The sequence below is a fragment of the Notolabrus celidotus genome, chromosome 4, assembly GCF_009762535.1.
Source record: "Notolabrus celidotus isolate fNotCel1 chromosome 4, fNotCel1.pri, whole genome shotgun sequence".
In the NCBI taxonomy this organism is placed as follows: domain Eukaryota; kingdom Metazoa; phylum Chordata; class Actinopteri; order Labriformes; family Labridae; genus Notolabrus; species Notolabrus celidotus.
In genome coordinates this window covers 8,639,750-8,928,107 of record NC_048275.1, presented here as the reverse complement: position 1 = coordinate 8,928,107, position 288,358 = coordinate 8,639,750, and the positions used below count along the sequence as shown (strand labels likewise).

The following is a 288,358-nucleotide window of genomic DNA, read 5'->3' as shown; positions in this document are numbered from 1 at the left end:
ATTTGTGCATTTTACCAATTCTAGTAAAAAATATCGACACAAATAGTATCTAAACTTGAAATAAAAACCTTGAAAATACAAAATGTAATGAGTTTTCTGCCGTTCTTTGTTGTCAGATGACTCCTAAGTAGGGATGACCACAATTAATCGATTATCGATTAATTGATTGTTAAGAAATTACTCGAAACACACATTTTTGTAATCAATTTTCCGTCACGTGGAACAAACATCATGTGGTCTCATATTACACTCATCTATCAGGGAGGTGTTTTAAGTTTAAAGCATGTTTGGATGTGATTCAGTTGTTAAAGGTTTTGCGCACAGCGGAGACGCTCAGCTGGCGGCTGCGGCTGCGCGTCAGGTCTCCACGTGCGCTTTTTAAAAGAGGATCAATACAAAACTGCTGCCAACAACGACACAGACACAAAGGTTGACAGCTTTAAACAGGATATTTCCCACCTTTGGATACGAAGGCAACAGACCGGTGGGGAATTCTGGTACGCTACGTTTGCAGATCAGCAACATCAGAGCCGTCTGAGCTTTCTCCTGATTCTGACCCGGTTGCGCTCCTGGCTGACACCTGACCGAATACACATGTTTATTTTTCTCAATAAGAACGAGTAGACAGAAAACTGGACCCTGTGAGTCTGAAGTAATTTTCTTTTAGTATTATGAGACTTCACTTTATAAGATTATGTCCGCGGAGAATATTTTAATGAGCCTGATCGTTGATATTCTGCGTGTCAAACATGTGCCCGTATTCAATCCCGTCAGTTATATGCATTTTGTTACTGTAGAAAATATAATTTAGGGGGAAAACAACCTATTTGGCATTGTTTTTGACGTAAGAATAATAATGTTTTTTCTTATCAATTAATTGATAATTGATCGTTAACATTTCCAAAAATCGATCATGGAAAATACTTAAAATGTACATCCCTACTCCTAAGTTTAAGGTTAGTGAACAGTTAATTATCAAAAGCATCAGTAGCAGCAGGTTATTTCATAACGGCACAGGAAACACAGCCATATGCTCATATAAGTAGGGTCATTTTCTGCAGACCAGCTACTTGAAGCCACATTAAACTTCTTTGAGGGAACAGTGGGGGTTGCAAGTTTTTGGCACCTATATTTTGGGGTTCACAGGCTGAAAAATTTGGGAACCCCTCAACTCAACTCAACTCAACTTTATTTATAAAGCACTTTAAAAAGACCACAGCCGGAACAAAGTGCTGTACATAAATTGACAAACAACGCAGGCATAAAAACAGTTAAAACACAGGATAATAAAACAATTAAAACAATAAAACAATAAATAAAAACAAACCATAAAACACTAAAACAGGAGCAGAGTCTCAAGCAGGGTTGAAAGCCAAGGAATAAAAATGGGTTTTAAGACGAGTTTTAAAAATGGACAGTGAGGAGGCTTGTCTAATGTGGAGGGGAAGCTCATTCCATAATTTTGGAGCAGCAACAGAAAAAGCTTTATGCCCTCTGAGCTTCCGTTTTGCCCCCGGTACCTCCAGGAGCAGCAGATCAGCTGACCTGAGGCACCCCTGCTTTAGAGTGAGAGCAGTGTCCATGATTTCCAAAGAGAATGTCACAGGACAGTGTTCCACTTCACCTCAGTCCATCTTCAATGGACCCAGAGAAGTCACCATCATTTCTGGATCATGTTTATATAGTTTCCTCTTTGCATGGTTCAGTTCTAACCTGTATTTGTGGATGCAGCAACAAGTTCATAAACAATAGTTTTTGGACGTTACTTGAGGCCATGCAGTGATTTCCACTACAGAGTCGTGTCTCTTTTTGGATCATGGCCACCTAGTACTGGTTTTTGGCCTTGTTCCTTTTGTCCAGAGATTTTTCCAGATTCTCTTCAGCTTTAAATGATAATATTTACCATTGATAAGGAACCTACATTCCCAAACCTTTGCAATTATACCCTGAGGAACATTATTCTAAAATTACTGAACTATTTGCTCACGCAGTCTCTCACAGAGTGGAAAACCCCTTCACATCTTTCCTCCTGAGAGACTCGGCCTCTCTGGAGTTCACTTTTTACACCCAGTCATGTTACTAACCTGTTACAAATTACCAATTTTAGTTGGAACATGTTCCTCCAGTGTCTTTTTTTTTAGCATTAGACAACTTTTTCTGTGTTTTTCGTCCCTATCCCAATTTTTTTGAAACATGTAGCTGACTTCAAATTTTAAATGAATATATATTTTTCATTAAATTATCTTAAAAAATCAGTTTCAACCTTTGATATGTTGTCTTTGCTCTATTTTTAATTCATTAAATGGTTTAAATGATTAGCAAAACATCAAAATCTGCTTGTAATAACATTTTAAGAAGTGTCCTAACTTTGGGAGTTGGGTTTGTACTTGAAACACAGTTTGCTTCAGCCTGCTGAGGTTACTAACCCAGGTTCTTGTATTTTAATCACTGTGCTTGGTGGCACTCAATCTTTGCACTTAACAATGTTCCTGTTCCAGGCCTTTGACCCGCATTATTTATCACAACTCTTGTGATGTCCTTCTTCTCTACAGCTGACAGCCCGCTCGTTACCAGCGGTGCAGTCTGATGAACGACTCCAACCGCTCCTTAACCACCTCAGGTAAGCATCAGGATTAATAACTTTGCAGCCACTTGGCCAGGACTCTGTTGAAAAAGAGATTTAGCAGGATTGATCTTTGGCACCGAAGAACATTGGAGGCTTGTGGCAGATCTGAGTAAACCCAATCTGTCCCCGCAGACAAGTCCAGATGTTTTGTGAACTTGTGGTGCAGGACGACGTGTGCAGAATCATCTATTCCTGTTGTTGAGGTTACTCGGTCTTGAAGTAATGAGGACAATGCAATATGTGCACTGTCCCCCTGTATATCTCACACACTCAGTTTTATTGGTTTATTTTCAAGTTATTTAGTTGAAGTCAATCATTTGATTTATTTATGATAGGCATCATTTTTGCACATAGAGGCATTTTCATAGTATAGAGCTTAGCTTGTGCCATGCATAATCTGAATAAAATGGTTTATATGTGAAGTTATCAGCTGTGATCAGTACCAGCTGTGATGTAAAGAGTGCTGGTTGTTTGGCATTAAACAGAAGTGATGCAGTAATGATGCAGTAAAGATGTGTTTGAGGGTAGGCTGAACTAAGGAAAAGCAAGACTTTTGCTTCAGGAAGGCTTCTCGTGAAAGCTGGGTGTTCTTCAATCGATATTAAATTATAATAATTCACATTTAACATAAACAAAACATGCCTTAAATGTGTTTAATGTTAGCTAGCATGTTTGTTGCCTCTACTGCTAAGCCCCCCCATTTTCTCTCAATATATGTTTTTATTATTTTATCATTATCAGAACAAAACAACAAAATTCAAGGATCATTTTGTTTACAAAGCAGATTTTCAGACAAAGATATGTACTGTCACCCCTTCCCCCAAGCACAGAAAAAGCTAAAGAATAAAAGATAAATAGAATAATAATAACAGACCTCATTATGCACCACATATCTAGAACACACTCCCTGAAATCTGCAGGTCCACTCCAACTCTCACCTCTTTTAAATCAAAGACTAAGACCATTTTATTTGACACTGCCTTCCTGTCTTAGCTTATTTTAACTTACTTTAAAGCTGGGGTTGGTAATCAGATTTAGATACACTTTTTGTCATACTGGTTAAAATGATCTTTATGTCCTGATGGCAATCATTACATGATGTGTTCCTAAAAAAGAGTGAAAAAAAACTGCTGTCTACAGCCAGAGTAAACCTGGGAAAACACTAACCAATCACCGTTTTTCGGCTCCCCAAATTTTAAACCAATCAAATCCCGTCCAGCTGTTCTGCCCTCCTCCTGCGCGTACATTTCCCCGGCGTGCACTCCTCCGAGTCCCCGTCTCCTGCCTCTACTTCCCCTGACTCTATTTACTGCCCCTCTCGCTCGCCCTCGGGCCTGTCCCCTCTGACCTGATGAGGTGCTTTGCTCAGGACTGTAGTCCGGATCAGAGTCTAAAAAGCTCTCACCAACAAGCAGAATAATTAATGTCCGGCCGCTGTAGGGATGACGACCCGATTCGTGAACACGTTGAGCTTTAATAACCGGTCACTGTCGGCCGTGATCACGCCAACCAACAAAGCAACAATCAATGTTTGAATGAATGAAAAACTTCTCCTCTCCTCTCTCCCACTCGCACACTCTACACCTCTCCTGATGCCTTCACTGACCGTCAACACTGTAGGAATTAAGAACATCTACACTGAACACGTTTAACAAACAGTAGAGCTGTTACAGTATTATATATGTGTTATAACTTTTCTCCTGATATCGTGTCACCAGTACAACTGGATAATGCTAGCATGATAGTTGTGAGTACTAACAGCAGCCATGTTTGTTTGTGTTTTTAACTTTCACTATGATAATGTTTTGGTGAGGACCGGTTTTGAATCAGTCACGATCATATGGTCAAGAATCAGCGGCGCTAGTGCATGTGAGCGGGGGGCGGGGGGGGCGTCGTTTTGGAGGAGCTCCGAGGGAGGAGGGGAGGGGTTAGACGGAGTCATGAGGAAAAGCTACATTCAAATTCATGCTGGTTTTCCGAGACTACCAACCCTAGCTTTAACCTGATTTTATTTTTAACATATTTCTAATTTTCCTTTTCTTTTCTGTTTTATTATATTTGCCATTCTAATTGTGTTCTTTTATGCTTGTCTGAATGTTTCCAATGCTTTTAATCTTTTAATGTAAAGCACATTGAGTTGCCCTCAAGTCTGAAATGCGCTATACTAATAAACCTGCCTTGCCTTACCTTTGACTCAAAAAGACATGACACATGTCAAAAAGTAAGATTAGCAAAGACTAAATAAACAAACAAACAAAAAGCAGAGAGAGAAAAAAAACCAAACACAATATTAGCACATAAGTCGTCCTCCAACTCCCATACTTGAAGAACGCACAAGAAGTGATGTTGGATTAAGACCCCTCTTTTAATAACTGGATGTTAAGTCCTCAGAATGTGTTCACTATCTAAAGAATATTAAACAAAATGTAACAGGACAGGATCCATTGAATTATGATTTATGAGGCTTAATTACTGCTTAATTAGAAAAACACAGCAGCTCAACATAGTGAAGCTTCTTTTTACTCTTACTTTGGATAGAAGAAAGAACATAAATTAAGGTTCAGCTGAGGTCATGTTACCTGATCATTGATTGGGATTAGGGAAAAGTGAGCCTGCCAATAATCTCCACGGTTTGGGGATTAAAAGCTCTGACACACGGGACTCAAGGGAGATTGGATTCTCCACTGACAGCAATTTATCAGACATGAATCAGTTTTGCAGGATGTTACAGAAGATATATTGTATTATTTTTTTATTTCCTTAATTTGTCCATTCTTTGAAGCATTATTCTCAGTGATTGTCATTTTAATTAATGTCTGTTTATTAAGGCTTAAGGATTTTGTCTCTCAGCTCCTATATATGCCTTCAGGAGTCTGATGTTTTACCTGCAAGATGATCAGTTTCTATAGGCCCCAAAAACTCATGGTACTCCATTCTGTTTTTAATCACTACCTGTTGACCATTTAGGTAACCCAGTAGTGATGGATTCTGCAGCCACTGCTGAAAGCTTTTATATTGTGTTGCAAGCTGGCTGCCTGTGGCTACATTTCCTGGAAAAATCACAGGCAGTGCAAAGTTTGTGACACTTTTCCATCAGCGCTGCCAGAGAGGTTAGGCAGAGCTAACCCGGTGTAATTGCTTTACAAATCACTTTTGTTTGAAGTGGCATAATCACTTCCTGGTGTCTGCCAGAGTTTCAAGAAAACCAAACCAATGACTGAGGTTAAAAAAAAAAAGATATGGACTGTTATTCTGATGTCCTGTCTTTACTGTCACTTCTTCGCCTGATTTCCATTGAGGGAATGTGCCTCCAAAGTTAGATTAGTTTTCTTGGCAGCCCTTTGGAAATGATATTACATCTAAGATATTCAGTCCTGTCTGTCACTGTCCTGATCTTTTTCAAATAAATCTCATTGTTCTTATTTCAGTCATGCCTATGTGGGGCAGGATTACAGCATCCAGAAGAATGTTGGAAAAATCTCCCTGGAACAAATTGATTCAGTAAGTTTCACTGACCATCTCTTCTTTACTCGTCAGAATGAAGATACCACTGTGCTCTGTGACAGGTCGCTTAGAGGTTTAGAGGCTTAGAGCTTCTGCACAATAAAAGATAGGAAGACAAGTCTGTGTGTAAAAAATAATACAGGTACAGATATACTTTGGTAGTGCATGTGTCTGTATGTTAGTAAATGATTGTTGTGTCTCTCCAGCTCTCAGGAAAGTCCTTCCCGCTCTGCATGAGACAGCTCCATCAGAGCCTCAGAGAGAACCATCATCTGCGCCACGGTGGTCGAATGCAGTACGGCCTCTTCCTCAAAGGCATCGGCCTCTCTCTGGAGCAAGCCCTGCAGTTCTGGAGGTCAGAGTTCATAAGAGGCAAAGTGGACGCAGACAAGGTAAATTTTACATCGTCACTATAACTATGTTTTTATTCAGTGGATAGGAGAGTTGATACTACAGAAGAGATCTAGAGCCAGGGGTGAGGGAAAAATATTGGAAGGTGAGGATTTTTGTTTTAACTTTGCTCTTCAAGAACAAAGACTAAATGTTTTGGATAAAGCTGAATTTCTGAGAGAAAGGCTCAGTTATATTCAGAGAAAAAAAAGTCAAAATTCACTGACAAGGAAAAGGTCAGCTTTCAATTTATATAAAAGGTTTCATTTCTGATACAAAAAGTCAAAATACACCTAGGAGAAGAAAAACAAAATGCTGTAGTTCATTGCTGTTTTGAACAGAGTCTAAAAGGCTGTTGACGGAAACACTGATTTGTCAGAAAATAAGAAATGACAGAAGGTTTTTTTTTCCCTAAAAGGTCATGTAGACCAGGGGTTCCCAAACCATTCAGCCCACAACCCCCAAAATATAGGTGCTGAAGACTTGCAGGCAGAAGACTTGCAACCCCCCACTGTTCCCTCAAAGTTATCTAATGTGGCTTCATTTAGCTGGTCTGCAGAAAATTAGCTTACCTACATGAGCATGAGGCTGTGTTTCCTGTGCTATTAAGAATTAACCCACTGCTACTCATGCTTTTGATAATTCACTGTTCACTGACCCTAACGTTAGGAGTCATCTGGCATAAAGAAAGGCAGAAAACTCATTACGTTTTCTATTTTCAAGGTTTTATTTCAAGTTCAGCTACTATTTTTTGTCTATTTTACTATTTTTTTACTCCCCAGGGGGTCCCGACCCACACTTTGGGAACCCCTGATCTAGAGGGCCCTTATTTGCCTCAAGTTTACTAGAAGGCCATCTAAAGGACAATTTTTACATGTAAACCACAAGTAAGGCATCCATAGAGGACTTTTTACAATAAGTTCATTAGAAGGGCATCTAGAGGGCACTTTTTTTTTTTTACATGTTAACAACTGGAAATACATCTACAAGAACTTTTGTAATGTTTTATCTGCTACAGTTGAATCCAAGAGGGCACTTTAGCTGGGTTATTTTTAAATTAAGTTCATTAGAAGGGCATTTAGAGGGCACTTTTTACAAGTAAACCACAAGTAAGGCATCCAGAGGGCACTTTCTCACATGTTATCTACTGGAAAGACGTCTACAAGAACTTTTGTTATGTTTTATCTGCTACAGTTGAATCCAAGAGGGCACTTTAGTGGGTTATATTTAAATTAAATTCATTAAAAGGGCATCTAGAGGGCACTTTTTACACTTAAACCACAAGTAAGGCATCCAGAGGGCACTTTTTCACATGTTATCTACTGGAAAGACGTCTACAAGAACTTTTGTAATGTCTTATCTGCTACAGTTGAATCCAAGAGGGCACTTCAGCAAGTTTAATTTAAAATTAAGGTAATTAAAAGGGCATCTAGAGGGCACTTTTTACAAGTAAACCACAAGTAAGGCATCCAGAGGGCACTTTTTCACATGTTATCTCCTGGAAAGATGTCTAGAAGAACTTTTGTTATGTTTTATCTGCTACAGTTGAATCCAAGAGGGCACTTTAGCTGGGTTATTTTTAAATTAAGTTCATGAAAAGGATATTTAGAGGGCACTTTTTACATGTAAACCTCAAGTAAGGCATCCAGAGGGCACTTTTTTTTTTACATTTTATCCACTGGAGGTTCATCCAGAGGGAACAGTTTTTTTGGGGGGGGGGTTTCAGACTTTAGTTTCTTGTTTTGTAGCAAATATTTTACAAACAATACTGAGCATATAGGACAGACAGTCATCATCATGAGTGAGTAAAAATGCTTGACATGATATACCACAGTAAGGGACAGAGAGGAGAACAACAAACAAACAAACAAACAAACAAAAAGTGGGGTGGCTAGCTGTGTTATTCAACAGCATGCATGTTCAGTTCTTAAGTGTCTGAGAATTTCTTTAAAATCCTTAAGGTCCTGTCAGTTCAAGGTTGTCCACAGGAGGCACAAATAAGGCATTTTCCACAGTAGAACATATGAAAAAATATAGACATCAGAGGGCACTGTTTTAAATGTTATTTACTGAAAAGGCGTCTACAAGAACAACTTTTGTATTACTTTATCTACTACAGTTCAATCCAAGGGGGCACTTCATCTGGGTTATTTTCAGAGGAGCAGTTGACCCCCATTTTTACTGGTATTGTGTTACATTCAAAATTCTTCTTCATTTGTAACAGCTGTACTGGGAACGATTTGTTTAGTTCATCCACTTTGATAATTGTAAAGATAAGAGTTATGTATACTTGTATTAATTAAGCAGGGTAGCTGATTTGATGGACAGGTGGGCAGATGCTGTTTACTAGGCAGCAAGGCGATGGCCTCAACATCTTTGCCTGCGTCTTATTTACCTGTAGTTAGTTGGAGTCAGCATTTCCAATATGGCGACCGCCCTCTTTTGGCTTCATAACGCCTCTTCAGGAACCAATAGGTGATGTCTTTAAAGCTATTTCCATGTTTTATACACTCAAAAGACACAAGAGACTTATTATTTTCTAACTTCTTATATCATATCATACGTTTAGCTCTATCAAATGTATATTATTCATAAATGTTTGCTTTAAATCTTTAATGTCTTTAAAGCTTTTTTTCTGAATCCTTTACAACCTGATGAAATATCCAAATATCCATCCTTATCTATCCTTGAACATTGTCTAACAGAACCATAGGACGACCGTCTGACTGCCTCTGCCTCTTCAGAGCTCTTTGTAACACTTTACAAGGTGGTTTCATTGCTGGTTCAAAGGTATATTGATCAAGTTAACTGGTATCATTACTTTCTTTCAGAGCTGCGATGAGGTTAATGAAGACCTAAGTGGTTGTGAATTCAGTTATTGTGTCTCTCATTAAAAGACAGAGAAGCAGCAAAGACACTTCTATGCTTCTTCTATGAAGAGAATGAGTGATACTAACAACAGGAGACAAAACATGATGGAAAAATCATCACTTCTGTTTTTTTTTTAACAGCATTTATTTGACGATTCTGTCATGAAGTCTATTGTTAACCATTGACATCAGCAGCTGCAGCCTTGGAGAGCTTCAGCTACGTTGTTGTGAGATGTGTGACTCAGCTTGGTGTGAGCACACGGTTTAAACTCTGGCCCTAAAAGTGTCGATGTGTGTCCCAGTCGTAGAGGTGTGGAGAAAATAACCTTCTGTTCAGTTGATAATTGCTTTGGTTGTACTGGTTTGCTTTTAAGGATGAGACTTCACTGGACACACTTAAAGTGTTGAAATGTTTCTGAATGCTTCGTCTGAGCTGGCACATCTCTGAGGTGAGACGTGAGTCACCGTGGATTCTCTGTGGTTTCGAAGGCTTTGTCTACGCGGGGCTGTGGAGACTCTCCGCTGATGTATCACATCTTTTATGAGATATACGAGAGAGCTTGTGAAGCATAAAAAGGAGGTTTCTGTTGGAGGGAATGTCTTTAGAGGAAAATAAATAAACATTTAAACCACATTGGTTAAAATGTGTGAGAAGGATTTCTTGATTTTGAGCAGAGCTGAACTTACAAGTTGCTTAGGAACCTTTTTTTAAGTTTTTAAAGTTGTGTTTTTGAGCATTTTTGCCTTTATTGACAGGACAGCTGAAGAGAGTGTGGGGGAAATCTGAAAAGGAAAGGCTCAAACTACAACGGTTTGTCTTTGAGCTTTATTCCGGCCTTCAGTGAGCTTTCCAACTGGTCAGCTGGCAGAGTGATCTAACAAGCGAGACAAGGTCTCCTCAACTGACCCACAGTGAAGATTCAACATGTTACTTATTCTCTTCAGAGTATAAGATTACCGCATCATTAAACACATTCAAAGAGCTGTGAGATAAGTAACATTTGTGACTTCTCACCCCCCTGGTCTGCTCCTCAGGCATGCAAACACATAACAATATGCAAATAACAGAAGGTCTGGTATGTGTGAGTGTGTCTAACTTCTAATCAACACAAGAATAACATTCTATCATGTCTGTTTTTTTCCCATCGCAAGAGACAGGAAATGTGGGGAGTAGAGAGTGGGGGAAGACATGCAGTATATGGTCGACCGGTCGGGAGTTGAACCAGCGCCTCGATTAGGAGCTTTTTTGATAATCAATTAAATCCTTTCAACATTTTTTTTAATTTTTTTAAGCTTTATTTTGGGGGTCTTGACACCTTTATTTATAGAGGAGAGGACAGTGGATAGTGTAGGAAACTGGAAGAGTGGGGGAATGGCATGCAGGAAAGCGGTCACAGGCTGGATTCAAACCAAGCGGCAACCTCCGGTCTAAAAATATGAGTCAATGCGGAAGTGTTAAAAGCTGCAGTTCATCGAGGATCCGCTTGAGGCTGGCTCCGGAAGTACCGGAAGTCACATACACATGAATGGGGAAAAGACGATCTTTGCAGCGTTAATAAACATGTTTACAGCCTGGTACAAAAGATGAGTGTAGTCTGAATAGCTAATTTCTCGATGTCCTCTCACTGTGAGGGGGGTGAATTTTTTTCTAATTCGGCAATTTCGAAGATATTGAGATTACCAGTCTTCCAATGAGACGCACAGCTGCCTGTGGGAACACTGCAGCTGGTGGCTAGGAGGCTCAAAGCCCGCCTCTTTACGTCACACTGGCTCGACAGAAGCAATATGGCTGCCGCAGCCGATTGGTCTCAAAACAGCTCTTCAGAAACAGATGGGTGACGTCACGGATACTACGTCCATATTTTTTACAGTCTATGATTCAAACCTGGGCTGCCGGCCATATGGGTGCTTAACTTAGTCCACGCCCCCTTTCAACTATATATATATATTTATTTATTTTTAAAGTTATGTTTTTGGGCATTTTGGGCTGGCAAGACAATTTAAGAGGAACAGCTGAGAAAAGGGTTAAAGAGAAACTACTAAAAGCAATTAAAACAATAAAACAATTAAAATGAGTAAAACAAATAAAACAATGAGTGAATAAAAGAAAACCATGAATAGATGTGATATTAAAAATAAATGTAAACAATATTACAAGTAGGCCTTTCGATAAAAGTATGTCAGGACAGCGGATAGTGTAGGAAACTTGTAGAGTGGGGGAATGACATGCAGGAAAGAGGCCACATGTAGGGCTGGGCGATAATTCGATAAGGATAATTATCGTGATATAATTTTTCTCAATATAACTATAACAAACGTTCAATAAAATTCGATATACCCCCCAACCACTAGAAAGGGAGGCGCTAATGAGCCTTAAACACTAGTTGCCACCCAACATTAGACAGAGTAAGAAGACGGCATTGAACAGCCAATCATGTCGCAGGGTGAGAGGTAGGCGGGGCTTCAAGACCTTCCAGCGGAATGTAAACACAGCTGAAACAGACCAAAGAATTTGCCTTTGAATTTAAATGAAATAATGATTTAATCTTTATCATGATGAATATCGGTATCGACTGATGTGAAAGATTTTTCATGATAACATTATTTTCAATATCTCCCAGCTCTAGCCCCAGCCTGGATTCAAACCTGGGCTGCTGGCTGTAGGATGCTTAAATAAGTCCACGCCCCCTTTCAACTATTTTTAACAAGACTTTTTTGATTCTAAAGATCATTTTCTGAGGTCACACACTGTTTCCCACCTTTTTTTAATACTTTGCTTCAGTTTTTTATGGCGTCTAAAATTGTGTTTCTTAACTTACTATGCAAAGTGAAAGCCTGAGAAGTCCTACCTCCTGACACATTCTTGTATCACAGCTTAACACATCCATTGATTCATTTCTGATCTCACATCGGTAGAGGTGAAGGTGAGTAAACACTCTGCAGCACGGGAACTGTGAGGGAGTTCTGGGCTGTGATTGTCAGTGTTTTTTCTTCCTCTTGTTTTTGGCTGGTGGTTTGTCTTGGTTAGATCACATGGCTGGCATCATGAAACTTCAGGTAGTTGAACTCTTTCCGACTGTGGACACATCTTGCATCAGCCAGAAAAAAAGTGTCCGGGCATGTCGAGGGAATATCTGAAGTCTCAGTTTTCCTTCCTGCCGGTGTCACACGTTCAGCAGCGAAGAGAAGACTTCAAAGGGCTGCTACTTGACTTTGATGCAAAGATACACTCAGAATCCTTCATGTTTTCAGCTGCTCAATCAAATCTGATACTTTGTCGGACACTTGACATTTTTCTGTGTGGAAAAGAAAAAAACCCTTCATATAAAACGTGACAGCACTTCTCTCTGTAGGTGTAACTTGTGTAGCAAAGATTTTCACAGTTTTCAGTCACACTTATTTGTCACCTGGTCCTTCTTTTTACCCGTCTTTGCTTTTTGACAAATTCAATTTCTGATGGATGAAGTGATTTCTTTGAATTTGAATTCAGCAGGTTTTTAAAAAATATATATTTTTTTTGAATCAATTTCTAAAATGTTAAAAAATAATGTGACTTACCAACTCCTTTTTATTGTTGTAAAAATGTGTAGGGGAGAACAGGGTTGGTTGTCATGGGTTGGTTGGCACACTCCTTATAACTCGCCACCAGGGGGCACTGTCTCTCAAATTGGGGTATGGACATTTCCAGCATTAGGATCAGAGCTCACCTACATAGGCTGTTTCCAAAATCGCCTACTATACTAGCAGTACGTACTGATATGTCCAAAATTCAGTATGTAGTAAGTAGTATGTGAACAAGAGCAAAATCTGCAGTATGCCAAAACTCCCCGGATGTCTACTGATTCAGGAAAATATCTCAGTATGCATCGGACCAGTCTGCCTCGCGTACTGTTTCCCACAATGCACAGCGCTCGTTCGGCTTTTTCTTCTTCCTCATTTTTTGACGGGAGGAAATCCGTTTTTGGGTGCTGTGAAAGTTATCAAATTACATATAAACCACTTCCTAACTTTTTAAATCATAAATGGATGCTAAATAAGCATTTTATTTATCGGCTTCGCCGTTGTTTACTTCAGCTTTCCGAAACCGGAAATCCAGCAAAGTCTGGCTCAGCATGCTGCATGACAGATCGGACAGAACAGTCATACTACATACTAAATTCAAACGCAGTATGTAGTAGGCAATACCTACTGCCTACTACATTAGTAAGTAGTATGTAGCAGGCTGTTTCAGAAACAGCCATAATCTTCTCTGGAGTAAGACAGCTGAACTTGAGGTGAGAGGACTTTTTGTGTTTTTCATGTCAAATTGTAAATATTCAGCTCCTCAGTATTTTTCTTCTAGGCTTTTAAACGATGGGTTTATAACAAAACAAGTGTTACCCTTACAAAGTGTGAGGGGAAAGCTGTAGTTTAGATTTGTATTAGCTAGCTAACTAGTTGTTAGATGGTTGTTAGCCTTGATGCTGGCAAAAAAATCCCAGTTGGGGTTGGTCGTCACATTCTCTTTGGGGTTGGTTGTCACATGTAACAACCAACCCCTATGTTGGCAAAAATCATGCATGGTGAAATTAGTTGGAGTGTGCAGACCCTACATTTGCCATCACTGTAACTCAGACAGTGACTGCATGTAGCCTAGTTGAGTAGGCCATTATTGTTTGGCCTATTTGTTTTGTTCTTTATGTTGTTATATAGGCTGGCCTAAAGATGTGCTTCCTGTTCATGGTCCTTGCTCATTTTATGTTAAAATGCATTAAGTTATACAGGCCTATCACTTATCAGTGCATTTAAACTTTCAAAATTAGGTCTGCCTTCTTGCCTTTTTTAAAAGATTTTTCCCATTAAAACCCCATGATGGGGTTGGTTGTCACAATGTGTCTTTGATAGTTAATTGCCTCTTTGTTACAATGAGTTGGAAAATGAGAGGGATACACATTTCAAGCCAACACCTTAAGCTTCAATTACTGTAGGAATGACTATTGAAAGATGTTTTGATGATGAGCAATCATCAAAACAGTAAAAAGTGTGACACCCAACCCCGTTCTCCCCTACCTCCTGAATGAAAGGAAAATAACTTTTAACAATGAGATCCAAATATGTCACATTTTGGGCAGTTACATCCGTCCTCTCAGTGACACCTGTTACAGCATCTCTTAAGACCCATAAAGCCGCCTCCCCCTCTCTTCCGCCTTCAGTCCCTCCTCTGCTAATATCTGTTATTGGGCCTGAGTAATGGCCTCGTGGCAGATACAGCACACTGAACTCATGTTACAGCCCACTTTAGTGCTCCATTTTCTAAAGGTGGCTTTCCTCTCATTCACCAGCTCCCTGAGAAAGTGTGATGGGCTGTGCACAAAAACCCAGCATTTGTTCCACAGCAGAGGCTGCAGAGTGGTGCTGCTGACCACATCGTAGCTCTCACAATGATGTATGTGTTAAGTCAGAGACTGCACTTTGTGGCAGGCTGAACAAAGGCTGCTCATTAGTATGCGACAGGCACCGTGAAAAAGATGGGAGGCAGCGATGCCGAAAGGAAGGCCTGGAGGAAGAGGCAATGTAATATTAGACTAGAGGGAGAGGGAAAATTGATGAAATCAACTTGATCTGTCCATTTTTCTTTCCACGGAAGTCGGCCGATTCATTTTGCTGTGTGTCTATTTGTAGCACAGTTGAGTGTTTTGTAAGGCCTTGGGGGGAGGACTGCTTTTGAACTGCTTGTTTTACAGATGTTAACTTCAGGTTAATTAATTTCCACTAACTGACACCATTTCTCACGTTATGCTTTGGTTTCCTCTGGGCCTTTATCCAACAGTGGAGCAGATTCATCAGATGACACTTCACATTAGCTGCTCTAAAGTCAGGTTATAAATGAACACTGATGTTTTATATTTGTATCAACACTTGTTGTTCTAGCCTCAGGTCTGTCTTTGCTAACAAACAAAGCCTTTTTCATTGTGGTGTACGGGTCTGCAGGTTTTCTCAGGGAGAGATAAGGGAGTTCTATCATCCCTTTTTTTTTATATGATTTGTCTTTTATTTGAGTTTTTTTTACAATAACAATTACACATATACACACACATACACACAAGAGTGACAATCAAATACATCTAAACAGTTATGGTATAGCAATATATACAGAAATATACATGGCTTTGCAGGATGATAGGAAAAAAGAAGTATCATTCCTGTGTTTGTACATTCTGGTATATCTGGATGTACATGACAAAACAGCACAAAGAAGATACAAAACAAAACAAAAAAACAAGAGCAAAACTACAACCCACAAACACAGACACAGAAGCATGACTAAAACAACACTAGAATAATTAAACACAAAACAAACAAACATGTAATTGTAGTTCAGTTTGAATTAGAGTACTACGCAGCCACAGAGTCTCAGAGTGACAGTTTTTAATGTCAGCCTTACCATCTGGAACCCGATGGCACTACAATCAGCACCTATCTATGAAGTCATGGCAGCATCCCCACTTCTGGTGACACTGCTCTGCCCTGTTTGTCAACCTGAAGAACAGTCTCTCTAGAGCCGCTAGGTTCTTCTATCATCCTTTTTAAAGGTGACATATCATGCAAAATTGACTTTTTAATGGTTCTCTACCTGAAATATGTGTCCCTGGCATGTCTACAAACCCCCCGAGAATGAAAAAAATCCATTCTGCCCCTGTTCTGATTTCTCCACCTTTCTGTAAATGTGTGTGAAACGAGCCGTTTCAGACTTCAGTGTTTTTGTTACGTAACAACAATATCCGGTCTGTCACGGAGTCAGAGCTCGGAGCTTGTTCAGCCCATAGACTGTATAAAATAATACTGAATCCCCCCCTCCGTTTTTCATTACCTGCACACATGTGTGCTGACAAGGAGCTTAGGAGGGAGGCATGCTAGTTGCAGGCTGTCTTAATAAACACAAAGGTCGTTTTTGTGATGGAATTCAGCAACAAACTGGACACTGGACACAGAAGACTCAGGAGACTCGGACGGCTTACGTTGAAATAGTTTATGTAGAACTTGATCAAGGAGAAATAACATAACAGTACACAGGCAGGAGAGTGCAGTGCAATGCCAAGTCAGTTCTGCCAGACAAAACCCTTGGCATGGTATTTATTCCCTCTGAAGACGACACTAAAGTTAGATAACCATGTTTGGACAATAGGAACACAACAAGTGGGAAGAAGACCTGTGCTCTAGTTCTGGAGACAGTAAGTCGGCCATAACACATAGATAAAGACAGGAGCAGGGGGAGAGACCTTGACTACTACCCTGACACTATCTCGCCCGTCACAGATGACATAGGAAATAAGTTACTCTAAACATGACATTTAGACTGAAAGAATACAATAGTTAAACATTCTTAGATACATATATATAAGACTATGAAAATTCCACGACAGTTTTTACTCCCCACGTCTGCAGATTTGAAGATCTAGTGGATGATTTTTATTTATCATGGATAAGTGCTAGCGCTAGTTAGCATAGCCACATAGCTACATGTTCGTAGCTGTGTACCAAGACACACGTCGACATACTGATAAATAAAACAACAAGAAACACTAAATCTGTGACCAATCGTTCAGAAAGGTCCTACTACAGGTGCCTCTCCGTCAGGATCAGATTCTGGATCAGATTCAGAGGGTTGAAGTAACGTGATCTCTGAGCAGCCGTGTATATTCAGCCAACATGTAAACATTAGATCAACGTGCTGGACAGCCGAGGCACATCCACTTCCTGAGGGGGCGTGGTCAGAGGGAAAGTGTTCTGAGGAGGACTGAAGAAGAAGGCTTTTCAGGCATGCCAAAATCTGATTTCAAAGTGTTTTTTTGAGCATAAACTTTAAAGACATGTTTTGGGGACCTTTTAAGGTCCATGAAGTACAAGACATCAGCCATAAACCAGATAGGAAAGTTGTTTTTGAATTTAGTGTGACTGAAAAAGAAATGTACAAATCTGTGTGTGCTCCAGCCTCCTTTACAGGTTGTTTTCAGGATAGTGCAATTCTTTTGACAACTTTAGTTAATGATCCCAAAATCCTATAAGATAATGAATATTTGCTCAAACAGTATCCAACATGAATTGTTTTTAAAAAGGTGATTCTAAGGAATAATATTACCAGTGTTAAATACTTGGTTCTGATTGGTCAACACCTCATAACAACACTTATTAGTTCTGAAAAGTAAGAGCAGCAGCAGAGACATTAGAGTCTGGTATATATTCATATCGTCCATTATTTCACCTCTTCCTGTTGTTATTGTGACAAAAACATTACTGTCCAATAGCATTAATACACACTGAGGATTTTTATGATATCTCAGTTTATTTTAAGAGCATAAAAACTCAAGATTCATGGCTAATGGCTGACCGGTCACTAGCAGAGAAGTGAAGACGAGAGGAGGAAAACTAGGTTGGCAGCTGATTAGCTTAACTGCAGCCAGGACAGACACAAATGTTAGCCACCCTCAACAATAACAAGCATAGGATTACAAAACCCTGTTTCAATTTTGACCTATAAAGGCCACTTATGTGCAAACATAAGTACATGAAGACAAACATATCAAGGCTCTGCCAGTGAGCAGTTTGTGACTGAGGGGATAGAAGGATAGGTGCTGCAGGACCATTTCAGAATCTCCAGCAGTGCCTTCATTTCTGCCTATTATAAGCTTTGAAGCCAAAGGACCACCTCCCCTGGTGCTGACACATTGCACTAGTGCAGCCAAGGCATGCGCAGGTGTGACCTTTCTTCCCAAGGATGACGCCGGTAGTCTCGAGCCCTGATGGACACACGGCCAAAGTTATCAATAACAGATGTTTGTTATTGATGCATATGCTGGCTGAATGGTGTTTATGAACTGCAGTTAAAACTGAAGCTGCTGAAGGTAATCAGAGATAAACTACTGACATAGTTTCTGCAGAAGAGTGTTCTGAAACTTTCCAACTCCAAACTAGTTGATCACAATTTCATAATCTCATCAAAATGAATACATTATCATTTACAGGTATTCATTTTCAGTGACATCAGAGATGACTACAGTCTTTAATCCTAGTAAGTATGACAGTAAGCCAGTAGAATGACGCAGCTAGACTGTAGCAGCTAAAGGAAATCAGCCGTCATTCATTTCAGATTTTACACCTCCTAGTTCCTCTCCTTTTTGTCATTATAAAACATCTCACCTTATAAAGGAAGATATTAACATTTTATGATGATGATGATGATGATGATGATAAGCTCTCTTACTGTGTTTGACTCACGTTGCATCTTCAGGGTTTGCAGCCTGCCCCCCCTCCCTGAAGTGATTCTGCAGATCATACTCGTCTCCATCGACTTCAACTTTAAAATTCAGTTTGAGCGTTCGCTGGAAAGTGACCTTTTGAAAAACGGCCCATTTTTTCCCCCTTCCTGCAACATCAGACTTCTGAACTTGGTTGCTCTTGCAGTCATTTTATAGTCCTCAACCTTTTATTGTTTTTAGCTTCTTAAAAAGGCCTGCAGTGCAGATTAAACAGGGAAGTATTTTAAATGGTGTTATATTCAGGAGAAATCAGAGCTACAGGCAAATCAGTCACTGTGGACCGAGCCTAAGAAGCTGTGCCAAGTTTACACACAAGCACGCACACACACGTACATAATCCCTTTGATTGTGTCCTATTTCTCTTTTTCCATTGCCGCAGGTTTTTGTGAATGTGTCCTCGAGTGTGGGGGGATGTGACAGCGATGCAGCCCCATGAGCGGCGATGTGCTCTAAAAGATCTGTAGCTCTGCTCCTTTAATGCATTTATGTGCTTGTGTTTGGAATCTCTGCTCTGATATTGCTGTGATTCCCTCAGTTTGGAGGTCAGCTGTATTTTGGGGGATATCCAGGATTATCTGAAATGAAGGTTGAAGTTTAAAACACTGTTTGAAACTAAGAGAAACACTGAAAATGTGATTTAAGGGAGATCAGTGTGAGGAAAGAAAATGGGATATTACAAGCTGCTGTATCAACATGTACAGATGAGCAGGGTAATCTCTTTGCTGCTTCCAAGGACAAGTGTCGTGCTTTTAGGAAGTGGGAAGACAAAATCATTCAATGCACTGAATGTGAAACTACATTTGAGTCTCACTTTTGAATGTGAAGCTACAGAGCTGTTTCACTTTTTCCCTTTAAGTTCTTGAATCTGTAACTTTGCCAAAGAAAACCTCAGACTCATCTGAAAGGAGTGAAAATGTAATATCATTTCCTAGTCTTTTGTATCACTTTTTCTTAGACCACATAGGATTTTTTTACATCCCAATTATTTCACATAATACATATTAAACACACTCTAGCGCCAGTGGAGTTCCAAGATTAGTTTTAACAGAGAAGGGGGGTCTTAAATCAGGAAATTGCCTCTTGAATCCTTAGAAGCTCTACATAATTAATATTTGATTTACTGTACTTAAAGAAGATTTGATGGCTTTTTAAATTGCCACTGCAGCTTGTCACATTAGTGAGTTCAGGGGGTTTTATTGCAACATTAATGTGTTATGATGGGTGCAGTCGTGGTGATTGTGTTCTGCCACAGCCGAAGAACACTGTGTATTTTACTGTTTGATTCTTAGAGGCAGGGTCCTTGTAACTCATCTTTTATGGTTGCACATAAGCAAAAAGGGGTTCACTGTGAAGATTGTGGAGAATGACCTCCATTAAAACCATGAAGGATTTTTGGGGGTTTAAACCAGAGACGGGGCAGGAGAGGGTGTGAGGGTTTAAGGATGTCTGTCACTCCTATGTTTATTGATATGGTCTTCTTTTGGCCTCAGCCTTGATGTTTTGCCTTTTGGAGCTCAGATTATTCAGATATTTTCTGATTGTTGAAAAAGTATCTTGCTTAATTTGATAGGAATCAAACCTTCCAGCCGTGTGGTCGTAGAAAATCTTAACAAGAGCTGAGAGGGTCAGAGAGTGGATCAAGAGCAAGAGATCAGAAAGCTGACACATTAAGTTTTATTTGGAAACCTTTGGCTGCAAACATCAATCACTATCAAGATTAATATTTCAGGCTATAAAATGTCAGACAAATGTTCAGTAACCTTTAACCAAAGGTGATGTCCTTAACTTTCCTGCTTTGTGTGCTCAGCACGTCACAGCCTGATGTTACCAAGTGAATGAACAATTAAACAAGAAAAAAAGAAACCATATTGATCCTTCACTGGAGGAAAAGATCTTGCTCTACTGAAAAAATGTCCTTATATTTAGAACATTTTATTACTTACTCTTGTATGCCAAAGCACTTAACTGTAGCTAGTAGTTGGAGCTTTGTGCTTTTACTGCTTTTGATACATTGACTGTACATAAAAAAGGATAGGGCCAGTCCACCTTCCACCCATGGTACAAAAGTGATGCCAAAATACCCCCTGCAATGAGTATTGACCTCCTGCCCTCTTTGTTAAAGGTGACATATCACGCTTTTTTCATCAATATATATTGGTCTAAGAGGTCCCCAAAACATGTCTTTAAAGTTTATGCTCAAAAAAACACTTTGAAATCAGATTTTGGCATGCCTGAAGAACCCTCTTCTTCAGCAGTCCTCAGAACACTCTGTTTTCTCTCTGACCACGCCCCCTCAGGAAGTGGATGTGCCTCGGCTCTCCAGCACGTTGATCTAATGTTTACATGTTGGCTGAATATACACGGCTGTTAGCAGACCACGCTACTTCAACCCTCTGAATCTGAGCCTGACGGAGAGGCGCCTGTAGCAGGACCTTTCTGAAGGATTGGTCACAGATTTTGTGTTTCTTGTTGTTTTATTCATCAGTATGTCGACATGTGTCTTGGTACAAAGCTACAAACATGTAGCTATGTGGCTATGCTAACTAGCGCTAGCACTTATCCATGATAAATAAAAATCATCCACTAGATCTTCAAATCTGCAGAAGTGGGGAGTGAAACCGATCTCTGCCAGAAAGGCAGCAGGACCTTTCTGAAGGACATGTCACAGATTTAGTGTTTCTTGTTGTTTTATTTGTCAGTATGTCGACGTGTGTCTTGATACACAGCTACAGCTATGACATGTAGCTATGTGGCTATGCTAACTAGCGCTAGCACTTGTCCATGATAAATAAAAATCATCCACTAGATCTTCAAATCTGCAGACGTGGGGAGTAAAACCGACCTCTGCCAGAAAGGCAGCAGGACCTGTCTTAACGATTGGTCACAGATTTAGTGTTTCTTGTTGTTTTATTTGTCAGTATGTCGACGTGTGTCTTGGTACACAGCTACATCTTAAGCTACGACATGTAGCTATGTTCACTAGCGCTAGCACTTTTCCATGACAAATGAAAATCCACCAGATCTTCAAATCTGCAGACGTGGGGAGTAAAACCGACCTTTGTGTTTATGAAGGCAGCCTACAACTAGCATGCCTCCCTCCTAAGCTCCTTGTTACCACACATTTGAGCAGGTAATGAAACATGGAGGGGGGATTCAGTATTATTTTATACAGTCTATGGGCTGAACAAGCTCCGAGCTCTGACTCCGTGACAGACCGGATATTGTTGTTACGCAACAAAAACACGGAAGTCTGAAACAGCTCGTTTCAGCACACATTTACAGAAAGGTGGAGAAATCAGAACAGGGGCAGAATGGATTTTTTTCATTCTCGGGGGGTTTGTAGACAGGGACACATATTTCAGGTAGAGAACCATTAAAAAGTCGATTTTGCATGATATGTCACCTTTAACTGAAACATCTTATTACTGATGAAATTATAAAGATCCTTCCAGTGAGTTGGGTGTCAAGTGACTTATTAAAACTACACCTCTGTAAAATGAGCGCATTTGACATAAATCAGCGTGATCAGCAATACAGGGGTGTGAAGGTACAGAAAACATGTTGTTTTGGTTTCTGTTTTCAGTACAGCTAGAGAAACAAACTCAACACACACAATGTATTTTCCTTTATTAGGAACTTTAAGAACTTTTGCACGTTGTCTTAAGTGAAGCATTGACAGTTCAGGCTTGTAGGCCTGCTCAGATTTATTTTTGTAAGATTTAAAATTAAACTTAATTAAAAAAATGAATGTAAGAAAAAATTAGAATGAAAAAACAGAAATATGCTGGGTCCAAAATTAGCCCTGCTAAGCGACACATAACAGGAAAATATAAATATTGACTTGTTATGTGGCAAATTTGTACTGAAACAATCCCCTTATTAAAAGCAACAATGCTGAGTAAAAAAATAAATAAATGCATACTGGGTTAAGCTCAAGCCTTTCACTTTCCTGCTTCTCTGCTGTCTGCATGTCGGAGCTTCACAGGGTCAAGCTGACACACACGAACATGCACACACACAGGAACGCCAGCTACCATGCACCACTGTTTACTACACTGACATTAGCTACTCCGCTGAAACTGGGTTTTGGGATCAAGACTTTATGACAGGGACACTTACTAAAGGCCCATTTCAGTTCTGGTTCTATGACCCACTAAGAGGCTTCATATATTTTTTTGTCTTTCTGAGAGCTGACCCGAGCGAGCGCAATCTCTACTCTTTTGTTTTCATGTCCCATCGGATTCAGATTCAGATTCAGAGAACTTTATTGATCCCAGAAGGGCAATTTTGTTTGCAGACCACCAACTAGCTGTTAACATGGAGGAGGCATGGTTTATGACTTATGCTACAGCCAGTCAGTAGAGGGAACTCTAATCTTGTGGCCTCGCTTTTTGGGAGCTTCCATGTCATCCACTTTTTTTATACAATGAATGGTTTGAGGCTTTTCAGAGTTTCTCTCATCTTCTTTTGAAAACGAATATATTCTCCTCCAACCTTGGAGGATTTTTAGCAGTGAATTAGATGAAATCTGCAAAGAAGCTCTGAGGGGCAGTGTGTCTTTTAGAACTGCTGGCAACTGAGAGACATCTGAATGTGATTAGTGACCTCTTCTTTTCATTGGTTAATTGAAAATAGTAACTGTAGCTGGCAATTATGTAGTGGAGGGAAATGTTTAGTCATTTTCTCTGAATGTTGTGCTGCAGAAGTATGAAGGGTTAGTAAACTATCATATAAGTAAGGGTAAAGGTGCCTGATCAAATTCACTTTTTCTCCCTGTCTGCACAGAAAGAGTCAACGCTCTATACAAGCTCATATTACAGCCGACTTTACAAGCCTCTCTCCATTCAAACAGCTTGAAATATTGAAGTGCCACAATTTTAAGAATGAACATTGGTGCAGAGTTATGAATACGCTTACACCATATTCAGAGGTCCTTTATTTATTTATGAAAAAACTTGGTCTTCATTCTGTGATAAAGTGCTCCTCAGGACAAGGGGCAGCAGTAATGAGGGGGAAGATGTCCAGGTTACACTATCCATAATTCAGCTCTGTTGAGTGTGGCGACACGTCTACAGCAGGTTCTCTCTAATAGCTCTATATTTCATAGAGGAAAACACCCTGTCAAAACTGACATGATGTATGACAACGTCTCTTTTCACCCCAACCTTGTCCCTCTTATACTCTCATCCTCACTAATGCCTTCTCCTCCTCTCACCCTCTCACCCTCTCTCTCTCTCTCTCTCTCTCTCTCTCTCTCTGTAGTTTGACAAACAATATGCCTACAGCGTCCGCCACATGTTTGGCAAAGAAGGCAAGCGTACAGACTACACCCCCTACAGTTGCATGAAGGTGATTTTATCAAACGCTCCAAGCCAAGGCGACCATCATGGTAAGTTAACAGCTGACTGGAGAAAACATTACCCATGTGATGACTCACTGTTTGTTATTGTCAGGCTTCAGAGAGCCGGCAGAGGGACAGTGTGGATATTGTGATTCTTAAAATATCTACACATAGTTCCAAATATTTAAATTATGAATCTTTATATTGATTTCTTTAACCTCATTTCTATTTGGTTTTCACAGGATGTCCATTCCGTCACAGTGACCCCGAACTGTTGAAGCAGAAGCTTCAGGTCTACAAGGTGTCTCCCAGTGGAGTCGCTCAGGTGGGTGGTGGCCTGCTTTTTAAGTGCCTGTAGAAATCCCAAACAGGTTCACACCTTAACCTGTAAATGCAATCTACTTAATACTTGAGTCTGAAGCATCAGAGAGTAAGAACTTGATACTGTAGAGGAGTTATGAACACCAGTCTGTGACTGACCTCTGGAGAAGTATGAGCATTCAAATATGAAAGAGTTCATGAGCTGACTTTAAGATAAGATAAGATAAGATAGTCCTTTATTCGTCCCACAAAGGAGAAATTTAAAGTGTTGCAGCAGCAAGTAGATAGTGCAAAACAGTATAAAGTAAACAAGAGCATATAAAATAGCAATTATTAAAAAGTTATTAGCAATTAAAATTAAATAAGTCAAAATAAGCATTAACCTTGTCAGACTGATTACAAACCAACAAGAACAGCAGCCATGAGGCTGATCTGTGATGCTGCACTTAAAGCTCCAGTGAGAAACTTTCAGTTTGTGTTGACTTTGGCGCCCCCTGTGGACGAAATGGTCTTTGTTGATTTTGTCCTGTACATAAAAAACATCTCCTCCTGCTCTCTTTTAGGAGTCACATGAATCGTTCATCAAGATTATTTTATTTTGAATAAATGAAAAGGGCTGTATCAGCAGCTTGCAGTTAAACACGTGGTCTGACACCTACCTGCTACCAGTGGTTCCAGACATTCAAAATAACCACATATAAATAGTCAGCTCTAATGTTTCTGGGCTTGTCTGCTTTTTTAGGTCATAGTCAATATTAGGGATGTCAACAATTAATTGGGTATCGATTAATTGACTGTTAAGAACTTACTCAAACACATTTTTTCATTTTGATTTCCTATCTCATGGAACAAACATCATGTGGTCTCATGTTTGGTTCAGCTATCAGGGAGGCGTTTTAAGTTTAAAGCATGTTTCGATGTGAATCAGCTGACTGAAGGTGAGATGCTCAGCTGGGGGCTGCGGCTGAGTGACAGGCCTCCACGAGCGCTATTTTTCCTCCACCGCCAGACTGATTATGACCCGGTTTAACTCCTGGCTGACACCTGACCATGTTCGCATGCTTAGTTTTCTCATTAAAAACGAGTAGACAGAAAACTTGACACTGTGAGTCTGAAATATGTTTCTGTTCAGTCCCCTTGTTTCGGTAAATCCACATGTTGAAGTCTGAGCCTTCACTTTTATGACCGTATGTCCGCAGAGATTATGAGCCTGCTCCACACGTTGATATTCAGCGTGTTTAGCATTTTGAACACCTCAATACGATCCATAGCTATTTAATACTGTCAATTATATACATGGTGTCGTGAAGGACAATTTGATTCAGGGGAAAAAAACGCATTTGGCATTGGGTTTGACATTGAAAACATTTACGTTTTGTTTTTTTTATTAATTGATAATTGTCGTTAACATTTCCAAAGATCAATCACGGAAAATACTTGAAATTTACATCCCTAGTCAATATCAATTTCAGTCTTTTTCCTAATAATTAAAAACTCCCCACTGGAGCTTTAAATGTCTTATCAGCTGATGTTAATGTCAAGAGGTTAAAGTGCTTCTTCTTAACATCTGTGTGGTTCATTATAGAAGACTGTGTGTTTGCACAAATTCAAAAGATTGCTCTTTGTTGTTTTACGTAGTCATCCATTATATCTCCCCGCAACAGTAGCACACTTCAGAACAATCTAACAAAATATGGTTCAAATAAACTCAAGGTACTTGTGATCTAATGAAGGATAAGCGCTCAGTGAAGAAACTTATTATCCCTTTACTCCCTCGGTTTAATATTAACACTCAGTTAATAAGTTACATAATTGATTGCATGGCCTTGTGTGTCCCCCACGACCCAAGCATGAAGATAGATGAGGACAGATGGGCAGCGTGAACCGGTTCATCACCGGGGTTAGTGTCACTTCCTTTCACTGGTGTTTAGTCAACGTAGGCCCACGACCCCTTGAGAAGGCTTAACAGTTAGCTCTGGCGTCCCAAAACTGACCCCCCTCCAGGCTAGCTCTCATCTCCCATCATATCCACACAACACAACAGACACAAGAAACAAGGAAAATAAAGTCTTTAGAGAGATGTTAGAAAGAAGATGGGGAAGGTAGAGCGAGGGCGAGAGCTCACCCCCTCTGGGTCAGGCTGGATGCTCTACCTCCCCTTGCTCCCTCACTTTAAAGATTGTTTTGATCTCCTTTAAACCTACCTGAGTCATGCTCACAAATGGCACAGAAGCACTCATATCACATCAGTGAGCTGTCGGCTTCTTTTGCATAAAGAATGAAAAAAACTGAGATAAAGCTCACAGCACAGCAACTTTTCCTCCCTTTCATTGTCATTCTTCTGTGAGCATTTTAGCAAATGTCCCTGGTATTTAATCACACGAAATAAAAAAGACTGCAATATCTGGCAGAAAGTAAAACCGCTCATCACTGCAGCCTCCAGTTTTCAGCGTGCTTATGGCAGTGACATGCTGGAGGCAGCCTTCAGGGATATGAGGAATAATGAAGGAGCCAAATGCAGGCACACTGAGTTCCTTATAGTGACTGCTGAAGACCCTGGATTTATATATGTCAGGGGGTCAGACACCCTCAGCTTGCCGCCATGCAGACACTACAAGAATGTAAGAACACTGATGTGACCCAACTAAATCCAGAGCTTTCAAATATCTGCTCACATCCTCACTTTTAAACCACACAGAGAAGGGAAAAGAAAAACCCTGAACTGAGATTTACCACAAGACTTCAAGGTGTAATCATTGCCAGCGGTTGTTCTACAAAGCGTTGACTCAGGGCATAAATATTCAAATAAGTCCAAATAAGCCTGTGATCTGTTTTCATTACTTTTGCAAAGATCTTGTGAAGGATGAAGTCAGAGCCTGTCATCATGATTAATGAGGAATGTTTGTGAAGGTAGAAGACGGCAAGCCGATTAAAACAAGCTGCAGCAACACCAAATGTTGTCAATATCTTCTGTGAATGTAATCTGTCAGTATCTGATGTGTATCCACGTGTGCTGCAAGAAAAAACACTCAAATCCAAGCTAGCTGGTGCCCTGAAACTTATCTCTTTCTCCCACTCTTGTCACCTTTTCTGCAGATCCTGGAGCTGGTAAAAGGAATGCACTATCAGCTGGCCTGCCAGAAGTACTTTGAGCTGACACACAATGTAAGCTCAGGTTTAATTTGAAGCGGGGGGTAACTGGGGCTACTTGTGTCAGACCTGTGTGAGAGGGCATCAGCACCTTGTTCCTTTTTGTCTCCTGTGGATGCTGATTATATTAAAGCTGTTTTCGTTTGGGTGCTTGAGTCATCATCCCTTCCAGTCACACTCATGCTCCTGTTTGTAGAGCCAGGCAGTGACTGAAACAAGTAATGGTCTTTAGCTCTGTTTGCTTTCAACATTAAAGGCACGGCATCCCGCTGAGTTTGGCACACAGTTTATATATTGGATCGCTTCATCTAAATTCAAGGACTTATTTCACAGTATTAAAGCAACGTGACTCACAAAACACTCGAACCAGCAGAGGGTTACTACTTTGACTGTTTAAAAAGCACCCAAGTGCTCTTACCCCCCAGTTCAACAGCGAACTGAACAGGTCATCATTCAATTAACAGCTTTTAACGTGTGTTTTTTTGAGGTGATTGAAGCTGTAGAGTAAGCACAGAAATCCTGACTTAATGGCCCTGATGGGCTTCTTTTACTGTGATAAGAGCACTAGATGGCACTTAAAGGCTATTAATTCAACTTCACGTCTGTACACTGAGTGTAAAGCTTGAACAAGGTACTTAGCTAAGCTTAGCTTATAGGATCTTAGCACAACACAGCTTAGTGTAAAGACAGGGACACAGGCTCGCATTATCAAAGTCAAAACTTTCTCCACCCAACGAGCTCATCTGAAGGTCCCAGATTAATTCATTGTTTCACACAAACAAGTATAACTAGGGATGTGCGTGTCAAGATGACTACACGATAAAACATGGTCACCTTCACTAATCAGCACAGAATCACTTGTCAATCAAACAAATTATTGATACCTTTTTTTTATTGTAAGCATGAATGCCAGTCATGCATCGCGTCTTAACTGTCGCGCAGCCACCTGCCACTAGAGGGGACTGTAGCTACAGTTAATGCCTGCTGCCATGATGCTTTATTGCCCTACTACCCAGATGTAAACAAGCACAGGTGACAGATTGTATCTCATAGAAAAGCGCAGTTTGGAAGCACTTTGATCGAGTAAGCTGAGATAAATATAAGCCATCATGTTAAACTGGTATATGACCAGTGATGGGTAACCAGCAAAGGCACCACATGCTGGTGGTGCTAGCTCTGCTAAAGTTAGCTACACTCTGCAACCTTTTTTTTTTTCTGAAAATATATTTATTGCTTTTATAAACATAGACAATAAAAAAATCACCCCAAAAAAAGCAAAAACAAAAATAAAAGCTCACCCCCACCCCCCTCCCAAAAGTAAAAATAAAAAAGTGAAAAACAACAACAGAAAAGAGCACGTCTGTTGCAATAGCAGACTTGATCACATTAAAACCTTATCTTAAGCAGTTCTTATTAGGAAAAAAAAAACAAAAACGTGAAAAAACAAAGACATATTCGCAGCAGGACTGTGCAGTTATGACACAGAATATTAATCTTTGCCACGAAGAAAGTTTAGCAAAGGGTCCCAAATCTTATTGAACACACTTCCCCTTTCTTCTTTGTGGAATCTCAGTCTCTCAATATTCAGAGTGTTCGCCATTTCTCCCAGCCACAGATCAAAGGTGGGCACAAAGTCCTGCAACCTTTTTTTTCTGCAGACTCTGGGATCCCAGGTTTAGCCGTATTAATTCATTCATACTCAACCCTGACATTTTTCTGGGTGTTATCTAACCTTTAGACTAGTGTTACGGACTTCCCCGAGTAGAGGTATGAATGCAAACTTAAAACCCTAACATGAACAGTGATATCAAACAAGAACAAAGGGGGTGACTGGTTCTCAGTAAGGGAAACTGAAAAAGGATCAGCTCACCTGCGCGCTGGTCCGCGGGGATATACTGGTTGGTGTGGGGTGTGTGGTGCGAGCCCAAACCTCTTCAAGGAGTTCATTAGTTTTTTTTGGTTGGTTGGGCAAGTTTAATAGCGTTGTTGGTTCTTCAAGGGTTTTCGGTTCGTCTCTCTGGTTGAGTCTCCTGTTGATCTGTTGGCGTCCTCTTTGCTTCCCAGCTACGGCCCATCACCTCAATCAGGTGACGTCATACAAACAAGACCAAGCCCCTTTCATGGGTGGCACCTCAGGCACAGGATGCGTTTAACATTGTCGAACAAAACCTGTTATAATGAAACCCAATTCCAATTTCCCAAATGAGAACCAGTCAACACAAAATAAAGAAAAGAAAAGAAGAGGAGGTTTAAGGTACCCCTTTGTCCTAACACTAGTTAGCTGGATTTCAAATTTACATTAAAACGGCAAGGACATTATTTACTTCAGAGCGGCCCTAGTTTTAATTTTTTTTTTTTAAACAGAGCTAATTGCTCCTAATTGCCTGTGTTTAACATAAAAACATAAATTTGCAATCAGTTTTTCATCTTGCCAAGTTAAAATGCAGATAATCATCTTTCACAAAATGTTGTACTGTCCCTTTAACCTACGGAAGAGGATTAGGGCCACTGAAAAAAAAAAAAAAAAAAATGGTAAAAAAAATTTTTTAAATTATTATTCTGAGAAAAAAGTCAGAATTCTGACTTTTTTCTCAGAATAATAAAAAAAAAAATTTTTTGACCCTTTTTTTTTTTTTTTTTCAGTGGCCCTAATCCTCTTCCTTACTTTAACTCCTTTACTTTGCTGAATTAATATATAATTGCAATGCGGAATCTAAGCACGTAAAAGCAAATGCAAAAGAAAGGATATTTGTTTTCATGGTAACAGAAGACAGGGATAGGTAAAACTCTATTTCCCTTTCATATGAAATGTTTTGAAAGTATCAGTCACCACTCTTATTGTTTGAGAACTATGAGAAGGGTCACAGAGGGAACATTGTCTGTTAAGATGATTCATGGCTTTTACTCATCCTGAGCGATTTGGACATTTTATGTCCTGAAATGACATTTCATTTTTCCTCTGAGCTCTGATGAAGTCGTTAGAAGACTCTGACCACGGCCATAAGAGCCTGCCCTCCTCATTATTGTAAATGAAGTTATTTGTTAATGAATCGGTAAAACCCTGCTAATGAAGCTTTGCCAAAGTGAAAGCTGACAAAGCATTTCTTGTTTCTCTTTTTTTGAGCAGATTGAGGACAGCAATTTCTCTCTCAACCACCCCAACCAATACTTCATCGAGAGCCAGAAAGCTTTGAACGGAGGCAGAGAAATAAAGCGAGAAACGGAGACACCACAAAGGTCGCAGGACAAATCTGCCGCCAAAGGATCCGGTGCAGCCCAAGAGGTAACAGAAAAAGCCTCCCAGGGTTTGGCTGAGATGACAGAGGACCTGGACGCTTTCTTTCAAGATGCCTGATTCATTTTCTGCTTTTATACCTGGAGATAGTGTTTGTCTTTTTCATGAGGGTTTAGGGTGCAAACTCTGACTAATGTTGAGTCTTTAAAGTCACTGTATCTGACATGATGTGTAATAAACTTTCATATTTGTAATATTAACTTTTTTGTGTGTTTTTATTCAACAAAGATGACTTTGACATAAAGCACAAGGACACTAAAATATAACCTTTTTTATTTTTTTTTCTGATTTCTGTCAATAGTAGAGGTTGTGGTGGAACAGTGGTAAAACTGCTTAACAGCAAGGTTCCTGATTTGAATCCCTGGCTGATCAGGGACCAATCTATGTGGAGTTTGTAAATGCTCTCCAGGTACTCCAGCTTCCTCCCACTGTCCCACAAAAACATGCTCATTGAGTGAAATAGTGACTCTAAATTGCCTGAAGTTGAGAGCGTGTGTGTGTGTGTGGTTATTTTGAGCTACATGTCAGCCATGTGATCTGTCCAGGTGTACCCTGCCTTTCAGCAGTGATGGCTGGGATTGACTCCGGCCCTCTACTACCCTGAACGGGACAAACAGTAAAGATGATGGAAGTACAAAATAGTGAGCAGGTAAAAGTTGTGACTAGTTTTTTTGGCACCGGTGGCCTAGCGGTATAAGCATGCTCCATGTACAGAGGTGGTTCGATTCCCGACCTCGACCATTTGCTGCATATCTTCCCCCACTCTCCACTCCCCACATTTCCTGTCTCTCTTCAGCTGACCTACCAATAAAGTTGGAAATGCCTCAAATTATACCTTTAAAAAAGAAAAAAAAAAAAAAAGTTGACTAGTTTCAACCCAAAATCAAAAAATCTAATTTTTAAGTTGAGTAATTTTCTGAAAAGAATTTAAGATCAATTACTTGAAAAGTATAAATGCTGTCATGTTGAGTCCACAAGGAATGAAATGACCCACTGTTTGAAAGTATACAAGTGGTATTTACTTGATTTAAATTGAAGTGTTATCTGTTTATCACTATGGTACAGGTCTGAAGTATTTACATTGATACATTTTACAATACAAATAGTTCCAAGGGCAACTAAGAGTGCAAATGGTAGTAAGCATGTGCTTTAGTGATGGGAAGTTCGGCTCTTTTCAGAGAGCTGGCACTTTTAACTCAGCTCCCAAAGAAGAGCCGGCTCTTTCGACTCCCGAACGGCTCTTAATTTAGGATCTTTTGTAGCCGTATATTTTACCTTAACTTTGAAAAAAATCTTTTTATGAGAAGCCTTATAATTGCCCAATTTTGTGGATTTATTCTTTTACAAAATCATTCTCACCCTGATCCTAGGGTTAGGGTTATGATTAGGATTACAGTTATGATTAGGATTAGGGTTAGGTTAGGATAAGGGACCAGGTTTAGGATTAGGGTTAGGGTTAGGGTTGTGATTAGGGTTAGGATTAGGGTTGGGGTTAGGATTAGGGTTAGGATTAGGGTTAGGTTTATGATTAGGGTCAGGGTTAGGGTTGTGATTAGGGTTAGGATTAGGGTTAGGATTAAGATTAGGGTTAGGGTTGTGATTAGGGTTAGGGTTAGGGTTGTGATTAGGGTTAGGATTAGGGTTAGGGTTAGGATTAGGGTTAGGTTTATGATTAGGGTCAGGGTTAGGGTTGTGATTAGGGTTAGGATTAGGGTTAGGGTTAGGATTAAGATTAGGGTTAGGGTTGTGATTAGGGTTAGGATTAGGGTTGGGGTTGTGATTAGGGTTAGGATTAGGGTTAGGATTAGGGTTAGGGTTATGATTAGGGTTAGGGTTAAGATTAGGGTTAGGGTTGTGATTAGGGTTAGGGTTAGGATTAGGGTTAGGATTAGGGTTAGGATTAGGGTTAGGGTTGTGATTAGGGTTAGGGTTCGGGTTAGGGTTGTGATTAGGGTTAGGGTTAGGGTTTGGGTTAGGGTTGTGATTAGGGTTAGGGTTCGGGTTAGGGTTGTGATTAGGGTTAGGGTTCAGGTTAGGGGTGTGATTAGGGTTAGGGTTAGGGTTGTGATTAGGCTTAGGGTTCGGGTTAGGATTAGGGTTGTGATTAGGGTTAGGGTTAGGATTAGGGTTAGGGTTAGGATTAGGGTTAGGATTAGGGTTAGGGTTGTGATTAGGGTTAGGGTTCGGGTTAGGGTTGTGATTAGGGTTAGGGTTCGGGTTAGGGTTAGGGTTGTGATTAGGGTTAGGGTTCAGGTTAGGGTTGTGATTAGGGTTAGGGTTAGGGTTAGGGTTGTGATTAGGGTTAGGGTTCGGGTTAGGGTTAGGGTTGTGATTAGGGTTAGGGTTCGGGTTAGGGTTAGGGTTGTGATTAGGGTTAGGGTTAGGGTTGTGATTAGGGTTAGGGTTCGGGTTAGGGTTGTGATTAGGGTTAGGGTTAGGGTTGTGATTAGGGTTAGGGTTAGGGTTGTGATTAGGGTTAGGGTTCGGGTTAGGGTTAGGGTTGTGATTAGGGTTAGGGTTAGGGTTGTGATTAGGGTTAGGGTTCGGGTTAGGGTTGTGATTAGGGTTAGAGTTCAGGTTAGGGTTGTGATTAGGGTTAGGGTTAGGGTTGTGATTAGGGTTAGGGTTCGGGTTAGGGTTAGGGTTAGGGTTCGGGTTAGGGTTAGGGTTAGGGTTGTGATTAGGGTTAGGGTTAGGGTTAGGGTTGTGATTAGGGTTAGGGTTAGGGTTCTGATTAGGGTTAGGGTTAGGGTTGTGATTAGGGTTAGGGTTAGGGTTCGGGTTAGGGTTAGGGTTAGGGTTGTGATTAGGGTTAGGGTTAGGGTTAGGGTTGTGATTAGGGTTAGGGTTAGGGTTAGGGATAGAACCAGAACTAAACTTAAGCAAACAGAACCAGAACCAAACTCAAGCAAACGGAACCATAACCAAACTCAAGCAAGAACCGAACCAGAACTGTACCAGAACCGAACCGAACCAGAACTATAGCAGAACCGTACCAGACCTGAACCAGAACAGAACCAGAACAGAACCAGAACAGAACCAGAACGGAAACACCGAATCAGAACAGAACCAGAACAGAACTGTACCAGAACCGAACCAGAACCGAACCGAACCAGAACTATAGCAGAACCGTACCAGAACCGAACCAGAACTGAACCAGAACCGAACCAGAACCGTACCAGAACCGAACCAGAACTGAACCGAACCAGAACTATAGCAGAACCGTACCAGAACCGAACCAGAACCGAACCAGAACAGAATCAGAACCGAACCAGAACAGAACCAGAACCGAACCAGAACCGAAACACCGAACCAGAACAGAACCAGAACAGAACTGTACCAGAACCGAACCAGAACCGAACCGAACCAGAACTATAGCAGAACCGTACCAGAACCGAACCAGAACTGAACCAGAACCGAACCAGAACCGTTCCAGAACAGAACCAGAACAGAACTGAACCAGAACTGTACCAGAACTGTACCAGAACCGAACCAGAACCGAACCAGAACCGAACCAGAACCGACCCATAACCATACCAGAACCAAACCAGAACCGTACCAGAACCGAACCAGAACCGAACCAGAACCAAACCAGAACCAAACTCAAGCAAACAGAACCAGAACCAGAACCAAACGCCCAGTCTTCAAGAAGACTCTTTCTGAAGGAACAGATGAAGCCAGGATACACAGCCTCCCCTCCATCACCTGTATCCTATATCCTCACATGTGATTGGCCGCAGGGCCGCCATGCTGACCAATCAAAACAAAGTTCTGCTGTGACCGGAGCTGGGGCTGAGCACTGAGAGAGCTAAGCAGGGAAAGGAAAAAACTGGGAGCCGGCTCTCTCTCGGCTCTACCTACTACATTCGTAGGTAGTATGTAGCAGGCCGTTTCGAAAACAGACTCAACTAGACCTCTAAAGGCTCTCTGTAGTATCTGGCACCAAGACATTAGTAGCCTTAAGTCCTGTAGATTGTGAGGTGGGGGCCTCCATGGATCAGACTTGGTTGTGCAGCACATTCCACAGATACTGAGTTGGATTTTGGAGGCTAAGTCAACACTTGCATGTTATTCCTGTCCACCTCCTTTCACTGCTCTGTGGTCCAGTTCTGATGCTCCAGTGTCCGTCAGTGGACCGGGTCAGCATATGCACCCTGACAGGTCTGCAGTTAAACAGCCCCATATGTAACTGTAAAGCATTGTGTGATCTGACACCATTCTTGCTGACTTTTTCAGCAGTTTGAGCTCCTCTAGCTCTTCTTTTATATCAGACCACACCAGTCAGCCTTCACTCGCCACGCTCATTGAAGAGCCTTGGCCACCCATGACCTTGTCACTGGTTCACCAGTTTCCATCTTTGGACCTCTTTTGATTGAAAATGACCCCTGCAGATGGGAACACCCCTCAAGAGCTGCAGTTTTGAAGATGCCCTGACCCAGTCAAAGTGTCAGTCTCTCACATTCTTAGTCGTCTATTTTTATCCTGTTTCCAACACATTAACTTCAAGGACAAAATACTAACCTGCTGCCAAACATATCTCACCTACTGACAGGTGCAATTGTAAAGTGATAAACAATAATAGTCACTTCATCTGCAAGAGATCATAATGGTGGGCGCTAATCAGTGTAGTATGGAAGTTATCACCGTCGGCTGCAGCTGGCGCAGCTGGCACAGCTGCAGGTGTTGAGTGTTGGCTGAAGGAGTTTCTCATAAGTGTGTGCAGTTCATTAGACGATGGGTGACGAGTATCCCGAGAGGGGAGTGGAGTTTGGTCATATTTTTGCTGTAGCTACTACAGAGCTGTCAGTTAGCAATGTATCTGAGGAAGCATTGCATGCAGTGGCTCCCAGGGGGGAAAAGTTAGGATGATTCTAAGGGCCCATGACTGACAGGGGGCCCGAAAATAATAATAATAAAAAAAATCAGAACTAATATTTTATTCCCAATAAGGTCATTAAAAAAACGGTCTTGTTGTCTTCATAAAATGTATATGTATATTAATCAGCTGTGCTGCGCAGTCAGACAGAAGTTGCACAGAGGGCGCTAAAGGCAGCTAAAATGTCTGAAAAGACAAAGTCTGGGTCCCAGAAAAGGAGGGAAAGAAAGGAGAGAGAGGAGAGAGAGAAGAAAGGGCGACAGTTTGTCACCCAGGAAAGGTTGGCATAGTCTTTGAGTGGATAAAATCCACCTGTTTGCTAGTTTGATGTCCACAATAAGATGAACTACGCTTTAGCTAATTATACTAAATGGGTTTCCCGCCCCCCCTACCAGACGCAGCTGCTGATATGTCAGCAGGTGCACTGTCTCCACACAACTTCCCACAACCCAATGAACAAGAAGGTGAGCAACGTAGCATGTCAATTAGCATTAATGAAGGGGGTCTGTGGGAACCTCTTTTTTCTCTTTCTGTCTGTACTATTACAAAAGCCTATAAAAACAAAGCTATAGCTAAGCCATGAAAACATAATAAAAGAAGGGGCAAATCAGTCACCTTGTGTGCAGGGAATCCTTCATTTTTGCCAGTCGTACAGTAAATATTTGACTCCAAGAGGCAAGACAGCTGAAAAGGTAGGGTTATGTAAAGCTTTGACTGGGTCGATTGGATCCTGGAGATGTGGTTACAGCAGTTGCACACGGTTCTTGTGGCCTTTGGTGATGGGGCCCAATGTGATATTTTTTCATGGGTCCCAAAATCCCTGGCAGCTCCCCTGATTGCATGTCTATGCTAACTGATAACTGCTAACTCTGGTACAGATGGATTAACCATAGACTATATAAAATATGGACGTGGTATCCGTGACGTCACCCATCTGTTTCTGAAGCGCTATTTTGAGGCCAAATGTCTGCGGCAGCCATATTGCTGCTGTCGAGTGATTGTGAGGTAAAGAGGCAGGCTTTCAGCCTCCTAGCCAACAGCTGCAGCGTTCCCGCCTGTCAATCAAGTCAGCTGTGCCTCTCATTGGAAGACTCGTAATCTCAATATCTTCGAAATTGCCACGTTATGAAAAAATTACTCCCCTCACAGTGTGTGCCGATTGAGAAATGAGCTATCCAGACTACACTCGTCTTTTGTACCAGGCTGTAAACATGTTTATTTCTGCTGTAAAGATCGGCTTTTTTGAATTGGTGTGTATGTGGTTTCCGGTACTTCCCTTCAGCCTTAAGAGGATCCTCAATGAACTGCAGTTTTTAGCACTTCCGCATTATACTCATTTTTAGACTAGAGGTTGGATTCTAGGATTCAAGGTTTTTTATTGTCATACCAATACAAGCTGTCGCATGATATGGAATGAAATTTAGTCTCTCAGGTCCTGTATTAAGCCAAAAAAAGAACATACAATTAAGGGAAGACATTAGTAATAAATGTAAAAGTATAAATACAAATATAAATATTGTGCATAGTGCAATTGAATGTGCAGATGTACAGTGTGCAAGTTTTGAGGTAGTCCGTCTTATTGTACTGTTCATGACAGAGTCTGTATGGCTGGGAGCGGCCGAGACTACAGGTTGCCGCTTGGGTTTAACATAGGATAATCTATGAAATTATTGTTTTCCTCTGACTCACATGAGTCAAACAGAGGGCTGCTCAACACAGACTGTTGCATGTACCGTTGTTTTGCAGATGAGCCTGGGGGATGTGATCAACATGCGATAAGCCACGCCCACACAGACTTAGTAAACAGAAAAATGAGCTGCTGTGAACCTGATTTGCTGATAGTTATTTACCTTTATTTGCAACCTGATGTTTGTGTGTTCTTAATAAATCCATACATCCATCCATCCATCCATTTCCATAGATTTTATCTTTGACGGAACATTATTCAAATCGTTATTTCCGACCAAAACTAAGACTTAAAAATTCCCCCTCACCATTGTCCGCCTCTCTCTGTGTTTAATTTGGTTGTTTAACCCATGTGCTCAGAGCAGCCACCGTTTTCTCTGGTCTGAACTCACTTGTCTCACTCCCGCCCTCAGTGCACAGGGTTTGGCAGGAACGAGGGCTCTGGGGGTGATGACTAGAACATTCCCCAGCTGTCTCAAACAATGTCATTGTTTTGGCTGGCAGAGGTGAGGATGAATGGCGGCAGCAGGATGGATGGAAACAAACAATTTCCACAGTTGTATTATGCTGCCTTGGAATATTGCCTCATGCAGCACAATGTAATTTATTCCAAGCACACGTGGTCTGGAGATATTTCCTCGCTTTTGTCTTGAACTTTTATTCGTTCTGTCCTTGTTGAGGAATGTGGACTGGTTGAAACATTTGTGTCGCTTAGACAACACGCTGCTACTTCTGTTCTTACTATACATTCATATTACAAGATTACCAACTTAAGATCCAATTAGAAGCACCAAATAGGCAGCAGTGAATTACATGAATACAAATGTGTTTCCCAGGAGTCCAGAGAAAAATATGAGATGATTGAATGAAAACCTCTCCCTGTAATTTGATGAAAGTTAATTTTAAATCAAATTCTATATCCCAAAGGGTGTTGAATGATGAGAAACAGCACTTCTGCACATTTTCTCTGCAGGATTTTCTTCTCCCGGACTTTGTGACACGCTCAGACCACAGTTCATCACCGTTTCACGCTGCTAACGTCAGAGCACAAACCTACTTCTTGCTCTGGAGCCGCACATAAGCAGAATTAAATTAGGTCTTGAAATCCAGGCATGGTGCTTGACATAGAGAGGATTTATTCAGTATAATAAGGCAACTGGATAACAGTGTGCAGTCAGGCTGCTGTCAGCAAGAGACCCTTGATGTTTAATATTTGGTTGAGCATGACTACGTTTGACAAAGCTGGCACTTTCTTAGACTGTGGGCAGGCAGTTGACTATAGGACGGTGTTTATCTCCTCAGAATGGATTTACAATCATTAGTCATGAACTTGTACGCTTAAGTCTTATCGTTCTCTCTCCTCCTGTGCTCATTACACAGGCAAGAGGTGTTCTGGGCATGGTGCATTACATTAAAGGGCAAGAAATTGTAATCCAACAGCGCTGTAGCGTTTTGTTTCATGGGCCTCCTATGAAGGCCAACACGCAGGGAGAATCTGTATGCATGAGTGTTGCTGTGAAGCTGAACAAGGGGAGCTTTTGTTGCGATTTGTGAATGCTTCAGGAACAACCTCCTCAGGTTTGTTTTCATTGCATCCATAAGTGAGTAATGTTAATTCAGATAGAAGAAACGAACAAAATCAGCAATCTCAGCTCTCATGTGATGTGGAAAAAAACACCAAAATAAATCAAAATAATTTTTATCAGCCAATATTGTATCCATGGACATTCCAATTCAGATCATGATGTTTCCCTTTGTCCTCTGCCTAATATAATTTCCCTTCAGGGATCAAACATGCAACATTTGGATGTGTTAGTTAATATTCACCAGCAGCAGCAGCAGCAGCAGCAGCTCTAGTTCATTTAAGGGATTTGTGTTTTGTTTTCTTGTTATTTGTAAGGATTAGATCACATCTCATAATACATGTTCTTACATCTCGCCCTCCAGCTTCATGAAACGTGCACCACTTATTTGATTATTGCCTCATTCCTAATTCCAGATCTCACAAAATGCTCCTGGAGTCATGATGGAGAATTAGCTCTACCGGGGCAGGAGGAACAGATTAGGTTGGGTCTTTGGTGGATTCCTGTCAAATTAGCACTGTCGTCATAAACTTTATCCTCACTGCTCTGGAGTTTTTTTTTCCTTTTTTTTCCAATGTAATAAAAAGTTTGTGCAGAACTGACGCAAAGCCTGACGGAAGTTAAATCTTGAGTTAAGCTGGTGTGTGATCGCTCGAAGGCTTGGGATTGGTGCTTTGATTTTTGGGGGGAAGTTACATAAAAATTATGTCTGGTGAAGTAATTCTCAGAAACAAAAGTTAAGCTTATGAAAGCCTGGAGACTGGGAAGTTGAGCTTTTTATAATTTTTAATGGGTTTTATGAAGATCTGAGGTTGGATGATTTGATGGAAAACAGGATGTGGCACAATAGTAACACAAATTTACATGAGTAGAATTATGTAGTTAAAAGCACTCAGGTTAAAGAAGAGATCAAAGAGGCTGAAATGTACCAACAGTGTCAAAGTAGAAAGTATCCCTATGAAAGACATTTCTATCTGTTTCTGTGCTGAGGTAAGCAAATGTTTGCACTTATAGAAATCTAAGTCATCCATTTCTTCATTGATCACACACATCCTGTTGATTTGTTTCCTAGTTCAACCCCCCCAAATTCAGGTTGTGTGTTTCTGGGTGTGTAACATCTTCTCCTCAAGCATGTTGTTTATTTGAAGTGTGGGTTCCGTCTTGGTACTCCAGCTTCCTCCCACAGTTCAGAGACATACTTCAGAATCAGAATCAGAATCAGAATCAGCTTTATACTTATAATGTTATGACAATAGATTTTATAATTAATGGACGTAGTATCTGTGACATCACCCATCTGATCCTGAGAACTGTTTTGAAGCCAATCGTTGTCTTGTGTGAGGTAAAGAGGCGGGGCTTTGAGTCTCCTCGCCAACAGCTACAGTATTCCCACCTGTCAGTCAAGTCAGTCATGTCCTTATTTGGGCAAAACTCGTAATCTTAATATCTTCTGAACTGTCATGTTGTAACAAAAGTCACCCCCGTACAGTGTATGCCAATAAAGAAATTAGCTCTTCAGACCAAACCAGGCTGTAAACATGTTTATTTCTGTTGTAAAGATCGTCTTTTTTGAATGGGTGTGTATGTGGTTTTCTAGGCTTCATATTTTGAGACCAGAGGTTGCCTCTTGGTTATGACTCAAAATTTCCCCTTAATGACCATATGTGTAAATGGTTATCTCTTTATGTCAGCCCTGTGATATATGGGTGACTTCTCCAGGGTGTACCCCACCTCTTGTCCTATAAAGGCTGAGATGAGCTCCAGGCCCCCCACACCTAGCAACCCTGAATGGGATAAGTATTATAGATAATGGATGGATGTGGTTATTGTGCTTTTGGGTACATCCATCATGGGTCGTATGCGCACATGGATCATGTCAACACATCATCTCTTCTGTCATTATTCCATGTGTTTTAACATTGGTGTTTGGAAAGCAGCGTACAAAGATTCAGCATAGAAGTAAATGATTCTTCTTTAAAGCATAAAACTAAAGTTACAAGCCTGTTTAAAACTATAAATGGTAGATGTAATGGAACTTCAGAATATCTATCTGAAACTGATGCCTTTTTAGGAGGTGCAAAGTAAACAAGACCATCGACCAGAAGTTAGATCACTTCTATGTAGTTATTTTTAATGTCTCAGATTGCTGACAGAGTGGGTGTCAGAAGAAGTGATGAACAGCTCTCTGAAGGAACTTTTTTCTTGGCAAGATTTTCAGTGAGTGTTAAATATGAATTTTAACACTCAGGCACAGGATGAGAATTCTGGTTTAAAGAAAACACGACTTATACATACTTATACATGAACGGGACAAAATCAGCAAACTGTGTACTGTGTTTTTGTCCACATCTTTCTGTCACAAAACAGTAAAAAGGTTAATGTACAAACTAAATCATCTTCATGATAACTAAACAAACTCCAACACATGATTAGGAACATAAAAATGCAGGTGAAATGTAGAAAACAAGCTTAAGCTGACTTCAAATATGTCTTAATTTGTTCAAATTACACAACATAGCAGCACAGCACAATAATATTAAAAAATTAAATACTTCAATTTTGAAACCTTTGATTGTTTTAGCATTTTAAGGATTTTTTGTACATGTACAAATGACAAAATACCCACTGACATTAAACAGATATTCAAAATAAAAATTCTGACTTTGAAATAATTTGTCACATTCACACTCCCTGGTTGGTGCGTGTGTGTATAAAAACATGATGGCAGCGAGGTGACATTTCATACCTTTCTTCTCCAGATTCACTCAAATGTCATCCACGAGTGTCCACTCTCCAGCTCAAGGTCCCACTGGGATGTTCTAAACTCACAGAGCACGGGTGTTTGCTTTGTTGGCACAGAGGGCAGAATAAAAACTGTCTGACCATGGCTAACTTTGCTCCAATGTTCCACCGGCAGCATGGAGGTACTATTTGGGAAATGAACGTGTCTCTGTCTGATGTAAGCTGTATTTTCACTTTAAAGCATTTAAATCACCCCTGAGCATATGTGTGACTCACTACAGGGTGCAACATTCATTAAAGTAGCTTTCTCTGCAGATTACTGCCAAGGTGAGGATGGGAGAGGCATGACTGTAATGTCGGGAGATGCAGGAGCAATAACTCATATTACAGTAGGGTTCTTTTTTCATTAGTGAGCACTGTGTTTCAGAGATCAAGAGCCTTGATTACAACTTACATGTCATTTTGTTTTCACACTATTCCAATTATGCAACATTTTATTTGGTCACATGTGAAGTCCATTACCAGGAACGTGTAGCTGCATTAATAGAGTGAGCATGAGCAGGAGCATGAGTGTTTGTTTTTCTCCAATATTTTGTTTGTTCTGAGCTCCGCTGACCTCACAGCGCTCCCCTCATTAATTACTGACTAATTACTAATGGCTTTAACGGTGCCTAGCTGTGTGAGTTGTTTGTGTTTTAAATTAGCAAAGTACGAGTCATGCACTTCTTTCACTTTACCTGCAGAGCTGATGGCTCCATTTTATCTTCAAACACACAGAATGCAGTATTAACCTTACTAGGACCCAAGCACCTAATAGGAGGACCCTTTTTTAATGGAAGAAATAATTGTTTTTCCTTTTATACACCAAACTACAGGTTTCACAGGAGGGGAGGACTGTGCTCCAAAAACCACAAAAAGAAACCTCCTAGTGGATTCACTTTAATATTTTAAAGGTCCTGCACGTGGATTTTGCTTAACGTCTACAAACAGCCTTAGGACATTTCAATAAAGTAGCTCCTGCAGTATGTTCTACCTATATCCACATGCATTAGTATGCACATGTATTATGTTAAGACCTAGAAGAGCCTCTTGGTGCCATACTTCAAAACTAATGGTACATTTGCCATTTTGTTCATATCATAATTTTCAATTTTTTCATATACAGTAAATCACAGCTCTACATACATATAAGAGGTAGTAATCCTTAAGTGGCAATTACAACTCCATTTCCATAAACTTCATACAATAGGGTGTTCACCATAGACTGTATAGTGCATTGATGTGGTCTCAGTGATGTTACCCATTGGCTTCAGAAGAGGTGTTATGTAGCCTATAGATGGTGGTCGCCATCAGGGGAACCATCAGGAATTTTGGGACCCACTACCTTAAATGTTCTAATTATTTTGAGTGCCACTGTCAGTCATGGTCCCTTAGAATTGTCATACTATCTGATATTTAACCACATGAGATGAAGTTCAGGCTCAGGTTCAGGTTACTTTCCGTAGGTAAACTTGTTTTGCAGCCAGTGAGATGTTAGGTCAATACAAAATTACAAGACAGATGTCAGACAGAACAAACTACTTAATGTGCAAAACATACAAAAATATCTTAAAACTAATTTAACACTAAAAATGGTAAAATGAATAGACATGATAAAATGATAAAAGTGCTAAAGGTTCCATTTAAAAAGCATATCAGAGAACAGTCAACCAATAAAAACGATAGAATCACATGAATAAATAAGACAATCTGGGCTCAAGTCTTAAAATTGGAGGCTGACTCATGAAAATAAATGATACTGCTTGTTCAGCTCAGTAATAGCAGCAGGAACAAAGCTTTTCTTGTCATGATTAAGTATATGTTGTTAGTCTGTGTTGTTTAAAATAACTTCAGGAGGTTTCAAGAATTTGTAGAACGGATCCAGGAGGCTTGAGGGATTTCTAAAAGAAGAGCACCTTGCCTATAAAATGTGATAGACAGTGACAGTTGGCATCCTTGACCAATGGTCACCTAACATGGTCATTTTAAGGTCTTCAGAGATGGAGTCCAAAATAACAATGTTGTATTGGTATTGAGATGTCCATATACTTGTGTATTGTGAGGACACCTACATCCTTTATATGACAGTCTTTGGAGACCGTCGAGAGGCGACTTCATCTGGCCCAGTCGTCCTCTAAGCAGTCACGATGCTTGTTACTGATACTGATGCTATTTGTTGTAATTAATCATATTGCAATATGAGCAAGCCAGTGTCACAAAGTTCATTCTGCATCTGCACATCACGCGCTGTTAAGACACGACAATACCTTTTCTGTATGGCACACCTACAGATTTCACCCTTCATTTAGAGACAAACAAGACACAAAAAAAAAACAACGGATGCAACACACCAAAGTACCCACAGGTGCCAGATCCTGCTCCATTTGCCAATTTCATACGTGTTAATAAGTGTTGCGGGTGTTGAGAACAAAAAGACAAACAGGAGGTGAACTCCAGATGTGGCTGAGAATTACTGTATCTGTTTTGTCTTCCTGGAAGGTGTCGTTGATGCTGCCTCTGGTTCTGAGATTTAAAGCATAATCAGCAGGCGTCAGTCACTTCATAGAGGTGTCAGCAGAACATGTTTCAGCCTGTGTCCTTCATACAAGATTTTTTGCAGTGTAAGGTGAAGATACACCTGTCTGCAACACTCCATGGGTCTAAATCTGGAGATGTAGCCGTGTTCATTACCGTCTCATGATGATGTTGTTTGGTATTGATCGCAACACCAGATGGAAGCATCACTTACACTCATATCAGCATTTTGTCCAATTCACATGAAACCTGGCAGTTCTTGTTGTGTTGCTTGAGTGTGAAGTTGAAGTCTTAATTTAAAGAGAGGAAAAAAAAATAACACGTAATTTATTTTGAAGTCCTCTCTCTCCAAAGACAGAATTAGCTGGAGGATGTAACAGTCCTGTTGATCGTAAAATAGGATGCAAAGTTCCTGCAGCTGTATGTAAACTCATCATTATTCCCCCGAGCGTTGTCTCATTAACCTGACAGATGTGTGAGCCGCTGCTCTCGTGATTAACTCAGCTCAGAAACTCTTCACTTTTTAAAGCCTCACCTGCAGCAGTGCTGTCGCTTCGTGTTATGTTGGACAGAAACCTGTAAAAGGAAAGCTAGCTGCTAAAAACATCCCTGCTGCTGCTGCTGGCTTTTGTAAACAAGTTTTAATCACTGCGGCAGACATGCGAGTTTGTGAGTTAGTCACATTAAGTTTGATCAAAGCGCTCGTAAACGCTGACCGTCTTTTTGAGCTTGACTGTTTTCCTGTCAGAGCAAGGAGCTCACATTTTCATCTTAGCAATTATTTTTTACCTGACGTCTTTGAGCTGTGAAGGAGTGAAATAATGAGAACACATTGTTGTGTTTTCACACTTGACTTGTAATCAACGTACGTCTCATTTGGTTGCATATATCTTAATTCCTTTTATGTGTACAATCTGACCGCACTGATGAGAGGGAAATCCAGGTAAATGGTAAATAGTAAATGTACTTATATAGAGCTTTTCTAATCTTTCTGACCACTCAAAGCGCTTTTACAATACTCGTCACATTCACCCATTCACACCTATTCACTCACTGATGGTAGAGGCTGCAATATATAGTCGGGACCACCAGTATTAGCTAATCTCATTCATGCACATTCACACACCGCTGAACAACAGCAGAAGAAATTTGGGGTGCAGTGTCTTGCTCGGGGCTGGGATGGAACCACCAACCTTCCAATTGATAGACGACGTCTCTACACACTCTCTGTATGGTAACCAATATTTCTGCAGCCAGTTAGCTTAACACAGTGACTACAATCAGGGTGAAACAAATATCCTCATTGTTTCAAAGACAAAACTCTACAAGCCAAAACCTTCATCACATCACAGCTCATTCAACCTCCGTTTTCAGTGACCTTAAACTCAGTTTCTGAGGGACCTAATGCCATAACGCAGATAAAATTGTCTGCTTCATACCCATAATTGCTCGCCATAGTTTCCCGGACTGTTTTCTACCTCTGTTTGTATTGTGGAAATGTCCTCTTGCATATTGCAGTGATATAAACCCAGATATGCTCAAACCAGACTCCCCAATGAACCCAAACCAGACAAATTCTGAGCACGTCTGCACGCTCTCTCTAATTCACACAGAAACAGACACACACTCAAACCTAACCATTCAACCACATAATAAAGCAAACAAATGTTTACAATCCTTTGATGTTATGCACATGGGACGTTAGTTAACATCAGGTCCTGGGCGATACTCTCAGCATGAAGTTACACCGATGTGCCCATACGCAAATATAGAAAGCTTCTCTCTCTTGATTTTAAAAAGTCTCTCATCATTTCTGCTGTGTGTTGTTTCAATGGATGTATCAAGAATCCAGGCACTGACTGAACTCATACAGTGATCTGTGTGTTTTGTGTGTACAGGAGCAGACTGACGCAACTTCTTCATGCCCCTCGCCTGTGTGTTTTAGATTGTTAAGAAAGAGCCATCTATGTGTGCTAAAGTATAAAGATGCCATGTGTTGGTCAATGAAGGAAGCCACATGGCTGACCTCTGGAGAAAGACTAGCCTCAACCCTGGGTAGTTTTTAAAAAAGCAGTCAAAACGCATCTTTCCCTCAAGACCTTTCCCCATTAGCTAGTGCTGTCCCCACCTACCCCCCTCACCCCCTACCTGACCTTGTGAAGCGACCTTGGGTTTCTTGAAAGGCTCCATATAAATCCCAGTTATTATTATTATTATTATTATTAGCAGCAGCTGAGGATCTGTATCTTCTTTCTTATCTCATTGTTTGTTCCAGTTTGGTTTCTGTGGTAGTCATCATTCCTTCAGAATTGCGTCACTAGCTCAGTTTAATACATCACTCTTCCTCCATTTTTTTGACCCCAAACTTAGCATCCAAACTTCGCCTATGATATGAGAGATCTTGTGAAGAATCACGGCTGTGCTCACAATCAGTAAAATATCACAACCTTTCATGTGACATTGCTAAATTAGACACAGAACATATAACTTGTCAATCAGTGAGATTGAGAGAAGCTGAAGCAAATTTTGGCCCCTTAGTTTGGACGGTGCCAGACTAGCTGTTTCCTCCTGTTTCCAGTCTCTATGCTAAGCTAAGCTAAACAGCGGATGTAGCTGAATATTTAATAGTGGCAACAATCTTCTCATCGAGCTCTCTAGAGCACATATGTGTATTTCTGAAATGTTTCGGTGAAAATACAGAATATATCAGAGGCTCCTCTTTTCAGATTTGTTGTACTTGCGAGTTGATGTTCATTATTTATAATAATGGCTGTGTCTCTGATGTAATCCATCTATAATGAGTTTTAAAAAAAACATCACACAGACACAGACTGGTCTCTGGGTCCAGTGTTAGGGGTTGAATGGCTGCTGACTCTCCCCAGAAAAAAAAAAAAAAAGCTCTCACTGCTAGTTAAGTGGATTCTGTCACACATGTTAAAAACAAATCTGCAGCTGAGTGTGACACATCAAAGGGGAAGTGGAAAGCAAACCCTGTTGTTAATGGAGGGAGTAGTGGAAACGGGGACTGTGGGATGTTGGGGGGACATAATGGCCCTGACAATCAACCAGCTGAGTGCCCGTCCTTTTCCCTGCAGGGGGGTGTCGGTGGAGACGCAGCGCCGGAGCTTTGTGGATGCTTCCCGAGCTGACACAGAGTTAGGTCTGTGTCAGCGCTCAACACAGAGCGGTGATAAGAATTCGGAAGAGGGTATTGTGAGGAACCAGAGCTAAGAGCAATCCTGTGGATTTTGTCTCTGACGTTGATGGATTGATGAGGGTGCGCTCACAGCAGTCCACCAGATTGCTCTCTTAAGATGGACTGATATAAAAGCAGCTTTTACGCCTCTTGTTTTCGATGTTAGATGACTGTTTTGGCAGCTTAATTTATGCAGCACTCAAGTCCAAGACAAATATCCCTTAGGTGACGACGAAGGGTATCGTACCGTATCTCATCATATGGTATCATATCATACATCTTCCTCAGAGGCAGGGCAGCTTTGTCTTCATACTGTCTGTGCTTTCATGCAAATTCACCCTCATAAGAATGTAGTAGTACATACCTACAGCACATATAGTACCTGATTTGAGACCAAAAATAAGTTAACAATCTTTGAGTCGCTGCATGCATCCCTTTACCTGTTACTTCTTCATTTTCACAAACATGACATTTATCATTCTGAGGACGACACATCCTTTGAGCCCTTCAGGTTGACAAATGATTTGCTCCATTAAATCTGATTCCACTGAACAGGTATTAAAGAGAAATCACTTTAGAGATGATATGTTTGAGAGTAAGAGGTCTGCTGCACTGGGAGCTCACCCCTCTCACACAGCTGCATTGGCTAATCCCTTTCTTTTGGTTGATAGCCTCAGCAGCCCTGTAGAGAGCTCCTGACATGCATTTTCTATCTTCACAGGGTCTCCAGCAGCATTCACTGTAGAGAATAGCAGTTTTCCAAAGCCCTATAATTGTCTGTAGTTTGATGTCCTAGCTGTGGCAGGTCACACGTGTGCAGATTTGAGCCAGCGACTCAGAGCGGGCTGAAAGAGACTTTCAGAATAACATCAAAGTGACCTCTTAGTACAATGTCAAACCCACACAGGGCTTAAAAACACACGACTCATGACTTCATATTTTCTAATCACGTTTTTTTTTCTCTTTAGGAGTGCCCTAGAGCAACAGAATCCAATTTGGCCACAGCCCTTAAATACAATCTACACCAGCTGATCAAATCAGGCGACAAGAGACCTGCACAATTAACATTTCAAAACAACCCATCCTGTGATTATCTTTATATAAAACAATAATGTAGAGAAGTCAATTTGCTCTTCCTTTGTTTTAAACACAACCTTGTTATGATCATTCTAGTGTCAAGAATTGATTAAAAGAAGATTTAATTAGAATATGTTGGGGTGTGTGTGTGTGTGTGTGTGTGTGTGTGTGTGTGTGTGTGTGTGTGTGTGTGTGTGTGTGTGTGTGTGTGTGTGTGTGTGTGTGTGTGTGCAGCTCTTTCTGCATATTTGCCTTTTGCTCCATCCTGAAAATGACGTGGACTCCTTTTACTTGAAATAAAGTGCTAATTCTGCCCCTCGGGTTTCCACACAGATAAGGTGAGGTCAATGTGAGATCTTAATCAACTTCAACAGCTTATTGCAGCAAACCTTCAGGCTTTTTAGCAGAGAAACAAAGCAGCAGCGAAGTCATTATTCAGTCATTTTTGGCACAGTGGAGGTGGATTTTTGATGTTAACGACTACCAGAGCTGTGGTTTCTTTTGACACTCAAAATTGACGAGATAAGGTTTAATGGTTCTCAAACAAGTCAGGGATAGAATCAAGTTATCTTTTTACCTAATAATACAAAAGGTAAGGTCCAGCTTCCACTCAGCTGGTAAAAAGCAAACAAAAGGTGCATTTCAACCAAGAGTTCTGGGGTCTTTCAGCCCCCAGAACTACTGTACCCTGAACTAAAAGGTTCTGTTCCCCCATTGTTGTCTGAAGTCCCGGGTAGATTGTGCAAATCAGGCCAGTGATGTATGGAGGAAATAATACATAAATGCACTACACCACCAGACCAGTAGAGGGCAGTAAAACAAAGACGAATGCCATTCATCACAGATGACACCACAGAAGAAGACGGGCCGACAGTTACACAACATTTAGCCTGTTAGCATGAAGAGACTCAGCTGGCGCTGTTTTAGATGGTGCTTTATTTCATCACAGATGGATTCACTGAATCAACACGTGAGATGAGATAAGCGAGCGTAGCAAAGACGTTTCAACACGGCTTAAAAAAATCCTTTTTAACTCAAGAAGCTGTGGCATAGATTGCCGGTGTTTTGGTTTAAACAGCGACCCTGTTAACTGCCGACTTTCAGCCGGATGCATCCCTCATAAACGTCTGTAGACGATCATTAAATACCTGATGAGGATATTGAATCTTAAAACTCAATATGTGTTTCAACAACTGTGTGAACTCCACAAACACCATTATATTCAGCTGAAGGTCTCCAGTTTACAGGGTCACTTTTAAAACCGTAACACCGGGAGAGATGCATTCGTGGTGTGCTGAGAGAAGACAACTGTTACAAGCTGCTAAATCAAGTGAATCACAGCTTCTTCTTTTGAAAAGTACACACACATACAAAAAAGAATAGATAGAACAAATGAAAGAAAGAGAAATCAAGTGAATCTAAGATGTGTGTGATGTTGTTGTGGACGACGGGTGGAATAAACACACTGCGGTTAAGCTACCAATCAGACACGTTCAGCTTTGCAGGCCCTGCCTCCCAAAAGCCCCGGGGCTTTTTGAAAAGTACAACCCCCTGGCAGGGGCTTTTTAGGGGGGAGATTATCTACCCCTGAACTAAATTTAGACCCTAGTTCCACTGGTCTAAACGCACGTAGTTCAGGGGGGAGTCCTTCCGGTCGAAAAACGCCTAAACTTAACTGATTCAAATCAAATGCATGAGTATTTAGATTTTGCTCCTAGTTGCCTATCACCCAAACTAAAGATGTTGTACTCAACTTGTTTTGTTTTCTAAATCCCTCCAACAAAGTTTTCCAAAATTGAAAACTGCAGAAGAGGAAGTTATTGTCTTCAGGTTAAGATCTGTGCGATGAGACTCAGACAGAAATCATGTTCACAGATAAAGTAATGTATCAGGAAATGTATCGTGTTATCATGCACTCTAGTATTGCTCTGCAACTATGACGTCTATCAGTGTTTGAAACAGTCTGGAGTCTCTATTTGCAGAAACACACAGTGAGAGCTGTCTTGTATAAACGAACCCTCCACAGGTTGACGTGCATTCAGAGATCAGCGTGTGACTTCTTTATAACCTCCTCACGTCAAACTCTTTAACCTGCTGCACATAAACAAGATGCACTCCACAGATTTTATATATCTCCATAGAGATATTACAGCTGTGTGAAAATACGTGGTTATATGCAACATGCTCACTGCAGTACAGGAGGCAGAAACACAGATAGTTGTACTTCATAACACACATGTTTCTTGGACTTTTATTCCTTCAATATTAGACCTTTAAATGATAAATAACAGAGAGGTGTATTGGTGCTTCATTAAGAGGGCAGCTTCCAGACATCACTGTGTTTGCAGTGTTTGAAGCCTCACAGTGTCATGAGCTGCTTTAATTTTGTATTTTCTTTGTTGTAATCTGTCTTTGATTTCTGGTTTTGTTTTGTAGTTTTATCTTGCGTTTCAGGTCTTGTGTCCTACCTTTTGTGTATTAGAAATGTGTGTTTCCAGTCTATTGTGTTTCATGTTTTATTTTGTACTTCTTGCTCCCTGTGTGTCTGCTAGACTGTATAAATAATGGACGTAGTATCCTGGGGACGTCATCCATCTGTTTCTGAAGCGCTGTTTTGAAGCCAGTCGGCGGCGGGAACCATACTGGAAATTCTGAACTCAACCTAACTGCTGTCAAGCTAGTGTGAGGTAAAGAGGCGGGCTTTGAGCCTTCAAGCCAACAGCTACAGTGTCACCGCCTGTCAGTCAAGTCAGTCATGTCCTTGAATGGGCAAAACTCGTAATCTTAATCAGGTTCAGGTTCAGGTTACTTTATTTGTACCCGTAGGTAAACTTGTTTTGCAGCGAGTGAGATGTTAGGTCAATACAGAATTACAAGGTAGATGTCAGACAGAACAAACTACTTAATGTGCAAAAACATACAAACATATCCTAAAACTAATCTAACAGATTATGATAGAGGAATGAGCTCTTCAGACCAAAGCCGTTTTATGAACCAGGCTGTAAACATGTTTATTTCTGCTGTAAATATCGTCTTTTTTGAATTGGTGTGTATGTGGTTTCCGGTGTTTCTGCAGCCAGTCTCAAGTGGACACTCGATGAACTTCAGTTCATAACACTTCCACATTGGGCTTCATATTTTGAGACCAGAGGTTGCCGCTTGGTGCTGAGTAGTTCCACCTGTGCCTCAGTGTCTCACCTATATTTGACCCTGTCTGTACTTAGTCTCTGGCTGTTTTCAAAACTGCCTACTATACTAGTAGTACATACCGATTTGGCCAAAATTCAGTATGTAGTATGCAGTAGGCTAAAACTACCTGGAAGTCATACTGATTCAGGATAATTTCTCAGTATGCATAGGACCAGTCCCCTTTGTGTACTGTTATCCACAATGCACAGCGCTAACATTCAGCTTCTCTTTTTTCTGTATATGATGGGGGACACTCAGTTTATTGGTGTTGTGAAAATAATTCAATTCCATATATACCAGCTCTTAACTTTTAAAATGATAAGTGTATGCTAAAGAAGGATTTTTCCCCTAAGCTTGGCAGTTGTTTACGTCCGAAGATCCAGTGACGCCTGACCCAAACAGCCTTTGTGTTTCTTCCCTTCTGTGTCGGTTCATTATGTAATGTTCCCTGTGTTGTTATCTTCTCCTGTTCCCTGTGATACCCCTGTTTCTTTTCAGATTCTATGGATATTAATTTAAGTCTGTTTGTGTTTGACCTTTGCCCTTTTGTTCTTCTAATGATTAAGCCTTTGTGTTTCTGCAGGTCCTCCCTCCATTTTTCCCCATTATGACACATCACTGAGTTTTTTTTTTGCACAAATTGAAAGAAAGTCTCTTCATACAGCTTCCTCCGCCCATCATTAATATTGCCCCTGATTAGTAATGTGCTGCACAGTAAACGAGCAACCTCTCATTATGAACTGCAGCAGAGGTTCCACACAAACTCTCTGGAAACAATCAGTGATTATCCATCTGTCAGCTGCAGCTCTGCATGCTGCACACACACACAGCGGATAATTATATGTGCCTATAGCATGTTAGTGTTGAGTGCCCATTACCGCACCACTGTCTGTTGTTGTGAAACCACTCGCTGTCCTCTGCAGAGGTGTGACAGGTCAGGATCATTTTACTTGTTTGGCGGTGAAGAGTTTCTCACAGAAAGTGCACACTCTTGTCATACACTCTTCATTAAAGCACCCAGGGGGGGAAAAAGACTCAAACATGACCTTGACTGGCAATCAAGTGCTGAATCAATACCCTGATGTTTCCGTGTGGGCTAGATAGATCACCTTGCCCTCTGAGCAATAGTGGCTTGAGGTACTTGTGTCATCCAGATCGAATGCAACTCTGGTTTATTTCCTCGCTGTGAAAAGAAATACAATCTAGGCAAAACAAAAAGAGGCTTCATTGGGGACGTCCGTGACTCTGAATCTTGACAGCTACATCAGAGTACCGCTTGTCGGAGGCATTTATCCGACATAGTATATTGTGCTGTAACTGAATGGGGGTGTGTAGAACAGAAAAGAGCAGAAAAACAGAGCGGGTACACCTGCAGTGCTATCATCTTTTACAATGATCGTATATGTAGTTTGTAAGCTGATTACATGTTTCAGATTCCCATTATCGGAGGGGCTCATCGCATTCTTTTGTTCTTTACACTGTGAGGCAGATTGGAAGAATATTTTTGCTGTTTATGAGACAGAAAGATTGCAAAAGAATCCATTTAACTTCTCATTTTCACTTTTGGCACGGCACCAGATCTGCTCAAAAATAAATAATATAAAAATATCCTATCTCAGGGTCTTATGTCAGAGCTTTTCCTGTGTTATCATGTTTAGAAATTCATGAAACTTCCTTTATTATCAGCTTGCAGATGTTCCCAACATGTCAGCTGCGTAATATTTCACAAACCATAAGTGCTGTTTTATGTTGCTCCAAAACAATCTACTTCAAACAGACAGGCGGGTATGAGTCATACTCGGGTCCAATGAAGCAAAGGCTTTTTGAGTGCTTTTGACTTAATTAAATTTTGAGAAATACGGCCCAAGATAAAGACAAATATTAAAACTCAAAGCATAATGTGTAAATTATTGATACTAATAACACACTGACTTTTTTTCCTGCTGTAAGGATTTTTCTTAATTATGGCAATAAGTAAACAGCCTGTATGTTGCTTTGATGTCACATTAAATCCTGTTGAGATTATATGTTACATACACACAAGTTCCATCCTCTTTAGATTTAATCAAGAAATAGATCATCTACGATCATTAGGAGGGGATATTTGGGCTTATAAACACCTTATCCTGCTCATTTCTGTCTTCTGTGGTCTACAGAAGCTCATTTACAAAGAAAATAATATGTTTATTCATAAATAGCCATTTGTAATCTGAATATGGAGATGCATTTAGCTTCTTGTATCTGCATTATGCATGAGTGCTCTCTCAGTGGGAAGAGATTCAGACTCCAGTGTTTGTTTGAGGACATTATTCAGAGACAATTGGTTTAGCGGGACCCGAGCATGTACAGACTTTGAGCCCAAACAGCTGAAAATGATGACTATGCATGTCAACGTTGTCTTAAATGAGGGAATACTGTTCATCATAAGGTGGATTTGTTTTTCCCACCAGTGTTAGAAATGTTTCATGGACAGCTACATCCTATCAAACATTTCCTATGATGCTACAAACCAAGTCAAATGTTGTGCATCCAACCAGTGCTGCAATTGTGACGTTTTGTGATCTAGATAACTCCATCAGGAGAAAACACACTTAACACAATTCACTTGCTGCTTAGTTTATGCACAAACACAGTGCAACATAACATGTCAAAACTCATCATATCTCCAAAAATAGCTCTAATGAGATGGGGGCTGGAGGCAGGCCTTGGTGCAAAATACAGCAAAGATCAGATGTGGGAATGTGTCTGCAGGAGCTACACAACTTGTTAAAAAGTGCAGCTAAAGCTACACGTCCTCACCTTCTGCCACCTGGCTTAGATCCCAGCCTGCTGTCGCAGGAGAACCAACTTGAAAATCATCAAAACACGACAAGGGCTCTGACTCTGCACACCATTTTATCACAAGTGCAGCACTGGTGAAGAGGCCCTTTCTGACTCGGGTGATTATAAGGCCTCATTTTCTATTCTGGCTCATCAGGCAGCTGTCTAAACAGAGCTGAGTTTGCTCAGGTATCTGTCTCTCTGGCTGGATGGGGGAAAATGCTGTGTGTTCGAGTTATCACCATGCACTGTTTTTGCATCACTGAACATTTCTGGGTATTCGCCTATATCCTGACCCACTTTTCTGTCTTTGTGCTTTCAATATCTAGATTAAGAGATATCGAGGAAACGGCTAAGCTGTCTGTGTAGAGTGTGTGTCGTGGTGTAAATTATTAAACAAATAACAGATTCAGGATGTAATGAGTGTGATTTACAACGGAGCAAATTCAAGAAATCACATTTCACCAAAAGAGCTGATTTTCTGCATCTCTTCTGACTCGTTAGCCCTGCAAGCTGTTCAGACTAACATGTTGTGAGAAGCTGGGATCGTTTATTACGCCAAAAATGTATTGTTTTGTAAATCAAATGAGAACAAGCTAAACACATTCTGACTGTTACAGTTAGCACCATGCACACATTTGAATCATTTAACAGTTTTGTAACTCCCATGAGCCACTTCTCTGTCATTTTGTTTCCAATATTAAGATGATTTTGCAAAAGATAAATGCTTTGAAGCTGTCTTTGAAGACTAAGTGTCTTGAAGCCAATTCATTAAACAAACAGCACAATAAGGACCGGCTGATTTGATTAAATCAGGGCAATACAATTGTGCAAATTCAAGAAATCCCTCTCCACCCAGAGAGATAATTTTCTGCATCTTTTCTGACTCCTTAGCCCCGCCATCTGTTAAAATTCAACATGTTGCAGGACTGGGATAGACTCCAGCCCCCGCGACTTCCCAAAGGGATAAGTGGTAGAAGATAATGGATGGTTTGATAGATGTTGCAGGACTGGGTTTGTGAGACTATATGGTGATTATTTGGGAATCTTCTTTTTTTTTTTTGGCCTTTTTGCCTTGATTTGATTGGACAGCTGAAGACAGACAGGAAATGTGGGGAGTAGAGAGCAGGGGTAGACATGCAGGAAATGGTTGACCGGCTGGGAATCGAACCGGCGACCCCTTTAACAAGGACTGTAGCCTCTGTCTATGGGGCGCTTAGACCGCTAGGCCACCAGCGCCCCAGATTATTTGTGAATCTGATGACTGACTGACTGACTGACTGACTGACTGACTGACTGACTGACTGACTGACTGACTGACTGACTGACTGACAAAAAAAAAAAACTAAAACAAAAGTAAATTCTGTAAGAGTGTGGCGAGTGTTTCATGTTGCAAATGAATCCAACAAATGCCAAAACCATGAGACAATATTTTGATGAAATCAGTGCACAGATGTAAGAATCTCCTTCCCTCTGTTCTCCAGCCTCTCTTCTGACTCATTAGCCCTGCAACCTGTACAAATGTAACATGCTGTGAGAAGCTAAGACAGATCATGAGACTGTAAAGTTAATGTTTGTGATCATGTGTGAAAAACAATTACACAGAAACAACTCTTTCTTACTGTTAGAAGTGACACCACACACCTTGTTTGCAATGTTGAACTTATTTTTGTATCCCATCTAGGTGCTGACCCACTTTGGTTTTATTGTTTCCTATAAAAAGATCAAGTCTTGTTGCAGGAGCTACATACCTAAAAGCAGTCTATGAAGAATGAGTGTCAAACAGCAGAATCAGGAACAGATGTTTTGGTGTAATCAGTGCAATCCAATTCCTCATATTAAAAAAAAACCCCTCTTAACCCAATTAGATGATTTCTATTCATTTATTTCTGGGCTTTTGTTCCTTTATTTCAGAGACAGGACAGGGGATAGTGTTGGAAACTTGGTAGAGAGAGAGAGGGGATGAACACGCGGTAAAGGGCGACAGGACAGAATCGAAACCTGAGCGGTCTGCATGGAGCTAAACCACCACACCAGGGAGGATTTTTGCACCTTCTTTAAATTGTAGCCTGCAAGCTGTTCAGGGGCTAGATTATGAGGCTATAGTTTTGATTTGTCATGAATCAAATGACAAACACACACACAAAAAAACCCCACAAAGATAAATCACCCTGTTTGTTAGAGGGTTCAGCATGCACTGTTTTGCATAACTGGACATTTTTGTATCTCATGTAAATGCCGACGCACATTGTCATTTTTCCCCCCATTACAGTTTAATATTGTGGATGAGAAATGCTTTTTAAGCTGTCTGTGTAGAATGAGAGCCATGGAGAAAATTCATTGAACACAGCAGACACAAGAGTGCTTTACAATTGAGCAAATTCAAGAAAACGCTCTCCACCCGAGAGATGATTTTCTGCATCTCTTCTGACTCGTTAGCCCAGCAAGCTGTTCAAATTAACATGTTGAGAGACATCTGGTCTCTAGGACTATAAATGTATTATTTTGTGAATTAAATGGAAAAAAACAAACAGAAATAACACATCCTTACTGTTTGTTTGAGGTAACACTATAAACTGTTAAATGACTGTATATTTCTCTGTTTCACCTTGTTCTTAGCCAATTGTGTTTCCAACTACAAGATCAGCTTATTTTGTAGAGGATAAATACTGCTCAGGTCTTTTAGAGACTGCCATGAAGCAAATTAATCAAACAAACAATGTTATCAGGAATAAATGACTGGATGAAATCAGGATATACATAAGTCAAAATTCAAGAAATTCCTCCCAAGAGCTGAGTTTCTGCATCTCCTCGGCCTCGTCAGCTCCGTTCTCGTGCTCTAGCTGAGCAGATTGTGAATAGGGATGCAACAATTAGAGATTTTGGTTTATTGTGAAAGAAATAATCACAGTTTCACGATTATCCTGATTATTATGCCTTCAAATTACCAACAGTTTTTGACGGTCCTTCCCCAGAATATTTAGAGTGAGTGAGTGTTATTTGCGTCCTGGAGTATTCTTATGTACTAATTTGTCATGAAACTGTCTAATGGGGAATTTTTAATTTTTTTAAAAAATTTGGAAAGTTTGTTTATTGATTTTCACACAGAAAAACAACTATATCCACAATTAGAGGTTGGTACATTTTCCTTTTTTTTTTTTTTGGGAGGGGCTCCAAGAAGACATCTAGAGATGAATCATTAGGGAGGGTAGGAAAGTTTGGAAATGTATTACGGCCTGAAGCCACCTGAAGAAATGTCCTCTAGGAAGTGAGAATATGTCCACTATTTATTGAAAGGATGCGAAAACAGAATCTATGTAAAGGTCCTTCAAAGTTTTGATACCCAACCCAGCCCAGATAGAAAAGGCGCCATCCAGTAGAAATGGAGGAAAAACATTTAAAAGGTTAATGTGTGGTACTTCCTGGAGGAATGTCAAATCTAATATTTTAGATGATTTAATGTGTCATCAGTCACATGTTAGTCTGATGCTTATAGACAAAGGGACATTTGATGTTCACCTAAACTGTGCTCTCTGTACATTTTACAGAATTGTGAATTATTCAGATTTTAACACAATAGTCTATTTTAGTTGAAAAAGTATTCTGTGAGTTTATTCATTATGTACCTACAGTATGTCTCTTTAAATACCATTCATACCAGGTCGCACCTTTAAGTGACGGGTAAACCCTGCACAGCTGTCTTTCATTTTTGGTTTACAAGTTGCACTAAAAATAATGTACCGGCCCCTTTATCACCGAGACAATAAAAACTCAGTGTAGTGGAGCCTTCACGATTAGGTTAACCGTGACTCTTTTAAGCACAGTGAATAGTGAAACCAGTTAATCCTGACATCCCTAGTTGTGAGAGCCTATAATGTGTCATGAGGCTATAAATGGAATGCTTTTTGATTTAAAGCTCCTGTGTGGATCATTCAGTTTGCAATGATTCCTGTGTACAAAGTGGTACATCTACTCTTTTTGCCAATTTTGTCATGTGCATGTGTATGTACTGTTTTCAAGAGAACATTTCATCTAATGCTTTTTGACATCAGTCAAATGTAAAAGAAAAAAACTACTTCATCTGACACCTACCCCCCAGCAGCAGTTTTAGAACTCAATAATTACTACACAGAAATAATCAATCTTCTCGTTAATAGTCTTGTTCAGTCCCTCCAGGATTTCGCGGGATTTTTTTGTGATTGTTGCGGCCCAAAAAGCCTGAATTTGCGACAGCTTTTTGAAAATAACAATAACATCTCAGGGGCAAGTAAATATGCTAAATTACAGTTGTTTTTAGAAAACATTCTTGATGTGGCCACTGACTGTATTTTGATTCTCTTGATTCACAGTAAAATGCCATGAAAGGACTATATTGCACATTTACGACGGTCCCTGAATGCACCTCGCAGTGACAGAGGCACTTGACAGGCAGTTCACGGCACTCTGAAGTGAATCTGCATCTTTGATGACTAGGAGTTGATCAAAACTTACTGAATGTGTCTGATGTTTCACCAAACTGGATTAAATCAAGCTGTAGATGCAGAGCTTTTTACGGTAACCACGGCAACAACGTCAAACATCAAATAGTAAACAGACGTCCCCTGGGTGTGTCTCTGTCACTAACGCACACCGGGGGTAAAAATCATCAATGAAGATGAGACAGATGCATGGAGGTGAGGAGAGCTGGTTCATAAAGCACACCTGCTGCAGGTAGAGACCGAGCGAACACTGAGCCCCTCAATCTATAAATAACAACGTTGTCATGGTCACTTGTCCTGCCTGCTGTCCCCTCTTTTCACCCGTTCTTCGTGCGTGTTTTGTTGTTGAAAAGTGACGATCAAGTGAGGACTTATGTTTATGTTCCAAGGAAGTCAAATTGATGACAGAACTGATGACGTACAGGGGCTGAGATTAAGGTAATTGGTCAAATTTGCGGGAAAGTTGCGCTGATTGTAAAAAAATTGCAGGGCCGCGAAAAAATCGCGCTGATTGGTTGAATTTGCATTGATAGTTGCGATCGCGAAATCGCAACTTCCTGGAGGGACTGATTGTTTGCTTTCATAGAACACAGGAAGACATCAGCATTAATTTGAGTCAGATTCATAACCAGTTAAAAACTCCTGACAGGAGCTTTAATGTTATAAAAACAGATATAACTGTATGTAGAAAGTCACAGTGTGCACTATTTTGCTTTATTGAACACTGTTGCATCTCATCTAGATGCTGTCCCAAATTGTTGTGATTTTGTTTCCAATAACAGCGTGTCATTGCAGACAATAAATGCTTTAAAGCTGTCTTTGTAGAGCCAGTGTCATGGAGCAAATTAATTATACAAATGACAGAATCAGGGGAGGATGACTTGATGAAATGAATCTGCTGTACAAATGAACAGAAACAAGGAATCCCTCTCCACTCCAAAACATGATTTCTTGCTTTGAATCTTCAAGCTGAACAAAAAGAACCGTAGCAAGAGGCTATAATGAGACTGTAAATTTATTGTTTCATACATCAAACATAGAAAAAGTGATTCAGAAAAAGACAGTTATGTTAATTTATTTGAACAGTGGGAGTCTTGCATTTGTGTAAATCAGTGGATGCTTCACGTAGATCTGCTGACAGAGCCATTCATCATGACGACCATTCAGAGACACGGGGTGTGAGGTGTGACTGTCAGCTGAAGAATATTCCAGAAGCAGCGGCGTGTTGGGCTCGTAAAGCGGCAGCGACAGTTGGCTTGAGCACCAGCAGTGGGCTTTGACTTGCTTAATGAACTAACATGTTCATGTTGGCAGCACTAAGTGAACCATTTATTAGTGAGCTGGGAACAGACACTAGGAGCGCACAGGTTGGTAATGACAGCAGACGCCAGATGACAACACGGCCAGAATAAGCTGCAGGTGTTCTCAGATTTTCCTTACACATTTCCACTCTATAAAAATTCAGACCATATCTACCTAAAGTATATAACTTAATTTGGTAAAGCTCAAAAGAAGAGAATTAAGCAAAAGAACAATTCTCCAAATTAAAGAGTTTTTGTTTCCGCACCAAGCTCCCCATGGTTTGTAAACTTCTGATGAGTATCGTTGGAATAAAAATATATATTTTTTTAAATTACAAAGACTGTAAGGCTTCGATGCTTTAGAACAAAAAAGAGTTTTATTTTCCAACGGGAATGCATCTTGTTGTCTTCTTTAGAACCTTTACCAACCTGCAACACAAAACAACAGAAGAGAAAATCATCAATTGGTTAACAACTTAAAGGCCCTGTGAGGAGTTTTGAACTGGCTGAGAAACAGACTGAAAATGATACCGATGCCTCTTTATGACCTTCAATAGCAAACAAGACCATCAGCAGCAACACTGACTCCTTCTCTGTTGTCATTTTTAATGCCTGAAACCGCTCTGAAGGGGTAGGTGTCAGACCAGATGGTGGACATCTCGCTTCAGAAACAGCCTTTATTTGACTGTTTTCATGGAAAATAATCACATTGCCTGATAAAGTTGACTGTTAAAAGACAACAGGATGAGGTTTTTGTTGAAAACACTACTTTTGCATGTTTAGGACAAGAGATAAGAGGTATTACTTTGTCCACAAGGGGGCGCCAGAATCGATACAATGCACGAGCGCCGCTGATTCTCGACCATATGATCGTGACTGATTCAAAACCGGTCCTCACCAAAACATTATCATAGTGAAAGTTAAAAACACAAACAAACATGGCTGCTGTTAGTACTCACAACTATCATGCTAGCATTATCCAGTTGTACCAGTGACACGATATCAGGAGAAAAGTTATAACACATATATAATACTGTAACAGCTCTACTGTTTGTTAAACGTGTTCAGTGTAGATGTTCTTAATTCCTACAGTGTTGACGGTCAGTGAAGGCATCAGGAGAGGTGTAGAGTGTGTGAGTGGGAGAGAGGAGAGGAGAAGTTTTTCATTCATTCAAACATTGATTGTTGCTTTGTTGGTTGATCACGGCCGTCAGTGACCGATTATTAAAGCTCAATGTGTTCACGTATCGTCTCGTCATCCCTACAGCGTCCGGATGGACGCTACAATAAATATATATTTTCTGTAGGACTTACTGAACGTCATTAATTATTCTGCTTGTTGGTGAGAGCTTTTTAGACTCTGATCCGGACTACAGTCCTGAGCAAAGCACCTCATCAGGTCAGAGGGGACAGGCCCGAGGACGAGCGAGAGGGGCAGTAAGTAGAGTCAGGGGAAGTAGAGGCAGGAGACAGGGACTCGGAGGAGTGCACGCCGGGGAAATGTACGCGCAGGAGGAGGGCAGAACGTCTGGACAGGATTTGATTGGTTTAAAATTTGGGGAGCCAAAAAACGGTGATTGGTTAGTGTTTTCCCAGGTTTACTCCGGCTGCAGATAGCAGTTTTTTTTCACACTTTTTTAGGAACACATCATGTATTGATTGCCATCAGGACATAAAGATCATTTTAACCAGTATGACAAAAAGTGTATCTAAATCTGATTACCAACCCCAGCTTTAAAGAAACTGAAAGAAAAAACGTATTGCCTTAAAATGGAAATCAAATGTTGACACAACTGTCGGACTCTGGCTATCTGAAACTAACAAATGTGTTCCGCTAGAGAAGATAACTTACAGCCTGAGAAATAGGAGTAAAACATTTTATAAGATATGGCAACCCTACATGGAAAAAACTGCCATCTCACATGATGGACTGTGCCACTGTATAACAAAATTGTATTGAGAATTGTATTGAGAATGTCTTGAATATCACCTTTGAGGTGAAGATTCATTTTTGTCTCTCGTCTATTTTTGTAACTTTTTTTTTTGTAATTATTATAAATTATTATTTTGTTTTGATTTTCTATTTGTTATTGTTATTTTGGAAACTACCTACTGTCTGTATTTATTCTGTAATATTAACTCCTGTCATACAGTATGCTTCCTTATTTTCTTTTCTGTATTTTGTATAAATCTATTTTCTGTTTGTGTTTAAATTTAATAATAATAATAATAATAATAATAATAATAATAATAATAATAATAATAATAATAATAATAACACATTTTATTTATATAGCGCTTTTCAAAAACCCAAAGACACTGTACAATTGTTAAAATCAATACAAGCAAAAAAACAAATAACACAGATGAAACAAAACAACACAACAGTACATTCACAAATGAAAAGCTAACTTAAAAAGGTGAGTTTTTAAAAGAGATTTGAATGCTGAAGGGTCAGAGCAGTTTTGGATATGGGAGGGGAGTGAGTTCCAGAGGGTGGGGGCGGCTACTGAGAAGACTCTGTTTGAATTTGAAAAGCAAAATAAAATATATATATAAAAAAAAACTAAAAGAAACAAGGTTAATGTAGATGTTTGAGAACATAAAGGGGAGAATCTGAGGTTATTATTGCTGTCTTAACAAGAATAGATGAGTAGACAGTCATCACCCTGATATCTTTATACTCAAGTAGTTCACTTAGACTTAGCATAAAGAATGTAAAGAACAAGCTCAGCTCATTCCTAAGGCCTTTCGAATCCACCCTCAAAGCTGTCATAAAAAAATACAAGTCTAAGATCTAAGTCTGTAACTTTGTTATCACTCACTTGATTGTTGTTTAACAATGTAACTGAATGATGCATAATTAATATCATGAACAACGACCACAGAGCCCTGCAAAAGCAAAGCTAAAGCTCAGATGGTTCCTACATCACTTAATAAGCGCAGCCCAAGAGGTTATCTCTGACAACATGGAAGTATATCACACTGCCTCTAAAGCTCAGGAATTAACATATTATATCTTGTTTGCTGAACCTTACAAAGAAGTAGAGTTTAAATTGAAAATTAAAGTCTTAGCGTTATGGATGTAGCTTTTAAATTCAAAGGGAAGACATGACGGTGGTGTAAATCTTCTTGTCCTGCTTTTACAAAATAAATACAAATATTTCCTAAAATATTAAATTTTCCTTTCACTTTATATAATAATCTTTCAAACTTTTCTAGTGACAAGCATGTCACCATCTGTCTGATCTGATTCTGAGGATGTTTGACAAATGACATTGTGTCCTTGGTGTGCAGTAGTTTGTATATGCAGCGAGGCTTTGAGCCCCCGAGTCTGACATTTTGGCTGGGTGTGCATCAAATTCAGTTCTGTAATTCCCCTCGATCCACTGGCTGTCTCTTTATGAATCCCCGAGTTATAATCTGTCAACACGTGTCTGACATCCAGGGTGACGTTCTGTATGGAGGAGCGGCTTTTAGCCAGAGACAATCAGCTCGTCCTTGAGATGGAGATGGGAGCAGATAGACCTCTTCACATTCACCTCAACCTTTTCAAATGAGCTTTTATTGTCTTGTTAAGAACAAATAGGTGCAATCATTGGAGAGAATAAAGCTCCAAGCATGTGAGTTGGCACAAAAGAGTGAGCAGCCATCATTTATTTGCTCACAGAGCCGCTGACTGAATTAGCGAGAACAGCGTGTTGCATATCTGAGGACGTCTCCCCCTCAGCCAGGCTGTACCCATAAGCAGATGGTATCATTACATGCCTGCAGAATCTGTATGCGCTGTCTCTATTTTCAATCACACATATCTTTTTTTTCCTTTCTCGTCTCATCACTAAGTCACAGAGAGAGGGATTTACTGAATGAAGAAGTAAAGGAGGAGTTCAACATTTAAGGTGAAATGATTGATAACTCTGATGTCTTCATGGTAAAGAAGATTCTGCAGCACGGGTAGCTTTTTCCTCCTGTTTCCAGCCTTAATGCTTAAGTACTGTGACCAGCTGTAGCTTCATATTTAAAGGGTGTGGTTGTGGTTAGGCTTGGATATTTACAACAGAATTTATTCCACAACATAATCATTTTAAATGCACCACTATTGTGCAGATGAGATGTCAATCAAAATGTGATCGGTCACACCCACACAGTCGTAACACCTCGTTTCCACTTATGTATGTGTGCTGTGGCGAGTCATCCCTTAAGTCCATTCATTCCTTTGGGAATCTCTGTGATATATGATGTGACTGCAGGAATTCTCTCCTCTTATTTCAGTCTGGAGTCTGCCTTGAGCAAATTCATCAACTGGATTTCAGAGAAACGGCCCTTAATCTCAGTTGCCTGTGTTGATTGTGTGATTAACTGGTTTATCTACTTTTAACACATTGAATATATGTACATATGAATAATGTTATTCTGCTACAATATGGTTAAACATTATATACAGTCAGATTTAAATCAGAAATGAAAAACAGTCGGATCATTTTGACAGCTTGATATGAATTTGATATCTCCCTCTTATATCCCAAACTGCTGGATGGTGAGGAATGGACAATGTGCCTCTTCACCGTGGCTGCAGATAGTTCACCAGGTTTCTATCTATCTCTTAAGAGATGTTCTTTCCTGCATCACACACAAGAGGCATCATCCATTTGTTTCCAATCTGATCTACAGACACCAGTAAGTGGAAAAGAATAAGAAATGATTATAACAGCAAGAGAAGCTTTTTTGTTTTAAGTTAAGTTTTTTTTTAACATTTATGAACTTTACTTTTCACTGCAATCAAAGTGGATGAGAAATGAGGCAGTCACTTCAAAATGATTTTTGTTATTCATGTTGGAGTGATACGATTCTTTGCAGTTTACTCTAGAAAAACAGCAAACAAGCCGTTCACCAAAGATGCTGAACCTTAGAGGCCATTTTTCCAAAGAATGTTTGCTGTGAATGGCTCATTAAATCAGTTGCTAGTAGTGCCTTAAGTAGTATGGGAGGTCGAGCCTTCAGTTATCAGGTATCTCTCTTATGGAATCGTCTACCAGTCAGGGTCCAGGAGGCAGACACCCTCTCTACTTTTAAGAGTAGGCTTAAAACTTTCCAAAGCTTATAGTTAGGGCTGGCTCAGGCTTGGAGCAGCTCTTAGTTATGCTGCTACAGGCTTAGACTGCTGGGGGAACTGACGCACTGGGATCCTATTGCTCTCCTCTCTCTGCCTATCACTTACTTTAACTCTCCCTGTCCCAATAAAGTTACTAACCATAGACCTTTCTGGAGTCCCTGAGCTCCCTTGTCTCGTAGGTTCCTCTGAGACTCTGCCGTAGACGGCCTGCTGCTGTGGATATGCTAGACTCCAGCTGCCACAGCTACTCCTGTCAATCTCATCACTATCATCTCTCTCTCTCTCTACATCTCCCTCTATCCCTCTCTCCAACACGGTCTCAGCAGATGTGTGTCTAACATGAGTCTGGTCCTGCTGGAGGTTTCTGCCTGTTAAGGGAAGTTTGCCCTTGCCACTGTAACTTGCTAAATGCTGCAAAGTGCTCTGCTCATGGTGGATTAAGATGAGATCAGAATGAGTCCTGTCTGTAAGAGGGGACTGGATGTCATCCTGTCTTGATGTTGGGTCTTTGTGAATAATAGAACATAGATTAGGTCTACCCTGCTTTGTTTGTAAAGCATCTTGGGATACTATTTGTTGTGATTTGGTGCTATATGAATAAAGATTGATTGATTGGTCCAAAGTCAGTTTCTCTGCAGCATAGCTCTGATATAAATGTTGTCATGACTGTGAATGTATTAGTAGTGAATGTCAGCTCAGCCAGAAACCCATTTCTTAAACCCGACTGAGTTCATGTCCACAATACCCTTGGAATAGCTTTTTAACGGTCTAACTTTAACCTTAATGTCAGAACCAATTATTTGAGGGCCTTCTTAAAAACCAACATTAACAGTGAATACATTTAAAACTCCATCAACAGTCTTTCACAAAGCACACCTGCTCTCAAAGAGAGATGGGAATGTGTTCAGATGTTTAAAGGGTCCAAAAGTAGAAAGAGAAAAGATTGTTTTCCACTCTTGTTTTTCTTTGGTCCCAGTGGGTTGGACTATGCAAAGATTTCCAGCAGAGCTTTCAAATCAAAACAAAACAAAACAAAACAAAACAATAAGATTCAGGCTGAAAATACTAGGATGTTATTTAAATATAGAGCAAATGGGCTGCGGATATAAACACAAAGATATACTGCATGCTGGTTTGTTTAAAAGTGAGACCTCATTTCCTTTGATGCAGTCTCTGCCATCACGTCTCGTCGCGTTTCTTCCTCGAGTCCAAGTTTGTCTGTGTGAGATGAACAAAAATTGATGTAAACAGTCTTTATCTGTTGTTTTTTTTTTTTCAAAGGAACAGATGCATACAAAGAAAATATTCATTAAAAAGAGTAATGTGTTTTCTATTAAGAGAGTTGAGGCTGCGTAAACAACATTGCCAAAGGTGATAAACTTGGCAAACCAACAAAACAAACAGCCACCTGTTTTTTTCATTTCGCCTCAGGATGCAGCCCACGACTGCTTAATGGGCAAAAATCACAGTGGATCCATGTGTGGACTAATGGCTGGAAGATGTGAAGACAACTGCAAAGTCTTTAAGCACCTTAGACTCCATCTCTGTGCAATACAAGAAAAATGCACAAAGAGTGATGAGTCTTTTATTTGAAATCCTTTTTGTAATCTGAATGTGATAGTTTTATCAGCCACATTCATTTTAAGAAATGCATCAACATCCATGGCAGGCTTTGGGATTTCAGCTCTTGGCTGCTTTCGAGCTGGCGGCAGACTTGTTATGAAAATGGATCTGAGAGCGCTTCTGGCAAAGGCTGCATGAGCACCACTGGCACACAGGCTTTCCAGCAACACTGATCACGTCCAGCTCAAAGGTGCAAATAAACACAAGAGCTAGGTTTAAGAAAAAGCAAACTTGGAAAGGAAAATGATTGATAAAAGAAAACTTTACTTACAAGTACTTCAAATTGTTTAATTAAATTTATTTAATCATCAGCTTTTCTTGGCAGTTTCAAAATATCTCCATTAATTAGCAAACCAGACTTGGATTTTATCAACAATTATCCGTAGAAAACACAAATCCCTCTGATCAGCTGTGTCCCTGGAACGTTTTTCATGTTTTTTTTTTTTTTCACAATCATGAGATAAATAGCTTATTTTTGATTTTCCATAATGTATACTGAGGAAAATGCAATGAAAACAAACTGCATGACATTGTAATCTATTCATGAGGTACAAGGTGAAGCCATCTTCTTAATTCTCCATTAAGGTGACAATCATTTGTCATCTTACCTCGAAAACTAATCTTTTCTAACTCTGCACCACAGAAACATGTAGACAGTTTTATGGATGCTTTATGGAGAACAACTTGAAATACGTACCAAGCTACTTTTCTGACTGATGAAGGACCCGAACGTGTCTGATAGCTGAGCACAATCTTCATCCCTCTGGGAGCAGATTCCTGAGCCTGCTGCTCTGAAAAGAAGGAGAAAATGCTATTTTGCAGAAAAGCAAAAGGAGCATGAACATGAGTCATGTTGCAGCACTGCAGAGTTAGACTACTTCACAATACAAGACTGTCTCGTAATTCTACAGCACTGCAGAGTTAAACTATGAGGATAAGACTGTCTGGTAATAAATGCAAACAAAACTGCAGCACAGTGTGATTTCATTTGCATTGTTTTCTACATGTTGACACTTCTGAGGGGTAATTTGGGCTTTTTGAAGTGGAGCTGTAGAAGGTACTTCTGATTAGCTCAGTGGTAGAGTTAGTTGTCTTCAGTTGGAAGGCTGGTGGTCCAATCCCAGCTCCCACAGTCCACAAAGTGCTCCCAGGCAAGACACTGCACTCTAAAATTGCTCCTGGCGGCACAGGATTGTAGTTGAGTGTATTTGGGATTTTTTAATATGGACCACACTTTAAATAGCATCCTCTGCCATGACTGTATGAATGTGGCGATTTACTATTTTTATCCATCTCTTCCTGCACAGTAGATAACAATCAGTCAGCAAGGCTCCTGGTGGGAGAGCCAGCTGGAGCTTGAAAAAGGAGCCAAGCTATGCACCGCTGCAGACGAGGTCACATGTTCCTCAAACTATAGCCACATAAAAAGTCCTACATTTGAAAAAGATTTCAATTACAGTGTACGCTGTGTTCTCTCCAGCACAGTCCGCTCTCTACCTCTGCAGGCAAGAAATAAAATACAATGTATTATAATGGAAGCATATGTAAGACGTATATTTACTGTTGACAAGTACCTCATACAGCACTTCAGAAATACAGACCATCTTTGTACCCGTTACAGTGTAGCTCCACTGCACAACAAATTCACATAAACTCACACATCCTCCAAGGAATTTAAAAGCATGGCTGTAGGACTGTCATCAACCCTCACAACATTTTCATCTAAAGACAAATCAACTGTATGAAGCTGTCTTCTGTAGGACTGATGGTTATGTCATATTAACTGCACACTTTTAAGCATTAGTTAAGCATTAATTAAGTATTAATTAATACTTAACTCATCATCTGTAAAGCATTGCTCATACATTAATACTCATTTGTATATCATGTACAAACACAGTTATAAATGTTTTATTATTGGTGAATATGACTCGCTATAATGTGTTAACTAACTCTGTTCACCAATTACAAATGAGCTATTATGGTCATTATAAACCAGTTATAAACCAATTAACAGATTATGATTCTAACATTTAGTAAGGGTTAGTGAACACAGTAAACACGGTTTTATTCAGAGGTTGTTTTCTTTTAATAAATACAAGTTTAAGAACATGTGTTGTGTCTATTTCCTTAATTTGTTGAATCAATATCTGTGACTTCTGTGTTTTAAGGTGCTGCTGGTCTTAAATCTCTTTAATGAATGCTTTGTAAAGCATAAAAAGTCCTCACTTTAGATCAGCTCACAAAACAATGAACAAACAGCTTATAAATCCTTTGTGACTACTTTAATTAATCCTAATTTGATATGTAATTAGGGGTTCACTAACCCTTACTAAATGTTAGAATCATAATCTGTAAATTGGTTTATAACTGGTTTATAATGACCATAATAGCTCATTTGTAATTGGTGAATCCATCATTTATAAAGTATGAACAAAGAGTTAGTTAACACATTATAGAGAGTCATATTTATCAATAACAAAACATTTATAACTGTGTTTGTACATGATATACAAAAGAGTATTAATGTATGAACAATGCTTTACAGATGATGAGTTAAGTATTAATTAATACTTAATTAATACTTAGTTAATGCTTAACTAATGCTTAAAAGTGTCTAGTTAATATTAAGTGTTACCGGAAAAAGCTTTTAAAAAGTGAATGCCATTCAAAGTTTTTGGAACTGTGCTCTGAATTCAGCAGCTGCTGACAACTGAACTTCCAACAGGCTGTACCTAAAACCAATTTGAGAGGAACATGACTGGAAACATTGTCACCAAGATATTTTTCTAATATGTCTAAATTACTAAAGGCACTGTAAGGAGTTTTGCAATAGTCTCACTCCTATACTGTCGCCTCTTCATAGTGGAATGAGATTATGAGCAACAAGACTGGTGCATTCTTTATTCTGAATTTAAGTGCCTGAGCTGAGGTCGTATTTTCTGTGAAAAAAACAAGTCGATATTCAGCACTCACCCTGAAGTGTCTCTGTTTAGAGCTCTGCTGGTAAAGTTTGGCAGTGAGAAGTATGTTAGCCAGCGGGAGGAGTTGTTTTTTGACTCTGGATAATTTTCTGCACGCTTTGGTAAGAGCCACTTCTCTACCACAGTGGGTGATGGTGCTCAGGGGAAATGCAGTCTTCATCCCAGAAAAACAGCACCAATTTTCATCCAAACGGGTCACCAGAATTATCACAACATGGAAACTCCTTACAGTGCCTTTCGATAAAGTCTAATCATTATCAGTCTGAGTTTTGCTGTTTCTGTTCAGAAAGGTGTCATTGCTGCAGGATGATTGGCTGTCTTGATGTGTCTTGATGTGTGCTATACTTGAATCCGTCAATATTTCACTCACTGTCACTGCACCCCCCACTTTATTCTGCATTGCCAGGCGTCTCAGCACGCTCAGAGCAGCCAACCACCTGCTTGCCTTAAACAACAAATGAGAGCCAATGTGTTTGCACGCAGCAGACCTGCACAGTTTATCCTCCATATGGCTTATGATAGGTAAATAGCTTGTGAAAAAAATGTGTTGTTCCAAAAACTGGCCCATCATAATAAGAAAGCTCATTAAAGCAGGTGGTGAAACGCTTTAATCTCACTTTAAATGAATTATTTATTTTTAAAGTTTTAATGAAAGTTTTCTTATCATTGAATCTGCAGATTGAACTGTCCTTTAAATCAAACCTTGTTTCTTATTCAGGCTGAGATTTCTTTTTGGTTCACAAGCCAAGAATAACAACAAAGCTCACAAATTCCTCCTTTTACACTTGAGACTAAAATGTTAAGTACTGTCTGCAGCCGACTATTTACAGACTCTTTGTTCTTGATGAATTATTTCTTGTCACTGCATTGAAGCATCAACAGAAGTGAAGTCTGCTGTAACACGAAAACTGATGTCCTTGACTTTTCTTCTGTAAGGGAGAACTCATGTGTGTCACTAATTTCATTTTGATGAAGACTGAGGTTACTTAAGTTGAATTTCTTCCACATTTGCTTTAGCTTTTAAAGCTTTCTTGCCTGTCTCAATCAATCCCATTAATGTGCACTGCAGTCATGACAGCCCATTAAGACTGACGTTAATGTGATGGGTTTTTTGTGTAAAATCAACAAAATTTTCTGAGAAAAAAGCATTATGTGCATATGAAAATGATAAAGCATGACTTACTGCAGCCACATAGGAGGGAAATAAATCTTCAGCACAAATAAAAAACAACTATTGACGCTGTGTTTTGCACCTCTGGGTCAGCTTCTTTCATAAATCTTTTCACGCATTATCAGAACAAGTGTGCAATTAGGGTGTTATTCCTTTGAATACATTTTCAAAGAGAATATCACCTTTAGAAAAATGTCAGAAGAGGGGCATGAATTATGAATGGGTCAGCAGGTATTCATCCATGGGGATTAAATGTGGCTGTATTTGCACAAAACAGGCTGAGGTAAAAAAAAAAATTCACACAAACAGGATTTATTATGGAAACAGCAGAAAAGAAAGATGCAAATAAATGGTGCAGAAGAAATAAAAAAAAACACATTTGTTTGAAAGAATGGAAGGCAGGTCGAGCTAATAGGATTTATTTTCTTATTGAACAACCTACGTTTGCTTTCTGTGTCAAATTAATCAGAAAATCTTCATTCCTAACCATTCTGCAGACCTACTTCTCATTAAGCTGCCTGTTTTACAAATCAGACCATTAATCACGTCTAATCAAAATGCAGCTTTATTAAGTTTTTCCATTACATTAATTGCTTGTCTGTGCTTTATTATGTTTTAAATAAGCTGTCCGAGTTTTAAAAACTGCGCACTCTAATGCTTATAGTCGACATAAATGAGCTTTAATGGTGGATTCATGAGAATGTGCTGCAGGACGGAAATTATATTTCAATCTTTTAAGTGTGACTCTTTAAGCTACAGGAAAATGTTGTTCCATAAACACAAATGGACACTTTTAACTGTAAAGTGTTATTTCACATTATAAGGTACACTTATCAACACAGGGGGAGTTGCGGTCTGTTTAAAACTGCTGGTCATGGGTTGAAATAAATATTAGAGTCCTTGCTAATTTCTTAAAATTATATGAATATGGGAAGCAGAAGCAGCTTCTTTTCTGCAATGTATGTCTAATTAAAATGATTAAAGTTCAAATAAAGTCTTGAACTCAGCAGAGAATCCTGAGAAAATGACCCCATTTGCTTCTGGCATTACACTGTGTGCTGGATGGACATGTTATCTTGATTAGAGAAAAATGCACCATAATTAAAGACGTCAATGTAATGTGTTCAGGTATGATTAGACCCTGTCTGGAGGTAGTAGTGATGGGATAGGCATAAATGCAATCTGTACATCCTAAACCAACATGGTTATTCTGTTGTTACATATTGCAAAGAGTTTCTCTGGAAAGCAGAGCCCAGAAGTCAGTGGGGATAAGCACAGATGTAAACTACTGACTGTACATTAGGATGCACGACAGGTCTCTAACTTTTCCAACCATTCAAAAGTGAAGCCAATATATTCACTGAATAGGCACTGTGATACTCAGGCATTTGGAGCTAGAGTCTGCACAGTAGAGATGGACTCTTGGTTTATTGACATCCCACATCTTCATCTGACCTAAACACATTTTAATCAACAATAAAGGACGCTCCCTCAGAGTCTACATCAAAACAGAATCCTGTGTCAGTCTGAAGTAGATGTTAACAGCTATGGAAAGTTCAGTGACTCCAAGGTTAGTGTTCTCCTCATTCCTCCATATTCCTCTAATTTTGTGCTCACAGTGCTGCAGGAGCTGAATTTGTCAATATAGCTCTCAATCATGTTGTTATACTCCATTATTATTAGCATTGAATAACTCATTACAACTAAACTTCTCTGCAAAATGATAATTCAGATGATAAGAACGGCATGATAAGAACTAACTATAATGACAGAAACCAAGTGTTATGACTCTGAGTGATATTAGGAGCACTGTTATTGTTATGTTTATGTGGTTAGAATGCACTGCCTCCCTGTCTGGAGTTGGAGCTGCTGTTTCTTGTGTGTGTTTCTCTGTGCTCTGCTGCAGGTGGCTGATTGTGAATGGACGGAAGATCACGTCGCCCTGCTTTCCTCCTCAATCTTAACTAATAGATCTTTATTTTGTAATATTATAGCATTACTGAAATTTTGTAGAAACTTGTAAATAATGTAAATATATATTTTTGGTGATTCTAGAAACGGTCCTGGTGAAGGTTGAACAGGACAGCCTTTATATTTTATACATCTCTGTTCTCCTGTTTCTCTGTTGGGGAGGTAGGTAAGATGATACATTTTTCTTTCCTTTTATAATTGAAATAAATCAGTTTGGACTACTAAAGAGATGACTCTTTAATATTTGGGCAGTGCTCTCTATCTTTGATGTTTCATTTTCTAATAAATCAGAGATTCTAGACTACAAAAAAGAGTCTGTCTGGTCTTCCTTGGAAGTTAGGAAGGAGAGGGTCACTTTTCAGCCATCAACAAAATATCTAACGTGTATTTTGATTTTCAAGTTTGACCCATGTCTCATCTGATTACATGGAGGAGGCGGACCTTATGAGTGATACTGCAGTCAGTAGAGAGAGCTCTTAGTCTTTTGGCTTCACTTTTGGAGAGCTGTGTTGATGCTCTGTGGTGTAAAATGAAAAGCTGTATGAGGATGGTTTCTAATTCAGACTGATCTCATCTATACTCCAGGTATAAATGAGGTCAGTGTTTCTATATATAAAACTCACCTGTGACGTCCCTCTCCTCTTTGGCAAAATCACACAATAGAGTGATTCTTTATCTACAAGGGAAAAACAACATAATATTAGTAAGAGGTCAATCCTATGTATCAAACATCACACACAAGACTACAGTGACACATTGCATGCATTGTACGCAATAATTAGCACAAGACAGACATTTGATCCCATCACTGTAAAAAAGTAAACCAATCCAAGTTATATCATGAGATTTTTATGAGGAGTTTTGAGCAAAGATTTGGACTTAATTTAAAAAGATGATATTATGTTTAGTTTCCGGATATTATTTTAGTTTTGTTTATTAAAACGTGTTATCTTTGTGTTAGCTGAATTCCTCATAGACTGTTTATTTAGTGATATGAGGGGAGTTTAATTCAACAGGCCTTTATTTGGGGTTAAAAAGGGCAGGTTTACTTTTTTTAAGTGGCGGTTAGCATTTGATTATTAATTTAGAATCATTATTATTAGGGTTACCTGCTTAGTGTTTAGTCTTCTTTCAGTCCAGTGATCTACACTCTCTATGAGAGCCAGGCTTCAGGTGGACTAATCACAAGAGATGATTCAGAGCGCTTAATGGACTTCAGCTTTGGGTTTTAAGGCACGGAAAATTACAGAGCAAATACAGCTTCCTCAGGTTAAATGACAGAAATTCAGAGAGAGATTAGCAGAGACACTGATGAGTCGCAGATAAGAGATTTTTTCACTCAGCATAAACATACTTTGATAGAGAGAGATTATCAGAGTCTACTTTCTGTAGGGTCCATTATGCTCTTCATGAGCCAGCCTCTAATGCTGAGCGTATTTAAGGCATTTTGATGATAATATAAGAGGACTTCTTACCTCTTTTAACTCCATATCATTCTCAGAGTCAATCAGAGTCTGTTTAATGATGTAAAACTTCAGGGGATGGATTAAGAAAAAAGATGTATTAGTTTTAAATAAGAAAGTGATCAAAGATTGAGAAGGACGTCTGTGCTGGAATATGAATTATTTAACAAATGTGCCGTTTGGAGACAGGTTGGCGGGCTTCTTTATAAAAAAAGTTAGCTGTTACCTGAAAAAAGGTGTTAAATCGTCCTGGTGTCGGTTAGATTAGAAGACTGCAGCAGCAAAAAGGCGGTTTATAGCTCAGTAGGCACCTATTTAGAGTCTTACACACTGAGTTCAGGTTTATGTCATTTTTATTAAATGCTTTATGTACAAATACAGAATACACACAAAAACAATGCACGAGTTATAAATTACACACTGAATATTGCTGATTGCTTTTAACCCAAACAAAAACTGTGGTCTGCACCATTACCACCTCACACACTATAAGCTAACTTTAGACTGTGGTATCAGCTCCATGGATTTAAACCATGGAGTTTCATTTAGCAATCAGTTATGGGTAAATTTAGGGACTGAATAAGATTTCTGAACATTAAACATTCTTACAAAACAGAAGTTATTTAGTCACGTCTCATTCAGGTGTCCCCATAGTTTCCATCTGTTGCCTTTAATGAAGTTTATCCGGTCATTTGTGCTCACAGCACCGTGAGGCTCTCCGTCTGTTACCTTAATAATGATTTTTGTAAATGTTAAAACAAGTTAAAATCCCATTTGGAGCCATACATGAAGGAAAAGCTTCAGCAGATAAATACTGATTTGCAGGAGCTACAAAACCCACCCTTGATCTATTTTTACTGGATCACAGAATGAGAACATTTGGGGGGAAAATTGTTGTGAAAAAGGCAGTCTGGGTATCAGAAAGTCGGTTTTGAGGTTTTTCAGTCTGGAAAAGATTCATTTAATCCACATGGAGCCCACAGCCACTGTGAAGTGAGCTCCACATTTTCTCTGCAGTTCTGGCTGGTTAAAGAATCATCCAGTGTGTAAGCAATTTAGGTGACCTACAATAAGCTAAGTAGGTTTTGTGCTCAGTTTTCCTCTCTTTCACTATAAAATGAGAGAAATGTTTATGTGCTTTCAAAGAATGAAACCCCAAAGAAAACACTGCATATAAGCTGTGTCTCCCTGATACATACAAGTATACAAGTATACATGAATATTTCAGGAACTGCAGGGGAACTAAAGAGAGATAAAATAAGGCTTTTGTTTGGTTTAAATTGTATTGTCAGAATTCAATTTTTGTCCCTCTGTTCAAAACTAATAACTTCGACAACTGGCTCTTTGATGCTGACAAGTAAAATCATTTTAGTGTAAAATGTGCTCTACATAAATCAGACCTAAAGAGGAATGATGATCTCTGTGCTGTTTGGTGCAGTACTGCTTTACAGACACAGCACGGTGTTACTTCTAAAACTGCCTCATGTGATGCCGTGAGAATCAAGTCTGGCCATGCTGACCATTTGTGCAAAGACAATGAAGAGGCAACCTCTGGGGTTTAAAAGTGAAGCCACTGCAGAATAAAAGAAAAAAAAAAGCTGCAGTCCCTTGAGTGTCCACTTGAGGCTAGCTACAAAAGCCAAGGACTTCCTATTAGCCTTCATATCTACAGCAGAGCAGAGTTTAATATGTTTACAGTCCAGTACAAAAAAAGGTTTGGGTCTCTATGCCTCGTGTCTTTCTCCCAAAAAGTATTTTGTGGCGTTTTTTTAAATACATCTTTGTTGATAAAGAATTTCTTGCCCTCCACATCTCAAACTTCACCATAATTGACCCTGCTGGATCAAATATACTTATAGCTGCCTGGACTTTAATTGGCTTACATTGTGGTTGAAGTGTAAGGAGAAAAGTTCTTGCCTTAATATATGTAATCATCTCCGAAGTGAAGTTCTGGCATGGGTGACTGAAATAGTGTAGCATATGCTGTTTAAGGGTTGCGAATGTGAGAAACTTTACATTTATTTTCATATATCCATTTTCTGTGGTTGCCAGGTGATGTAAATGTACCACATTCTAAAGAGATGGGCAATTAACAAGCCCATGCCTTAGCTCCATAGTGTCCAATTAAGGCTGTAATTTCACTGAGCTCTTTTCTGGCCTCCAGGCTTCTGCGCTGGTCAAGGACTGAAAGTCAGGTGACCAAGTATTAAGACTGAGTTACAAAACAGAGAAGTAAATGTAAAGGTTAGACTTTCAGAATAAAGCTTGCCGACAATCAATTTATATTTTATGACTTTTGGACGAGCAAAAATCTGCAGAGAAAAAAAATGAAGTTTAATTTAACACCTATGGACACAATTATCATACCATATGTTGGTGCTAAATTTAGAAAGCAGTCACGTCATTAAAAAAAGGCTTCCACATGGGAGTTTGACTCTTGTCACATGGATTTGAATTCCATTAATTTGAAACCCCAAGCTGTCTTTTTCCATTTTCATATTATGTAACTGACTCTGGGACAAAATCCAAACAGAAATGCTCAGGGACATATGATCAGTGGGTACCTAAAGAGTCTTATTCTGACACTTTGGGCCATTACAAAGCTGCTCTGTTTGAATGGGCTGTGACTTAGGTACTGTGTGATGAGTTAAGTTGATAACATACTTATTTTAATGCAAACAATGATCCTTTCCTGGACCAAACCAAGTGGTGTTGACTCGTAAGCTTACACATTTTGCAAACATGATAACATTTCACAATGTTATACTAAAATGACTGGTTCTCCCTACAGGCAAATCATTGTTTCTTGGGACTCAGTAACAATTGGTGTGTTCTGTAGTTTAGATATAACCCTGTTGTTCTGAATATTGTGCAGGCGTTGGGTGGTTGCAGTAGTTTGGTGGTAAACCTTGATAAACTCTACATTAAAGGCAATCCATGGAAACTCAATGTCAAAGCCCCAAACATACTAAATGAGGAAAGTCTTCTGTTTAATGTCAAAAATCTGAAATAACTACATTTTTGGAGGGGGAAGAGGTGGAATGAAAGGCGTTTTAACAGCCAGTTTTTGAAAACAACCTTACCGCACATGAGTCAGTATCTCTTTTCAAGTGTCTCTCACTGTGTATTTTTCAACTTTGACTTTATCCTTGATGAATAAAACATATCTGAATACTCCAGTAATGTTAGGGTTGGTGGATTTCTGTGCTTTACGGGGGTTACTATTTATTTCAATGTCTGAAGGAGACGGACAATAAAGCAAATGTTACAACATTTTATGAGGAATTTAAAAAATATAGAAAGAGTTTGTAATCAGGGGTCACATATCTGGAGCACCTTCAGTATCTACCATAGGGATGTTTCCTGTAGCCCCCTCTTGTCAGCCGTAAAATCGGGGCTTTGAGACTGGGACGGGAAGTCGCCCACTCCTCCTCTGCAAAGACAGTTAAAAATACATTCACTGTGCAGAGAAAGTTCAGATCATAAAGTCAAACTCTGAGCCCAGGTACAGTACACTATCCTCTCACAATCCATTTAAGCAAAGACAAGAAAACTCAAGCGAGCAAATTCTATCCGAGGTTCTTCAGAGGCTTCTCTCCACAGAAAATTAATTTTATAAGCTCTCTGCCCTCTGTTGGACCAACACTGAGATCTGACTGTCAGCAGCTCTGTCCTTATGGAGCCAAATTACATAAAGACGGCCACCTCTGCTGCATGGCACATTGCACCCTTTCCAAATAAGAAAGTGTTTATGGAGCAGAAAATCAAATCATTGGCCCCTTGGTTTTGGTTTGGTCCGACCTCAACACCCCAATGCACAATTCATTGTGCTGAAAATGAATGAGCCTGCAAACCCAGAGTGGCAACCAGCTTATCGCCTCTGTCATGGGACAACCTTGTTTCAGCATTTTGTCAAAATGAAGCTTTTACATGTATTTCTAAATGTTTGAATGGAAACCTTTAAAATATCTTTGAAGGATTAAAAGATGTAAAAATAAAGCTTCTTCTCTAACACTTGCTGTTTTTGGGTTCTGTTTTTTTTAAACGGATGCAGTGTTGTGTGCACAGCAGAGGTTGCTCAGCTGAAAGTAACAGCTTTCCTGGAATAAGCCAATAAGGCCTGTATCCAAAAGGCAAAACACTCCACCTTTACAGCGAGCACCGGTTTGCCCCCTGAGCTTCCACTGGCACATTTACTGTTCTAGTCAAATGCAGCATGTAGCCAGGAAGGTAGGAGGGCTGATGCATGCAGGAGCGGCTCCCTGGGTGAGGATGATTAGAAGTGGGCTGGAAGCACAAGGCTTTTTCCTTTGTTTCTCTGCTGTGAAACATCTTTTAAATATCTGTGAAGCTGCAGCCAAGACTTTCTTTTTTTTTTTTCCAAGCGTGGATTACATTTAAAAAAGTTTCAAGGGTATTTCTTTAAAAAGTTTGTTTTTATGCCCACACTGTGTCCACACGTTAGAGTAATTATCTTTAACAATAAAGGCAGTCTATTGTTTTCTTGAGAAACATTACTGCCTTAAAGGAGCTCTTATTGCAGACTGACTTGGTTGCAGATATTTCAGAGAAGGAAATTGCAAGAGTAGTATTTATAGTGATGAACCATTACACTACACTTTCCTTTGTATGGAGTTTCACTGCAACTACTTTGAACTACCTAAAATAAGGTTGTCACATATCTGATTCAGTTTGGTGTGTTCAATATGAAAAAAAATCATGTTTTGCCACAAACACTAATTTCCTAACATTTTCAAATTGCTTGTTTTGACAAACAGCTTGAAACCCAGAGATGTTAAATTTGCAATGCAACCCCAACAAAAGAACTGCAAATTTAGCCAGGATAAGAGATTGGTTGGCATGTTTTCTGCAGACCCACAAAGCAAATAATCAGCACTATGCTTAAGCTTTGAAAATGTCAACCTTTGCTACATCAGACACCATACTGTGCTAGCATGAAGAACAGGGAGGGAATAATGCATCCAAAAAAGATGTGAGTAATGATGAGATCACTGTAAAGAAGAGATCAAATATGGTCTGCTTACCATAGTTGTTGTAAGATTCATCACTGGTTCCGTGTCCGTATTCATAATATTCTGAAATGCTGAATTAGACAGAGGAGAAACATTAGTCAGAATAAAGAAGATTCATAACCAGAGAAAAACTCCTCAAAGGGGCTTTATGGTTGGCATAATTTATATTTTGTTTTCAATCAAAAGAATATCCCCAAAAAGCACACCATTATCTTGGTTATTTAGCTCCACACTTATCGGTTCTGGGAGAAGATAAATCTTAAAAATGTGCCACAAATCTATCTTTTTTTTACTCTACAAGAGTCACAGGAATTTTCTTCACTGGCTTGCCACGCTTGCTTTTCAGCAACCAAAGCATAAACAGATGTACGTACTGCATTTCTGGGGGACTATTTTCAGCTGTGGATTAATACACAATGGGTGCTTTAGTCAGTATTTATAGCAACCGGATGGTGAATGTGGGATTAAATGCAGTGCTTTGTGTCTCACTGATGTGTTTTTAATTAATGTGTCCTTGGATGACAATGAAGCACTATGGCACAGAGTTATAAGATGCATCAGAGTTTGAATACACAGGCAGCACGAGTTACTGAGATAAATCCTCTGCTGATTTTGGTCTTTTCATGGGATTTGTTAAAAAAACAAAAGGTATAATAAGAACAGGCTTATGATTCATACATTTAGAGATACAGGTACTGATTTTTATGCATGATTGAAAGTTATTTCACTTGTTTAAACTTATTATTAATGAACTTTGCTTTGCTCAAAATTCCAGCAGTGATGAGCAACAAGACAGCTGGTTACAGTGAAACCTTTCCCATGCTGTTTTGTAAATAAAAGTAGGCAGATGGTGACTGAAAAACAAAGTAGTTAATGCCTGTTTCTGTTTGTGCAAAACTTGTGTGGGTGTAAACTTCACCTTTTAGACTGACTGCTGTAGTTGTCCTCATAGGCTTCATAACTCTCGTCATCATATTCTCCTCCATACCCATCATCGTAGCCCTGCAAGCAAAACACACATTAAGTATTCACTTCATCTCTATGCAGTCTAACTGGTTAGAGATTAATATAAAAACAATCAATAGTTAGTTCCACGGGCAAAGTCCATTACGTTAGGTTCATAATAGAAGAGGAAACAAGAAAAAACCATGTCCAACAGAGGTTATTGATTCTTCTTGGCAGGGGAGCGTGTCTCAATAGTGGAGTCTAATGGACACCTCCTGAGTCTAACGGCAATATAGATCCCAACTATTGATAAGTAGGTATCCGAGAAAACAAGCGGAAAAAGCCAGCAAGTAACTACAGTCATGTTCAATAACAATAAAGATGGCTAAACAGTTTGCAGCACAGTACGGTCGTCTTTAATTTATGCAGAGCTGTATGGATGCTCTGCAGAATGTCTCTCCTCCAACATAGCTGCCTTTAAACACCATTACAAAAATAAAATAGCCCATTCTGTGCAGCTGTACACAATCCATAGAGTATGTTTTATATCCATTAGAAACACATAGCACTGTCCTCTCCCAGCACAGGCGGAATCACTCTCTGAAACGCCTCTATTATGTTGGATGAGGAAACAGAGTCAGTAATGCACCTTATGATGACAATAGAGTGACCCTCAGAGTGTCGCTGTACCCATGGTGGGGATGGTGATGCAGGGGAAAAGGAGGGGAGGGGGGAGTTGTTGTTGAAAATATTTAAATACATTACCCTTCGTTTATCGGTTAATTTTGTTTTTGGGTTATTCTATATCTGAACATCTTGTAGCTTGTGTTTGACTTTCATATGTTTAACTTATTATGTTTTGTAGTTGTGTCCAGTCTGCTAATAAAGCTTACATCTGTTCACATCTGTGCACGACTCTGCTTCCTATTTATGTAACCTGGATCTGCACAATTCATATAAACTACAGGTTACAAAGATAAGCCTCAGGGGGCTTATAATATTAAATATAAGAGTTGTTACTGTGGCATTCACCTCACTCACTCCTTTGTCTTTGTTTTTTTATCTGCTGCATGAACCTCTATTCATCTGTGTAACACCATCTTCTCAGTATCATCAGATCTGTCCCACGCGGTAGACACAGAGAGAGGTTGCTGAACCTTTTCATTTTTTTATTACAGGCAGTCTCGAGGGTGTTATTTCCACAGAGGGGTGGACATGCCCCTTAACCTCTCCAAGACCTACTTTTCTGTTCATCTCACTTTTTCGGTTTCAGTTGACTTACTCTGTAAACCTTTCTGAACACAACAACATCATTTGACTGCCATGCTGCAGAAAGCCAGTTCAGAGGAGGAGAGGGGTTCATATAGAAACGCTCATACAGCCATCAGAGTTGTTGGCAATTATGACTGTATACTTCCAGCAAGCAAGTTTTATGAGCAGAGGTGAGTGCTGCTTATTTTTTGTGCCCTGAATTAATCATCTTTAGGAGGGAGATTTATCTGCAATAAGCTACAGAGCTGTTCTTAGAAATCAGGGTTATTCCACCAAATACACATTCCTAAAACATTAGTATTAATGCCTAATTTTTGCGCCCTGAATTTTGCCTCATAGGCAACTCTAAGGATCTTTAGGAGGGGGTCTTTGGGATGCACTTATCTGCAATAAGCTACAGAGCTGTTCTTAAAAATCAGGGTTGTTCCACCAAATACACATTTCTAAAACATTGGTATTTTGTTGTTGAAAATATATATTACAATTTTTGCATTATTCTGAGAAATGCTGCATCATTTTGTAGGAAACAGTGGTCATCACAATTAAAAGACCTAAATAGAATCTAATGTATTAGCAGCCTAATCGAGTCCAGGACAAGGACACAAGCTCAACCTGAACCCTGATTTTAAGCATTTGACTTGGACTCAGAAAACAGCGTTGACTGCAATAAGACATGAGAGATAGAAGAAGATAACTTGGACATACACTACCGGTCAAAGTTTGAACACACCTTCTCATTCAATGTTTTTTTATTTATTTTAATTATATTCAACATTGTAGTTTAATACTGAAAACATCCAAACTATGATATGATATGATCTGGTTTTGCCACAAGATGGTTTACAACAGTAGCCAAATAGGGCTATCCATTGTGTACTAACCCTACCTCTGAACAACACAACTGATGGTCTCAAACATATTAAGAAGGCAAGTCATTCTACAAATGAACTCTTGACAAGGCTCATGTTAATTAGAAACCATTCCAGGAGACCACTTCATGAAGCAGATCGAGAGAATACCAAGAGTGTGCAAAGCTGTCATGAAGGAAAAAAAGAGGCTACTTTACAGAATCTAAAATATAAAACATATTCTGGTTTGTTTAACACTTTTTGTTAATTAAATAATTCCATGTGTTCCTTCAAAGTTTTGATGTCTTCAGTATTAATCTACTATGTTGAAAATAATTGAAATAAATAAAAACCATTGAATGAGAAGGTGTGCCGAAAACTTCTGACTGGTAGTGTATCTTTTGATAAATACTGTTTTATTGTTTTTCATTAGCTTTTAGTTTAAGGCCCTAATAATTGATTCAGTTATGAGTTAAGTCTGGCATGTGTGTCTTGCTCAGTTCCTGCTCAGATGCCTTAAGATATGCTACAAATTGTGACTATAACATAGATTTCACAGCAAAAGCCAACAAAACCAGTGCAACAAATTTGCAATGTGAAAGACCCACCTAAGGGAAGACTAAGTTAATCTCTAACATTAACAGACGTCGGTCCACGATGCACCCAGAAAAGCGTGTGATACTAAAGTTACCCTTCTTGAACTGTGATGTTGGTCTCTCCAATCTCTCTCATCCAATGGGTCCATGATGTTTGATTAGTTAAATTCTGATTAGTGGGTTGGTTGCAGGTGTTTTTTAGTTAATTAGAAATCTGCAGTGATCCCACTGCAGCAGAAGCAATGAGTATGTCTCCCCATTAAGAGAGGCCCGCTGTGCTCTCTCAGCACTGTTAGTTGAAAATAGTTTAACTTTTGGAACACTGCGCTTGTCAATGTCAGCTCTGGATCATTCACCACATCTGATCTGTTTCCACCCCATAGAAGAGAGTATTCCTCATAAATCTTTAATCGTGACCAAAGGTTCCATAAATAGTTTAACATGAATCACAACCTAGTTGTATTCAGGCCAAGATGTGTACAGAACACTAAACTCAGTCATTATCGGCTCTTGTAATTGTGGATCTTGCTCATTAAAAGAAATTATTTTGATAGCCTCCATTTATTTTTCATCAGCATCTAATCTTTTCTAATCCCCTCTGAGCTTCCTATGTCAAATCAAGCTCTGGTACAAGATACATCAAAGTACTCAGTTCCTTTTAGAGATCCGACTCGTTTTAAATCAGCAGAATGAAATGTGTTGAAAGCTCAAAAGAAGCCTGTTTATTCTAGACATGTCCTCAACATCCCATTATCCCCAATGTCTGCCTGTAACAATGGGGTAATATCATCTTGCTTTAGGTGTAGCTGCTTTTGGTAATGCTCTGTGACACATCGGTGTGAAGGACATCAAGTACAGCTGCACAAAATAAATTACATTTTAGGGACTTGTACACACTCTCTCGCTCCTGTCTGGTAGTGCTGATTCAAACCGTTCTGGTTTCTGTGTGGCTTTATTTGTGTGAACATGACTTTGACTAAATTAAAGTTAGGGATTATGTCAGGGATTAAGTTGTTCAGGGGATCCAATACTTCTCCTTTTTCTTGCATGAGTCTTTCCCCACAAAGGCAGAGCCAGAGAGCTGCATATCTCTGTAATTGACTGTTTTGTTAGCAATCCCACATGACAAATCGCTCCACACTGGACCATGAATGTAAGGCAATCAGTGGATTTATTTCAGTCACATTGAATATGAAACTAAACCTTCAGTTATGATAAAGAATTACAGGAATGAGCAGTCATGTAAAACTGGACCATGGCTGATATTTATTAAAAAGGAGTGTCTTTACCACTGAGTTGTAATAATTTCTCCTGGCTTTAGATATATATAATGTCAGTGTTGTTCTCAGGGCATTAGATATGCAACATAAATAACTAAATAAGTGATAGAGACGGTAAATTCATTTTAATGCGTCCTGGTCCAGCATACTGTGTGAAGCTGTTTATTTACCCAGAAGATGTGTGTGTGCTCAGCTTAAAATGAGGAAGGTATTGATAAAGCTATCTCAGTGTCACGCTGCTGTTTACACTTCCTAACACAGCGGTTATCCAGTTTAGGCTTTCTCATCTGAAAAATGTTTCCTGAGAAAAACATTTTCTAAAGAAATACTGCTCCAAACTTTTTCTTGACTGAAGCTTTGGGTTGTTCGGTCTAGTGTTATTTTAAAACCTTAAAGCAGCAACAGCCAAGTAAACCTGTGTCTGACTCAATCTGATAGGTTGATACAGATAATTAGAATAAGAGTGAAGATGGATTGTCACATCTTTATGAGGAGTCCTATGTAACACATCATCAGTTCAATCATAGCTCAGAAATCTTTATTACAAAAATCAAACTGCAGCTTTGAGTTATATTTCTCTTAATGCTAAAACATGCAGCTTCAGAAGAATGATACTTTGCATATTAACCCTCCTATTATCCTTTGGGTCAATTGGACCCCATTCAATTTTTAACGTCTCTAAATTAATGATTATATGGCTTCATATTTCATGACTTTTCCTAATTTAATGGGGACAACTGTGAAAACATAAAATTTGTATGTTGATCTGTTCCAATTTCCTGTAAAAAAAAATTCGCATCAGTGCTCCTTGGGGTCAATTTGACCCCAGGCTGTTTTAGCTGTATAAAACATAAGACATATCAACATACACACATTTGTTTTGGTTGTTTTGGATGATATACAGGTCACTATAACACACCATGTCTCCAAAGACATTCAATGATGTGTCCTGTGTCATATTTTTTGATAACTTAGAAACAAGGCAGGGCCGACGAGAACATGACAAACTTGCAGCAGTTTGATGTTCTATTTCACAAATAAAGTCCTTCTAAATGCTTTAAATTGTGTTTATTCTTGAAATATATTTTATTTAAAGGCTATTTAGGTAGTCAACAAAGAAACGTAAAGTACCTGACACATAAACCTGGGTAACAATCAATTTCTGGAGGTTTAAATTGCTGGGGTCAAATTGATCCCAAGGATAAAAGATGTTAGTAAATTTGAGGGTTAAAAGTTTAGAGACTGCTGTATTTTTCATTGAGTTGGAAAAGCAAAAACACAAGAGCAATAAATATAAAGTTGTTCTTAATAAAGTCTCAATTATTTGCACGCCTGGCACACCAGTTTAAGACAGTTAACTAGCTTACAGCGGCTAGCTAGCTTAAACTTACATGAGCAGGTTATGTTGCTGTGAAACAATTGTTCTAATCTTATTTTGTAAATGATAAAAACCTACATATGAGAAAACACTATTTAAGGTAGACATATTTATATCAAAATAAAACATAAGCTTCAAATTCGTGCAGACCAGGCTAACTAGCTTATGGCAGTTAGCTAGCTTGTGCCAATAGTAGTATCCTTACACCTTTAGGCATGGTTATGAGGCTGTAAGAGTATGATTTTTCACATCTTTTTTGCTCATAATAACCTGTCTTTAGACAACAGAAAAACTCATTTAGTGGACAAATGTGTGTTAAAGTCAAACACAGGTCTGACACCAAGTCACAGAGTGATGGTAGCTAGCTAGCCCTAGCTGAGATTTTTGTGTGTGTGTGTGTGTTCTGCTTATTTTATGCAAACAATGCTTTATTTTTGTATTGTTTTTCATTAGTAAATTAAAGGAGACCATATGCAACAGGTGTGATAACGAATTTGAGTCTTCAGTGTCAACTCCAGGAACACCCCCCCCCCCTCCCCCCCAAAAAATATGACTCTTCTCTCAGATGGCTTCTCCATAAATTTGACCCGGCACATGCTCTACAGACATTCAACAAGGACAATGTGTAAATAGTCCGGCCCCTAATTAATGAGGCTGGATTGGTTTAGTTTGACACTCATCTGTAAAAACAATTAACACTGGTTCTCTGGAACAACCCAGAGAAAATAAATCAAATGTTAACACAAGGGTGGAGAGTCCTCGCTCACTCAGTGTAATTAGGACAGCGAGAAGCTAAAGGCCCTTAACACTGTGCTTCATTATCAATTGACAACCTGTATGTCCCCCGACAGTGACTGATCTTCATAGGGAGCAGCCTCTGAATGCCTCTCCACACTGCAGAATGAGGAGGAAAATGAGATTTGCTGCCTTTTGTCTCAGTGAATAGATGCAGCTAGTCACTGCTTTCACCTGTGCAAATTCAATCAGCGTTCATCCTTTGTTGAAGGTTATACTCTTGAAATATGAGTTGGCTTTTGAATATATTTACTTGAATTCTGACATTGTTAGATTTGAGAAAAGGGTTTATTTTGCTATTTTAAAGATGAGATTGAACCTGATTACTCTCAAGCATATTGACATAAAACAAGTGCTCCTCGTCGTCATTCATGTGGGAATTCTTAGCAGTCACTATAATTGCACTGGCTTCCCTTACAGCTGGCTTCAGTCTCCAATGATGAGACCAAGGCCATTATGCATTCTACCTGCGTTTTCCCTTCTATTAAATAATCGAGTGCGAGTGTGTCATACATCTGTTTTAATAAACAGGAGAGTTCTGCATGGAGAATTTCCATAATTAATCTAACGAATGTGAACTCAGCAGTGTTGCTGAACCTATTGTTGTAAAGCAATTACAGCAGATGTGCACAACGCTGGCCTGAGTGTCTGCTCTCCTACAAGATATACAGAACCTCTTGAATCACACGCATCTTTTATGTTCATGAAAAAGATGATATGGGGAGAATTTTTCCCCCATTTCAAAAGGGTGTCCTTTTTGCTTTTTCCACAGTAGATAGATTAGACTTTTTTTTCTTCAAAGCCTCCCAAAGCTCTGTGTTTAATCACATTATGGCATTTCCCCGCGCTGCCTTGGTATGGTTGCAGGGCTCGGGTTTAAAAACCGAGCCATGCGTTTCAATTTCTACCAGCAATTTGTACAATTCATGGTCGACTGTCAGGGACAGAATCCTGCATCACTCCCAGATTCATCTCTTCTATCATCAGCTCTGACATTAAATGATAAGATTTGATCCAGATGGGATTTGATCTTTAAAGTGAGGCCAGGGTCCCAGTTTATATAAAACGCCATAAATCACATCTTTAATCTCCCTCTGCTCTCCCTTTGCGCTTTTCACATGAAGGAACTTAAAGTGATTGCAGTGAAATGTCTCCCTGCTGCTCTTTCAAGAGGATTAGAAACATTTATTCATTAACGCTTGTTGAAAAGTCCTAACAGCATAGTTATTATCGGTAATTGTAGCACTCAAGAAGCATCCAAAGTGTTCCTCATGATACACCTGATGATTTCAGGAGGAAATGTTGTTATCAAAGACTTGAAAGAATCACTCAAACATCGACACTGTGATGAATGCAAGACAAATACAGACTCTTCCAAGTGTTTCCCAATCAGGTCACACACTGATGGAGCCAAATAAAGAGTAAGAAGTTTCCTTGATGATGATGATGATGATACAACTGTAATGCATCATATTGCATGGTTCAAAAGAGTCCCGTATCAGATTACATAAAAGCTCCATTTGTCTTTTGGACAGAAATTTCTCTGATAAAATTTTAAAGCAATCAATTTCACAATTTCACACAGAGACATTAGCTGACTGCTGAACAACCAGATAACTAATCACTGGAAAACAGACTTCTCCACTGGATAAGAGATCTGCATTTTAAGCACTTTCACATTAAAGTACAGATGGGACATTCATTTCTCAGCTTAATACAGATGGTGTCTGATTGCTTCGTTTCTTTATGAAATGTATATGACAAATTACTGTCAAACAGTCTGGAAAAGCCTCTCCATCATGAACGATTTTTAATCATGCTTGCCTCAAAAAGTGTTGAACAAAGTATCATGCACAATAGTCAAATCTTAAGCGAGAAATGATAAGCCATCTGATTTTTGGTCAAGTAGTGTCTTAAACGTCGCAGAAAAATATCAACCCTCCACCTTCCTGCTCCTAATTATTTAAAATATTAACCCTCCTTTTATGTTGGGGGTCAAATTGAACCTTTTTAAAGTCAATTTTAGGCAATATAGGCCTTCTAGCTAAAGACAGTATAAAAATCTGGGCAGCATGTGACAGAAGAGGTGTCTTGTTAATTTATCAACATCACTTCATACAAAAAAATTCAAAATGTAAAATAAGATTTAAAAAAATCTATGTCATGTAAAACTATTGTATTTATATCTAGGGCTTTCCAATGTACATTTAAAATGTTTTAACATTAATTTTAATGAAAGATTTGTGAGTTATCCTCTTTGAACCATGATCTGTGAGAATTAAAGAACACCAAGGGACTAAATCTTGATTTAAATGGTTAGAAATGGAGTTAAAAATTAGATTAAAAAAAAGGTTTAATGGTTTTTTTGGGTGTTCTGACACTTTTGGATAATTAAATATGCCTGGGTCAAATTGACCCAGGAACATTATTGCTGTTCTAGAGAAACACACATAACAGGAGGGTTAACAACTATTTTGAAGGCAGGGTTAAACGCTGAAAACTTTCCAGATATAGCACATGTAAACTAAGACTGATGTGTTTTTAATGGGGAATTTACCAGGTTACTAAAGTCTCTTTCAGACATGCTATCCTGAATTTTTCCAGAATTTTTTAGGAGCTCTGGACCCATAATTTTCCAAAGTAGATGTCCCTTACAGTGTGAAGTTTTCCATGTCAGATGAGGGGGATGGTTGGCAGGAGGGGGGATGAATCTCAGGCGAAAAGACATGACATCAAAAGCACACTGTGAAAGCTACAGTCTAATCTTTACTGACTAAGCAAGCTATGATGACAGATTTTACATTTATTTCAATGCTACATGCACACAGACAGATGTGCAGACATCGATGTTGATCCCATCTCAAAACAGATCTTCCTTCTACAACCTCAGATGTTTTCATTCATCTCACTACTGTTAGTTTTCTGTTACTGAACCTGCCTTTGCACCAGTTGCACGACATAAACATCATCATCCCTATCTGCCTTCCCACTTATTATGAATTTCCCTGAATCCTGCTGTGTTCTCACATCAATCTATCCTGACATAAGGCTGATTTATACTTCTGCGTTGAATCAACGGCGTACCCTACGCCGGGGGCCCACGTAGCTCCCGTACCTAAGCCGAGGCCTACGCACGTAGCTGACCTGCACCTCCTCCAAAATGTAACTCCCCGTAGGGCCGACGCGGACCGCAAGCTCTGTGATTGGTCCGCTCGGCGGCTTTGTCTTTCCCGCATTTAAAGCACTTCCGGGATCCCGGACATCGGCCGCACATCGGCCGTGTATTTCATCTCCTCCTCTCTATTCTTCATGTAATCATGTCTGTATGATAAACAGCAACATGTATCAGCTGTAGATTAACATAACATGCTCTGAATCTCTGTGGAAAAGTAAACAGCGATCGTAGCGGGACCGGAAGCAGGCGGCCGGCTATCAGAGAGACCGCACTGCCCTCAGGCGTTTCGGCAGAGAATAGCTGTGCGACACGGACACACCGACGCACAAGTATGTGGTGCTCATGTCTGCGTCAGCCCCTGCTGCGTAGGGGAGACGCAGAAGTATAAATCAGCCTTTAACCCAGAAATTGTACCAGTGGACTGGCAGGAAAAAGTCTGGGTAAAGCTGGGATGAAAATTTTAGCTATTTGTGTTCACATATGAAGCTCACCCAGAAAATGTGGGCAAGATTTTAAGACATCTGTGCATGTGTGAATACAGCTTTAATAGACCCCAACCCTTCCACAATAGTACATATAACTTAGCTGAAGATACTCACGATATCTTCTCCAGACTCAGCCATGATGAGTGCCATCTACTGTATCTCAAACAACTTCAATCTAAATATCTGAACCCTCTCTTTATCATCTTTCTTTAAAATTAGAAGCTTGAAAGTCATAAATTCTGTATCGCCGCAAATAGGTTTCTGAAAGCAGCATGAAAAGAATCCACTCATCAGCCCAGGACTATAAAAGTAACACAATAATGATGACCTCAACTTGTACAAACATTTACAGCTCATGCCATGGAGTTGATACCAATATTTATATAGATCAAAACCTCCCAAACTCCCTCTGCACCAAAGCACTGTACTCCACTTCACTTCTGATTCTCAGTTATCCTTTAAGAGGCACAATAATGGTCACTGTCACTGTATTAGCTTTACAACACTGACAGCATGACAGAGTCCATTAATCACTCCAGTCTCCAGAGGAAACCCTGTTACATGATGACCTGCTCCACAGCGGAAACACGGGTGCTGTTTATGGCGACTTCACCTCAGAGGAAAAAAAGAACAATAGCCTGTCATTCATTCACCAAAGACAATGAGTAGAAAAGCACAGGATGCCTACATAACTATATGTGTATGTGTGGGTTATAAATAAGCAATCCTATGCAAATGAGTTTCCTTGCAGAAGACCGAGCAGAAATATTAATAACTTGTTGTGAACACAAGGATGAGGGGAAGTGTGAATTCAAAAATACTGTGATGCAGGAAAGAAAAGAAAGGAAGGATTTTGTCATGTGATGTTTCCTTTAATATTTCAGATAACCAACATGTAGTGTACAACCCCAAAGTAAAATATTTATAACACAAAACAAACACTACCCTCTCAGAATTATGAAGTAAATTGAAGTCATGTTTTTGTTTGTGCAATAACATGCTCATTTTTAATTTACAGGTTATCTGCTTGAACCTACTATGAGGGAATTTTAATTAGTTATAAAAGGAACTTAATTCAATATTAAACATATTATCAAAATCATCGCTTCAATTTACAAAATAAATCAGGAATATTTTCCACTTATACTGCCTCACAGCTGTTTAACAAAAAGTAATAGGTTTGTCAGTTAAAAAAGGTAGGATAAGATTTTTTTCAGAGCATACTACATGTGCAGGACTGTATCAGAGATAAGACATATTGCTCTGTCTACAGGTGCCATAAAACCAACAAAAAATGAGATACCTCAATGGCTGCTTTTTAAATGTCAGACCTGCAGCAATTCCTGTCAAGTGAAACAGTTTCTGGGTTGTGTTCTTTAAAAAATGAGGTTGGTTACATTCTGTTTTTTCTTATTGGGAAGAAAAACAACAAAAGACAGACCAAAACATGTTCACAATTTTATGATCATATATTGTGCCAGGCCTGTAGCTCTGGTTAGTAGCTACTACCATAACGCTACAATTTATTTATTTATTATTTAAAAGGCCCATGCATATTAATTAAGACTTCTGCAAATATGCCAGAGTTAGCCAAAAGGCTTGTTTACATCCGTAGTCCCTTGCCAGATGTTAAAAAGGCTACCTAAAAAGATCAAGATTAAACAAAGATAAAATAGGGTAAAATAAGATCAAAATAAGAAGGTAGAGAAGAAACCAAAACACAAACAAACAAAAAAGAGAAGAAAAGAAAAGTACAGCACCATACGATTAAAATGACTAAAAGCTACATAAGGACATGATATGACCGTCTTTGAGAAAGTGTCCATGGACATAAAATACATGGAGCAAGACAATCAGGAAGCAGCAATGAGGAAATGTTAAGGAAGACACATGCATACACAACAGGACAACATTTAACAGTGCTGTACATATTTGCATCAGGTAGTGACTATCAATCATTAAACTAGCTGCATGCAATTCAAATGAGGCAACGTATAGACTGAGCGACACAATGCTCTACTACCTGGATGCAAACTAGCACAGATGACAGACGGCATCTTGTTCTTTCGGTGTGGTTTCTCAGCATTTTGATCTAGAAAATGGAGATGAAGTCGTATGTAGGCTGTGTCTAGTTTTTTCTGAGTGTTTTCTAACATTTCAAAAAATATGTTGGTCTGAATTTTAACTTTTTTTTAACGACCAGGACACTTATCACTTAAGAACATCCAAAGAGAGAACATGTCTAGAATTCCCTTCCAGAGGTGTCTGTGTCCTTTTTTAAGCCCTTACTGAAATGTTCTTTAATCATGGGCCTTCTCTTCTTCACTGGTTATTCTATTGGTTAATCTTTTTATTCTTATCAGTATCATGTCAGAGTGGGTGTAAGGGATACAAACTACCTGTGAGATCAATTTAATGTAACTGTAATGTGAATGAATAACACAAGCAGGATCTATGAAATAAAATATGATTTCCTTGTTTTTGTTTTTTGGTTGTTTATTGTGCTTTTATTTCATTTATTTTTTTGGAATTAAGATGACTAATTATTTGAATCACAGAATGTATTGATGTATTTAGACCCTTGCACACTCAATAAAATAAAATAATATTATTCTTATCATTATTTTCTGTTGGTTATTTTAACATTTTGATATAACCCTCTTTAATCTGCTTGTTTTTTGCCTTTCGTAATTTAATGTCTGCCTGTGAGGCACCTTGTAACTCTAGTTTCGAAAGGTGCACTACACATAAAGTTATCATTATTATTGATAATAATAGAATATAGTCTTAAATGCAAGAAACTCTCCAACAAAACTGGTTTCAAGCAAACACTTCTCAAGAAGTGGTGAATTATGTTCAGTTGTGGACTATTTTAAGCAGTTGATTTGGTGGAATAGACATTTACTGCTTGATAAGCTTGTAAAGAAGCAGCAGGAAAGCCAATTATAAATAAACTACAATGCTTCGGTTCAATGTGATGCAGGAAAATGCCAGTGGGTGCAACATTGGGGCTAAATGATGTGTTTATAAGAGTTTTTGTACGACAATATGGCTCTATGCGAGGAGGATAAAAAGATATATCTGGCTGTGGTTACACAGACTAAATGTACATTTCAATATTTTATGTTGACTTTGTTTGCAAACACGAGATTGGTTGGTATCAAGAAAAATGCTCAACACTAGCGGCATTATCCTTCATAATCTAAAAGAAAAAAGGAAGCCTCAGTTAATTATGGCCTTGAAAACAACTGTTCAGAGTGCTAATGTGTTTTTGCTTCTCTCCAGGCTGATTTCTATGATTTTAGCAGGTATCAGACGGGTGAAGGATTCTAGCTTTCTGTAAACCTGAATGGTAAAAATGACAAAGAAGTTCGCTCTGGGAGAAACAAAGAAAACAAGCAATGAATTTGCCTCTGTAGAGGATAAAGTATGCAGGTTGAGATGAAGAGGAAATGTTCATAAATTATAAAACAAACAATGATACATGATCACTACCAGCTGCCTCATGCTTTCTACTGAAGTTTTAAATCGATACCACCCTCGATTAGATACAATTATGGACATTCTGGCCGTATCACTTTTATGAGACAGACTGACAGTTTGACAACGTCCATCAATCAGCTGTTTACACGATACCCATACAAGCTATGGTGCATATTTTAACAAAGACAGAAACAGGATGCAGCTACCGAGACACATCTGCTCCCGCTGATCTGTTATTATGTTTCAGTAAATTTAACAGTGCAGAATTTATGTAGAGAACAAGAGACATGTAGAGCAGCATCTTGTATACTTACTGGTGGAAAAACAAACAACCCAGACCTTTGTATAACCTAAGTATGTCTTGCTTCATTCTGGAAACATGCTCAAGGAAAATCATGTAATGTAGCAGAAAAAAAATAGCAAAGTGAGATATGAGGGAAGAAAATGTTCAGGACAAACTCATCTTTCCATAATCCCCTAGTCTCTGCGCTCCCACCCCTCTTTCCAACCTCCAATTACAAAGAGAAGAAATGCCTCGCCTTTTCACTCCTCAGATATACACAGGCTCCACATCAGAACTCAATTTGGTTTGGTAATGAGACTGCGCTTGTGCATTTCCCCATGCAGACAGCCCAATCTTCAATTGCCAGCACACATGGGGGCTTTGCTTAGCAGGAAGGCTCTGAGGAAATAGACTGGTAAGAGTGTTGCCTTTTTCCATTTGGATGAATCTTGGAGCTCACCTTGGGTAGTCTTCTCAAAATGACCTTGAGAAATTTCCAAGATCTGAGGGCAGGCTTACCTTCAACAAGGGCTTTGATTTTTGTTCCTATATACTATGGATCCCTGTATTATATTCATTCTGTGTGGACACATATTTTACAAACCACTGGTCAATGCACAACCTACCTCTTCAAGTGTTCAGTTGGCTTTTAAGCAGAGTCCATAGATTGTGCATAAGGAGCGGGAGCAGCCTCTGGTTTTGTGCTTAATGCAAGCATGCCTTACACCTGCATCATTCTCATGACTAGCAGAGGGTGTCTTTACTGCAATGTTGGCCTGAATATATGATGACGCCTTTTTCAAAACACTCTCAAGACCTAAACTTGATTTTATAATGAACCAATTTTCACTAGCAAAAATTATTACTATTAAATGGTCACATTTAAATTGATTTAAATTGATTTAAATGTGATCAAATATAAATTAAGCTCTTATGGCACTGGCATTTTCATACCATAATGATTGCAGTCTTTCTAATGAAAAACAGGTCTGCTAATGGACCACATTTTGAACCCTTTTTCAATCTACATACTCACATTTCAAGACAATTGCATTAAAATGAAGAAGAGTGAATTCCTTGGAGATGCTACGTCTAAAGCAGCCATGACAGTCTATTATTCCATCACTGAAAGAAATCTAAAAGTTCCCTACAGATCTACACCTAAATGATCTCCCTTGGAAATGTTTCATCTTTGAGCTTCATCTTTAAAGTGAAAATTGACAAGTGAAAACACTTCCTATAAAAGCATCAAGCTAGTCCATTCATATCCACGCTTTCATGGCAATCATTTCTTGGAACTCGTACTCATCTTACAAAGTCGTTTATAAAGAGAAGGAGGGGTGGCTTAAGGTCAGACCAAGAGTGCTCTTTGAACGTTTTACCTCATTAAAAATTGATGTGACTTTGCACTTGAACTACATCACACACATCAGGTCTTCAAACATCAAAATAAGAAAAAGGAAGGAACAACAACATCACAATATTAGAAATCCTGTTAAATATGCGATTAAAATTCCAGGCACACAACAGTCAGAAATAGCAACTGTCACAGCTGGTGATGGAAAGATTTGTCACAGTAAATAGAGCTCAAGCTGATACATCCCAACAGTCTAAGATGACCAAACCTGAGCCAACTGAGAAAATAAAAATCTGGCTGCACGAGGAAAGATTCTTGGCTTTTTGTCCGTAACAGAATGCCTCATCTGTCGGGCAAAACTGTCAGAAATGACAATAGGAAGAGTAAACTAACAAGACATCTTGAGACAAATTGCTCCTATTTATAGACAGCAAAGATACTTCAAGTTATTTAGTGTGTGTTCAATCCTTAGAACCTAAAGCTTGACCTCATGTTTAGTTCAGAGGAATATATAACTGGGAATCATATTTTTCCTCTGAGAGTTTCCATGAAAAGAAAGACAAAGGTTTTAAAAATGAGGGAAAAGAGGAAGTAAAATTGCCCTTGCATATGACTCTGCACTTGACATAAAGACGACTTTTCTTTGATGTTACACTCTCTCAATTCTTGTTATAAAATTGGTCTGCTGTTTTCCAGGTTTGCAAAATAAGAATCCCACGAAATGTTTTCTTTTTTTTATTATATAGAACAGCTGAAGAGAGACAGGAGATGTGGGGGTAGGGAGAGGGGGAGGACATGCAGCAAATGGATCAGGGCTGGAATCAAACCTGCGACCTCTGCGACAAGGGCTATGGCCTCTGTATATGGGGTGCACGCTTAGACCGCTAGTTCAGCGGCGCCCCTCCACAAAATGTTTTAATCTCAAAATTCCTGGCTGATCAGAAACAACAAAGTCTTTCTGCATGGTTTCTTATACGGAGAAATGGTGAATATTTTAAATGTTTATGCTGCTCCAAATATCCAGTTAAACTTTTTTTACAAAAATAACCTCATTGCTAGTGCAGTATAATGCCCCTAATGTTATTATTGGAGGCGACTGGAATTGTGTTTTAGATGGGAAACTGGATAGGCAACCCCACAAGCTAACAACTATTCCAAGCCATAGACAAAAAGCTCTTAATCAAATGATAAATGAAACAGGTTTGATAGATATTTGGCGTCTGCTAAACCCAGGCACTAAAGATTATACATTTTACTCTAATCCACATAGGTCTTATTCGCGGATTGACTTTTTTCTTGTTCCACAAACTTCTGTTGAAAATATTAAAAAATGTTATATCGGATCTATTCATATATCAGACCATGCCCCAGTTTTTTTATGCATGTGTATATCCAAAAGAAACAACAAGACTTCAACTTCAAAAACAACAGTTCATTACTCATCAGCTGGATTTAGACAACAAGCTAAAGTTAGCATGTCATCCACTATCCAGCTTACATTTCTATTGATCATGTTAGGCAGTATGTTAAGGAAGACCATTGACTGTGTATTAATATATAAGCAGTGCCTCCATCCTTCAGAACAGTCCACATTAGAACAGGTTTCTGGGTTGATATGAAGCAGACATCTACATATATGGAAAGTTAAAGGACTCTTATGTTAGTGTTAGTGTTTGCTATGTTCCTCCTGTACCTTGCTAATCTGGTAAAGAATGCTTTAAGAGCCTCCATTTGTCAACAGAGCTGTCAATCATAACGTTACACCTCTTTTTTAAGAGATCAGATAACTAATGAAAACTACATGTTTCAGAAGAATTAACATTTGATCATAAATCAGCATGATAAGAACTAACTTCTACAACAGAAACCATGTTTGAGAGAACTGTGGCATGTGTTTTAATTTTGACCCATGTTCCATCTGTTAACATGGAGGAGGCGGGCTTTAAGACTTATATTGAAGCCAGTCACCAGGGGAAGCTCTAAAAATGTTTGCTTCACTTCTGAGGAGCTATTGTACCGTCAATGTTTTTATACAGTCAGTAAGGGAGAATACATTCCTAACAGTAATGTTACATAGCTAAAGGTTATGCTGGCTCGGAATTGGTTGAATGCTAAAGCTAGCTATTATGATTAAGCTGTTAGATCCATGATATGTTTTTTGTATCCATGATACAATTCATTTGTCAGATTTATTAATTTTAGATATTTTGCAAACTTAAAATTAAAGCAATACAACAAAAAAATAAACACTTAGGAGCTTCTGCCTTAAGAATGTCACCAGAAAAAGTCTATATTGTGATAAGATCAGCTTTCAAAATCAAAATACATGTCAGGAAACTTGTCTATCATGTTCTTCAAAATAATTCAAACCAATGGCTGCCTGGAAGACCTCTCCATGTCGAGCAATACTCGCCCAGTTCACGTGCAAACAGATCAAACCAAAACGTACATGCGCAGTCAAGTCAAACTAACATCAGGTGAAGTCAGTGTGTGCAAAAAGGATTGGACTTACATAGTCTTCATATGAGTCATGTGTGACTGCTAACAGCGGGGGCCTGTATCCAGCACTCCCTGCTGCCCCTCTGGCTCTCGGAGCTTGTCCCTCCCTCGTTAAAACATTTGTAGGAACTTTGCTGTGTGTGGCTGCTGCTGCTGCTGCTGCTGCTGTCCCCCGAGGTGCTGCCGCGCTCCTTCCCGTACCTCTGTGGCCCCTGGTTGAACAAACAAGCAGACAAACAAGGAATCAAGATTTTACCTCCACACCATTTGTAAAAAAAAAAGTTCAAAAAACCCCACACGGTAAAAAGTGGAGTTAAGACAGAGAGAAATGTGTTAAATCCTTCTTATCGCTGCATACTTTCAGGCTGTCACAGTTGGTGGTTGTCATACACTGTGCTCGGGTGAAACACTAGATAAGCATAACCTCCCCTGGCACAGAGGTAGATCTTGTAACGATCACAGGCCTGACGAGTGTCACTTTGTGTCTTTCTCAGCTCTGCAAACATGCCTGTGGGATGAAGGCTTGGTTATTTCAATAACACGATGGAGCGGTGCCTAGCCTGTGTTTGTGCAAAATAACAACTCCATCTGCCTGAAGCTGCTGCAGACACTCAGGCTCGAGACAAACCTGTAGTCAGGCAGGTGGATTTAACAGTGTCCAGACTTTTTTTGCCAAAAGCGGCCAAATGACATGGGCACGCATGAGGAATTTAAGGTGGATTGTTTATTTTATGGATGTGTGAGTGTCCGGCAGCAGAGCCACATAAACACAGCAGGGACTGAAGGATGGATTTATCCCTGCAAAGCCGTCTATTGTCCCCTAACTTCATATTTTAACAGCAGCAGGATGTAGGTGGGCAAGGATACCCTTTCTTCTGCTGGCACATCCTCCACTAGGTAGCAGCCCATTGTGATCCAAAAATACAGCCACTCAAAGGGGAATTACTGGCGCATATTTTTCATGGAGATTTACAATAATTGCTTATCGTTGCACCAAAAGGAGTAAATCTGGGTAGTGAGGTGGTGGTGACTTTAAATTGAGGGCGTCCCATGTTGCTGTTGGATTTAGCTCATCTGCATGTGTTGCCAGAATTAGGCCAGGCTGTCATAGCAAACCATACCTGCTCACTCCCAAGGGAACGCCACGGCTCAGGTAGATTATGGACAATTTGGTCTGGATAGAAAAAAAAAAACAGGACTAGGCAGGCGTTCGACACGAGCAGCTGTATGCATGGCTAAGCAAATCAAATGCTCTGCAACATTACTTTTATTTAAAGCTGGTCCAGCCTACATCCAGAGATCCCCTTGAGCTACAGCGAATGGAAATAACTCACATTTGAATTATCAGAGGCATAACGGAAAAAATGGAAACAGGACACATGGTTAAAAATGATTTACTACAACCTGAGGAAAAAACTGAGCTTCAGTTTATAACACAAATTAATTTATTTTCCAGTGAATTTAATTAATAAAAAAATACACCTCGACGATGGGCAACTCCTTGTTTTACTATGAAGACATGCTGTTTTCATTTAGAACACAGAACACTGTATTGATTCAAACATGTGGTCACTGTGGCTGATTACTTGTGACTGATTGAGTAGCTTAATTAAAGGATCAATCCACTGCTTTTACACATCAGGACTAGTTTCCTAATTGTGAGGACTCAATCTGTGACATATGTTGCATTTCGTCTTCTATGGCTGTGTCATCTCAAGTCACAGAAACAAGTCAGTATTAGTTAAAACTAGTCCTGTCCTCTGAAAGTGATGTTCATGCACAACTTTTACTACTATCAGTCTCACCACTATCATCTCTATCTCTTCCTCTCCCAGGGTTCCCACTCTTTTCCAGAGATCATTTTCCAGGACATTTCCAGGACATTTTCAGTGATGATGAAGCTGGTATGACAGCCTAAGTTGAGTTCCTAATTTAGTTCCTAAATAGTCTAATATGTTCCTCTCAGTGGAAGTCTACATTGAAAGACGTGCAGTCTATGGCTATCCATGAAATCATCTCTTACATGCTTAAAAATGATGGCAAATTAATCATAGAACAATGCAGCCACAGATGTACAGCACTTTATTAGTGCAACCAAGTAACAATGAGATAAGAGATTCCTTTTATGGCCAACTCTCATCTCAGCTTTCTCTTTTCTCAAAAAATATAAAATTAGCTGAGTAAAAAAACAAAAGAGCCATCAAAGGAATCTGGAAGCTGCCTTACTGAAATAAAGAAATAATAATAATCAGAGGATCAGTGCATAAATTGACCGAAATAGAACTGAATGACAAAAATGGCCTCAGTTGTTGAATGGGGATGTGTTTTTTTTTAACCTTGTCAGGTCGCACGCAGTCATGTTGGAATAATTTTCCAGGACAATCTGTGATTTTCCAGGACATTTTACTTTTTTCTCCCATTTTCCAGTACTGGAAAACTGGTCAACTGTTTTCCAGGTTTTCCAGGTTTTCCAGGTTTTCCAGGTTTTCCAGGTTTTCCAGGTTTTCCAGGACGCGTGGGAACCCTGCTCTCCTTCTATCCCTCTTTCCAACCCCAACTCAGATGTGTGTCTTACATGAGTCTGGTCCTGCTGGAGGTTTCTGTCTGTTAAAGGAAGTTTGTCCTTGCTGCTGTAACTTGCTAAATGCTGCAAAGTGCTCTGCTCATGGTGGATTAAGATGAGATCAGACTGAGTCCTGTCTGTAAGATGGGACTGGATCTGATCCTGTCTTGATCTTGAGTCTTTGTAGAGTACAGTCCAGAACTGCTATGTTTGTAAAGCATCTTGAGATAGCATGTGTTGTGATTTGGTGCTATATAATGAAAGATTGATCGACTTATTGAATGCATTTTGAAGGAAATCTAATGCAGACCAATTTCAGCTTCCTATACAGAAAAAGAAATGTGGACACGGCTTAAGACATGTGGTGATCAACACAAGAGCTCAGGAGCCCTCTGCCAAATCTGTACGTACCCCTGACTCTGTTGAGGATTCAAAAAGCAGTTGGCCAAAAGCCCATCCACCTATACCCTCTACCCTCTCCTCCCTCTCTGCCTATTAACAGTCTATGTCACATCTCAGTACCTGGTGTGACAACAGCTTTTTACACCTTAACATCTCAAGTAGCAAAGAAATGCTCATCAACCTCTTCAAAGCTCTGGTTCACCCCCCATCACCATCAAAGGAGACAGGAGAGAGGTGGAGGAGACCTTCAAATACCTCAGCATCACACTGGACAATAAGTTTCGATCAGCACATCACAGACATTCACAAACATTGTCAACAGAGGCTCTCAGCCATCCGTGAATTAAGCCGCCTGTCCATCCAACCCTATCTTCTTCTCCTCCTGTATCAGTATTATTGAACCAGTTCTTTAGCATGGTGTCAATATGCTTTTTTCAAATGCTCACAGTCACCAATTACATCAGTCATCTCAAGATAACCCAACTCTGTCTGACTGCCTCACCTCCTTACTGAAACAGAAAGATCTTACAGTCACAAATGACCCTGACCACCTTCTGTACAAGCACTCCACGCCCCTCCCTTCTGCCTGTAGGTATAGGCTACCCATGTGCAGGCTGGCCAATTTCAGCGAGAGCTTTGTTCTCACAGCCATATGAGCTCTAAACAAGCACTCTTCCCCTTGACCCTGACTGTGGTGTGTATTATCAGTCTGTCTCTGCTGTGCACAATGCCTGCTCTGCTCACGTCTCTGCTTAGCATGTTTATGTTTTCCTCTGTTCTCTGCGCCCTCTTCAGGGACATATCCATCTATCCATCTATCCATCTATCTATCTATCTATCTATCTATCTATCTATCTATCTATCTATCTATCTATCTATCTATCTATCTATCTATCTCATGCAGATGTGATGTAATGGTTTGCTAGGGGGCTTACGGCCTTAGCACCACCTCTTTGTTTCTAGGTTGACAGAGTTTTAGGTTGAGTCTGCATTTCCAATATGGGGACCGCCGTTGTTTAGCTCCTGATTCCCTCATCAAAAACCAGTGGGTGACATCCCTGCAACTATGTCAATGTTTCATACAGTCTGTGTTTATAACCTGCTAAAAACTCCTCACAGAAGCTTCAAATGAAACATCTCTTACCTCGTATGTGTATCAGAGCTGTGAGTCATATGAGTATTGTGCTTTTTATGTATGTAATGTTATATTGTTCTTTCTGTGGTTCTGTTTTCTTTGTGTGCTCCTTCCTTTATACTGTACTGCAGGTGTCCGCTGTTGATTGGACAGAAAGAACTCCTTGACCCTCCTACTTCCTCCAATTCCAATTCATCCCTGTAGTTCTATTGTGTGTGTGTTAGAGCTAATAACAACAGCAAGCATTGTAGTTCTGTAAATAATGTAAGTGGTGTGCGTATTGTGTATAAGTGGTCAGGGAGAGCAGCCTTTATTTTATACACCAGTTTTCAGGTGAAGAGTTAGGAAAGGTCTTTGTCATTTCTTCCTTTAATATTTCTTGAAGCACAATCTTTTTGTTATTAGAGTTATTTTTGGTTATTACATACATGTTTTTATTTTCATATTTCGGCATTTGCCCTTCTCAGGTTTAGATTCTTGTAAGTTAAAATCAAAGGAATGTGTTGGACTGAAGTTACGTTTGTTTGGTCATCCTTGGGAGTGAAGAAGGAGAGAGGCACCTTAATATTGCGCTCTTGCTTTCCCCTAGGTTGAGAGTAACACGTTCAAGAAACATGAATACATTGTCTTTGAACTTTCCCATAAGCATATTGACAATGTGACAACCCTCCCCTAGTATGTATGTGTCGCTGTCGGTATTCTTTGAGTTCCAGGTGACAGTGGGTGTGGCTACGCTGGGCTGTCGGGGATTGAGAACACCGGGCCCCGTGTTACAGATGAGGTCAAGAGATAGGGAGAGGGTGTGTGTGTGTGTGTGTGTGCGTGCGTGTGTGCGTGTGTGCGTGTGTGTGTGCGTGCGTGCGTGCGTGCGTGCGTGCGTGTGTGCGTGCGTGTGTGTGTGTGTGTGTACGTGATTGGGGTGAAATATGTCACACAGTTGCAAAGAAACAATTAGTATTTGACACTTCTGGCTCCTTTTAGCCTCCACTTTGGCTGCAGGGTCAAACTGACCCACGAACAGTATCTATGTAAAATTAACATGCAGTGGGTGTTGCAAATATGTGAAAGGAACCATTTTTATTTTATATGTTGATTACACTAATTAAGGCAAGTAGAAGAAGTTTCATAATAAAAAAACACTTTTTTTTACTTTGAAAAGGGTCAATCTGACCCTGAACATAACAGGAGGGTTAATTGATCCTTCTCCTTATCTGTAAATAAACTAATTGTTTCTCATATCTACTCCGTGTCTCCTAACTTTTCTTGTGAACAGCTTTGAGTCAGCCTTGACAACAATGTCTAAAGAGTTTCTGGGCAAAACTTACAGATCCTGCCGCCAACACAGGTGTCATTATAAAACAGTAAGAGAGAGATTTCTCAAGTCTAAGAAAATAACCCTGAAGTTGTCTGTATTTTACCCAATCCTGTACAAACAGCATTACAGCTGTTAGGAAAAATTGTAAGTTCAAAGTGGACATCTTTACCTGATGACAAAATCATTTATTTTTGACAAAGTTAAACTCTCTAAAGTGTTTAAAAGTGAAGATGTCTTTCAAAGTGGACACTGAGGAAGATGATAGTTGGACTTGTATGGACAAATATTACTGTAAAGCTCCTGTGAGGACTTTTCTCTTTATGTGAGTTTTGGCGCCCCCTCTGGACAAAGTGATACCTCTTATCCTTTTACTGATCTTGCTTGTACATGTGTCAGTTAAGCTTTCTGATCAACATCTCATCCTGATGCTTTTTAACACTCAAACATATCACTCACTGTGAATACTTGCTATGGATAAATCAAAGAAAGGCTGTTTCTTCATCATTATGTCATTTGTCTGGTCTGACCTAACCCCTTGCAGAAGTTACAGGCATTCAAAATCACTCTTTCGAAACTGTTAATCTGGTTGTGAATGGTCTTGCTTGTTTTTTTCGGTCATATCGAGGCATCACTGTGACAATCAGTCTGATTCATAACCAGTCAAAAACTCCTCACATGGGCTTTAAGTTCAATAAAACAACTATAACTAGTATTGTGTACCTCGTAGATGTTGTGCTTGCTGGTCGTACACTCCTCCCCTGTGCAGTCCTCCCTCTGCTCGACTCGTCGGAGCCGTTCAACAGCGAGAGCTCTCTCAGTTGCTCCTGTCTGATCTCATCATTGTAGTCCTGAGGGAACATAATACAGCATGTCTTGTATAAGAAAAAAATATATAAAAAAAAACAAGGACATTTGTCTTCTGACTGCAACAGATGCTCGCAACAGCAGAAAATGTCATCAAATTAAAATTATCTTGACACACACAGGAAACACATGGCAGAGCTGAGCGCTGAATACTCAATGAAGGATGTCGTCTTTCTGCTGTGTTTGGACAGAAAACGCAGAAGAGAGATAAGTGGCGCAGGAATAAACAATAAATATGTCTGAAAGAGCTGTGGATTCATTCATATCTGTGTGCATGTGTGTGATGTAATAAAAGGAAAAACACTTTTTCCGTCAGGCGGTTGTTGCAGGAGTGGTGAGAATTTTGGCAATTAATTGCTTTTCGGGGGCTGGGAGACAAAAAAAAGTTCAGAATACAAAACAGGAGAAGATTCCCAAATAATTTAAGCTCTATGATTCAAGAAAAAGGACCTAAAAACTCTCTGTAGAGCAAAACATGTTCCCTATTTTGTTGGCACTCAGCCTTTAACGCACATCTTTAACAATATGTGTGGAAGAATATATCTTGTAAATCTGAACCCTTTTTTTCAACCCTGTTATCAGGATGATCCAGATCATTACACAGCAATTAGGAGAGTTATCATCATCACAGCATTCCTGATAGATAAACAGGCTTATTTCTACAGCGATGGAACACATTAAGCACAGTCAACAAGATTCGATTTTTTTAAACGATGAAAAAAGCAAGAGGCAGCAGCACATTTTCTAACAATGATTTTTTTTTTTTTTAACTTAGTTTTTCTTCATTTTTCTCATCAACAGTTCAATGTGAAAAACAATTCTTTTTTTTTTCTTTTTCCAGCTGTATAGTTACCTTCAGACATTATGACAGAATTAGATAACACAAATACAATAAAGCAAAATGTCCACTCCAGAGAACATACATACAAACAATAATACACACAGACAAACAAGTATAAGAATAAATGTTCATAAAAGTAAAGGAGAAATGAAAATCATAATTAAATATTGTAATCATGAAGAAATAAATTCTAATTCACTCAGATATATCACACTAACAATGATTTTGACAAACACATTTTGTAACTTTGAGCTTTTGTCTTACATAACAGTGTCATACCTGTCAGATAATTACTCTCTGTAAACATACAATGCAACAATTCTCCAAGCAGAATTCCATATTTCTATTTATTTTATTATTTAACTACTGTTTTTTTTAAATGTAAAAACTACCTCTGCAACTCACCACTGCACTATTATCATATTATATTAGCCTGTACATATTAGACATGCCTATTTGTTGTTCTTTTGTATTTATAGCTGATGTTATTGGTATTAGTTTTTATTTGTATGTTTTATTCTTATGCCTTGTACATAGAGAGCACAGTTTTCCTAAGTCAAATTCCTTGTGTGTTCAAGTATACCTGGCTAATGAAGCTGATTCTGATTCTGATTCTGATTCTGAGAAGACACCAAAAAGCCTTACAAAACTCATATTTGTATAATCACAGACAAAGTTAGAAAAACCAAGTCAGACCGAGTTTACATGATCAGTTTTTATCATACAGTATATTTCAAGAAATTCAAGACAGTATAAGAGCTCAAAATAACCCTTTGGTCTGCATTTATTAGTTATTAGAGGCTTTTCTGCTCTTAATTACATCCACTGACTGACATCTTTGTGCAAGCATTATGCAACCAGGAAATTAACAGCCGATCATTCAAATGCATTGAAAATGGAAAGACTGAGCATAATAGCTCAGTGTGAGGTGGATGACAGCTTTCACATACAGTATGATCTCATACTCGACTAAATTAGCAACACCTTGTATAAATCCCTTTTCATGCCTCTCAGTGTTCTCCCGTTATATATAACACTTCAACAACTCTCGTTACAAGGACACTGCATTATTCACCCATTCTGTGTTTCCTCCGGAAAGACACTATCCGGGGCGCTGGTTTGGCCTGTAGTGGTAGAGTACTGCACGGGGCTCATGGCTTCAGCCCTCAAGCATAGGTTCCTCAGGTCTGATCAAACCTGCAGCCCCATCCCCACATGTCACTCCCTGCTCTCTCATAATTTCCGCTCTATCTACTGTCCTATCCTCTCAGAATAAAGTCATAAAATATAACAAATATTGCATAAATATTACATTTACACGAATCGTGTGCCCAACAAGTTATTCTGAGAGCTCAGGGTTTGCAGCCAATAAAACAGAAGCTGAATTCTCCCCATGACCGACATCATGTTAAAGTTTAGAGCCCTATCTTTCTACATTACATTTGAGTAACGGCAAGCTAATAAGCTAGCCTTGATTACCAATAGCAATGTGTCTGTGTCAGCGCAGACCCCGGGAGTGATTAAACACAAGACTATCTTATAAGGATTGGACATAACCTGTTTTGAAAGAGCAGCCAATGCGGAAGTGCCTTAAACTTGCATTCACAAAAAGACAAAATTCTTAATAGTGAGAGAAAAGATGCAGTGTCAAATAGAACCACTTCAAGGACTTTTTCTCTGCTTGATTTTTACTGTTTCCTTCAGCGTGTGCTTTAACCACAATAGCTCCAAAAGGTTAAACTCTCACATGTTTAAAAAAATGATTCAGCGTATTTTCTCTTCCTTCATCTGGATGTGAGAGCTCACTGTGCAGAATGATGTATGTGAACAGTTTGACACTTGAAGGCTGTTTTTAAATTCCTCTGCAAAAGGCTGACTACCTCAACTCTGAACTGAAGAAACAACCTGAGAGTCAATGTGTTTATGTGTTGTTCTTATTTTGTTTGTTCACAAGGGCGTACATGCACGCGATCCATTTCAGCCAGTCGGTCTTCAAAACGGTTTAATGGACAAACAGGTAGGACATGCGCCGAGAAAGACAGCGAAGAAGAGGAGGACTGTGAGCCAATATTACGGCCATAAATAATGCAGGTTTCAGACTTTTAAGAAAAATGGGCTTTGCAAATGTTTCATGAGGAGGGAAATGCACTGAGTATGTTTGTTTATACCTGGAGGAGGCATAAAGTGTGAGTACCACTGAATATAAACGGGAACTTAAAAAAACTCCCCAGGGCACCTTTCGAATCTGCATACCCATAAATTTAAGACTTGTCAATGTGGGAGAGGGAATATATATTCTTTTTTCAAGATTATTGAGCAACTTCATTGAAGTTAAAAAAACTAAAGAAGCTTACACTCAAGAGTGAAGCTTGAGGGTGTTGACTTTCAGCATGGATTAGATGACACCAAGATGTTAAAGTTCTAAAACATCCAGAAAGAACACACCTTCTTGATTTAATATTACACCATACAGATCTTTGATCTGTTATGCCAACTATAGGTACTACTATATCAAAAACATAGAAGAATCACTTTGTATAATCATAGCATATTTTGGTAATGGTAAATGGAATAGTACTTATATAGCGCTTTTCTAGTCTTTCTGACCACTCAAAGCGCTTTTACACGAGGCAAGGCAGCTTTCTTTTTGAAGCGCATTTCATACACCAGGGCAACTCAATGTGCTTTACATTAAAACATTAAAAGCATTGGAAACATTCAGACAAGCATAAAAGAACACAATTAAAATGACAAATATAATAAAACAGAAAAGAAAATTAGAAATATATTAATAATTACATTAACATTTTAATTTAAAGTGAGTTAAAATAAGCTAAGATAGGAAGGCAGTGAGAAATAAAAGAGTCTTAATCTTGGATTTAAAAGAGGTGAGAGTTGGAGCAGACCTACAGCTTTCAGGGAGTGTGTTCCAGATATGTGGTGCATGATGACTAAACGCTGCTTCACCATGTTTCATTCTGACTCTAGGGACTGAAAGCAGACTTGTACCTGATGACCTCAGAGGTCGAGGTGGTTCATAAAGTAGCAGCAGATCAGAAATGTATTTTGGGCCTAAACCATTCAGTGCTTCATAAACCATCAGCAGGATTTTAAAGTCTATTCTCTGACAGACAGGAAGCCATTGTAGAGATCTAAGAACTGGAGTGATGTGGTCTACTTTGTTAGTCCTTGTTAGGACTCGAGCAGCAGCATTCTGTATGAGCTGCAGTCGCCTGATGGACTTTTTAGGGAGTCCTGTAAAGACCCCGTTACAGTAGTCTAGTCTGCTAAAGATAAATGCATGGACCAGTTTTTCTGCATCCTGCTGAGAAATAAGTTCTTTAATCCTTGATATATTCTTAAGGTGATAATAGGCTGACTTTGTAATTGTCTTAATGTGGCTGCTGAAATTAAGGTCTCGTCCCATTCACCCATTCATACCCATTCACTCACTGATGGTAGAGGCTGCTATATAGTGAGGGACCATCAGTGTAAGCTAATGTCATTCGTTCACATTCACACACCTCTGAACAACAGAGGGAGCAATTTGGGGTTCAGTGTCTTGCTCAAGGACACTTCGGCATGTGACTGCCAGAGCTGGGATCAAACCACCAACCTTCCAATTGGTAGATGACCGACTCTACCCACTGAGCCACAGCCGCCCCAAATTTTGCACATATTAGCATTAAATATTTTGACTATTAAATGAATATTTAGTAAACTCAGAGACATTCTGACTTTGTTAATGTTCGACTGTTGATTTGTAGGATTTTATATTCTTTCTCCAAAGATGTGCCCCCTCTGGACAGGAAAGCTGGAGAGAGAGGAAATGTGGGGAGCAGAGAGTGAGGGAAGACATGCAGAAAATGGTAGAGTCTAGGAGTTGAACCCACGACCACAGCCTCCACATGCGCAGACAGATTTGTAGATATTTAATTGATAGGAGAGAGGGGAAATGAAATGCAGCTGTATGTGTCTAGACCACCTTGCAAACTTGTCAGTTGCTGTATTAACTCAGTTATCATTTTCTGAATGGCTTAATGGTCTCTACCAGGCTTATCAAGTTTTCTTCTATTCAACAAAATGTTCTTTTTGTGAATGATGTTCCCATTCAGTGCAAAATACCACTGTTGTGCAGTGTTTCCCACAGGAGACACTGCACACAGGGATCACGTCTCACTTCTGAAACCTTCCTGTTATCACCTCCGATGCTGGTACAACGGTGGGAAAACCTGGTCCCACCTCTGAGACATTCATATCTAGGCGAGGCGTTACAGAGGCATTAATACCGTGCCTTTAACTGGCAGAATGAAAAAGGTTTCTGGGTATCCACCAAGTCATCTAAATATTCAGTCTGGCTCCAAATAAACAATACTGTGATGGCCGAATGATTAATTCAAGGCTCTAAAACAGCAATCCACGCAACTCCTGCACCTGTTTGATTCTCCTTATAGACTCTCACTCCAACCTGCATGCTAGAAAAAAGAGGTAGGATTATATATTGAGGATGTCAAGTTTATAGTTATAGAGTATGTGTCACATGCACAGGAACCATATGATGAACACATTCTGACACCCACATGTCACCGTATGAGAAAATTTAACAGCTCATGTTGGATTTCCAGAACATTTGACACGCTGCTCACACGTGGGGCTCTCGTTGATGAGTTAATAAGGCCCAAAGCGTTGAGCTGGTTTTTTGAAGGAGACTGGCAGAGTTTTTAATTGGAAAGCTGGAAGCTTATCCAAAGCCCAACAAATATGCCAGAGCTTGTAAAAAGTTGACTGTTGACAGATGCGTTAACTTGAGAAAACAGAGATAAACCCAATTCAGAGGCGGCTCGGGTCAGACTGTTTGCTCACTCTGATTAATTCTGACCATGCATGGCCTTGTACACACAGCATGTCCTTCACTGAGCTAAAGTTGGACTCCAAGAGGTCAGGACATGACGTATGGCAATATTTCACTCTGTTATTTGGGTCTACCTGCCACACATCTCTGATACAGGCTGTGTTGACTGATTGCTTGCCTTGTGTGCAGTTTTTTTATTTTCCTTATATCTCAACGATTTGAGGCTGTTGGCTGCTGATCCATTTATAATTACTTCCTATATCCTCTGTAATATCTCTGGCACAAGTACAGATAAACTTCTGCATTTTAAACAATAAATCTCACTGGATTTATTCCTTAATTGGATAAAGGTGCAGATTAATTTTCCTTTTTTAATAGATTCATGCTCAGGGTAATAGAGGGGAATTCAAAGATTCAAGATTCAAAGGTTTTTACTGTCAATTTTCGAGACATACAGGAAAAACGAGATGCTGTTTCTCTCTTCCAGCTTTTAAATATCTAAATTTTAAATATAAAATACAATAAAATCTAATAAAATACAGTTATATAAATGAATGAATGAAGAAGTGTATTTTATTTTGACAGCAATGCGTGGAGGCAAACCAAAATGTACTGTCCTTTAGTGAAGAAAGGGCACATTAACCCTCCTGTTATGTTGTGGGTCAAACTGACCCTTTTTAAAGTCTATTTTAGGCAATATATGCCTTCCAAACCAGCCAAATGCAGCATCAAAATCTGGGCAGCATTATCAAAATCACTTCATAAAAATCAAAACATTTAAAAGTAAAATTAAAATTTAAAAAAATCTATGTCATGTACAACTATTGTATTTATATTTAGGGCTTTCCAATGTACATTAAAAAAGGTTTAACATTAATTTTAATGAAAAACAAGTGAGTTATCCTCTTTGAACCATGATCTGTGAGAATTAAAGAACACCAATGGACCAAATCTTGATTGAAATGGTTAGTAATGGAGTTAGAAATTTAATTTAAAGAAAAATGTGTATTTGGATTTTTTGGGGTTCTGACACTTTTGGATAAATGAATATGCCCCGGGTCAAACTGACCCAGGAACATTATTGCTGTTCCAGAGAAATGCACATAACAGGAGGGTTAAGGAGAAATGAGAAGTGAGAATATGTAAAGAAACAAGTGCTGCACACGCTGGTTGATCATATTTTCACCTGCAACCAGTAAATCACTTCGTGGAAGCAGATTTTGTTATTTTACAAGGGTTGGACTTTTATTTTCAGACACCACTGAGTTGACGCCAGATTTAAATTAATTTTAGTTCGGTAAAAGACAGAGAACATTTGAGCTGTTGTGTTCAGAGATGGATTAGAAGAGAAAGGATTAAGTGAAGGGAAGAGCTGCACAAGCTGCTCTATTATATTTTCAGATGCAACCAGCAGTGAGAATCACTTAACTGCACATGAGGCATTGTGGGAGACAGACACACGTCTCTGTCACCGTGCCTGCCGCATCATTTTGACTTTGGTTTGGTTTTTCGGAGCAAAATGTCACACACAGAGGTTCTTACACTCAGCTAAGAGGCAGGCAGAGAGAAGAACCGGGCCCACTCCCAATCTTTAGACTTGCAGACTCACAGGGTTTTAAGCCCCCCCTCCCCCGGAGTATGAGTGTGTGAGCTCTTGTTGCTGTCCCACCATCAACATGTAAAGTGTCTGAGGGCTCTGATGCAGACTTTACAGGGTTTATCACAAAATAGGTGACATGAAGGACGTTACTGTTCAGCCTCCCACTAAATATAGACAAATGTTCTGATAATGACGTTCAGGGGAAAAGATGAAACTTGACATGATAAGACAACCCCCAATTGAGTTAATCTTTAAGTGACAACTTGTAGTTTTAATATAAATGGATTGTCCAACTTTTGACTGTTGCAGCAGTTAAACTATTAAGTAATATAAGACACCTTAATAGGCAAGGCAAGGGAAGTTTATTTATAAAGCACCATTCATACATAGAGCAATTCAAAGTGCTTTACATAGTTAAAAACAAAAACCAGAACAGTAGCAATCATCAAAAACACACAGCTAACACTTCAAACATTAAAATTTTATATGTGGCCAGATATGTTTGATCTACTCTCTCTCTATCTCTGTACTTAAGTAACTTAACGTACATAGTAAACAGTGTTGGGTCTTGTTATTTATTTAAATTAGGAGGGATTATTCTACATAATCAGCCCCCTTCGCTGCTCCATAACTTGCAGAGTCTTACTGTCCCGCCGGACACAGAATCACAACTGGTCTTGTCTTAATCAAAATGAACCCTTAAATCATTCGATTCATCTCAGAACTTCTTCCCAAGGATTAAGACTCACACATTGAACCTTTTCTGTGTTGAGTCGCAGCCCGAAGCTGGCTCAGACCTCTTGACACCCCCGCAGGGTGACCGTATGCCCAACATTTAATTGTAGATCCAAATTCAGGTTAATTCCTAACGCCATACCTTGTCAAAAAATACCCGATTTAAAATATGACATTAAACAAACATAAGCATGAAAACATAAAATATTTTAAAATCTAAGATCAAGAAACAAAGAAAGTAAATTTAGTTACAAAACTTGATTAAAACTCAGTTTTTAAGAGAAATTAAAAGTTTGTAGTTACAGAAATAAAAACTAAGGTTTAAAAATGAGTTTGCATCCATTATTGAGCAGTGTGAGCAGCTAAAAAGAGGAACATTTTTAATCTGGACTTAAAAGTGGTCAGAGTCGGGGCTTGTCTAATACTCTCTGGGAGATTATTCCAGGTCTGTGCAGCATAACAACAAAATGCTGCTTCTCCATGCTTTGTTCTGACTCTTGGGACGGTCAGTAGGCCAGCCCCAGATGTTCGTAGTGTCCTTGTGGGTTCATATGACACAAGCATGTCAGAGATGTATTTTGGCGCTGAGCCACAGAGAGACTTATACACCAGCTGATAGACTTTAAAATCAATACCCACTAGCCATGCACTTATTCTATTTTGGGGAATTGAACAATTGTGCATCTTGTTTCCAGGAAACCTGCAATGCGATTATAGTCCATCCCACTGCTTTTTTTCTACAACTCCAAGCCCTCCAGGATGCACACCTGTCGTCAACATCATGCAGGTTCAGAGCTTATACTTCGGGGGGTGATTGGGATCGGGCCATAGTGTTGCACAGAGTTATCAGACATGTTTCTTGCCTTTGAAATGTTGAGCTGTGGTGAAACAAAAGTCTGGTGTTGCAGTTGTAGGCTTGCTCTGTGCCACACTCTCTCCTTGAATCACTAATCTTGCTTTGGAGTGTTCTGTGTGAATCCGTGCGTGTGTGGGAGAGCGTGGCGTGTCCTCTAGGTTGGATTCATTCATTCCTTCTGTGCAAGCAGCTGGTGAAGCTGGATTGGTGTGTGGCTTTTAGGATCTGCCAATCAGAGGAGAGCACCTGCTGACCTGCGCCTTAAGATCTTGGCGAGCTCAGCGTTCGTTGTGTAGTTTTTGACAGAAACTTGTTCGGCACTGTGGCTCTCTTTAGCTTTCTATTCACACAATGTAGTGTTTCTGAGCGGCATTAGTCGCGACTTTTAGAGTTTGACTTCTGAGGTAATCGCTCACCACCTGGATTTGGTCAGGGATTAAACAACACACACATTAATGAGGTTTAGGAGTCCTGTTTCTTTTGTTTTTTAGTTATTAAAATAAGCTTTAATTTACTTATTCTAACGACTCACAAAGAAAGCATTAAAACTCTTGTTGAGAGTTTAATTTTCTTTATATTTCTTTATTTGATCTCAAAAGCACCCACAGGCCATTTTCAGTTGCTTCAATTCTGTTATTGTTAAGAATTTGACTTCTTTGTTAACACATACTGTTACTTTTAAGCTCCTCTGGGGAATATTTTGTTTGTGGAGGAATAAGAAAATGTATTTTTTAGCGGGCTGTAAATTGTCTCATTGACACCTACACCCCTCACAGCCGTTACAGGAATGAAAAACAACAGTATGGGAATTGTTAATCTTGTTGTTCATGGTCTTGTTCGCTTTAGTAAGTCGTAATAAGGCATCACTTTAAACATTCAGTCTGTTTCATCACCACTCAAAAACTCCTCACAAGAACTTTAACCCACAACACTGCCTCTGTGATGTGTCCCTGTTCCCCAATGAGCTGCATGGTAACACAGAGGTCTGCATGTGAGGCATGGCAATACTTCAATCTTCTGTTTGCAACCAGCTGTGTTGACTGATATCTTGCCTCTGTGTGTATTCTGTTTATCTTAAATCTCTGTGATTTTAGTCTGTCGGCTGAGGGACCTTTATGAAAGGCTCCTATATGCTTTGACATTTTTCTGGCTAATACAACATTTAATAGTGAGAGCATTTTTTGAAAACTAAGCTCACTGGATTTAATCTTTAATTAAAAGAGATGTTTTCAAGACAGATCTCCTCTGAGACCTTGAGACAGGAGAAGCGTGGAGCATGTTATTCTCTGAGTAAATATAGTTCTCCAACAAAAACAAAATGCTGCTGAGATAAACAATCAGAGATAACATATCAAACTGGTCTCTGAATACATCTTGAAGCCCTCTGTTGATACGATTTTAAACAGCTTTATTCCCAACATAGAGGATATGAGGTCAACTGAGACTCCTTTTTCCATACTGTTAATATTTCTATGATCAGATCTCTATTGTTACATATGAAGATGTCAGATTTATCAGGGCTTTCTTTATAGAACAGAGCGGATGATTCAGAGGTAGTCAGGAGTATATTCAGAGACCGAGCAGATTTATGGCACACGGTGATGTGGATGAACCGATTTCAATTTCCAAGAGCTAACAAGACGTGTGTTGAAATGTATCTCGAGTTAGATCAGCTGAAGCCTCATCCATCTAGAGTACCTCACCACCCTTTTATATCTGGAGGATTGGATTTTTCAGAAAGAAAAAAAAAACGCTTGCGCAAACTGTCGTGTCTGCAGTACTGGATGTGCAGAATCCTTGAGTGTGATGCATCATGTTTCCATACAGCAGGCACACAGCAGGTCAACATCAACATGCAAATTGCAAGGACACGTGGCATACAAACATGTAGTCATATTGCAGACATAGAACCCTCAGATGATCAGTTTTTTCAATGCTTGGGGAATATTTTGTCTGCGTCAATGCAAAATACATCCAACTGATTCTGGTTTATCTTGCTATAGACCCACATTTATTCTAACTTCTAAAAAGAAGCAGAAAAGAAGGATGATAAAACTGATCATTGCATGGTGGGGGGTCGTCTAAATTTGGGTCGAAAATAAGGGAGGAACAAAAACTATTATGATGATGACGCTTTGCAGCTCTTGGGGACTGAAAGAGTTCCTACTGTGCACATCACATGCCAGTGTCCAAACACAATTTTCCACCTAAATAAGGTCTGAATTCATCATACTACACGCTGTGCTGCATAACAAAGTGCTGAAAAATGTTCTCATCCTCCCACAGCACATCAGACCAGTTGATCCGAAGGCACAGAAAGCATCCACTCGGCTGCAGCAGCTGCTAATCTACATCTCTGATGTTTGTTTCTGTTTTGTTCTGGATGTTTGTTCGTTTTTCAGCATGAGCTCCTCTATCAGCTCACAACAAAGGAACTCAGTTGGTTGGAGATGTGGACTTTGATTCTGTTTAACCTTCATTATTTGGACTTGTGCTTGTTCATTTTACATTATTGTGCTGCTTAATGACTAAAGATGGAAATTGAGTCAGAGGAGAATAAGCGCTGCTATTGAGGGCTTGCTGTAACAAAGCACCTAGTATGCACTACCACACACTTGTATAACTACAAACTATGTGCTCTGAGAGAATTAAATGTACTTCTCTTGTAAATTATAAATGTTTTCTTTCTCTAATGTTTAGTTCTTTCATAGTAACCTTGGAACAAACCACTCTTCTATCATTTATGTAGGAGTATCAGCTTTGCATTTTTAAGAAAACATGAGTGTGGATCATTTCTACAGATCACAATGCAGATGACTGTGCATGTGTGTTGATCTTTCTCATCCACACGTAGACTAAAACACAGGCAGTCTATTATAGGTCTGTGTCCTTCATACTTTCTAACCAACATTAGACAGAAGAGAAGAAGAACTTTCAATCTTTGGTCCAAGGAACTTTATTTATGCATGTTCCAGAGGTCAAGACTGAACTGGAGAGAAAGGTGTTTGAATTTGCTGCTCCCTTTGTCAGAGTCCAGATCAAGCCTACAACTGCAACACCAGACTTTAGTTTCACCACAGCTGAACATTTCAAAGGCTAGAAACATGTCTGATAACTGTGCAACACTATGGCCCGATCCCAATCACCCCCCCAAAGTATAAGCCCTGAACCTGCATGACTTTGACGACAGGTGTACATCCTGCAGGGCTTGAAGTTGTAGAAAAAAGCAGTGGGATGGGCTATAATCGCACAGCACATTTCCTGGAAACAAGATGCACAATTGTTAAATTCCCCAAAATAGAATAAGTGTGTTGCCAGTCTGTATTAAGGTGTCTTATATTACTTAATAGTTTAACTACTGCAACAATCAAAAGTTGGACAATCCATTTATATTAAAACTACAAGTTGTCATGTTAAAAATTGTCATATTTTCGGGCGTGGATTTAGCCTAATTGTTGAGTTGCGCGCCCATATAGCGGCCAGCCCAGGCTCAACTCCAGCCTGACCCCCCTTTCCGGCCTTTCCCTCCCCCACTCTCTCCCAGTTTTCTTCTCTATCCACTGTCCTCTCCTCTATTAATAAAGGTGTAAAAGCTCAAAATACAAGTGAAAATAGAAAAAAAGGTGATATTTTCTTAATTCGTGTTTGAAGATGTGTGAACTCCAAACCTCCCTCTGGCGTCCTGCTCACTCTGATAGGATAAATTGCACAACCACCCATTCCCTCTGCATTGTCCCTTACTTAAAGCTGGGGTTGGTAGTCAGATTTAGATACACTTTTTGTTTTACTGGTTAAAATGATCTTTATGTCCCGATGGCAATCAATACATAATGTGTTCTAAACCCTCCTACTATCCTTGGGGTCAATTAGACCCCATTCAATGTTTAACGTCTCTAAATTAATGATTAATATCATTTTTTGGGTTCATATTTCAGGACTTTTCCTAATTTAATGGAGACAACTGTGAAAACGTAAAATAAAAATGTTGATATGTTCAATTTCCTGTAAAAAAAAAGTATGCATCTGTTTTTCTTGGGGTCAATTTAACCCCAGGCTGTTGTAGCTGTACACATAAGAAACATCAACATTTTGCACACATTTGTCTTGCTTGTTTTGGATGATATTAAGGTCACTCACTATAACCAAGGACACTTCTGTTTGTGACTGCAGGAGCTGGGATTGAACCACCAACCTTTATATTATTGAGATATAATATTTCCAGCCACCATGTCTCTAAAGACATTCAATGATGTGTCCTGTGTCATACGTTTTGATAACATAGAAACAAGGCAGGGCCGACGAGAGCATGACAAACTCGCAGCAGTTTGATGTTCTGTTTTACAGATAAAGTCCTTCTGAATGCTTTAAATTGTGTTTATGCTTAAAATATAAGAAGAGAACTAGAGTACTTTATTAATCACCAGGGGGAAATTCAATTTTTTCACTCGTGTTATTTTTCGGTCATGCTACACGCACATCTTTTGGTATACATACAATGCACAAACATGCAGTGGACATGCACTTAGGGAGAGACGTCAGAGTGAGGATGCTGCCATCAACCAGCACACCCCAAGCACTTGGGGGTTTGGTGCCTTGCTCAAGGGCACCTCGGCAGTGCCCAGGCAAGTGAAGCAGCACCTCTCCAACCACCAGTCCACTTGCCAAACTTCGTCCATGCTGGGACTGGAGCCGGTGACCCTCCGGTTGCAAAGCCAAGACCCTATGGACTGAGCTACTGCCACCCCCATATACATTAATATACATTAATATATAGATATTTTATTCAAAGGCTATTAAGGTAGTCAACAAAGAAACATAAAGTACCTGACACATAAACCTGGGTAACAATCAGTTTCTGGAGATTTAAATTGCTGGGGTCAAATTGACCCCAAGGATAAAAGATGTTAGTACATTTAAGAGTAACAGGGGGGTTAAAAGAGAGTGAAAAAAAGCCGCTTTCTACAGCCGGAGTAAACCACTTAGACAAAGTCCAGAGGAAATGCTACATTCAAATTCATGCTAGTTTTCCGTGACTACCAACCCTAGCTTTAAATTTTAACACATCCAGGCCTTCATCACAGGCATAAAAACAGGCTGATGGATGTTTGAATTCACATTTGACTTTATGCAAAAAAAGGCTGCTACCACTTATCTCGTTCAAGCATCTGTGTCACCCCGTATGTGCCAAAATGCTCCCCACTGCTGCTTGGCCCGCAATGAGGACCATGAGCTCATCCAGCTGAGAGCAGGATTGCCTGTCCTTCTCTCTGCTTCTCTCTCAGCTGGTACATACAGTAGTCCAGCGATTATGTCCCTGTGTGCATTTTTCCTCTTCTCTGAGCTGGAAGGCAGATCTGAGGGCTCCTGTAAAAAAAACAAGCTTTGTCTTCTGAGTCACCACGATGACAAACTGCACCTTTAATTCTGCTCAGAACTAAATTCACTACTTATGCATTTGGAAATGTGATTGGAAAACGCCAGATAGCTTTTTAATTTGATGGAGGTTTTAACTAATTATGATGGATAAAAGAGGGAATGTGTTCAAATCACGTGTGGCAGAGTTTCATAAAAGATGGGAAAATGTGGATTGATTTTTCCTCTTTTATGGATTTGAGCTCAGTTGGAGGCAGGTTTTGTTCAGTTATAAGAGTAAGACATTCATTTTCAGACATCATCAGGTTGACAGCCGATAAAATTCATTTCCTTTGGTATAAGATTGAGAACAGTGCAGTTGCTGTGTTTAAAGATGGATTAGAAAAGAGAGGAGCCAGTAAAAGAAAGAAATGAGAGCCAAAAAGTCTGGTACATTATATTTTCAGCTGCAACCGGCAGGGGAAGTCACTTAACTACCCATGAGACATTGTGGGAGACAGACACATGTCTCTGTTTCTGGAGCAAAATGTCAAACCAGCAGGGTCGAGCCGTGTGGGAGTCCTCCTGTTGGGCCGACAAAAATGAGAAATAGTATTGCACACCAGCTGGCTCAAATCAGACATTTTTGCAACATTATCATAAATTGAGTCTCTCTCTTTCCACCTGGGAAACTTTTACTTGGTACTTACTGCGCGTTACATGCTGAGCTGACAACAAACTTCTCACAGTGAAAGAGAAATGACTTGTTCTACAATATCCGTACCCACTGGCTATTATCTGACTATGATTTAGACTTAGGGGTCGATGACAATTATTTCAGGGCCTCCAGTGAAGCCAGTAGATATCTGGTTCATTGATTCCAGATACCCAGACTCTCCTCAGTGAGCTCATCACTGTTCAAAGTCTGACCATCAACCTAAAACGTTACAGTAATGAAGGGCCGCAACATCGATGGCGGGGATTGATGTCATAAATCATGAGTAGGGAACAGTCACATAAATGCTTTTGCATATTTCTACAAAAGTGTACGTATATTCATGTACTGTATCCATATGGACTCAGGGTATTCTATAACATTTATCAGATACCTGTTATTGTAGTGTGGTCCAGAGACTTAGTATTTTCACGTGTAGTTTTTATGTGTCTCATTGTTTAACGTTCAGTGTTAGATGTGAAGTGTTGACTGTGATTGTGGCTGCTGTGACAGTGTAGTTTCCACTTAGGCATTCATTGTGGTCATCACAATCATGCCATATCTGTTTATAGAGGATGTAACGAGCTATAATGTGGTCAGATAATAGCCGATGGTTTCCAGTTAAATCATGGTCGATGCACTCTGCCTTTCAGCTTCTCACAGGAACGGTTTTCCTGCATGCAGAGTAGCTCAGTGTTGATTGGTTAACCTTACTTAGACCACAAATAGACTAAAACCAGAAAAACCAATAGACATCTCAAACGAGAATCTTCAATCTGTTTCCTCATCTCATTTTAAAAAACTAGGAATGAGCCTTTTTAGTAGACTAAACAAATAAATATTGTCACCATTATGAACCAGCACCAGTATTACCAGTGGGTTGAATAAATTACTAATGTTTTTAATAGGCCTGAAATGCCCCTCAGAAGCCTGTATGTTGTGTGTATGCTGTTGCACTATCCACAGCTGTTAATATCTATTGCAATAATGCTATGATGCTCTACTACCTGGATGTAAACAAGCACAGATCTCAGATGGCTTTTCATAGCCCGGTGCAGTCTGGTAGTATATGATCTAGACAGTGTAGATTAAGTTGTATGTATGCTGTGTCTGGTTAAACTGGTACAAAACTAAACAGCCGGAGCAATGCATAACCAGCACCGGCATGGAGACGTTAACCAGTAAGGAGCACCAAAGGCTGGTGGTGCTAGCTCTGCTAATGTTAGATGCACCCTGCAGGCCCCACTCACAGACTCAGTGGTTCTGTATTTAGGATAGTTAATTACATTGCGCAAAATTTTGACTGTTCCCTAAGTGTTTTATTACCTTCAGGCTAGTTGCTTAGTCAGATTTTAAAAATGAGTTTCAAAAAATAGGAAATAAGTTGCTTTGGGTTCAACGAGTTAAAGCCACATAGTATTGGCCCCTTTTCAAATTAAAGACCTGCATATTTGATTTGGCTACATGAGGAGAGTCCCACCTCCCCAAAACAGTCCATAAAAACCAAGCACGTACAGTCAATTCCCAAAATGCATTTTAGCATCTGGTATTCCACTTATACTCAGAGATTCTTGTGTTTCATGCTAGCAGCAGCAAATGCAGCCTCAAGCTGATGGCTCCAGGCCGAGATAACGAGCAGACTTCAGAGGTTAGATGAGTTCGCTTCTACTGTACATCCTCCCCTAAGTTTTTTCATTTCAAACCAGTAGTCCTCAGCTCCAGTAAACACAGAATCAAGAGACTCCCACTCGGGGCGACCTCATGGAGCTCCCTCTGGAGACACTTGAAAGCTTTCAACAACTTTTTCACATTTGCATTTTTAGTCCCTTCAGGCTGTAAACAGATTCTGACTTCTTAAATCAGCTGGGTTCTCCTTTGATTCCTATAGAACAAACACATTTACAATACTCTGCCTGTTGGAAATATACTAGGGATAACAAGTTGAGTAAAAAATAAACAATACTTACAGTGTGTTAAACCCTTGCTAATTATTTTCAACCAAAGTGTACCCACAAGCAACTCACTGTGACAACACAGTCCCCATCCTGAGCCTCTGAAATAAGGTAAACAGCAGGATGCACTCGGCACTCTCTGCCAGAGGCAGGGAACATCTGTCGCCATGGATACTGACAGATGCCTGTTGTGTTATATTATGTGCAGTTTATGTGCAAATCCACAAGATGCCTGAGGCAGCAAGCATGTGCAATGAAATTAATGGGTAGTCTTTATTTTTTATGTTTTTATGGACAAAAGAATATATTTAAAGCTGGTGCAACTTTATGTTTCTCTTTTTAAATTCTATTCTATATTCAGAGGTTTTGTCTACTCACCATGAAAATACTGTGAAAGGAAGGAAATGTAAGGTGTGATTCAGCAGCTAGATAAAACTTAATTAATATGCTGCTTTTTGCCCCCATGTTCACTATCCACGCTTGCAGTTTTTGATTAGCCTTTATTACAACAGTACATCAGAAATTGAGGCTTTTATTGTCCACTTCCATCTTCCATTAACTGGTTTTGGACCTCCCCAGTTATGACAGTGCAGTTTTGTCACATTGTAAAATCTTAATGAATTGGTTCCTCCCCAGTTACCCTGAATCATTAGTTCTGCTGGCAGACTTTCACACACACACTCGCACACACAAAAAAAAAACACTGTTTGTGCTTGTTGAATGTGTGTACATATTTAAAAAGAAATGTTTCACAGCCAACTCTGTGTGTTCTCTAATTGGAAAAGATTTCAGCACAGAATTATTCAAAACACATATTATTCATCTTTTCTCAGGGTACTGCAACTAAATCTAGAGCTGAGACTCTGCCAACAGTATGTTTATATTTCTCTGTTGAAGAAAAGCTTCATGTTTAGTGCATTGTATACACTGAACCCAAATGCAGAACAGTACAATAAAGCCTCTGCTGATCTCCGACGGCAAGAGAAGCCATCAGACCTTTATATTAACAAACAGGCTGATGGGGATCGCAAAAAGTAGAGCATCAATGCACAAATAGGATGCTGAAGCAGAGAATGAGAATATTTCACTAAGACTCAGTATATCAGTTCTGTTCAGTTCAGTCCAGACAACTTTATTAATCCCAGAAGGGCAATTTGGGTATATGAACCTGGTAGCCTTTTAAAATGGGGAAAAATACAGAATATGCAGGGGTCTGTGGGTCCTCACGCAGATAAAAACTAATTTAATACAAATTTCTGTACAGCGTTACCTCAAGAATGAAGCAACTGCTATATGCAACAGTCTGTACCCCACACACACAACATCCCAAGATCAATTTAAGCAGGACAGACTTTATATTAATAGCCACTTTATAGATACAAGAGCCAACTATTTGATAAGCCATCTTCAAGAATCTCCCATTCATCAGCAGAATCCTTTGCTATCACTGAGCTAACACTGTGGTGGTAGGCTGGCTGGCAAAGTTGGCCCATGCTGAATTTTTTGGAAGCAGTAAAATCCTACTTTTAGCTCATTAAATGTTGTGATTGAGTCTTCTAATCAAGCCTTTTCTTTCATATCAACAGTCTGTCTTTTCTTAGGATTAGTTTAAGTCCATGAAACTCGAATGAGGGGGGGCTGACTTTGATTGACAGCCAAAGAATGCTGTGGTGAAAAACAAACCATAGTTGTAACAAATTTGTCTGACCCTCATTAACAGTCTCTGTATGTACTTTGAGCTAATGCACAATGGTGTTGCCATAGATATCATTTGAATTTCTTAAAGGAGACATCAAGAGAGGCAGCAATTTTCAATCAGTGCACGCTGTTTCCACTGTCCTGTCGTTTTTACTTTTACAATGCTAAACAAATGTTTTAAAACAGAGGAATATATACTGTATATTCAGTTTTACTTGACCTCCTATTACATATTTGACATCTTAGTGGACTTTTGACTAAATTAAAAAGACCTGTTAAAGGGAAAAAACAACTGTGGGACATGCATACTTGTGTTGTTGACTAAGACATGTGCCAAAGGAAAGGACTGTAAGGTGAAGAACTGAGAATATAGGGTATGTACAAAATATATCCAGTGATTGGCCCATTAAAGGAAATACCCAAGCTTTCATTTACGTATTGACAAGCTACCATATACTGTCACCACATATTCAACCTGATGCCCTCCAGACTGCGCTGCAGATCTCACAAAATCAGGACCAATACATTCGGGGACAGCTTTTTCCCTAAAGCCATCAATGCTCTGAACACTCACCATAAAACACACTGACTACACATCTCCTCACGTGCAATAAATCAATGTGTAATATCCACCCCCCCCCACCCCACCCCACCCAACCCCACATGCAATACTCACTGCAATCAAAACTGTGAATACAAAATAATTGTAAATACTATTTATTTTAAAGGCATTTCTTTTTTTCAATTGTATTTATCACACCACTGTTGCTCTTTCTGCTATTTGTTGTTTCTATGTATACTGTATGTACGCACCAACGGAGCAGCGCTCCTAATTTTATTGTTTGCTAGTCATGCAATGACAATAAAGGCATTCTATTCTATTCTGTTCTATTCTATTCTATTCATAGTAGGTGACGGTATGCGATCTTTCATGACATCCAAAGAAGAAGAGCAAGCGCATCTGGAACAAGCTGGTGAGAGAGTAAAAATGATGTCACCGGTGGTGATGTTTTTCACTATTTCAGAGAGGGATGACACGTCTGCAACTTAAAAACATGTATCCCATGTATTCTGAGAGGAGGGGAAAAGTACTCAAGTTTACTCAAGTAAGTACGGCCAGTGTTATAGTGTTGATTTGAGAACTGCAGAAAGTTTACCAGAGACAACACAAAACTAAAGCAAGTAATGTCAAAATGACTGAATTTACAGCACTTCATGATTCACCTTTTTATGTAGAACACATTACCAGCTTATGGTGTATTTGGAACAGCATCTGGAGTCCTCACTACTTTGATATGCCCTGTTTGATATGATCTCAACACACATTCACAGTCTGATCAACATCAACGAAATAAGTTTGAGCATAGACATATGGTCTTCTGATGTTAGTCCAGTCTTTTCTCACTAAATCTTTGCCTTTCATACCTTCAGATGTACATAAACTACACAATTTAATGCAAAAATGTAAAGAAAAATGTCTTCAATCACCGGCTATCAGGAGCAGGATATTATCAGTCACCTATATCGTCTCAAAAACTCCATATCGCTCATCCTTTGAAAATAAGTAATGCTACAAACCCTGTCCATAGTGGTAACCAGCTTTTTCAGACAGGAGCAGAGTTGACCATTATCCACTTTGTATTTATAACATTCACCATTTTAAAATGTGAACTATTCCTTTAAGTAATTGTTGAGAATTTTTCCTTAGAGAAAACACATCAGGAACAGATTAATAACCCTGTATGTCTGCTCTTGTGTTTTGGCACAGAGTGTTAAGTAATTTGCATTTGGAAGGCTGTGAACTGCTTGGCGCCGCTGCAGTATCATCATCCTCCTGGCCCAGGGAGCAGACATGCTTGTAAGAACATTGGCTCGGTATAGGAAGAAGCATGAACTCTATAAAGTAGACTCATGCTGCACAACTCCTCTATTAGGCTTGTCACATTTGCAAAGCTTGATTAATATTTACAGCTTAGACTCAGCGAGAGTACACAACATGCACATTAATTATTGCTCAGTTCTTCAGGCTATAAGTTGCTGGAGTCTTGCAAGTAGTTCCATACAGCACTTTAATTGCTGAATACATTATTTTTCCTTTGTAAGTAAGGGCATGATGTAGTGTTGGGAAGTGGCTGTATTGCGGAGGAAAAACCTCTCGCTTATATCTTCTTCTTATGCAAACAGACCCCGGATACTCTGCAGAGCACTACTTTCTCTAAACTCAGGTGCTGTTTGCTTTGTGTTTATCAGCCTGGTGGAGAAATGAGCAAGTCCACATTAATAACTGATGTTCACAGACTGCACAGGAATAAAAAATTAGGAGGGGGAAATGTGATGAAGTATTTAACTTACTGGAACAAGGAATTTTTTAATCTCCTCCAAGGCGTGACTCATGCGGGAATAGGCCTCTCCAGGTGGAGCAAAGACTTCAATTAAAACATGAAGATCATTACTCAGATGGGCGTATTTGGCCTCCCCGCTTTTCCTTAATTCTTCTTCCTGTGAAGAAAAAAAGAGAGAGAGAGTGAAGGATCTGTGTCTTTAAAGAAATGAAGGACACCCAAAAACTTGCCCCATATCAGTCTTTTATCATTCTTAAACACAACAGTACAGCACAGAAACTTGGTCGGGTTGTTGTTTGAGTAAATGAGGAAGTTCTTGATGTTGTTAACTGAGGCTGAACCTGCCATCTGTTCAGTATACTGTCAGTTGTCTGCATTATAATTCAGACATGATGGATAATAAATTCCTTCCCTATAAATTGTATTGAGCTTAAACTAATTAGAAGGAAAAATTTAAACCATCTTTAGATATTTTGGACTCATTTTCATTATATTGTATTTATGTTAGTTGCAACTGGGAATGCTAGAAGCTCTGTGTAATTGTGCTTATGGGCACAGTGGTGCTTTGAGTTAAATGCTAACATCAGTGTGCTTACAGGCCTGAAGGGACAATATGTAACAGGGTCAAATATACACCTGTTTCTTTCACTGTTTTGTTGTTATATTTGAGCAAAAACTTTACCTGGTAATTGTCTATGTGCGACTAGAGACCCCTGCAACTCCATAATGTGTTAGTGCTGTGATTCACTGCGTTCTCCTTCTTCTCTGTTTTCTTCTTCTGTGGTTGTTTTTCAATACTTGAGGTGCTTATTGACTGTGTAAGGCATTAACAGCACAACCACTCCCTTGAAAGTGAAGCCAAAACATTTAGAGCTCCCCCTGGTGATTGGCTGTGATTCACTGCGTTCTCATTCCTCTCTGTTTTCTTCTTCTGTGGTTGTTTTTTAATACTTGAGGTGCTTATTGGCTGTATAAGGCATTAACAGCAGAACCACTCCCTTGGAAGTGAAGCCAAAACATTTAGAGCTCCCCCTGGTGACTGGCAGCAGTATTGGTTATAAAACCTGCTTCCTCCATAATAACAGATGGAACATGGGTCAGACAATAAAATGAAAATACACGTCAAACATATTATTTTCCAAAATACATTCTGTCATGATATTTAGTTCATTTCATGCTGACTAAGTGTTCAAATTGGTTTGGAGAGGTTTGATTTCATTTGTGTTTTGTTTCCACCAAGCGGTCTGGATTGGTTCAGTACAGGTTAAGAAACGCACTGTATTAATCCCAAGGGGGGAAATTAAATTTTTCCACTCGTGTTATTTTTGGTCATGCTACACACAAAGTTTGGTGTATATACATACAATTTTGTGCACAAACATTCAGTGGACATGCGACTTAGGGAGAGACGTCAGAGTGAGGATGCTACCATCAACCAGCTCACCCCGAGCACTTGGGGGTTCGGTGCCTTGCTCAAGGGCACCTCGGCAGTGCCCAGGCAAGTGAACCAGCACCTATCCAGCCACCAGTCCACTTGCCAAACTTCGTCCATGCTGGGACTCGAACCAGCAGCCCTTCGGTTGCCAAGCCAAACCCCTATGGACTGAGCTACTGCCACCCCATTAGTAGATTAGTGCGTTTGGTACAGTACATTTTGTTCTTGTTTGCATTTCCACAGCGGACCATACCCTTACTGGGTAGGTAGGCATGTAAGCAGATTTGCAATATCCAATAATAGACTCTGAGCTCAGCCCTCCATTATTACTGCTGCAGAAGGAGCATGATGTCAATCATGTGGCACCACCAGCCATATTGCTCCTCTGTGTGTCTCAGCTACGTCACCAGCATTCAGGATGCTGATATTTGCTTATAACCACTTAACACTAAGTTCAGTGCAGGAATTGGTTCACTTTGGAGGTCACGAAGGGAGGTACAGGACATTCTGTGCATCATGTGCCAGGGAATCATCACCGTTAGCAGGATGCACTCTCTAAGCGCCATGAGAGTTAATGAAAAGTGAGAAAATTTGCACAAAATTGAGAGGCAAAAATTTGATGGACTGACCAATAAAGAGACTGTCATTGCAAGCCTTAAAGCCATGCTGCTGGCTTGGTTGAATTATGCCATCAGTCATGAGAAATACTTCAGCCTACAGATCTTTTGAAGAACTATGAGCTTTTGATGTGACACTAACTCAATCAGTTTTGTCCCTTCACCATTAGCATCTCTAGGACAGGCCGTCTACAACCTGCGGTAACTTTAATGATTCCTTTCAAAGACAAGGAGACACTTGAGCAATCACTCATCACCAGGTAGACACTTGTAAAACATAAAAAAACATTCATGAATGATATGTGACCTTTATCTAACTTTCCTATTCAATTTGCAGGGAATCATTTCTACTCATCTGACAACTATTAGAATAACAGATCACACAGAGGAGCCCGGTCTGGGTCTAGGGTTTCTTTTAGTGAATGGCTCTCAGGTAGAAACATCATTTTTTTTGTTATGAGGAAAGCTCTGTGGGCTCGGATCTAAAACAGCTCCTGGTGAAATGTTTCAATGGATAGACATCTTGTGACCCAGACAGGACACACAGTTCATATCACTGTGATAGTCAGTAAATGATCTTGGTACTGCTGGGCCCGAAGAGTGGGACGTTCCCTGAACAGTCAAGGTCGGAAATAGGAATAATAACTTAAGGCATACGAGTTCAGTTGATGTCAGCGCAGGTTTAAAGACTCCAACAGGCCAGCAAATTGGGATAATGGAGACTGGAAAATATGTCAACTCTATACAAAAAAGTTAGTAAAGTAGAGAGGCAGCGCAAGGGAAGCAGCAGACTGATTAGCATACAGGACAGGAGTGTCAGGCTAAAGACATCTGGAGGACAGGTGAGGAATTACAAGTCAGATAGTTTGATAAACATAATATCTCCTGGTAGAGGAGACAGATGCAGGTGTCACCATAACAGACACAAACAGCAGGTGCAGTGTGACATTAATTAAAGGCTTACTTCCACTAAATCCCAAAAAACATCAGAGGTTAGAAAAACTTTCAGTGAACTTTCAGGGTTCCTCTCCCTTTATTGCCACACTAAAAATGCAATATGATTATTTTTTTGGCCACTTTTATTCAGTGATAAAAGCTGTAATCACAATATTACAGATAATTACAGATACCAAATAAAGCCAACATGATGCAGCTGGTGGTGAATAATTCTCTAACATTACATGCTTAGACTGTATAAATAATGGACCTAGTATCCGTGACGTCACCCATCTGTTTCTGAAGCGCTGTTTTGAGGTCAGTAAGAGTTTGAGCCTCCTCGCCAACAGCTACAGTGTTCCCGCCTGTCAATCAAGTCAGCTGTGCCTCTCAATGGAAGACTGGTCATCTCAATATCTTTGAAATTACCGCATTATAAATAAATTGACACCCCGTACAGTGTGCGCCGATCAAGAAATGAGCTATCCAGACTACACTCGTCTTTTGTTCCAGGCTGTAAACATGTTTATTTCTGCTGTAAAGATCAGCTTCTTTAAATTGGTGTGTATGTGGTTTCCAGTACTTCTGGAGCCAGCCTCAAGCGGATCCTCGAAGAACTGCAGTTTTTAGCACTTCCGCATTGGACTCATATTTTTAGACCGGAGGTTGCCGATTGGTTACATGCAGCAGATATTGAGCAACAGCAGAATTTGTTTGTGTGCTGCCAGGACGCAAAAAATGTTAGTGGACACAAGCCCTTAAATCTCCTGCAAGGAGTTTTAGCTGCTTCAATAACAGGCTAATATAAATGTTGATGTGTCTTTATGACCTAAAAAAGCAAACAAGGTCATTCACAGCATGATTCATTATTCTCATATTGTAATTTTGAATGCCTGTAACTGCTGTGAAGGCGGAGGAGTCAGACCAGAGGATTGACAGCACGCTAAGGTAAAAGCCTCTTCTTACTTTTTCCACTTTGAATTCACAGTGAGTGACATTTTTTACTGTTACAAAAAAGCAAGAGGAGTTTTTTCATCAGACAACACTTCTAAAACATGGACAGGACAAGCTTGATAAGGAAATAAAAGGTGTCACCACAGGGGGCGCCAAAGTCAACACAAAAGGAAGGTTCCCTAACAGAAGCTTTAAGCTGCTGAATGCTCCTCTATGATCAACAGCTTGTGGCTAACTTTGTTTGTTAGTGTTGTTTGTGTTGTAGCCCTGAGGAGAGCTGCCAGGGTTAATAAAAACAGAAAAGTTGCGGGCCAAGGAAAATGAAGCAGCAAGTTAAAAGTGGATTTTTTTTTCACAGAGATGAAAGGAACTGCAGAGTCAAATGTTTTTGTTGCTTATCAAACACTGGAGTTTGATAAACTGTGGAAAAAAGAGATTAATGGTGCAGCAATTAAATATTCTGAATAAAAAGCAGCAAAAATATGACCCATGAGAATTTCACATTCTAGTAGGTATACCCAGTGCTTGAAGAACGAAATAATGGAAAATATATAGCTTTGCATTGTGCAAGCAACACAGCTCCAAACCCGCAGAGGAACAAAAGATGAATGTAACAGGAGTGAGTTTAAAGTTTGGATAGGGGGCATTAAGTCAAAGTCGGTCTAAATGAAGGCGCCCAGGTAGAAAAAAAGATGTCAATCCAAGCTCTTAATGCAAACTGTTCCAAAGTTTGACTACAAGAAAAGCCCAATCCCCTCTTAGTCTCAACTCAGGCCCTGAGGGTCTCTGCCTCAGGCTTCTCACTGGCTTTAAAGGCTTAAAAGATCTGTAACAGCGCTCAAGGCGGGTTCTAACTGTGTTTTAAAATGAACCAGTTAAATTTTAAAATCAATTCAACACCAAGCAAATAATCTGGAAGGATGTTAGACCTGGAGAGGCGACTCTGTCTACTTGTATCAGTTAAAAAATGTAGTTGCTGCATACTGAAAAACAAAATCATTCATTCCAGCCAACGACAGCCCAGTTAAGAAGTTGTTTGTATTTCTCACTGTCTTTTTTCATCCAGCAACAGTAGGGAGTCGAGTGCGTTGCTCAAGGACACCTTTATGGTTGCTGTTAAGAGAAGCGAGAGTGCCACTCATACTTCTTGATCAGCCAGCCAACCTGGGGATTCAAACTTTTGTCCTTGCATCACAAAGTTGTTCTCCGCCCTCTGGGAGAAATCAGCTTTAATTAAAAATTCACTCCTGAAATATCAGCAGGCTTCCCTTTCCCTTTCAGACAGTCCCGGTCATTATGGATCACATCAAAACGCGAGCGCAGGCAGACGATTGTGTCTCTGAGCTTTTTCGGTACTTTGTCAGAGAAAATGTTTGACAGCAGGAGCAGCACACACACAGAGCTACAGATCGGTTTCCATGACAGCAGTCCGCCTGTGTGCTTCATCAATCTATATTATTATAAGTTTGCACTGCTATGTGGAGTTAAGGAACTCAGAAATAAAAAGTCTCACTGACCTTGCAGGGTTTGCTTTAGCTGGGTAAACAGTCTGGAGTCAGAGGGGTGAGATGAGAGCTGGCTGTTTTAGCTCTATGACTCAGCACCTCGCTCACCCAGCTAATATCAGTGCTCAAGGTGTTATGGTGACAAAATTTCAACACTTAAGATATTTCACTTTGGTTAAACTGATGCACCCTCAGGTGCTGGATGGGACGCCAGTGTATTGTGATGTGCGTGTGCTTCTGTTTATTTATTGATTGAGTGATTTGATTTAATTCAATTTAATATACTGTATTAATCTCATTAGGGGAAATTATTTTGGAGGCGTGTGCATCTCAGAAACATGTCAAACACAGGGCTGCACTGACATCAATGAATGTTGCATTAGCAGGGGCAAGTCCAGACTTTTTCAACAGGGGTGGCCTCACTGGAGCACAGAGTAGCATTTATTCCCCCTTTCTGTCTCCACTTTAACTGCAGGGATTTAAGTATCAAACAGATGTTTTATTCCTGTGAATAACTTTTTCACTTCCAAGCCCAATTCCAAAACAGTCGGGACACTGTGAAAATTATTCATAGAAACAGAGTTTGGTAGTTTGCAAATCAGTTAAAACAGAAAAACTTGTTTGTTTTATGAAAAAAAGATGTTCATTGTGGATTTCATGCCAGCAACACATTTGAGAAAAGTTGGCAGAGGGGCATGTTTACCGTTATGTTGCATCGCCTCTACTTTTAACATCACTCTGTAAACATTTGCAAACTGAGGAGACTAGTTTCTGGATTTTTGAAAGTAAAATGTTCCCCATTATGGCCTGACATAGAATTTAATTTGCACAACAGCTCAGTCTACCTTGCTAATTTTTTTGTTTCATGGTGCACAAAATGTTTCCAATTGGTGCCAAGTCTGGATTGCAAACAAAATCAGCATAAAATCAGGTTATTTAACTAAAGGAAGCACCTTCATGTCATGATAGACATGAGAAAAGAAGGAGAAATCTACCTCATTCTCATTTCACCTAGGTCACCCAACATGCACGGTCTGCCCCCCTGTGTAATAGGACTTGTCTGTACACAGTGCTTTGAGAGCAGCTCCCTCGAATGGCAGCTAGCCTCTCAGGCCCGACCTTTAGGTGTCAGTCCCATCACAGAGTCCTTCAAACCTGCTCAGCCTGTACACAAAATCAATATTGCTAACAGAAAACGCCAAACACTTAATCTAATCTTTACAGAGCTGGCCTGTGGTAACAAAAAAAAACTGTTGAGAGTTTATTATTGTCCTTTGTGCTGCACACAGCAACATGCATCCTCTTTGAAATCCAGGTGAAAACACCACATCACCATGTTCAGGATAGTGATACTTATTAAATGATAACAGCTCATTTACTTCTTAAACATTCAGTATCACAATGAAGGCACTGCATAGGTGTAATTAAACCTTTATATTGGATGAAGTTGTTGTTGTTGTTGTTAACATTTTAGCACCACTTTAATTAATTCTATACTCACTGAAAATGAGTTAATGCAGCACATGAGTCAACAGAGTAGATTTAGTGGCCGGGAGCCAACGTTTTAAATGAACTCTCGCTCCGGCCAAGGAACATTCAAGAACATAATGCCAAAGAAACGACTCAGTGCCTTAAGTCTCAGTCAGGCTGCAGACTTTGGAGCTCACAGTAAAGCCAAGAAAGACATTGAATTTTCCCAAAAAACAAAACAAAAGCCAAACAATAAAAAACTATTTTGAAAAGTTTAGAAATTTTGATTATATATTACTTTAAAACTGCACCTTTACTGGTACTTACAGTAACTCTATGATTGAATGCTGCCTTGCAATATCTAAGGTACAGTAATGAAAACAGTGATAAACAGAGAAAGAGCACAAACGTCTAAATGACCCTGACAGATATGGACCACATTTCTCATCTTAAAGCCCATGTGAGGAATAAATGACTGGTTATGAAACAGACTGACATTAATACAGGTGGCTTTTTATGATGCAAATAAGACTTACAGCAGCAAGACTGATAATTCCTATACTGTACATTTCAATGCCTGAAAGACATACAGGTTGGATGTCAGACAACACATTTTACAGAATGCAGAGAAAGTACATTTTTCACAACAAATATTCAACATTGGGTGGTCAGAAGGAAGCAGGATAAGGTTTTTTTTTGTCAGAAAACATGACCCACCACCTACAGAAGAAAATCTGCAAAGAGATTGCACCTTGTCCTTGCCGAAATCGGAAAAACCTGAGAGTTCCTCACAGGAGCTTTAAGGTGTCTGGGACAAATGGCACTTTGTCTCTATTTGTGATGTGATGTAATATGATGTAAAAGCTTCAAAACAGCTATTGAGTTGACTTGGCAGCATTTCATTTTCATCTGCTGCTCAAGATCAGAGCTGACTCATTTTTATCCTTCAATTTTTCAAAAACACAAATGCAGTTTCTTACCTTGAAAACATTATTCTCTGTTTCCAAAATTAAAGAGCAGACTGAAACTGTCAGATGCTTGAGACTGTTAATAACAACTGTCTGTGGTGCCCTAACAATTAGTCGAAGACTTTTTGTCAAGGAAGATTGACTGGAACAGTTGAAATAATAATTAGTAAAAATTACCACAAGACCATCATTGATATGTTACCTCTATCTGCCATACCTGACTTTTACGGCCAATTTAATTGCAACTGAAACAAAGAATAAGCAACAGCAATATTGGAAAAGATTTGAGACTATGGTTCTGCTTTCAGTATTCATGCCCTAAGGAGATGGAACACCCTGCATAAGCACTCAAGAGAGGCTGCAACACTGAGCACTTTTAAAAAGCAGGCTAAAAACCTCTTTTGTCATCAGTCCACTCTTAAGCTTTTAGTTTATGTGCATGTGTGTGAGCGCATCGATCTCCATGTGTGGGTATTTTGTTATGTGGCGATTATATGTGTTCTGAAAAATTCATCTAATTCTTTTGTGTTGGAATTGTGAAGAACATGGTGTTGTCTTGTTTATGAAATGTGCTTTACAAATAAAGTTTGACTTGACTTGTTAATGTGATCCCCATATCCTCATTTTTATCTCTGAATTTGGTCTCCACCAACTTTTTGAAAAAAAAAAAAGTCTCTTTAGGGTTTTGCCTTCTGCTAGATATATAGAGAGATAGATCTTTATTTGTCCTTAATAAGGAGATTTGTTGTCACCATATGTACAAAGAATACATGTATAAAACACAAATAAACAATAAACATCCACCCAGCCTCACAACGATGGTGCACATCATCCCACATATATACACACCGGACACATATATGCACACCGGACACATATGAACACACCGGACACATATATGCACACCGGACACATATGAACACACCGGACACATATAAACACACCGGACACATATATGCACACCGGACACATGTGAACACACCAGACACATATGAACACACTAGACACATATATGCACACTGGACACATATAAACACACCGGACACATATATGCACACTGGACACATATAAACACACTGGACACATATATGCACACTGGACACATATATGCACACCGGACACATGTGAACACACCAGACACATATGAACACACTAGACACATATATGCACACAGGACACATATAAACACACCGGACACATATATGCACACTGGACACATATATGCACACTGGACACATATGAACACACCGGACACATATATGCACACCGGACACATATATGCACACTAGACACATATGAACACAACGAACACATTTATGCACACTGGACAAATACAAACACACTGGACACATATATGAACTCACTGGACACATACAGTATGAACACACCGGACACATGTATGCACATCGGACACATATAAACACACCGGACACATATATGCACACCGGACACATATAAACACACTGGACACATATATGCACACTGGACACATATATGCACACTGGACACATATATGCACACCGGACACATGTGAACACACCAGACACATATGAACACACTAGACACATATATGCACACAGGACACATATAAACACACCGGACACATATATGCACACTGGACACATATATGCACACTGGACACATATGAACACACCGGACACATATATGCACACCGGACACATATATGCACACTAGACACATATGAACACAACGAACACATTTATGCACACTGGACAAATATAAACACACTGGACACATATATGAACTCACTGGACACATATGAACACACCGGACACATGTATGCACATCGGACACATATAAACACACCGGACACATATATGCACACCGGACACATATGAACACACCGGACACATATATGCACACCGGACACATATGAACACACCGGACACATATGAACACACCTGACACATAGATGCACACCGGACACATATATGCACACCGCACACATGTGAACACACCAGACACATATATGCACACCGGACACGTATATGCACACCGGACACGTATAAACACACCGGGCACAAAGCTTCTGCCAAACCGGCCTCGGCTACAGTATGGGAATCTGTATCTGCGACCAGATGGGAGCAGTGTGAAGACTGAGTAGAGGGGGTGTTGGGGGTCCAGTGTTATAGTGCGTGCTCTGCGTTTGATGGCTTTGTTGTTGAGGTCAAGCAGGTTGAGTGTGGGGGGGGCTGATTTTGGTGGCAGTGTTTTGGGTGCATATGAGTTTGTTTTTGCTACAATGAAATTAGCACAGAGGACGTGAAAGAAACAGTAAAAAAAAAAAAGGGTGAACGCCTCGTCCATGAACTAAAACTCACTGCAGTGTTCCTTTAAAGCGAGGGGAAATGTTCATCCCCTTTTACATTGTTCCATTGTTTTCTCATTGCCATGTATTTCATTTCATTCTTAAGATATTATTATTTAATGTAGTTTTTACAGCGTCGTTATCATTTTATTTTCATATAAATTAAAATGCAGCTTCGTTTTCACTAAAGAGATGGTAACTTTAAGTCTTTGGTCGTGTCCTGACATCTGAATCAGAGGCAGCAGTATTACAAGCTCTGTAACTCTTAACAGCACCCTGAGACCTGAAGTGATCCAGCAGGCTGTCTTTGTACATGCTCAGGAAAGTTTTAGCTCCAGGGAAACACAAGTCAGCAGGATAAATGGCTTTGGCAAAGAGATTCATTACTTTGCATTCGTAATTGACTATTACAGAATATGCTATTAGACAACACACAGAAAAACATTTCCCCTTTTTCTTCTACATATGTTTGTCAACAGCGAGCGATTAATCCTACTGCGGGTGTTGTTTGTCTCAGTTACAGCTCAGATGTTGTTGGTTAGAATAAGCTTTCTGTGGATTTTTAAGTGCTGTGTTGCTATAAATATTTTCCACTTGATCGATACCTTAGACCTGCCAAACATCTACAGTGTATTTCAAGACCAATCAATATCTCTCTTACCTTTCCTTTATCCCTCATAGACCCTTTGCCGAGGATGGACATCTTCACCCCTGTTTCCTCTTGTAATCGCTTCATGGAATTTCCCCGCGGTCCCAGCAGCTTCCCGACAAAATTAAACTGTGATACAGGAGAAAAAAAAGCAATCAGACATCATATCTATGCTTCTGACATATGTGTGAAGGAGAAAATTAAGCCCCAAAAAAAAAAAGAAAGAAAAATGTTTCTGGAGCACTCTCTCATTTTATGTGCAGGAATGTGATCCCTTTGGAGAAAAGGTTAACCATAAACGCTGTTCACTGGCCATTAGTCATGTTATATCAATATAATCTCACATTCCATTCACCATTTATCTTGTCAGAAAAAGCTGTAACGCAGCCTGTGATAAATCAATATAACTGTGCTGTGTATGTAGCACATTAAAGGTGAACAGGACTCTCATCTACAGTCCGGCTTAACACATGCATCCATCCATTAGCCTGAACTGTGCCTCTCGCCGGTCATGTATCTTATTGGCATTTAGGGTCATATGTGTCCGGACGAGAGAGATTTTTTTTTTTTTAAAGGGAACTCTGGCTCAAACCAATAACGTTCCTGAGTCTGTTCCAGAGGTCAGCGCTGAGATAAAGTCAGAAATAATGAGTTTCTTCCCAGTGGGAAATTAAGTAATACTATCCTGATGACAAACTATCAGATTCAAGCCTCGGGGCTCTGACTATCATTCCCCTCTCGCTGTGCTCCAGCTAGTGCTCATTTTGAGGAGAGTAGCTCCGGGTAGATGCAGGAGAAACACTGCTGAGATTAGCGGTGATTAATCTGAGGGGTAAAACTCGTAACAAAACTGCTTAAATGAGTCACTTTTGAGGTAAATGCGTGCAGATGATCGGCTAGAAATGAGAGAAAAGAAGCACTTTAAGTCTCAGTACCTGAATCAAACAGACGCTATCTCACCAAGTATTTTTTTAAACTCTGATAAATGGTTCGCCCTTCAAATGTCTGCAGTTGGATGAGATGATAAGAGACCACCTCCAGGGCTGAACAGGTGGTCAGACGCCCACCACAACACACTCAGGCCAACCCTAAAATGATATTAACCTTTCCACAAAGCAACCTCTCCCACTGTGGATGACGGCTAATAACTTCCCTGCCAGCTGTGTGGCTGCTGCTGCATCTCAACTCCGACAACTGCAAACTCAGCTTGTTTTCATGAACATCATTAACATCATGAGTGAGCGCTTACATCTCAGGTTAGGGAGGCGCCAGGGGACATGGAGGGGAAAAAAAGAAAGGAGAAAAAAAAAAAGCATCCCTGCTGTCCTTGCCTGTCCTCTGATCTGAATGATTAAGGCACCTTTGTGGATGCCTTTCTTCACGCGGCTCCCTGTGACAGGACTCTCCTATAGCTGGCAGGGAGCTGGAGAGCAGATGGCGGTTGTGGCTACGTCGAGAATGCGCTCGCTGGGCGGTAGAAGAAGAGTGGCCTGTTTTCATTAAGCTAATGAATGTCTGGAGCCACTCTGCTACTCCATGGCGAGCAATTTAGGCTTTAGAAAAGGGGCACGGTTCGGTGTTAAATGAGGTTTGAAATGATGCAATGTGCCCCCTGTAGTCTCAACACTGATAACTATGCAGATATGAGGCGGAGAGGTGTTTGGGATGCAGCAATAGATCCAACAACTGGGACACTGGGAAAATATAAAGAGGTAAATTGGTGTAGGAAACTACTTCTTTGTTTTTCACCCTGTCTATAAGGAATACAAACTGTAACTAAGAGCTTTTGTGCAGGAAGAGAAGTTGAATGAAATCTTTTAAAGTTCTGTGTTGTGTAGCCTGCACTAAAGGGCTTAAAGCAGGGAGTGTGCATCTGCAAACCTGCAGCTGAGCAAAGCTTTTTTTGTTTTTTAATAAACTCCATTTGAAGTTATTTTCTGTGTTTACTATTGTGCTTTCAAACTTTCCCCTGAATGTTCTTCATATTCCAGCTATTTTACACATGAAAGTATGTTTACGGGTCTTTGGGAGTATCACTGCATAAATGAATAACTTGTATAAACCAGTTTGTCTCAGCAGGAAGATGTGAGAAGTCTCACCCTTGCAGAAAACCCACATGGGTTTCACATGTTTTCCTACTGGCCAAATCTCAAAGTACCTGAAAAACACTGCATTGGCAGAAAGCTCTTTTTAGTTTCTTTGCTGTTCACACATTTTACAGTAAACACTGAGCGTAGTTGTCTCGGTAGGTTTAATCAAAAACTAATTTACACCCTCCTCTGCTTTTGAACCATAACATTAGTGATTGTTTGATGTGTGAAAAGGGTAGAATGAATAATGAATAAACATGTGATTCCCTAGACTGTATAAAACATGTATAAAGTCTCAGTGATGTCAGTCATTAGTCTAGACTGAGAGATCATTCAGCCGTACAATGGCAACTGCTATATTAGAAATGGTGACTCAACCAATCCAGAAACAGGCAAAGGGTTAGAGATGACATCATCTTATAGCTACAACACACCCACCTGTCAATCAGCTCAGCCATGTCTCTAATTGAGCAAATGTACATTCTTCCCTTAATATAATCAACACAGATGTGTTATTTAAAAAATTGCCTCCTAACCGTGTGAAATAAGCTATACAGACTAAGAATAAGTTTTGAACCAGGTTGTAAACATTTTTATATCAGCTCTTAAATGGGCTTTTTAATAAGGGACCTCATGAGGTTTCCATGGCTTTTGTAGCCAGTCTAAACTGCACTCTTGAGGAACTGTAGTTTTATCACCAATGCATTGATTTTATTTTTCAGCACCAAAGGTTGCCGCTTAGTGATCCCATGCAAATAACAAAAGCTGTTGAAAAACAATAATATATACAGCAGTATAGTTTTTTCAATGGCCGACACAGATGTTGATAATCAGAGGAAAATTCGACTCATGGCCAATAAATAATGCTGAATGTAATAATCATAACAAATGGGAAATATTTGGCTCAGTGAAATATTGGTTAGGGATGCAGCGATCCTACTTTTTAGGCCCTGAAACCGATATCAATACCTAGGCTTTGGTATCTGCTGATACCGATACTAGCCGATCCGATCCCAGTATTGATTTAACAATCTCTATTCCTTAATGTGAGGACAGAATCATGTTTTGGCAACTTCAGGCTTTTCTGACTTGATGGTGAACTGGGTTCCAAGTGCTAAACCAGAGGCTGGAATCCCTTAATTTCAAGGATCCGGAACAATTAAATCCAATATCATTTTTTTCACACTTTGAATCCATTAATAGAAGGTTTCTTCCTTCTTTGCAGTACGCTACAGCTGACATAAACTTCGTCCTTTGAGCAAAAATGCACAGACTGGCCGGCGCTGATGACTTGGAGACGCACGTGGCTATTTTAAAGACAGAAATGTTTGGAACTGAGATGAATAGATCTGCCATATGGATCGGCACTATATATCAGCCCTTTGTCACCGATATCCAATCTAGCTTTTTGTGGCCGATCTAGGCAATATCCGATACCAGCATTGGATTGGTGCATCCCTAATATTGGTATAAGGGACCTCTGGATTTCTGTCCAGCCATCTGTAGTTATTGAAACAGAAAAACACAAGGCTTGAAGAAAAACAAGAAACAAAAAACAAAGTCATGTATAATTCCATTACTTCATGAACATTACAATCTAATGAACGTGGTTATCTGAGCCAGTTGATGGATTTTTAATTAATTCATAAATAAGGAAAACACATTAGGTTATGCTTTAGATCTCAGAACATGACTGATATTCATGTCAGAGGCAATATTAAACTACATTATTTTACACATCAGAATTTATATTAAACACCTGTCTGTAACTGTTTTAGATTTGATATGCTGTCATTTAGGATAGGAAAACCTCTGATCATTTAGAAAACACTGGTGACTGTTTCAAAATGCCATTAATCAACCTGATTTATCAGCCAACCAATTAATCAATCTATCTCTACATCAGATATCAAATCATGAAACTGTTTGTTTTCAAAATATATGTTAAGATGTCCAAACACATGGGATATTTCACATGTGAGAGGGGTGTGATGTATGTTTACACATGTGAAATTCATGTAGTTTTCTTGGGGCCGAATAGCCTCAAACAATGTCATTTGAGTGAGGTTGAATCTGGCAGCATGGGTTTAAAAGCACTGAGCTATCCTGACATCTGCTGTCTGATTTAAATTTGTGCTAGGGGCTAGAAGCTCCAGGCTAAATTAGCCACTCTTTGTATAACACAAGCAAATAACCAACCACACAGTCAGCAGGAGAGTTGCATTGTGGGTAAGTGTGTCACCGGGTTTTGTAAGGCAGAAGAATGTGTGCAGTTTTTTGTCTCCTGCTGCAATAATTAAGATCCTTTTTTAAAACTCATCATCATGAATCCAACAGAGTCACAGGAGAGAAACTCTAAAGCTCTGTGACACTCTGTTAAACCCACTACAAGCACCTGGAGTACTACGAGTGCACCACTCACATTATAGCACTGATAAGTCCTACATCCTTACATACTGTAAGTAATCCAGATGTATTCTCCTTCGTTATCTGGTTCATACAACTCCAGTTCAAAGTCGATTTCTGTACAACTAGGTTAAAAAATCACAGGTTTCATAACAGACAGTCAGTTATCCCTGAACATGAATATTAAAGACTGCAGATCAACATTCATCTTCTCTTGGTGACAGACAGCAGTGACAGAGACACATGTATGAATTATTTAAAGATTTTGATGCACGAGTAACAAGTCTATAATGTTGAAAAGGTGTCATTTTGTAGTCCACAGTTGTCATAGTGGTTGTTTTCTTTGTAAAGTGCATTTGAACACATCTGGGACTGAGACCTGATGTGGGACTCTTGGCTGTCACAAAGACATGAAAATGTGTTTCTACGACGGGAAAGTTGAACCAGGAAGGACCCATAATGTGGAAAAACACAGAAGAAAATTAACTTAACCTCATACCACTTCACTAATGTAGCTCTAGCGAAAGTTCAGTCAGGAAGACTATAAAAGCAATCACAGCAGTTGTTTAACTCTCCTCTCCCTCGTTCAATAGCTCACCCGCTCCAGCTGCACCCTCCGGAGCTGTCATTGGTTAATCAGCGGCGGCTGTCATCCAATCGCTCAGTGGCACGCCCTTATCATCAGCCTATCAACTTTCTGCTGTCTTTTTAAACGTGTCTCTCTCTCCAGCTAGTTCCTTCTTGCATTGATGGTGCACACCCCTCCACCCCCTCATCTCCACCTGGTCTCCGCAAGACTTTAATTACTAGAATTCATCAACCACCACCACCAGTGTCTGGACTCTAGGGGGATTTCTTCTGCTGCCAAATTCACACATCCTACGCTCACAAAATTATCCCAATAGAGTCCTTACGCCAAAGATTTCTGCCAAGTTTCATTATTCATTAAGTTGTAATAAATAACATTTAATCTTCAAACTGTGTCTCTCCTGATTGAAATATGTCTTTTTAGAACATGGGCACCCAAGCTTTTCAGCCCTGGACCCCCAAAATAACTGTGCCACAGACTGGTGACCCCCACTGTTCCTTAATGGGATCAAATATTAAAAGACATTAGAGCAACACAAAATAAACAACAACAAGACAACCATAGTGTTATTCAATGGTAGTTTACATAGCTACAAAGTAGAATTCAAGCATTGTTCATGTTCAGACTGTTGCAGTGATAGGACTATTTGAGAAGTCTGTGTGCATCAGTTTTAAACTGGCTTAAGTCTAAGATACTTTAGCTGGTCTTAAAGAAATGAGACTGCTATGTGCACAGGTCACTGTGTTACCTGTGCTGCTGTAAACTGACCTGCTGCAACAGATGCTGTCTGAGCAGTTTCAGGGGTCATGAGGCAACAAATAAAAATAGAAAACTGATGCAACATTTCTTATTTGCATGGTTTTATTTAACATATTTTTTCTTTAAAGGCATCTCACCACCCATTAAAAGTGTCTTGTAACCCCCCAGTGTGTCCTGACCTCCACTTTGGGAACCCCTGATTTAGAAGATCTCTTCAAATGGACTGTATCTTTGCAACTGATTGTCAGGGAAACACATAATTTTTTCCATACATTCAAAATAAGATGACTTTCAACATATAGTATGCTGTCATAACCATGATTTTTTAATCCTACAAAATTTCAAGTCATACAAGTTATTGGAAGAGTGAGGAGACATAATTAAACCAAAAAAAAATCTAAGTTCTCAGTGAGATTTCATTAACCAGTACAGCATGTTCCCTGGCTTCTGATTGAGGTGAGTTCCAGGGAAATCATGAAAATATTCAAACTGCTCAGCTCGTCACGGTGCTAATCCTGCAGAGGTAATAACGAGAAACTTTTCTGTCTTAGTTGGAGACTGTGCACGGTAGCTGCCTGTTAATGCTGTGCACTGGGGCTAGTCAAGATTTGCAGACGCCCTGAGGCTCTTACTGCTGGGTTAGCGAGCTGTGCTATTGGGGAAGTCCAGGTCCTGTCTGGTAGGAGGATTAAAGCCTCAGGTAGAGGTTTATGCTTTAATGACAGCTAGGGTTGACTGGTCTGTGAGTGTTCTGGAGGAGTGTGTGTCCCATCAGCTAGACATTACAGACAGTCGATGAGTGGATGAGTGGATGTGTGGTGCGTGTGTGACAAGTGGAGGAGATGCACTGATAAATTGGTGAGCTCCTTAGAAAGGCATCTCAACCATCTGAATGTTTGAAGAGAGGCTGTTTGTCAGAGCTATCAGACATTCAGGAATTCCTCTTTTGTTTTGAGTTTCTTTCATTAAGTCTCAACAAGTGAGACAGCTGAGCCAAAAGTCTGAGACATTACAAGTAGAAATGGACAATCCATGAATTAATCACCTCGCTGTCTGTATGTGTCTGCAGGAAACAATAAATACATGGAATTAGCCTTGAACACAACTTAACAAAGAAATCTGATATTTTTCAAGTTGTTAATGTTCATAGGCAAGTGAGATGGTAATCAAATGAGGAGAAAGAGAGATAAACAATATGATTAGTTTATGTGTCTCTTGGATCATATGTTGAAGTTGAAAAGTATCCATTTATTGGGGATTATTTTCTACGTTCCCTTTGACTTTTCATGGCTGATTTAACGATGTAGTTGTTTTCTTCTCAGAAACACTTGGGTGCTGTCTTTTCAGAAAAACAGGCCTTCCTGCACAGAGTGTTAAAAAATGTTCTCAGTTGCCTTTCACAGTTTCCCATTAAAATGTAAACCCTGAACTGCCGCCCAGATGGCCTGCACACGCATATAAAGAAAACAAAACAAATATCACGGTTCCTGTAAAAGGTGACAAACAACTTGAGCCAAGATCAATGCAGTCACGCAGCCAGTGATGCCAAAGGGCACACGAAGAGACACAACGCTACAAAAGCTGTTTAAGACCATGAAACGGTTCCAGACAGGCTGGATTGTTTCGCTGTCAGAGAAGCAGCTACTTAGCTTTCCTGTTAGAACAAAGAAAAATCAATTCATACAATCTGAGCTTTTTTCCTGCAAGTCTCTTACAAGCTATGGCCTTTAAATGACAAACTGCTTTAATGCAATATTGAAGAGAGGCGGTGTAAAAGGTAACACTGGTGCTGTCACTCAGTTTTACTCAACAATGATATGACAACATGTACTAATCTTCATGCACACAGTATGGTTTGGCAGTTAAAATACAGGGATTCAACATAGGATACTTTAAAGCTGGGGTTGGTATTCAGATTTAGATACACTTTTTGTCATACTGGTTAAAATGATCTTTATGTCCTGATGGCAATCATTACATGATGTGTTCCTAAAAATGAGTGAAAAAAAGCTGCTATCTACAGCCAGAGTAAACCTGGGAAAACACCAACCAATCACCGTTTTTTGGCTCCCCAAATTTTAAACCAATCAAATCCCGTCCAGCCGTTCTGCCCTCCTCCTGCGCGTACATTTCCCCGGCATACACTCCTCCGAGTCCCCGTCTCCTGCCTCTACTTCCCCTGACTCTATTTACTGCCCCGCTCGCTCGTCCTTGGGCCTGTCCCCTCTGACCTGATGAGGTGCTTTGCTCAGGACTGTAGTCCGGATCAGAGTCTAAAAAGCTCTCACCAACAAGCAGAATAATTAATGACGTTCAGTAAGTCCTACAGAACATATATATGTATTGTAGCGTCCGTCCGGACGCTGTAGTGATGACGAGCCGATTCGTGAACACGTTGAGCTTAATAACCGGTCACTGTCGGCCGTGATCACGCCAACCAACAAAGCAACAATCAATGTTTGAATGAATGAAAAACTTCTCCTCTCCTCTCTCCCACTCGCACACTCTACACCTCTCCTGATGCCTTCACTGACCGTCAACACTGTAGGAATTAAGAACATCTACACTGAACACGTTTAACAAACAGTAGAGCTGTTACAGTATTACATGTGTTATAACTTTTCTCCTGATATCATGTCACCAGTACAACTGGATAATACTGATAGTTGTGAGTACTAACAGCAGCCATGTTTGTTTGTGTTTTTAACTTTCACTATGATAATGTTTTGGTGAGGACCGGTTTTGAATCAGTCACGATCATATGGTCGAGAATCAGCGGCGCTCGTGCATGTGAGCGGGGGGGGCGTCGATTTGGAAGAGCTCTGAGGGAGGAGGGGAGGGGTTAGACGGAGTCATGAGGAAAAGCTACATTCAAATTCATGCTGGTTTTCCGAGACTGCCAACCCTAGCTTTAATATATATGTATTCTTTTTTTTTTTTTTTTCATTTCTTTTTCTTTTTTTTTTTTTTTTTGCCTTTATTTTATAGGACAACTGAAGAGAGACAGGAAATGTGGGGAGTAGAGAGCGGGGAAGGACATACAGGAGATGGTCGACCGGCCGGGAATTGAGCCGGCGACCCCTGCGACGAGGACTGTAGCCTCTGTACGTGGGGCGCTTAGACCCCTAGGCCACCAGCGCCCCTTCATGTCTTTTTCAAAAAAAAAAAAAAAAATACACTTGTACACCACTTATACAACATAAATCAATAAACTCACCACATAAGACAATATAAACTACAACATACAATAATAGACAATAGACAGTGAGGTGTTACTTTTCCCAAAACTGCCTTATAAAGTTCCAGGGTCCTTCATCTCCACAGTCAAACTCAGAGAGGGATGGAGCTGCCCGTTCCATTGACAATAAATCCATGAATTCTTTAAACCAACTGTCAATGTCAAAGCAATTTTGAGACTTTTAAATGTAACCTAAAAACGTATTCATTCAGTCTGGCTTTTATGTAGGGTATAACAATTTTATTACTTACCTTTTACTGTAATACTGATTTAAATGTTGTTTTATTATTTTAGTAATTTTAACTGTTACCTTATCTATTTTATGTATTTATTCATTCATTTATTTAATTTTTGTGTATCTACTCAGTTTTATTGATATTTTTAGCCTTAGTTTAACTTTTCAACTCTTATCATTACCCTTTTTTAAAATCTATTTATTTGAACTATTTTTTATTCTTAATTTTACTGCTTTAACTTATTTTAATTACACATATTTTATTTTGGTGTGCATTGCTCTATTTTTAATTTGTATTATTACTATTTTTCTTATTATTATTATTGTCCCCTAATACGTCTTGCCATTGTTTAATTTCTGCTTCTTTCTCATTTTTAAATCGCTGTAAAGCAATTTGGGTTGCATTTGATTTGTATGAAAGGTGCCATATAAATAAAGCTTGATTGTTTGATTGATTGAATTTGGTATAAAAATTTTTTTCCAATTCATCATAATAATACGCTTCACTGACAAGAAGACCAACGTGATGATTCATTGTGTGAGTGTTGACTGTATGGTTCTTACTCTGGTGCCGAGAAGGCAGACTAGCGGACAGGGTTACTTTCAAAATAAAACTCAATCTTGAGATAACCTCATTCCAAATACTCCTCACGGAAAGACAGTGCCACAATAGGTGGATCAGTGTCCCTGACTCGCATTAAGATACTTTAATATTGATAAAATAGAAACCAGGCGTGTGTAGTGAGTGACCACACTATGACTTAGAGAAGAGCCTCCTTGCTAACAGCTACAGTGTGTCCGCCTGTCAGTCAAATCAGCCATGCCACTAATTGTGCAAAATTTGTGACGTTATTATCTTCAAAACTAATGAGATTTAAAAGAGAAATCCACCTCTTAACTGTGCCTGCAGGTAGATAAATAAACTATTCAGATTGTCTTTTGAACCAGGCTGGAAACGTGTTTATTTTTGCTGTGAAGTTGAACTTTTTTCAATGGTTGTGTATTTGGCTTCTGGAGCTTTTGAAGCCAGCCTCTAGTGGAAACTCAAGGAACTGCAGTTTGTAGCACTTCGGCATTGTCTTCATTCCCTAAGGCCAGAGGTTGTCGCTTGATCCTGACATAAAGCAAAGGGGGTCCTGTCTCACGGCTTATAGTTTAAGTTAATCTATAGTTATTGAGAATTTGGAGCTGCTCTCACCAGCTCTGCTGTCATTGCCTGGGTTGCAGGACAGGATGTTGTTCCACTTCTCCCTATCAGCGATGGTAGGGGCCCAGTAGCTCCTCAGGCAGCTGTCAAATATGTGCCTGCTAACTGTCATTATTTCCCAACTCTTAAGACCAGCCTGAGATAGAAACTAACATTAATGAGGCACCAGGCAGGGGTGAACTGTGCCTGACATTGTTATAGGGTTTTGACCAATCAGAATCAAGTATCTAATACAGCTGGGTCAGTGGATTTATGCAACACAGACATGAAGAAGATACTGAAATGGGACCTGCAGATTAGGGTGATAATTTTTGTTTAGGTCATCACAAGAGGTTTTAGCATTACCACTAACCATCTGATCCGCGTAGTTCATTAAGGCAGTTTTAATGAGGATGCTAAATGCCTTTTAAAGCATCTCCCTGTTGTCGCACATTAGTTATTACAATTAGCTCTGATTTTACTCCCACTGTGAGTAGCTCCTCCATCTCTGTTGCACACTGCATTGTGGGACAATAGTGTCAATCAGCAGCACAAACAAACAAGTGATTTCATGCTGCATGCTGACATTGTGCTTGTTTTTATTATTTTTCCAGAATAAAAATGAAAATTAGGTACAGAAAACTCTTGTGTAGAGATGGGATGTTGTGTGTTAAACACAGCCAGGCATTTCATTGTTGCTATCTCATGGGAGGCATTGTAGCAGACAAAAGTCATCACACAAACACTGTCACATTGGAATCCCAAAGTGGAGCTGTGATGATATCGAACAAGTGCTTAATTTTAATTCTCACTTTGTACTCTCTCTACTGTATTCAGCACTTATCTAAGCAAAACACCTTTCCACTTGCCAGGCCTTTTCTTTAGGACACTGACATCTCTGGGCGGACAAAAATGGAATTTCTGTATGGGTAGAGCTGGGCTGCTGCACCATTTAAAGGTTACAATAACCCGGCACCGATAAGCTGAAAACTGTGGCACCCACCAGGACAAAATACAATTCAATGTGTTGTGGGCTGTGAATGTACCCGCAGAAAGGGGAGTTAAAGCAGCCGACAGAGGTAATATTTTTAAAACTAGCTTGTTCAAATGTGACAAGAGGAGAACTGTTTTCAATTTATTCTAATTAAAGGGGCAGAAATGATTTAATAACACTCTCACACGCACACATGCAGAATAGTCCCAGTGCTGGACTCAGACATGCAGACAGTATCACCCATTGAAAATCCATTTCATGCCCCAAGGTTATGAGATGCTAATCAAGCTGTCTCATTAAACAGCGGAGGATAAATTCTAGTTAAGCGATAATGAAAATGACTGCGCTGATTATCTTAATCATATTTTTTGCTGAGTAAGAAGCGTACAATTTCAACGCTTAAGCGCCGAGTGAGTGTCATTTGTTTACATGTCTGGACGGGACAAGTACAGATGTTCTTCCTTTTCCTCCCTTTAACTGATATCAACCCTGTTTTTCAAGGCTTCATTCCTTTACCGGAGGAGATGGGAGATAAAAAGTGATGGGGAGGTCACTGGAGCAGGAAACCAAGGCCAAATATCTTTATCCTGACAGGCTGTAAAACCACAACACACCTAATGCACATTTTACAGAGAGTGGTGCACAAAAACACACACGTCTTCACCCTTTGAAGGATGCGCAAGCCGGTGTGTGACAAGAAATCTCACATCCAAATAGGCTGTTGGTATTGCGGCTGGGTCACTAAAGTTTCTACTTATCCTCTCATATGTAAAAAAGCACACAATTATTTTACAACTTTTAATTTGGACTTTCTATCCATAACATTGCAATGTCCCTGGCAAGTGCACATCAGCATTAATAGTGTATTGGCAAAATCTGTTCCTTTGTCAGCTCTGCAAAATAAATCCCAGGTGCTGACAGCTGTAAGTAAATTTATTATTCATGTTGAAGATTGTTGTGACACAACAAATTTACTGGCTTTCAGAGGCCTAAAAGATGATTGGGAGATGATTTTGTGAGAAAAAATAAAGTAGGAATTCAATCTACTAATCAATATTTTACAGTGGTAAAATGTACCGCCTGATAAACTGTGATTGCTACCAGACGGAGGGGACCTGTTTCTGGAAATAGCCAAGGGTATACAAGTTTATGGATCTGTCACACACAGTGTGAATACAGAAGGATTTGCTCTGTTACTGATGCTTATAATGACACAACCACACACATGTGATTTCTGTAACGTACATGTCAGAATACCAGATTCATAAAGTCTGCAAATCTGGTGAATAATATCACCACATTTCTAAGCAACTGCATGAAGTGTGAAATTAAATTTGAGGCAAATCACATTTGAGAATCCATCAAGTGTCATTTGTTGATAACTGATCAATTCAAATATATCACCATCTATGATTGTACTTTATTTTTTTATATTTATTCCTGTGATGACTGGATAGGATAGAATATAATAGGATAGGATGCAATAAGATAAGATAGCATACAGGTCAGTAGGATATGATACTACTGTATGGTGCCATAACCAGATGATGATGCAATAAGATGTGACATGGTAAGATACAACAAGATACAATATAGTTTGGTGCAGTACAATAACAAAGTCATACGATACAAAACCATATGATACTATGCGACCCTATGATAAGATTCAATACATGATAGAATACGTTAGAATACGAAACGATACCATACGAAACAATACGATATGATACGAAACAATACGTAATGATACGATATTAACCAACAATACGATATTATACGATACGAAACAATACGATATTATACAAAACAATACGTAATAATACGATACGAAACAATACACTAGGAAAGAATACTATATGATACAAAATGATACAAAACAATACGATATGATACGAAGCAATACGTAATGATACGATACTAAACAACAATACGATATTATACTATATGAAACAATACGCTAGGAAACAATACAATATGACACGAAATGATACAAAACAATACGATATTATACAAAACAATACGTAATGATACGATACGAAACAATATGCTAGGAAACAAAATGATATGATGTGAAACGATACGATACGAAATGATACGAAACAATACGATATTATACAAAATGATACGTAATGATACGATACGAAACAACAATGCGATATTATATAAAATGATACGATACGAAACAATACAATAGGATATTATACGAAATGATACGCTATGATACAAAACGAAACAAAATGATGAGGATGACAAACTATACGGAACAATACGATATGTTACGATACGAAACAATCCGATAAGATACAAAGTGATACGATATGAAATGATACGGTACGATATGAAACGAAACAATACGGTATGTTACGATACGTAACAATACGATGAGATACAAAACGATACGAAACGATACACTAGGATACGATACGAAATGATACGAAACAATACGATATGTTACGATACGTAACAACACGATGAGATTCAAAACAATACGAAACGATACGATACGAAATAATACGGTACGATACGAAACAAAACAATACGATAGGTTACGATATGATAGGATACGAAACGAAACAATATGTTACGAAACAATACGATACGAAATGATACGCTATGATACAAAACGAAACAAAATGATAGGATACCAAACTATGCGGAACAATACGATATTTTACGATACGGAACAATACGATAAGCTAGAAAATGATACAATATGAAATGATACGGTACGATACGAAACGAAACAATACGATATGATACGAAACAATACGATACAGAACAGTATAGTACTGTAATGTTGCCATACAAAATGCTATGGTACCACAACCTAGGATGCAATATAATGAAATGAGGTGGCATGACATGATGTGACATGAAGTGAAGTGACGTGACGTGACGTGACGTGACGTGACGTGACGTGACGTGACGTGACGTGACGTGACGTGACGTGACATACACTGGAATATATTGTTATGGAAGTTTGCCTTGGACCGCAGTGCTTCTCACATTCAGCTGCGTCCACACTAATTAACACCAGTTGTCAAGTGATACCAGGGTATCTATGTGCTTGGAGCTTGATTTTTTGATATCATCATCAATAAAATGGTCCCTAAAAACTAGAAAGTATAATGGAACATGACTAAACAGACAGGAGAAGCACAGGTGGAACTAATAACACAAATGAGAGTTCACATTAAGGTGTGTCAGTAAAGCTGCTGCAGAGCCAGAGTCCTGTGGCTGGTCCTTGAAACCCAGCCAGCATCAGTGTTATTAAGAACACCTGTGATTCTCCTGTCAAAATGTCTGCAGTGAAAACAGCACACAGTATCTAAAAAATCCATCAGTGTAACATAAAGAATGATTTCATCAGTACTGCTTGTTCCACTGTTGGGTGACATTAATCTTCCACGTGTCACCTCGTCAAATTCGAAACCATGCATAAGAATTCTCCCAAGTAATGAATTAATTACTTTACATTTAATTACACTGCAGCAAGGCGGTAGCTGTAAGCAAGAGTGAGCACTGATAGACCGCTGAAATGTGGAAAGAAGGGATTTATGACATGGTATAATTTGCACCAACTACCAGTGACAGAAAGCATGGCCAGACATTATTGAATGGCTGACGTGAGAAAATAGCTGTGACACAAAGTGAAGCTGCAATATGAGGTAAAATAGAACCAATTAGTTTGAGTCTCACTGGAGCCAGGTGTCACAGTAAGAAGTCAAATATATTGATCAGTGAAAACTGTCAGGAACTCTTATCTGTGTAGCACCAATGTATTTCCCTCATAGCAGCACTTATTATATTTATGTTTATCCCTGCGTCACTTTCAGGAACAACAACCAAGCCGACAACTACAAGAAAAATTCACAATGAGTTCTCTGATCTGTCATGCAGCTATTTTAATGTTTTTGTAAGTGCTACAAATACAAAATGCATTCAGCAAAATGTCAAAATAAATTGGCAGCTACTTTTAAAATAACATGCTGTAACACTAAACTGAGGCTTGGACAGAAGCCTCAAATTACCAGCAGTAGCCTACTATCTAGTCTGATGATGAGTTCTCTGCCTTGTCTTCCTGACTTTCCTCATCAGTGATGAACTGTCACACTTAGCACCTCTGCAGGTCTGGAGCATTTATGTTGTGATGGCTGTATTAGCAGCTTTTTACTTTTGTAGACAATTTTGTGTTTCTATGTTTATGATTTGCATTGTATGTTAATCTCTTTCAGCTTTTTGGGTGATGTTATTTTCATTTGCAGCACGTTTCAGTTGTTGCATTTGTATTAGGATATTGTTTTAGACTAGCATCATTTCTGAGTTTTCAGAACATCATTCTTCTTATCATTCTCTACTTTCTCCGCAAGCTGAGGAAAGCTAGAGCCCCTGCCCCCATCATGCGCACCTTCTACAGAGGCACCATCGAGAGCATTCTCACCAGCAACATCACTGTGTGGTACGGGGCCTGCACTGCGTCCTGCCGAATGACCCTCCAGTGCATCGTGAGAACAGTTGAGAAGATTGTTGGTGCCTCTCTACCCTCCCTCCATGACATTTACTCTTCCCGCCTCACCCAAAAGCCCTGCGCATAGCAGGCAGCCCCTCCCACCTGTCTCACAGCCTCTTCAGCCTGTTGCCATCAGGAAGGAGATTATGCAGTCTCCGGGCCAGAACCAGCAGACTGAGAGATAGTTTTATCCACCAGGCAGTCAGGATGCTGGACTCTCTCCCTGTTTTGCCCCCTCTTCCCATAGTGCCCCCTTCACAGACTTAACCTGGTCACTGACCCCCCCCCAAATCAACGCTGAGGTCTGTTATCCTCAGGACTGAAACGCACACACTCACTTTGATTTTAAATTGCACTAAAGCAACGTTTTTGCACTGTTTTAAATTTTATTTTATTATTTTTATTAGCTTACTTCTTATCTTTTTCCAGCTTTCCTGTGTTTATCTGTTGTTGTCGTTGCTAGGGCCTGAGAGAAAAACATAATATCAAATCCTCAGTATGTCTTATGCATACTGCAGTTTATTTGACAATAAAGAAGACTTTGACTTGTGACTTTGACTTTATGACATTTTATTTAGCCAATGCAGGCTGATTGTCCCCATAATCTAGAACCACTGCAGCGTCATGTTTAGAGCTCTGGAGTCAACGGGGAAATAACCTCTTGTAAGAGGTTCAAAATAAAGCAACCAAGCTGGCAACAATAAGGGACGCATCATCCACTAGCCTTTCTTTTTATCAGGCTATCAGGTTTGATAACCAGCTTTGTTGGATCTCTTGGCATAATCTCCTTTGTTGGGATAAGTGAAGCCAGATGAGCAAAAGATACCCAGGGTATGTTAAACTCACTTTGTGGTATAAGCCTATGGTTGGGGTTTGGTTGGGTTTAGGAACAAGTTCTTACCTCCTCGCATACATCGCACAAAATAACTCAGAAAGTCATAATTTTCGATCTCAGGATCTTTTACTATCTGTTCCGAGGGTCAGGACTGAACTTGGGTAAAAGGCCTTCAGGTTTGCTGCTCCCTCGACCTGGAATGCCTCACAAAAGGATCTAAAACTATCTGATATGATATCTTTGAATGCTTTTCTGCAGTCCTTAAATGACTTGGAGGCTGAAGCATCTGTCTGTAGATGTTTTGTTTAAATGTGACATGCTGTTTTTCTGGAGGTACCTGTTGTGTAGCTGTTGTATGCGTCTTCTATTTGTATTTATGTCTATTGTCTATTTGTAACTCTGTAACTGTGCTGCTAGCTATCTTGGCCAGGACTCTCTTGGAAAAGAGATTTTTAATCTCAAGGAGCATTTCCTGGTAAATAAAAGTTAGAATAATAATAATAATAAGTATGAATTGGATAGATCGAGGGATAAGATCATGGTTTGGGTTTAAATAAGCAAAAATCTGCTTAACAGATAAACAAACCTAACATACATTAACCAATGCACTGTTTTCAACAAAAGTAATATTACATGTTGCCTGACCAAGATAGGTTAGTAGTCTGCTTCTTAAACAAGGTCAGCGTTTCTCTGTTTTCCTCTCATGGGGACCTACCCAGTTTCCTGAATAAAAGTTATCTGTATGATGAAAGTCTACATTTGTGCTCTTCATACTTTGTCTCCAGACTTCAACAGCATCAAAACAATAATCTAAGGACAAGATTCAGAAGTATTGCTTAAGAGGTACCTACCGTTTAGAAACAGTGTCATTTTGGTGCTGAATCAGATCAGGTAAGAGTCATAAATCCAATCAGGTAAGCGTAATAAATCTTGAGCCCAGAGATTCTTTTTACTGTGGGGGTGAACTTCCTCACTATCTGAAATATGCATTACACTTAATAATTTCTAATCTTCCTTGCAGGCTGTGTACATGATGAAAGAGTTGCTTCATGGGTCATCATTAAGTGAAAGTGCAGCGTTACCAAGATGTTTAAGATAGTGACACTGCACTCTTGTTGGGTGCTGACGGTGCAATTAAGTCGCAGAAGGTGCTCGGACAACTGCTCTGTCCCTGTAGACTGGAGTGCTTTGCTTACTTTGCAGGGCTGGCTCTGCTTTACATTCATTACACAGACACAGGATTTTAAACTTGTGCAGTTTCGCTTTGATTCTTTTCGTTTACTTTAGACCATATGTGTAATATTTTAAAAGTCATTTTTATGTCTCAGTGTTTCCCTGTTTTTTTACTCCAAGCTCCAATGGTTTTCATTAACCATCTAATCAGGAGTTTCTCACACCTGAGACACCAGGTGCATACAATTAACCAGCAGGTTTGGAATCCCTTTGTCTGTCCATAATCATTTCATTTTGCTTCCAATTTATTTTCTAAGCGCAAGAATCAGTATGCTTGACATTATACATGGAAAAATTAAGAAACGTCACCTAAGGAATTAGATGCAGTTCAGGTATAGGCGTTCTCTATTTAACCCCCCTATGTAAGGGTGAGCCATACATTGCAAATGCAGCTAGAAGTTACACTTCAAGGAAACGTCAATTTTCACAATTAAGAAGTTCTTTCAAACAACAATTGGACAGAAAAAGGACTTAATGAGGCAGAAACACAAGGACAGAAAGATATCCATGAGTCATTGTGGGTTTTGTGTTCCCAGGGAGCTTTCTCAATTGGCATTCTTTATAGATTTGAAATCAATTTAATAGACTGAGGAGTTCCTGAACACAGCTTAATTACTTTCTCAACACGATCCTGAAGAGGAAACAGCAAATTGATTCCAATGGGGCGTCCTGAGGGGCTCGCTGGGCTAAAGTGCACCGCCTGTGATCCTGAGGAGCAGCTAAATGTTCCTCTGCCCCCCTAACAGCCTCTTTTTCTCTGGTCCTTCTCTAGTAACAAAAACAGAATGAGTACACTACCGTTAAAAAATCGTTAAACCTTAAGTGTATAGTTTCAGAAACTGTCAAGAGTCAGAGATCAGGGGGAGACCGAGCATAAAAAGGGACATGCCCTGAGAGTGTGCAGGACAAAGACTGAAAGAATAACATTGAGAGTGTTTTGTTGAAGATCTCTTCTCCAAAACTCTGAGTGCACTTGATGGCAGTGACAGCGAGGGGAGGATTCACTTTAAATAATGCTGCGACAGAAAGTGTCATAGTGTTGGGTTTCAATGGAGCTCTGGAAGTTTAATATGATGTTGATGGTGCTAGCTTTGCCAAAACATATATAATGCAAAGTAAATCATAGCCTCTTACACATTGCAACAGCACAACAGTTGGCATCACCATCCCTTTGTAGTTACACATTACACCTTGAAAAAGCATAGTACAGGTGTCCCACTGGGCAATTTCACATCACATAACAGCACAAGAGACTAGGCTTATAAACATACAGCAGGAGCGTCACTTATACACACACTTAGACATGCACATAGACACTGCGCTGTCGCTACCTCCTGATTGGTCAAAACCCAATACAGTATCTCACAAAAATGAGTACACCCCTCACAATGAAGCACAAGAAAGTCTGCTAACAATTTGCTTAAGGACATGGATTACTGGAACCATGTCCTGTCGTCTGATGAGACCAAGATAAACTTATTTGGTTCAGATGGTGTCAAGCATGTGTTACGGCAACCAGGTGAGGAGTACAAAGACAAGTGTGTGTTGCCCAAGCGGCAAACTCCGGTCTCAAACGATGAAGCCAATGCGTAAGTGATATAAACTGCAATACATCGAAAATCCGCTTGAGGCTGGCTGCAGAAACACCGGAAACCACATAGATATGAATGGGAAAAAGACGATCTTTGCAGCATTAATAAACATGTTTGCAGCCTGGTTCAAAAAACGGCTTGGCCCTACAACGCTAATCTCTCTAATGGCACACACTGTACGGGGGGTGAATTTTTTTCTAACATGACGGTTAAGAAGATATTAAGATTATGAGTTTTGCCCAAATAAGGACATGACTGACGTGACTCCCGGTCGGGAACACACAGCCATTGGCTAAGAGACTCACACTACGTCACACTGCCTAGTTGAGTTCCGCATTACCAATATGGCTGCTGCCGTCGATTTGCTTCAAAACAGCTCTCAGGAACAGATGGGTGACGTCACGGATACTACGTCCATATTTTTTACAGTCTATGGTGTTGCCTACAGTCAAGCATGGTGGTGGGAGTGTCATAGTCTGGGGCTGCATGAGTGCTGCCAGCACTGGGGAGCTACAGTTCATTGAGGGAACCATGAATGCCAACATGTACTGTGTCATACTGAAGCAGAGCATGACCCCCTCCCTTCAAAAACTGGGCCACAGGGCTGTATTTCAACATGATAACGACCCCAAGCACACCTCCAAGACAGCCCCTGCCTTGCTATAGAAGCTGAGGGTGAAGATGATGGAGTGACCAAGCATGTCTCCAGACCTAAACCCTATTGAGCATCTGTGGGGCATCCAAAAAACGGGAGGTGGAGGAGCGCAAGGTCTCTTACATCCACCAGCTCCATGATGTCGTCATGGAGGAGTGGAAGAGGACTCCAGTGGCAACCTGTGAAGCTCTGGTGAACTCCATGCCCAAGAGGGTTAAGGCAGTGCTGAAAAATAATGGTGGCCACACAAAATATTGACACTTTGGGCCCAATTTGGACATTTCACTTAGGGGTGTACTCACTTTGGGTGATTTAGACACTAATTGCTGTGTGTTGAGTTATTTTGAGCGGACAGTACATTTACACTGTTATACAAGCTGTACACTGACTACTTTACATTGTATCAAAGTGTAATTTATTCAGTGTTGTCCCATGAAAAGATATAATTAAATATGTGCAGAAATGCAAGGGGTGTACTCACTTTTGTGAGATACTGTAATAACCATAATTAGATCTAAACAACAAAAGGGACGCCAGGGAGAACCTTATCATGCACATCATATCAAATCAATCTGCAGAAAGGACAACAGCACATTTCACCTCTGCCTGTTGACACTGTGGCAAAAAACGTTAGCCTCCCTCTGTAAAGCCTGGGAATAATGACAGTTACTGAGCACAGGTGTGAGAGCAGCCTGAGGAGCTACTGATAGGGGAAAGTGGAGCTGGTGAGAGCATTTCTAAGCTGCTCATCTCTACAGTCACTTAAACCATACACTGTAGTGGTAATAACAAGAGTGCTAAAGGTTGTGACATTTACGTCTAATGTTTAGAGGTGTGTCAACTGTAAAGCCCCAGAGAGGAAGAAGAGCTCAAGAGGACAGAAATGTCGACAAAGCCAAAAAACTTCTGCAAAAGTCCCCTTCACCTTGTTTTGGTAGGTTCATAGAATATTCAGCTTAGTGTGGACTGTAACAAATAAGAAGACTAACATTTTAATTTGACCGTTAACTGAAATATTGAGCTGAATGTTAATTTGTCTTGCAGGGAGTCTGATAGGAATCTTTTGCCATGGAGGCCATACTGAATTGGAGGGACTGTTAACAAATCAATTTACAATGAATAAAATCAGCTGAAAATCAATATTTTGTGTAAACTTATTAATGTCTCTAGTTGGTAGTCAGGCAAAAAGTGGGATAGCATATAGAGGTGGTTATTCAAATCAGTATTCCTTCAGGGTGAGAGAGGACCTCTCCTCCTGTGTGTCCTGTTGGGATTCTGAATGCATAACCACACGTTCATTACACAGCTTCCCTTCCTACATTTTTTCAGGTTACCATGTGATGATAAGCAACTGAGAATTTTCAAGTATCAACTAATTATTCTGATTGATCAGTGTGATCATTTATTCCAAGTACATTTCATATACAATCAGAGAATGTTTTAAAAGCTGTAAGAAGTATTCTGTATCAACAGCCTGGAATTTGTTGCAGAATAGCTTGAAACTCAATGAACCGGCGCCATTACATGTTTTTACATCTCAAATGAAAGATCTTGAAGCTGATTCTTCACCTCATTGTTCTTAGCTTCCCTGGTTACACAACTGACTCTTAGATAGTTTCTCCTTTATTGAGAATGTAACTGTTTGTGAATTGTGCTTTGGTTTCCTGTGTGTCTGTCTGTGTCTGCAACTCTGTGATTTTTTGCTACTGACTGTCTTGGCTCCCTTGGAAATGTTTTTTTATTATCTTAATGGGACAAACATCGCAAAATGAAGGTTAAATTTTAAACAAAAAAGTTCTTACTTAACTCACATCATAGATTGAAAGCTAATTTTAACTTACATTATGATAAATAAGTTAAATAATGCAGCATGCCATGAGTACAATCACAACCACAATCAAATTGTATGCATATTATCTTAAATGCAACAACCGTATAGACAATAAAACATAGAGAAGAACTATAGTGGCCCTTTAGGTCAAAATCAGACAACATTTTACAAAACACAGTGCTTTGTATTTCAGAATGTTAAAGCGTTCAGTGTAAAGGTGTTGTGTGTACAAATGTCTTTTGATCTTTGGGGCCACCATACAAAATAACATTTCCATAAAGGTAGTGCCCTATTATCCCTCTAGAACTCTACGCTCCCAACATGCAGGCCTGCTGGTTGTACCTAAAATCTCTAAAAGTAGTATGGGAGGTAGAACCTTCAGTTATCAGGCCCCTCTCCTTTGGAATCATCTACCAGTCAGGGTCCAAGAGGCAGACACCCCCCTCTCCACTTTTAAGAGTAGGCTTAAAACTTTCCTTTTTGATAAAGCTTAGAGTTAGAGCTGGTTCAGACTTGGACCAGCTTTTGTTATGCTGCTATAGGCCTAGACTGCCGGGGGAAGTGGTGCACTGACACACTGGGATCCTATCCCATCCCCTTCCCCCCAACCCCCCATCACTTACTTTAACTCTACCTGTCCCATTAAAGTTACTAACCATAGACCTTTCTGGAGTCCCTGAGCTCCATTGTCTCGTAGGTTCCTCTGAGCTGCCGTAGGCATCCTCCTGCTGCGGACGTTCTGGACTCCAGCTGATACGGACATGCTGGACTCCAGCGGCAACAGCTTCTACTACTCGTCTCATCACTATCACCTCTCTCTCTTACTCTCCTCTATCCCTCTTTCAAGACCCAACTTGGTCGAGGCATGATGGCTGTCTAACATGAGTCTGGTTCTGCCTGAGGTTTCTGCCTGTTAAAAGGAAGTTTTTCCTTGCCACTGTAACTAGCTAAATACTGCGATGTGCAATGCTCATGATGGATTAAGGTGGGGTCAGACTGAGTCTTACCCTGTCTTGAAGTTGGGTCACTGTTCATAATTTGATATACAGTGGTCTAGACCTGCTCTGTTGAGATAACGTTTGCTGGGATTTGGCGCTATACAAATAAAGATTGATTTATTGATTGATAGTCCGTTTTAGTATGTGCTTGTGATATGGCACTGGTACGGTTGTCAGCCACAGGTATATCTGTGCTTCCTACAGCACCTGCTGAACAGGTGTATGAATGGGTAAACCATTAATGTTCTGGTGCAATCTGCATTGCTGCACGAATGCCATGATTGTCCAGCGTTACTTTCAGCTGCCTGTTGCGTGTGTGTGTGTGTATGAATGCACACTCAGTGGAGCAGGTTTCTCTGATTACAGTGGCACCAAAGCTTTTTGGTTCTCCACAAGCAGCTGTGTGTCTGATGGAGCAGCCTCATTAGGCAACATTTCAAACTGACATTGCATAACTCACAACAACGTGTACTGTGTCACACGGTGATTTATGGTCACTGTTCCTCTCTGTACCCTTGGGTGCTTTAGTCCAGCAAAAACTTGTTTTTTTGATGACTACGTCAAAATAAAGCAGACATGTCTGATGACTTTCTATTAGCCTGTTTGAGGCTCAGTGGGATTTTAGGTGGTGACAAAAAAGTATTGTGCACAGGGTGGAGCGGACTAAGAGGACCTGTCTTATGATGGACAACCACATTTAATAAAACAATATAACTCACACACACACACACACGCTCAGTGTTCTTTCAAAGCAGCCTTTCTACTCCTGAATTTAGCTGTGAAGTTATTTTCTTTTAAATGCATACGTCAGTCAGTCGACGGTCAGTTTCTTTCCCCAGATGATAAACGTAAGACCTTGAAGGGGTTCAGTTTGTTTCTCAGGTGCCTGTGAGGCAAAGACTGCAGGAGATTTCAAATCCTAAGCAATTTAATATCCGGTTTGTATCACACACAGAAGAAAAAGCCTCAGAGATATTCTTCTCTTACTTCTCCAGGAAGAGAAAAAACATGTCCATCATTCACTACAGGAGATTTTTTTAAATAGTCATGTTTACCAAAAGAAAGCAAGTTGGGACCTGGCTACAACCTGGTGTGGTGATGCTTTGCAATAAGAATTGAGCCAAAAGCAGGAAACTAAAAGATCTTGTACAAAGTTTCAGGGGAGACTGATCAACGTTCATCTGTTCTTCAGCTGGAAGTAAGATTCTCCCTTTAATGTCTCCTGTTCGTGCTGTTCCTTGCAATTACAGTACAGTAAGGTGCTTAGTTGCCTTCTGTCCTTCCCTCTCACTGGCTGTAGAGGCTCTTCTATAAAAGCACTGACAATATTATCCAGATTTAAATCCTAGATATCCAAAATGTTTAGAATGATTATGCTGGCCCATATGAGTCTGACAGATAATCTGGGTGGAACTACAGACTGTATAAAACAGGGATGTACTCTGTGACAAGAACCATTGATTTCTGAAGCCAAACGATGGCGGAAATACTGATTCAATCAAATTTTCAGTCAACCGAGAAAGAGAAGAAGAGGTGGAGGTAAGGCGGGCATGAAGCCTCCTGGCAAACAGCTGCAATGTGTCCACCTGTCAGTCACGCTTCTAATTATACAAATCTATGGAAAACTCTTAGTCTTAATATCTTCAGAATGGATGAGCTATGAAAAAGGATACAACCCTTCCCCAAGAGTTTAGAAATGAGAAATGAGCTGTTCAGATTAAAACTTTATTTTGAACCAGGCTGTAAACATGTTTAAATGGATGGACATGGATGTTAATGGGGATTCCTTGGCCTTTGCAGCCAGTCTCAAGTTGTCACTTGAGGAACTTTTTTTTTTCGTTGCTTAGCGCCGCTCGAGTGGCTGCTTGTTGCAGCAGCTCTCTCTTTGTTGTTCTTTTTTCAACTTTTTTTCATATCTGTTTAGTTATGTTTGTATTTGGAGCCTGTCATGACTTTTAATGACTCATTTGTTGGCCATAGACACCAAACTGGCTACGTCTGCAGTGGTTTTTTTGCTATTTTTGTTCCTGTGTGTGTCCGGAGATCCTGCGTGTATCCATGGTAACATTGTTTACATACGAGATCAGCTGTTAGCAGCCCGTAGCATGTTGATACTAAACGATGCTAGGCCCGATGTTCCCTGTGAGCTGAGGAGAAGGAGGCAAGGACGACGTGCTGGTACTTAGATGCAAGCTAAATAAGACGACATCGACCTGTCCTTCCACCCACCGGTATGGGGAATGTAAGATCTATCTACGATAAGGTGGACGAGCTAACCCAGCACCAGAGTAGCATCATGCTAACAGAGCTACCACCGGACATGACCGCCACATTGGAAGGATTTCACCTGCTGTGGGCGGACAGGATACAGGAGAGCAAGACTGAACTAACTGGGGAAGAAGGCCAGCTCAGTCCTGGATCCTGTGGAAGTGGTGGCTGACAGGAGAATTATGGCCAAGCTGTCGTCTCTGATGGACATTTATTATCTATATATGTATTCTTGTTGAAATTCTTGTACTGTACACCTTTTTGTTTGCTGCTGTAACTCCATGAATTTCCCCGTTGCAGGACGAATAAAAGAGTATCTTATCTTATCTTATCTAACTCCAGTTTTTTTGCAGATTTACATTAGCTTCATTTTTCAGCATCAAAAGCTGCTGCTTGGGCTGAAGATTGGCACCCAATAGCCCCGTTTCCACCAAGCGGTTCAGTTCGGTTCGTCTCGGTACGGCACGCATTTTGTGGCGTTTGCATTGACTAAAACCGGGACAGGTCCCCAAATTACCGAGCCGTACCGTCCCACTTTTTGGTACCGTTCTGTTGTGGTGCCAGACATACTGATCCGACCCCAGAAGGTGGAGCTAGAAACACTGCAGTCCATTGATTGGTCGAAAGAATCATCACTTCCCATGCGACAGCGGTAATGAAGAACAACACATAACCCCGCCATGTTTAGATCTCCAGTGGACTTCGGGAAGATAACTTTTTTTTGTTTGGAAAATGGCGTCAAGAAACAGGGTTCCATTGTCGACCGTGGAGGTGCAGTCTTTCCTCACGTTTTTCTTCTTCGTTGCATTTATTAGCAGAGTACACTGTGTCGCACTGCCATGACGTCATGCTATTACATAGCCGCGTGGCTATCGGCTTTCGGCTTACACGCCGCCCACAAAGTAGGGCATGGTTGGCTGTGGAAACGCAAACAGGAACAGGCGTTACCGATCTGGCCCGTACCAAACTGTACTGATCCATACCAGACCGCTTGGTGGAAACGAGCCAAATGAGGGCCAAAACCAGACTCATTTCAGTGGGGGGTGGGGGGACAGGTAACCCTAACCCCATATCAGCTTAACCCTCCTGTAGTCTGGATGAACTTTTAAACTTTAATATTGAAGCTCAGGAAGCACTGGAAGTCCTGTGTTGGTTAGTCTCTTACCTTTGGATACTGTTGGATTGGAATGAGGACTCTTTCAGAGAGCTTGATATTTTTATTGCTGATGATATCAAGGTATTTCTTCATGTCTCCGTCTTTTCTCACATCATCCCCTTCATGCTTTTCAATCTCTGCAGAAAAATAAAAGAAGAAAAAAAAGATAACAATTATTAGTCTGTTATGTAAAACTCATCCGTCAACATATTTAAGACTGCTTTGGAGCCAACTGCAGCGTGACAGCCGAGTGCTGTAATATGAGGCTGGGGACACATTAGGACACATTTAACTATGCATTGCATCACAGAGTGACTATTTTGCTGATTATTTTGTGTCGCAGCTGTAAATATGCTCACTATGCAGGCTTAATGATATGAGATTATCCCACTGACTCCTGATACGCCTTTCAGATCAGGCCCTGTAATCTCATGATCCAGTAATTTCAATCAAAACAACAACAGAGGCAAACAGTAACACTCCTCTCGCTGTGCCTCACTTCAGCGCAAACTGAGCTCTTGCAGCCTGTCAGCAAGTCTCTGATCCGCACACAGCTCAGGACTTATGCTGATGGTGGATTAGACAAGTCAAAACATTTGATATTATCAGGAAAAGTCAATTGGGGTGGTTAAGATTAGATCAGATATTAAGATCTTATTTGCATATCATTGGTTCCAATGAATCTGCCGTATTTCTCCCCCACAGTTTGCAAGATGGGCACATTTTCTCCAAATTGGCCTAACAGTTCTCTTGTGTGTCCTCGGCCTTATTGCAATAAAATGAGAGATGAGTGGTAGATATTAACTGTCTGCTTTAGTTTGACAGGAGAAGCCCAGTCCCTGCAGTCTCTGAGCAGTGATACTTCTTGATTGATACATTTTATAGCAATTGACCTGGAAATTTCATGATATAATAGGTGCTACTGTGAGGCTAACTTTTTGCAGCTAGCAGGGATCCTACTCTAATTAACACTCAGTGGAATTATGTCACTGGTCTGTAGGATACTTGCTGAGCTATAAATGTTCGCCAAAACAGCCAGAGCGAGTCTTCAACCTTCCTGAGCTTCAATATTAAAGTTTAAAAGTTCATCCAGACTGGAAGACGTCACCCTGAGCTATCCACAGTTAGTGGTTAGAGCTATGAGCTTGATAAGAGTTTTTTGTAGATTTATTTTTGAATTGGAGACACAAGATTGGACAATATCTAATAATGCTGAATGTCTTTTTAATTAAAATGTTCTTCCTTTAGCAATTGTTCACAAGACTGGGCTGAGACTGAGTCTAAAAGCATTACATAAAATCACAATAATGGTACAACTCCCTCACTAGACAATACCACAAGGATCATTATGTGAGCCAGAGTAAGCAACATACCACCTCATGTGATCTCATGCAACCTCACTTAAAGCTGCTGTTAGTAGGAAGGGTGTCAAAAACTACACTTTTTTTCTGCTGGGTTTGGAGAAAAGGACATAATACCCATCGGTACTCATTGGTAAGTAAAGTAATTTGAGACTATTGCAAAATCTCTGTGTTTTCCAATACCTTTGTATAAAGCAATGTTATTATTCCCTTTGTTCCCGTTATGACGGACCAATCATAGCTAATCTCCAATCCTCCGTCCTGATTGGTCGAGTGGCAGCCCCACTACGTTGCCCTGATTAGCTGGGAAGCCACTACTTCCTCATAGAACGTGCACAACGATCTTTTGTGGGCAGGTGTTAGTGTTGGCAATCGAAATCTCTCTCTGAACTGATGTTTATATCACGACTACCAACAGCAGCTTTAATGTCAGGTAAAGCAGTGTATACAAGACTGACTACAACCAGGTGTAGTCTTGCTTTGCAGCAGGCCTGTATGATATGAAAAATATGCTATGCACGATAACATTGTTCAACATATCTATTGAATTGTTCAATTATCTATATATCTGCTGCTCTTCATGTGTTATACAGTACATGTGTTACAGCATGTTCTTCTTGAGTCCATAGTATATCAAAAATGCCATTTTTTTAACCACTAAATTGGCGCCAATCAATCTGAGTGTTGCTGATAACTCACTTGAGCTTCATCTGACTGCATCAGAATGGTGCAAAAACATAACCTCAAGCCTCCATTCAACAGGTAATATGCAACTATGTTGAGTGAGAAAAGATGGCTTGTTTACAAAAAAAATAGTTATTGCAGCACTCATATCACCATAACAATGATATTGGTATTCACTGTGCAGCCCTACTTTGCAGTGAGAAGTATCAAAAGCTGAAGTCAGGGAAAGTCAAGATGTAGATGTTTGGAGAGAGACACTTCTAGCATGGGTTATCATGAACTGAGGGTGAGACTCAGTTACATCTCTGTCACAAAGTTTATGCTAGCTCACAGCAGCTCTTCAGTCCTTGAATGTTTACACTTACTTTGAAACACTGCAGCGGCTCTGTCTCTTTCTCACTGATGAGTTGTTTTGGCTCTGGGGGTACTGATGGGATTGACCAGTGTTTAAGAGATAACTCAAGACACAAGGGTTGTTGAACAGGTCCTGCCAGGCTTTTGCCCATTAGGGTGTGCTGCAGGTGTGATTGTGGACCAGTAGGTGGTATGATTTACTGTATCGTGTATATGTACAACATTAGTATAGATATGTCCAGGGGCGGCAATGTGGGGCGGGGCGGTATCTGGTAATGCTGCCTAAACAGTAAAGGTAAATAGTTTTACCTGTGAGATGTTATTTGTAATTGAAACCAAGCAAATTAATGAAGCCACAAAAGCTTGGTTTCCATTACCACCTCTGTCTGATATCGGGACTAATTACCTTTCATTCACCCGCTGCATTAATCTGTGCTCATAAATGTACATTTTGTGCTTGAACATTTTTGACCAGCCATACATTTTGAGGTGGTAAAGCACTTTTAGGGGGGCATTTGCCAAACTGGTAGATCAGGCCCTGGATATCAGGGCCTCTGATGATCCGCCTCAGATCATCAGATGCCAACCTCCTGTCCCCTATCACCAAGTCCAAGCCCTGCACCTTGGGGGACAGAGCCTTTGCCATCGCTGCCCCCACTCTCTGGAACTCTCTCCCTCCACACATCCGTGACTCTGACTCACTTCAATCATTCAAAAACCACCTCAAGACCTACCTGTTCCAAAAAGCATACAACACATGACCCCTCTCCCTGCCCCACCTCTGTCCCTGTTTTGTTTTATTTATATGTTTTATTTTTTATTTTTACCTTATGTAAAGTGACTTTGAGTACTTAGAAAAGCGCTATATAAATTCCATGAATTATTATTATATGTCAGACTAAGACTATCTTCAAACATGTGAAGCGTGTTGAACAGTGTAGGAGAAGTAATACAGTAAGTTTCCAACATATGGCACTATGTCTATTATCACAAATGTGTATTGTGTAGATACTTTCAGGCTCAGAGCATCAAGGGCTCTCATCAAAGCAGAAAAAGATCTGATTCATTTGACAATAGAATGAATACTAAGAATAAAACCTAGTATGGTCCTCACAGCGGTCTCAGTGCTTGGGTCATAAATACTTAATATGATTCAAATGATCAGGGATGCATGATTTTATCAGCATGAATAATCAGGGTCAGATAGAAAAAGTTAATTATTGGTATTGGAAGATATATAAGTGTCCATGGATATTTTTTTGGCTGATACAGTGACGCATTAATGATGCACACATATTGTCAGCTTGCGTGCACCAACAATGAGTTTCAAAATGCTGGCTGAATGGAAGTATTTAGAAGTGTCAGAAAGAGACAGCAAATGAGCTATTTGCAATGCGTATAAAGTACAAGTGATGCAAGGAGGAGCAAAACAATACTCCTCTAACTCCACCGGTTTAATTGTGCATCTCAAAAAACCGTCAAACCGTCAAGCATTAAGAGTTTCTGAACAGTAGGCACAACAAAGCACCAACGTCAGAGAATACCTGTCAGCAGTCTCTACTTCAGTGATTTGGCTAAAATATAGCAGCGACCTCCAAAAGATAATAGAGCTTAACAAGAAAATCACTGAATTCATTGCTCTTGATAAACAGCTTTTAAGCGTGGCAGAAGACTGAAGGCTTCTGCAGGGGAATGATGTATTTAGATTGGCAAGAGTCCAACATGGTGCATCCCTAATTATCAGAAAGGGGTGACAATTTAGCTCAGGGGTTGGAGTGCGCATGCCATGTACATAGGTTTAGTCATCACTGCATAGGCCCCATGACTCTCCGCTCTATGATGAATATCATCACACTCTTTGCACCATATTTTTCTGGTCTGTCTTCACTGCACCACAAATAAAGGCAAAGGCCAAAAAATAACTGTTAAGAAAAAGGAGACAAAGGGGAAGACAAAATGGACCAAACATTAGTAACAACCAAGGGTTTCAGTCAAGACAGTTTCAGTCTTAAAGGACAGAATGGACCAAAGAGAAAAGTACAAGGATAAATTCACCTTCAAATCAGCATTTAGAGTCCCAAGTTCGCACAAATGATCAGTCTCAGTGTAAATGAGTATCAGCTTATTGTTCCCAGGAAATGCTCTTCTAACAGTTTTCTTTGATGTGACCTTCACGATGTCCATTAATCCAGCTTAATGACCCCGCTGTTCCCAGCAGTTCCAGTATTCACTCATAACAGCTTGTAATGGCCAGCGGTTTCTGTTTTCCACCATGAATCAGGGTGATTTGTTTGATATGCCCTATTGTCTGTGAAATCACAGAGACTGAACCCCAACAGTTTGAAGGGCGTCAGTTCTTCCAGCGTGACACAATCTCTGTGATTGTGCCTGATTGTGTGAGGAAGATCGCACAAATCAGAACAAGCTTTCCCCCTTTTTTTTATTTTGCAGTTTCCCTCCGAGACGCTTTTCACCAAAGGTGTCTTGAAATGCAGTAATCAAAATGGGCAGGTTGGAATGAATTGCTGCTTAAAAAGAATCTCAGTTAACTCTTCGTATAAAGAAGCCGGTGACACAGTGGCAGGCCATAACAAACACAGTAATGAAGTGAAGAAGGAGGGTTGGACATTTACGGACTGCTTTCCGAAGCCGCCGAAATCAAAGGCTGTTACTTTAACAAATCATTTAAAATCCTGTCAAAAAAACACACAAATCTATTCTCACATCCCCCGATGGTGCTGTGATGGAAAGGCAAGTAAACCCAGTGCGCTCTTTAGACCAGTAATGCCCCCTCAGAGCACCATCACCTGCCCCTGGGTTCAGACTGAGCCAAAAGCTGCTGAAATCAGAGGTAAACAGACAGAAAGACTCCTCCAACCTTTTACTCCCATCAACACGGTTGATTAACACCTCCTGATGTGACACTTTTACACATAATAGGTTTCCTAAGAAAGCATGCCCTTATGAAATGTGCTCTTAATAGCATTTATATGTCTTGCCTTAGGGAATAGAATACCTCCTGTGGTGTGAAAACACACACGCATATTTCAAACTGGGACATTCACTGGACAGGGTGCTATGGTAACAAGCTTGGGGGATGAAAGAAACAGGACTGTCTCCATGTTTTCCTCAACTATTGACATAACCTCATCTGGGATCATCTGGGAAACCAAATGGGGGCCAATTTCATGCAAAGTTTTCATGGAGACCCAAAGCGTATCACTGATGGGCCGATGAAGGACCTTACTGATCTTCATTGGGGCTGTCAAACGAATATTTTTAATCAGGACAAATTGCAGAATTTGAATACAAATGCTGCACTGCTACACCAGTGAGGTCTAAAACCATGACTCAGAGGTAGGATGAAGCTTCAAAGCGTTTATTCTGTGAAATAGAGTTTATCTTTATTTAACACTGTTACACATTAAGAAATATGCAGCAGTGCATTTACAAAATGTATAATGTTAATATGATGTGCAGTTATTCTGAGATCACTTTAATAACTCACTGACGTCCAATAATCCCTGGTTATTGTGACAGCGCTTGCAGTTTTCAGGAGTTCCAGTTTTGTTGCTCTCTCTGTTTCATACAGGTCCTGTATGCGTGAAACTGTTGTTCCCTGTGACAGTAGGGCACATGATAAGTGACAACATGCCATTCTGAGGGCGTCCAGTTACTGCCGTTACACACTGACAGCAGCAGTGTGATAAACTGCACCTGTATGCTTTGGTGGTAGGTGGGATATTTTAATTCTGTTTGGCACAAAGTGCAGATTACTTGTGACTTGTCAACTGAGCTGCCTGGAAGCTTTTGAAAGCGCAATGTACAATTTAAAAGAGGAGGGGTGTTTTCATCCCTGCAGCAGTGGGAACAGCAACATAACTATGGTGTGCCAAAAGGGACAAAAAAAGCAAACTGTGAAAAAATGAACATGCTGGGGCACAGTTGGCCTAACGGTCTAAGCGCATGCACCATACACAGAGGCTAGAGTCCGCATCACAGCGGTCACAGGCTCGACTCCCAACCTCTATCATTTGCTGCACGTCTTCCCCCTCTCTCTCCTCCCCACATTTCCCGTCTCTCTCCAGCTTTCCTATCCAATAAAGGCAAAAATGCCCCAAAGGATAACTTAAAATAAATAATAAAATTAACACGTTCATTTCAGATGTGATAATTATTGTGAGTCATGTGTTAAACCTAATTATCACACACCGTGCGGGGAGCATGTGCCTTGACAAAATGGTTTGCCATGATTGTTTCTTTTTATGCATGAAATGTACCAAACCTAAACTTCAGTACTGAAAAATCCTAACACAGAAATAATTTCACAGTGTTTTGTAGCAATTTTAGAGGGTACATTTTAATCTGCAACATGCCTTTATTAAAAAGTGTAAAGGTCCTTTTTTATTCTCATTGTGAAGTATAAGTTCCAGTTTGGATCAAGTATTTATGTCTGATATCCTCAAATATTAGTAGTGAACTCCTCTACATGAAAAAATAATGTTTTGAGTTGTATCACTGTAGCTGTGTTTACATGGACCACCAATGATCAGAATAGAAATACTTCAAATAAACCCTTCTATCAGTAGCGGGTGGTCCGATCCAGTCAGAAAGAAATTTTGTTCAGAATCTTAATTCTGATCTTCTCTCATGTTGAGATAAAGTTATTCTTACAGCACACGCCTGCACCACATGAGGTGACGTGAAGACTTCCTGCTTTTGTTATTGCCATAATGGACAGAAACTCTGCAGGAGACAGCAAAACTTGTCTGTAGCCAATGCAAGTTTTTACATTTGAGACTTTGAAAGAAGTCAGGATTGTTGAACGTCTCAATAGAACAAATAAATAAATAAAAGACAGGCATCCAGAATCCTAGACACGAGACAGGAGGAGAATGAAATCTCTCGTGCACAGCGAGAGGCGTGCGGAGGACCAATATGAAGGCGTGCAAAGACACTTTTACTTTATGTTGCATGTTATGTACAATGACATGGCGACAGCTGTGTTTTGTAAGAACAGAGACAGGCACAATAGTTTCTTCTTCTACTGTTTTTGGTGCATCAAACCAGCAGGAAAAACTCTGCGTTTGTCAAAATGGTTTATTCTCATTAAGAGCTTGATGCATGTACAGACACATCTTAATCAGATCACTCTATTTAGAGTCCATCTGGGAGTGAAGTTGAAATTTCTAATCAGAGTGATTTACATCATAGAAATGTCACATCTAATGACTGCTACGATACCTTTCACATTTATCTGAGAACAGCGTTAATATCCATTGAGTACAAGAAGGTTTTCAAGTCTCTGATTGTGCTCTGGCACAGTGCAGAGTGGGAAACACCTTCATTCTGATCTGCAGCCTGCCTGTGAACTCCGAAGAAATCCTGTGTGACTGAAAGGGAGAGAGAGAGAAGCAAAGAGAGAGAGAAAAAAAAGAGCTCACAATATATAGAAATGTGGAGGAACGTTCACACTTGTAGTATCATCATTGTCAAAAAATGTGGCACGGAGAGACGGGAGCCTAAAGATCAGAGAAGCGAGAATGTGCTTTGAAGGTCACTGCTTTCAGCCCTCACACAGGATGAAAAAAAATCTCTTTGGGGGAGCTGAATGAGTAAAACACTCTCAGAGACTATTCTGGGGCTCTTGATCCCCTCGGTTGAGCCGCCCAAGCTGCTTCGGCTGAGCAGCTCAGCGGGTAAGAATAATAAAAAAAATAAAACACTGAGTTAGCCGGGCAGTTACCAGATAGATGTGTGTAAATGTACAAGTTATGTGCTCTGTGGCTTAAGGTTAGACACAGAGAGACAACACTGACTGAGGAGGGGTTTGAAGTTCATTTATGATTTCACTGATGCAGACTTTTTATAAACTGCTGTTCAAAAAGTCAGATATGACTTATCTTTGCATGTTAAACATTTTAAAGCCTCAATGAGGAGGTTGTATCTGTTCAAATTTAAACTGATGCCTTTATGTGACATGCAAAAGTGATCAAAATCAACAGAAATAATACTGCTTATTCTTACGTAGCTCTAGCAAAAGTTCAGACAGGAAGACTATAAAAGCAATCACAGCAGTTGTTTAACTCTCCTCCCCCTCGTTCAATAGCTCACCCGCTTCCAGCTTCACGCTCCGGAGCTGTCATTGGTTAATCAGCGGCGGCTGTCATCCAATAGCTCAGTGGCACGCCCTTATCACCAGCCTATCAACTTTCTGCTGTCTTTTCAAGCGTATCTCTCTCTCCAGCTAGTTCCTTCTTGCATTGATGGCGCGCACCCCTCCACCTCCCCATCTCCACCTAGTCTCTGCAAAGTCTTCAATTCCTGGAATTCATCAACCACCACCACCAGTGTCTGGACTCTAGGGGGATTTCTTCTGCTGCCAAATTCACACATCCTACGCTCACAAAATTATCCCGATGGAGTCCTTACGCCGAAGATTTCTGTCAAGTTTCATCATTCACTCAGTTGTAATAAATAACCTTTAATATTCAAATTGTGTCTCTCCTGATTGAAATACTGTGGTTTTAAAGCTGTCACTATCACCACTGGGTTGGTGTCAAACAGCAATTTACACTTTACACCACCGTAACAGCCCTTACCTACATGCTCAGCAGAAAAAATCCTGTTTAGGGAGTCCTACATCTGACTGATAGAAGACGACAGGATGAGATTTTTTAAGCCTGTCCCACACTAAAAGATTTTAAAACCTTTACAGATGTTTTAAATGTTAGAGACCCCACACATCACTGCAATCAATGAAAGACTGAACAGTTTTGTTCTTGGAGTGTGTTGTGAGTAATTAAATGACTGACTCAGCACACCACATACTTACAGATTCCATTCACCAACGACTAGAGTCGACACTGTCAACACAGGAAATCTCGCAAAATCTCTCTAAGTCAAATGTGACTTTAGAGTAAACAAACATAGCGAACGGCTTCAAGGTTGTCAAGCTAAACGCTTCCAGCTGCTGTACCTGGTGCAGCCAAACTCCATCACATCTCCTTCTCAGTTCGACTGTTGTATCTTTTAAAAGGTTGTATAAATACATGTGTTGGTGCCATTAATCAACAAGTTGGTCCTCCAATTCTGATGAACATCAAAGTTTATATAATGCTGTATACTATTATCTTTGATGTGCCTCCTTCTCTATTCAGCCTGCTTTCAGATTGGCTGTCGTTCCGCTCCGTGTCACAATCCTCAGAGTGTGTGCTCAACTGTCATCTGACTTCCCCCCACACTATAGGATATCTAATCATAAATATTGAACATGTTTAATATTTACAATTTTAAATCAGTGTGCCCCAATTGTCTCCTGAGTAGATTGTAGGGTGTAATATCACTCTGAATCATAGACTGTATAATAAATGGACGTAGTATCCTTGACATCACACATCTGTTTCTGAAGCCCTATATCGTTGGCGGGTGCCATATTGAAATGGTGTACTAAACCTATCTTCATCTGAGCTTCTGTGAGGTAAAGAGGTGGGCCTTTAGCCTTTTCACTAACAGCTACAGGGTTCCCGCCTGTCAATCATGTCAGCCATGCCCTTATTAGGCAACACTTCTACGTTCAATATCTTCAAAAATAACAACTTACAGAAAAATTCAAACCCCCGTACAATGTATGCAGAAAGAGAAAAAATATTAATTCAATAATCCCATAATATCTGATTTTAGGTGAAGGTTTTATGAGCATACCGCATCAAGTGAGGCCATTGAGATATGCTGTATGGGTGACACCATTGTTTTAATGCGTATAAAACATGTAATATATAATATCTAATGAATATATATGTAATGAATATAATATGTAATGAATATATATGTAATGTATGTGTATACATCGTATGTGCTTTGGCAACAACATGTCTTTGTTCATGCCAATAAAGCAAATTGAATTGAATTGAATTGAAATAAGCTACTCAGACCCAAACCGTGTTTTTGAACCAGGTTGTAAACATGTTTATTTCTGCTGTAATGATCGTCTTTTTTGAATGGGTGTGTATGTGGTTTCTGGTGTTTCTGCAGCCAACTTCAAGCTGGACACTCAATGAACTGCAGTTTTTAACACTTCTACATGAGCTTCATATTTCAAAACCGGAGGTTGCCACTTGCTCTGAACACACCTCACACCTCACAGGAAAATCGTGCAGGACACTACATCAATAAATAGGCCCTGCTGACTTTTGCCGGGTGAAGGGAATCAGGTCCAAAATTGCCCTGATTAACTTATAGTGTGTGCCCTGCTTTAATGCATGCACAAGAACAGCAAAGAAATAAGAGGTGCTGCTTTGTCTCCTTATTCTAACACTTGATTCTTGTTTCAACGTTCATCATGTCTGATGTAGTCTGCATTTCTTTCTTATATGAAGGATGCCTTAAGAATAACATTTGGTACTATTAGTGTTTGACCTGAGCACCATTAAAATATTAAGAAATGTACAAGCCACACTGAGCAGTCCATCAATATAACACTTATGGTCATGGTCTGTATAAGAGAGAAATCTTTCAAAACTTGAATAGACTTCCATCCCAGAGATTTAAAGTTTACAAGACGCTCCTAAAGACAGAATACATCAAAAAAAGAAGTCCTGCAGTCATGTGCCACCATCAGTATAAAGCAGCATATCTTCAGTTCAATAAGAAAAAAGGGGATGAGGGCTGCATCATTTGTGGGAGATAATATGTTTACTGCGGGGCTGTTTATCCTCACATCACAGCTTTATTGGATTCCAGTTGTTGTTTGCCGTACAGTCCGTGCTACTAAAGCATGCAGTTTGTTCTCCAGCCGAATAAAAGCTGTTTGTAAAATGTGTATGCTCTCAACTCTTAGATAGTGAGATCAAATTGTCTCTTCTACATTGCTGGAGGAAGGGGGGTGTTGTTTTTTTATCCCTGATGGGTAAACAGAGGAAGATGAATCCAGAGAAATCCAGCATAACAAAGTACAGTCCTAACACGATCAAACACTTCACAAGAAGGAACACAAACAAAGATAATTTCTTCCAACATTGGGAAGTAATTTGGAAGGTTTAATTAATCCCAACATTTGCACAGTCATGCCAGCCAAACAGGGGGATGAGCCAGAGTGTGATGATGAAGCTCATCATCACACTCTCAACAGAGCAGACTCAGGATGTCCTGCAGTCTGACATGAGCTCCGTGTAGACAAATAATGCACACAGTAAGCATCCCTCTAAGTTTTTCTGCACTCTGCTCACCTTTTATTTTGCAAAGCTGGCTGAAAGAGCAGAAACCTTGAACAACTTGCAAACTGATGGACGAGCACTAAAGTGATACTGCAGGAAGTAAATAGCCAAGAAGACATATTTGAACTTTAACTTGAACCCAGTTAAGATCCTTTGAGATATATTTCAAATTTGCATTCGTTTGGGCTTTTGTTTTGAGCAGCACACATCCACTACTTGTTTCAAGCTCTTGATAAAGTCCCGGTCAATTACTGTGCGCTTTAAAATAACAAAATCTTTCTTTTATATTTGCACATTGTAAAAAAAACAATCAACACTGAATTGATTGAAAATTAATATGCATGCTTTATGGCACTGAAGGGGCCCACACCAATCATAACAATCCAAAATAACCCAATCAGTTGTTCACTGATTTTGTCTGGCTATTAGATAGTAGAAATACCACCCTGACATCACAACAGCGGCAAAAAAATGAATCAATCAGTTAATAAGTGATGGCTTGTTGACATCAAACACAAAGAGAAGTCGTTATAGCACCCCGCAGAGCAGAGTGGACCAGACACGATGAACAGACTTCAAGAGCTGCAATTAGATTTGGCCCTTCATGACTCTGGACTGATGAATGTAAAAGCATGGGCACATGCTGTTTATGTGTTTTTAACTGAGCTGCAGAGGCAAACTGCCTTCACTTACTGACACGGTGAAAAAGTATCAAATCTCTACTTAGAAAGCCATCTTCAAATTCTCTGCTGAATGTGTGCTGGAAAGTGAAGTGGAAAAGTAATTACTATCCATTCAGTTTTCTTAAAAAGCATGCAAATGAAACACTTTTTAATCATATTACAACTTTTCATAAGTCAGACGGAATGGAAAACAACCTCAGCTCTGGTAGAAAACACGGTCGATGTTCTCATAAATAAAACGCTGTTGTTGAATACATACATTAAATGTATTGTGTAGTAATGAGTCATCATTGTTTTTCTATGTAAAATATGATGTAATGACATATGTTATGTTGTACAAACATAATGCACTAGTGTAATATGCTTCAAGACATCTTTGGATGCCTGACTTAAATTTGCATGGTGTAATATCTGTGTTACTATTTGTGTCTTATTTACCAGTATCAACGAAAACTAAAATTCCAAAAGGACCATCTAGTCTAAAGGTAAAAAAACACTAATTTGTTTCACATCACAGAGTCAGCAGGTAAGCAATGTAAAATTGGTTTTGCTGAGTGTGGCTAAAGTTAGCAGAGCTAGCACCATCAGCCATCAGTCTTCCTTGCAGGTTAACGTTCACATGCCTGTGTTGGTTACACATTGCTCTTGTCGAGGGGTTATGCGCCAGTTCAACCACACACAGCCTATGAACAACTTTATTGTATCCACTCTTATATCCACTTTTTCTAGATCAAAATAATGTTAAACTGGGTGGTCTAAACTAGTGGTCTAAGCACCCCACGTTTAGAGGCTACAGTCCTTGTCGCAGAGGTCGCCGGTTCCACTTCCAGCCGGTGGACTATTTAATGCATTTGCCCCCACTCTCAACTCCCCACATTTCCTGTCTCTCTTCAGCTGTCCTGTCAATAAAGGCAAAAATGCCCAAAAACATAACTTTAGAAAAAATAATGTTAAACTGTGAGACACCATGAGATGCCATATCATCTGTGCTTGTTTACATCCAGGTAGGAGAGCATTAGGGGCTGAGTTGATTGATGTCCTAGATGCTCAGCCCAAAAACGCAGCACTCCCAGCGCTCTAGGTTGAAAATGGTTCAACTTTTGGAACACTTCCACAGTCAGAAGTCCTGCCCCTTCATGATCATTGACCAATCAGAATCAAGAAGGGGTGGGACTTCTGATATTAACTTTTTCAACAGCAATGGCAGAGGTCCATTCTGGGGAAATACTAACCACACTTGTTTTTTCAAGATACAATTTCTGAGTCTAGAGCTGCTACTGATGCTAGGACATGAGGTCTATCCATCACTTCAACAGTTTATTTTTAAAATGCCATTGAATGAAAGCCAACATGAAACTTACAGAGCATTTTAAAGCAGACCTAATGATCACAACTGATTTACTCAACTAAATACGCACATCCCAGCTACTGGTTGCAGTTGCAGAATTCTGGCTGTTATACACATATTTGGACATCACTACAAAAACAGACATGACTCCTCTGTATTCATTCTGTATACGCACTGTTACATTCTTTGGGCTGTGTCTGTGTGGAGCGAGAATTCTCAACATTTGCATATGTTTGCACTGACTTCTGATCCACTCTCTGACCTATGTGCATTATTCAGAACCACAGCAAACACTGCTTCATGTTGTTTGATTAAGAAGGGAACATCTATTTATTTTACATTTCTTATGCATTGTGTTTTATTTGGAAAGCAGGATGGAGGTTGGGGTTAGGTAAAGTGCTCGCAGGCAAAGAGCAGGGTTTGACAGGTGGACGCGGGTGATATATTATAAAGTAAATATCTACAAAATTATTCAAAATAGAAAGACATGCGTGGAGCATCACACAGGGTAGGTTCTGGATCTGTGGTTGCTGCTTTTAGCTTTGACAGGTTGATGTTAGTTACTGCTTTTATTCAGACCCCAATGAATGTGAAATATAACTTTATACATTATGCATATATAACTGAGGTTCACCTTTACACTGTGGTTGATGCGTTATGATTTATTTAGGTTGTTTGTTGTATGTCTTTTTATTATATTTTGATCTAAATCACTTCTTTAATGACTGATCTGATCATGTTCTTGCAGCAGTGTCATGTAATGAGGTAACAGTAACTCTCATCCTTAAATTTTTGATGGCATCAAGTGTCGTCAAATGTGAGGAATGCATCTCAAATCATTGTAAATCATAAAGACGGGTTTTGAATGTAAATAAGATGCTTCTAAATCGAGGTGGATTATTCAAAAACCCTTATGAGGACCCCTGGCCTTCCCAGATCTATAAAGGAATTCACATTCAGGTATGTGGCTTTCTTATCCAAGGAGGGATGCCTCAGAATATGTTTGTGAACTAGCTATGACTGCTTTAGGCAAAATGAGGAAGGGTCTCATATTGGTCTTTGCCTTAGGGCTCCAAATGACTTATATGCACTATGATTCATTACTTAAAGCTCCCATGAGGAGTCTTTCACTGGTTGTGAAGCAGAGTGAAATTAAAACTGATTCCTTTTCATGATCAACAAAAAAAACCAAAACCATCAGCAACAAGATTGACAATTCTTCTAATGTACTTTTACAACGCCCAAAACTCTCGGGAGGATGGAGGTGTCAGACCAGGATATTGACAGCACACTAATGAAACAGGCTTTTTCACATTTTCCACAGCAAATTTCCCCACGAGTGTCACTGTTTAGAGACAGAGGGATGAGATTTAACATAAAACAACAGTACCTTGGCTCTTATGGGACAAGATCAGCAAGAAAATCCATGCCCACCAGGAGCACAAAAATCCACTCAGACTAAAATCTTCTCACTCTCTCTAAGAACTCTAAGCACAATTTGAATCAGGATGATAATTCTGATTCTAAGGTACAGAAAATATCAGAAATGTTGAGGCTTTTACTCAAGCGCTATTAGAACAGCAGACTTCCACTTCTATTAAGTCATTTCCTCATATATCTGTAATTGAACTCAAGTAGGGCTCTCAGGTACTTCATCAACCACTGGTTTCTTGCACCCTTGTACACTGCAGCACAGTTATTGTAATGGGAGTCAGTATTTGTGCAATAAAACTGTAAGGTAAAGATTGACTGATTCTGAATAATGATTGATTTGTTTGTTTTCTCCCATGATCAGTGTGTGTATCTCTGTTTTCCAACCCTAATTGTGTTCACTCCTCATACTGCTCCCTGTAGCACTTTATGTCCCTGTCTGATGAGACAATCTGTGTAAATGTAATTACTGGTATGTTGGATGAAACAGTGCATTAGCCTCCGTCAGCATGCAACGGTTTAATGAGATTAATAACAAGCAAATGGCGCCTGAACTAAACTACTAATCACATTTTACAACAAAAAAAAAGTTTGTTTTCATGTGCTCCAAACACTAACACACTGTGTGAATCTGTGACGCTCCAACGGACCAAACAAAGCAAATAAACCCTGCTTCTACTGCTGGCAGCCAATTAAAACCTCTGTCTCTTACAGCTGAATTTAAAGTGATTCACTAAAACATGACATAATCTATCACCTCTCTCTCTCTTACTCCCTTCTATCCCTCTTTCAAGACCCAACTCGGTCTAGGCGTGATAGCTGTCTAACACATCTGGTTCTGCCTGAGGTTTCTGCCTGTTAAAAGGAAGTTTTTCCTCACTACTGTAACTAGCTAAATACTGTGATGTGCAATGCTCATGATGGATTAAGGTGGGGTCAGACTGAGTCTTACCCTGTCTTGAAGTTGGGTCTCTGTTCATAATTTGACATAGAGTGGTCTAGACCTCCTATGTCTGTAAAAGTATCTTGAGATAACGTTTGTTGTGATTTGGCGCTATACAAATAAAGATTGATTGATTGATTGATTGATTGATTGATTGATTGATAACTTGTATTATAAGCAACTAAAAGAAAGTGACTTAGCTTATTTACCTAACACCTGATGCCACTGTTACTCTTGTTTTTCCTCTCATATCTATATTTTCATGATTGATAAAACTCCATTTCTGTGTCCTCTATGCTACCGATGATAATATTAAATTTGAGCATCAAAGAGGCACAGTAACATTATCCAGTATCAAATATCTTTTGTCTGAGTGCCGCTGCTTCGGCTCATTCCTGTTACTTGAAATGCTCGTGACCTTGGAATTTAATCTTATTCGACCCGTGCTCTCATTGTAAGTCTCCCACGATAAGAGCGTCGGGTAAATGCCCAAAAATATAATGAAATGTCTCACTTTCCTGAAAAGTAATTTTTGTGTCCTTTTGATGGGTCACGCTGCACGGGGCCGTGTTTATCTGACGCTATGTGCTGGGTCACTGCTGGATACTGAGCAGGCCATAAAGGATGCACCGAAAATATGAGCAACAATTTTATAAACAAGAGAGCAAAAGGGATTAAATGAAAATCAATTCTTTAGGAGATAACCCCGCTCTGCAGTGAAATATCATCCAAATCCATTTTATAATAGTAAGACTTGTCTTTTAAATAGAAATTGCACTTCCTGACTGAGAGGGGAACCTGTTTCTACGTGTTGAGGAAACGTCTGCTCCTGCTATGTGTTTGTTCATTGATCCTCATATGGAAAAAATGTAAGATTTTAATCTCCACAACGAAAGATTATTATCTCAATTTCCAATTAGTGCTCTTCATTATCAGCTGACGAACACTGAGGCTGAGACTGTTTCAGTGTTCTGTGTGAATCATGTAGTGTCTGATTAGGTTTAATTTAAACTAAAGGGTCATTGCACAATATGTAGTATGGGCTTATTTTTGATGTATACTGTTAATTCTCACAGAATTACAATGCAAGCAGAAACTGACCAATAATGTGATTAACTGCTGATTACTGCATCTTCCCTCCTTAGAATATCCCCCCTCTTTGTGTAAACTTAACACCACACACTAAAGCACGGCACAGAGCTCAGACAAAACCATGATAACAGAAGACAAGACAACGAACACATTAAGTATACGCACATTTTAAGTCAATTAAATGTAATAAGGTAGAAGAGACGACTCTGCAGAGCTACCGAAGACCCAGATATCCAACTAAATGCATCATAAGACCATGTAGTGCAGTGTTTCTCAAAGGATGAGAGTATTTTTAAAGGTACATTGGAGAATACATGGATGCTTGAATCAGTGTTGTTAGACTCGAGTCAAGGACCGGGACTGGAGTCCTGATTGTCAGGATACGTGACTTGACTTGGACTCGGACTAGTGCACTGACTGCATTAGAACTCAGAGGATGGAGAGGTAGACTAGGACTTACTAATGGTTGGAATGTTTTATTGGACTTGTTTTGCAACAGTTACTGCCAGGATGCCCAGTGAAGGGTTTGAATATTTTACAGCAAATTCAAGCAAGAGCAGTGCAGCATGTAACCTTTTGCAACATGTAAAAGACCAATTGAAGAAAAGACAGGGTCAACCTCAAACTTTAACAGACATCTGACCAGAAAGACCTCAGAAAAAAAACACGAGATGTTAAAGCTGGCTTGTACAGTTGATTATGCTTCTGTTAGCAAGCAAGCTTTGTATCTCAACCACTGGATCCAAGATGTTTCATTTGTTAATATTCTGATTAATAGCGGGAGGGCTGCAGGGTTTTTTAGTTTCACAGACACCTTCAGAGATCCTACCATAGAGAAATGTATGAGTGGTACACATTTGGCACAACGCTCAGCGCTGTAACTTCATAGATCATTTAAATCCCAAGACATGCGGACAGGATCAGTCAGAGCCTGATGTTCATTCATGACTTGTGTTTTCTACACATCCACAAGGTCCCACACAGTCAGTCCAGGTTCACACAGTGAATAGTTTGGAGTAAAACTGTGGTCTTCTTTATAATAAATAAGAATCTTAATAATGAAGACTCAACTCAACTGGATCCCTGAGGACTCAAGAGTCGACTCAGACTCAAAGTTTGGTAGCTGGACTACAGCACTGGCTTGTGTTCATATTTTTGTGAACATTTAACAGGAAAATATATCAGTCATGCCAAATGTTCTACAGTGACTACAATATAATACATTGAAGGAAGAAAAATGTAGATATTGATTACTTAATATTCCTTTTTATGCAATCATAACTGTCAAAAGTCCTGACAAAGGACATTATCTCCAAGTTAATGCCCATTTACTGCTTTATCAATCTTTTTAAATTTCACTTGTTTATCTTTATGAGTGTTTTAATGAGTTATTTTGTTGGTATTATTGTTGTTTGATTGAGTTTGTGTCAAATTAATTTCTTTCATTTATTCCTTGGCTTCTGAGCACAACAGTTCCCTCTTAAAGCCTGTTTCCCTTTTCTACTGGTCATAGCAAATTTGACAAATTTCCGCTCATAGTTTTAAAATCAGTCTAATTGTTTAATTGTTTGATTTAATGCCCTCTTTTATGGTTATTCGTGTTCTGATTGTACAACACTTTGTTGTCTTGCAATGTGCCTTCTAAATAAATGTGGATTTACATTTGAGTTGATGTAGCTTCTGTAATGAATGATAGTCACAAATCATGAAAACAGTTTTGAGGTTGATACATAAAAATAAACAGAGATAGAAGTGAATATCTGAGTTGAAACAAGGTCTACAAAACACTGTCAGTACCAGGATGAATGAGTTTTAAGGCTTGTTTTGATCCCTCAGGCTTTGTTCTTTTTGGCAGGGAGAAACTATTCAACAGTTGTACGATAGTCACACACTGGATATTTTTTTCTTCCAGTAATGACATTGTTCTCAGGTAAATCCAACAAATATGATGAAGTGCTGCACTATACCTCTTGGTAAGGGCAAGACATGATGGTCAGGGTAAAACTTAGCTCAATAAACGATTTCAAAGGTTGTCGTAAAAAGTTTGAGAATGAGTGAAGTCGACACCAACCGATGTAGAGGTTCACTCATGTTTTGATCCTTTTGTTTCACTTGATATTAGTCATCATGTTTGTCCTCTTCTATATCTTTACTCATCTTTTATTCATCATTCAAATCTCATGCAGGCTTGTTTGTATTGTCAGCGTGCCTCGCAGCACAGCACAGGAGTCATTTGAGATATCACACACCCTGTCAAAGTGTGACAACAGAGACAACACAAACTAGATCATGTGGTTGTAAAAAAAAAAGAAAGAAAGTATTCACAAATGTCCTCTTTATCCTAAAAATGGAAGCATAGCACTCTCTTGTCTTAGTTCTCTCAGCAATGTTCTCCTTGTCCGTCAAAAGTGTCACTCCTGTCAGCTTTTCTTTTCACTGTATTCCCGTTGGTTTTCATGGTGAGACGAGGCGACACGGCACTCAGGCAAGTCTCGTAAAGAAAGCCGCAGAGACTTAACAAAGGCTTTCCTCTCTTTACTACGACTCTAACCAACCAGGCTGTTTTTTCTCACTTTAATTTACAACATACCAAAGAATCGACTTTTGGCCATTGATTTGAGCAAGAGTTGAAGTCATGGCACACTGAAGCTCATTGTGTGTCCAATAACAAACTGTTGCATGAAAAGGATAATGAAAAATGTGGAAAATTCCAAGAGAAAAGCCCACCTTGGACTCAAAATGTCTTCTCTGAGGTGCAGGAAACATGTGGAAGTCATAAGAATGCATCACCACATACATGTCATAAAAAGAAACTCCATGCAGTCTGGTGCCAGAGAAACCACCTCCAGCTCAACGCAGGAAAGACCAAAGAGCTGGTGGTGGATTTCAGAAGACGCAAGCTCCCTCCTCCCACACCAGTGAACATCCAGGGAACGGACATTGAGATTGTGAAATCTTACAAGTACCTGGGTCAGGGATCCCACTCTTTTCCAGGACGTTTCCAGGACATTTTCAGTGATGATCAAGCTGGTATGACAGTCTAAATTGAGTTCCTAATTTAGTTCCTAAATAGTCTAATATGTTCCTCTCAGTGGAAGGCTATCCATGGCTATGGCTATCCATGAAAACATCTCTTACATGCTTAAAGATGATGGCAAATTAATTATAGAACAATGCATCCACAGATGTACAGCACTTTATTAGTGCAACCAAGTAACAATGATGGCCAACTCTCATCTCAGCTTTCTCTTTTCTCAAAAATATAAAATGAGCTAAGTAAAAAACAAAAGAGCCAGCAAAGGAATCTGGAAGCTGCCTTACTGAAATAAATAATCATAATATTGATCAGAGGATCAGTGCATAAATTGACCTTAATAGAACTGAATGACAAAAATGGCCTCAAATGTTGAATGGGGATATGTTTTTTTTAACCTTGTCAGGTTGACAATGTGTGATTTTCAAGGAAATTTAACTTTTTCTCCCATTTTCCAGGTGTTTTCCAGTGCTGGAAAACTGATCAACTGCAGGTTTTCCAGGTTTTCCAGGATGCGTGGGAGCCCTGCTGTGTGTTCCCCTGAACAATAAACTGAACTGGTCAGACAACTGCAACGCACTCTACAAGAAGGGACAAAGCAGACTCTTTCTGCTCAGGAGACTCAGGTCTTTTGGTGTGTGGAGGGGGCTCTTCTGAAGTCCTTCTTTGACTCTGTGGTGGCATCAGCCATCTACTTTGGAGTAGTCTGCTGGGGAAGTAGCATCTCTGCTGCTGACAGGAAGAAGCTGAACAGACTGGTGAAGAAGGCCAGCTCTGTCCATCCTGGGCTGCCCACTGGACCCTGTGGAGGTGGTGGCTGACAGGAGGATGATAGCTAAGCTATCTTCTCTGATGGACAACACGTCACATCCCCTCCAGGAGACCATAACAACACTAGGTAACTCGTTCAGTGACAGACTTCTTCAGCCGTGGTGTCTCACGGAGAGATATCGCAGGTCTTTTCTTCCTGCAGTGGTCAGACTCTATAACCAATAATAAATATATCTATATATATGTTGGAAGATATGCTTATTTTTACCTCTTTAATTTGAATTGCTAATAACTTTTTTTATAATTGATATTTTATGGGCTCTTGTTTGCTTTATACTCTTTTGCACTGTCTACTTTGCTGCTGTGGCACTTAAATTTCCCTGTTGTGGGACGAATAAAGAACTATCTTATCTTATCTTATGCAAGTGTTTTAAGCCCTGATTTGACCCTCTGATGTCTAAATGCACCAGAGTTCATTTTAAAAGCCTACATGACCAAACTGTGACATTTTAATTATGCATAAAAAGAGAGCAACTTTGAGTTTATTTGTGATTTGATAACTTCTGTCCAAAGAGAATCTCAAACTAACTATTCCTGAGTCCATGAAGTGCGCCTTTCTTTCCATATTTTGACGTGTCCATGTAGTGACTGACATGAATTTTGACTGATTTAACAAACAGTTTCTGATCAAAGCTGGAAGACTGTAGCACAACTAATATTTACTGCTGTACACTTGCTGTATTTATGATACAGTTATTCAAATGATCCTCACCGTTTCGTTTTTTATTACACTCACTATCAAAGAAAACAAGAAGAGCTCTGAGAAAGAGTTATCTCCTGCTGCCCCTCTGCAGGAGCTTTGTCCAAACAGCTTTACCTCCGCTCAAAGAAAGACAAACAAATTAAAGGCAACATCGTTTCAACATAAGTAATTCATCTCATAAATATGGAGCTGGTTACTGAAGCCATGCTAAATCCATGTTATGCAGTTTATCGTGCGTGATGTGAATAATGCAAGATTACATGCCTTAGTATTCAGTGATAGATGGCGGCAAATCTATAAATCTGTAAACGCAGTTTATCCTGCTGTCCGCTGATACGTACGATTCTGAATTATCCATGAGCAAACAGACTGAAAGATGATAACAGCTGTGTGAAAGCACTGAACATTATTAGCATTATTTCACATGTTGTCCACAGCTGATTATGTTGAATATTTTCAGGGCTGACATCACAAGACAGTCTGGACTGACAGTTTGTTGTACTGATTGTCGATCATTGTTGGCGGTGCGTGCATGCTTTCTGTGCTGACCTCACTGCACATCGGGTTCCTCTCAGGACATAACCACTCTCCTAAAGCAATGCATGGAGTTTATTGTATTTTTGCATGCATTACTGGACTGTATTATAGGACACTATACTGCACTCTAATGTGTATTATGGGAAACTGAAAATGAAGTGGGGAGTGGGTAATTAATTTGCAAACACTGCTTTTACAAGATGAGAAAAAAAGTTAATGAGGAAAATGTCAGTAAGTGACCTAACAGAAAACACCACTTCAGTATGCTGACTGCTGTTCACTGTGGTGGCTATGAGAGAGATGGCAGTTTTTGTTTTGTGCCCTGGCTATGTGAGTCAGCAGCCCTGAGTAAATTTGGCAGAGTGAACTGTGTGACACATGATCCCATCTGCATCACAGTTAGCAACAAAAGCGGTGTTGTCAGGTGTCTCATCAACACATTTCAACCAAAGAGCTCAAGAGGTTGAGACGCCCGAGAACAAACACCTTGTCCAATCAGAGCGCATTAATCTGACATACAGTTTGACTTTACCTCTTTAAATATCAAGAAATGTCAAAGAAGAGCCTTCAAGCAGGATCTGGACTTTTGATGTCACTTTGGGCACAAAGTCAGAAAGTGATGTAGATACTGCACCAAAAGTATATAATATTTGATTATTATCATTCTTAACAACTTTTACAGTCTATACACTGCCGTACAGGAATGAGCTGTGGTTTATCAGAATAATTGGACTCTTTGATTAATAGGGCCAAATACAGATTGAGATTTTGTTGAAGGCTTGTGGTTGGCAAATGGAAGCATTCTCTGTAAATCTGCAACGATTTTTTGAAACAAACAATCTAAAGCGCCTTAGACACTGAATATTTTGACAACTGATGAACCATGGAGCTCACTTTTGTCAAAATTTTTATCTTCCAGCTTCATAAACGTTTGGATTTGCTGGGGTTTTTTTTTTTTGGTCATTAAAAGTGTGTGGGATTTATGAAGTCTTGGAGACATTCATTAAAAAAAAAAAGAAGGTTTTCAAGACTTTCTGTCATTTTATACACTAATTGAACATTTAATTGCAAAAACAATGAGCAGTGAAAACAGTTGTAAATTGCAGCCTTAACATCATGTTTGATCAGGTCATTTTAAGTCTGCTATGTTTTCACAATAATATACAGAATAATACATGTGGGTCCAGCAGCAAGCCTTCAGACTTTAACAATAACCACTCATCAATTTACCACAACAGGACATCACTCAAACTGTCATCAGTGCATTATTTTTAATTCATTCTTCTCTTACAAAGAGCAGTATATAAATAAGGGTATGAGGGAACATAATCTGGATTAACAATGCAGAAATTCAAAAATTAAAGCTCCTGTGAGGAACTTTCAGGTTGTGTTGATTTTGGCGTCCTCTGCGGACAAAACAGTCTTTACTGATCTTTTTCTTCACATGTGTAATTAACATTCGCAGTCAAACGTATCACTGGCCACCTCAGATCATCAGATGCCAATCTCCTGTCCCTTATCACCAAGACCAAGCACCGCACCAAACATCTGCAACTCTGACTTTCTTCACAAAAAAGCCTACAACACATGACCTCTACTCCCTCCCTACCTCTGTTTTTTGTATTTTATTTATTTTATTTTTATTTTTATTATGGGGGGGGGCTTTTTGCCTTTATTTCATAGGATAGATGAAGAGAGACAGATAATGTGGGGAGTAGAGACTAGGGGAAGACATACAGGAGATGGTAATGGCCGGGAGTTGAACCAGCAACCTCTGCAACGAGGACTATAACCACTGTATGTGGGGCACTTAGATCGCTCGGCCATCAGCGCACCTATTTTATTTTTATTTGTTGAATTTCATGTGAAGCATGAAAACTAGCAATTATTTTTTATTAATTATCAAGAATCTGAATTATGTGAATGTCTTAGGGAGAGTCCTGTTAATAGCCCAGCTGCAGCAGTTTTAGACATGATGATAACTTTAAAGAAATAATCTATCGTTTACTGATGGTCGTGTTTCTTTTGTAGTTCATAAAGAAGCATCAGTATCAAATTCAGTCTGTTATGAAACCAGATGAAAACTCCTCACTGGAGCTTTAAAGACATAGAGTGAACGACTGGATTACAGTTTTACAGTTTGCTTTGCAGAGACACATTTCCTGTCAAATATGACACATTCTCAGCATGTGAATGAGACTAAAGTCTACCTGCAGTAAGGTCAGGTACTTTATATTCTGCAGGCTTAACTTGATTATGCTGCTCTGTTAGACACACTGTAACATTAAGTCAGAGGAGGGACTTGAACATCTGGCTCAATGGCATGAAGTCCCTTCTGTGACCTTGATGACAGTTATCAGTTAAAGTTAGTGCAGGACGATACAAAGAGGGTTTCTACACCAAAGTTTACTCAGTTAAGTATAATTTTTAACTGATCATTTTTCATATAACAATAGAAGGATCTTGAACTTTCATTTCTTTATGCACTCGTTCAGGTGAATTCCTGTGCTTACTTTGAAGGAATGATAACCCAAAAAAAAGGATGCCAAGTTTGCACAAAATCAAGTCTTGCTGACAGAGTGCAGCTTGGTATGACTAACTACATCAAGATGTTGTTAAGCAGAACAGTAATTTGATTTAATAAACTGTGTTTACAAAAAAAATCCGGATCTGCTTTTTGCTGAATGGACAAAACTGGTTGTAAACTGAACTACAGGATTAACAGCACAACTCAAAAGCAAACAACCAGACTGTTAAACTCATTTTCCTCCATGTTATCCTGAAAAACTGCTCTGTCAACACTTCCAGTGTCGCTGCTTGACCTTGCAGGGCAGTGGGTTAGACACAGGGGTGATCAATCTCAGACTTAATGCACACTTTACTTTGTGTTCTCCCTGCCTCCTTCAATTGATGGTGAAAAAAAGTCAGAAAAGTTGTGCACTGAATCCAGGTAGCAGCTCCCCTCATTAAAAACCACACAGCAAAGTGAATCCATCATCAGTGTCAAGAAAGCACTGACAGTCAAGGGCACATGAGATCACGTTAGATTCCCCCAAAATGAAATTCACTGGTGTTTCCAGTGGAAGAAAACACTGGGATGTCTCCTGTTAAAGATGTGAACAAAGCTAGACTTTGACAAATGCATGACTTACCATCTCCAAGCAGGCGAACAGCGTGCACGAAGGTGGGGTCCAGGGTGTTTTTCTCGGACACCAGTTCAGGTAAGTACTTCTCTGGATGCATTATTGTCACAGCGTGAGACCGCTTCACCGGTCGTGCAGGTGAGACGAGAGGGAATGGAACTGTAATGCCCTCCTCCTCCTTGTTTGGCAGCGTAAACACAACGAGAAGCCCTCCTTTTCAAAAGAAGAAGAAAAAGAAGAAACAAGTCGTCCCAGGTTTCTGAGATGATGCTGGAGATAAGTGGAGGTTGAGTTGTGATTCAGGGGTGTGAGCCCATCTCTGCCGCCACCAGCACCGCTGCCTGCTGCCTCTCCTCGGCACTCCGCCAGACTGTCAGCCTCGGTGGGTCTGCAGACCGCGCTGCTGCTGCTGCTGCTGCTGCTGCTCCCCGCCCCTCAGCTACATTATTGGCCATATTCTGGGACTGGCGCTGCTGGAAAACAAAGACATTGGTGCATACCAATTGGTGCTCGGAGGAAATGGGTTTAAAAAAAAAGTTGAGGTTGCATTAAGACGAGGCTGACAGTGGTTTCTAATATCAGAATATATAATTCAGCTGGATTAGCTTCTGCAAATTGGTCAATATGTGCATGAGAATGATAAGCAGTAAAGGTCTATATAGGCCAACAGTTTCACTTTTAGAGGCAATTATAGCCCATTGCACATATCAAATTCCGAGGCGATATAAAGTGCCTTATAAAACAACACAATGGAAAAATCGAATTAACACAATTGCAATCAAATAAGATGGAGTCTCTCCTGAAACTTGCATTAAGTCCATCAAAGACAATAACGCAGCACAGCAAGTTATCAAACAGTGACGTCTTAGGTCAGTGGCGGAGCAACACAGTTTTGACTTGGGTGGCCAAACTGGTGCACTTACTGTTAAGGGGTGGCCAGGCGTGGAAAGCATTAGGGGCTTACCCCAAATCTAGGAGGGGTAATTTAAAAAAGGTTACATTTTTGTAGATTTCTAAAGTTAAGGGGCTGCACGGTGGTGCAGTGGGTAGTGCTGTTGCCTCACAGCTAGAAGGTTCCTGGTTGGAATCTCTGGTCGGGCAGGTGCCTTTCTGCGTGGAGTTTGCATGTTCTCCCCGTGCATGCGTGGGTTCCCTCCGGGTACTCCGGCTTCCTCCCACAGCTCACCAGGTTGATTGATCACTCTAAATTGCCCATAGGTGTGAGTGTGTGCGTGAATGGTTGTCTGTCTCTCTGTGTTAGCCCTGTGATAGGTTGGCGACCTGTCCAGGGTGTACCCTGCCTTCAGCCCGTAGCCAGCTGGGATAGGCTCCAGCCCCCCATGACCCCCAACGGGATAAGCGGTCAAGATAATGGATGGATGGACATTAAAAATGTAACCCGACAGTGTCAACATTTAAATCTGCTGAACTGAACTACTGTCTCTGCAGGTTGTTGAAACACAACAACACAATAGCTGGTTTCAATTTAAGTAATGCCTCTGACATGGCAAATAGCCAATCATGCTTAAGAATTTCAGGGTTGCCAATGGGGTGGCCAATCAGTTTTCAGAGGTGGCCATGGTCACCCCTGGCCACCCCCTGGCTCCACCACTGCCTTAGGTGTCTTCATGATACACACCAGGTTTGACAGTTGGCTTCACCAACTTCCGGATCGAAGTTTAGGCAAGAGAGGATGACACATAACATTAAAGGGGTCGAGTTCAGAGTAGAACCATTCACAAATGTTACAAGTCTTAACATAGGCTACCTCATGGAAGTTACAATAACCTATTCTGCGTTAAAAGAGCATTTCACGTCAACCACCTGTTGGACAGGGAGAGAATAGATGCTACCATGTGGACCTTTGTCTATTTTCACCCAACACACAACCTTGTGCGTCGGAATGACACACCAAGGGCCAAGACATGACTGAAGACTGAGAAAACTTCACCCTGTTTGGTTCTTACTCAGGAAACTCTCAGCTGACTGCTTCCCTAGGATTTAAGGACTTATTGGGTTTATACTCTACATAAATCAGAATTATTCAACTGATTTTGGTCAGAGATAATCGATTGATTTATAAAGTGAGGGTAACATTCTTGTAAGTCAGTAGTGTCCACACTGCAAGTCCCTATAAGACCATTTTAATGTCTTATTGCACTAAGTCAGGGGATTTACAAAGGCTATCAGCGGAGCTTGCTGTACGGCTTGCTTTGATACGATAACATTTAATTATAGCTAGATCAGTAATGTCATATCATTAAGAGATAGTACCTTATCTCTAAGAGAAACATTTCTCATCCAATTAGTTTCTGGATACAACTCATAGTGTATAGTGGTCTGGCAGTTTCTATTAAAGCTTCCAAAGTTTACAAGAACAGCTTGTATCTCTGGCAAACTGTAGGAAATGTCAGGCCAGCCTAAGGGACAAAAACACAGTGTGTCGCTGTCCAAGGTGCTGAACACTGCCTGCATGGCTGAGGATTCTCTGGATCATGTTGCATGCTGTAGAAAGGGTCCTGTCTGAGCAGCTTCTGATGTTTTTTATCATTAAAACAGGGAGATAAACAAAATTAGCTATTCCCTTTCTTCCTTCTGGGCTCCCTCTTTGTCAAACTGCCTCCTCTTTCCAAGTGCTTCGACCCTACCATTCTGGTGTTTTTGAGGCCTCACAGGTTCCAAAAGTTGATCTGCTCCAGCATCTCTGGTAAACAATTCAAAACATACTTGGCTTTATAAATATTTACCAAATTACTTCTTGGCAACTGCTAAGCTCTGCAAATTCAAGCCCAACTAGAGCCCTTTCTAACTGAATCACAGGGCTTAAGGGAAGAGAGTGGAGAGATATCAATTCATTTGTTTTCTGCTCCTTGTTTGCTGCGGATTTTACTTTGGATAATGAATAAGTATGAGAGATTATCTCTGCTTTGTTTCTTTACTTTGTTTTTGACTGTCTTGTAATCCTATCCCATTATAATGTTGCTTAAACCTCAGTGAGAACATGGTCACAGATAAGGAGGCACCTTCTTTTAAATGTTGAATAATGTATCCTCTTCAAAGGGAAGCAACTATGCAGGCTATACCCATCGATGTGATACGATGTCAAGCATTATTATTTGTAAAAATATGAGCAGAGCTGTGATTCCTGTTATATAAGCATTTTAATAATGAGAAATTTTAACTCCTGCCCTTTTCCCTCAGGGTTGACTTAAGAAAAATGATATCATGCAACCTTCAAGAAGTTTAAATGCCATGTGAATGCTTCATCAGGTAGTTATGGTGAGATGTCAGCATTGAGTGTTTGCATCTTTTATGAAAAGCCTCCGCTGTCCCATAACTTTGATATTGATTTGAATCCTAAAGTTGTTTGGAGCACAGCGGCATGCAGGCTGCTTTATTTACTCACAAATTAGTTTTGAGCTGAAGATGCTGGTGAATGACCAATACTGGCTCCACTTGACCTTTAGAGTTGATTCCAGCAGCACTGATCAGAATCATAAAGAGAGAGAGAGAGAGTGTGTGTGTGTGTGTGTGTGTGTGTGTGTGTGTGTGTGTGTGTGTGTGTGTGTGTGTGTGTGTGTGTGTGTGTGTGTGTGTGTGTGGCAGATTCTGGTCTAAGGTGAAGGGCACTTAATTCATTGTAATTAATTCTCCCTGACAGCTCCACACATAAATTTAAGGCAAATGTTTTTTTATTAGAAATGTTGTCATCATGCAGTAATTGGACAATCTTTTAATCTATTCTTATAAAATATGCTGCAACATCTTAAAGCTCCTGTGAGGAACTGTCTCATGCTGTCGATTTTGGCGCCCCCTGTGGACAAAGTGGCACCTCTTATCTCTTTGCTGATCTTGTCCTTTTCTGCTGAGGTCAGAAAAGACTCACTCTAAGCACGATTATGGATTGATCCGGCCTGAGATAGGGTTTTTGGACCCATCATGCCCTAAAATCGATTGTTTTATCCCATGTAGTATGTCATATTATAGTGAACAACTATCAAGGCAACATCTGGAACACCTCCCAGAAACAGCATGTTTGACAGAAAGTCAAACTTGCAAGACTCTCTGTCCAGACGTTGGCGTGTTTGATTTGTATTCCTGTCTTCTATATTTGTTCCTTCACGTCAGTGACTTTGAGCAATGTCAGCACAGAGCCAGCGCCACGAGTATGATAAAATGGTGAAGCGAAAGAAGAATGATGAAGTTGGTGCTTGAACTATGAGACACAGGAAAAGTTTGTTAAGCTCAGGCTACACTATCCCTGCCTCTGTGATGTATCGTCCAAAGGACTACAGGGACAGACTGAAAACAGAGAAATGTTGGCGAGAGATATCACTTCAACAATCCAGTGAGTAACTGCTGTTAGCATTAGCCTACAGCTAGCATGTCATTCATAAAACACAGCATGAACACTAACTTGTCTTCTGAATCCATTGTTTGTTTGCAGTCTTCTTTCTGGGTTTCGTCTAGCCCTGCCCCTCTTTCTTCCAAGACCATTACATCAGTTGTGGTGATTGGTCGGGCACCACCATGCAGCCTGTTGTGTCTGTTGGTCAAGTCACAGCATGAATTTACAATAGACTAGACTAAGAGACAAAAAGACAGAGTAGTCAGACCTCGGCATTACAGTTGAATACACAGCTCATAGAGAATATATGCTGTGGAAACTTTTTAAAGAGATTTCTGTAAATCATCTCATCTGACATCTACCCCTCACAGCGGTTCATATTGGCATTAAAAATAAAAAATATGGGATTGTTAATCTTGTTGCTTATGGTCTTGTTTGCTTTTGTAGGCCATAAAGAGGCATCACTATTAAATATAGTCTGTTTTATGACCAGTCAAAAACTCATCACAGGGGCTTTAAAGGCTGAACAAAACAACCAAATATGGAAAAATGTACTTCCTGTATGAAATATATTGTGGATATGCTCTAAGCTATTTATTTAAAATCTAGCTGGAGCATTGTGTAATATTTTGTAATAAATAATTATTAATATTTGGACCCATATTTCTGTCATTTGTCATTTATGGTGTTTATGGCATTAAGGTCTATCAAATGAAGTTCAAAGTTAATGTAGGTGCAGGGAGCTTGTGTGGTAGCCTTAGGGTCTTGTGTACAGAAGTGTAGGTTTGATGGACCAGCTCTGCGCACCTGTTTAAATATTGATGAAGCAATAAATCACATTATTCTTGCTGATTGTTCCCCCTGCTTATATTTCAAATGCCAAGCCAACCTAAGAGGAGCCAGTATTGATCAGAACTTCACACTTGCATGTCCTCACCTTTGCTTTTTTTAAATTATAGATTAATGATGAATATCTGTCTCAGAAAAATAAAAAAAACAAGCAACTTTGTTTAAAACTTGGTAGCTCAAACCTATGGCTCAAACACGTGACTCTGTCCATGTCCGCCATATATTTGCATTTCATGCTTACTGAACCTTCACCGATTTTTTCGATCTTTCAATGAATTAATTCAAGGCAGTGATAATGATAATGCTGCTGCTGTTACAGGAACACCTGTTGGTAATGATAGCTAAGGCTTTAAATGTGTTATTTGCATCTGGTAATCCTGTAGTTTAGTCTAAATGGAAAATATAAAAGCAGAATAAAAGAATAAAAACTGGTTTACAACATGACATTATAGGACCAAGACAGAAACACATGGATAAAGAAATGCCTAGTGAATGAACAACAGTAACTGCACAGAGAAAAAGACTTCTACCAGACTGCCACATGTCACCTCGGACAAAGAAAACTCTGATTCGCCTGGTCCCTTCTCTACCAAGACAAAGCCTTTCACAAGTGCTTTCTTTTATTTGATGCACTCTTACAGCTCTCTAGTGGTCAAAGTGCATCATTGCATTCAGTGTCGTACAACCGATATGATGCAGATACAAAGATTTTGAAGGTTGAAGAATAATAATGGTGCAGGTGTATCATAATGTGTTCTGTCTTGAATAAAGAGACTCTACACTCATGTCTATATAGGCAACTAAGACAAGTGTCTCTGAGACTCAAATTGTACAAAAGTGCGTATAAAACATTTGTGGCATGTTCTCTACTGATTGTTCTACTAAGTTGAGTTATATACTGAACTTGTTTCTTAAGTTGTGTTATGATGTGCAGGATATTCCTTCACATAGTTAATACAGGTAGTGATACTCCCTGATTAATTCAAGAGTATTCTGGTTTGTTAAATGCAGCCTTAAAACTCTGTTATTTTAGGTTGCATTGTAGGGATCTTTCATGTGTTAATGTGACTTTTGATAATACATGTCATCACTTTTTAACTTGTTTATACTTAATTTCAATCTAATAATCACCCTTTTAGAGTAAATATGTCTGTTAAGTAATGATGTTTGAATTTTGAAATAAAAATAAATGATCTGTTTTTTCTCTGCTTACTTTACAGCAAGTTTTTTTCGTGTCCAATACTTGTTTGCTTTTTGTAACCAGTCATTCTGTAAGAGATGGGCTGATTCACTTATTCACTTGATTTGTTAATCCTATGACTCAGAGCAGGGAGGGATCTAGGTGTAATTAATAAGTTGCTGCTATCTGTCCTGACAGATTGTTTAAGCTAAGCATTTTAACTTTTATCTCTGATCATCACTATCACTAAAGACAAACCTTGTCGGTCTTTCATGTAAACCTACTTACTTAAGTTTTACTAATCAATCAATAACATGACTAACAATCTTACTCCTTCAGTTTTCTTATCACTTTTCACATAAATGCAAGCTGTTGATAAGGACGTGTACATTAAGGGCAACTTTTCTTCTCTAAGCAATGTAATTGCTCGGTCAATTGATAAACAGTGTCCTCTGTTGGACCCCTGTAAGCCCCGCCCCCATCAAGCGAGAAACGGAAATCAGAAAAGGGTTTCAAACTTGGCTTTCAAAATAAAACTGGAAAAAAAATTACAAAACTCATCAGACAGACATTAACACAGAATAAGAATCATATTGTACATTTTATACTTAGAGAAAAACAAGGAAGCTTGAAGTTAGTTTGTATGGCATCACAGCTCAAGCCTGCGGAGTGTTACTCATTGCCCTTCTGGGATCAATACATTTCTTTGAATTTTATTTAACTACACTTTTATCATCTATAGTGTAAATTCAAAGGCCTAAGAATTGTGCAAGTCATCCATGTTTGCTTATTTTTTCCTAGTTGGCCTAAAATGCTCATCAGCAAGGATGCAGACACACAGCTCTCACTATGGTTATGAACTGCTCTAAGCAGCAGTAGCCCATATTCCAGCCTGAGGGCCCCTAAAGGCCCCATAGCCCCCACAGGACTGGCTGAGAAAACAAACCTCAGCAACTTTTTAGCCCCCTAAAGGAGCTCATTTTCCTCTTTCTTTGGGTGTGAAATTCAGTAAGAATCAGTGTCTGCCTGAAATTGATAAGTGGTATGTTTAAAAAAAAGTAACGAAACAAATATGTGTAGACTCAGTAAAATAGTCACTTATAGACACTTGTCTTTATGCATTAAAGTATTTAACATTCCATGTAAACAGTTAAATTTTAACACCTAGCACTGACTCATGGCCTTATCTGTCCTCTCTGCACTTTGGACCAGAAATGACCCAACAAAAATCCGCCCTGTATATGACCCAATACACGACGTACCAGGAAACAGTTGGTCTATCTCTCCGAGGACACACAAACACATCGACACACGCAAGAACAGTTCAGTATTACTGGAAATAATAACAGAAACAACATCTACAGAGAGAGGACGGCTTCAGGAAGGAATACTGGGAATACTGGAATACTGCCACTTCTACCATTGACTGACTGCAGACTGTACAGCGCTTTAGAAAACACACAAGTCAAAGTGAAAGTAAGTTACAGTAAACTCTGTGGAAGAGGAAGTGGAGCCTCGCCCCCTGACCTGTTTGCGCTGTCTGCCTGTCGTGACTTTTGCTTCACTCAGAAGAAAATGGCTAATTGTTCAGAGGAGGATCTGTGCTGTTCTGTCTGCCATGACATCTTCAAACATCCTGTTCTCCTGTCATGTAGCCACAGCTTCTGTAAAGCCTGTCTGCAGAGCTGGTGGACAGAGAAAAAGACCAAAGAGTGTCCAGTCTGTAAGAGAACTTCAAAGTATGAACCTCCTTGTAACTTGGTGTTGAAGAACCTGTGTGAGGCCTTCTTGCTGCAGAGAGATCAGACGGCTTCATCAGACTCTGAGGCTCTCTGCAGTCTGCACTCTGAGAAACTCAGACTGTTCTGTCTGGATCATCAGCAGCCAGTGTGTCTCGTCTGCAGAGACTCTAAAAAACACACCAACCACAAATTCAGACCCATCGATGAAGCAGCTCAAGATCTCAGGGGCCAGCTCCAGGAATCCCTGAGACCCATAGAGAAGAAGCTGCAGCGCTTTAAAGAAGTCAAACAAGACTGGGATGAAACAGGAAAGCACATCAAGGTCCAGACTGCAGACACAGAGAGGAAGATTAAGGAGCAGTTTAAGAAGCTTCACCAGTTTCTACAAGAGGAAGAGGAGGCCAGAATCTCTGCACTGAGAAAGGAAGAGGAGCACAAGAGTAAGAGGATGAAGAAGGAGATGGAGGTTGTCAGCAGAGAGATAGCAGATCTTTCAGACACAGTCAGAGCCACAGAGGACGAGCTGAGAGCTGCAGACGTCTCATTCCTGAAAAACTACAAGGCTGCAGTGGAAAGAGTCCAGCAGCGCCCCCTACTGAAGGATCCACAGCTGCCCTCTGGAGCTCTGATCGATGTGGCCAAACACCTGGGCAACCTGAGCTTCAACATCTGGAACAAGATGAAGGACATGGTCTCCTTCAGTCCTGTGATTCTGGACCCAAACACTGCTGGTTCAGACCTCATCCTGTCTGAAGATCTGACCTGTGTGAGAGAAGAAGAGGAGAGCCAGAAGCTTCCTGATAATCCAGAGAGGTTTGGTGAATTGTGCTCTGTCCTGGGCTCTGAAGGCTTCAACTCAGGGACTCACAGCTGGGACGTCGATGTTAGATGGAACAGAAGATGGAGAGTGGGTGTGTTTAAGGAGTCTGCAGACAGGAAGAGAAACATTAACTCTGGATTATGGAGAGTAACGTTTAATGATGATAAATACAGAGCATACACCCCATCAGGTGAGTGTGTTCGTCTGTCAGTGAGAGGGCGTCCTCAGAGGATCAGAGTTCATCTGGACTGGGACGGAGGAAAGCTGTCATTCTCTGATCCTGACACCAACAAACACATAAACACCTTCACACACACCTTCACTCGCAAGATGTTTCCTTACATCTGGTGTGGTGATTCACGTCCTCTGAAGATATCACCAGTGAAGGTCTCTGCATCAGTGAAACAAAAGAGCACAGATGATGATGATGACGAAGATGTAGATGATGACGACGACGGTGTAAGCTACAAAAGCGACGACGGTGTAAGCTACAAAAGCTACGACAGCGAGGATGAGGACGAGGACGACTAGGAGGACGAGGACAAAGATGTCGAAGATGACGACGAAGATGACGACTGCAACGACAGCGATGATGATGTGGTGACCAGACTGAGGTCGAGGATGATGAGGAAGATGAGGAAGTTGTTGAAATAACTGCTCTCTTGTTGTTCTGGTCTTTACATAAACGCTCATTTAGCTCCCCTTACAGGATCATCCTCCAATCTTTTTTGTAACACGGACTGGTTTCATGTGAGACATGTTTTCACAGACTGGTGGCGGTGGTGAGGGGGGTTAACAGGATCTTTTTTTTTTTTCTGTGCGGCCCTGTACCAAATGATCCACGGCCCGATGGTTGAAGACCCCTGGCATACAGGATCAAAAGATAAAACTGGTCACAGTTTCAGTCACAGAAGTGTATTTCTCTCTCTCTCTTTTTTTGTAATCAGATTCTCAGATATTTTATTTCAGGAGCTGAAGTTTGGTTTGAAGTTTTCATTTCTTTATCTGAAAGTGTAAAAATACACTTTAACATCTATCTTTAATCATTTGCTTTGCTCTTACTCAATACAGTAGAGAACACAGTGTTCATAAATTAATCCGAAGGCATGAGTGTGTTTGGGAAATGCAGTTTTATTGGTTTTGTTGTTGTATCATGTGTACAAGAGGATGATTCATTTCAGCAGGATTCTTAAAAACAACAATAGCTGGGGATGAATTTAAATAATCTGAAAGTGCATCTGTAGAGAGAAGAAGAGCACTTGTGAAACAATGGCTATTTTACAATATAATGTGAACTATAACTACGACAAGGGTCTCTGAGACCCAAATTAAGTATGTACAAAACGTGTGTCACATATTCTCACCTGATTTTTCAAAGTTGTATCCTGATCTTTGTTTCTTAAGTTGTTTTGTGATATTCCTTCACACAGTTAATGCAGGTAGTGATACTCCCTGATCAATTCAAGAGTATTCTGGTTGTTTAAATGTCAGCCTAAAACTCATTTAAGATGCATTGTAGGGATCATTTATATGTTATGATGACTTTTGATGACATTTGTAATCATTTTTGACATTTCAATACATTATTTCAAACTAAAATTCATCCTTTTAGAGTACACATGTCTGTTAAGTGTATACTGATGTTCATACTTAACTAAAAAAATAAATGATCTGTTATTTCACTGCTTTCTTTACAGCAAGTTTTTTTTCGTGTCCAATACTTTTTTGCTTTTTGTAACCAGTCATTCTGTAAGAGATGGGCTGATGCACTTATTCACTTGCTTTGTTAATCCTATGACTCAGAGCAGGGAGGGATCTGGGTGTAATTAATGGGTTGCTGCTTCCTGTCCTGACATAATGTTTAAGCAATCCAGAAAGGGTTTCAAACTTGGCTTTCAAAATAAGACTAGAAAAGCAATACAAAACTCATCCAACAGATGTTAACCATAGTCTGTTAATTTGTTAACACAGAGTGTGATGCATACTGTGCATTTTATACTTAGAGAAAATCATCAGTAGGGCTTTACTGGCCCCAAGGAAGCTTTAAGTTGGTTTGTATGGCATCACAGCTCAGGCCTGGGGAGTGTTACTCATTGTTCTTCTGGGATCAATAAAGTTCTCTGAATTTCAATTAACTACACTTTTATCATCTATAGTGTATATTAAAAAGCTAAAGAATTTTGTGAGATATCCATGTTTGCTTTTTGTTTTTTTGTTCACTGAAGATAATCTATTTTATTGTTTGTTCCAAAAAGAGAGAATGGTAGTGCAGGTGTGAGTACTTACCTATGAGGCCTACAAGGCGGATTGGGCCTTTGAAACCAGAAGAAATGTATTTTCTGAAGCCTGAACCACTCCATATTTTTAGTGAAATGAAAGAGAAGTGATACAAAAAAGGATTAAGAATTTGGTACGTAAAGGCCCGTTATGGCTTACCAAGCATGTCCAAGCAACTTGTAGAAGCTTATCAAGGCTGTGGAGGTTAAGGCTTCATGTGCGGTGGTTAATTTTCGTTTGGTCTCTGTTTTCAAGAGCCACGTGTCCATATTATTCAATCAGCTAGGATACAGACACACAGCTCTCACTATGGAAATGAACTTCTCAAAGCAGCGGTAGCTGATATTCCACCTGTAGCCCCCACAGCACTGACTGAGAAAACAAACCTCAGCACTTTATTTCAGCTTCATCTGTATCCTCTCTGCATTTGAAACCAGTAATGACCCAACAAAGCTCCACCCTGTATAAGAATCAATGCAGACGTACCAGGAAATAGTTGGTTTATCTCTTCGAGGACACACACACACATCGACACAGGCAAGAACAGATCATTTTTACTGGAATTGATAAAAGAGACGACATCCAGAGAGAGAGGACAGCTTCAGGAAAGAGTACTCGGAATACTGGAATACTGGAATACTGGAATACTGCCTCTTCAACCATTGACTGACTGCAGACTGTACAGCACTTTAGAAAACACACAAGTCAAAGTGAAAGTAAGTTACAGTAAACTCTTACCTGTGTGACCTGTTTGACCTGTTTGCGCTGTCTGCCTGTTGTGACTTTTGCTTCACTCAGAAGAAAATGGCTTCTTGTTTAGAGGAGGATCTGTGCTGTTCTGTCTGCCATGACATCTTCAAACATCCTGTTCTCCTGTCATGTAGCCACAGCTTCTGTAAAGCCTGTCTGCAGAGCTGGTGGACAGAGAAAAAGACCAAAGAGTGTCCATTCTGTAAGATAACTTCTAAGTATGAACCTCCTTGTAACTTGGTGTTGAAGAACCTGTGTGAGGCCTTCTTACTGCAGAGAGATCAGACGGCTTCATCGGACTCTGAGGCTCTCTGCAGTCTGCACTCTGAGAAACTCAGACTGTTCTGTCTGGATCATCAGCAGCCAGTGTGTCTCGTCTGCAGAGACTCTAAAAAACACACCAACCACAAATTCAGACCCATCGATGAAGCAGCTCAAGATCTCAGGGGCCAGCTCCAGAAATCCCTGAGACCCATAGAGAAGAAGCTGCAGCGCTTTAAAGAAGTCAAACAAGACTGGGATGAAACAGGAAAGCACATCAAGGTCCAGACTGCAGACACAGAGAGGAAGATTAAGGAGCAGTTTAAGAAGCTTCACCAGTTTCTACAAGAGGAAGAGGAGGCCAGAATCTCTGCACTGAGAAAGGAAGAGGAGCACAAGAGTAAGAGGATGCAGAAGAAGATGGAGGTTGTCAGCAGAGAGATATCAGCTCTTTCAGACACAGTCAGAGCCACAGAGGACGAGCTGAGAGCTGCAGACGTCTCATTCCTGAAAAACTACAAGGCTGCAGTGGAAAGAGTCCAGCAGCGCCCCCTACTGAAGGATCCACAGCTGCCCTCTGGAGCTCTGATCGATGTGGCCAAACACCTGGGCAACCTGAGCTTCAACATCTGGAACAAGATGAAGGACATGGTCTCCTTCAGTCCTGTGATTCTGGACCCAAACACTGCTGGTTCAAACCTCATCCTGTCTGAAGATCTGACCTGCGTGGGACGAGGAGAGGAGAGACAGAAGCTTCCTGATAATCCAGAGAGGCTTGTTGGCTTTAGCTCTGTCCTGGGCTCTGAGGGCTTCAACTCAGGGACTCACAGCTGGGACGTCGAGGTCGGAAGGAACAGAAGATGGGAAGTGGGTGTGTTTAAGGAGTCTGCAGACAGGAAGGGAAACTTTAACCCTGGATTATGGAGCATTGAGTTTAAGGATGATAAATACAGAGCATACACCCCGTCAGGTGAGGGTGTTCATCTGTCAGTGAGAGGACGTCCTCAGAGGATCAGAGTTAATCTGGACTGGGATGGAGGAAAGCTGTCATTCTCTGATCCTGAAACCAACGCAAACATATACACCTTCACACACACCTTCACTTGCAAGATGTTTCCACTCATCTGCTGTAAAGAGTCACATCCTCTGAAGATGTTACCAGTGAAGGTCTCTGCATCAGTGAAACAAGAGAGCACAGATGATGATGATGCTGACGACGGCGACGTAGACGACGACAGGGGTGACTTCTACGACAGCGACGACAGGGGTGACTTCTACGACAGCGACGACAGGGGTGACTTCTACGACAGCGACGACAGGGGTGACTTCTACGATAGCGACGACAGGGGTGACTTCTACGACAGCGACGAGGGACAGCAGTGACAGCAGCGACAGCAGCGACAGCAGCGATGATAATGTGATGACGAGGATGATAAAGAGGGTGAGGAGGAAGATCAAGAAGAGTGGTAGGAAGAAGAAGATGAAGAAGAAAGCGATGAAGAAAAAGTAACTTAGGTAACTGTTCTCTTGTTGTTCTGGTCTTTACATAAATGCTCATTTAGCCCAACTTATAGGATCATCCTCCAACTTTTTTGTAACACGGACTGGTTTCATGTGAGACTTTTTCTCTGACTGGTGGCGGTGGTGAGGGGGGTTAATAGGACCTTTTTTTTTCTGTGTGGCCCTGTACCAAATGATCCACGCCATGGTGGTTGGAGACCCCCAGCATACAGGATCAAAAAAGTAAAACTGGTCACAGTTTCAGTCACAGAAGTGTATTTTCTCTCTCTCTTTTCTTGTAATCAGATTCTCAGATATTTCATTTCAGGAGCTCAAGTTTGGTTTGAAATTTTCATTAATTTATCTGAAAGTACAAAAATACACTTTAACATCTATCTTTAATCATTTGCTTTGATCTTACTCAATACAGTAGAGAACACAGTGTTCATAAATTAATCCGAAGGCATGAGTGTGTTTGGGAAATGCAGTTTTATTGGTTTTGTTGTTGTATCATGTGTACAAGAGGATGATTCATTTCAGCAGGATTCTTAAAAACAACAATAGCTGGAGATGAATTTAAATAATCTGAAAGTGCATCTGTAGAGAGAAGAAGAGCACTTGTGAAACAATGGCTATTTTACAATATAGTGTGAACTATAACTACGACAAGGGTCTCTGAGACCCAAATTAAGTTAGTACAAAACGTGTGTCACATATTCTCACCTGATTTTTCTAAGTTGTATCCTGATCTTTGTTTCTTAAGTTGTTTTTGTGATATTCCTTCACACAGTTAATGCAGATAGTGATACCCCTTGATTAATTCAAGAGTATTCTGGTTGGTTAAATGCAGGCTTAAAACTATGTTATTCAAGGTGCATTGTAGGGATCGTTTATATGTTATGATGACTTTTGATGACATTTGTAATCATTTTTAACTTTATAAATCATTATTTCAATCTAAAAATAACCCTTTCAAAGTAAATATGTCTGTTAAGTACTGATGTTTGAATTTGGCTAGAATAATAAATGATCTGTTATTTCACTGCTTTTCTTTCCGGCAACTTTTTTCGGGTCCAATACTTGTTTGCTTATAGAGTTATTCTGTTAGAGATGGGCTGATGCACTTATTCAAAGCAAAGCATTTTAACTTGTATCTCTGATCACTATCACTAAAGACAGACTTTATTGCTCTTGCTTGTAAACTTTGATATTTAACCTCTACTGTTGTCTCAGGACTGTTACTCCCTGAAGCTCAAGATAAATCAATCATTAACAAAACAACAATCTTACTCGTTCAGTTTTCTTATTACTTTTCACATAAATGCAAGCTGTTGATAAGGACGTGCACATTAAGTGCAGCTTTTCTTCTCTGTGCATTGTAATTGCTCGGTCAATTGATAAACAGTGTCCTCTGTTGGCCCCCTGTAAGCCCCGCCCCCATCAAGCAAAAACCGGAAAACCGGAAAGGGTTTCAAACTTGGCTTTCAAAATAAAACTAGACAAATAAATAAATACAAAACTCATCTGAAATATGTTCACCATAGACTGTTAATATGTAAACACAGACTGGGACGCACACTGTGCATTTTATTATTCGAGAAAAGCACAAGTAAGGCTTTACTGGCCCCAAGAAAGCTTTAAGTTAACTCAACATGTGGAGTGTTACTCATTTTAATCAACTACACTCATATCATTTGGACTATAATCAAAAGCCTGAAATTGCGTCACCCTCGTTTTCTTGTTGTTTTTTTTGTTTGTTGACTTAAGATCATCTATTTTGGTGTTTGTTTCTAAACACACAGAACAGCATGCAGGACTGCGCACAAACTTGAGGCCTATAAGCAGTGGCGGAGCCAGACAGTTTTGACTTGGGTGGCCAAACTGGGGCACTGACTGTTGAAGGGGTGGCCAGGCGTGGAAAACAAACTTAATAGCTTACCCCAAACCTAAGAGGGTTACTTCCAATAATCACATCTACTTTAACTTCTTTTATAAAATAATGTTAAAAATATTACATTTTTGTAGATGTCTAACGTTGACATTAAAAATTTAACAGTACAGATTATCAACATTTAAATCTGCTGAACTGAACTCTTTAAGGACTCAAAATGAGGATGACTGTCCAAAGTCAAAGCATCAACAAAAATAATATTCAAATGCAAAGAAACTAATTTCTCTGCAGCTTGTTGAAAGACAACAACACAATAGCTGATTTCAATATAAGTAATGCCTCTGACATGGCAAATAGCCAATCATGTTTAAGAATTTCAGGGTGGCCACAGGGGTGGCCAATCAGTTTTCAGAGGTGGCCATGGCCACCCCTGGCCATGGCCACCCCTGGCCACCCCCTGGCTCCGCCACTGCCTATAAGGCAGACTGGGCCTGTGAAACCAGAAATCATTTAATTTCTAAAGGCAAACCTCTCCATACTTTTGGTGCGTAATGACTTATCAGGCATGTCAGGTTTTCCAGGCCCACCTGCAGAAGCTTGTCATGTGGGGTGGTTCATTTTCGTTTGGTCTATGTATGTAGATAGATATTTTAATTTCAAAGATGATCCGGAAGTTTTGTGATTAAATGTAGCCAACTTGACTTGAGCGTGCAGGCTCTAGTAGTCTGCATGAACGGCAGCAAAACACTTGACTAACTCAACGAGACCACGTGACTCAGCCGGAGGGTTCCCCCCCAGACAGCAGAAGAAGATCCAGAAAGGTAAGACCTATGGGTAAGACATGCACAACTACTAAGTTAAGAAGCAAACTATAGTTCAGGAAGATAGAACTCAAGTGAAAACTTTCTGAGAACAAAGTGCGTCTGTCCGAGGAGGGCCCCCTACACTGCCTGAGGTGGTTCTCACGTGTTCCGCATGTTAGAGCCTGAGAAACACTTCAGACATGTGAATCAGCTGCAGGTTGCATCAGATTGTGAATCCTCCAATGCATTGATTGGATATGCACATTTAAAAAAAAATCTGAATTAAAGCTTGAATATTAATTAAAACATGATTTAATAAATGTGTAGCTCCTGCATGTTATTTCATCCTTACTAATAACTCAAAGCAGCTGCAGTTGTAAAATATTATTGCTGATGCAGATAGATATTTAATGATTGATCTTTTAAAGCAAAGACAAGTACTCACCCAGTTAAACAATGTCTAATTTGATGAATCAATATTCAGGTATATCAGTATTAGCCTAATAATGATGATGGTGACAAGGATAACAACTTAGTAATTATGAGATGTTAATTTGTAAGTTATGACCTCTTTAACCTTTGAAAACATATTTCAGAGTCTCGTCCATTCAGTAGCTTTTCAGGAGCTTTTAGTAATATCACATGCTCTTTATCTGATCTGGATTAGAGTACATCTGATGTACCTGGTACAGAATTCCTAATGAAAACTATAACTGACACAGAAGGTTAGCATTTCCTTCATATTTTAGAGGGACCTCACTAGATATTTGAAATATTGTAAAATATAGATTTTTTTTCAGTTAAATGTTCTTTATTTTTCAGGTTTTACTATTGCTTCCTTAATTACACAAATACTACATTGAATTTTCACAAGATTCAAATTAATTGTTAATTGTTCAGGTTTAAAATGAATGTATAAAACAAGGATATGTCTTTGAAATGTTAATGTATCATCATTTACTCAGATGTCACTTTTGTGAGACTCTTACTACTCTTCTATTTTCCTTGTTGGAGCTTCAACATGTCAGCAGTAGTAGTGGTACATGGTGGGGCATGGGCCATACCCAATGACCTGGCCAAGGCATCTGTTGATGGGGTGAAGGCTGCAGCATGTGAAGGATATTCAGTCCTGAAAAAAGGAGGGAGTGCGCTGGATGCTGTCGAGGCTGCTGTGAGGACTCTGGAAGATAACACAGCTTTTAATTCAGGTATATTTGCATATTGTTCAAACTTTTATTTACTGACCTTTCTCTCATTCACACTAAATCAACAACATTTATTTTTTTCTCATAGCCACAGATCTTACTTTTTTCTCATCATGTTTACTTTGCTATTTTCTGTTTTCCTCTAATCATTTCAAAAGCGTGTAAACACAACTACTCGAATGACTGCTGAACTATGTCTCAGTTCAGTTTGTCTATAGCTCAATGTCTCCATCTGCTGGTGGTGATGACAAAGTTCACTGGACACACTTCATCAAAGTGGAGGGATTGGATACAGACTCACAAAAATCCCTCCACAATATTGAAAATAAGTTACTAAAAATATAAAACACTTCATAATTAAAAAGAAGTGTTTGTTTCAAGACTAGGAAGGGGTTACATTTTAAACGACAACATTTTGACACTTGGAATATAAATGTCTCATAATTGCCAGAAACATTGGGGGACTGTCGTTCCAGTGGACATGATTAAGAACTTTCAGCTTTATGTGTACAAACAGATCACCATCGTCATCAAAGTTAGACTCTGATAATACAAAATGAGCTTTTGAATAAGTCCTCATTTAAAACAAATAAGATGTGACTGTATGTACTCTTGCTCCTGTGTACTTCCCTGAGAGGCACCTTGTTTGATTCATCCATTCATTGTCTGAGGAATCATAGCTGAACTCCTGACTAGATCATTCCAAGTCAGCAGCTGCAGGGACAACTGGTCCCTCTTAAGACAGTGACACTCCACCTAAAGTATTTACCTTAGATTCTAATTTAGCTTACCCTTTAAACTTAAAAATCAAGTAAAATTTGTAGTAGCATTTTGTATTATTGACACTATGATTTACAGCACATTGCAATTCCATGCAATCATACAGTAATCATATACAAGGAGTGTTGAGACTGACCCATTTGACACTTGTTGCTGTGCTGTAAAGTTGATGTAAAGGGAGGCAGCACAGTCACACAACAACACTCAATGTTTACCAAAAAATTGTACATTCATCCGTTCGCAGGATCACACATGTACTTCTCTCAAGCAGCTCACATATAGTATCGAAGCTTTGGCACCGGATATCAGCTTTACTGAAAACAAGCTGTGGGCCAAAGAAAACAGGTGTCTGATCACTCCGTCTCATCAGTAGGGTCTGTGTTTTCTCTTTGATTCCAACAACTGGAACGCAATCAATAGATTCTGCTCTCTTTGGTATTTGACCCATTTTTTGAGACAGAGGAGGCTTTTGTGGGAAAAAGTTGGCAAAAACAGACACAACAACACAACAGCAAAATAAAGATTGGCTGATGACACAAATTAATGGAAAATACTCTTCATTAGATCTCTCATCCCTCTCACTATCATTTATTTTTTAGAATACAGGGAATCTTCATCTGCCTTCTATTTTTTTCTCACTATCATACCGTTTTCAGTTTCTTAGATCTGACGAATGCCCTTGAGTTTACATGCCTACTCAACTATGATCCAACACTCTCAGCTGGCTCTGAAAAAACCTGTTTCAGATTTCTGAATTCAATACTGTATAACCAAGTGACAGGTCCTGTGATGTCTTATTGAAGGGCATGGAGCAGCACTAAACACTGAGGGAGAAGTGGAGCTGGATGCTATTATCATGGATGGACGGACACTTGCCAATGGTGCAGTTTCTTCAGTGAAGAATATCGCCAACCCGGTGTCGCTGGCTCGAGCAGTGATGGAAAAGGTGACGCCTCAAATAGATGCTTTTGTGTCTTGACAAAAAGAGGAGCTAATACGTACAGAGGCATTCATGTGGATTTTCTCTATACATGCACTGATAGCTTTGTAGTGAAATGACACATTCATCAAAATGTAATGAGATCCAGTTTTTGTTTTACATATATATTGACTTCTTGTGAAATCTCAGACTTCCCACTGCATGTTGACGAGCAGAGGAGCAAACCAGTTCGCAGAGAGCATCGGCATTGCGACAGTTCCCACTGAGACACTGGTGACAGCGCATGAGAGGAAAGAATGGGAGAAACACAAGAACTATGTGACAGGAGTAATGGAAGACTTTAACTCTCAGTGGTGAGTATCTACAAAGTGTGGCTCTCCAGTTTCAACAGAGGCATTATCTCTGTCTCCTGTCCAGGGACTACAGATGTAAATGAACTAATAGCTCATTCTGGTACAGCTAAATGACTGTACACTATCCCTGTTGAAATAAATAAATAAATTACACTGTATTTTTCAGCTTCACTGGCTCACAATCACACTTCTTTATCAGGGAATGCTCAGAGATGATGAGATGTTTTCATGGAATGCACTAGAGAAGGGAGACACTTTTTTATTTTTTAGATATTTGAAGTTTAGAGATAATTTAATTAAGGAATTCAAAAAATATATTGAATGATGGATGTGTTTCAGGGCCTCCTCAGTGCTCTATCACACTTAAAGAATGTCTCCTTGACTGTTCATGCAGGCAAAGTGGGAAAGGGGGACTCTATGTAAAAATGACAGCAGGAGAACAGCTCAACATGTGAAACACAACAGACTTCTGCAAATTCCCGGACATGAAGGGAGTTGAGGAGACAATAAATGTAACTCCTTCTTCATCACATCTAAATTGAGGAGTATACACACCTGTTTACACAGTCGTTTTGGGTGTTATCTGGAATAGAGAGACAAATCATACACACATCTTTGAGAGTACCAGAAATTGCACTCCTTTTAGGAAAATGGGAATGCATTGTATAAGTAAAATATTTTGGAAACATAAGGAATGTAAAGTTATGTGCCTTGGAAGTATAAGTGATTGTGTCTGTTAATTATATTTGACCAAGAAATAAGGAGTAACAAGGCAATAACAAGAAACTGGTACAAGACTGAATCTCCTGCTATATAATCATTTTAGAAATTACAAGAGGGATTTGTTCTGTGGAAAAATGACTTATCAACTTAGACTGAGAGAAAACGTTTTTAATATAAAGTGTGATGAAGATGGATGATGACACAGTGTGACATGCCCACAGATTAACTTATGCATAAACTTAGAAGGCACTGGATCTGTATTCTCCCTTCTTAGATAATGAGATCCTGTAACCATGTTTGCTGTTTGATCTCTGCTCTGTGTTTATTTTGTCTACTCTACTGTTTTTATCCATCTTACTGGTTAGAGAAGAACACAAATCAAGAGTTAAAATGCACAATACTTAATTGCATGCACAAATGCAAAAAAACAATAGAGATTCAGGTTAAAAAAATGTTTCATTGGGAAGAAGAAATCTAAAATGTTGTGAAATTCTCCTCTTCAAACCAGGTGACGTGTATTTTAGGTTGAGCAAAACAGAGAGGAACATTGTAATTACATTCATTGTTGTTTGTTCCCGTCATTTTGAGGTCATTGAACTTTTTCTGGTTTCATCTCTTTGTTAAATTGTTTCTCTGTCTCATATGCTGTTTGGACGTAGAGGGAAATGTTAGATACAAAGGATGACAAATTTCTTCTGACGTATGATAAAACTCCTTTCTGAGAATTGTTCCTGCTATTATTATTTTTTTAAATGAATCAGCTCATGACATCTGTCTATTCTCTTTCCAGGGCCCATGATACTGTTGGGGCAGTAGCTGTGGACAGTGCTGGTAACGTTGCCTGTGCAACATCAACTGGAGGGATCAGAAACAAAATGGTTGGCAGAGTAGGAGACTCTCCCATCATCGGTGTGACTTCCTTTTTCATATTTCCTTCAAAACCTCTTCTGTCTTTGTCAGCTGCAGTCACAGTAATAGTAAATAAAATCATAAGTCAACATCACCTCTTCTAATTGCATCTAAAGTGACTTTTGTAAATCTTCTAAGTGTATGAAATTGAGCAGCTTTAACAAATGTTAATATTTTTTTTACTGTACAAGGCTCTGGAGGATATGCAGACAACTTGAGTGGTGCAGTGTCCTGTACGGGTCATGGAGAGTCTATTCTCAAAGTCACCTTGGCCAGACTCATTCTGTCACATATTGAACAAGGTAACTACTAGGTCACATTTTCAATAAGGATAGGTCAAAAATGTCAGAATTTAATTAGATTTATACAAATTGATGTCACTTGTTGTAGCTTTGGGATGATTAATGAAACACCAATAAGCTAAATTATTATGAACACTGTAAGTTGGTCTATAATATTTATGTATCTCTGGATTTCCTCATCTTTGCAGGTAAATCAGTAGAAGATTCTTCACAGCTGTCTCTTAAGTACATGGGAAGCCGTGTCCACGGAGCAGGAGGTGCTATTGTAGTTTCTCCATCAGGACAGTGGGCAGCCACGTTCACCACAGAGCGAATGGCATGGGCAGCAGTGGACCATGATGTTCTGTGGTTTGGATTGGACCCAAGTGAAAGATGTGAAGAGCAGTTATCCCAGTGATGAATGAACTTGTTTCATTCTAATTAGTAATAGTAGAGGGACATAAAATAGAGGACTTTATTTTGTGTGTACTTTTTTACTAATTTACTTTGAATTTAAACATTTGTCTGCCTGGGGAAATGTTTGCTACTGTTGTTTTTAGCAAAATTGAATATTTTACTATCAACTACCTAAGTATTAATACATATTAATGAAGTTGTCTGCTTAACAGTGTAGGTTGAAATAACGGTTGTACTCAGACTGTAAAAATAAAAACGCAGTAACTATCATTACAAATAACAAGGAGTCAAATAGTTGTTATTTCTATGTATGGAAATAAATTACATTTTTATGCACCTAGTGTTTTGAAGTTCTTTGTCTGTGTAAACTCCCTTTTTACTAAGTAAGCTCACTTAATGTGTTTATCTTTTAGGAAAGATTTTAAGATTATAAGCAAACTCAAGACCTACCTTATTAGTCTCGCTTTTAACTGAGTTTCATTCTTATAACAGTTTTATTTATTTATTTATTCATTTATTTATTATCTATTTCAAATTTTAGTCACTTTTATTCTATTTTATTGTCGTACTTATTTATTTTGATAAATCTTTTTCAGAATTTATTCTATTTTAGGTTGTTTTTATGTACAGCACTTTGTGTTACAATCAGTGGTGGACAGTAACAGAGTACATTTACTTGAGTACTGTACTTCAGTACATTTTTTGAGTATCTGCACTTTACTTGAGTATTATTTTTTGAGGATACCTATTACTTTTACTCCACTACATTTGAAAGACAAAGGTCATACTTTTTACTCCACTACATTTATATCAGTGCTCTAGTTACTCACTACTTTTGCTTTGAAGTCGGCTCATGAATTTTCTTTTCTGAAATCTGATCCCTAAGACAGTCAAATGTGTTTGTGTAGTTCTGTTTGTCTCAGTGGTTTAGCCATACCTGTAGGCTATATCATGCATCTCCATGATTGAACGTGGAGCAAACTTTCACTCAGATCAGGCAGTACATTTAGAGGTGGTAATGATGGTTATAATTCTCCACCTGAGCACCCATGGCCATATCTTCAGCCTGTTAGAGGTTTTTGAAATGAATAATGATATGTATCGTTTAAAATATTCACCTTGTTTCTGCCCAAACATACAAACATTCACAATACAACCTGAGAAAGCGTGTTGAGCTACATAACATTTGTTTCATTCCAGATTAACATTTCAAACTAAGTTGTCTGTGCTTGGAGTAACTTAGTTTCTGTTTTATTCCACGGTATAGTTTTTAGAGATTTCAAGTAATGATTTTTAAATAAACATAATGTAACAGAATGCACTTCTATGTATTCTTGGCTGCACTCATGCTTTGAGAAAATACAACATTTTGAGATTATTTTAAGAAGTACTTTGAATACTTCAGTATTTTTAAAAGCAAGTACTCCATTACTTTAACTCGAGTTATAATTTGACACAGCAACTTTAACTTGCATTGGAGTAACATTTGACATGGAGGATCTATACTTAGAATAAAGTAATGAAGCTGTGTACTTTGTCCACCACTGGTTACAATGTCATTGTATGAAAAGCGCTTTATAAATAAAGTCTGATTGATTGATTGATTGATTTAAAATGATGACTTAAACAACCTCTCTAGACTCTTGTTAACACAACACACCAGTAGAAACCATGTTGTATGTAATTGTCTTCAGGCTCCTCTCAGCTGCTATGCTACCTGTAAACAGAAACCACGTGACTCGCAGCAGCGCTGACTGTCAGGGGCTTTGCAGCAGTGGGACGAATGACGGCTTAGTTGGAGGAAGTTACTGGTAGCAGCTGTGCTAGTATGTAACCTTACACGAGTTGGATCCAGCGTTGCGGTAGGATAGAGGTAAGAGTGTTGTCATTATGGAAATAAATACGTTTAAATGTCTACTCTGCAAGTGTTGGAGCAAATGCATGTGGGCGTGATCATGTTTCGTGTGCTTGCAGGCTATAAACAAACTTGGTATGCTACTCAAGGCCTCTATGCTAAAGCGATCAAGCTAGCCTGTGTGACAGATTCATTTATGTGTAATATTTACACATTTGGCCTCATGTTCTGGCATTTCTAGCACAGATTATTACTGATAAAGATTCATTTGAAGGAACAGCTCTGTCGCTGTACACAGTAAGTATCTTGGGGTGATACTTCCTCCATAAGTTAACATTAGCATGCTAACTCAAACAGACGCGCTCTGCAGCGGATTGTTGTTACGCTGTTCGGTTCCACTACACGCGACCAGTTCGCTGACACTACCGAACTTCTAACTTCGTTCGTCGCTTGTCTTGAACCGGAGTGTTAATTCAGTCTAAAGCGCATCCATACAGAGTGTTTTACTCTTTAATATGCCCCAGTTCTCTTGAAATTGCTGATTAAAATACAGGGACGGGGAAACGCTGCCGAAAAGTGCCGTCGCCAGTCTGCTTCGTGTCGCTGCCGCTTGCAATACACAATGAATGGGGGCGAAATATCACACTAACCGCGTCAGTTCGCTATCAGTTGACGCACACAACCCGTTAGCCGTCCGATAACGTTAGCATGCTAACTAGCAATCACCTTATTGAAAGAACGATAACTTGTCAATAACAACACATTAGGAAGTTTATCCAAGTTGGACACATTCATAGTTTTGTAACGCTTAAATAGGAATAATTAAAGTTTATATTAGAGCGATATATGAGGTTATTTTAACGTGAAACAGCCAAACAGAGATGCTAGCGAAGATAGCTGACCGTTGAAAACGAGAAAGCATTCACAGCTGATAGAGGAACCCATGAAGTAAAGTTTCAAGCTTCTCTGATACTCTATTTTCCACTGTAACATTTACAAAAGCAACAGTGATGTTTTATATGAAGAAATGCAAAAGTCATGCATACAGTAAATAAGTCAGAATCAGGTTTTATTGCCAAGTAAATGTACAGCTAAGGGAATATATCTTGGTGTTTTTGGTTCCACAACAATGCCAACAGAAGCATACTTAAAGTATACAAAGATGTTAAATATCTGCACCCCTACTGTCAGGAACCTAAATGGAAAAAGAGAAAAAAAAACAGCTAGAAAAACAATATAAAAATGTGTAGAGAGAAGCTGTACAGTTGTGTTGGAGTGTGCAAGACCATAGGAGGTTCTAAGTGTTACAATTTAAATACAATTCAAATTATTTTAATTCAATATTTTAGCTGTAATATATATTCAATATATTTATATTGCAACATTTGCATCCTGCGCTACCTCACATACTGTTTTATTTATTTATCTATTCACTCCATTATCCATATTTAGTCAGCTCTTTTCTAGTCTGTCCTCATGTTGTTGTTGTTTCGTCTTGTTTTTATATTCTGTCTTTGTTGTTTGTGTATTGTTTCTCTGTCGTTTTATTTGCATTTGCACTGCTTTGCACCTGCCATGTGAGAAACACAATTTAATTCAGCTGTAAACAAGCTATTCAGATGAATGACAATAAAGTTTGACTTGACTTGAAATAATAGAAAACGATAACTTCTGCAGATATCATTATAACTCAACTCAACTTTATTTATAAAGCACCTTTCATACATAAAAACATGCAACCCAAAGTGCTTCACAGAAACATAAAGACATTGTAAAGACATTCATGGACATGTATGAAAAGTGTATGCGCGTTTAACTTGGATAAAAGTTACATATACTCAGTAGTTTGGAGAGTACTCCAAAAGCAACACTAGTTGTAGTAAATGAAGGTGCTGTAAAGTGCTGTTAAAGTATCATATTTACGGTTAGGTTGTCTTACTGATGATAGCTGTCTGTCTTTAAACACTAACATGAATTTGCTTTGTTCCCTACCTCCTCTCTGTTTTGGTTGATGCAGGACGGCCGGAGCATTCATGGATATTGTGGACACCTTTAATCATCTAATACCCAGCGACCAGTTGGACGAGTCCCTGGTAATAGGCCAGAATCTGGAATGTGAAGCCAGTAATGAGTTTGGTGCAGGACTGCGACTGGAAGATTCACTGAAGAATATGCTCAGCGACAAAGATCCCATGTTTGGCTGTGCAAGCTCTCAGTTCAATCTGCTGGACAATGAAGAGCCCACTTTTCCAGTTGCTGACTCAACAGGTAAGTTGGCACACAGAATAGTGAAAATGTTGAATGTAGATTTTTACTGACTGCAAGCTTTGATAAAAAGCTGAGCAACCTAATTTAATACCAAGACGCAACAATGGGCAATTCAGAGTTGGTCGTTCAAGTATGCATAATCAGCTTGATAATACTTTTAATCAGCAGCAATTTTTCATCACTCTGGTTTTGCTCAGTATGATTTTTTGGAAGTAAAAAAAAAAGTAAATGCTTCTCTGTGAAAATATCAGAAGTGCAGAAAATGTTCTGCAGCTGGGAAGATGTTTGAATATCATTTTTAAAATAAAATCTGGAACCATTTCTGTTGCAGGCCTTGAAGGAGCATCAGCATCTTCGGTCATCAGCAGTGAGCTGACGGTCGCAGACAACACACAACTGAAGCGACCTGTTGGCAGGCGGAGGAAACGTCCACTTTCTTTAGATCTAGGTAAGTTGATGCTCATTTATGTTCCTGTTTCCACCCTGTTATACCTTCAAATTAGAAATGACGTGACACATTTGTCCTTTTCTTATCAAAACAGAACCAGAACCCCCTAACACGCCCTCCAAATGTGTAGCTCGAGGAAGACCAGGAAGGAAACCAGCCAACAGGCTCCAGAAGACATTTCTGATAGAGAAAGGACTCAAAGGCACCCAGCTGAAGAAGGAATTAACCCTAGGAGGACGTATAAATATAGGCGATCTTGATGGTGGACTATGGCTGAATCCTGTGGTTGTATTGAGACGGTTGACAGTCACAATTGGAGGATTCAAGATTGAGCTTCTTCCTGGACCCTCTTACACCCACAATGTGGAAACAAGTGAGTCTTCAGGCTTCGAAGATGGATTTTCATATGCTGGGGACATCGGGTTTGCCGTGCTGCCAGATGAAGCTGTGAATGCACAGATTCCATCGCGGGACAATGAGGCAGAGATGGAGAAGAGCTCTGCTGATGATTCAGCCCTTGGGCTGGGCCCGTATGTAAATCCTAATGAAGTGCAGACCTCCAACGGGACGATAAAAGAGAGTGCCTGCCCACAAGAGACAAAACTTGACAGTCAGAGTGTTTCTGGACAGCAGGGGCCAGTTAGCAAAGACAAACAACCACACAATAATGAGGATAACGGGACTGATGTTAGTAATAAGACTGATGGTCAGGGGAAACAACAGATTGTAGAGAAACCATTGCTCAAGCCTAAACAAGGAGTTACCCCTAACAAGAATAAGGACTTGGTTTCAGGTAACCCAAACAACATTGTGAAGGGACACAAAGTATCCCAAAACATGCCATCCGCCATCACCCAAAGAGATGACCTGCACAAGTTGAAATCCTTAAAGGAAAAGAAAGATGTTGCACCTTTGAAACGGCCTACAGACATCACCCAAAGTGAGCACGCTAATAAACTACAAAAGATACAGAGCACAGGAGATCCAAGAGTGAAGCCAAAATCACCAACTTCACCCAGTGCTGTAGTGAAAAAGATCCCATCGTCCGGCAACCAGGGACCAACTAAACAGACCCCTCCTCACAACAGCTCCAAAGGTGAGACGGCTCATCCGGCACAGGCACGTCCGGGTCTTTCTTCAAAACCCCCGGATGAAGGAGGGCAGGAGAAGGCGAAGCTGAAAAAGCCAGAGAAGATCATACTCAGGCAGAAAAGTAAAACAGGGAGAAGTATTTATGTGGAGGAGCCGCAGCTGTTCATTCCAGATAATGCTCCCGTCACAAAGAAGGAAACTGCTGAGGAGCAGCCTGCCAACAGTGAGAGTGTTTGGGATGGGAACAACTGCTGTGGGCTGTGCAAAAAACACCACAATAACATGTATGTTTTTCTCTTTACTCTGATGAAAAACAAAGTGTTACAGATATGAATCTAAAGGCAGATTGTTTACTTTGTGATGTGAACTTAGTTTATGACTTCAGGGTTAATATTCTGTTTGTTGCAGAGCTGTGACCTGCATTGAATTGTTAGTCGTTCTACATTTACTCAGAGCAGCATGCAATATTTGAGGGATTTTATGAGGAAGCAGAAATGAATCATACAGTTAAATCCATCACTGTCCTGCTGTGTCAGAGCATTAAACGCACCATGCTTTGTTTCAGGTTCATGGTAGGCTGTGGTCGTTGTGACGACTGGTTCCACGGTGACTGCGTTGGCCTCGACTTGACAAAGGTGCGAGAAATGGAGGAGGAGGACCAGATGTATGTGTGCTTGAAATGCTGTGAGGAGGAAAACAAGAAGGTGGAGCCCGAGCCCCCGGTTGTGGTCAAACCAGAAGTCCCGGCAAAGACCGAAGTTCCGGATCAAAAGCTGCCTCCGAAGCCCAGACCAGTACCCTCCCAGGCTGCGCTGACATCTGGAGGAGTCAGACCAGTAAGAAAGGTAGGCAGTTCTTCGTTTGGGGTGTTTGATCATGCATTGAAGAAATGTCAATCTTTCAAATACAAAGGATCCTTTTATTTGTTCCCACAGCTAATTCATCCTCTGATTTTAGGCATAGCTGAGGGTTTGTTGTGTTTTTGCCTTTACTTTGCTCTCACAGAAGGCTTGCACATGGGTGTGAGGTGAACATGCTGCGGTCACCACAAGTTTGAAACAATTTCACACACGTAAAAGTCACCCTTTGTGTTCTTTAAAACCAGGGTTAAGCCAGGGTCAGGGTTAATAATACCTCTTTTCTCCTTCTCTCCTAGCAGCTCAAATTGCATTAATAGTGTGTCTCCTAATGTAATGGAGTAGTGATGAACCAATGTTTGTTTGTACTTCCCTCCAACAACAGGATCCTGATAGAAGACAGTCCACAGACGGGAGAGAATCATCTCATAGAACAGGTATGTTTCTGTGGTTATAAGAGGGGCTGTGGATGGAACAACAAGTCTGTTTTTAAGATTGACTGAAGGCAAACACACCACATCAATTAAATTGTATACATAAGGTCACTATAGGTTGGTGGTTAATGGATTCAAGAACTTTGTACAGACACTTCTGTGGGCAGTACAATGAAGCAGGATTTGCGGTTTCACTTCTAACCTGCTCTGCTCCAGGTTATGTTCTGGATAAATTATAGGTGTTTTAAAAAAAATCGCCCACTCACCAATCAGTTGTCTTGATCCGGGAGGTTTGTGAGCTGATCCTGAGAGGGGAGGAGGGAAAGAGACCACAAGCACTTTGTCGGTCCTTAATGATTTTTCATAGGAATTGTACTCATGATGACATCACCCCATTACAGAGGCTGCAAAAGCACCAGAGACTAGTAATTGTAGCACATAAAATACATGAAAATGATGTTCTCTTTGATTTTAATCATTTATTTATTTGTATAGGGACAAGTATGTGAAGCAGGTCAACCTATGCAACACTACAGCATTTATAGACCGAGCTAATTTGCACTGCCCGTCCCAACATGGGCCTTTAAACTACATTAAATGAACAGCTACACAAAAGACAGTACAAAAATTCAAAGCTTGATCCGGGCAACTGGACGTGGTAGAAATTCTTGAAGACGCTTCACCTCTCCTCCGGAAGGCCTCTTCAGTTCTGACCAGACTGGGGAAGAGCAAGAAAAGCTCTAGCTCTAGCTGAAGAAGCACAGAAGAAGAATCCTTTCAGAGGAGAGGTGAAACGTCTTCAAGAATTTCTACCAAGTCCAGTTACCCAGATCAAGCTTTGAATTACCATGACCTGGATGACTGAGAACCTTCACAGACACAGTACAAAACAAACTTAACAATCAGACGGTCATGTTAGTTTAACCCTACTGATGATGTGCTGTTGAAATAGTCATCCCTCTCAGTACAAGAGGAGACGCAGGTTCAGACTTTGGTGTGTGTGTGTTTGGCCGAGGAGCGAGCAGTGCAAAGGTACCATCTGTTTGGCTGTAGAGAACTGACTGAACGCCTCCAAGTCAGAATCCCCCTCTAGACATAACCGTACCATAGTGCTGCAGATCTTTGTTTGATCCTGGATAGCTAACCTCAGTCAGTCAGTCAATCCATCAATCAATCATTCAATCAATCAATCAATCAATCAATCAATCAATCAATCAATCAATGAAGCTTTATTTATATAGCACCTTTCATACAAATCAAATGCAACCCAAAGTGCTTTACAGTGATTGGAAAAACAAGAAAGAAGCAGAAATGAAACAATGGCAAGACATATTAGGGGAAGATAATAATAATAATAAAAATAATAATAATACAAATTTAAAATAATAAGAATAACATCAAAAAAATAGAGACTAATGCACACCAAAAATAAAATATGTGTAATTAAAATAAGTTAAAGCATAAAAATTAAGAATAAAAATATTTAAAATAGATTTAAAAGGGTAAGGGATAAGATTTGAAAAATATATACTAAAGCTAAAATGAGTCAATGAGTGATGCTGTTTGTGACAGGACTGAGGCACAGCAGGAAATGATGGTGCTATATTTTCATATTCATTTTTAATTTCTCCATACCTTCCTGTTTGAGCCCCCTGGGGCTGCAGCTGCAATATGCTGAAATCTTACACCTCCGACTGGCGCCGTCACACACACCACAACATATCAACAAATCAATTTACTAGTTAGTTAAATGCATTAATGATGGGAACAAGATATATCGAGGATCAATCTGCGCATTCACTCTTGGTGTTTTCTCTGTCAATGCTGCTGAAGTGATTTTGGTTTGAATTTTGTGACTAACTTCTTCATATTCTCTGATATCATAGTTTTTACTTAGTCCGTTAAAAAAGATGACCACGCTTAGAGAAACTGTGTTTTGATTTTTCAGGTTGATAACCGGTTTCACATGAGCGCTTAGCATGATCTCTTTTATCAGGGCTAGAGAAGCCAGATAACAAAAGACACCTCAGGAATCTTAAACCGGCTTCCCAGCACTGACCTCAGGCCTACAGACCTACTTTGATTAAAATGAGATAAGATCAAGACTGAAAAACTGGACTGATAGTTATATATGTACTGGACTAGAGAGGAAATGTACGAACAATACCTCTCTAGACTTGTTTAAATAAAATACTGGAATTATAAAACATACCTCTTGCTGGTGACTGGTGACATTTGCTGCACTGCAGTGGAACATGTAGGTGTATCCTGTCTATCCTGAATGTAGGTGTATCCTGTTTTCTGGTGCAAACCCCCCCGAAAGTATGGAAAGGGAAATCTACTTTAACTTAGACAGGCTGTTTCATAAGCTCCCCAAAACTAAGACTGATCTCCAAGGTCACTGTTGATACTTGAAAATCTCAAGTTTAGAGTGAGATTCAAAACAACAACGAACATAGAGGACATCCTGGGAGCTTTTCAGCATAGTAAAAAAAGAACAAAAGGGAAGTGTACCTGTCGGGTAAGAGAGTCTGAAAAAAGCTGCAAACAGTTTTGTCGTGCTGCTTCTGTTGTTTTTAACCTCCATACTGGTAACCCAGTGGTGGTTAAAAACAACTTCAAACTGAGTAAAATGCCAAATTTTACTGTCACCCTCCCGCCTACAACAGTCTTTCATACTTTGAGGACCTGCTTGTTAAAGGTCATCCACAACTACATGTAAAAATGTCATTATCCGGTTCTGTGTTCAATACACAATAAAAAAAGTCTCATTGTTCTTCCTTTAACAGCTAAACTTGCACACATTTTTGTATCAGGTATTTCAGTGTTTAACATTTTTTGCGTGCCACTCAGTTTTGTGTCATTCTGTCCTCACAGGCGTTCAGCTGAAACACGAGACGAGAAATAAGTCGTCGTCTTCAAAGAAACCCGTGTCTGTGGAGGCAATCAGGCGCAGCGTTCGTGACTCTCTGAAAGAAATCCTGATACAGAGGTAAGAAGTTCACGAGCAGAAGTAATCAAACAGATCTGTTTAAATAAACTGAGCTTTAGGTTGCATTCAAAGTTTGTTTTTATTGGAAAAAAAAAACTGCACAAACAATTACCTGAGTGCTCAAAATGTGTCACTTTCTGCGTTTTTAAGGTTGAAAGAGTCGGATCTGAAAATCTCAGTGGAGAGGGCCTCTGAAGTTGCCAAGAAGACAGAGAGGGAGCTTTTCCATTTGTACAAAGACACCGACAACAAGTACAAGAACAAGTACAGAAGTCTGATGTTTAACCTTAAAGATACTAAAAATAATGTGAGTACAATATTTTTTCATTCATTCACTTTCACTGCTTCGCGGATGACACCCAGCTCTACCTGTCCAGTAAACCCGACTCCACTCTCCCACCCTCCTCCCTCACCCTCTGCCTCTCTGAGATCAAATCCTGGTTCACCTCCAACTTCCTTCAACTCAACAGCAATAAAACAGAACTCCTCCTCATAGGTACTAAGTCCACCCTATCCAAAGCCGACAGTTTCTCCCTCACCATAGACAGTTGTACAGTTTCCCCCTCCCCTCAGGTAAAGAGTCTGGGTGTCATCCTCGACAGCTCACTTTCTTTCCACTCTCATATCAATAACATAACCCGGTCTGCATACTTCCACCTCCGTAACATCAACCGTCTCCGCCCCTCTCTCACCCCTCACACCACTGCTATCCTGGTCCACAGTCTCGTCACCTCCCGTATCGATTATTGTAATTCACTCCTCTTCGGTGTCCCTCACAAATCCCTCCATAAGCTTCAACTGGTCCAAAACTCTGCAGCCTGCATCATTACCAGAACCCCCTCCTTCCACCACATCACCCCCGTCCTCCAGCAGCTCCACTGGCTCCCGGTCATCTTCAGAATCAACTTCAAAATCCTCCTGTATACTTTTAAAGCCATCCACAACCTCTCCCCCATCCTATCTGTCTGATCTCCTCCACATCGTCACCCCCTCTCGCTCCCTCAGGTCTTCCTCTTCCCTCCACCTCTCTGTGCACCCTGCCCGTCTTAGCACCATGGGGAGCAGGGCTTTCAGTCGCTCTGCTCCCCAACTCTGGAACTCACTCCCACCAGACATCTGAAACACTGATTCACTTCCCGTATTCAAATCAAAACTCAAAACCCATCTGTTCAAATCCGCATTCTCTGCTTAACTTCACTGCCTCATTTTAACTTGGTGTTACTTTGCTTGTTGTTTTTATTTATTTTATCGTGTTGTTTTTATTGTGTTTTATCCTCTCTGTAAAGTGTCCTTGAGCGCTTGGAAAGGCGCTTGAAATAAAATGTATTATTATTATTACAATTTTGAGACTTCATCCAAGAAGTTTTGTTGGTTTAGCTTTTCAGTCAAATACAACTGTTGTTACGTTTTGCTTTATTCTGTTTTTTTTTTTTTAGGTCCTCTTTAAGAGGGTGCTCAAAGGGGAAATTTCTCCTGATAATCTGATCCGAATGAGTCCTGAAGAACTGGCCTCGAAGGAATTGGCTGCGTGGCGACAAAGGGAAAACCGCCATGTATGTTTTTAAATTTCATTGCATTAATTCAACCTGAGGGAAGCCCATGATGTAGTAATGACAAAACATTTTAGGACTTTTCCTCTTATCAAAATAAGTTGGTTACATTTTGGAAACTATCTTTCTGAAAGCAACAACTTCATTATTTTTCAGACAATCGAGATGATTGAAAAAGAGCAAAGAGAGGTGGAGAGGCGGCCGATCACCAAGATCACACACAAAGGGGAAATTGAAATCGAAAGCCAAGAACCAATGAAAGCCCCTGAGCCTGCAGAGGTAAGAAGCAAGCCACATAATGTTGTGCTTTGCTGTGTATTTACCGGTAAAACAGTGTTACACCTCTGCTTGTATTTCTTTTGATCCTCTTGTTAGGTTAAGACTTCACCCAAATCCACTGAAGTGTCCTCAGAAAAACCTCCAAACACCCCGGAGCAGACGGAAGAAAGTACCAAGACGGAGAAAGACACAACAAGCCAACACAAGTCGCACTTGTTTGACCTTCACTGCAAAATCTGCACCGGTAAATCCTCACACACAAGAAAAGCTGATCTCTATCTCAGCCTGCCTTTGGTGCTGCTTCCCTGCATAGGTGTGTCACTATCCTCAATAACAAGTGTTTTTCTTTTTAAGGTCGTATGGCGCCACCTGTGGAGGAGGCTCCAACCAAAGTGGTCAAAGTTGCTACGACAGTGGTGAGGAGGCAGTCCACCAAAGCAGAGGAGACAAAGAGCACAACACCAACTGGAGCGGAGGATAATCTGCACCTCACGGTTTTAGAGGAGAGCTTCCGAAGCTCTCAGTCGGGGTACGAAGGAAGGTAGGAATTTTCAACACCTCAGTGAGCTTCAAAATGCACTTGTTAACTTGTCAGCCACAGCAAGAGATATTACTTTAGAAAGCCTTCAACTCACTGCTCCAAACTCTGTGAAGTGCTTGAAGTTTCATCATTCAAATGTCTTGGTATTTGGTTTAAAGAATCTCCTTTGTATTCAAACAACATTTAAAATGTCACAACCAAACTGCAGCAAAAACTCAGACACAGATCCAGCTTGCTGTTAAATTGTCTATGAAGTGTTGTAGATGCAGGCTCTCTAGTAGATTATGGTCATACAATACACAGGTATGTTTATGCTACAGCTTTTAAATTCTCACTCTGCCTGGGCATTCAACATTTGATCAAATATCTGTGCTGAATTTGCCTTTATGTCTCAGGATCAGCGACGTATCAAGTGATCTAGCTCTGCTGGATTGGACCACTGAGTGCTCTTCTTTTTTGAAATGTTCTAATTGGCAATTAAGAAAACCTCTTTGATTTAAGAGGCTGGAATAAAGCTTGGATTGAAGTTGAACATGGTTATTTTGGACCCTCTGAGCCAGGTTTTTGTGCAGCTTGTTTCGTCCAATCTCATCTGAATCTTTGTCGTTTGCCACAGGTTGGATCTTTCAGCTGGCAGAGATGAGAAGAATGGTTTCCTTTCCACCCTGACTCCCCTGTGGCGTGGATTCATTCACATGCACTCTGTGGCAAAGTTATTCACAAAAGCTTTCCCGGTCTCGGGCATCTTGGACCAGCTGACTGATGTAAAGTGGAGCCAAATGCTCATATTCAAAAATTTGAATTGTCAATGCAAAGTAGTTTAAAAAAGAAGAACCGTCAGTGAGGTTTGTGTCTTCTCTTTTCTTCATTAGGACCTTCCAGACAGCATTCAAGTGGGGGGACGGATCAGTCCACAGATGGTGTGGGACTATTTGGATAAGATTCGTGCGACTGGGACAAAAGTGAGTGTTTGTGCAGCCTGTAGAAAAATAAAGCCTCTATATTCATCACCCACAATTTCATAAAGTTCATTGTGACCAGGAACAGCTCAGTCTTCAGTCTAGACCTAGAACATTAGTCTAGAACAGGGGTTCCCAAACTTTTCAGCCCACAACACCCGAAATATAGATGCCAAAGACCCCCACTGTCCCTCAAAGTGAATTAATGTGGCTTCATTTAGCTGGTCTGGAGAAAATTAGCCTACCTAGATGTGTCTGTGTTTCCTGTGCTGTTATGAATTAACCTACTGCTACTGATGCTTTTGATAATGAACTGTTCACTAACCCTAAACTTAGGAGTCATCTGGCAAAAAGAAAGGCAGAAAACTCATTACATTTTCTATTTTCAAGGTTTTATTTCAAATGTAGCTACTATTATTTTTCAATATTTAAAACTTAAAAAAACCCCAAAACATTCTGGAAGACATCCCCCCCCATTTGTGTCTCCCCACCCCCCAGGGGGTCCCCACCCACACTTTGAGAACCCCTGGTCTAGAACTTCCCCTCTTATCTGATGTTATGTAATTTAGAGCTGTTTAAATTCTTGACAGACTTCCTGTTCTTCTCTGACACATGCGTTTCCTTTAATTAAAGGAGGTGTGCCTGATCCGCTTCTCCCCTGAGACAGAGGAAGACGAGATCTCCTATACTCTACTTTATGCCTACTTCAGCAGCCGTAAGCGCTTTGGGGTGGTGTCCAATAACCTGAAACAAGTGAAAGACATGTATCTCATTCCTTTGGGTGCCACTGAAAAAGTTCCACATCAGCTTGCTCCCTTTGACGGGCCAGGTAACCAGAGCGCCTCAGCTATTGTCTCTCAGATAATTCATATATTTCAGTAATAAACCTACATCTCTCATGTGTCAGATCTAATCAATCTTTTGATTTGACAGGTTTAGAAAACAACCGTGCCAACCTTCTCCTTGGACTCATTATTCGCCAGAGACCCAAGAGGGATTTTCTTACTGTAGATGTGAACGAAACTGAAAGTATTGTTCCTGAAATCAAGCCTATCACTCTTTCCTCAAGAGAAACCAGAGAACCAGAGAAGGAAGATAATTTTTTCCTCTCGTCTTTGACTACTGCGCACAGTAAAGAGAAGGACAAACCACTTAACACTACTGAAGAAGTTAATGAGCCGATTACAGAGTCTATAGAAGAACCATCTGCATCAGAGGAGACCAACAATCAGGAATCTCAAAAACCGCTGCGCTTCCTTCCAGGTGTATTGGTAGGCTGGGGTGGGGAGTTGCCACCTCTACCAGATGTTGGAGTGAAACCTGCAAAAACAGCAGATGACACCCAGAAGACCCCACCAGCTCTGAAAACAGAGGCATCCACCGGAAACTCGAAAAGTCCAACAGCTGCTGCACCACGAGAGCGCTTTGTCATCAAAAAGAAAGAAGTTAAACCTGTTAAAGCTGAACCGGAGCTCTCCAGCCTGACTGATTCGACTGCTGCTAACAACTCATCAGCAAAGGATGCTGCAGCGGTGACCCCCAGTGCACCAATCTCTCTGAAAGATAAGCCTCCAGATGTATCAACTGAAGCCTTCCTGGCAAGCTTGTCAACAACTCCGAGTGGGGCTGAAACTAGCAGCTCTGCCTCAGCAAACAAAGGAGACGCTGGGCTTTTGTCTGAAAATGAAAAAGGAACATCTGAAGGGAATTCTTCTTCGCAGTCAAACTCCCAGACCGCTGCAGCTCACACAAATAGCTCGAAACCTCCTTTAAGTGGAATATTGAAGAAATCTTCAGCGTTTTCCAGTGTGAATGAAGATAAAATAACGGTGCTACAAAAGGATACAGCCAGCCTCCCAGTTCCTTTGAGTCCTAAACCGGTTCCTGCTTTAAGCAGCACTAGAAATGTTCCTGTGACACTATTTCACCAAGGATATCTGCAGATTTCTCAGGCCAAGAACAAAGCTGTGGAAGAAAAACACACGTCAACACTATTGTTCCCAAGTGTAAAGGAAGATCCCAGCATGTCCCAGGCTGGTGCTTCAGTAACCAACACAGTAAACCCTCCAACAGTCCAAGGACCACAAGCAGCAGGTAACACTGAAGCCACTGAAACCACTGACGCCACTGAGCCCGAACAAGACTCAGAAGTGGCCTCAGCTCTCCCAGTTTACAACCCAGCTGAACCCACACCATCAGAGCCTCAGGTACCTGGCAGCTACGAAGACACAACCGGCCCTCTTCCTGACACGTTCTCCGACCAGGATCAGAACCACAGCACATCAGTGGCCCAGGACCACACCTCGCATGCCATCCCTGGCCTCGAGGGCTACTCCGATTCATCCGGCCCGTCTCCAACTCAGGCCAAAGATCACAAGCGAGTAGAGGAGCGATACAGCGACCCTTGGGAGAGGCCGCGAAACACAGAAGACCGAGACCACCACGCGAGGCACAGCCATCACAGGGACTCCCATCACGGGAAGAAGAGCCGGCACCACGACAGGGAGCGGGAGAAAAAGCACGACCGCAGCCATGACGACAAGTACAGAGAGAGGAGCAGGCACCATGGACACTCGGAGGACCGCTACGGTGAGAAGAGGAAAGAGAGGCAGCACAGTGACGACCACAGCAGCCGGCACAAGGACAGACACCGACACAGACGGGACTCTGATTATGAGAACGGGCGGAGGAGTTCAAAAGACAGTTACTCATAAACGCGTTATTTTAATTTTGAAAAGCCCTGACAGGGCTGTGAGACAGACTCAACAGGGTCACACTGTTTCAGCTTTACTCAGCTGATAGTGGAGTTGTTTTGTTTTTACACATCAGTCTGCAGCTTGAATGCCATTTCCCTTACAAAGGTTCCATTCTACGTTAATTGACAGTACAGCCAAAATGAATTATCATTTCAAAAGGATCGTAGAGATCCTCAAAGATTCGTTCTTTTCAGACCAAGAAGAACTCGGCATTGGAACAGGTTCAAGTTTTTAACCTTTTATTGTGTAAAACTTCTTCACATTGGGCTGCTGTACCGACGACAAAGAGGATCCGGACGTGTTTCCAATGTGGTGTGGACCATTTGCTGAGAAGTTGAAGTTGCACTCAAACGTTTGGAATGAATGTAACACAGAAGACATTTAACTGAGGACAGAGATCCAAACAGCAGCTTTGCTTTTTCTCAACGTCATTTCTTTTCAAATTGCTTAAATATTTTATAAACTTACTTTCTATTGAAAAAAGTATGTACATTTTGGCTTGTAATATAAAGTAGAGATTATGTGTGCCTTTGCACTGTGTGTTTATGTACAGTTCGTAATAAAGCTAATCCTTTTTTATTATTGATTATAAAAGGTCATTTCTTTCATCTTGTATTAAATCACATTGATACTGAGTTACATTGTGTTCTTTCAATCACTTTAGACACAGATGACATGTTTTTAAAAATATTCTGAACATCTAAGAAAACAATTCATGACAAGATGGTTTGGACACATATCTAATACACCATGATACATAGAAGATAAACACTTGAGCTGCAGGGTGTCGAAGAAACAGGAACAAAAGTACAGTTAAGTGTGAAGATTTAGTGTTTAAAACTTGCTACTGTCAACTGTTAAACACATCTACTCAGATAACATGAATATTGTGCGCATTAAAACAATAAATAACTTACATCAAGTTTAAGCATTTCACAGGGAATTTTCAGCTTTCAGGCCTATATGTCTAAAATTAACAGTAGGAATATTTTTTGTCCAATACATCTAACCCGACTTCTTACACTCTTCTTACCACGCACATACTTAACTAAAAATGTTTTACAACACACCTTCAGTTGCCTGGTTTGCAAATACAACATAAACCTTTTTGGGAAACATTGGGGAAATATTCAAGAAGCAATCAAAGAAAGAAGAAGATATATTTCACTTATTGCGAACCTGAAATATACGGAAGAGGATTAGGGCCACATGAAAAAATAAAGGTGCAATTTTTTAATTTTATTTTGAGGATCAAGTCAGAGTTTTGACTTATTTCTTAGAATTCTGACAGTTTTGGGGGGAGGGGGGCATTTTTGCCTTTAATGGATAGGACAGCTGAAGGGAGACAGGAAATGTGGGGAGTGGAGAGAGGAGGAGGACATACAGTAAATGGTCGAGGCTGGACCAAGCGGCAACCTCCGGTCTCAAAGTATGAAGCCCATGCAGAAGTGTTATAAACTGCAATTCATTGAGAGACCGCTTGAAAAAAGATGATCTTTGCAGCATTAATAAACATGTTTACAGCCTGGTTCAAAAAACGGCTTGGCTCTACATAGTTAATTTCTACATCGACACACACTGTACGGGGGGTGAATTTTTTTCTAACGCAATGGTTCAGAAGATATTAAGATTACAAGTTTTTGCCCAAATAAGGACCTGACTGACGTGACTCCTGGCTGGGAACACATAGCTGTTGGCTAGGAGGCTCAAACCCCGCCCCTTTACGTCAAACTATGCCTGGTTGGGTTCCGCATTTCCAATATGGCTGTCGCTGTCGATTGGCTTCAAAACAGTGCTCAGGAACAGATGGGTGACGTCATGGATACTACTGCGACAAGGGCTACAGCCTTTGTATATGGGGCGCACACTTAGACCGCTTGGTCAATGGTGCCCCTGAATTCTGATTTTAAAGGTGACATATGCAAAATTGACTTTTTAATGGTTCTCTACCTGAAATATGTGTCCCTGTCTACAAACCCCCTGGAAATGAATTCAATCCATTCTGCCCCTGTTCTGATTTCTCCACCTTTCTGTAAATGTGTGTGAAATGAGCCATTTCAGTTTTCAGTGTTTTTCTTACATCACAACAACATCCGGTCTGTAACGGAGTCAGAGCTCGGAGCTTGTTCAGCCCATAGACTGTATCAAATACAACTCAACCCATCCTCTGTTTTTCATTACCTGCACACACGTGTGCTAACAAGGAGCTTAGGAGGGAGGCATGCTAGTTGTAGGCTGTCTTAATAAACTCAAAGGTCAGTTTTACTCCCCACGTCTGCAGATTTGAAGATCTAGTGGATGATTTTTATTTATCATGGATAAGTGCTAGCGCTAGTTAGCATAGCCACATAGCTACATGTTCGTAGCTGTGTACCAAGACACACGTCTACATACTGATAAATAAAACAACAAGAAACACTAAATCTGTGACCAATGGTTCAGAAAAGGTCCTGCTGCAGGCGCCTCTCCGTCAGGATCAGATTCTGGATCAGATTCAGAGGGTTGAAGTAACGCGGGTCTGTGAGCAGCCGTGTATATTCAGCCAACATGTAAATATTAGATCAACTGGCTGGAGAGCCGAGGCCAAATCCACTTCCTGAGGGGGCATGGTCAGAGAGAAAACACACTGTTCTGAGCAGGGCTGAAGAAGAGGGTTTTTCAGGCATGCCAAAATCTAATTTCAAAGTGTTTTTTGAGCAATAAACTTTAAAGACATGTTTTGGGGACCTCTTGGACCAATAGCGGAACATGTCACCTTTAATCTCAGAGTTTAAAAAGATACATTGAAACTTAATTTTTCCCCCAGTGGCCCTAAACCTCTTCTGTTGAACCAGCCTTGGATCAAAGTGACAGAATAAAATCCTACATTTGTTGCACCAACAAAATGAAGCACATTGAATTGCAGAAAGTAACCAAAGCAGTGAGCACCGTTAGTCCTGTAGTCCTGTGTGCGTATTTTCATTACCATGTATTTTTTCACCAGCTGACTACTGCACAGAAAGTAATGCAAGTAACCCTTTCCCATTTGTACATTTGGCCTCTGGAGTTACACTGTCACTTCTAATCACTGCCCTCGTAAACGTTCAAACCTTCACTATTCTTCTGAAACAGCAGCGGCTTTGTATCTTTGAATAAATGAACATTTCTGAGTTTTCCTTCAAAGCCTTTCAGAAACAACCCTGAAGTGACATTTGATACGTTCCTGTATAACCCAAATCCTCCGAGGTAAAGCTGACTGCCGTAATTTAAGGCAACATAACGCTCAAACGGGTCCATATCTTGGAAGATGATCCTCTTATTGTTTAGGAAAACCTGAATCAGTGTGCCGTTTAAAGACAGGGAGACATTATGCCATTTGTTGCAGCAGAGGGAAAGATTTCTAAAAGTCACCGGGGGCGAAAGTCTCTCCCCGAGATTCAGTACAACTTTGAGGCGTCCTCCCTCAAGTCCCACTGCGAGGTAGTCGTCGTCTTCCTGTTCAGCTGTTCCCATCCAAAGTATCAAACTGTCATTAGAGCTTGTGCTGAAGCTGAAAGAAACCTGTGCGTATTTCAGATTCCTCGTGTTGTATCTTGGGTCTGAGTATTTAACGTACGAGTTCCCCACAAACCTGAGAGTTTCTGTGGCTATTTCTGTGTCGCAATACCTCCCTCCCCATCCTAGCGGGCATATACAGCTGTATGAGGTGTCACTAGATGGAGCACATATGGAGCCATGTTTGCAGACATTGCTTACACAGACTATAGTCTGGTTGCACACCGAGCCAGTCCATGGCAGCGGGCATACACATGAAAATGAGTTACTTCCTAAAGGCAAGCAGCGCCCTCCGTTTTGGCACACCTTGTACCCACATGCAGTCCCATCCCAGTCCCCTACATTAGCTCCACTGACTGCTCCCATCTCTGTTAACTCTAACTCTTGACCGTTGATGAGAAGTTCTCTCAACCCCCCGCTGAAACCAGTTGGCTCCCGTTCTGTAGCCTCTGTGGACACCAAGCTCAGAGTTGACACCCCACCAATAAAAATGTCAGAAGCGACGTCCAAGGTGGCCATCCCTTCTGTCCCGTTCTCTCTAACCTCTTTGTTATCCAGGCTGAGGAAGCCTTGGTGACCAAATCTGCCAGCCTTCACCGTGTGCCAGATCCTGCCACGCGAGTTCACTTTGTCGACAGACTGCAAGACGTGGGTGCCATCACCGAGGTTGAATCGCAGCTGGACAAACCCAGATGTCAGAGAAAGGCAGAAGAAGTCTCCTATCAGAAGAAATGGAACAGCACTGTTATTCAGACGCTTAATGAGAATATAAGCAGCAGCAGAAAACCTCAATGTAACATTTTAATAGTCCATTAGTTAAAGCTCCTGTGGCTCCCCAGCTGGAGACACTGGTACATTTTATCTGTTTACTTATCTGACCTGTACTTGTGTGAGTTGTGCTTTCCAAAGAGAAACTAAGCCAGCTGTCTTGAAACAGTCAAATGCAATAGAGTAATAAGACTTTTATGGCAAGGTGCAGTTGTTCACTTTATCTGACACCTACCCCGCTGCAGCTGTTACAGGCATTACAAATAACAAAATAAGACATTACATATGTTGTCCTGTTTATTGTAGATTATGGTCTCATTTGTTTTTGTAGCTCATAAAGAGGAAAAATTCTTACTTTCAGTCTGTTTCTCTTTTCTCTTTTAACTTTTTTTATTGAGTTTTCCATCGACTTAATCATGATAATTTTTTCTTGCAGCATACATTGCTGGTAAACACATACAAAAAACCCCAAAACATAGAACAGCTGCTGCAGTATTTAAGGTTGCCATTCCCCTTCCAAGCCCCACCCTATCCCACCCCTTCCCACCCCAGCCCTCCCTTCAATCCCACATCCCAGATTTTACATAATATGTAAGTAAGCAAAAGGGGAAACAAGATAATTCATTAGTAAAAATATAAATAACAATAATAAACAAGTAAACACACACACACACAAAAAAAATAATAGTAATCAAGAAATTGGAAAAGGAAGAGAAAATAAATAAATAAAAATAAAAATAAAAGAAATAGTGGCATCCATTCTTCTACTCTGCTATTGTTCATTTCTTATTCAGAGGGACTTGTAGGCTGTCATAATATTTTAAAAAGGGGGTACAGTCTGTTTCAAAACCAGTGAAGAAGTCTTCACAGGAGCTTTAACTTTTACAGGATGATGTTTCTGAAAAGACACATTGCTGTTTCTTTTCCTTACTTTTTAATGTTATGCCCGTTATAATGGTTTATAAGATAGTGGAGCCTTTTGGCAATATGAAATAATACACTGAGTGTCTTTCAAACCCTTTTGATGATGCTTTAATCTCATACATAATATTAGTTTTGAGTAATATTTGATTTTTTTATTGGATAGGACAGCTGAAGAGAGACAGGAAATGTGGGGAGTGGGGGAGGACATGCGGTGGATGGTTGACCGGCCAGGAGTCGAGCCGGCGACCTCTGCAACGAGGACTATAGCCTTTATACGTGGGACCGCTTAGACCGCTAGGCCACCAGTGCCCCAAATATATGATTTTAAGTGTGTTGCTTTATTTACTTTGCATGTCCATGTCTGATGCATAAATTATATCTGATGCATCTTTTATTATATGATCTAAAAAAAAGCCTGAGGATCTGAATAGCAGTATGATTAAAATATGTTGTTTATGGTAAAAAAAAACCTGGTCAAATTGAATAATTTAAGCCACAGTTAAGAGTCTGTAAAGCGTGGCTTCAAATGTTCAAAGGTTTTAACACCCCTTCATACTGTAACATACTGCTACAATATGTCAATTCAGATACTTTATGCATTAAATACTTATAGTCCATAAGAGTAACTCACACTAAGCTTTTAAGCTACATTTGTGATGAATAAAAAGTCTTATGGAGGAGAGATATTTGCAGAGTTAATTATGATGTGTCTATCACATACCATTCTTTCAAACACTGATGTAACAAATGATGATATGTTTATATAAAGTGAGGCATGAGGACAGGAAAGGACAAAAAAGTAAATGATGTTCTTAAAAATCAACATCATGACATCATGCAGAGTAACACAAGTTATTTACAGAATAAAACTGGCCTTTAATAGGAAAAGCTCACCAGCGCTAGCACTGAGATGTTGTGCAGTGTAGACAAGGATGCCATCTGGTGCTAAAGGCTGGAACTGCAGCTGTACAACAGTCCTGTGTCTGATACTCATAGGAGGGAATGACATCCATGAAGACTGGTTACCGCTGAAGAAAGGATCGCTGATGGCCACAGCTGAGCGGGAAATATAAAACAGCAGTTAAACAATTGAAAAGTGAAGTCTCTGAATGAATAAAGAAAAATAGCATGCACCATGTCACAGTAAAGGTTCAATGAGTCAACCTCTCTCGCAGTACAGCCCTGCAGTCCCCAGGGGGCACTGGCAGGTGTAACCATTGGGCAGAGGGATGCAGGTGGAGCCGAGGGCACACAGAGGAGGGGGACTGTGCTCGACATCACACACAGACACGGTCTCAGAGCAGAGCGCTCCCTTCCATCCTAATGGGCACTGGCAACTGCAGACAGACAAAGTCAGACACTGTGAAAAGCTTGTAAACACTGTTGATTCCTGACTTTCTGTGGATCACTAGTGCCAAGTCACACAACATGCAAGATTATATACTTAAGCTGCATTTCCACCTGGAACTTTTAATGCCAGGAGCTTAAAGAACAATCGTCACAGCTGCTTTACTATCATTTTAAATTAAATCATCTTCAGTTAAAGCTCATGTGAGGAATTTTTAACTGATTTTAAAACAGATTAATATTGATAGTGATGCCTCATTATGACCTACAAGAACAAAAAGGACCACCAGCAACAACATTTACTATTTCTATATTATAATTCCTAATGCCTTAAACTTCTGCAGGGGGTTGGTGTCAGACCAGACGATTGACAGCTTGCTAGTCAAACACTTTCCTTTGCATTTCACTGTTAAATAAAGCAGGTGAGACTTTTTATAAATATGTATATATATATATATATATATTTTTTTTTTTAGGGGGGCCTTTTTTGGCCTTTATTGGATAGGACAGCTGAAGAGAGACATGAAACACGGGAAGTAGAGAGTCGGGGAAGACATGCAGTAAATGGCCGGGAGTTGAACCGGCGACCTCTGCGATGAGAACTATAGCCTCTATATGACCACTAGGCCACCAGCGCCCCAAGCAGGTGAGACTTTAGTCAGGAAAAACAACAACTTGAAATGTACAGGAAAAAAAATTATAATACATACATCTGTCTATGGTGGGCACCAAAATTGACAGTCTTTAATACCGAGCTTAGTTGTGAAAAATGCTTAAATTAAAAGCCACTCATTTTTCAGAGCTTTTTAAAATGTATACTTATGAAATGAAACCACTTGCTGTTCTTCTGGTCTTCTGAATGCTGTAAGTACCCATCAGAATTCATTAGCTAGAGTGTACCATGAGAGTACCATGCTCTAAAGTCCATGTAGCGTCAGGAAGAACTAAAATAAAGTTCCCTGTGCTCTGTGTATATCCTCGTCCTTGCAGTGGAAAAGCACTTCGTACTTCCAAAAGTCCTGCTTCCCCTGGTAATGCTCCTGTGATGGAAGCCCAGCTTGGATGTGAGGTTTTTGGGTGTATTTAACACAGCTACAAAGCCTCCACACGAATTGAACCATTCTGTATAATAAGACGATGAATCGTTTTAACTTACTACACAGACGAGCCAGAGTCCACACATGTCCCTCCATTTCTGCAGTGAACGTGAACACACGGCGTGACTCCACATTGACCCACGCTGCGCCCGAAGGCTGCATGTCCTGCAGGCTGTCCCAGGACCTGGAACTTTCCATCTCTTCTGGTTGAAAACTGCACGTCAAAGATGCACCCTTTGAAGAAAAAAGCACAGTGACAATCAAACTGTAAATGTAATGGATGTTGGAAAAAAAGTATTATTTAGTTTGTATAAAGACTGACATGCACACAGTAATGGTGATAAAATGTTTGATTATTCCTCTTAAAAAAGGCTAATGAGAAAGAAGTTCTGAAAATCTGTGCAGCAGTGAAAATGAATGTGCATGGAAGTTGTGTTAGGACTTGACAGGATTTTATATGAATTCTTCATACTGAAATCCTCTTTATTCAATGTTAACTCTTGAGTTTGATGGAATAAACTCTGCAGTCTCTTCACATCCAAGCTGTCCAAGCTTTTTAAATCTCCATTTTTTTCCAGCTGTCATGACGCATCTCTCTCATCATATTTGCTTTTTATTTTCATAATTCAATTTGATCAAGACAATATTTGCTTTGGCCTGTACCTGCAGAGCTCGGGGCCTTCTATAAATATAAGGCCTGAGCACAAACCTGGTAGTCATCTGAAGATGCACACTCCCTCCTCTCTGCTGCATTAGTCATTGGCATAAACAGGATGCAGGGGAAATGTCATGCTCATTCATGAATATTCATGGCATGATGCTGTCTACTTGGCAGACTCAAGTGATGGCTGCAGTGCTGCAAACACGGACCACCGAAAACACAAAGTAGATTTATGAGGAAGATAATAAAAGCTTGATTTTTTTTGTTTTGGCTGCAACTACTGCTCATGGCAAGGGAACCAGTGAGCCAAGTCATGCATTTAGATCTACCAGGGGAAACCTGAAAATGAAGCAAGAAGTTTTATAAGAAAACATGTTCTTACAAATAGAGAAATCCTGAATACACTTATTACACTCCAGGTAAAGTGACAGCTTTAAATCATTCTTCAAACTCAGTGTTTTCAGCTAGATCTTTAACTATGTCGTCTTTTTGTTGCTTTTAATCTTGAATTATTCAATTCTGATTTTTTCAGAGTTCTTCTTCTAATTTATCTGTTGCTCATCATCCTTCTGTATCCAGTTTGTACATCTTTTATCCTCCAACAGTAACACTAATATTGACTTTACATTAGTATCAGCTTGCTTTGTCAGGCCTTGTTGTTTGGATATCCATTGTTGTGTTGCCTTCTGATTGATCTATATTAATTAGACGATGAGAAGTATTCTATTTGAAGACGCAATACAAGCAAGGGGCAATGTTCACTATACTTTATTCCATTGAAAGTTGTCTGGTACACCCACATATTGGGCTGCTTCCATAGAAACTGAGCATTTCAGGAAATTTTAATAATAATTATGAATTTATTTATACAGCACCTTTCAAAACACAGTTACAAGGTGCTTTACACCAAGGGCCTGATCTACTAAGATCCAAAATAACGAGCGCTAATTTGCATGTGCAAATAATAATTTTGCACGTGCTATTTCTGGGCGTGTTGCGGGTGATCTACTAAGACTGCGTGCGCAAATGAAAACGAGTGCAAAAGTGGTGCGGACCGCCCTATTTTACGAGGATTTTGCGTGTGCCATCGGCTGTCACCATGAAGCGTTTGAGAGAGCAGAGTGGCCTTAAGTGATAAATGAAGTTTGAAGCCATGGAGTTGGAGATCTTTGTGGAGGAGGGAAATAAACACATCGGTGAACTCCAGCAGAGACATCTCAGCGTTAGAAACGCGATTTTGGAGGCCATCTGTGAAAAGGTGAATGCTGTGAGAAAAAAACAGAAGATCTGCCGATTAAATAAACGCATCTACTCTACTCCAAAACGCAATCAGTGTTTTGATGGAGTTTAGAGAGCGATTTAATGAGGCTTAGTCTGCCACTCTTGCTCTAGAAAGGTTAGGCGTCACTTTGATGAAGACAGTCGCCTCACTGACGCAGAGAGCAACTTTCGGGTGAACGTTTTTAATGCTTGATATCATCATCCAGCAACTGTCCCAAAGATTCACCAGCTTAAATGGAACTGGGAACATGTTTGAGTCAATTCACCCCAACACACTGCTGCAAGCACGAGATGAGGAGTTACGCAGAGCTGCCTGGCGCAGCTCAGTGAGCGCTCATTCTCCAAGTTAAAACTAACCAAAAAACCCTTGATGAGCACGATGGGACAGAATAGACTCAGTGGACATGTCATGTTGTACATTGAGAATGACAGATCAAAGAATGGACATACAGTGCATCGTGGACAAGTCCGCGGAGCTTAGGGCTCGTCCACACAGTGGTGAGTAGGCCGAGTACTTCATATTGATTTTGTGTTTGCATGTGAACATGTGGGCCGCTGTGCCAATTTGACTAAACTTTATAGCTGTTGATACAGTGACCTACTGTGCCCTCATTATATGAAAAAGTTAAAGTGGGTGTCAGAATGATGCGGTCGCTATCCGTGGTGCTGAACTGCTTTGAATTTGTGTTGTTTTATTATCATTATTATTTTGTTCTCTTGGTTTGATTGACTAAAAACTGTAGTAATGCTTGTAAGCCCCGCTGTTGTGGGCATGTTGTAAAGCGATGTTATGATGAGCTTTACAGTGACCGCAGCCATGTGTGCGTAATGCTGTGCCAGTTTGCACCTGCCCTTCAAACGTGCTAAATATAGACGCAAAAACAGCGCTCGCTATCTGCTTCAGGGTTTGATAAATCACATTGCGTGTGCTAAATGATCACATTTGCATCTCCTCCTCCCAGTATTTTGCGCGTCCTGATGATCTACATGTGTTCTGCATATTCATGAAGGCAAACACGCTAAATGATTTGCGAGTGCTATTTTGCTCATTTGAAAGACGCAATCATCGGTGCTCCCGGTTAGTACGTCAGCTTTGCGCGCGCTATCAAGTTTGCACCTGTTTTTATACACGCAAACCTTTAGTAGATCGGGCCCCAAGGGTACAAATAGACAGGCAGATTAAAATAGCATTAAAAGCAAGGAAAAACAATAGGTGTAGGACCTGAACTGTTAAAAGTGTGTGAAAAAATACAGTGAGGTTGTGCTGAAATTTCAGTGAGTAGAAAAATTGAGCAAATAAAACAGTAAAACTGGATTCAGAATAAAACAAATTAAAAACCAAACCAAACATTAAAATAAGCAAATTCATTCTAAAAATTCTCTTGGTGACAAGGCGAGCTGACAGAACTTAGAGGAGAGGTGTACCTGAAGAACGTAAGCAGTGGCTGGGTTTGTAGGGTGTTAGTAGATCTGTGATGTATGATGGGGCGAGTGTATGTAGAGCTTTGAAAGGGAGTAGAAGTTTGAAATCAATCCTATACCTAACCGGTAACCAGTGAAGGGATATGAGAATGGGGGTGATACGGTCTTGTCTCTTGGTGTTAGTTAATAGTCTGGCTGCTGAGTTTTATATGAGCTGTAGGCAAGAAATGGATTTTTGACTGGAAAACAGGGAATTGCAATAGTCCAGACGTGATGAAATGAAGGCGTGAATTACTTTTTGGAGGTCTGAGTGAGAGAGGAAGTGTTTGAGTTTTGAGATATTTTAGCTGATTAGCAAACTTAGCTGCTATTCCTCTCCACATTAAAAGTAAAACAAGGTGAACAGGATGGCATGAATCAATGCCGCAGCTAACACATTTTTTCAGCCTCCTCACCAACATTTTCTTTTCCATCTATCAGTTCTTATAAGCCAAAACCCAGAGGTGGGTGTAAGGGGTGGCCCCCTCTTGAAATCAGAGGGCCGATCTCATTGGCCCACTGGACTTCTTTCTGGGCATCAATACGATCACAGTAAGTCCTCCAGAGTCTTAAATTAGAGCTGCAGAAATAACAGACCATTGCTAAGAAATGTTTATGTAATAACCAATTAGAATCAAGCACTAAACACAACTGTGTATACAATAAAGTACTTATGAATATTCTTTACCTTCACCTTTGTAATCCTATGAAATAAAATATAACATTGGTGCAAAAACAAAGGGCCTTCAATATCCTTTATTAAGTGTGATAAAAGGCCTCAAAATCACTAGCTGGACTCTTCTCTTCTGTTGTCCCTAAATGGTGGAATGAATTGGCCAACTCTATTCGATCTGCAGAGTCCCTCTCTACTTTCAAAAGACAGCTAAAGACCCAGCCCTTTAGGAAACACTGTGCACTTAGCTAGACTATTGTCCCCAGCGGCAGATTGTGTCTTCCAGCTAAAGTTGACTCGCACTGTCCTGCTCTACTCTGGGAATCTGTGTTCAGCTCTGGAGTGACCCAGCACTGGGTACTTTGGTAATTATTGAGGTGATGACAAGTTAATTGTTGATGATGATAATGGAAGGTCTTAAATTGTATGTTCTTTAAATGTAAATGTCCTTATTTAATTTTGTGCATTGCCTTTACACTGCTTGGCAGTACCTGCATCCAAATTGACTTGAAGCACTTTGTTACTCTTACTGATCTTGTTTCCTCTTGTCTAGATCTTTGCTTGTGTTGTTCTTGTTCTCGTATGTACGTCGCTTTGGATAAAAGCGTCTGCTAAATGACATTGTAACATTGTAACATTGTATCTGCATCAAAGCAGCATGAAATCAGTTTCTTAACAGACATGTTGGACAAACACTAACATCCCAGTTTCTTGTCATTTGATCAACAGCTCAAACTGAGTAACTGACTATTTTCCCCCCCCAGCAGCCTCGGTGCCTCCTCTGCCACCTTTCCACAGGGGAGTGTGGATCTGTTGATAACTGGGAGTGAAGTGCATTATCAGAGTGTTCACTGCCAGCCATCATGATTAGGGCTCGAGGAAGGTCACACAGATCTGATTAGACGCTCATGAGTTCTCATTACATCCTGAGCGGAAAGGTTATGGTTCCACCAGTGTCGCCAGGCTCAGGTAGTGCTCACCGGTATGGAGGAGTGTGACGATGTGATACAGCTGGGCAAAGTGATGCGTCACCAGAGTTGATTTGATTTCTGAAGGTTTATTTGGTGAGCAGAAAAATGAATTATATGATGATGAATGAAAATGGGTGCACTCCTTAAACAGAAAAAGCTCTTGTTCACCTCAAATGGATCTGCCATGACATTTTATAATAACAAGCCTCATTGCTGTAGTGCAGAGACTGCTGAATGTGCTTATGATGATATTCATAGCTGTTGTCTGATTGCTGTTATGGCAATTTTGCTCTGCAGCTCCATGCATTAGCGAGCACAATGAATTCTCCCCAGAATACAATCCTACATGAGGTCACCTGAGAGAAGCATAAATGATGTCGATGATGACAAAGATTATTAAACAAAGCACCCTTGTTTAAATGACTTATCAGCAAAGGAATGGATTTGCACACAACGTAAAGCTGCACATGGTGAGGATTGATTAAAGGGTGCAGATACAATCACCCTCAAAGGCTCTGTTCTGGCCTCAAACACAGTCCGAGCCTGTAACTGCCTTTTCATTACACACTCTTCCCCTCTGCTTACAAACACACAGAGATCCTGGGAGAAACTCCAAGCCCCAGCACTCACACTCCAGGCAGCAGTGTTGGGTTGTAATAAAGCCGTAGCAGTCTTACCCTGAAAGCTTTGGCGGAACCTGGAGCCAAGTGGAAGTAGTTCAGGGGTGTACTCATTATATCCTCCCACAAAGAGCTGGTTGAAAACATTGAGGCCCACCAGGGGTCCTGGAGAAGATCCTGTTCTGTTGCGTTGTCCATCAACCTAGGAAAAACATTGATATCAAGCTTTTAGGCATCAGTGTGGGAGCACAATTCAGAGAGTACACTGCCAAAGTTGGAAAATGTTAAGCCATGGACAGTTCACAGTTTTTTCAGTGTCCACCGTTGTTATGGAAGCCATGGCTTTGGGAGTAATTTACTACTTCAGAATAAAAGATGTCTAGTGACAGCAAATGTGCCAAAGGGAGGAATCTGATAATGTTTAAGCTACATAAAGAGGTGGTATTGTGCTTTCTTCATATTCTAAACATGAATATCAAGTTTAAATGTTTGATTTTAATACTAAACGTTGGCAAAGTTTCATATTGCGTTGGAGTAATCGAAGGATGAGACTGCAGGCTGCTCTGAACATCTTGTTTAAAAAGTCACACGGGAATTCAGCAAGATCAACGCAAGATTTTCTCAAATCGTGACATCACCAGTTTGTGAACCTCCTTAAAAAGGCAAATCTGTCATTTGAAAAAGAGAAACACTTTTTTTTTTAATGGCAACAGTGAAGGAGGCTCCTAGAATGCTGGGTTCTAGATTGCTTGAGTGGGCCTTACAGAGACAGCAGCTGAAATGCAGCTTTTCTGACATAGCGTGAAATGAGGGGTTTCTAAGACACCAGCTTGAGATGAGTAAAGAATTTTGTTGAGCTGTAAATCATGTTAATCTAATAAAGAGCTTTCAGAGGGACAATATAAACCCAGAGTACAGGTTCTTTAAACCTCCTGTGAGGAGTTTTTAACTGGTTATGAAACAGACTGAAATTATAAAGGATGCCTCTTTATGACCAACAAAAGGAAACTAGACCATAAGCAAAAAGGTTGACAATTTCTACATCAATATTTGTTATGCTTATAACTGCTGCAAAGGGGGCGGGTGTCAGATGAGGGCATTTACAGCACAGTGAAGTGAAGTAAAAAAAAGCTCTTTTATTTAAACTTTCTCTGCAGCAAATATTTATGATGAGTGAGTGTTGGAAAGAGCAGAATGACAGGGTTTGAATCCAGAGAACATGACTTACACATGTGCAGGTCAAGATCAGAAAAGATATAAGAGGGGGGGGGACCAAAATCAACACAAACAGGAAGTTCTTCACAGGAGCTTGAAACTTTCTTTTAGAAGAAAGATCAAATTAAAGATCTAAATATTGTAACAAAAAAAGCCACTGAAAAATTCCAATATCTTGTGTTTTCTTGAGAAAGCATCTCAGCTCTCAGGTGGTACAAACACAGGAATATATGCCAGGATTGTTTTCCTATAATGTCCATCAGGCAGGAGTTCTCACGTAGCGCAGTAACTTAACATTTATGACTTACTTTACTTACTTTTTATAATGACTCACCTGGACATGCCCTCAATGACATTTGAATTCACATAAATAATTTCTTCCCTAGTTTGTCCTAAAATTAAGTTTTACCTGAGAGCATCAAACTACAAATAAAACCTCAAAACAAGTTTTTAAAATGCTTAAATCGCAATGCAAATTTGTATGACTTGATCTACCAGCAGTCTGCAACACATGAGTCAAACATTTAGTGTACCCTGACACTGATGTCCATGTTTACTTCAGTTTCAAATTGTTTTGCATCTGAACAGAGCCAGTTTTGTAAGGCATCAATTCCCAAGTTATCTATCTCTTGCTGACTCTTGCCTCTTCCTCTTCCTGCTGATTTTTCAGTATCACTAAGATTATGCAATCCCCCTGTTCTATATGAGCCAAACTAAACTGTTGGTATAAAGACAGCTGACCAAGGAAACATCCAGCTCCACAGCCTACACCTCCTATTTGGTACATTGTTAGTGTGCAATAGGACAAATTGTCTATCAGATGTAACTTTATGGCCCATAAACTACACATTCATTCAGCCTTTGGACAATAATCATTTTGTTTTATCCCTGTCTCTTTCACATTTATTGTTCTTCTGAAGTCATTTGTTCTCACATTTTCATTGTTCCTGGCACGTTCTTGTTCTTACATTTTGGTGCCTGTTTTGTGTTTCATTTGTTTAATTGTCTGGTTTTCATCGCATAGTATTTAGACTTGTTTCAATTTCCCTCTTTTACTTGAGTCTCTTGTTTCTTCACTTTGTTTAAGAGCAAACTCAACTTCTATCTCTGCATGTACACAGTATGTAGGCATGTTTTAAACATCATATCACCTTCAGCCATCCTGTTTTCTTGGATCTTCCAAATATAACGGTGTGAATGTTGATCCGCGGGTTCAGGCGGTCACTGACGATGGTTGCTACACCTGATCCGAGGTTGAACCTATGCAAAACTCTTCCATTCCGTAACCCCAAAACCAGGAAGTCATCACCATCCTTGCCTGGAAAACACATTGAATAAAAAAGCATGGAAGACAATTACATGCAGTTATACATCCAAAACACTACAGAGGAAGATTATGCTTTAAGAAAGTCACTGAACATTTAAAGGGACAGTACATTTGTTAGCTTGAAGATAAATTTCAGATGTCCAGGTTTTTCTAATATTTTGCTTTAGTTCTTGTGAAACTCTGTGGATCTTGATTACTGCCATGAAATAATCATCCTGCCTCATTCCTCTGCGGTTGTGCTTATCAAAGATGCCATTTCATTAATCCAATTATCAAGTGAATTCATCATATTTCATCTTTTCTTTTATTGTGCCTTTGAATCTGAACCTCCTCCAACAGTGCTGCTCTCTCTCCTGACAAGTGTTTCATTATTCATATTGGCTCTTGTTTTGTTTTGCCTCCACCTTGATGAATTGTACTCTCAAGAGAACACAAGTGCAGAAGATCCACAAGATCCTGTGTGTCTTTTTTTTTTTTTGTCCTGATGAAATATGCCGGTGACGATGCCACTGCGGTTACCTGCTAGCAGACCTGACCCCACAGAGAGGAGATCCTAATTTAAAGTGAGGGCTGCTGACAACATCACATTGCACCTACACCTCACAGTCTGTTTAAAGCAATTAACATTGATATTTTTGAGATGCTTTGTTCACATGTTCATTTTATGCTACTGCTGCCAACATGCTCCCTTTGAAAGTCAAAAACAATAACAATTAAGCCGGAAATCAACTAATTTCGGGGCTGCAGGAAGACTAATTATTCATGTCTCAAAATCTGCCAGGAAGGAAAATCCTTAGAGAATCCTCTTGATTAAAGGATCTCAGAGGAGAGTGGAAATCTATTAGATAGCACATTACCATACACAGCGGGGGAAACCTCTCAAAATGGCAATAGCACCTCTTTTAGAAACCTTAATGAAGTCTGACAGCTAAAATCCAACTAAAGACACACCTTTAAGTTGTTTTCCTCTTTTCATTCAGCCAGGAGAAGTGTTTTAAATTGCTGTGCGGGTGTCTAGATTGAGCTCACCTTGTCCTTTATGCCCAGCGAACAGCATCAGGTTGTCTTTCACAGCAGAGGAATTATTGGCGAGGGTGAACTTCAGCTTGAACTCGTAGAAGAAACTGAGGCTTGGGATTGAGGAGTAAGCCACAAAGGACGTGTAGCCGAACTCATCTGTGCCACTGAATCTGGGACGAGTGATATTGATGGCTGCAAAACAAATATATTCAAATTAAAGTCACATTTATTTTATAATACTGTAAACATGAAGAAAATAACAGATTGTATAGTGTGTGTTTGAATCAGGAGAACACAGGTCTGACTCATTATATCTCCCTCCCAGGTAACCAGAAGATGGCACTATTGCTACACATTACACACCAAAGGTTAGAGAAATATTTCCCTTTCTGAATGCTGTTAGATGATGACCTGTTTTCAAATACTATCACCTCTTCAGTCCTATTCGATTTTCATTAGTCGCTGTTTAGGAAGGTTTCTGGCAAGCATGCATTGCTTCATACTCAGTGTTCACAAGGGTAGCACAATAATCCCACTGACATTCAATTACAATCTCGGCTTTACTCATTCAGAATGCATGGTTGATTCAATAATGCCTTCTCTTGTATTCCATCAGAGCATACCCATCTACTTGATTTTACACAGGGGACTCAATGTAAATTTCCCCACGCTCATTCAGAATCACATGCTGCTGCTGTGTTCCTTTTTTCTTTTTCACAGAGCAGTGAGGATTCAAACTAAGAACCTGCTCCTCTTCACAGTATATACCACCTTGCATATTCTTCTGCAGCCCCAGGCGATGGCTAAGAGGGGTTCACAGCTCCCCTCCGCGCCTGCCCTCGGCTCTGTTTGGCTGCTAAATTATTAATAAGGCTGGAAATGCTTCTGTTATCATCTCTAGTGTGGTAGGTAGAGCTTTATTTGCCTATTGTTTCAGAGGAGAGTCTGAGTGTGAGAGCTCCAGCTTATTTCCAAGCTGTGGGTGAATTCATCATATACATGCTAATGTTTCTGCCCTGTAATAACAACAAAGCTCTGTGTGTGGTCGTCCCACCTGTTCGGACCGCACACAAACATATCAGCCATTACTGCAAATAAAATGACCTTGAGCTATTTACTCTGTTCGTGCACAAAATACTCCTGAGCTTTTGATACCAATTAACAATTAACTGACCTGATGCAGACTAATGTTTTACCAAAATATCACACATTTGAAATATAACTAATATATTGTTTTATATTTCATAGTGACTGTTTTGAATGAGATAATCCAGTATGTTTTTTTAACACGTGTCATTATTTTTGGAAGAAAAATCTTCTTTTTAAAATAAATGATGAATATGATGAACTCTACTATCTAATTAACTCCAAGAAAACAGCCCCGCTTTAATTACTAGCTTTGGTGAGAGCTCCTTTGATTTAGTGAGACTGTCACAGAAGTGTCTTAAAGCTCCTGTGAGGAGTTTTTGTCCGTTAATGAAACAGACTGAAATTCATTTTAATGTCTCTTTATGAGCCACAAAAGCAAACGAGACCATCGGTAACGAGACTGATTATTCCTGTGGATTCCTTTTTATTTGCCCGTCACCACTGCCGCAGGGTGTCAGACGTGGAGGCCAACAGTACCCTGCCAAAACAGGGATTTTAAAATTTTACATGCCAAAGATTCATTGTGGATGACAAAGGACCGGGACACATTGAAGAAGAAAGAAAAATGGTTGAATTAACCAAATTAAGTCATATTTTTATGCTAATTAAGTCAGAGGAGAAAAAAAGTTGAATTTTAGTCAGATAAAGTCCTAAATTAAGGACTGAGGGTGGAGTTGTACATTTACAAGCAAAACAAAGACATGAATTTAGAAGAAGTTATACATCCACAAGAAATGTCATGAATTTAAAACTTAGAATCAAAGGTGTAGACTTGGCTTAATGGTTAAGTTGTGCGCCCATGTAGTGGGTGGCCTGGGCTTGAATCCCGCCCGCGGCCTCCATCCTGCATGTCATTCCCCCACTCTCTCCCAGTTTCCTACACTATCCTGTCCTCTCCTCTATAAAATAAAGGTGTAAAAGCCCCAAAAATATAAGAAAAAAATAAAACTTAGAATCAAGTCATACATTTATATAAGTAAAGGTGCAATATTACAATAATAAGCTATGCTGTAACAAGGTCTTTACAGGACTCCCTAAAAAGTCCATCAGACGACTGCAGCTCATACAGAATGCTGCTGCTCGAGTCCTAACAAGGACCAAAAAAGTAGTCCACATCACTCCAATTCTTAGATCTCTACACTGGCTTCCTGTCTGTCAGAGAATAGACTTTAAAATCCTGCTGATGGTTTATGAAGCCCTGAATGGTTTAGACCCAAAATACATCACTGGTCTGCTACTACTTTATGAACCACCTCGACCTCTGAGGTCATCAGGTACTGGTCTGCTTTCAGTCCCTAGAGTCAGAGCGAAACATGGTGAAGCAGCGTTCAGTCATTTCGTCCACATATCTGGAACACACCCCCTGAAAGCTGCAGGTCCGCTCCAACTCTCACCTCTTTTAAATCAAAGATTAAGACCTTTTTATTTGCCACTGCCTTCCTATCTTAGCTCATTTTAACTCACTTTAACCCTTATTTTATTTTTAACATATTTCAAATTTTCCTTTTCTTTTCTGTTTTATTATATTTGTCATTTTAATTATGTTCTTTTATGCTTGTCTGAATGTTTCCAATGCTTTTAATGCTTTAATGTAAAGCACATGGAGTTGCCCTCGTGTATGAAATGCGCTATACAAATAAAGTTGCCTTGCCTTGCTTATGCATTGACAACTGAGGATATAGCTGCAAATTTACAATAATTAAGTTTTAATTAAAAACACATTTTAAATGTATGACACAACGTAAAGCAGTACATGTCTTACTGAGGGCAGAGTTGCACATTTGCATCAAACTTAATCTTTAGGTACTTCTGTGCAAGGGGACTCAAATTATCCTCAGAGTCTCATCCTTTTCTCTTCTTTAACGCAGCTTTGTCCTAATTGTGAGTCACATGTTACACATTTTAAACAAAGAAGAGTCATTTTTCAGAAAACACTGAACAGGATAAGACCAGTAGAGAGATAAGACTTACATTTTGTCCACAGAAGTTTCTCTCTTCTTTGACTTAAGAGGCAGGAGTTTGTTATGCTGCTATGATACTTTTTGTCGTATTTTTAAGCTCTTTTAACCCTCATAAGACAAACACACAGGAGACGGACAAAGATTTATATAAACGCCTCTTTGAGCTTTTACAAAACTTCATTCAGTTATTCACAGAGTCTTGAGTTTCACTTGATTCCTTCCTATTCCTGAAGTAAAACACTGGTTCTCTATCTTTTCAAGGGTCATTAAAAGACTGAAAGTTCTGTATTTCAGGGCTATCCTGCAGACAGGTTTCATCTCTCACTGTAATTGTAAGCCAGTGAAAAGGTTCACTTTACTCTCAGGTACCTTTGGGTGTGCTAAACAGAATTCATTCAAATTCACAAGAGTACGTAATAACTCTTGAAACCAAGGAGCCGAAGTGAATTACTTCAGGTTTCTGTTACTCATTCAACCAAAACACTGTCAGCCACTTCTTTTCAGGCCTGAAGCATTATGTTTGATAAACACAAAATCATCTGAAAACGCTGAGGTGCACTGAAAGAGATTCCTGCTCAGAGTTTGTGTTTGCTAACTCATCACTGCACAACACTTTGAAATACTGCTGGTTACAGAACATATTATTACATAATCATGTTGACATAATATTTACAAAGAAGCTTATGCATTGCCTCTGTGAGACGCATTCATGTATGGATTATAGCACCACACTCTGTCAAATATTATTACATAGCATTTCCACTTTGCTGGGTATTTGTATAATATGGTGCAAACCACCAGGAGCTGCAGGAGAGAAATACAAATGACATACGGCACCAGATTGTGAAACGCACTCTGACACAAACTGCATGTGTGCGGTGCTGATCTTAGCAGCTGGGAAAACAACGCTTCTCCTGAGTTACATACACAGTATACATTATTATATTGTTTTCAATCTCAAAACCATGCAAGGGTTGACAGAAACTCCAATGAATCAATATGAAACTGAAGTGCTGATGCAGAGCAAAGCTGCAGTTTTTTAGCAGCAACATTGATACCAGAGAAAAAGCACAAAGTAAAGTTATACTAATAAAATGACAAAAATAATATTGCATTACATAACTGTGCATCTACACAAGGCTGTTTATTTTTGTTGCCAGCAATGTGATCTTGTGGGAACACAAGCATCCTTCCTTGACTGGAAACATTTGAAATAAAAATGATAATCCCAGTCATTAGCATTTTAATTTACAAACAAAGCTAATATTTAAAACAGACAGGATTGACTGGATCTGAGAAACAGTGCTGTACTAATGGTACTGTATGTTTAACATGCAGTGTGTTCTCTTCATTGTTTTTCTCTGTTAAGCCTATACATGTTCCATAAAGTAGAGGTGTGGGTATTGTGTAATAGGTAGAGCATTAATTATTCTGAGTGAAGTCTTATTGAATATTTATTCATATTTAATGAACTAAACTCTGGAGGCATTCCAGCATCAATTGCACTTCCTCGTCTTCCCGTTCTTCCATTTCCTGCTTGTTCATAAACCAACCTTAGGTATTAAAGTGCACTTGGGAACCCAGAGCTGAAAAATATTTTGCACTTCCAAACCTTCTCCTCGCTAAACTGGAGAAAAAAAAAGATGTTTGCTGGAATATAACGAGCAAGATTTTCTCCAAGTATGCAAAAGCTTAAAAAAGAAGAAGTCAGGGACCTCAGGAGGGGGCACTTTTGACTCTGATGTCAACAAGATCACAATTCAAATGTCAGCCATTTACTTAGTGTGACAGAGGACGGTTACATTACCCTGTTTGACATGCGGGTGCTGAGAGTGAGTCAGAGCTGTGACACGGCTGAGTGACTTATATGCCATGCACCCTGCTGTGTACAGTGTCAGTTTAGTCAAGCAAAACCTTTTGTTTCTGAGAACTATAATCTGTGAGGCCTTCCTCTTCTTCTTCATCATCTCCACATGGCACTAATATTAAGACATTTAGAAAAGACCACTTGAAAAGAAAGCAAATCTATATTTTATAATGTCTTGGATGAGTTGGCCAAATTGCACACACTGATTAAATCTGTTAAAAATGCTTTTTAGAGAATGGAAAACGGGGGATTTCCCTCCATCTAGCCTATGATTTACACCAGTGTTTTTCAACCTTTTTTGAGCCAAGGCACAATTCTTACATTAAAAAAATCTGGAGTCACACCCCCAACCAAAAGTGTTACAAAATGACACATAAAGTCTCTCAATTTATGAATCTATTTATCTGAGAGAGGGACCTTGGCTACTTCTTTAACTGTGTCGGGGCAAAGCATCTTATTTACAATAGCTTTTGCAGGTAGTATTAACGTCTCTGCCACAGTGTGTGGCTTTTATGATTTGGCTACGAGTTCAGCTACAGTAGCTGAGCTACTAAGTAGCTAGCTTTGAGAGCTCTCGCAGACACCAATGTAGTTTTTCTCATAAAAGTTGCCTTTTCCACCAACCATGTTATGCTCTTCATCCAGGTTAGAATTTTGTCCAGGGCCCAGTTTGGAGTTTTCACCTTTCCTTTTTGAATATTTACCCATCGCTGTTGTACGCCTACGTCTTGTCACATACACCTCTCACGCGCATCATTCATTCTATTGTCTTAAATTAACAAGGTCATTAGTGCGCTTTATTGCCACCCAGTGGGTGGGTAGCGCAGGTCAGTACATGGTCGACTATTGAATTACTCCACCAGTCACTACACTGCAGGCACAGACGCACTCCATGGCAAATTATTTGCAGTATATGAATAATATTTCTTTTGGACTAATTAAGTGAAATTGGAAAATGTCCCAAGGCACACCTGATGAAATATCATGGCGCACTAGTGTTCCACGGCAAAGTGGTTGAAAATCACTGGTTAACACAATTAGGTGTAGTCAGAGCCTACGAAGAGCTTACATACAGCATGATAAACCCACTAGACCTATGCAGGGCTAAATGGGGAAAATATATTAATCTTATCACTGGGCTATAGAACATAATTGTGTTAAGATCTCCCCTTGTAATTTAATTTAAATTAATTTAATATTTTTTGTTAACCAACCCCAAAGTATTCTGTAAACATCCTGCAGACCATCCATACCTAAAAAGCTTGTCTAATATTGGTTTGGTGGTGTAGACTTACAGTCCTCTGTAGTTTCATGTTTGTGCTACAGTCTGTAAATAGTAGACACCACATTTTATTCTAATGTAGGTGTACCTTTCTTTAAGTTATCTATTTGTTATCTATATTAATTTAAAGCTGCTGTGAGGAACTTTTGATTTATATCAATTTTGGCGCCCGCCCCTTGTGGACAAAGTGATACCTCTTATCTCTTGTTCTGTACATGCAAAAGTAGTGTTTTCAACAAAAACCTCACCCTGCTGTCTTTTAACTGCCAGATGTATCACTCTATGTGATTATTTACCATGAAAACAGACGAAAAAAGGGTGTTTCTAAAGCCAAATGTCAATCATGTGGTCTGACACCTACTCCCTCTGAGTGGTTTAAGGCATTAAAAATGACAACAGAGAAGGTATCAGTGTTGTTGTTTATGGCTTTGTTTGCTTTTGAAGGTCATAAAGAGGCATCAGTGTTGGTTTCAGTCTGTTCCTCAGCTGGTTAAAAACTCCTCATAGTGACTTTAATATATTATTGTTGTTATTATTATAATTTATGTATGTTTATATTCACTTGTCTATTTGTAATTGTATTCATTTTATTGATTCACTTTTGTCAGATTGCTTTCTTTGTCGTCATTGTTGATATAATAATATAATGTGTTCTGTCAGTTATTGTGTTATGATGTTGTAAAAATGTGTAAAATAATAAAAAACTTTGGTCATAAAAAAAGGTAAAAGGTACTTTGCCATAAATGTTCTGTTTTCTGTTTTCTTTGAGGACTATATTTCCAAATAGGGAGATTAGTTTGGTGTTCTTGGTCAGAAACTCTAAAATAGTCTTGAAAATAAACATGAAAACTCCATCCTCACTGGAGGCTATTTATAAAACCAGCGTCAGCCTACCTTTGTTATCAGTGCCAAGCCGGTCACTGATGTGTTCCCACTGTTAGGTAATTGCAGGACTATAATAAACATTTCCAGAACAACGGTCCGATGCTAACTGCTCCCTAATTATCATTAGTCTGGTGAGCTTCCAGTGCTGTGAAGACCCTCCATCAAATCACTTCCTTGTTGCTTTCTTGTTGGAGTGTACGGTGGAAATTGAAGCTTTCTAAGCCAAGTCATTGTGTTAAATGTTAGTCTAGAATGAAATGGAAAATAATTGACCACCGACAGGCAGGATGTTCCTGCAGCCTACCTTATTAACATAGCTGTGAGAACATTTCAACACCCTGCTGCAGAGCAGAAACCTGACATTTTCAGAAACAGATTGTTAAGAAAAGTTTCTTTGGTCACACTAGAGAAATTACAGTTGTTAGGAAATAAGACCTTATGAAGTGAGAGGAGTCTTTTGGAGAATTCAGCAAGGCAGTCCTGAGTTTTGCGCTGATTATCTGACTCTGTTGCTGGAGGATGATATTTTCTGCCTTTTCAGCAGAATTCATTTTCATTAATCCCCTCACTTAACAACAGGCTCTCATTCCACCCAGCGCTCAGGGCTCTCATTCACCAACTGTTAGCAGATCAGCCTCTTAATAAAGCTGCTAAATCTACGCCGTATTGATCTGTGCAGAGACGTTCTTTGTTACACTTACGTTCATCACACAGCAGACCTTGCCTTCCGTAAGGGCAAAGACACACAGCCTCCAGTGGCGACTTCGGGATGCATGTGGCTCCGTGACCACAGGGGTTGCGCTCGCAGGCGTTGAACTGACATAGCCGGCCTGTGAAGAGTGGCGGGCACTCACAAAACCAGTCCTCAGCATCGCTAAACGTGTAGACACAGAGTGAAACATCATTAGGCCAGAGGTGAAAATGGACCATGACATTGCTGCAACGTGTCCAGATGCTTTACAAGCTTGCACAGCTTCCTGCAGGACACACAGGGAGAGAAGTGATGAGAGATTTGAAAAGATATTTAGAGTAAATGCATCCAGCCATGCTTGTGATAAATGAGACCTGCTGCAGAAACTAAAGCACTTGAGTGAATGTGAAGATAGTTGTGGAGAAAAATAAGACTCTTGTCATGGATTTATTCATCTTCGTAGCTCCTGTGAGGGCAGATTTTCTTTATATGCCTTTTGGTTAAACTAAACACATGCACTCTGACAAATGACGGCAGAAAGCAGATGATTAGTGGAGTGTCAGAAAACTTCAACCAGAAATTGTGCAAGATTTTCATAAGGATGCACTCCCCCTCTCTTGGCAAGCAGAGGAGGGTGACTTAGCATGCAAAGTACTATCCAGACAGGGACTTTATAAAATGCTCTGAGAGGTGAACAACTTTGAGAAGTATGATATCAGATAGAGGGAGCATTGGTGGGGTTTCAAATCTATAAATTAATAATGTGTTTTATGCAGCAGCACTGCAGGATGTATCTAGCTCCTCGAGAAACTGGCTTCGTAAAATGAAATATTTACATTCTGTCACCAGAGTTGAGCATTGTTAGGTATGACTGTATTGAAGTACAAAGGAGGGTGTGTGATAGAGTACAAATTCTGTTGTACGATTATTGGCAGACAGCCAGTGTCAATTTTGGAGACATTTTAAGGCACGGTGATACAAAAATACACACTGTAGCTGCCAATTCTGTCTGTTTTTTACAATAATAGTCTCAGATGAAAATTTGTCTGAAAATAACAAACACTGTTGTTCTTATAATCTTTAAGAATGTTCAAGAGGAAGAATCAAATATTTAATAGCTTCTCCATGTGCAGTCTCAATGTCTCAATTCTTAGTGTGCAGCTGATTTGTCCTTCACATTGTCTGTTAGTGTTTAAATGTTGGTGACACACAGATTGCGTAGGTTTCCTCCTCCAGATGCTCCAGTTTCCTCCCACAGTCATAAAAGCATGCAGGCTGCAGACAGTAAATTACTGGTAGGTGTGAATGTAAGTGCGAATATGTTTGTCAGTTTTTTGCTGAGAGACTGCAGCACCAATGCTCCACTCTGCACATGATAAGTGAGTACAGCAAACAGACTGAGAGACAGATACACAAAATAACTCAAATCTTCTTGTACTTGTACGCAGACTTTTCACAGATGTCGTGTTCACAGAACCTGGCATATTTCAAGGAACAATATTCATGCTTGTCGTTAAGTCAATTTTAAACTTCCTTCTTTGTTGAAAAATTCCTACAAATAGTTCAAGTTAACTGGGAGGTGATGCATTTATTTATTTGTTTTCTAACAGGAAATGGGATTCTTTCAGTGAGATGAGCCCGGGCTTGAGAGCTGCAGAGTCTTTAAACCAGATTACAAAAAATGACTTATAATGAAGAGGGATGTACAGAGCCACCGAAGTACCATGTGGTGGTATATACTGTATGTATATGTTTTTTCTTAATAATAATAATAATAATAATAATAATAATAATAATAATAATAATAATAATAATAATAATAATACATTTATTTTCAAAAACTCAAAGAAACTGTACAATTGTTAAAATCAATACAAGCAAAAAACAAATAACATACATCAAACAAAACAACAGTACAATCACAAATTAAAAGCTAACTTAAAAAGGTGAGTTTTTAAAAGAGATTTGAAAGCTGAAGGGTCAGAGCAGTTATGGATATGGGAGGGGAGTGAGTTCCAGAGGGTGGGGGCAGCTACTGAGAAGGCTCTGTCCCCCCAGGTTCGGTGCTTGGTTCTGTGAGGTGGGGACAGGAGGTTGGCGTGTGAGGAACGCAGGTTACGGGAAGGAGTGTGATGGTGGAGGAGGTCAGTGAGGTAGGAAGGGGCCTGGTGGTGGAGGGCTTTGTGGGTGAGGAGGAGGATTTTAAACTGTATGCGGTAGGTAGGGGACGGGGAGCCAATGAAGATGTTGGAGGACGGGGGTGATGTGGTCACAGGAGCGGGAGCAGGTGAGGAGGCGTGCAGCAGAGTTCTGAATGTATTGCAGTTTATGGACTTTGGATGATGTGCCGTACAGGATGCTATGACAGTAATCTAAACGGGATGTGATGAATGCGTGGATAAGGGTTTCGGTGGCAGAGAAAGAGAGGAATGGATGGAGGCGGGCGATGTTTCGGAGGTGGAAGAAGGCCGTTTTAGTGAGCTGGGTGACGTGGTGTTGAAAAGAAAGGTTGCTGTCAAAAGTTATTCCAAGGTTACGGATGTGAGGTGCAGGAGATAGAGTAGAGTTATTTAAAGTGCATACAAGAGAACTATATTGAAGGATTACGTTTAAATTTTAAAAGAATTAGCTACTATCGTTCCTTTTTTTTAAGTTATGTTCTTTGGGCATTTTTTGCCTTTTTTGATAGGACAGCTGAAGAGACAGGAAATATGGGAAGTAGGAAATGGGAGAAGACATGCAGCAAATGGTCGAAGCCAGGAATCGTGCCAGGGGCGTGCTTGGACCACTAGGCCACTGGCGCCCCACAAGTTACTATCTTGTGGGAGTAAATTATCTCTTGCCCACAATAAAATGATCGTGTGCAAATACTTTTCTACTTTGTGCCCAAGAAAATTATCTTGTCACTCAATTGTGCACACTAGTTATCAACATGCATGAATACAGCAGTGGTATTGATTCCACTTGCCATCAATTGTTGTACCCAGTTATTAGTTTTTTTGATTGTGTGAAAACCATTTATTTCTTACTATCTCATTATCTGCTACTTACTTATGCCCACAAATCAAAAACCTGTGCACACAATATAAAGGAACAACCCATTTAATTAGTTAAAAAGAAATTATAATCAGAATGGCACAGAAAAACAAAAGCAAAAACATATTCACATTTTATAACATTATTTTGCTCTATGCATGTTTCTTGATAAGAGTATCTATTCTATTCTATGTTGCTATATACATCAAAATAAAGTCCTGTTGTATTTTGTATTGTATGTGTCAACCTACTTGGCAATCAACCTTATTTCTGATGATGATTCTGAGTTGGGCACATAGACTGTATAAATAATGGACGTAGTATCCTTGACGTCACCTATCTGTTCCTGAGCACTGTTTTGAAGCCAATCGTTGGCGGCAGCCATATTGGTAATGTTGAACTCAACCAAAAGAGTGTGACATAAAGAGGCGGGGTTTGAGCCTCCTAACCAACAGCTATGTGTTTCCACCTTTCAATCAAGTCAGTCATGTCCTTATTTGGGCAAAAAAACTGTAATCTTAATATCTTTTGAACTGCCACGTTAGAAAGTGTGTGCCGATAGAGGAATTAGCTACTGTAGCCAAGCCATTTTTTGAACCAGGCTGTAAACATGTTTATTTCTGCTGCAAAGGTCATCTTTTTTGAATTGGTGTGTATGTGGTTTCCAGTGTTTCTGCAGCCAGCCTCAAGCTGATTCTCGATGAATTGCAGTTTATAACACTTCTGCATGGGCTTCATATTTTGAGACCAGAGGTTGCTGCTTGGTTGGGCATGATGTTTTCCTGACATCTATTCATCTTCAGAAACATTACAGGTATTTTTGTGCCTTTACAAAGAAAATGCTCCTCAAAAGCATGAAAAGGAAACACAGTCTCACTGATCCTTCTGTACTTTACAGCTGAGTATACAGTAAATAAATCAAGTGCTTTGTATGAAACAAGAAAACAGGTATCACATTTAGCGAGCTCCGTAAGGGTAAAGTGTAGAATGAAGTAGGGAAGGAGCACTGTTGGAGACACTTGAGTTTTAATTAGCCTAATCAAAGACGTGCATGTGTAGGGTGACAAAAGGTTATTTTAATTTGGCAGAGGTAATCGCTTTGATTACAAAATGGAGGTAATGTTTGCAGACTCATTTGAATATGTTAATCACAAATACACAAAAGTGGTCCTTGCCGTTCCTCACGCCGTTCAAAAGATGCACGGATATACTCTGCAGGCTGGATAATACATCTTCAGTCTCATATGAACCAGATAAAACACTGAATGATTGACTGCTTAGCTTACGGTAGCTCTGTCAGCTGAAACAATAAGCTGTGTGTGCGTTTCTACATGCATTTGTCATACTTTATAAGTTATTTACAGAAGTCTTTCATCAGGTGCTTCTTGGTATGCAAATACAGCTCCTCAAAAAGGCACTGTTAAAGGCTCTGCTGCCTTCAGTTCTTGGGATGAAAGCATTTAACCCTCTTCATCCTTTGTTGAAATAAAAAGAAGCAGTGGGTTTAGCTGATTTTATTTATAGAAAACAGAAGACATTCTTTGGTACTGAAACCATATTTGCTTTCCAGTGGTGTAAACAGCCAATTGGACACCACAGACAGACAGTTTGAATCTTGGTGGGTGGAAGGGATAATCATCTGACAGATTAAAGGCTCCTCACTCGGTAAATTGATTACTGAATTTTAATATGAGCAAAGAGATGGAGTGGAATTTACACACGATGTTCACCTGCAGCACTCAAAAGCCCGTTTTAGCAGACGGCTGTTCGATATTTTCCTGACCTCTTCCAGGCAGCCTCGCAAACATTTCACTGGCGGTGAAGAAGGGTGATGTCTGGTGAGTCTGCCTCACAGAGTTTTTTGAAACATGCTGCCACAGAAAAAGCATACTTTAGATGATACTTGAAATGAAGTCCTTTAGAAAGAGGTATAAAGCATGATGGGAACTTTTCTCAAGGGATCAAACATTATTTCTGCGGTCCAACCTGGAACACACTGCACTCTGCAGAGAGATGTGCTTTTCTCTGACACTTTTAAAGTATATTCACATGTTTAGACTCTAAACTCCTCAATGCACAAGTGTATATGCAAGTTTTCTTTAGACTAAACTCTTGGAACACTTACTTAGAGAGGAAATACATGTCTAAGTAAATAGATAGACAATTAAATAAATGAGAAAAAGAACATTGTCCTTAATAAATCACATTTCTGGCCTGCATGTCTCAGGTGTAAAGATGCATTATAATGATTTAGCATTTTTTTGACTATGCAGATTGAGATGGAACACAAAACTTGTCCACTACTTTCATAAAAGTGACGTAGCATCTGCAAAGAAAAATAAAGCAACATTTTGATCTGAATATTTGTCGGAAACAAAGCAGCTCACACTGTCATGCTTGACCAAAAGGTTAGGGAAGAGAAAGATTCTCACAGACGGCCTTACATGTTCAGTGGAAACAGCGTGCACGCTGGAGACCGGCCTGTGCTGGAGGAATAAATTAAAGAACACAATGTGATGTTTGAGTCGAGAATGCTACAGGGACTTCTGACACCTAACTGTTAGAGAACAGCTTCCTTTATCTGTTGATCACAATGTTTTCCACAGAAGTGCCCTACACTCACACTTCAACAAGCCCTTGACACAAACAAGTACAGATGTGTTTGGTCCAGCTTACTTTTTCTGTTTTCTTAAGAATATCGAAGAATGGTAACTTTTGAACCCATGTCCAGTTCAGCTGAGAAATGTTTGATTTCTGCAGAGAGGTGGTCTGTATTAATAACTATTACCTACAATGAACATTTATAGATCCTGAAGATTTTTATAATATGAACAAGGTGACATTAATACAAACTTGAACTTGTTGTCACTTATTCAGCTTTTAATTCAAGCTCAAAGTCGACATTAAATATCTCTTCAAACTCTCACTAAACTAAAAGCTCCAAGGAGGGACTCTGTTTGTGTTCACTTTGGCGCCCCCTATGGACAAAAATATATCTCTTATCTAATTGCTGATCTTGCCCTGAACGTGTGTAAGAAGTTTTTTCCTGAACAGTCAATGATACTAATCAGCCATAACATTAGCAGCACTGCACTTATGTCCATGACAAAATTCCCCCAGGGGACAATAAAGTTATCTTTATCTTTTAAAGTTGATGTGTTTGAGAGAGGAAAAATGGGCAAGCACAAGGATGTGAGCAACTACGACAAGGACCAAACTGTGATGGCTAGATGACTGGGTCAGAGACTGCAGATCTTGTGGAGTATTTGTGGCCTGCAGTAGCTAGAGTCTACCAAAAGCAAGCTCCAAGCTTAGACGACTAACAAGGAAGAAAAACCAGAAAAACTGGTGAACCAGTACCAGGCTCACTGATGTGTGTGGGATATGAAGACTGGCCTCTGTGGTCTGGTCCAAAAGAGGGGCTACTGGAGCTCAAACTTCTGAATGAGTTAATGCTGGTTCTGACAGAAAGGTGTCAGAGCACACAGAGCATCACTGCTTGTTGTGCATGAGGCTGTGTAGCAGCAGACTGGTCAGGGTGCCCCTGCTAACCCCTATTCATCACTGGAAGAGCCTGCAATTGACACATGAGCATCAGATCTGGACAACAGAGCATTAGCAGACGGTGGCCTGGAGGAACAAAAAAAGTTCTAGGTGTTGGCTTGGCCTTTTCCCCAGATCTCAATCCAATCGAGCACCTGCGGGATGTGCTCCAAGTTCAGTCCATGGAGGCCCCACCTCACAACTTACAGGACTGAAAGGATCTGATGCAAATGTCTTGGTGCCAGATACAACAGCACACCCTCAGAGGTCGACAGGAGTCCAGTCTCATCAAGTCAGCTTTGATGAAACGGGGTGACAGGTGGTCTTATGTTAGCTGATCAGTGTACATTACTGATTTTCACATTTCGGTCTCTGAAAGCTGAATTCAGGGTCAGAGAAACTGTGCTCACTGTTTGTAATATGAAAACTTTTTACAAGTTCTTGTCAGAGATCATACAACTCCTTATTATACTGTATTTTTCTGTAGTTTGAGTTTGTGCATTATGTAGAATACTAGACTGAACACATGACTGAACTCAGCTGCCCCTCTACTCACTCACTCCCGTTCCCGTGATCACATCACCCCTGTCCTCCAAAACCTCCACTGGCTCCATGTCCCCCAATGCATTCACTTCAAACTCCTCCTCCTGACCTACAAAGCCCTCCATCACCTGGCCTCCTCCTATCTCACTGACCTGCTTCACCCTCACAGCGTGGTCTCTGCTCCTCCAATGAAAAACCTCCTCTCCCCAACCTGTAGGACAAAGCACCGAACGTGGGTGACAGGGCTTACTCCATTGCTGCCCTCGCCCTCTGGAACTCCCTCCCCAAACAGATAACTGATACCATTTAAAGCCTATTCAAAAACTCCTTGAAATAGCTTTAAACTTAGTGTCAAACTTACATTGAACTGTGTTATCCTAAAGGCCACATAGTCATTTAAAGCTCCTGTGAGGAACTTTCTGTTTGTGTTGACTTTGGCGCCCCCCTATGGACTAAGTGATCTTGCTTAATTTGTCCTGTACATGTGTAAATTATGTTATCTCCTCCTGCTTTCAACTAACAGTCAACTATGTCACCCATTAAGAATATTCACTGCAGAAAAAGGGTTTTTCTTGACGTGCTGTCAATCACCTCATCTGACACCTACCCTCTCGCAGCGATTTGAGGCTTTAAAATAACAAAACAGAAATGATCAACACCTTTTCTAACAATCTTGTTTGCTTTTCTAGGTCATAAAAAAGCATCACTGTTCATTTCAGTCCATTTCATGACCACTTAAAAACTCCTCACAGGAGCTTTAAGCTGTTTACCAGAATGCCAGTCTTTGAACTTATAGACCCTCCTCTAATGATGATAAAGCATCTGAGAGTGATGGCCAATTTCTCACCAAGAATTCTGTCTCTACAGTTTGCCTTTGTCCACAGTCCAAGAAGGAACTTGAGAGGCGAGAGTGGAGATGGTGATGAGACAACTTTTAGAGAAGAGTGTGGCTTCTCTTTTATGCAAATGTCTCTTTAAAGACAACAATTCATCATCAAACGATGCTGAGATGACTGCCAATGGGTTTGCATTTCAGCGGATTGCATACTGTCCCTTTGGTCTATTGCATGGGCAGTTTTTCTTGCATCTAAATGCAACAACAAGTTGCTAGAAACCAATCCCCACTGAAACTCAAGTGCTACAAAAAAACCAAAACACTGAATCAACCAATCAATCAATCTTTATTTGTATAGTGCCAAATCACAACAAACGTTATCTCAAGACGCTTTTACAAACATAGGAGGTCCAGACCACTCTATGTCAAATTATGAACAGTAACCCAACTTCAAGACAGGGTAAGACTCAGTCTGACCCCACCTTAATCCATCATGAGCATTGCACATCGCAGTATTTAGCTAGTTACAGTGGTGAGGAAAAACTTCCTTTTAACAGGCAGAAAGCTCAGGCAGAACCAGACTCATGTTAGACAGCCATCATGCCTCGACCGAGTTGGGTCTGGAAAGACAGATAGAGGGGAGTAAGAGAGAGAAGTGATAGTGATGAGACGAGTCGTAGAAGCTGTTGCCGCTGGAGTCCAGCATGTCAGGATCAGCTGGAGTCCAGATCGTCCCAAATACAAAATCCAGTCCTGGGCTTACAGGTTCTGTACTTTCTGTCAGACAACCTACTGCAACTTACAACTCCAGTTTAACTCTGAGATAAAGTAGGGCCATTTCCCTTAATAATGAATGTTGAAGACTGGTAATTGCTCTATATTCCTTTAAAGTATTTCCACATACAGCTCAGTCCGTAGGCCACAGAGCTCAAGCGTTCTTAAGCATTAAAAATGGAGCACTTCACTGTTATTTTCTACTGATTGACACATTCCTTTGTTAAAATAAAATCATCTATTGTGATTATTTAGAGACGTCACAAATACACTCCAGTGCTGCTGGTACAAATTATGTGCATACCTCTGCAGCTGAAAAAAACTCCCAAATAAAGGTGTTATTATACTCCTGTTTGAGTCATATTTGCTAAAACTACAATGCCCAGCTGTGCCTAAGGTTATTAATCAGACAATTTTCATGGTAAAGCTTTATGTTTGCACCTCCTTTTAAAGATTTACATCTGTAACAAGAGCCGACGTGCTCGGGGCTAGGGGGCTGCAGGCAATTATCGAGAAATGGAAATGCACTGACGGACAGATTGCTTTGTTGGTTTTGGCTTTTCAGGAAATATGTTGGCAACAAAAAAAATGTACTTAAGCACCCTCCAAAAATCATCCTGATTATTTTCAGTGACAGCTATTTTTATTCGGCACTGTCAGAACGAGATGGTGCAGAGTGTTAGTGAACCTACACTGAACTTTCTTTAATGCCTGGGGAAATTTGGCTTGAAACTGCAAAATGCATTTAGATGATATCAAAGCTGAGTCTCATTAAACATCCTCAAATGTCTGAGTAAAAAATAAGCCTTCAGAGCTGTAAGCAAGCCTTGAACAAAAATCTGCACATTTCTCTGTAAGGAACATTTCTGAGGACCATGTGGGTGTGCCCAATCACATTTTTGATTGACATGTGTCAGCCTCCTCTGCGAGACAAGCGACAGTCAGTGCAGTGCTGTCTGAGTCCTCTGAGTTGGATTCAGACGAAGAAGCAGGCGCCCTGACACGTGCAAATTATTCATCTGAGCTGGTCACTGAGTGAAGAGTTACAAAATGTTTCAGGATCCTAAGAATGTTGGGTATACACACACTATGTTTCTTTTTTATCTTGTTGTCCTTCATCTTGTTTTTACTGATGATAGCACACATTAACTCATCTTTATTTACCATATTTACTTACTGATGGTTTACTTTGATATCTACCTTATTTTCTTTTACCTTGATTTTCACTTTTGGTTTTATTTTATCTTGTTCTTTACACATTGGTTACCCTTTCAGCCTTTTTTTTTTTTTTTAAGTTATATTTTTGGCCTTTTTTGCCTTTGTTTTATAGGACAGGTGAAGAGAGACAGGAAATGTGGGGAGTAGAGAGTGGGGGAAGACATGCGGGAGACGGTCGACCGGCCAGGAATCGAACCGGCGACCCCTGCGACGAGGACTTTAGCCTCTGTATGTGGGGATCTTAGACCGCTAGGCCACCAGCGCCCCATCCTTTCAGTCTTGAGTACTTGCCTTCGTCAAGGAGAAGACAGAGAAACTCACACTTTAATGTTAACAGTTCAAGATATTTGGCTTGTAAAAGTTCTAACTAGAAGCAGATTGGTTGCAGGTTTTTTTTTTGTTTGTTTGTTTTTTTAATATTTTTTGGGGAATTTTCTCCTTTATGGATAGGACAGCTGAAGAGAGACAGGAAATTTGGGGAGTAGAGAGATGGGGAGGACATGCAGTAAATGGTCGAGGCTGGAATCGAACCTGAGACCTCTGCGTCGAGGACTATAGCCTCTGTATGTGGGGCACTTAGACCGCTAGGCCACCAGCGCCCAAGTATTTTTGATCATTTTTAAACCTCATTAGCTACATCAGAATCATTGAGTGTGTCTCCACATGAAGAGAGGTGGTTGGGCATTTACGCAGGTGGCACGGCGCTGTGATTTCACTGATTATTATAATCTCCTATACATGATAAAGGTCACAGGCAGTAAGTCTAACTAAGAGAAACAGCGGCTCTACACTTGAGAAAAAAATATATATGAGGACTCGACTTGAAATGGAACAGCAGGAATTCCGGATCCAATTTGAACTTGAGGTTTTTTGAATCAACTACAACCCAGAATAGATGTGTGACAGAACAGCTGAAGCTCAGTGGTGGAGACAAAAGAGCCATTTTCTAGAAAGCCACTGTTAATGAAAGGCCTCTGAAATAACTTATAAATATCTTTAAGGCTGATTTTATACTTCTGCATCTCCCCTATGCAGCAGGGGCTGACACGGACATGAGCCCCACATACTTGTTCGTCGATGTGTCCGTGTCACGCAGCAATTCTCTGCCTAAACGCTTGAGGGCAGTGTGGTCTCTGTGATAGCCGGTCGCCTCCTTCCGGCCCCGCTACAATCTCTGTTTACTTTTCCACATTAAATCAGAGCGTGTTATGTTAATCCACAGCTGATACATGTTGCTGTTTATCATACAGACATGATTACATGAAGAATAGAGAGGAGGAGAAGAAATACACGGCCAATGAGTGTGGATCCAGGAAGTGCTGTAAATGCGGGAAAGACAATGCCGCCGTGTGAACCAATCACGTGGCTTGCAGTCCGCGTCGATTCTATGCATAGCTACATTTTGGAGGAGGTGCACATCAGCTACGTGCGTAGGCCCCTGCGTAGGTACGGGAGCTACACGGACCCCCAGCGTAGGATACGCCATCGATTCAATGCAGAAGTATAAATCAGCCTTTAGATCACATTATGTTCAAGAGACCTCCTATTACATGGTTATTCTCAAGTACATTTAGTTTTCCAGTGACTTCAATTATTATAGTTCCATTTAGAAGTAACTTGTGCCTCTTTCTGCTTCATTGTATTGATTTATTTGTTGAATATCTGGAGTCAGAGGTCTGTCTGGGTTTGAACGAGAAAGCAAAACAGCAGCATGTCCCCTTCCCTTTCTGTTTTTCAAACAGAGCCTTCTGAGACTCGTCCCCAAGTCATTCCAGTACTTACATAATTATTATCAGTTGCTTCTAAGTATGTCAAGGTTACACAGAATCTCATTTTTAAACAAGAAAATCTGCATAGGAATAAATTTAACAGATTTGGCCAAAAAACAACATCCCACAGTTGTTTAGTGTGCTCGTCCTCCAAAATTCAAAGACACAAATGCAATAAACTCTGTAATGAGCAAGCTTTCTCTGCAAGTATTCATCAGAGACTGTAATCATACACTCGGTTGGAGCTATGTTTGTTTCTTATGGTAAATTAAAATAATTGTTTCTTGGACCTTGGGTTATTTTGTAGGTACTTTGAAACGGCTATAGCTGGAGCTCTGATTAAAATAAAATTGGGTTCAGTTTCTTTGTTGAGAACTCTTGCAGGCAGTGAAGCATCTGGAGAATTCGCTGTTAAGTGGAGGTTTGTGTGCCAACGAAGCTGGACCATCACAGAGAGCGTGAGGCACCGTTTCTACTGCAGCCAATTAACAAGAAGTGATTCTGTCTGCACAAATTCTGCTGTCTGTAGGCGTGGGTGTGTGAGTCCGTGAGTGTGTGTGTGTGCGTGAATGTGTGTGCGTGTGCGTGCACTAATTCCCTGCTCAGTAACAAATGTGGATCTATTTTTGTGATCTATGTGTTAATTTGGTGCTTTTACACGAATAAGGGAGTCAAAATCTAACGACAGCTTTGAAGGAGCTTCAACCAGTATTTTTAACTATAATCAGCTTCAAATGCAGACTATCTGTAACAGAGAGGTGTCAAACATAATTAGGGAAATAGAGAAGGTCCCCTCAGTATTTCAGTTCCTTTTCCCAAAGTGCTTCAGATTTATGGACTACAAATTTACAGGTTTTTCCCACTTTCACAGCTCGTATAAACAGAAGCAAAAAGCAGTCAGATAAAGTTTTAAGTAAGTGATAAAGTGTATCATTAGGCGGCTAAAAGCAACATATTTTACAGCAGACCACATCTAGAGCCATAAGTTAAACAAATATTGGATTTAAATTATCAGAAACATGAATGCAGAGTAATTGTAATGTTGGTTTGTAACTGCTAGATGTGTTTGTGAAACTTTGCTATGTCAATTAATCATTTTAAATACAATTGAATATTATATCAAATATAATTCAACATTTTGTGAAATGTTTTTTATTTGCTTTTTGGCCTACAGTGACCCTTTAGCTTTTCTTCTTCTTATTCTCCTTCCTTTGTCTTATTGTCCTCCTTATTTGTCTTCCTTTGTCTTCCTGTCCTCCTCCTTCTACCTTTGTCTCCTCCTCCTTCTCTTTCCTCCACTCCTTGTCTCTTCTTCTTCCTCCTTCTTTTCCTTCGCCTTCCTCTTTTTCGACTCCACTTTCTTCCCCTACTTCATTCACCTCTGACTTTCTCTTCTATTATTATTGGATGAATACAAACTGAATGTTCGTCTCTGTATTAACCCTTCAGTATCTCATGAGAGAAAGTCGTGGTTCATCAGGAGCTCATGGTGCACAGGTCAGTTGAAGGAACAGACTTTTTCTGCTCTCTGGTTGGTGCTGAGCGAACAGGTTTCAGTGGACTTTAAGAGAAAAATGTATTTCTACTTAACAAAAAAGATTTTAAGTTTAAAGATGCAACAGAAGAGTTCTTCCCTAAGTTTCTCCCCTGCATGATAAATAACTGCTGTGGGACACTGTAGTTGGTTTTCTGCATCAAATGTTAAACGATGCCAAACAGTGACCATTTAGCTTAGCTTTGCATTACAAAAAAGCTGAAAAAGTCTACATAATTGCACAAATGTAACTTTTAATCATGTCTTAACCCTTTCATGTATTAGTTGTGGAAGTACAGAGCAAAAATGTGCCTTTTTAAATGTTATTCACTATTTGTTAATATTCTTAATTTCAAGCAAGCTACAAAAGTGTCCCATTACTCAACAGTGTAATTATTCTATCATTTGCTTTTTAATGCATGAACAAACAAATTCATTTTCAGTTTGTCCCATGTCCACTGAGGAGGAGAGCATGAGTTTGAGTTCCTGAATTTGAGTTCTGAAGATTTTCTGTCTCAGAAACTAAAGCTTGAGGAGATTGAAATTCCCCGACAGTTGTTGCCTTGAGGCTGCCAGAGCAGCACGACAGCAGACATTTTATGTGAGGGCAAATATTATGGGAGAGAGAATGAATCTGAATGCAGACTTAAGCTTTTCCTGCAGAAACACATTAATGTAAAGTGAAACAATAGATTGTTTTTGTTAAATAAACCTGCAATTTAAAGTTGAATTATATAAATTCACTAATTAACAGAAAAAAAGTTACTCTACATCAAGTATTTTCAAGAAGTCTCCACACTTACAGTATATTTATCATAATTTAGAGGACGAGTGATTAATCATAACTTTCTTCAAACATAGAAATCAACACTTGATGAATTTTTACACTCACATTGCTCGTTATTTGTTACTTGATCTCACAAAAAAAATCCTCATGCAAGTTTTTTGTATAATAGCAGGATTTGCATGATATTCCTGACCTGCATTTTATTTCTGACCTCCTGTTTTGCCATCCTGATTCTGAGAAATTTCTGGCACGCTTACAGCATCGAGAGAGTGGGTGGCAGTGTATGGATCAGTTACTAAAATCCAGTAAAGAAGCTAGAAAACAGCTTATAAATAGTGGAAATAGGTGTAAAAAGGGTTAAACACATAAGTAGCATCGATATGCACTTCTATAGCAAATGTAAAACTTCTACAAAGTAATAGACGATGCCTGGAACTTTAGGGCTTACTGTAATAACAAATAACAAAGGATTAAACCTCACTTGGTTCAGTAAAGATGGTTGTAAGACCATAAACACCATGCACCATACTGACATTCTGAAATCAGCTCTGGTGAAATCTGAAATTTCATCAGCCCCTCTCTTCGTGCTTTACTTCAAAACTTTGTCAGAATGTGTCGATACATCTGTTCAAATTCCTGTCATTAAATTATGTCTTATTTCTATAATTCTTGTCTGTGTTGAGAGAAGTCAATGCACAGTATCTCACAAAAGTGAGTACACCCCTCACATTTCTTCTAAAGATGATGCACAAGAAAGTCCACAAACATTTTGCAATATAAAGACAAGCAGACTAAGGACATGGATTACTGGAACCATGTCTTGTGGTCTAATGAGACCAAGATAAACTTATTTGGTTCAGATGGTGTGAAGCGTGTGTGGTGGCAACCAGGTGAGGAGTACAAAGACAAGTGTGTCTTGCCTACAGTCAAGCATGGTGGTGGGAGTGTCATGGTCTGGGGCTGCATGAGTGCTGCCGGCACTGGGGAGCTCCAGTTCATTAAAGGAACCATGAATGCCAACATGTACTGTGACATACTGAAGCAGAGCATGACCCCCTCCCTTCAGAAACTGGGCCACAGGGCAGTATTCCAACATGATAACGACCCCAAACACACCATTAAATATGTTGTTATTAGTGATGGACTGTGCTGAGTAGCCTGTGTATTGTTTTGAATGCTAGTGTGTTTTTTATCATTTGTATTGTACATTCGTTTACACCTTCCTGCCCAGGGACCAGAGATAAAAACTAGCTTATAGCTAACTCTGACTTGACAGTTTTTGTTTTGCATGGCCCCTGTCAAATAAACTAATAAATAAAAAATCCACAAGACGGCCCCTGCCTTGCTAAAGAAGCTAAGGGTAAAGGTGATGGAGTGGCCAAGCATGTCTCCAGACCTAAACCCTATTGAGCATCTGTTGGTCATCCTTGAATGGAAGGTGGAGGAGTGCAATGTCTCTAACATCCACCAGCTCCGTGATGACGTCATGGAGGACTGGAAGAGGATTCAAGTAGCAGCCTGTGAAGCTCTAGTGAACTCCATGCCCAAGAGGGTGAAGGCAGTGCTAGAAAATAATGGTGGCCACACAAAATATTGACACTTTGGGCCCAATTTGGACATTTCACTTAGGGGTGTACTCACTTTTGTTGCCGGTGGTTTAGACATTAATGACTGTGTGTTGAGTTATTTTGAGGGGACGGTAAATTTACACTGTTCAACAAGCTGTACACTGACTACTTTACATTGTATCAAAGTGTCATTTCTTCAGTGTTGCCCCATGAAAAGATATAATTAAATATGTGCAGAAATGTGAGGGGTGTACTCACTTTTGTGAGATACTGTACTTACAGCATGAGTGTTTGCACATCCTTGAAGCTGCGTATATCTGCTCTTACACTTCCATCAGCTGTATTTAGACTCAAATCAAGACGATTCTGAGGTTTAAAGGTGACATATCACGCTTTTTTCATCAATATATATTGGTCTAAGAGGTCCCCAAAACATGTCTTTAAAGTTTATGCTCAAAAAAACACTTTGAAATCAGATTTTGGCATGCCTGAAAACCCCTCTTCTTCAGCCCTCCTCAGAACACTCTGTTTTCTCTCTGACCACGCCCCCTCAGGTAGTGGATGTGCCCTCGGCTCTCCGGCACGTTGATCTAATGTTTACATGTTGGCTGAATATACACAGCTGCTCAGAGATAGCGTTACTTCAACCCTCTGAATCTGATCCAGAATCTGATCCTGACGGAGAGGCGCCTGCAGCAGGACCTTTCTGAACGATTGGTCACAGATTTAGTGTTTCTTGTTGTTTTATTTATCAGTATGTCGATGTGTGTCTTGGTACACAGCTACCAACATGTAGCTATGTGGCTATGCTAACTAGCGCTAGCACTTATCCATGATAAATAAAAATCATCCACTAGATCTTCAAATCTGCAGACCTGGGGAGTAAAACCGACCTCTACCAGAAAGACAGCAGGACCTTCTGAAGGATTGGTCACAGATTCTGTGTTACTTGTTGTTTTATTTGTCAGTATGTAGACGTACAGTATGTCTTGGTACACAGCTACAGCTACAGCTACAGCTACAGCTACAGCTACAGCTACAGCTACAGCTACAGCTACAGCTACAGCTACAGCTACCAACATGTAGCTATGTGGCTATGCTAACTAGCGCTAGCACTTTTCCATGACAAATAAAAATCACCCACTAGATCTTCAAATCTGCAGACGTGGGGAGTAAAACCTACCTTTGTGTTTATTAAGACAGCCTACAACTAGAATGTCTCCCTCCTAAGCTCCTTGTTAGCACACGTGTGCAGGTAATGAAAAACAGAGGAGGAGTTGAGTTGTATTTTATACAGTCTAGGGTCTGAACAAGCTCCGAGCTCTGACTCCGTGACAGACCGGATATTGTTGTGACGTAACAAAAACACGAAAGTCTGAAACGGCTCGTTTCACACACATTTACAGAAAGGTGGAGAAATCAAAACAGGGGCAGAATGGATTATTTTCATTCTCGGGGGGTTTGTAGACATGCCAGGGACACATATTTCAGGTAGAGAACCATTAAAAAGTCGATTTTGCATGATATGTCACCTTTAAAACTGACGCTCATATCCAGCATCACAGACCTGGCCCTGAAGAATAAAAAGGCCATAGTCCTTGGCTGCACATTGCCAGGCTTTCACATTCATGTCCCTTTAATACCTAATCTGTATGTATCGCCCATAAACCGCAGGCCATTATCCTCTCATGCTTTATCATTGATATTCCTACATGCCTAAGTGAACAGAAACCCACATGAAAATAGGGACAGCACTGAAATCACCCCAACTGAACCCACAATCAAAATCCTCTGTCATTCTATTATCATACGTCGATGCAGCCCAGAGCAGCTAGGAGAATGAAACACTCTCTGTGAACTCCCGGTGACCTCTGCACGCTGTGTGGTTCAAGAGCTCCCTGCATTAACACGTATTCATCACAGCCGTAATTGCCAGGCCTGCTGTTTCTCACATGACAAGCTAATGTGACCACGAAGCCACCGGCTCTTAATTGGTTTGCTGTGAGTCATTCATATTCCAATATTCACGGTGCCTTGTTTCATATCCTGTTTAATAAAAGCAACGGTTAAGTTAAAGTCATGACACAATGAAAAAGACATTTGGGTGGCAATTTTCTAGATAACCGGAGGTAAAAGAGCATCTTATGAGCTTAATGTAAACCTCAAAAGACAAGGTAAGTGGGATGTGATCAGTCTGATGAGCTGGAGTACATGAAGATGAAGGAGGGACCAATCTTTGGATATTTGGGTCTGGCACAAGGGGCTAAGTTTGGCCCAGGTAGTTCCTCTACTGAGCATTAGGATGGAAGGGGAAGTGAATTATTTAGGATCCATCTAAAAAAAAAGAAAGTCATATGTCCTATGAAGTTTTCCATGAGCAGATGCTGAAGTGCATTACTGTACTTTTAATTCTTACCCTCCAAAAAGACTTCTAAGATGTTCTGGGTTAGGCCCGCTGGCTGTTCCAGACTCCACAATAAAGACAGGATGAGCCTTTTGTATCAGCACTTCAGCTTTCAAACAGTCCTCTGCTTCTCTGGTTAGTGTTCAGTCTTCTGACACTGCCTCCGCTTTGAAATCCTGCTTTCAGACTCATTGTTACAGACTGACAACAGCGACTCTGAATCGTTTCCTACGTGCAGCTCTGTTTGAACAAACCACCTCGTTTCAACTTTGTGTAAATACTTATTCATGTTTCAACCTTGATCTCTTCAAACTTTGTCTCTTCAGGTCTTTTAGATTACATAAACTGAGCTGTTCATGTTGTTTTTATATATATTAGTGAAATGTTCAAAAAATGTTCTGCTTCTTGTCTTTCTGATTTTTTAATTCTCCTCACATTTCTACTACTCCTCCTTCCTGCATTTTCTACTTTTCCCTCTTCTCCTCCTTCATTTATGTTATTGTACTCCTTCTCCTCCTTCCTTTGTCTTCTTGTCCTCCACGTTCTTCTTCTTCACCTTCCTCCCTCTTCTCCTTCTCGTTATTCTTATTCCCTTGACTTCTTTTCCCCATCCTCCTCCTTTTGTCTTCTTGTCCTTCCTTTGTCTTCTTGTCCTCCCTCTTCTTTTCCTGCATTTGTCTTCTTGTCCTCCTACTTTATCTCTTTCATTTTTCTTCTTGTCCTTTTCTTCTTCTCATCCTTCCTTTGTCTTCAATCCTCCTTCTTCATCTCCTTCCTTTGTCTTCTTGTCCTCCTTCTTCTTCTCCTTCTTCTTACTCCCTTGTCTTCTTCTCCTCCTTCCTTTGTCTTCTAGTCCTCTTTCTTCTTTCCTTCCCTCCTTTGTCTTCTAGCCATCCTTCTTCTTTTCCTCCTTCCTTTGTCTTCTAGTCATCCTTCTTCTTTTCCTCCTTCCTTTGTCTTCTAGTCATCCTTCTTCTTTTCCTCCTTCCTTTGTCTTCTAGTCATCCTTCTTCTTTTCCTCCTTCCTTTGTCTTCTAGTCATCCTTCTTTTCCTCCTTCCTTTGTCTTCTAGTCATCCTTCTTCTTTTCCTCCTTCCTTTGTCTTCTAGTCATCCTTCTTTTCCTCCTTCCTTTGTCTTCTAGTCATCCATCCTATTTTACTCCTTCCTTTGAGTTCTTGCCTCCTTCTTCTTCTTTTTCTTCTTTTTCTTCTCCTTCTTCTCCTTCTTCCTTTGTCTTATTGTCCTCCTCCTTCTACCTTTTTCTCCTTCTCCTTTTTCTCCCTCTTCTAAATCTTGTCCTTCTTTCTCCTCCACTCCTTGTCTCTTCTCCTTCCTCCCTCTTTTCCTTCACCTTCTCGTTTTTTGACTCCCCCTTCTTTCTCTACTTCATTCGCCTCTGTCTTTTTCTTTTATTATTATTGGATGAGTACAATGAGAGAAGGTTGTGGTTCATCAGGAGCTCATGGTGCACAGGTCAGTTGCAGTCAGGCCTTTTCTTCTCTCTGGCTGTTGCTGAGCTGACAGGTTTCAGCGGACTTAAAGAGAAAATGTATTTCTACTTAACAAAAAAGATTTTAAGTTTAAAGATGCAACAGCAGAGTTCCTCCCTAAGTTTCTCCCCTGCATGATAAATAACTGCTATGGGACATTGTGGTTGGTTCTCTCCATCAAATGTTAAACGATGTCAAAACCAAAACCAGAAGTCAAGTCAGGAGGTTGGCTGAAAAACCCAAACTGAGCAGAAAGTTCAATGCACCACTCTGTGACCTCAGTGAGGAGAAGAGGAAGTGATTTCTTCTTCTTCTTCACAGCCGCCGAGCTGACTCTGGCCCCACAGACAGCCTGCGCTATCACTCTGCAGCCGGCAGTTTCTTTCTCGCCTGCACATTTTATTCTGAGTTGGACATTTAATTGGAGCAGCACTAAAAACTCGTGGAGAACTGAAACTTGAAAAAAAAAGAGAGAAGTTTATCTGCTTGCAGAGCTGCAGCCTTTGCACCAGTTTGTTTGTTTGTTGTGAAGCTGACAGATTTGGATATGACACAGCATGCATGTGTTACCCACTCACAGTTTTCAAACTTTAACACCAGTAAGAGGGACTTTTTTCACAGAGTCAAATCATCCTTAAACAGAATTAGCCATGAATAAATCAATGCTCTGATGAAACTTTTGCCCTTTAATGCAATTTAAAAATCAAGAATGTGTGTTTTTGTTGATAGAGTCCAAGCCCATAATCTCACAATGTACAGTTTGCCTAAAACAACTCTAAATGGAAATTTTGTACAGCGCAGATAAGAAAAACCAGAAAACTGAACAGTTTTGCATGAAGCAATGGTTGGTTCTTTTGCCAAAACTGTTATTTCACTAGCTGGCTGTCTGGGCTAGTTTGTGCTCAAAGCTGCTGTTGCACAGCCACAGCTCCATTCATGTTTGTAGAGATTGGGGAAAACTATTTAAACTTGAATATATATGCATAGTACTGTACAGACAGAGAGGCTCTGACAGCTCTACTTCACACTGGGGAACGTTGGTGGGGAGTAAACAGCAGGTTGACGATAGAGTGTATGGAAGATTATCTAGAAATCTTCATCTTTATTTATGATCATTATTTTCTATAGCAAAATGATGATTGGAAAAATTGTCCTTACTTTCTATTACTTTTGTGTAGCTCAGTTCCCTTTAAGCGTACAATCCCCAGCATTTTTACAGGAAGAAAGACACTATTTTAAATCTAATTTAAGTAACATCTGTAGATTAGTCTTATAATTTCATTTTAAGGTTCTTTTCGGGGCTATTGTTGCCTTTATCTGATGGAAAAGTTTAACAGGGACAGGAAATGTAGGGATAGAGTGGGAATGACATACACCACCACTTTAACCTCTGTTTGTGGAATGCCTGCTCCACCAACTGTTCTAAACCAGAATCCCAGTGTCCCAAGCTCCCGTGAGGAACTTCGGATTTTTCTTGGGTTTTCTGGTAAAGTGTCTCATTCTGCTTCTTTTAAAAGTTAACTGTATCCCTTTCTTTTGTTCATCAAACAAAAGCTGGTTCAGCAGCGTGCTGTTACTCACATTGCCTCCAGCAGCAGCTGCTACATAAAAGCTGATGGTCTTGTTTGCCCTTTGCAGGTCATGTAGAAGAAACATGAATAATTTCAGTCTGTTTCATAACCAGCTTTAAACCCCTTAACTTAAGTACAAGCTGAACTGAGAATACATTCCTCTGAAGACGTTTAAATCAGTCAGAATATGAAGAAGGTTTTTCAATTTTTTTTAGTTGTTCATCATGAGGAGTGACTGGCTGATTTCTCACAGGAAAAGTAAAAATCAATAAGTTAGGAATATCAGATCTCCATAACTCTCCATGCAAACATAGTCTGAACTCTTTCAATATGAAGTCCAAAGGAATTCATTTGTTGTTTGTGCCATTATTTCCCAGCCCTTTTGTCTGTCAACTCAAAATATTATCAAATTATTATTATTATTAAGTGTTTGTTATTATGATTATTATTATGATTATGATTATGATTATTATTATTATTATTATTATTATTATTGTTATTGTTATTATTATTATTATTATTATTATTATTATTATTATTGTTATTATTATTGTTAGTAGTATTATTATTATTAGTAGTATTATTATTAATATTAATATTGATATTATTATCATTAATATTATTAATATGTATTATTATTATTATTGTTATTATTATAATTGTTATCATTGCTATTGTTATTATTATAAATCTTATTATTACTATTATTATTATTATTATTATTATTATTGTTATTATTATTGTTAGTAGTATTATTATTATTAGTAGTAGTAGTATTATTACTAATATTAATATTAATATTGCTATTGATATTATTATTATCAATATGATTTATATGTATTATTATTATTATTATTATTATTATTATTATTATTATTGTTATTGTTATTATTATAAATCTTATTATTTTTATTATTATTATTACTATTGTTATTATTATTGTTATTATTTAACGTATAAATGGCCCTATTTAAAATGCTACCAGGGGTTAAATCAATTTCTTGGCATTATTGAAACTTACATTTCAACAGTAAACGCATTGATTCAGTATAAATCTAATTTTCTAATTTTTGCACCTTAGATAAATGCTGCACCCCCCCCCCCCAATTATTTTAATGCAACTTTGTTACAGTTCAACCCTTAATAAATATGTTAAATCAAAGAAACATTATATGCATTGTTTAGGGAAATGTATTCACAGTTCACGCAGCATTTCTTCCACCACCAACAAGAAAAGTTCTGTGAGACTTCCCCTTAAAGCTCCTGTGAGGAACTTTTGGTTTGTGTTGATTTTGGCACCATCTGTGGACAAACTGGTACCTCTTATGTTTTTGTTTAATCCATCCCGCTCAAATATAGGTATTTTTTTTGGCTAGAGTATCACCCTGCTTTCTTCAACAGTCAAATGTGTCACTAATTTGCCATTAAAAAGTAAAAAAAAAAAATGGTTGGAAATCATTTTGACTGTCACCTACCCTGTGGCTGTAGCTCAGGGTTTTAAAAATAATACAGAAACAAACAATGTTGTCACTGATTTAGTTTTTTGCAGTTGTCATAAAAAGACCTCCCTTTAAATGAAGTATTTTTCATTACCAGCTAGAAACTTCTCAGGAGCATTAACATACTAACTTTATTAGCCGGTCATGAAAGGGTTAATATCTTTCAAGCTTAAAAGTAAAGTCATTTTTTCACTTGTGTAAAAAGGTGACCCAGTACCTGATGCATGTTCCTCCGTTCCGACAGGGAAGGTGCTGGCAGACAGGCGGGTCACAATTCTTGATGTTTCTCCCTCTCACCGCCTCACCCATCAGGTAAATCTCCTTTGAGTTGACCTGAAGTTCCCTGATACACCCTATGAATCTCCTCGCTCCCTTTGCCGTCCCATCATGCATCTCCCAGTGGGACGAAACATCCCCGAGAAATATGGGTCCAAAGGTTCCCTTTAAAAAAAGAAAGGTGAAAGCCAGTGGTCAGCCGTGTTATTTAGCAAGTCAGACTGAATCAAACAACATATGCCTTCCTTTAAGCTTTCAAGCTACAACAGGCTTTCAAAATCCGTGTGTGTGAATGTATTAACATTATTTCATTAGCAGGACCTTACAATGTATTAAGTAACAAGATGGATTAAAAGCTACTCTCAAGCTGGAGCATCACCTAGACAAGTAAGTGGCTTTCTTCCTTAAGTCCTTGTGATAATACATAACCTAATGCATTAGAAAAATGGTCAAATAAAAAAATAAATGCTGCAAGCTTTCTTTGATCTGCGAGGTAATTGGATAGAATTAATGTAGATCAATTCTGTGAACTTGCAGCCAGTCGTACCATAACAGTCAATTTAACGAGCGAGGCATAATTGTGTGTCTGCTGCAACCCCAGTGAGGCTGCATTAAAAACGTAGCGCAAGACCGTCTCATATTAGCCTTTAATTATATATATTTCATTCAACAACGCTGACCCCCAGTCATTAAAATGAATCCTGAACGCTACCTTCTATTAGCAGGTTTACATAACACTTTTGTTCTCACACCTGAGGTGATGATTGTTTGATGAAAAGCAAACCAACGTTTACAAGCGTCCTTTCAACTCCTTTTCAAAGTGTGTAACCTAATGACTGCGGCTTTAATAAAATACATACATTATACTATAATGAAACTCCCCTTAGTCACAGATATGTTGCTGCTTAAAGCCACACTAGGCAATCATTTTTCATTACAGTCAGTAACAGTCAGTTCACAGTGCTCTGAACTGCTTCTTTTCTTAGATGACTGTGTTGATCAAAACTCAAAGAACTTCTTACTTAAGTATGCCATCTTACTTTACACCAAACTAGAGTAAATGGAGGTTTGGACACAGAGTTATTCACAGTAATAGCGGTAAAAAAAGCAGCAAACATCCCTATGGTAGCTGGTTGTGGCTTCGTCACTAAAGGCGTTTTTCGACTGGAGGAACTGTACCCCAGAACTAGGGACTTAACCCTGGAACTGCGTGCATTTCGACTGGTGTGTTGTCAAAGGCCCCGGGGCTTTCGGAGGGCAGGGCCTGCAATGCTGCATGTGTCTGATTGGTAGATTACCTGCAGTGTTTTTATTCTTTATTCTGGTGGTGTAGTGCATTTACTTTTTTTTCTACATACATCACTGGCCTGATTTGCACAATCTACCAGGGATTTCAATCTGCGGTTGAAATGCAGACAACAATGGAAGCACAGTGAGCTTTTAGTTCTGGGGAAAGTAGTTCTGGGGGCTAAAAGACCCCGGAACTCTTGGTCGAAATGCACCTTAACATGCACTACTTATGTACACATAAGTAGAAATGAGGTGTTAAAGGACCAATACAGCCAATCCATATAACAAATACAAAGGGGCGGGCACTCAGACAAAGATCAGACAAACATTTATTGAAAGGAAAATACTCTTATGAAATCATTCTTCCTGATGTAGATTTAAGGTTTGATGCAAACTCCACCTTTAGCTTGCTTATGCTCAAAACTGATTTACACTAAGCGCCCCACATTCAGAGGCTACAGTCCTCATAGCAGGGGTCGCCGGTTCGATTCCTGGCCGGTCGACCATTTACTGCATGTCTTCCCCCACTCTCTACTCCCCACATATCCTGTCTCTCTTCAGCTGTACTATACAATAAAGGCAAAAAGGCCAAAAATATAACTTAAAAAAAAACAAAAAACTGATCAACCTCTGTTGTTCTGTAGATGTAGATTATCACATGTGATGTTTTTTAAATTGCACTCTCAGTTTGTTTTTGGTATTATTATTATTTTTCAAAAATTGTTATTGATATTCCTTTTTTACCTTTTCCACTTATTTATTTTTTAAATATTAACCTATTTATCTTATTGTATTTTCACTATTATTTATTTTCTTAATTATTTATTCATCTTTTATTTTAAATTATTATCATTTATTACTATTTGTTGCTTTTTCATTCATTTACTTATTGTGTTTCTTATGCAAAGAAACATCACTTGCTTTAATTGTTTACATTGATCTTTTGTATGTACTTTGTAAAATTTAAAATAAACAGATCTTTGAAAAAACCCCAACATAAATGTATTAATCTCATCCACATTTCATACACTTGATCCCTACAACAATAAAAGCACACTTTGTTTTTATTTGACAGCCACTAACCATGTGGCTCAAAGAAAAAGGGTAACGCAAAAAAATATAAATGTTTTCTTTTCATCTTTTCAATACAGTCACAAATCACACAGCTGTGGCAACAAATCTCCTTAAAATTTACATTAACTGAGAGAAAAGGAAGGAGACCCACCCGCCATGCCGCCCAAAACCCACAGACTTGATTGAATTCATTTTTAAAGAGCGTATACTACGATTACAACGGATTCCCAACTAAACAAAAGCTGCACATCAAAATCTTGGATATCAAGACTATCAAAAAAGGCACAAACAGACAGGTCGCACAAAGAACTCATCAGAAGCTTTTTTATACAACTAATCCCAGTAGGGCTTCCAGGTGGCTGATTGATATCCTTATTTAAGATGATATAACAGATACTTAAAAATATCTCATCTGGTCATGGCAGATATGAAAACTAGTTGTTGTAAAAGGAGTCATTAAATTTGATAGCTGATTTTAACAACTCAGGTCTCTCATGTCATGTATGTAAAGGGTTAAAGTTCTGCATCTGACTGACATGGTTGTGTTGTTATTGAAGGCTGCATGTCAGTCAGATAAATCTTACTGATACAGCTGTTCACGGCTCGGTAAATGGGCGTCTTTGAGGTATAATTTCATGTAAATATTCAAAGCTATGCTGATGATAACCAACTCTTTATGACAAACAATAAACAATAAAAAGTCCTTCACACATGATCTAGCACTGACACCATAAACATGCAAACAATGCTGAATCTTAACATTTTCAATTAGCGTCAGGTGTTATATTTTAGCCGTCATTTGAGAATTTATGCTACTTCCATGTTCTTTGAATGTAACATCCATCATGGTGTTCTAGGAAGGTGTTAGGCAGCTGCAGCGGAGGTGTTCAGTGACACCACATACTCATTTGCAGTTTTTGGCTTCATGCAAACGCGCAGCCATTACGTAATTTAAGTGCTGCACATTTGAACGCCTATAGACACAGATGACAGGATCTTTAGGAATGTGCATGAACTGTCTATCCAAAGTTAAGAGCCCTGAAACTATCTTTCACAAAGCCCAGGATTCTAATAAAATAAGCATCTGTGTCTGGATACTTTAACTATGAGCTAAACTGTATTTTTATGAGATCCAGACAGCTATGAGCCGCTGGAGCTGCATGATAACAACAGGCTGATATGGGAAAGGCTTTATGGTGCCTTCAAGTGTGTTTACCATGTTTATGAGAAGGGTCCATTTGAGAGCCCCACTAATGCAATATTCATGACTCTGTAAGAGGACTCGCAGCACACACAGTCCATGAGTGTTGTGAGCTGATTTTCTCGGTCTGTCTGAAGGTAGTACTGGTGAGTGTGGTCTCTGTTTTATCATTTCATTCCTATATGGCGTTGTTATGCACTTGTGGGACAGTTTATCTTGGCCACACTGAAAAACATAGTGTCTCTGGGCAAATGCTGTTTTTAATAGAGCAGTTAGAGCTTGCTTTATCTAAATGACCACAGTTAAAAATCCAGCAGTAAGAATTTCAGTGTTGTTCCTGAGCTTTGACTGTGGCAGTATGCCAGATTTAAGACATCATTTAAAACTATCTTGATGCAAAACTTTCCCCTCTTTGCTGCACGTTGGCCTGAAGTCTGATCTGCCAAAGTTTATACTGACTATGACTCTTAAATTAACTTTTCAGTCCAACATTTTCATCATTACTCAGAAGTTTACTCAGAAGTTTACTCTGGTTGGTAATGGTTGTGAGTAGTACAGTACCAGTGGACAATAACAACTTATTCTAACAGCTGACATTTTGCTCTGTCAGTGTTCTACAGCTTGGCCATGGAGTTCACATTGTAGCCTTCTAGAAGCTTCTATTAAAAGCTGATTTTTATACCTGTGAGGGTTTTTTTCTGCTCTGAAAAACATTTCAGAAGACAGAAAATATTAATTTCCAGAGCTGGCTGTCAGACCTTTAACATACGGTGTCCCTGAGAGCTCACAGCACTGCAACTTAAGGAAACACATGCAAAAAAACAAAACTCAAACAAATTAAGAAAACATCTTCATCAGTTTGACAACACATGCACAGCATTTAGAAAACGGGCTGCAAAGACCACAACACAACACATTAGAAAAACGGGCTGCAAAGACCACAACACAACGAAAGTGTTTCCAGAGGACACTTAAAATTGATGCACACGTCCGGACAAGCTTGTGGTTTAACAGCAGATCACTGCAATAGACTGAATCATGCGATCACAATGTTAAAATAAATCAAACACACTTACTTTTTTATCTCATTTTCCAACACCACTGACGGTAATAGTCAAAATCTGCATCAACAACAAGCGTGTCCAGGCGTGTGCATCACTTTTAAGTGTCTTCTGGAAACACTTCCGTTGTGTTGTGGTCTTTGCAGTGCGTTTTTCTAAATGCTGCGCATGTGTTGTCAAATTGATGAAGATGTTTTCTTAATTTGCTTGAGTTTTGTCTTTTTGCATGTGTTTTCTTAAGTTGCAGTGCATTGAGCTCTCAGGGCCACCGTATTAACAGGTTTAAATGTTAATGCTAAATTTGAATGGCATTAAAGGATTGACTGTTATCGATGGGAATGTCTTTGTTAATGGTTTAATGGATGAGCTGTTAATTGAGTTGATTGGTTAACTGTGCCCTCCTCTATTCATTTCAGAATAGTCAACAAGATTTGGCAAATTGATCTTTTTTTGTGAAAGGCACTGTCTTTGGTCCATTACATCCTCTGACTAGAGCCCTCTTTATGTAACTGTTAAAGTTATTGGTAATCAATGTAATTAAGGCAATGAGACTGTAAGGTTTTGAGTTTTGAGTTAAATAGTTTTGAGCGTCTAAAGTCTATGTTTATGACTTTTGAGAAATAAAAAAAAAATGACAAAGTGGACTAATACATTTCATGTTTAGTTAACATAAAAAGTGTGTCTGTGTAATTCTTTTTTGAAGTTCTGTTAACTCAATGTCATTGAAGTGGTTCATTAAAATGTTCAGTAATTATCATTCAAAATATTTGAGTTGACTAAATAAGTACTTTGATTTTCCTGTAATTAATTGTGTTATGTTGCATGTAATCTATCTATTTAAACTATACAAAATTAAGCTTTTTAGTTAGTAAACTTAAAATTATTGAGGCAATCAGTTGCCTCAATTTTTTTGAGTTCTTCTAACTTATCCAGGTTTACAGTGTGTTTCAAGTAGGTCTCAGTTAGACAGTAAGTAACACAGAGGCTTCACTCTGACTTACTGTAGTGGAATGAGCTTGAAAATACTTCCTTATGATTTTCATTCAATATATGGGTCTGAAGTTGGCCATGTTTCTGGAGGTTTTATAACATGGTAACCTTTTGAGAAATGTGTTTGTTGTTTTGACTCATTTTGTTGTGTTGTTGTTGTGTTCTGACCTTCACAGCCACTGTGCAAAGCCCAAGAGTTGCAGGCCACAATCCTTTGTCTAATCTGTGCATGAATCTCATTTTGTTGTTCAAACAAAACCAAATCCCACTAAATCACTGTATCTTAAAAGCATGTAAATACATTAATCCTCTAGAAAATATGGCTAAAGGTAAATGCCAATAAATGTGCACAATAATTGGAGCCAAGGTACTTGAATGCATATCTTATTAAAGAGGAGAAAAATGAAGAAGAAGGATCTTGGCATCTCAAATTAGAAGACCATAAATCACAGGGAGGGAGGGGGGGACATGTTGAGCCTGTGGGAAGGTTGAGCCTCTCTCTGCGTCTTTGAAAGTGAAAAACAGAATTATTAATTTAATAACAAATATAGGTGTTGTTAATCAAACTAATGAGCCAGAGTAAAACAGCCCAGGCTGTGATTAAAAGGTAAAATAAGGACATTATATGCAAACTGTGATCATCTTTGCAAATGATGTAACAGGTGCACGTGTTTTTAACAAGAGCTGCTGCTCCTCATTGATAACCAGCTGCTGTTATTCTAATACAGTGTGTTAGGTTGGCTTTGATAGCATATGGTTAATCTAGTCATGATGATGCTGTTGTGAGTTATCATGCAATCCATGATTAATATGGAGCGACACCTATGAGCTAGTTCAGGCAGGCACCTCGAGCTGCGCTTCATTCACATTTGCCATGTGATATGACACTGTGATTGCAGTGTTCTCTACCAGATCAGCAGAGTAGAGGAGGAATGGTGAGAAATGTAACAAACACAAGTGTCATTGAATTTCCACAACCCCTGAGTGTGTGCCTCAAGCCAATGCAAGAACCTACTCTGCTGCAAACTGTAGCAAATTCATCGTTGATGCTTTATCAGCAAGTTAAATGACGTCAGTCCCATGACTCAACCCAATTGCTTTTGCACATACTATGGCTTCACCAGTACAGTCTATCAGTGCCCATCGAGGTGATACTTTGGCTTCACTTTTCCACGATGGAAGTTAATGGAGGCGTGTCATCCATATTTATTTACAGTCAATGGTACAAAAACATACAAAAGTGCACATTGCTGTTGGATTAGTTTCTAACCTGAACACTGTGCTTTTACTGGTTACTTCCTATTGTAAAAAAAACAAAACACGAGTGGTCTAAAGAAAGGTAAGATATGGAATTAAATATGAAACTATATCTGATCAGTCAGATAAGATTTGTTGGTGAAAAACACATTTGCAATGTAGTTGGATGATTTGATTCCAAAACTAGTTAATAACCTCATGGTGTTGACCCACTGTATGCAGCACAGTGTGTCAGAAAATGTATTCCTATTCAAAAGGTATTACAAACGTCTGCTTCCCTGCACAAAGCCTTCTGGGATACCAATGCAGATCTGGCTGGCAGCGCTACTTTTTGCATCATTTCTCCCTCGTGATATCAAATCATGCATTTAAAGAAAATGGTGCAGAATTGTAATGTAAATAAACTTTGTGGGGTGTTGGTTTGCATGCAGTGGGCCCACACTGTCAAGTCTGAATATGCAGATTCATCCTTCATTTGACTGACATCTTTTTTGACACTGGGGTCATGCTGAAGCAGACGGCTCCAGACAAATAACACAGGGATGTTAATCAAACTAACAATTGGAACCAGTTTAACTTTTCTCATGCAAGTTGTAATAATGGTCAGTCTTCATGTGCACACTCACAGTAGATTACACTTTAACCTGAACACCGCCGCCATTGTCTGACATGCAAAACTGATTCATAACTTTCCAGAGCAGTGAAATCCTCCCTCGTGATAAAACAGCCTGCTCTGTAATGAGGTCTTCAAACTCTTGACCTTGCACTCAAAATAATTATGTCATTGTTATGATGGTGATTTTTTTCATGTCTAACAAATACCTGAAACATCATAAACATTAATGCAGCCAGTTTTTTTAAACAACACACTGTCTGAGTCAACACTCCTGTGAGGAAGTTTCACTTTGTGTCGATTTTGGCGCCCCCTGTGGACAAAACAGTACCTCTTTTCTCTGTGCTGATTTTGTGGTGTTTCTTAACCCTAGATCACTAATGTTGGATTATTTTCATCCATGCAATTGTGGTTATATGATTTTCATTATTTTGCTGCTGTTAGAGTTGCATGGGTCCCTGGGTAGCTTCAGGCTGCTCTCTGATGTCAACCAAGGTAGGCCTGTTTCCCTTCTACCATCCCTCTTTTTTTTTTTCGTTAGTGATTGAGGGTAAATTCTTTGTTTATCTCTCCCACAGTTATCAGTGATGCAGGGAGACTCACATGTCCCAGGAATGGGTGGCCCAAAGAACAAGTTCCCAGCTCTATTATTTATTGAAAAAAATCATTAATCTTTATTTATAATTAATGATTCCCTAATTTTCCCTAATTTTGGACCATTTGTATAGGGTCCCACCATGATACTTTTTTGCATTTTATAAGATGTTTTATCCTGGGAAACACAAGAGGAGTACTTCAATTTGCTATGTATTGTTGTACTATGATATATTTTGATGTGAAGTTTTTTTATCAAGTATATTATATTGGGTAAAGTATACCCGATGCTAGTGATGGTGTTACTAACTGTTGCCTTATTGTTCTAGAGTACAGAATATCTCATCCTGCTATTTCGTAACACTCAAATGTGTTTACTGTTGAAAATGAAAAAACAAGTCTGTTCTGGTAGCTTGCTGGTAATCACTTCATGGCAGTGATTTCAGATATTAATACAACTACAAAGAATGAGCCAATCTTGTTGCTAATGGTCTTGTTTGCTTTTGTAGGTCATAAAGAGACATTAGTATAATTTCAGTCTGTTTCATAACCAGTTAAAAACTCCTCACAGGAGCTATACATATATAAGTATATCCATTTCCTCTAAATGTTTATTCATGAGGGCCCAAGAAATGCATGCAAAATGATACAACCCTTTCATTAACACTTTATTTTGTGTCTCTTCAACTGTTCTGTGAAAAGAAGCCAGCCCCAAGGACCGAATCATTATGGGTTATAAGTGCTAATTTACGCAAATGACTGCACAAAAGCTTGATTTGACTGCAGACGGGTCAGGTTACCTCTGACATGGGCTGTGACACCAACTCCTGGAGCCGCTGAGCTGTGCCATTATCTGCTGCAATTTCAATCATACATGACCCTCCTTGTTTGCCAACAGGCAGATCGTATCTGTTGAGAGAGAACAGAGAGAGACCGAGGTCAGACAGAGAGGGTGTGATATCTGATACTGACAATAAATCCAACAAAGCATGAAAAATAGTCTGATGGAGGGACAGACAGAGTCGTCTCAGCAGGGAAGCAGATAATGTGACCACTGAGACTAACAATAAATGGACAACGTAAGACTACATATGCATTTATAGACTGCTTTCTGAGGAAGTTTATGCACTGGTAGGCCTGGCTGGGAGCAATGGTGCGTTTGCATCCCACATTATTGCCTAAAACCCAGGAGAGAAAACAAAAATACAGATTGGCTTCCACAGCTGGTTTTAAGTTCAGAAATAGATCTTATGCTGCAGTGAGATTCCTTCAGTTTTAAGTTATACTGCAGAGATGAACCGTATACTCAAAATGCCTGTAAATGTGGTGAAAAAACTGTTAATGCACATAACCATTAAATCTGATTAATTTACACAATGAAGCACACACAAAGTATTTTTTTGTCATATTCCAGATAAAACACATATTCATATTCAATAAAGTAATAATAATAGTTATAATAATGATAAAAAGAAAACAAATCAGGCTGCAGAAATCGTGTCATGAGTGCTCATTGTGTCATTCTGGATAAATTAATGATAAAAATGAGGCCACAAAGCAGATATACATTATAAAGCTAATGAGTAGGAAGGCAATTTTATCATTTGACCCCCTGCTTCTCTCTGGGGAAATATACAATTGTACCAGTCATTAATGTTGCAGCCATAATGTTAAGTAGCTGGTCTACTTGTGTCATACCGCAGCTTTGGTAAAGTCAAGTGATCCCTTCTCTCCAATTCATCATTGGCTTTGTGCAGGAAAAACACAACAGCAGGCTCTTCACAGGGCTGTACATTATGCAGAGGGCTGTACATTTGCACCATAAATATGCTTCTATAAGAAATGATTCAACAAGAACTGCTTTTGTTCCATGGGTTAATTCATTGTTTTGTTGTGGTCATGTAACAAACACAGTACAATCTAGTTCTGTAGAATTCATTCGTCCCTTCTTTGTTGTTTTACAACTGTGGTTGGTGAAAAACCTCAAACGTATGCTTTATCGGCCAGATGGAAACAATCAGGCCAATTGTCCTCCTGCTAATATGAAACAGCCTTTCAGGATGCCTCCCTGAGGCAATCACACTCATACAACTTCACGTAGGACTAATTACAGGTATGTAAATCATGGGAGCTGTTTGCACATAGATAGGCACAGATGAATTAAGTCACATTTATGTCTGCTAACATAATCTCTCAGAGACGAGGTAACTGAGACCTAAGGGTTGTTTTTCTGTGTTCAAGTATAATTTTCAGGCACCTGTTCTGCACTTGGGCATTCCTTTTTCAGGCAGCCTTTTACCATCATGCCTTTTTTCACTACAAATATCTGCACTTTGGCTCGTTACATTGTTAGAAAGGCTTGTTAGCTCCAATGCATCAGAGGGGAGTTATCAGTTTTCTTTTTTCATCATTGTGCCCAACAGCAAGACAAATTGTATCAAAAAAGTGTGTGTGACAGTATCACAAAGAACAGGAAATGCTTTCATGAATCTATCAGCACGTGGCAATGATGTAAAAGATGTATGTCTGGGACACAGATACAAGTAATTTAGCCAATTTTGCCCACCAAAACTCAGGATGTGCTCATTTAGCTGTTCTGTCTCACCTCTAGCGCAGCCACCCACCACTAGGTGGGGCTGTGGCTCTGGTAACTGGTGACTGACATAATACTACCACGCTCTACTATCCAGATGTAAACAAGCACAGATGACAGACAGCAGCTTGTAGCATGACGTGGTTTGTCAGCATTTGATCTAGACATTTGGAGATGAAGTTGTATGAAGTGTGACGGCCATAGGCCTTGGTCCGTGTGTTTTCCTGCCTCTGCTTTCCCCTTCCAGGTCCTCCTGGAGTGCCTGCCCCTCTCATCTCGTTTAGGGATTGCCTACACCTGCTTGGAGCCTTTCAAAGCTGGAGGAATCCAAGATGGCTCTCTCTCTCTCTCCCTCCTGAAGGCTGGTGCCTGCCAGGCACCCTCGTTTGTTTCATTTTGTGATTATGTTGAGTTTAGCCTTGGTTACCTTTCACACATAACTTTAGTTGGCACACATAGTCTCACAGCACCCAACACCCTCACCACACTACTGATAGCTGACTTCATCATTAGTTTTCTGTTGTTAATTCCTTTTAATAAATGATTTACTCATTTAAAGAGCTACGGCTGTGGGGACCTCCCTTCCTTGTTGAGCTCTTAAACGAGCTGGGCGTAACAGAAGGCTGTGTCTGGTTAACTCCACACAGCCCACAATGCGTAACCAGCACAAGTTAGTATGTTAACCAAACTCAGCAAACCAACTTGACATAGTTCAGCCACAGACTCTGTGATCCTGTGTTTCTTTCTCATCTTTAGACGAGTCAGTAAGTCAGAAATTAAATTCCCGTTTAAAGAAATAGGAAATGCGTCGGAATATCCCTGACCACACCCTAACCCAGCTGATTTGCACATTGTAGCAAAGCAAATAGGAATTATTTGAAGTGTTTTTTATTTAATTTGAAATACCTGTAATCAAGGTTTAGTATTCTCCCAAACATGACATGTAGCTCTAGCGAAAGTTCAGATAGGAAGACTATAAAAGCAAGTAGTTGAACTCTCCTCTCCCTCGTTCAATAGCTCACCACTCCAGCTGCCTGCTCCAGAGCTGTCATTGGTTAATCAGCGGCGGCTGTCATCCAATATCTCAGCCCTTATTGTCAGCCTGTCAACTTTCTGCTGTCTCTTTAAATGTGTCTCTCTCTCAAGCTAGTTCCTTCTTGCATTGATGGTGCGCACCCCTCCACCTCCCCATCTCCACCTGGTCTCTGCAAAGTCTTCAATTCCTAGAATTCGTCAACCACCACCACCAGTGTCTGGACTCTAGGGGGATTTCTTCTGCTGCCAAATTCACACATTCTACGGTCTCTACATTACCCCCATAGAGTCCTTACTCCAAAGATTTCTGTTGAGTTTCATCATTCATTCAGTTGTAATAAATAACCTTTAATCTTCTAACTGTATCTCTCCTGATTGAAATGAGGTTACAGTTAGCTTAGCACAGAAACAGCCAAAAAAGAGTCCTGAAAGGGCTTCTATTTAGAAGTATAATGAAAGTGCATTCCAAATAGAATACTGGCAGAGTAGCATCATCCTAACAGAGCTAACACCGGACACGAACGTCACATTGGAAGGATTTCACCTGCTGCTGGCGGACAGGATATAGGAGGGCAAGACTGAACTAACTGGTGAAGAAGGCCAGCTCAGTCCTGGACCCTGTGGAGGTGGTGGCTGACAGGTGAATTATGGCCAAGCTGTCGTCTCTGATGGACATTTTTTTTCTATGTATATTCTTGTTAAAATTCTTGTACTGTACACCTTGTTTGCTGCTGTAACTCCATGAATTTCCCCTTTGTGGGATGGATAAAGGAGTATCTTATCTTATCTTATTTTAAAAATCATAATTTTATTTACCTATTCTAGAAAAGTATTTGCACTCCTGCTTGGGTAAAAAAAAATGTGTGTACATTTACCACCTATGCATGCAACCCATGTCCAAAAAAAGCATCCATCAGAATCCCAATAATGTAAGCCAAGGCAAGGCAAGGCAGCTTTATCCATGCAGCCTATTTCAGCAACAAAGCTGGTCATTATTGTGGTGATGTTAATTGTTGATGATGATAATGGAAGGTCTTAAATTGGTTGGTTGCTTCATTGTAGATGTTCCTTATTTTGAAAAAAAATCCTTACTTATTCTTGTGCATTGCCTTTACACTGCTTGGCAGTACCTGCACCAAAATTGACTTGAAGCACTTTGTTACTCTTACTGATCTTGTTTCCTCTTGTCTAGATCTTTGCTTGTGTTGTTCTTGTTCTCGTATGTACTTCGCTTTGGATAAAAGCGTCTGCTAAATGACATTGTAACATTGTAACATTGTAAAGCAGTTCACAGTGCTTAACACAAGACATCCAAACATCATGCCAAAGCACAGAGGAAACACATTAAGAGAGGACATTTAAAATAACATTATAACAAGCCGTTAAGATTCAAAGTAAAGACAGAGTAAAAAGAGCAAACACTGAGCTTAATAAGATCATTTTCAAACACAAGCACAACAGTTACAGTGCACTGTAGTATAATACAAATATGTATTAGGATAATGTGTTAATATAATTTAATAAAAGGCGGTTGTAAACAAGACAGTCTTCAGCCATGATTTAGAAGAACTGGGAGTTCTGATGTGCGAGTCAAAACAAGCTAATAAATATGCTGTAATTATCACGGACTGCAATCCTGGCCCGCTGCGAATTATCAAACATCACAAAATTGTAACACTCCCACTTGCAGAGGGCATTTGAGACATATTTTGGTGCTCACTACAGTAGCTTTTTATGTGGCCTGCTAATGCTGCAAACACTGTCCCAATGACACACAGGAGAGCATGCACGCTAAGCAAACAGGATGATGCCACTTCATGAGCTCTCGTGAGCACACCAAATGCTCCACCAGGCTGATTTACATTGGTCTTGCTCTAAGGCAAAGATGACTATTTATATAAAGATGACTACCTACATTGGGCTAACATCCACATAGATAGGAAAGCGCCCCAAAGCCTCACATCATAACCGCTGCCGCCACCTCCTCCTCCATAAACAGACATAAAAACAAACAAACACAAAACCATGATGGATTATTTTACACAAACATATATGCGAGGGAATCAGACAAAAAGGAGGCCGGGTTTTGTCTCACGCAGAGATGAATCGCTCTGTAATTTCATACTGGAACCCCTGAGCAGCGTTCAGTGCAGGGTCTCACAGGACCAACAACAGCAAATTCCCCAACTTGAGATAAACAAACAAACAATTTATGAATATTTAAGCTTCTCCCTACACAAAAAACCCACAATGTGACTGTGATCATTTACTTACTCAATCATCATTTATGCATTTCTTCATCTGGCAAATGTGCTAATCACAAGCGATTTGTCATCTCTAACATCCTCATTTAGGCTGTGTCTGGTGTGTGACTAATTCAGTGCAACTAACTGAATTAGAGCAACTTTCCTGAGGATCACTGAAATATTACCTGCAAAGATTTCCAGCACCTTTTCACAAAGGTATTTATTTCACCTGATGGTATTTACTACCTATTTGAACGTGCCCCATTCACAGCCCCCCCTGTAGAACATTAAAAACAAGAAAGGTTCATCATTAAAATATCACTATTGCATTAAACATCTAAAGGTATTGGCAACAGATGGCAGTAAAACATCATGCACAGCACTGGTGTCCTTGCAACAGTTTCTGCTGCCTGATAGGAAAGATGTAAGATTTTTTTCTTTTCTTTTAATGGCTTATTATTCTAATCATATCTCAGATTCTTACAAAAAGCAAATGATAATGTGAAGCATGTTAGTGGGGAATTCATAATGTGCATGTCATTTAGTGATTTAGAGTCAAGAGTCTATTAGTTCTGCATCCAGAGACAATGCTCAGTACTGATTCACAGTATGTAAATGGGTCACAGAGATTACAAATATATGACGCGTACCACCTGTTACTTTTTGTTTTTAG

At 39.8% G+C, this 288,358-nt stretch overlaps 7 protein-coding genes across 15 annotated transcripts in view; 5 read left to right on the top strand and 2 right to left on the bottom strand.

Moving 5' to 3' along the window:
- Positions 1–30,993, top strand: part of prim2 (DNA primase subunit 2) — a 49,861-nt gene extending 18,868 nt beyond the window's left edge. The window contains exons 8-14 of the mRNA XM_034682525.1: positions 2,553–2,620; positions 6,055–6,127; positions 6,337–6,522; positions 23,949–24,075; positions 24,270–24,352; positions 27,445–27,513; positions 30,626–30,993. Coding sequence (XP_034538416.1) covers positions 2,553–2,620; positions 6,055–6,127; positions 6,337–6,522; positions 23,949–24,075; positions 24,270–24,352; positions 27,445–27,513; positions 30,626–30,853 — 834 coding nt within the window. The 3' untranslated portion in view covers positions 30,854–30,993. The remainder of the gene's footprint in view (positions 1–2,552; positions 2,621–6,054; positions 6,128–6,336; positions 6,523–23,948; positions 24,076–24,269; positions 24,353–27,444; positions 27,514–30,625) is intronic.
- Positions 30,994–60,024: 29,031 nt separating this feature from the next.
- khdrbs2 (KH domain containing, RNA binding, signal transduction associated 2) lies at positions 60,025–188,508 on the bottom strand. Of its 5 annotated transcripts, XR_004630937.1 has the most exons (13): positions 188,098–188,508; positions 162,739–162,866; positions 136,167–136,283; positions 125,302–125,448; positions 104,205–104,332; positions 98,083–98,281; positions 80,593–80,675; positions 79,686–79,744; positions 77,990–78,073; positions 73,801–73,853; positions 67,749–67,837; positions 66,580–66,646; positions 60,025–60,744 (listed from the first exon to the last, which is right to left on the bottom strand). XR_004630937.1 is itself a non-coding variant. In XM_034681220.1 (9 exons), the coding sequence occupies exons 1-9, from the start codon at positions 188,186–188,188 to the stop codon at positions 77,979–77,981; spliced, it is 1,047 nt and encodes a 348-aa protein (XP_034537111.1). In that variant the 5' UTR covers positions 188,189–188,508; the 3' UTR covers positions 74,976–77,978. The 5 variants fall into 5 exon arrangements, 1 of the variants encoding a protein (XP_034537111.1); XR_004630938.1 differs by lacking the exon at positions 60,025–60,744 and having other exon boundaries at positions 67,749–67,842; XR_004630939.1 differs by lacking the exons at positions 60,025–60,744; positions 66,580–66,646 and having other exon boundaries at positions 67,781–67,842; positions 77,977–78,073.
- Positions 188,509–195,723: 7,215 nt separating this feature from the next.
- On the top strand, positions 195,724–197,680 carry LOC117811142 (E3 ubiquitin-protein ligase TRIM39-like). Its single transcript, XM_034681233.1, has one exon. The coding sequence runs from the start codon at positions 196,041–196,043 to the stop codon at positions 197,556–197,558; it is 1,518 nt and encodes a 505-aa protein (XP_034537124.1). The 5' UTR covers positions 195,724–196,040; the 3' UTR covers positions 197,559–197,680.
- Positions 197,681–200,108: 2,428 nt separating this feature from the next.
- LOC117811812 (E3 ubiquitin-protein ligase TRIM39-like) lies at positions 200,109–201,698 on the top strand. The gene has a single exon (XM_034682287.1). The coding sequence runs from the start codon at positions 200,109–200,111 to the stop codon at positions 201,696–201,698; it is 1,590 nt and encodes a 529-aa protein (XP_034538178.1).
- A 2,643-nt stretch (positions 201,699–204,341) lies between these two features.
- si:dkey-103j14.5 (isoaspartyl peptidase/L-asparaginase) lies at positions 204,342–210,467 on the top strand. Of its 4 annotated transcripts, none has more exons than XM_034681160.1 (7): positions 204,342–204,527; positions 205,524–205,717; positions 207,298–207,440; positions 207,624–207,787; positions 209,301–209,419; positions 209,611–209,721; positions 209,910–210,467. In XM_034681160.1, the coding sequence occupies exons 2-7, from the start codon at positions 205,531–205,533 to the stop codon at positions 210,116–210,118; spliced, it is 933 nt and encodes a 310-aa protein (XP_034537051.1). In that variant the 5' UTR covers positions 204,342–204,527; positions 205,524–205,530; the 3' UTR covers positions 210,119–210,467. The 4 variants fall into 4 exon arrangements, with proteins under 4 accessions (XP_034537051.1, XP_034537049.1, XP_034537050.1 ...); XM_034681158.1 differs by having other exon boundaries at positions 205,521–205,717; XM_034681159.1 differs by having other exon boundaries at positions 204,342–204,540; positions 205,518–205,717.
- Positions 210,468–211,877: 1,410 nt separating this feature from the next.
- On the top strand, positions 211,878–226,730 carry phf3 (PHD finger protein 3). Of its 2 annotated transcripts, none has more exons than XM_034681751.1 (16): positions 211,878–211,990; positions 213,990–214,240; positions 214,572–214,688; positions 214,783–216,064; positions 216,346–216,616; positions 217,023–217,074; positions 219,949–220,063; positions 220,214–220,370; positions 221,500–221,616; positions 221,770–221,892; positions 221,989–222,136; positions 222,247–222,433; positions 223,050–223,197; positions 223,306–223,395; positions 224,026–224,221; positions 224,326–226,730. In XM_034681751.1, exons 2-16 carry the CDS (start codon positions 214,006–214,008, stop codon positions 226,104–226,106), a joined length of 5,019 nt encoding a protein of 1,672 aa, XP_034537642.1. In that variant the 5' UTR covers positions 211,878–211,990; positions 213,990–214,005; the 3' UTR covers positions 226,107–226,730. The 2 variants fall into 2 exon arrangements, with proteins under 2 accessions (XP_034537642.1, XP_034537641.1); XM_034681750.1 differs by having other exon boundaries at positions 216,346–216,625.
- Positions 226,731–228,853: 2,123 nt separating this feature from the next.
- The window catches only part of eys (eyes shut homolog), a 286,827-nt gene continuing 227,322 nt past the window's right edge, over positions 228,854–288,358 (bottom strand). Inside the window, exons 43-52 of the mRNA XM_034681752.1 lie at positions 282,612–282,720; positions 273,673–273,896; positions 250,893–251,065; positions 243,057–243,239; positions 241,852–242,018; positions 239,543–239,687; positions 233,878–234,052; positions 232,539–232,711; positions 232,269–232,430; positions 228,854–230,401 (exon numbers count right to left, since the gene is read on the bottom strand). Coding sequence (XP_034537643.1) covers positions 229,209–230,401; positions 232,269–232,430; positions 232,539–232,711; positions 233,878–234,052; positions 239,543–239,687; positions 241,852–242,018; positions 243,057–243,239; positions 250,893–251,065; positions 273,673–273,896; positions 282,612–282,720 — 2,704 coding nt within the window. The 3' untranslated portion in view covers positions 228,854–229,208. The remainder of the gene's footprint in view (positions 230,402–232,268; positions 232,431–232,538; positions 232,712–233,877; positions 234,053–239,542; positions 239,688–241,851; positions 242,019–243,056; positions 243,240–250,892; positions 251,066–273,672; positions 273,897–282,611; positions 282,721–288,358) is intronic.

Bases quoted from the DNA above. Each gene is read 5' to 3' on its own strand.
- si:dkey-103j14.5 (XM_034681160.1), top strand. From the start codon at position 205,531: ATGTCAGCAGTAGTAGTGGTACATGGTGGGGCATGGGCCATACCCAAT. The intron at 207,788-209,300 runs GTGAGTATCTAC...TTCTCTTTCCAG, and splicing joins GAAGACTTTAACTCTCAGTG to GGCCCATGATACTGTTGGGG. The intron at 209,420-209,610 runs GTGTGACTTCCT...TTACTGTACAAG, and splicing joins AGGAGACTCTCCCATCATCG to GCTCTGGAGGATATGCAGAC.
- LOC117811812 (XM_034682287.1), top strand. From the start codon at position 200,109: ATGGCTTCTTGTTTAGAGGAGGATCTGTGCTGTTCTGTCTGCCATGAC.
- khdrbs2 (XM_034681220.1), bottom strand. From the start codon at position 188,188: ATGCATCCAGAGAAGTACTTACCTGAACTGGTGTCCGAGAAAAACACC. The intron at 162,867-188,097 runs GTAAGTCATGCA...ATTTTTCTGCAG, and splicing joins TGTTCGCCTGCTTGGAGATG to AGATTGAAAAGCATGAAGGG. The intron at 79,745-80,592 runs GTGAAGTTTACA...TGTCTAATTCAG, and splicing joins TACAGCAGTCAGTCTAAAAG to CATTTCAGAATATTATGAAT.
- LOC117811142 (XM_034681233.1), top strand. From the start codon at position 196,041: ATGGCTAATTGTTCAGAGGAGGATCTGTGCTGTTCTGTCTGCCATGAC.
- phf3 (XM_034681750.1), top strand. From the start codon at position 214,006: ATGGATATTGTGGACACCTTTAATCATCTAATACCCAGCGACCAGTTG. The intron at 222,137-222,246 runs GTAAATCCTCAC...TTTCTTTTTAAG, and splicing joins TCACTGCAAAATCTGCACCG to GTCGTATGGCGCCACCTGTG. The intron at 224,222-224,325 runs GTAACCAGAGCG...TTGATTTGACAG, and splicing joins TGCTCCCTTTGACGGGCCAG to GTTTAGAAAACAACCGTGCC.